This window comes from Petromyzon marinus, chromosome 5 (assembly GCF_048934315.1).
Source record: "Petromyzon marinus isolate PM22_M1 ecotype Great Lakes invasive population chromosome 5, UKy_Petmar_22M1.pri1.0, whole genome shotgun sequence".
Classification (NCBI taxonomy): Eukaryota; Metazoa; Chordata; class Hyperoartia; order Petromyzontiformes; family Petromyzontidae; genus Petromyzon; species Petromyzon marinus.
Genome location: NC_133671.1, coordinates 19,042,876 through 19,331,233, shown reverse-complemented (window position 1 = coordinate 19,331,233; position 288,358 = coordinate 19,042,876). Strand labels below are relative to the sequence as shown.

At 49.5% G+C, this 288,358-nt stretch overlaps 8 protein-coding genes across 25 annotated transcripts; 5 read left to right on the top strand and 3 right to left on the bottom strand.

The window, feature by feature from the left end:
* Positions 1 to 310: 310 nt before the first annotated feature.
* Positions 311 to 5,517, top strand: LOC116939185 (vitamin K epoxide reductase complex subunit 1-like). Its single transcript, XM_032947287.2, has 3 exons — positions 311 to 775; positions 3,065 to 3,174; positions 4,179 to 5,517. Exons 1-3 carry the CDS (start codon positions 573 to 575, stop codon positions 4,397 to 4,399), a joined length of 534 nt encoding a protein of 177 aa, XP_032803178.1. The 5' UTR covers positions 311 to 572; the 3' UTR covers positions 4,400 to 5,517.
* A 1,397-nt stretch (positions 5,518 to 6,914) lies between these two features.
* On the bottom strand, positions 6,915 to 17,254 carry GUSB (glucuronidase beta). Its single transcript, XM_032947286.2, has 12 exons — positions 16,762 to 17,254; positions 15,400 to 15,588; positions 14,368 to 14,549; positions 13,613 to 13,755; positions 12,566 to 12,765; positions 11,759 to 11,911; positions 11,295 to 11,473; positions 10,179 to 10,325; positions 8,918 to 9,002; positions 8,265 to 8,441; positions 7,720 to 7,855; positions 6,915 to 7,087 (listed from the first exon to the last, which is right to left on the bottom strand). Exons 1-12 carry the CDS (start codon positions 17,005 to 17,007, stop codon positions 6,921 to 6,923), a joined length of 2,004 nt encoding a protein of 667 aa, XP_032803177.2. The 5' UTR covers positions 17,008 to 17,254; the 3' UTR covers positions 6,915 to 6,920.
* A 9,133-nt stretch (positions 17,255 to 26,387) lies between these two features.
* GAL3ST1 (galactose-3-O-sulfotransferase 1) lies at positions 26,388 to 40,418 on the top strand. Its single transcript, XM_076062447.1, has 2 exons — positions 26,388 to 27,354; positions 35,988 to 40,418. The coding sequence occupies exons 1-2, from the start codon at positions 27,227 to 27,229 to the stop codon at positions 37,516 to 37,518; spliced, it is 1,659 nt and encodes a 552-aa protein (XP_075918562.1). The 5' UTR covers positions 26,388 to 27,226; the 3' UTR covers positions 37,519 to 40,418.
* A 6,865-nt stretch (positions 40,419 to 47,283) lies between these two features.
* On the top strand, positions 47,284 to 64,114 carry SF3A1 (splicing factor 3a subunit 1). Its single transcript, XM_032947285.2, has 16 exons — positions 47,284 to 47,419; positions 48,709 to 48,815; positions 49,335 to 49,527; positions 50,284 to 50,541; positions 51,341 to 51,415; positions 52,834 to 52,984; positions 53,683 to 53,957; positions 54,969 to 55,083; positions 55,493 to 55,678; positions 56,233 to 56,354; positions 57,086 to 57,358; positions 58,827 to 59,034; positions 59,978 to 60,138; positions 60,670 to 60,771; positions 61,871 to 61,942; positions 62,800 to 64,114. Exons 1-16 carry the CDS (start codon positions 47,354 to 47,356, stop codon positions 62,899 to 62,901), a joined length of 2,466 nt encoding a protein of 821 aa, XP_032803176.1. The 5' UTR covers positions 47,284 to 47,353; the 3' UTR covers positions 62,902 to 64,114.
* Positions 64,115 to 69,667: 5,553 nt separating this feature from the next.
* LOC116939181 (TBC1 domain family member 10A-like) lies at positions 69,668 to 110,760 on the bottom strand. Its single transcript, XM_032947284.2, has 9 exons — positions 109,710 to 110,760; positions 87,359 to 87,458; positions 81,172 to 81,279; positions 80,657 to 80,763; positions 77,605 to 77,719; positions 77,252 to 77,317; positions 75,816 to 76,005; positions 72,890 to 73,044; positions 69,668 to 70,302 (listed from the first exon to the last, which is right to left on the bottom strand). The coding sequence occupies exons 1-9, from the start codon at positions 109,994 to 109,996 to the stop codon at positions 69,739 to 69,741; spliced, it is 1,692 nt and encodes a 563-aa protein (XP_032803175.1). The 5' UTR covers positions 109,997 to 110,760; the 3' UTR covers positions 69,668 to 69,738.
* Positions 110,761 to 129,336: 18,576 nt separating this feature from the next.
* LOC116939179 (ataxin-2-like protein) lies at positions 129,337 to 159,071 on the top strand. 10 transcript variants are annotated; one of them, XM_032947273.2, is made up of 23 exons: positions 129,337 to 130,086; positions 134,053 to 134,095; positions 135,201 to 135,251; positions 135,438 to 135,509; positions 136,090 to 136,243; positions 138,805 to 138,926; positions 140,230 to 140,321; positions 145,335 to 145,547; positions 146,295 to 146,467; positions 146,958 to 147,539; positions 148,035 to 148,184; positions 148,399 to 148,472; positions 148,613 to 148,929; positions 149,066 to 149,141; positions 149,510 to 149,650; positions 150,799 to 150,856; positions 151,013 to 151,200; positions 151,888 to 152,047; positions 152,715 to 152,860; positions 153,570 to 153,794; positions 156,841 to 157,037; positions 157,586 to 157,630; positions 157,782 to 159,071. In XM_032947273.2, exons 1-23 carry the CDS (start codon positions 130,028 to 130,030, stop codon positions 157,912 to 157,914), a joined length of 3,471 nt encoding a protein of 1,156 aa, XP_032803164.2. In that variant the 5' UTR covers positions 129,337 to 130,027; the 3' UTR covers positions 157,915 to 159,071. The 10 variants fall into 10 exon arrangements, with proteins under 10 accessions (XP_032803164.2, XP_032803163.2, XP_032803162.2 ...); XM_032947272.2 differs by having other exon boundaries at positions 148,035 to 148,199; positions 153,585 to 153,794; XM_032947271.2 differs by having other exon boundaries at positions 148,035 to 148,199.
* Positions 159,072 to 161,608: 2,537 nt separating this feature from the next.
* LOC116939300 (uncharacterized) lies at positions 161,609 to 260,057 on the bottom strand. Of its 6 annotated transcripts, none has more exons than XM_076062440.1 (10): positions 259,220 to 260,057; positions 235,520 to 235,712; positions 201,909 to 203,075; positions 183,625 to 183,726; positions 175,846 to 175,937; positions 173,581 to 173,672; positions 171,937 to 172,140; positions 168,874 to 169,058; positions 168,128 to 168,293; positions 161,609 to 166,352 (listed from the first exon to the last, which is right to left on the bottom strand). In XM_076062440.1, exons 3-10 carry the CDS (start codon positions 203,046 to 203,048, stop codon positions 165,976 to 165,978), a joined length of 2,358 nt encoding a protein of 785 aa, XP_075918555.1. In that variant the 5' UTR covers positions 203,049 to 203,075; positions 235,520 to 235,712; positions 259,220 to 260,057; the 3' UTR covers positions 161,609 to 165,975. The 6 variants fall into 6 exon arrangements, with proteins under 6 accessions (XP_075918555.1, XP_075918553.1, XP_075918554.1 ...); XM_076062438.1 differs by lacking the exon at positions 259,220 to 260,057 and adding an exon at positions 236,471 to 236,746; XM_076062439.1 differs by lacking the exon at positions 259,220 to 260,057 and adding an exon at positions 236,516 to 236,746.
* An 8,241-nt stretch (positions 260,058 to 268,298) lies between these two features.
* PHETA1 (PH domain containing endocytic trafficking adaptor 1) lies at positions 268,299 to 283,788 on the top strand. Of its 4 annotated transcripts, none has more exons than XM_032947268.2 (4): positions 268,299 to 268,497; positions 271,949 to 272,052; positions 276,546 to 277,044; positions 278,604 to 283,788. In XM_032947268.2, the coding sequence occupies exons 3-4, from the start codon at positions 276,570 to 276,572 to the stop codon at positions 279,011 to 279,013; spliced, it is 885 nt and encodes a 294-aa protein (XP_032803159.1). In that variant the 5' UTR covers positions 268,299 to 268,497; positions 271,949 to 272,052; positions 276,546 to 276,569; the 3' UTR covers positions 279,014 to 283,788. The 4 variants fall into 4 exon arrangements, with proteins under 4 accessions (XP_032803159.1, XP_032803158.1, XP_032803157.1 ...); XM_032947267.2 differs by having other exon boundaries at positions 271,924 to 272,052; XM_032947266.2 differs by lacking the exon at positions 271,949 to 272,052.
* Positions 283,789 to 288,358: the final 4,570 nt, after the last annotated feature.

Here is a 288,358-nt window from a genome sequence, read left to right as displayed (position 1 = left end):
ATCCGCGTTATCCGCCCCTACCCAACGTGGCCGAGGCGACTTCACACACGGACACAGACAGACACACACCAGACACACGCCAGACACACGTCACCCCCCTGCCTGCCACCCGTCAGAACACAAACTCACGGGCACGCCGGTCTCCTCCGGGGGTAGGGGGGTTCACTCGCCACCAGACCATCAACCGTGGTGATCCCCAACCCCATAGCACCTACCAACCACCACCACCAACTACCACCCATCACCTACCAACTACCAACCAACTACCACCACCTACCAACCACCACCACCAACTACCAACCAACCACCACCAACTACCAACCAACCACCACCACCTACCAACCACCACCAACTACCAACCACCTACCAACCACCACCAACTACCAATCAACCACCACCACCTACCAACCACCACCACCTACCAACCACCTACCAACTACCAACCAACTACCACCCACCACCTACCAACCACCACCACCCACCAACTACCAATCACCACCCACCAACCACCACCCACCCACCAACTACCAACCACCACCCACCCACCAACCACCACAACCAACCACCACCAAATGGCTTCTTCTCGCCCGTCCTCCTCGCGTGCCCCTCGTCGCGGCGTCTGGGAGCTGCCGACTCGCCTGGGGCTTTGCGCCCTCGGGGTGACGCTCTCGCTGCTCGCGCTCCACGTGGAGGTGGCCAAGGAGCGCGACTCGACGTACTCGGCGTGGTGCGACTTCAGCGCGAGCGTCAGCTGCTCCAAGGTCTTCTCCTCCAGGTGACTCCGGAGTGCAAAAAAAACAACACACAAACATTTGTATCGTCGTTTTGTTATCGTTTGATTATTATTGGGTTTTTTTTTAGTCATCCGTCGTCGTTATTATTGGGCGCACGCGGTGGCTAGGAGATGTTGATTACCTCGCCCGGTATGCAGGAGGTCGTGCGTTCGAGCCAGAGCCTGAAAATGCCTCCTGCTATATATTTGGTCACAAAAGCAAAGTTTGTGGGGAATGAGAGCCATTTTCTAAACTTTTTGAGGCATAAGCAATTTGAAAATAACACTTACTACCCAGGAAAAAAATCGTGTTACATACTGTAATCGTCACTGGCGTTTGGCCGTGAGCGGGAATCGAACTTGGGTGGCGGGGTTCGTAGCGGAGCGCTAACTGCTGAAGCACCCCACTGCTTGATTCACTCACACATTCACTCACCAAACGCCAGGTACCAACAGCACACCGCTCTGCTTGATTCACTCACCCATTCACTCACCAAACGCCAGGTACCAACAGCACACCGCTCTGCTTGATTCACTCACCATACGCCAGGTCCCAACAGCACACCGCACTGCTTGATTCACTCACACATTCACTCACCATACGCCAGGTCCCAACAGCACACCGTACTGTTTGATTCACTCACATTCACTCACCAAACGCCAGGTACCAACAGCACACTGCACTGTTTGATTCACTCATTCACTCACCATACGCCAGGTGCCAACAGCACACCGCACTGTTTGATTCACTCACACACTCACTCACCATACGCCAGGTCCAAACAGCACACCGCTCTGCTTGATTCACTCACACACTCCAGGTACCAACAGCACACCGCACTGTTTGATTCACTCACCCACCCACTCACCATACGCCAGGTGCCAACAGCACACCGCTCTGCTTGATTCACTCACACACTCACTCACCATACGCCAGGTACCAACAGTACACCGCTCTGCTTGATTCACTCACACACTCCAGGTACCAACAGCACACCGCTCTGCTTGATTCACTCACCATATGCCAGGTCCCAACAGTACACCGCTTTGTTTGATTCACTCACTCACCATACGCCAGGTACCAACAGCACACCGCTCTGCTTGATTCATTCACTCACCATACGCCAGGTCCAAACAGCACACCGCTCTGTTTGATTCACTCACTCACCATGCGCCAGGTACCAACAGCACACCGCTCTGCTTGATTCACTCACACTCACCATACGCCAGGTATCAACAGCACACCGCTCTGCTTGATTCACTCACTCACACACTCACCATACGCCAGGTACCAACAGCACACCGCTCTGCTTGATTCACTCACCCACCCACTCACCATACGCCAGGTACCAACAGCACACCGCTCTGCTTGATTCACTCACACACTCACCATACGCCAGGTACCAACAGCACACCAACTCGCGCACTCGCTTCACTGGCCACAACTGCAGGTCACCACCATCACTTCTAATTTCTCCACCACTTTTGAAATTCCCTTCCATTCATCTCTTCTCTCCCAAGTTTACAGAACGTGTTTTCTCCCTCAATTCAAGAAACGCGTTTAACTCTTAGCTCTTTCACCATTTGATAACTTATTGCGACGATGAGTTAAGGGGGTAAGAGTTTACAGGTCCCGCGCGCGTGCTATTGCTGTCGGCAGGGCCTCCACCAGAGGAAGCGCTAGGTACAATGCTTGTGGTCTTATTAACTTTTCCGAATTGGGCCAGACGTCTCTGAAGAGGTGGGGAATGCAGTTCCCACACTTTACCCCATCACAAGCGATCTGCCTGTCGACAAAACTGTAGTGCGCTCATCGATACCGGCTGGGAGGGGTTAAATAAACTTGATAAAGGGAGCATGCCCTTGCCGTTCCGGGAGATCGAATTAAACTAACGACCCCAGGATTGCATGTCAACCTAACCATTCCATCGCGACAGTATTGGATGAGTGGTCGATTATTTGCATCATCGGTTGAGGCAGTGAACGTGCATCCATCCGTCAATTAATCTCCTGATAGCACCCATGGTCCAGGGCAATTATTACTCCAACTGGGACAGCGACACGTTCCATGTCTAAACAAAGCACAATCATTGTCCGCCCCCCTGTCCTCTGGGCCCAAGCCGACTGCCTCTATGTCTTCATCCATAGGGGTGGTGTCATCATCTGTGACTGGTAGCCACAAGCCAGGGGTGTCCGTTATTTAAAAAAATATTGTTCGGGTAACTGGTAGACTGGAGTAGGTGGCAAGTAGTAATGTTGTTTGATCACTCTATCTTGTATGTGCTTGTCAAGGTGGGGACGTGGATTCGGTCTGGTGGCTCCGCTGTTCGGACAAAGCAGCCTCCTCAACCAGCCCAACAGTGTCTTCGGGGTCATCTTCTACTCCCTGCAAGTTCTGCTGGGTGTGTGCAACAACAAGCAACAACTAAACGGCTGTTCTCCATGGATTCATTTCACACCGAATATCTATTTTTATATATTTTTGTTCGTATTGCTCGTAGACTTAAGCATAGGTGGCATGTAAATTGTAGCCACTGGCATTGCAAGAGGTATACTGGATGTGGTGTGCTTGGGGCAGAGATATTTTACGGGGCTGTTGACCTGGTGGCCACTCAGCTAAAATTAAGCCGTGGTGAGGGCACAACTTTCAGATGGTGGCGTAGCTATCAAGGGTGCAGGCAGTGCAACTGCACCGAGGGCCCAGGTGATAAGCTGTGAATATGGAGGGGTGGAAGGGGTGGGAGGTATTGGATTGTGGGGGGGGGTGGCATTTCATTATCTGCAAAGAGGCCCATGCCAACCATGCCAACCATGCTGTGTCATTGAAATTGAGAGTTCACATTGTAGATAATCTGAAATGGACTCTTAGCTGTTCCAACTTGTGTTTGCTCGCAACATTCCACACTGCCACGTTTGCACGTTGTAGCTCAGCCGTTCCACTCCCAAAAAAGCTGTGGTCTGCAGTCAAACTGTTCCTGCCACTCTAATTAAGTCATGGAATGATGGATAGATTGATAACATTGCGTGGTTGAATTTAGTCTTTTGAAGGCATAATTTATCGCTGTTTTCCAGGGTTGCTGGCATGTGAATAGTAAGCCACCGATAGGGATACTGGTTGCTGACCCTTAAAAACTTGGCTGATATTAAGCTCAGTGTTTTTGTTATATGCCGTATGTGATAGGTTTTTATCAATCCCGCAGCCACTGCAGGTGCTACATTCACCAGTTGTATAGAAACGATTCGCAATCGAATCGTGACCCAAAATTACAACATGTTATCACATCGCAAGAGGAGTGAATCATTCCCTGCCTAAAAAAAGTAAACATTTTCCTCCAGACCCCTCTTGTTATCCTAAACGATCCAACACTTGGCAAACTTCACCGAAGTTCGTTTTTCCGCGTTGCAGGCATCTCGCATCAGAGCCGTGCGGGCGACCTCGTGCTGCTGGGGACCTCGCTGGTGTCGGTGGCCGGAAGCTTTTACCTCGCCTTCATCCTCTTCGGCGTGCTGCATGACTTCTGCATCATTTGCGTCTCCACGTACGCCATCAACTTCCTGCTGACGGCCGTCAACGTCGCGCGCATGTGGAACGGCTCGGCGCGAAAAGCCGCGCACAAGCGCGACTGATCGCTCCGCAAAACGATCCCGCCATCCAAAATGATTCCACGCGGGCCGCCACACCGTAAACGCAGAGGTCGTCTTGTGACGTCACCACGTGCGATGGATGGTTTTGCGTCTGCTGGAGGCGGGGGTGTGTTGTACTTGTACCAGCGTATGAAAGCAACTGGTGCTTTGGCTCGACCCCCCCCCCCCTCCTGATGTGTTTACCATGTCGTACCGCGCGTTTGTGCGGCACGATGTCCAACGTTTCGCTCCGCATGCTTGGGATCTTCAACTTGTGGAGCGGAATGAACGTCGGACATCACGTCGCATAACCCGAACACAAATCGGGGAGAGCTGTGCAGCACAACCGTGAAAACGTTCGCGAAATGGAGCGATGTCAAATCTGATAAGAACTATTTGGCGATTGTTGTGTATGAATGGCAAAACTGTTAATTGTTATTTAATTGTTGTTGCTATTACTTTAAGTTTATGAGAGAATCGCGGAGGGCGTCATACTTGACCGTTGATAAAAAAAAAAATTAGTTGCAGGTCAAAACATTTTGGCAGTAATAAGATGTTGTGGAAGCAAACTGAGAGAATGCAGGACCGATTTTCAGTGAGGTTAATCCTCATGTAACATATCTGCCAAATTAATATTACTATCTGCTCCATCCATTCCTGGACCTATACAGCAAAAATCAGGTTTGTCTCGAAGCTTTTTTTTCTTTCCAGATGTGGGCGTGGTCAGCTCAAGTGTGTGTGCCGTTTTTACACAGGTCAGTCAAAATATCTTTGGGAAATATTATTGGTCATTGGGGTACCAACATCACCTTTACAGGGCAATTGTTACAGTTGCAGACAAAACAAAAACTGCCCGAGCCGTACGAGATATAAAATGGTGTATGTGAAATGACGCGAGGGCCTAAAGCAAAGATGATGTCATGAGAAATGTTTATTTTGTAGGTTAACAACGACCAAATGAACTTCCCATTTTGTTACACAATTGCACATTCTGTCTCTAAAATGTGATTGTTACGTATTAAGATTGTAACAAGTTTTTGAACAAACGTCAAAAGCTGTTGAGAATAATTCCTAAGAAATTCTGTCAATGTTTCATAAATTAAAAAAATACAATTCTTTAACATTGCAGCATAATTTTTTCAACCGAAACATTTATAACTTCCATTTATTCCTAAGCGCTTGAGGTTGAAAAAAAATCATTTACAAGACAATGGTTGCTCACAACTGTGAAAGCAATGTGCTCAGCAATTTTGGGAGTCCTGACACAAAAAAACTTGTGCCAAGTCACGCTGTGGACGGTGGGGTCAATGGATCACTTTTTTTTGGATCAATTATTCGACTCTACAAACACCAGGCCCAACATGACATGGATGTTGATGCTGATGTCACAAAGCCTCGCCCATGGCAGCGGCACGCGTGGAAAACAAGAGGCGAGGCGTTTATTTCTCCCAACTGCTGTCGTGTTATCCGATTTTAGTCGAAACAATCGTACCGATAATCGGTAGAGAAATCGATTGCTTAAATAATCGGATAGCCCAGCTCTGGTGTGAAGTTACTGCGAATAAAACATGCCTCTTAAGTGGCGCTGGTCATATCTTGTAGATGATTCGGATTTGTTACAAAACAGCATATTTTTAAGATGTGATATTTACCGTCACAGTTATCTATATATATAAAAGGGAAATTTGTGAATGTGTGTCTTTTCAAAATGTTTAGCGTACTTCCTGACATGCAACAAACTTGAAATTTGCCATGTGGGTACTTTCCAGATTGTACACCATGCAAAATTTATAAAAATACACTTTTTTATTTTTTTGTGGGGGTGCAATAATGCATATATTTTGCACGGCAAGTGAGCTGTGACGTCACATTTGTCATGTCACCCGCGCATGCAGAAGCATCACGCAGTGTGCCCGCTGACGTCACGCATCCCCCCCACCCTCCACGTAGGCCGTGTATTAATCCAAGACAAGAATCCCAAGTCTTCAGCGAAGCTGGGTAGTAAAGCTAGTTAAATATAAATCAGAATCCTCGAAGCTGTTGTTCCAATAAAAATTAAGATGTCAATTCTCTTTTCAATAACTTCAAATCGTCAATGACAATTAGTTTTTAGTCCTTAAAAATCACTGACAAAATATACCTTTGATAAGTGGAGAGTATTTTGACTAAGGCACTGGCAGTAGTTGGCGGCGAATTACTTGGATCAGTGGCTCTTAACAAAAATGACATCCATATAGTCCCATTCACCAACAATGAAAAAAGTGAATAAAAAACATCAGCTACAAATACCTCTCCTACACCAACCAGACAGACTGCATGAATGGAGACTTTCAAATTATTTGTTCCACATTGAAGTCTGGGTGTTCGCAGAGTTGGGGTAGGGTTTGCCGGCGTCTTCAGCGGCCGCGCCTCATTACCCTTTGGGTGCGAGCAATAGCGTGAGAAGCGAGATTGCAAGATCGAGCACGTGTTCATTTCCACCTAGCCCCCAAGCCCCCCATCCTCCCCCCCCACCCCCCTCCCGCTAGTGGTACGATGTGCTCAGAATGGGCGACATTCCGTACCCGGTCACGTGCGGCACCGTCACGTTCGCCAGCTTCCAGTATCGCTCGCGGAGGAGGAAAGCCGCCGACTTGGGCTGTCGCTGGCGCGTGAAGATTCCCTTCTTGTTGCCGACGACGCGCGTGATGCCTGCTCGCCGCGGTCACGTGGGAGGTGCGACGGTCAACTTGATGGCGTCATACAGAGACAGAGATCCCCCGTGTAGCCAAGTGCTGTAAGCGGGCACGGCTCATGAGGGGGTTATGTAAACCTGAACTATTTTGTTCACCAGGTAAAGCCCAGAGGTGTTAGCTCTTTTTCAGAGGCGATCTGGCAACACATAGCTTATCGAAGTGACTTATCACTTGGGGAATTTATAGTAGCCAAATAATCTGAACACACATTTCCAAATGTGGAGGGCAAAACCAGGAGGACCTGGAGAAAAATCCACCCACCCACAGGGATAAAAACGCAAACTCCAAATATACAGGCTTCAGGGTCAGGATCGAACACGCGACCTCCTGCATACCAAGCGATAACATCTTGCTTTCGCAGTGCAGATGTTAACGAACCGTGCAAGGCTCTGAGTTGACCTATGGCAGGCTAATAACCGGTTCAGATATTTGCCACTGGTTTCGAAGCAGTGCCACCACTCTCCACCACTCCACCACCAGTCATAAGTGACAAATTATTCACAGGCATGCATAAGCAACAAAACGGGACAGAAGGAGTGTCAAGATTTGGAAAACTCGCAAACACGACTGAGGTATACAAGAACACACCTTGCTGCGTTGCGAAGTCTGCAAAGTTCCAGATCATCTCGCCGATGAAGTATGCGTCACGTTTCTCGTCAAAAACTTTAAAGTAACTCTTCATGACGGCTACCTGGTACTCCTCTGTAAACATCAAAGGGGGGTCCTGGGAAAGTGAATGGGTCAGAGATCAATGCTTTGAGTGGATGTTTTTTTTTAATGAAGCTGTCCTATGTGAGTTTCAAGTAGGCCATGTAAAAATCTATCCCTGGTACGAATCGAACTGTCGAAAACTTGATTCTAGAATAAAATATTTTTTTGGTCACGATAGTTATTGTATCTTGTTCTGTTTCGTATTGTGTCTCGTTTCCACCGGTGTCTCACTCTGACCTATTCGTACAATTTGCTCGTCTGTTGTCTTTTTCATTTAAGAATCGATTGCGTGGCTTGCACGATTTACGTAAGCCATCAAATCACAAGCACGTGAATAAACGAACGCTCTTGTATGCAATTCGAGAAGCGTCGTGGCACGGTGTGGCAGAGCAGAGGGGAACGGGAGGGGGCGCCGGCCTCACCGAGTGCAGGCCGGGGATGGTGTCGGCGCCGTACTCGGTCTGCAGCACGGGCTTGCCGTGCTTGGCGTGCCAGCCGTCCAGCGTGTAGCGCAGCTGCGGCACGATCACCTCCAGGTGGCCCGCGTCGTGGTACCACGAGTAGTATGCGTTGAGGCACACCACGTCCGTGTACTGCGCCTGCCGCCGTGAACGGTCGTGGTGGGCAGCGCACGGCGCACGAGTTAGGGTGGCACTGGGCTGTGAAGCCGTCGGGACCCGAGTTTGATTCCCGGTCATGGAAAACATCTGTGGCGAGCGACGTCTGAACTGGCAATTCCCCCTCAAGGGCAGTATCGGTGATGAATATGTTCATCGGTCCCGGGCCTCTCATAAGTTGACTCATGCTTAAATGAGTACCTGGTGCAGTATATATATTGTCACTGGGGAGACAAAGGTGGCCAAGAATAATATTAGCTACACAAACCCCTTGTGTGCCGTGTTGGCCAAAGTAGGTACATTCCACGCCAGGACTGCCCTTCCTTTGAATGGGTGTGTTTCTCTGTGTGTATATATGTAATTATGTCTCTATCCCAGGTCACTCTGTTGCAAAGGAGACTAATACTTGTCTCTTGGGGCCTTGCCTGGTTAAAAAATATAATAACTTGAACTCTTACCGCCTTGTCAGTTTGGAAGCTCTGGTTAATGACGTAGGTGACCGGGCGAGTTGGGTCCAGATGCCGCGTATGTTCGATAACAGTCCTGAAACACAATGCCCGCACCCATTACATTGTTCCATTTTCAACTACATCGTAGAACAGCACACAATTGTCATTACAATCAAAACAAGCATGCCATCAGCCGCTGCCAAGCATCCAAAAATAAATAAAATACCTAAATAATTGTTATATTACCCTGGAGAACCTGGATCTCGATCATTTTCACGAGGGTTCTGCCGAGTAAATTTTGAGCAAATTGATTACCATTTAACACACATGTTTTGCCATAAAAATTTCCAGAGATATGTTTGACTGTTAAATAAGCAAGTGGGTTCGTGCAGGACGCGTCACTAGAAGACGTGACGACCAGTCATGACCGGCGATGGAGTGGCAGCCAAAGGGGGAGAACACGTCCGACATGTCCACTGTGGAGTAGGAGCAATAAACTATTCACTATTTTTATGTTACCCGGTAAGGCCCAGTGAGCTATATGGCTATTTTTTTTTAAGCGACCTGGTCACAAATGATAGCGCAACGAAGTGACTTATCCTCATGCTGAAATTTATAGGAGCCAAATACTCTTAAGGCATGTGGATTCTAAATGTGGAGGGAAAAACCGGAAGACCCGGAAAAAAATCCACGCGACCACAGGGGGGAGAACATGCAAACCCCAAATATACAGGCGTCAGGATCGAACCCACGACTTCCTGTATACCAGGCGAGGTAGTTAACATCTTGCCACCGTGGCGCCTCGAGATCAGATCATGAATACGTGCTGGACGGATTGTTGCATCGCGTGGTTAATGAGGGATATGAAGGATGGCAATGGCTCGGGTGAGGCCTTCAGCCGTGGACTGATAACAGCCAAGGCTTAGGATTTTGTAACAGAGCTCACAAAAGGAAATTGTGAATCAATTCAAGTCTATACAATTTTGGAAATGTTGTAGAAACTCATTAAGATGAGGTGCTTTTATTATTTCAAAAGGGTACAGGTAACAGATGGATATTTTCCCATTGAAGCCTTGTTTTTCCCAGCACCTCAGCCGTGAATTTAATTAAAACTTACCAAGCCAAAATCATTGCCTTAATTATGGCTAACGGTAACGACGATGACAATTCCGATGACGAGATATTTGCCCTAATTTAGATTTCTTGTCGGGATATTTGGCAAATTCCTCACACGCCGAAACACAAATTGACGGAAAGGGAGAGCACACACTTGAAGTAGGGCTCTGCGATGGACAGCTGAGAGGCGGGCTCGTTGGCGACCGACCACATGACCACGGAGGGGCGGTTCTTGTCTCTCCTCACGAGCTCTCCCATCACCGCCAGGTGGTGCTCCAGCGACGCGTTCCCAAAGTTGGCGCTGTGTGTGCAAGGGCGTGGGGCATACACGACACGTCGCCAAACGTGCTTAACAGTGAGACGTGACAGCTAAGGCAAAATAATAATAGTAGTAGTAGTCAACTTAGCACGTAGGATTTTGCAACCAATGTTAGGATTCACAAATAGATTTTGGGATTTTAGGCCGTTCTGACATGCTGGATTTTATTCTCACTTCCTGGATTTTCCTGCAGATGCTTGGTGCAGTTTGAAGTGAAACGTATTTAATTGCAAAATTTAGTTGTGAGAATCGGTCAACTTACTGGTGAGCTGAAACAATAACTGGCAATTTAAACGCTTGTACAAGTGACAATTTAATTTGTTGGCCATGTCTGGTGGTGAAGGGTCCTGCGACAGAAATTTGACCAAAACAGTATAAATAGGCACACCACACTTAGTCACGGTGGCGAGCTGTTAACTACCTCACCTGGTATGCAGGAACTTGTGGGTTCGATCCCGACCCTGACGCCTGTATATTTGGAGCTTGCATGTCTCTCCCCGTGGTCGAGCGGATTTTTCTCTGGGTGCTCCGGTCTTTCCCTCCGCATTTACAAACATGTGTTCAGAGTATTTGGCTGCTATAAAATTCCACGAGATAAGCCACTTCGTTGAGCTATCATTTGTGGCCAGGCCACTTCTGAAAAGAGCTATATAGCTCAGTAGGTCTTACCTAGTAAAATAAAAAAAATGTTTTTAGTTTAGTAATTGATCGGCAGGTTGCGTGTGGTGGGGCAACACATGGGAATACTAACCTCTGGCCAAGACATCTGGCTAGCGTGGAAGAGTAGGCCAAATACCCTCAATAGCTTCATCTAGTGGAAGCCCTTGTGCCAGCCGTGGCACGAGCAGATGATAGCATGGTTGCACCTCCACCTTAAATACTCATTGAGCCATGTATTGATTAACGGACTACAATGATTTAATATACCAATTGACTGATGCGCAGACTCACGGTTGGGTGATGCCCACGCCCGGACACTCATCGATGATGACGATGCCGAGACGGTCGCATGCGTCCATCAGCTCCTCGGCATATGGGTAGTGGCTCGTGCGGAATGAGTTGGCACCCAGCCACCGGATCAGGTTCAGGTCCTTGGCCAGGATCGCCCAGTCAAAGCCTCGGCCGCGAATCTGCCGACAAAAAAAATATAATTAAGAAACAACTTGCCACTCACTTTTCTTAACAGTTTGAATTATATACTTATCCCCTGGGTATTACAAGCATGTATCCCTTTTTGCACATTATTGGAAATTGCCATTATTCTGAACTTTTTCAAAGCAAGTACGCTTTTGAAAAATATTGTTTAGATATGATGGTATATTACTTTTAATATTAAAAAAATTCAAGGAAGGTTGAACACGTTTGTGCAGTATCTCTGTCAACGACAGGGGGGAGGGAGGAGGAGGGCTGCTCACGTCGCTGTCCTCGTGCTTGCCAAATCCACGGAAGTAGAAGGGCTCTCCGTTGATGAGAAACTGCGTGGCGGTGACGCGCACTGTGCGGATGCCCACGGGGAGGTTGTACCAGTCCTCGCGCTGCTCCCCTCTCACCAGCGACTTGGCGTGGACCTGCATCGCACGCCCTCCGCAAAGTCAGCTGTGCGACCGTCCGTATTTTAGCGCCTATGCCCTCCCCCTTTGTGCGCGTGTTTTCACCGAGTAATTCAGTTTGCCTCGCCTGCGTAGAATGAAAATGTAATCAATAGAATGAAGGGGTCAAACTTTGCCACGCAGGACAATATTGGAAACTAGCCTTGAGAATCGGTGACAAACAAATGGGGCAGGGAGAAAGCAGCAATGCCAGCGGTTCCCAAATTATGATACATGTGCTACCGGAAAGCGAGCAGTCTGTTTGCATTAGTGTGCACATCTGTATATGCATCGGTGTACGTACATATGCAATGTTTCTCATTGGTATCATACAACGTATAACGACGCAATGTCCAATCCACAAATAGGAAAGGAAACATCACAGCGATACTGCCCGCTACTCCTGACACGGTTGTCTGGTTTGACCATCTGGATGTGAAATTGTAGTTGTTGCTCTGCATCTACATCAGCCATACGAAAGAAGAATATTTATGCTACATATTGTAACTGAAATTGTAACCTCTGCCTCGTTGAATACTGACATCATTGACGTCGTTGAGTGCAGATATTTTTCTGCGCGTCCCACAACAACACATGTGCCATACGCCATGCACACTCTCTCTTCTCTCTCACCTGCAGCGTATACAGGTAGCCCGCCTCGGGGCGCATCGTGAGCGGCCACCACAGCTTGGGCCGTGCCACCTTGAGAGTGCCGACGCCGTCGCTGCAGTTCGCCTCCCCCTTCGCCACCTCGTGGCCCTCGCGGTCGCTCAGCGACACCATGAGCTGGCACTCGTCCGCGCCCACCACCGACACGTTGTAGTTCACCACGCCTTGGTCGAAACCAAGAGCAGCGCAAGTTGGCATCAATGCCGCAGCCCCGCAATTACATCCTCAGGTCGTCCCTGCTGGCGAAAAGGGCCACCACTCTAGGACGCTCTAAAGCGCCCGGTCAGGAGGGTGTGTTTTGGCCTACTCTTCCACGCTGGCCAGACGTCTTGGAAGAAGTGGGGAGTACCTACACTTTACCCCACCACACGCGACCTGCCGAATGACTGTGGTGTACCCATTAATACTGTTGGAAGGCCAGGAGAACTTTAAAAAATATCACATTATTTCAACTGCTGCACTGGGCGACTGAACCGGAGCTCTCTGAATAACAAAGTGCACACAATAGTTAAATATTGCAATTTTCATGGAATAAGTGTCACTTAAGATAAAATCACCTGGACCAATCTCGTCGGATCTCAGGAGCCAATCAGAGTTTAGCCTGGAGAGCGCTCGGATAGGTAACTACCCTTCACAAATAGGTCATCGCGGGGCTTGCCGGGTTATGTGGCAAGATGTTAACTACCTCGCCTGGTATACAGGAGGTTGTGGGTTCGATCCCGACCCTCACGCCTCTATATTTTGAGTTTGCATGTTTCTCTCCCCGTGGTCGCGTGGATTTTTTTACGGGTCTTCCAGTTTTTCCCGCTACATTTCTAAACGTGCGTTTAGAGTATTTGGCCGACACTTAAAATTTCCACGTGATAAGCCACTTCGTTGAGCGCTTCTGAAAAAGAGCTACATAGCTCAGTGGGCCTTACCTGGTAAAAATAAAAAAATAATTTAGATTATAGAGTATGTAGTGGCCAGCCAAGGGCAATGCACAAACTCCAGCATATGCTGAGCCCACACCCAGGTCGTCGTGGAAGTCGGTGAGTACGGTGACGTCGTCAATGAAGGCGTCTGGCGTGGAGTAGAGCAGCACTGGGCGGTGGATGCCAGCATAGTTGAAGAAGTCAAACTGGATGTTTTGAACAAAGTATCCTCGCGGGTACCTGTGTGCAACAGCAACAATCGAAATTACGTCGTAAAAAAATAGAGTGGGGGGTGGGGGGCCAGAGATGCCAAACTCTGAAAGGATGACTTGTATGGTCCTTTTCTCAATCCACTGCTGGATGAGGGCCTCCCCACACCAAAATGATAACTCTAAACCCAAAACCCCAACCTATAACGCCTAATCCCTATCCCAAACCCCAACTCAAACACTACACAAAAACTGAAGAATCCACGTTTCTTCATATTTTAGCAACTGAAAGATAAGTGGGAATTGAAAATAAACCGCTGTTTAGTAAACGCAAATCAAAGATTAGACACAATCCTGATGGATGTTTACAGAAAATTGTGCGGGGACGGCAGCATCAGAGATGCGGTTTCTTTTCCTATGTCTGCAGTGAACAGTAGTCACCCAGACACTGCATCACAAAGTGGGTTAGGCAGACAAGGGCCCCCCCCCCCCCATTTCATTCTTTGCATTAGGACCTATGGCACCAAGCTACACCAATGGATACCTGGTGAGTGGCAAGCCAATTTGAGTGGGTTGATTAGACCTTGCAGATGATGCCACAGAGAAAACATGCTCAAACGTGGACTCCAACGGGTGGTGGCACCTGAGCGTGTCCCGCATGTACTCGATGCTGCCGGGTGGCAGCGTGCTGGGCGTCAGGGTGTTGTTGACGGCCACGGTGATGCGGCATGGAGTGGAGGCCGGAGTGCGCACGATGGCCGTTATGTCGGCCTCGAACGGGAGGTGGCCGCCTTCGTGCCGCGTCACTTCCTTTCCATTTACCCACTTTAAGGAAAAAATAAAGGAATATACAAAATCATTGTTCAGCTGTCAAAGACTGCGAGGGACAAGTGACGTTTAGCGAGTGCCTATTAATGTTGGGACGGTGGGCGTACAAAGGAACGATGTGGCTCATTTAACTCAGGAGTTAATCTAGGAAGCCCCAGAACAGGTTTACAAATGACTTGTCACTGATGTTAGCCGTGGCCAGAAACCAAACCCAGACTGCACAACTCTTAAGAAAAAAAAACGCACACATTAACATAAAGCAAATATGCATATTAATTAATTCAAGCCATTGCTTCTAAGAGCATACTTATAATAGTATCCCATTATTGACATACAGCGATCCAACAATCCAGAGGGAATGAAAGGGGCCCATCCCTCGGGTGGCTCTGTGGTGTCATCTCCCCAGGACTGTTATCAACACAACTTAATCAAATACGCAATGGACAAAATGTTCGTCCATCCAATTCTCCAGGAAGTGGCACGAAGTATAAGCAAACTAAGCAAAAGCTTAGGGGTCCAAACAGCCCATGGGCCCCGAGATTAAACTCAAAATGAAATCCGAACATAACATGCTAATTAACAAAAAAGCAATTAGTTGCTCATCTTCTGCATCTCTCTTATCTCAGTAGCATCTCTATAGACATCTATCTGTTGTGTATATCTTCCCCCGCTCCTCCCTTTAGCACGGTTGCCTACGCACGGTGAAAAAGAAGTTCAACATACATCTCACTAGGATATTATGAATTTCAAGGGGGAGGGGGGGAGGGAGGGAGCCCCCCCCCAAAAAAAAAACTGCCTTAGGGACCCCAATTTGCTCGCACCACCACTGCCGCCAAGGGGCACTCACCACGATGGCGTTGTAGTGCACGCTGCCGAATCGCAGCACCACCCTGCGGTTGGCGTTCTCGGCCACCCACGACGAGGGCACCCACGCGTGCCGCTCGTACCACGCCCAGCCCACGAAGTCGCGCAGCGCCGCCTCCTGCGTCACGTCGTTGTAGCTCGAAGGCACGGGCATCTCCAGCACCGGGCCCGTCTTGTCGAGGGCGACAAGTGAACGCGAGGGAGAGGAAGGAAACAAAGGGGGAGGGGGGGGGGCAATGAACTCACGTCAGTTTAACATGTAGGCTTTCGTGACCGATATCATTCATAATACATTTTTTTGCGTTAGACTGCGCAAATATAAATGTGTCGTTATACCCACCACCACCCAACACAGCCAATTAGTAAGGTTTGTCACGTAAACAGAACATGCCAATTGGTTACTAGTATAGCACACCGGTGTGTTGGAGAGAAAATCCACAACATTTACAATCTAGGTACGACGTTTTGCGAGTAATTACAACTAGCTTCATCAGGCGGACAGCCGGATTTGTAGATAAATCCTGCTGTTTCCTCATCCCTCACAGTCACACAGTCACTTCAAGATTTTGATTTAAAGCTTTCGTGACTGCAGTAATTCATATTCTTAGCTCTTTCGGTAAAGTCACGTTGAAGGGAAACAATAAAATAATAAAATATATATAAACACAGAAATTCAATATACATACATCTCACTACGATATTATGAATTTAAAGGGGAAGGGGGGGGGGAGCCCCCCCCCCCCAAAAACAAACTGCCTTAGGGACCCCAATTTGCTCGCACCACCACTGCCGCCAAGGGGCACTCACCACGATGGCGTTGTAGTGCACGCTGCCGAATCGCAGCACCACCCTGCGGTTAAGAATATCACTCCAAGATGTTTTCTTGTTTGTGTGTTTTTTTGTTTGTTTGTTGTGGTTGCTCCCGATTCAAGAGCCGAATGGCTCACAGGGCTATACCAAAATAAAAAAAAACTGAAACCATCTTCAGCAGCCCGCATTGATCAATGGGTAAAACTCAGGCCACTGGGTCCACAGCACTGCGGGCTCTTGTGTGCGCTCTTCCACACACGCGTAACGCTCTTTCTTCCTTTCAATATTAGCAAGCCTCTGGGGCTACGTACGTTTAAATCTAGATCGAAAACCCGATTTATTTAAAACTGCTTCGTGTGTTTAGTTTCTTGTTCTTCCGCCGCACCTCCGATTAGCACGGTTGGCTACGTAGTGTGCGAAAGAAGTTCAACGTATTGTACGTACCTACAAGCGAGACCATCATCCAGCAGTAAAACAATTGACAAAAGCGAATGTTGCAATTTAACAAGACACAAAACTAAAATCGACGCCTCACCTCCACCAGCCCTTTCTCGGCCCATCCCCGCGTGAATCCTTCATCTCGACCCGGCGAATCGTCCGCCCGGAAAGCCCAGAAGCCTCCCAGCTCCTTCAGCTCGCGCGACCGAGACTCGCGAGGGTACAGAACCCCGCTCCCCAGCCCGGTCTCTGCCCCGGCCCGGACCCCTGCCGTCATCCACGCAGCCAGCCCGGCCAGTCGGACCAGGAAAAGCGTAAGGCTTGGGGCCCGCTGTCGGGACATTTCTTCACTAAAACGGGGTTTTGTTTATTCCTCCTCCTCTGTGGTTGAGCGCTGAGCTCAACTGTCGAGTGGTTGTTATTGCAATCTTAACAGGATATCGCGCGTGCAGTCGAGCAAACGTAAGTTTGTTGCGCTGTTACGACGTGAAAAAAAACCGAGAGGGAAAATCGAATTTGAAAAGCCGGGTCGCCGTGGAGAGCAGGCGTGGCAACGTCACGTCCGGTCGCGCGCCCTCGCCGCGTCACGTGTTAAAAACAACACGTGACGCGGCGGCGTCGGCCACGTGCAGCAATCAGAATGAGGAATACCGTGCCGGGACTCCCCTACTTACGAACGAGTTAGGTTCCAGGGGTCTGTTCGTAAGTCGATTTGTTCCTAAGTCCCAACAAACGCCTGTCGATTTAATAGGGTTTTCCCCCATTTTTTTCTGTAAATAAAACTGAAACCTTTTTACGAGGAATTATGTTTGCATTAACCACAATACTTGTGGTCAAAATGCAAACAAAAAACACACTGATAATATATGATGCATTGTCCTTGAAACTGATTGGTCCACGCCAGAGACGGCTTTCTTTTGAGCCTAGTCTCAAACGGTGTTAGACCTTTTGGCGTCCTCTGGTCTAACAAAGATACATTGTTGTACTGCCCGTTTATGCTCTCCCGTCCATGCTGCCTGCCTTCAAGTCGCACTGACCAGAGTGGTGAAGTATGGTCAAATCATTCCCACAACTCGTATCCTTGCAGTGGATAGACGCATGGGCTGTCTGTCAGCTAGAATTCAGATAGTAATCAACATTAAATCGACGTAAACAAGCGAATTAAATTTCTCAACGCTATCTTGTCCGCAGCTCTCATCTCACGATATCTCTGTCTCATCCGTATCGCTCGTCCCGTTTACGCCTCCCACCTTTTGTCCATGCTTCTCTCATCGCGCCGCGTCTATAATTTCTCATCCTAATTTCCTCTGCCATCTCACCAAAACTTTACACATCGAAAGGGGTAGGGACGGAAGGGTGGGTGGCCAACATCATGACTGCTGTAGCACCACCACCACCACCGCGGCCAGCAGACGGTGCGCCGTGCATCATTGATGGTGGTGGTGATGATGATGATGAAGGGGACACTGCGGTGAGCGGCACTGGACGGTGGGGAGAGATTGAGGACACAAAGCAATGCCGAGCGATTCTCGCGTCCCGCGGGCAAGTGGAGACAACGGCAGTGACATTTAACGCCACTCCGTTAAATGTTAATGAGGTTGTTTTTTTGCTCTGCCCCCCCATCCCACCCTCCATTCATGCCCTGATTCAATCGCTTGTCGAAAAGTAAAGCGGGCTGCTCGGGAAGGACGCTTCGCAAGCACGGGATGATAATTAATTGATTATGGTCGGGAATAATAAAACGGGAGTAAACTGTAAATGTTGTGGATTTACTCTCCAAACACACCGGTGGGCTGAAGTAGTCACTAATTAGCGCGTTTTGTTTACGTGACAAAGCCCTTACTGATTGGCCGTGTCGGGTGGTGGAGGGTTATGACACATTTCTATTTACGCGATCTAACCCAAAAACCTTTATTATGAATAATATCGGTCGCGAAAGACTACGACGTGTTAAACTTAAACGGGAGTGGCAGCTGAGCAATGGAGCCAGGAGTGGCGTAACTAGCGTGGAGGCAGGGAGTGCCTTGCCCTCCCCTCCAACTGGTGGCCGAGGCTACGAGTTAGGACCCCCTTGGTAAAACCACCATGAGATCTGTTTTACTTTTTAACAACTGTTTAAAAGAACAAAAACTTATTTAAAACGCGGTTTACGTTTATTTTTTGGTATGAAAATGCTTTCACATAGAACTCCATTACTGGGGTATTTATGTCGTGAGATTCGCGTCGATAAAAATTATGTTGCAGAGATGTAGCTACGGGGCTGTAGCGGTTGAATTTTGCGAAGACGGAGGGCCCCTCCAGCGTTACATGTTCGAGACCGTGAGCCGAATGATGTGATTTTGGCAAGAGGAGCCGCGATATATAATAACCCTAGGTGCGACCGTGCGAGACAAATAGAATATTTGGGGCCCCACCTGACCGATTGCCCCACTCCACTACGCCACTCGATGGAACGCGTCTGCGAGTATGTCCACTTGCGGAATGCAGCGATGCAATCAGCTCGTGCGCAGCTGACTGGATGGATTCATACGTCGCAGGATCTCGTGAGAGATGGCATGGTTTGGGGAGGCCCTCGTCCAGCAGTGCATTAACCATGGCCGATACTGATGATGACCCAAATTCGTCCATATGTAAGCCAAAACGAATCAACATTAGTTTGAGATGGGAGGGAGGACACCTAAACAAATAGGAAAAATATCACCCACTCTCACACTTCCACAAATGATGCTTGTGGGCAGCAACACAAGCACGCTGACTCAGACATTTATTGTCCTGCCGCCGCCCAGCACGCTTAACACCCCTATTCGTCTCTTTCACAGGCAAAGGAAAGATAAACAATTGATGTGGGTCGGCTGACCTAGAGGCCACAACACTAAACCGGCTGTCCCTAATCCTGGGTTCGAATCCTGGTTCCGATATATATTGTTCTCTCTTTATGTGTTTCTGTCTCACCGGCTGACTTGCTTCATGTAGCTCCATGTCTGCCTCTCTCTGTCTTTCTCCTCGTCTTTGTGTCTTGGTCACGTGTCTGTGTCTTCGTCTTGGGTCTCTTCCCCCCTGTCTACCTTTCCTATACTTTGCACTCCGATCGTGTTTTTTGTTATTGTTTGGTGTTGCAACGCTCTGACCCGAATACTGGACGTCTGTAAAAAAAAGCTTTATAGCTCATCGGATACCTCCAGTATAAATAAATCTTCTATGACTGCGTCGCCGTGGTGATCGCCATGCCGTTGTCAACACAGCTCCGCTCGCTTCACCTTGAGCACCGCTCTGCACGTGCGCTTGCATTGGTAAATTCACATCCACCTGCTGTCCCAACCCCGTAAACATTCGAACTTACACGATGACAGCAACCTTTGCCCACACGCAAATGCCTCTCGTGTCATGCCATATAGCAATCGTGTCTCGCTCACGATAAAACGAAAATATGTATTCCTGTTCGTGGGGTTTGTATTTGTGACTTGGTGCTCGCTAAAAGTGCGAGTCCTTTTAAAGTACTCTGTGCAGCACTCTACGGATTGTAAGACGCACGCATCTTTTCACCGTGTGGTTGAAAGTGAAAGTTGAGGGTACGTGTTATAATATGGTAGGTGTGTGTGCGTGCGTGCGTCACCAGATTAGTATAACTTTTTTTTGACACTGGGCACAAGTTTGGGGGGTGCGTCTAACTTTCCTGAGCGTCTTATATGACACTCGGAATATGCTATGTGCTCGCATGCCATTGCTAAAACGTACCTTGAATTGTATTTTTTTCCCATTCATTTACCGGGTGTTGTGGCTCTGAATCATTTACACCTCGGTCATTAACGCAGCCTTGTAAGAAATATAAATATATACATACAATATGCTAAGGTCACGCGCAACCATTTTCATTAAATTAGGCTTCCGAAGCGTACACAACACACACATGCATAATGCATGCCTGCATCTGCAATTACCCGGATAACTTATTCATTAACCCGTGCCGTGCCGGCGGTGATACCAAATGGCACTGAGGTTCTGCACGGTGGGCTGAGTTGGAGGGGGTCTCACCTTGCACGGTGCCTTAGCATCGCCAGCGTGCCGACCCAAAGCCACGACCTTATTGACCAACTGATGGTCAGTGTAGGCTAATTAATTATGGGGTGGGAAGCCCAGGACCAGTTCAGCTTTCGCACTGGCCAATTTATGATGACCGTGGCTGCGAGTCGAACTCAAGTCGCGGGGTTCATTGCGCACGTGAGCTAACCACTGCGCCACCGCACACCCCACAAGTTAAGCAAAATAATTGAACAATTACCCAGGTTACGCTGTCGGGACGATGTCTGGACCGCTGTTGCCGCGACCCTCGCCAGGACAAGCGGACTGAGAAACGAAGGAAGGATTAAACAGTCATTATCGTTCTCGGCCATGTTTTGCCCACTGCGCTATTGAAGATCATCGTCATCATCATCTCTTGTGGTGCTGGGATCTCACAAGCCATCTCACTCCTGCACGCGAACTGAACATGATGGGGACCCGAGATGGGGGGTTCAGATATCACTCACTAATGATGTTAACCATGGCCGGGAATCGAACTCAGGTCACCAGATACACAGCACTACCGTGCCACCGCTACACCCTCCGTTTTAATTTAATGTGGGGAAATCCGCCTCTGAGGGCTAAACATCGCTTTGGATGAATTTCCACGTGAAAAACACATCGACGACAAGGCACTCGCCGGCGGGAGATGAATAATTTTGCTCTGATGATGACGACGACGATGATGATGACACCCGAATACGCAGTTAACAAATGATGACGACGATGATGAACACTGGATGAAAATCGAATGACCAATGGATATATATGATGATGCCAGTGAATAATGAGGAGCAAATGGATGATCCTGATCAGTGAATGAAAACCCAAATGAGCGATGGATAATGTCGACTATGACAATCGTGATTTCTTAAATTAGATGAACCCCAGAATTCAAAATGGCAGATGACGACGATAACGACAATAGCAACGACTGATAATGGATCTTCGACCTCGGCTGGAATTTGACCTCGTCAAACGCCCACGCGCGAGTGGTACCACGTCGCGTTCCTCTCTCATCCGGAGCTGGAGGCATCTGCAACGCGCTTGCAATAACGGAATAATGGTGCGGCCTTGGTACGTCTCGAGCGTTGACACTGTGGGTGAACGTGGGGCTCCGCTAAGAGAGAGAGAGAGCGAGCTCTTGCCAGAGTTCTCTTTGTCATCTCTGGTCGCACGTATTGGAGGGGGGGGGGTCACGTATATAGCGCGCTGCAGTTGGTGGAGGAGGGGAGGGAGTGGCTCACATTGGCACCGCTTGAAACGGTGATCTTTGGACGATGAGAAAAAAAGCCCATCGTGACCCCACCTCTGTGTGGACCCACGCGCGCATGGCATGGTTCGGGGGGCTGTGGGGAGCGGTGCGGCAGTGCTTTAGCGCGCACTGCGCTAAGAACCCGACGAACTGTTTGATTCCCGCTCGCGACCAACAACAGTGGCGAATATTTTAACCGATGCTGGGCCTCCCTTAGGTCGACTCATTTTAAGCGAGTGCCTGGCGTGGTGTGTGTGAATATCGGCACTGGAAAGACAAAGGCGGCCGAGCGTGGTGTTGGCCACCCGCCCCCGCTTGTGCCGTTCTGGCCTTCATAGGTGCTCGTTAACGGCAGTACCGGATTATCCCAGTAGCAAAAGTAGCTACATATGCTACGGGCACCGCACTTTCAAGGGCCCCGTACTAAATGCTTTCATGCTATCAATTCCGGTTCAGTGATTCTGCACTTGCTCTATCACTATAGTACTAGACTGCCTTCAACTTTTATGAACGACTGGGTGTTTAAGGTTAGTGATTTGTCGTATTATCTGGCTGAATAGCAAATTAAAAAATACAATTACTTGTCTATGCAAGTTAAAAAAAATGTCTTTTTATATGTATGTGTTTATTTTATTTAGGGCCGCTTTATAACATATGCTAAAAGGCCCCGCACCAGCTTAATCCGGCACTGGTTAACGGCACTTTCCACAACGGTCTGTTGAAGGCTACACGGGGGATCTTTGTCGGTGGTTGGGGCTTGGGGGAGTGGTGATTGGGTGGCGTTGCCACTCAATAGGGGCGCAGGCACGGGGAGGGGACTGGCACGGAGTGGCATTGGCCGCTACACAAAACACACACAGTGCCTCAGAGGTAAAAGCAAATGTAAACAGAAAAATGTGGACATAACACCTCCTTCCCATATTTGGCTTTGCACAAAAAAAGTTGAAGTTTTTTTTTAACATCCTATCGTGCCGCACGGCCTTCAATGCTTTCCGCAAAAAAATTTATTTAATATCTCATCAGCAGTGTCAGACTTTGTTAAACATACGTTGTTGGATTACCAGATGTTTGTTATTGGCATCAGCACTCCGTATACGCTGTGGGACCCTGTTCAATGCAACAACCCAAAAAAAAAGAGCTTGTGTCACGTGTCCGTGAGATCTGTCACCTGTTCACATATTGCAGCCTGGACTGAAATGACACAAATGTTCAAGAAATAGTTCAGCTCATTCGAATACTGTAAATCTAAATCAGTTCGAGAATCGTGAGATTATCCTTGGGGAAGCCTTTTTGAGGCAGTGGAACGACCACGTTTGGTTGGTGATGAATCCACATTTTTTACGGGATGAATTTTTATTGTATCGTCAGCCGTTCATTTGCCCATTTTATACTGAAGCACACAGGGCGCGATTCGACGTGGGCAGCTCCAACGCCAAAGTGCGCTGTATCACGCCTAACCAGAGGAGCTCTTTGGCCCGTGTTGCCAAGAGAACGTCCCAATGTCCCGTCTCAGGCACCTGTCCTCCCTCGATCCCCGTCAGTGTTGTCAGGTTAATCGTCAACAGGGATTTAACTGCCGTCGCAGTTGTCCGGAAAATGAGCTGCGGACAATGTTGCCGCTTCTAGATTTGAAGCTTTCGTGACTGCTAGGATCCATACTCTTTGGTTCTATTGGGTAAAGTCACGTAGGTGAAAATAAAATAACAAAAAAATATAACAAAAACAATAACAAAAAATCACGACGTTTCGGCCACAACACAAGCGGCCTTCATCAGGTGAAGGGACGAGACTGTCTGGAGGACGACGTTTCGGCCACAACACAAGCGGCCTTCATCAGGTGAGAGACTCAAAATAAACACTGCCTCTTTTACCGAAACCTGTACTCACACCGCCGTTGTGCTCACGCGAGAGCTACACCACCCCCGTGCCGGCACTTCCCATCTCCTGCTTGAAGTCTGGATGAAGGCCGCTTGTGTTGTGGCCGAAACGTCGTGATTTTTTATTATTTTTTGTTATTTTTTGTTATTTTTTTGTTATTTTATTTTCACCTACGTGACTTTACCCAATAGAATCAAAGAGAATGTTGCCGCTCTTAATGGAACCGCGACAGTGCAATCAATCGACCGGAAGAAAATATTGCGCAGGAAGGTTCACCGCTATTTCAACTTCACCGATTCCCTCAATGTCTTCTCACTATACCACCGAAGAATCCAACACTTTGTGTCTGCCAATCCACGCTCACAGTTTTAAGCAGATTCGATTCCTGCATTGTCGGTCAAATTTTGACGGTGTCTCCGTGTATATCCCGTGATCACTTATTACCATCTTCTCCTTCACCATTCCAACCAACGCCTTGGCTGGTGGATTCAAATGTGCTGTGGAACTAACCAGGGCACCAATGTTAGTTTTCGAGACATCATTTGAACACGTAGTAGAGCTTTCACGACCAATATTATCCACAGTACAGGGTTTTTTTGGGGTTAGATCGCGTAAATATATAAATGTGTCGTTAAACCCGCCACCACTCGACATAGCCAATTAGTAAGGGTTGTCGCCTGATGAAGCTGGTTGTAATTACTGGCGAAACGTCGTACTCAGATTGTAAATGTTGTGGCTTGGCTCTCCAACACACCGGTGTGCTGTACTGGTGACGAATTGGCCACATTCTATTTACGTGACAACCCTTACTAGTTGGCTGTGTCAGGTGGTGGCTGGTTTAATGACACATTTATATATTTACGCGATCTAACAAAAAACCCCTGTATTATCGAGACATCATATTGACTGTTAAAGAGAGGTTACACGTGGATGTGAACGGGACGCGTCACTCACTGGACGGGATGATGGCCTGTGGTCGAGACGGAGTGTGTGTATGTATGTATGCACGTTGAACCTCTTTTGAGCCACACGTAGCCAGCTGTAGTAATCGGAGGTGCAGGGCATCGCAAGACCGTCAGAGATAATGACCCGTTGGTCGATACCTTCATCCATCAGTGGATAGATCATGACCGCTGATGATACAGTAAATATAAATGGTATTGTACTGAAATAATTGTCCCAGAAAAATTAGTTGTGTGCAGAGTGCGTGAGCTGGTTAGTCACACCACGTGTGAATGTCGTGGTGTGGGAATGCGAGCCAAAGCCATTATTATTTTAAAGCGAATATTAACAACCAACCTTCAGTTGCAAAAATAATTATTTTTCCTAATTGTGAAAGCGCCCTTCTTTCGAGCAGCCAAGGACACACCGCTTTATATTCGGGTCACTTCTTACCCACATGCAGAGGCTACATGTCTCACCAGATATATATCAGAATCAGAATATTTATTTATACTGGAGGAATCCTATGAGCTATAAAGCTCTTTTTTCACAGATGTCCACAATACAAAAACACAATAGTCGTGCAAAATACATACAAATTAAACTAAACAATCCCCATCCTGCCAGGCAAAGCCCACTGAGGTATTAACTTGTTTTTCAAAAGCAACCTGGCCACAAATGATAGCTCAACAAAGTCGCCCATCATTTGGACATTGGGAGCGCAAAAATAATGTAAATATTCTGAATGCACGTTTATAAATGTGGAGCGGAGGACCCGGAGAAAAAATCCACGCGACCACGGCGAAAATATACAGGCGTCAGGATCGGGATCGAACCCTCGGCCTCCTGCATACCAGGCGATGGAGATGACATCTCACCACCGTGGCACCCCTGAAATAAATAAAGTTAAAATTGCGTCCTCAATTCTCAAGCTGCTCGGCTTTTGTGGGGTTTTTTTCACCGTCGCTGAGCAGAAATGCCAAAGGCCCCCCCCCCCCCCAAAAAACGTCAAGTGACCAGCAACAGACAGCACGACTGAAGTGGAACAATAGATGAGAGTTTAACAGGTTTCTTGAGTTGAGCAAGGTTATCAGAACTTGGGGAAAATATTTGCGGAGGGCCACGTCAAGTGTCGATGGCTCGCTGACAGGAGGTCACGGGACAGACCCAGGTAATGTGAACACAAAGATACCCCGCATAACCTTAACAGACTGTTGGGACGGGTGGTGTTAGTGAGCACCCATCAAGACCAGAACGGCTCACGAAGGGGTGGGGTTGCCGGCAACACGCCCGGCCGCCTTTGTCTCCCCAGGGGCGATGCTTAGCTAGGGGAGGCTCAGGACTGGCTCAGATCATGGTCACTGGCCGTGAAAATCGTCACTCGGGTCGCCGGGTTTGTAGAGCAGCGCGAAAACCGCTAGACTACCGCTCCCCAAATATGCATACGTATACAAAAACAAATATCCACCGTGTAGCCTTAACAGCCTTTTGGGGCAAGTACTGTTAGCGAGCACCTATGCAGGCCAAATACCAACATCTAAAGGCCAAATATACCTCCCCCCTCTGCTCCGTATCGCCTTAAAATAGACTGAAGGGGGCACGTGTTGTGAGCAAGCACCTTGAAGCCCGCACACAAACACACGCGTGGAGACCACCCCCAACCACCTCACTTCAATCCCTGCCCACCCCCGCCGAGAGAGATGGAGGAGGAGGAAGGTCGAGGAGGAGGAGGAGGTGGCTGCTGCTGTTGTTGACGCAGCAGCAGCCACCAACATCCCTGGCGACACCGCAGCCTCGCCCCGTCCACCCACGCGTGTTTAGGGGAACCTCGTCTCTCTTGTTGTTCGGGTGTTGGTGGAACAAGGTGCTTGCCGTTAGCGAGCGCCTATTAAGGCCGCCTGCTATCGGGTGTACGAGAGACCGGGGTGCAAGGGGCAGCAGTATAGAGAGCAATTCAAAAAAACACGCGTGCACACATAACACAATTTCACACACACACACATTCACACAGTTACACACACACACACACTTTGACCCACCTAATTTCACACACATACACGCGATCGGACGTAATTTAATCATCACAAAAGTTACATACTTTCACGAACAACGACACAAATTATTTTCCACGTCTGTATAGGAGTCAATTTAACAATCATTGTAACACACGCTCACACACAATTGTACACACACAGTTCGCACGCGCGCACGCCACGCGCGCAGTCACACAAAGATCCCCCGTGTAGCCTTAACAGACTGTTGGGGAAAGCGCTGTTAGCGAATATAAAAAAAAACGGGCAAACTCACACAGGCACACGTACACACACCCACTCACGCAGCCCACATACAATCTTCCCGTGCTAATATAACCGAATACTAGGGACGCACACAGACACACGCACACGGAGGAGGGCAGTGAGTGGTAGGGATGTGGGGCTATCGTTTGATTAGGGGCTCCGTACACAGGTGGCTACTGGTCGGAGCCGTTCTTGGTACCCTCGGCTACCTGTACAGCAGCAGCAGGGACAGGGGACTGGAGTATCACACAGATACCAGGTGAGTACCGTGTGCGTGTGTGCACGGTATGTGAAGATCGGCCTCTGTGCAGGAGGAGGAAGAGGCTGGTGCAGGACGCTACTTGGCAGTTGGAGGCAGTCGCCCTCCAACAACAGCGGAGGAGGACAGAGGAGCGACGCTCACAACAACGAGCGGAGTGCCGGGCGAGTAAAACGCAGCGAGGGAGCACGTGTGGTGTTGCATCCGCCAGTCATCTCAGTCGGTCGACCCATGGCACCTCGGTCTGTCCCGTGACCTACTGCCATCAGGGAGCCTTCCACACTTCGCGTAGCCTCAATGTGCACCTAGCCTGGCACAAGCCCCGTGCTGACGTCACCACCACTTAGTGGCGAACGGCAGCTGTCATGTGGGGAGCGGTGGCGCTACGAACCGGACCACCCGAGTTCGATACCCGGCCACTCACAGTAACAGTGGCAGCGAATATTTGAACCGGTTCTGGGGCCTCTCGTAGGTCGACTCAGCCTTAAATGGGCACTTGTTGTGGTACTGTGTGCATGCATCAGCATTGGGGAGACAAAGGCGGCCTTCCCACCCGCTCTTAAGCGCTGTGCCGGCCTTCATAGGTGGTTAGGGCTGAACGATTTGGGGAAAATGTCTAATTGCCATTTTTCTGACAAATATTGCGATTTGATTTGTGATTACATTTGTTTAAGTCAAGCTTCAGTTCAATATTCACTGTGTAATAGATTTAAAACACGTGATGGAACATTACCACATGATACCATCAAAATATGAACTGCTCTATGTATTCTAATGCAAGGATGAGAACTTAAAATATATGAATTGCTTCCAACATGTATTTATTAAAATGTTTTAATTGAAATGGAACAATCAAACATGAAGAAATTGTTAAGTTAAATAAATAAGGTTATAATAATAATAAAGAAAACAACTCAAATAAATAAATAAGGCTATAATAATAATAAAAAAGAAAACAACTCCAATAAGAAAGTAATATGAAATAGCGATTAATCGATTTGAAATCGATTAATCGATTAATCGTTCAGCCCTATAGGTGGTGCTACTCGCAGTCTGTTAAGGGCGATGCATGATACACGGGTGGGGGTTGCCGATGTTTTTATGTATGTTATGCATCCATGGCATGCGTTTTTTAGGTGTGCGTATTACTAGTACTCAGGAACAATGGTCATTTAGTACATGTGGTATTGGCACTGTCTACAGAGTTCGGTAGTCGTCTCAGAGTGGAGGAGGGAGGGCGATGTTGCTGCTGCCGCTGCTGTGTCTCATCCCAAATTGAATAATTTTGCAAGACAATTTTTGTATTTCTTTTAAATTGTTAAAATGTGCAAACGTGAACCATGGCGTCGAATGGCGTCACTGGATCATGAACCTTCAAAACTTCATTAGACCTCCTTTGCCAGTACCAAAATATAATAATAGGGTTTTTTTCTGGCAACAAAACTGAAACCTTTTTACGAGGATTAATGTCTGCATTAACCACAATACCTGCAGTAAAAATGCAAACAAAAAACATACAATGATAATATATGTATTCAAGGACAATGCATATATTATCATAGTATGTTTTTTGGCTCTACTCCCCTTGCCGTGGTGGTGTGCCACAGGTAAAACTCCGCTGGCGGTGTAGGCCAAATTATTGCCAGATGGGGTAAACTCTCTTCTTATTTTCATCAGTTTTTAACACTGGCGAAAAATGTCTCGTAGACCACGGGTTCCCCAACCGCCGGGCCGCGGACTTAGCATGATGTACATCGTTCATCATGCTAAGTCCGCCAATTAAATGTTAATTTTTATGCTAATTCCTTTGTCAAGGCGCTCTGCTTCCTCTCACACAGCTTAAAGGTCGCGGTCTGAGCTTGGCTGTGTTCACTCCAGCGCTGTCCTCTAGACAGTCTGGTCCCTTCACCTGATGAAGGCCACTTGTGTTGTGGCCGAAACGTCGTGAATTTTTTTTTATTTTTTGTTGTTTTTTACGTGACTTTACCGAATAGAACCAAAGAGTACGGTGACATACTATGATAATATATGCATTCAAGGGCAATGCATATATTATCATAGTATGTTTTTTGTTTGCATTTTGACTGCAGGTATTGTGGTTAATGCAGTCATTAATCATTGTAAAAAGGTTTCAGTTTTGTTGCCAGAAAAAAGGGGAAAACCACTATTATTACCTTCAAAACTTGTCAGCGTCGGTAAGATTCCGTCTCCCGCCGCAGCAGTTGACACGAGGGTTCCCGCTTCTTTAATGTCTGCCTCTGTTCCACCCAGCAGTGTAAATGGGTACACCACCACCACAGTGAAGGGAGCCACGGTGGCGAGATGTTAACTACCTCGCCTTGTATACACGGAGTGCGTAGGTTCGATCCCGAACCCTGACGCCAATCCCTCCACATTTAGAAACATGTGTTAAGAGTTCTTGACTGCCAAACATTTACACATCAAAACGGCATAAAATACACTCAGTCACTTCCTGCGTACATATAAAAAAAAGTATTGCAACCCATCACAATCCAGTACAAGAATCTAAGATTGCATATTTTTCCTCCTAAAAAACGTGAACATTTTTTATGAAGCAGGTTGAATAAAAAAAATCGTGGCTACGCATGCTTGTGATTATGCCGAGGGATATAACGACGAACAACCCCTCTCTATGTCTAAATCACGTGACTTCTGTGTGGTCACCCCCTGTAAAAACAGACGCCGCTCCATGTGGGAACGTCGAGGCCTTTATATTTTAGCCTCTTCCTCCCCTCCCGGCTTTCCTGGCCCTTTGGGTCTCGTTTTTTTTTACCCCCCATTCCTTGTCCGCTTATTTTACGTTTTTTGTTGTTGCGATTTCATCTCTTTCCTTTCCCATTATTTTTATGTTTCCGTACATATTTAATCCTTGGCTCTACTCCCCTTGCCGTGGTGGTGTGCCACAGGTCAAACGCCGCTGGCGGTGTAGGCCAATCAGTTTCAAAGTCATTGCACATATTACCAGAGCACTTTGTTTGCATATTTTTCCACGAGCGCTGTGCGTGGTTAGCGCAGACTGGTCCCTTACAGAAAGGTATCTAAGTGGTATTCGAACGTCTTAACACAACTGCTGTTTTATTGCCAGATGGGGTAAACTCTCTTCTTATTTTCATCAGTGTTTAACACTGGCGAAAAAGGTCCCGTAGACCACGGGTTCCCAAACCGCCGGGCCGTGGACCGGTGACCGGTCCGTGGTCTGTTAAGTACCGGGCCGGAGAGCGGTGAGTCCGCACGTGGGCCGCGCCCCATTATTTTATTATTTACCACTTCCGTCCGCGCCTCTTTCACGCACTGCGCTCTCGTCTCAGTCACAGTGTTGGTAAGCCCACAAGCTCTAACCCCTAGTAGCCAAAATGAGTAAAAAACAAACGTCGCTGGAGAGCTTCTTTGAAAAGGGGGAAAGACCCAATGATGAACCCCCCCTCCACCCCCGATCCGTGAAAAAATTGTCTTCCACGAAACCGGTCCCTGATGCCAAAAAGGTTGGGGACCGCTGCCGTAGATAACAAAAAGATTGCGCAAAATTTAGATTTAAAGCTTTCGTGACTGCAAGTCACGTTGAAGGCAAACAATAAAATAATAAAAAAATATAAAACAATAAAATTCTCACGACGTTTCGACTGCAACACAAGCAATTATCATCGGGTGTGGTTTTCACCAAAAATATAAAACGATAAAATTCTCACAACGTTTCGACTGCAACACAAGCAATCATCATCAGGTGTGAAAACCATTGTTTTATATATTTTTTTATTTTACTGTTTCCCTTCTACGTGACTTTACCGAAAGAACCAAGAATAAGATTGCGCAAGTTACAGACTTCACGTGGACTGTTAATACAAGTAACTGGGCTTGCGTTGCTGTTGTGACTTGCGGAACCCGTCCAAACTGGACGTCTCTGATAAATTGTTTTTATAGCTGATCGGATTTTCCTCCTCCTCCCAGTACAAATAAATATTCTGAGTGTGATTCTGCGTTATGCACGGGCTGAAGGAATGATGGCCGGTGGCTGTGACTAAAAGTGGCGAGCCAAGGGGTCAACAACCGTAGAGACGGAACGGTGAAATCATTGATGCTCGTGCTCGGTTGGATCGAATACATCGCAGCGACGTGCGGCGGGAAAGGGGGGGGTGTGGCTCCTTGAAGAGGCCTTCATCCAGCAGTGGATTGATCATGGCTGCTGGTGATTGTGAATAATACAAACGCAATTTTTTTTATTATTTTTATTATTTACGTAAAGTATTTATTGAACGTTCATTTTAAAATGATGGTTAATTTCGTGTATGGCACACTCAAATTCATGCATGAATTTCGCCTTATAAATGTCAATTACAGTATTATTATTTTTAAAAATGTAAGGCGAGCTTTATTAGTTCATACCGTGAGTATGTTCATTAGCTCTGGGCCGTTTAACGCTTGGAATTTTATTAAAACATTAATATATAAGGGCCACAACCATAGATCCCTAACACCATCAAATGTAACGTCACTCCAACGGGTCACCGCAGCATCTCACAAAGCACGGTTGGATGCGCCGTCAATGACTTCTAAATTCCTTTCACCCAAAAAAGTCCTCTGGCCTTTTCCCAAAAAGTTAGACCGACCCCCACGATATAAAACCATAACCCGCTGTGATACACAACAACGGAAGCTGAACAAATCAAATAAACCACCACCCGCTGAGGTTTTTTCGGTTTTTTTTTATTGCCACCTTATCTCTCCCATGTGGTTTTTGGGTCGTACCGGGCGTTGTTGTAAACATCTATAGTGAATCGACAAGAACCGACAGGTCTCCTAGAAGAAGTGGGTAGAGGCATCAGCATCCCCTTGGAGCCTCGAGGGAATAGTCCACTCGCACCCGAGAGATAAGCCCTCGGGTTTTAAACCGCTATCCTCGGTCAACACGACCCTCTGGATCCTGAGAAATAGACTGATCCCTATCTCAGCAACTCTCCCCTACGTGGGATAGTCCATCCCTCAGAGTTTCGGGGCAAGGGGGTCAGCTGGCCGGCTTGGAAGAGAGCGGGAGTCAGGAGGGTGGGTAGTCTCTCGTTTGAATCGGGGGGGGGGGGCACTCTCCAAAACATTTGAAAACGACATGACATCCCTAATAGCGATTTTTTTCTTCAAATGTCTCCAGATCAGGGACTCTATTAACACGGCAAGGGATGTTGACCTCCGAAAGATCCCCCTCCCCGATATGGGTATGGTTGACGGAGGAGACGGCCCACTATAAAATCACTGAGGCATACCAACTCCTACTGCCGGGCCCTACCGGGATGAGACCAAAGAATAGGGCGCTTTGGGACGGGGGGGGGCGCTGGGCCGCCCGATCCCATCAGAGTCTTGGAAACTAATTTGACACAGCCCCCGGCAAGGTCTAAGTTTAAGTTTCAATTTAAGTTCCTTCATGGCGCAAAGCTCACTAACCAACGGAGGGCTACATTCCCTCAGACCATATCCCCAGACTGCCCTGGGTGGCCCCCAGGCACCACCCAAACGCAGATGCACGCCTTCTGGGACTGTCCCACCGTTAGGACATTTTATTATGAAATAACCGATCTGTACAACGTGATGTCTGGCACCGACATACTACCTAGCATTGAATCCTCCCTCCAGGGCATTAAACCCCAAGGTGTCACCAGGCACCACCACGCCCATCTCCAAGTATTTAACATTTCGGTTAGAAAGACCATCCTGAGCTCCTGGAAGAATAATGGGGCCCCCTCATTCACCCTCTGGCACAACTCCTCTATTCGCTCGAGTCTGAAACTGAGGCTGACGTTTGGCAACTCGAACCTTCAGCTCCCTCCATAGATTTTCTATGGGATTAAGGTCTAGAGACTGGCTAGGCCACTCCAGGACCTTAATGTGCTTCTTCTTGAGCCACTCCTTTGTTGCCTTGGCCGTGTGTTTTGGGTCATTGTCATGCTGGAATACCCATCCACGACCCATTTTCAATGCCCTGGCTGAGGAAAGGAGGTTCTCACCCAATATTTGACGGTACATGGCCCCGTCCATCGTCCATTTGATGCGGTGAAGTTGCCCTGTCTCCTTAGCAGAAAAACACCCTCAAATCATGTTTCAACCTCCATTTTGACGGTGGGGATGGTGTTCTTGGGGTCATAGGCAGCATTCCTCCTCCTCTAAACACGGCGAGTTGAGTTGATGCCAAAGAGCTCCATTTTGGTCTCATTTGACCACAACACTTTCACCCAGTTGTCCTCTGAATCATTCAGATGTTCATTGGCAAACTTCAGACGGGCATGTATATGTGCTTTCTTGAGCAGGGGGGCCTTGCGGGCGCTGCAGCATTTCAGTCCTTCACGGCGTAGTGTGTTACCAATTGTTTTCTTGGTGACTATGGTCCCAGCTGCCTTGACATCATTGATCCTCCCGTGTAGTTCTGGGCTGATTCCTCACCGTTCTCATGATCATTGCAACTCCACGAGGTGAGATCTTGCATGGAGCCCCAGGCCGAGGGAGATTGACAGTTCTTTTGTGTTTCTTCCATTTGCGAATGATCGCACCAATTTGTCACCTTCTCACCAAGCTGCTTGGCAATGGTCTTGTAGCCCATTCCAGCCTTGTGTAGGTCTACAATCTTGTCCCTGACATCCTTGGAGAGCTCTTTGGTCTTGGCCATGGTCGAGAGTTTGGAATCTGATTGATTGATTGCTTCTGTGGACAGGTGTCTTTTAGACAGGTAACAAGCTGAGATTAGGAGCACTCCCTTTAAGAGTGTGCTCCTAATCTTAGCTCGTTACCTGTATAAAATACACCTGGGAGCCAGAAATCTTTCTGATTGAGAGGCGGTCAAATGCTTATTTCCCTCATTAAAATTTATAACATTTTTGACATGCGTTCCACCAAGTCTTCTCTTTTCTGGATTTTGTTGTTGTTATTCTGTCTCTCACTGTTCAAATAAACCAACCATTAAAATTATAGACTGATCATTTCTTTGTCAGTGGGCAAACGTACAAAATCAGCAGGGGATCAAATACCTTTTTCCCTCACTGTACCTATCTTCCTGCCTCCCTCCCCCACTACCCACCTCCCTACCTACCTACCCACCTACCTATCTCCCTGCCTACCTCCCTCACTATCCACCTCCCTACCTACCTACCCACCTACCTATCTTCCTGCCTACCTCCCCCACTACCCACCTCCCTACCTCCCTACCTACCTACCCACCTACCTATCTCCCTGCCTACCTCCCTCACTACCCACCTGTCTACATATCTCCGTGCCTCCCTACACTTTCCGGGCTCTGTTTCCCCAGAAGTCACACGGCCGCCGTTCCACGTTTTCCCCGTGATGTTGACCGAGCGATTTGCGCCGATAGCGAGAGGAGGCCCGGCCACGGGAATTTCATGAGACGGGGGCCAAAGGCAACGGCCCTCGGGACGACAGTGAGCGGCGTGTGAGTGGAGAAGCGCGTGCGTCAGTATGTGCACACACACGTACGTGTGTGTACACACACGTGCACGTGTGTGTGGGGAGCGGCGGTGCGTCGGTGCAGCGGTTAGCGCGCCGCGCCACAAACCAAGCCACCCGAGTTCGATTCCAGCTCGAGGCCGACGCCGGCGACGAATATTTCAGCCGGTCCCTGGGCCTCCCCCAGGTCGCCTCGGCCTCAAATGAGTACCCGGTGACGGTGTGTAGTAAACATCGCCACTCGGGAGACAAAGGCGGCCGGGCGTGGTGCTGGCCACCCACCCCCTCGTGTGCCGCAGTGCCGGCCTTCATCGCTGCTCGCTCAGAGGGATGATGGTCCGAGTCAAGCCACCTACCGGGGTCCGAACTCGCGACCTGCCGGTTGCAGGCGAGCTCGCACCACCAGCCGAGCCGCGGTATCTTTGGGACCTTTTTGCACAGCATCAAAATGAAGCCAAAAAACAAGAATACGATTTGCCTTCATCTGGCAATAAAACTGACACCTATCGCAAGGCGTCATCACGATCCCTTGTGAGCATTACACAGGGTGTTTTAAAAAGATAGACCAGTTTTGAAATCGCTATATCACTGCAACAACGAAGCGCCCATGAATGAAACTCTTACCACTTGAAAGAGCGGGGCATAGAGTTTTAAATGATTACCGCGAGATGCCTCTCCCAGTGCACAAACAGCCCCTAGCCTCAGTCATTCGCAAGACAACGCTGCCTCAACGTTGGATTGGTCGCACGGAACCCCAAGACTTGGCGCTACACTCTTGGCCCCCAAGATCCCCACACATCACCACACCTTGCGACTTTTTCTTGTGGGGATACGTCAAAGACCGTGGTGTTTTTGTGCCACCATTAGCGACTAATCTGGATGACCTCAAAAACAGAATCACGGCAGCGGTGACTTCAGTGGAAGAAGACACTTTGAGAGGCGTTTGGGACGAATTCAACCATCGTATCGATGTTGTACGTACAGCAGGTGGAGGTCACGTAGAGCATTTATAAAATTGGCTAGTTAAATTTGATAACTCATTAAACCGTTTGTAACTTTTTGTGTAATTGTAACATGTTGCCATCGCGAAATATACTGCTTTGAAATTGGGTCCATATTTAAACACCCTGTATAACCGTGGGCGCGTGCGTGCGCGCGCACGTTCACGTTCGCAGGACGGCGACGCCCCCCTCGTGCTCGGCGCAGCCGGCCGCCGGAGGACCGCACGGCGGCACGAGTCGGCGGGCCCCTCTCGACGGGGGGCGGCAGCAGCGGCGTCAAGACGGCGGATCCCACGGCCCGTGCGCGCCGCGGGACGGCATCGTGTTCCTGAAGACGCACAAGACGGCGAGCAGCACCGTCCTCAACATCCTCTTCCGCCTGGGCGAGAAGCGCCACCTGCGCTTCGCCTTCCCCAACGGCAAGAACGACTTCGACTATCCGTCGCCGTTCTCCCGCTACCGCGTGGCGGGCTACTCGCCGGGCCGCTGCTACGACGTCGTCTGCAGCCACATGCGCTTCAGCCGCGCCGAGCTGGAGCCCCTGCTGCCGCCGGGCGCCGCCTTCTTCACCATCATGCGCGACCCGGCGCGCGTCTTCGAGTCGTCGTTCCACTACTACCGCGCCGTGGTGCCCAGCTCGTGGAGGGTCCGGGGCGACGACCCCATGCGGGAGTTCCTGCGCGATCCCCGCGGCTACTACGACCCGGCGAGCGTCAACTCGCACTACCTCAAGAACCTGCAGGCCTTCGACATGGGCTTCGACAACAACGCGGTGCTGTCGCGGGACGACGGCGGTGACAGCGGCGGCGATGGCGATCGGCAGGAGGAGGAGGAGGAGGAGGACATTGCCCGGCGCATGATCCGGGAGGCGGAGGACACCTTCTCGCTCGTCATGATCTCGGAGCACTTTGACGAGTCACTCGTTCTGCTCAAGGAGCTGCTGTGCCTGGACGAAGAGGACATCACCTACTTCAGGCTCAACGCGCGCTCCACATCCATGGCGAGCCGCGGAGGCCAAGGAGGAGGAGGAGGAGGTGGTGGCGCTGCTGGTGGTGGAGGCGGTGCCGGCGGAGGTGCTTCTCGCGGAACCGGGGGGAGCGGCGCCGGACGCACTCCTGGCGCTGGAGGAACTCGCGCCGGCGAAGGCGACGGGGAACGTGGGACCGAAGCGGATACCGGAGGCGTGATCGGAGGCGACGATGGGAGAAGCGACGGCCTTGGCCGCAGCACCGGAGGAAATGACGGCGCTGACGAAGTCGCTGGAGCCTCGGCGGCGGCGGCGGACGCGCCGCGCATGGACCCGGACACGTACCGCCGCGCTCGCCGCTGGAACCACCTCGACTCGCTCCTCTACGAGCACTTCAACCGGAGCCTGTGGCGCGAGGTGGCGCGCTTCGGCGAGGGGCGAATGCGCGCCGCCGTGGCGTCGCTGCGCCGACGCAACGCCGCGCTTGCGCTCGAGTGCACCGAGGAAGGGGGCGCCGTCGACGCGTCGGCGGTGCGCGACCCGGCCCTCAGGCCGTGGAGGCCGATTGGCTCGCAGCCCATCATGGGCTACAACCTGAGGCGCGGCATCCCGCGGGGCGCGACGCGGCGGGCGTGCCGTCGCATGCTCACGCCCGAGCTGCAGTACATGAGCGAGCTGGGAGCCAACCTGTGGATCACCAAGCTGTGGGTGCGGCTCACGCAGCTGCTGCAGTGGTGACGGGGACGCGCACGCGGGCGGTGGTGCGGCGGTGAGCGCTACGCTGCGCTACGAACCTGGCCACCCGGGTTCCATTGTCGCTCACGGCCAACACCCAGTGACGATTATCTGGTTCTGGGCCTCCCCTAGGTCGAATCAGCCTCAAATGAGTACCCGGTGCGATGTGTAAACATCGCCACTGCGGAGACAAAGGCGGTCGGGCGTGGTGTTGGCCACCCACCTCCTCGTGTGCCGTGCCGGCCTTCATAGGTGCTCACGAACAGCACTTGCCCCCACAGTATGTTAAGGCTATACGGGGGATCTTGGTCTTTGTGTGTGCACATTGGGAGCGGTAGCGCAACGGATAGGGCGCTGCGCTATGAACCCCGTGATACGAGTTCGATTCCCACTCATGGTCAACATCAGTGACGTTTAATCTAAATCGGTTCTGGGCCTCCCCTAGGTCGACTCAGCCTCAAATCAATACCTCGTGCTTTGTGTAAACATCACCACTGGGGAGACAAAGGCGGCCGGGCGTGGTGCTGGCCACTCACCCCCTCGTGTGTCGTGCCGGCCTTCATCGGTGCTCGCTAACAGCACTTGCCCCTACAGTCTGTTGAGGCTGCACGGGGAATCTTTGCCTTTGTTTGTGTGCGTGCGTGTGCGTGCGTGCGCGTGAGCGTAGCAATTTGCCGCACCTCTCCGATCTGCACGGTTGGCTGTGTGCCGTGTGAAAGAAGTTCAACGTACGTACGAGGAGAAGCGGAGTCGGTTCGTAAGGGTCGCGCGCATCACCTCGGTTGTGTCGTCGGAGCAAAGCTGCCCAAGGTCTGACCGCCCCGAGGCAAAGGAGGATCAAGAAACTTGACAATGGGGCGGTCCCCGAAATTTCAGGCCCACGTCAGAGAATGGTCCCTGTAAGCAGACATGACAGAACTAGAGTAGACTCTCGATTTATCCGCGCGTGGTTTATTCGATTTGCGGATTAACCGAGCACCTGAGACTTTAACGTAAATTGATAACTCGTAGATTTTCCCTTAAGCCCAAATTCATAATCTAAAAACAGTTGGAAATGTGTATTACAAGTCACGTCCTTAAATCGAACAAATATTTGGTCCGGTCAATCCGAAATCCACGTGATCGCCTGTACAGTACAGTAGTTGCATATATTTACAACAGTGGGCATAGTTTGATTGATTTTGATTGGCGTGGCTCTGTCATCATCCACTTAGTGAGCCTTCTGTGTAGGCAAATGTGGTTTTTGGCGTAGAGATCCGCGAAAATTTGTTTTTATTATCCGCGGCCGTCCTCCCCGTCGTCAGCACAGATAATCGAGAGTCTATTGTACTTCTAAGACCACTTCATGGTGAGGTACGGTCAAATAACTCCCAATGGCTAACGCAGCCCTCATCCAGTGTTGGATTGAGCAATGTTTAATATGTTTTACAATTTGTGGTAAAATGTGGATAGTTCTATTAGCACGGTTGGCTACATATGGTGCGAAAGAGGTGCGACATACATACATACGTCTGGCCATCATGGCAGGGTAGGCCAGACAATCAGGGGCTTTGTAGATACCAATGATGTATGATCATATGAAGCAAGTTATATTGCTGATGACTATGTAGAAATTAGGCACCTAACAATGCATTGACTCACCGATTAGTACGGTTGGCTACATACAGTGGCAAAGAAGTTCAAAATACATAGTCTAATATTGATTATTACACTCATTATATGTGCATCGCATTGTTCATGTAGGACCCACTTGCAATTAATGCAACTTACAATCAAACGCTATGCTCGTGATACATTTAGGCTAATGCAGTGGACAAAAATGAGTTCGTATTGCAGAGACTCCTCTATTTACGAACATTCGACTTACGAACTTTCAGAGATACAAACAAACCTGTCCGTATGCCCAGTTTCTTGTTCGGACCGAGAGTCATAAGTTCAACTGCCACGCAATAGATGGCGGTGGTGGCATCTACATCTACAGAACGTGAAGAACCAGTGGCATCTGCATCTACAGGAGATTATTCAAATTTTAAAGCCATTCCCCGTGTTTAGTGTAGACGCCGTATAATATGTTTGGACTCGACAGGAGTAAAGTTGGACTTACGAACAAATCGACTTACGACGAACAGACCTCTGTAACCTAACTCGTTCGTAAGTAGAGGAGTCCGTGTATTATTTATGACCTTTTCCCCCAGGCAATGGTAATTTTAAAATATCCGTTTGTCGGATGTCACGCCGAGCGAATGAACGTTCGCCGTCTCGCCATCCACCCTATGACACGACAATGACGACTCTCCCCATCGTCGTTGACCGGTGCGTTGATGGCTGAGCAGCCAACCTGTCCTTCGCAGCGGCCAGAATCCCGTCACTACTCGGGACTTCATAGACTTCTCAGGGTGCCGCAGTGGCGAGATGTTAACTACCTCGCCTGGTATACAGGAGGTCGTGGGTTCAATCCCGTACCTGACGCCTGCTGTATATTTGGAGTTTGTATGTCTCTGTCTCTTCCCGTGGTCGCGTGGATTTTTCTCCGGGTCCTCCGGTTGTTCCTCCCACATTTAGAATCAACGTCACGCATTTAAGACTATTTGGCTGCGATTAATTTCCACGCGATGAAAAAGCCACTTCGTTGAGCTTGATATCAATTGTGAAGGCCAGGTCGCTTCTAAAAAAACAGCTACATAGCTGTGGGGCCTTACCCGGTAAAATAAAAAAATAGCTTTTTGTAGTACTCTTTGGTTCTTGCGGTAAAGTCACGTAGGTAAAAAAATAAAATAAAGTTAATCAAATCACGTTTCGGAAGCAACACAAGCCTCCGTCATCAGGTGGGATAGTCACAGCAAGAAGTAATTTGTTGTAGTGGACAAGAGCTGCTCGTAACGAGGATATTATATAAGGCAAGAGGGGGGGGGGGGGGAAGAGCCAGGGGGGAGAGAAGTAGAGGGCGGGGAGGGGGAGTAGGGGAGGGGGGGTTGAGTGAGCATCAGCCACCTGGTACACAACACGGCTGGTGCGAACAATGCCGGAGCTGGGAGAGATGCCGAGGCCGGGGTACGGGGTGTGACACAATGTCGGAGTGGTGCACCGAGCGGGTCTGGGGGGGGTGGTGGAGCATAGTGTTGAAGAGAGCTTTTTGTAGTTGTATAGTTTTTGTAAATTTAGATGACGATGACTCATGTCGCCTGTGCCTGGCACCAAGGCTATCCTCTGCTATCTGCACTCCTTTACGTACGCCGTCTCAACGATGGACGGTCCTGGTTTTCTGCTCCCAGTTCGCCGTCGGGAGGGCTAAAAGTCTGAAAGTTTGACGTGCAGCTTGTTTAATACGTAGGCTTTTGCGACCAATATCCATAATGAAGGGGGTTTTTTTTGTTAGATCGCGCAGATATTACATTAGGACCGAAACAGGAAAACTTCTTCACAGTTCTGGCAAAACCACCTGATGAAGCTGGTTGTAATCACCAGCGAAACGCCGTAGTCAAAGTGTAAATGTTGTTTCAGTTTAATGTCAGTTTCATTTATTTGGTATAGCCCTGTGAGCCATTCGGCTCTTGAATCGGGTGCAACCGCAACAAACAAAAAACAAAAACATGAACAAGAAAACATCTTAAAGTGACTATGTGACTGTGCAAACAGAAAATCCAGGAAAAAACAGCAAATAATTCCTGAAAAAGCACCACACACCAACGCTGTGTGCAAAAATCCCAGTGGGATGCAAGTCAGACAACAAGAACAACCACAAGACAACTTAGATTAAGGCCATCAGTCTAACTCCGTACTACAACAAACATGGCCAAACAAAAAAAACGTTTTCGAAATCACCAACATACCGGTGTGCTGAAGTAGTAACTAATTCATATTCTTTGAAGGAACACAATAAAACAATAAAATATATAACAATATATTTTATTATTTTATTGTTTCCCTTCAACGTGACTTTACCGAAAGAGCTAAGAATATGGATTACTGCAGTCACGAAAGCTTTAAATCAAAATAGTAACTAATTGACACGTTTTGTTTACGTGAAAAAAACTTACTTGTCTGTGTCGGGTGGTGGCGGGTTACCGACACATTTATATTTAAGCGATATAACCCAAAACAACCTTTATCATGCGCAGCCTGTCCTTGCGAAAATATTTACTCTAGCAAGGCAGGCGAGAAAAGTGCTGCCCCCTAGTGTGCAGATCAGAACTGTCTTAGAAGGGATTTCAGACGAAGTTCTGTGATACCAATTCTACGGACCGTTTTCTAGCAACACGAAGAGTCGGCACTGCTCTGCAGGAGTTCTAAATTGATTTTTGGTCTCGTGAAACTACGATCGACAGCAAAATCGGGATACAATTGGGGAAGGAACAAAACCATTCCAGTATCTTTATTATGCACGCCAGTGGCTCAGAGAAGAGGTATCTTTGAGACAGTTAAACACGTAGGCTTTCGTGACCAATATTATCCATAATAAAAGTTGTTTTGGGGCTATATCGCACAAATATGAATATGTCGTTAAACCCGCCACCAAATGTGTACTCTCCAACACACCGGTGTGCTGTACTCGTAACTAATTGGCATGTTTTGTTTACGTGACAACCCTTCCTACTTTGCTGTGTCGGGCGATGGCGGGATTAACAACAGATTTATGTTAACGCGATCTAACCCAAACAAAAACGTCATGAAAGATTGTTGAGACAGTACACCAAGTAGATTGATCACGCGTATTTGTGCATCGTTCATCTTCTCACGCATGGTTTGCATTTCTCGGTAAAGTCACGTCGGTAAAAATGAAATAAAATTTAATAAAATAAAACAAAAATGAAAACAACTAAATTTGTGATTTAATTGAGTTCTTTTCATTTTCGTTTTCATTATTTTTTTTATTTCATTTTCTTTATTTTTTTCACCTACGTGACTTTACCGAAAGAACCAAAGAGTATGGGTCCTTGCAGCCACGAAAACTTCAAATCTAGAATGGTTTGCATTTATCTCCTGTTTCATCCCCGGTTGAAGGTGACTCGAGTCGAAATCGACATTCCCGGCAAATTCATCGTGAAAACAGTCTGTGGTTAAAAAAGCTACAAGCGTGAAGCCAGCTCTTCGTGTCATGCAGTCCACACGGCCAAGCGACGTCCACCACTTCGAAAAAGTGACCCCGACACAAGATTCATCCATCACCGCGAGTATAATAGCCACACTAATCTGGTACTAGAGAGGGAATATTTTGAAGCTGGAAAGAACAAGCACTGTTTGTAATATGAGCGCGCTCAGTCTCTTCTATCATTGTAGGAGGAATCGAGGCGTGTGTGTTCATGCGCACGTGTGTTAGTAACGCATTGGTGTGGAGCGGTGCGCAGTGGAACTGCACTAAAAACTTGACGGACCCGAGTTTGATGCCCCCGCTCACGGCCAACATCGACGACGAACATCTGAACCGGTCGCGGAGCTCCCCCCTGGTTCAACTCAGCCTCAAATGAGCACCTGGCACGGCGTGTAAATATCAGCACTGTGTGAGACAAAGGCGGCTGGGAGCAGTGTTATTGGCCACTCACCCCTCCTCGCGATCCGTGGTGGCCTTCGTGCTTACTCGCTAGCAGCATCTTGCCCCAACAGTCCGTGAAAGGCTATATGGGGGATCCTTGTGTGACGTATTATACCGAAGCAATGCAAAGTTATTGGTTAACAATAGGATGCATTACTCTTGGGGCATTATGAATACAGTACTGTACTGTAATTAAACAAGTGTGTGTGTTTTTGCATTTGTGTGTCAATATTTATAAATATGCTGCACTTCAAGAGTGTTACAAAAAGCACTATAATAGCGGCAACTTTATTTTTTATTACGAAAAACATTCACTACATTTACAACAACAACAAAAACAGTCGTGTGGTCCCAAAATTAAAACTAGCCGTACTAATCGGGCATCGGGGAGGGGGGGATATTTTCACATGGCAACAAAATTGTGCATCTCACGTGAGAGTGGTCAGCCTGCGATCATTGGGTGGCATTAGGACCCACGTCTGTGGCATTACCACCCACGTCTGTGGCATTACCACCCACGTCTGTGGCATTACCACCCACGTCTGTGGCATTACCACCCACGTATGTGGCATTACCACCGACGTCTGTGGCATTACCACCCACGTCTGTGACATTACCACCCACGTCTGTGGCACCACCACCCACGTCTGTGGCACCACCACCCACGTCTGTGGCATTACCACCGACGTCTGTGGCATTACCACCCACGTCTGTGGCATTACCACCCACGTCTGTGGCACCACCACCCACGTCTATGGCACCACCACCCACGTCTGTGGCATTACCACCCACGTCTGTGGCCGTAAGCCAGTGGTAGAAATTCCATATTCCTACAGTGCGGTGGTCGTTGCAAACATATAATCAAAATAATATCCGCTGTTTGCGTCAAACGAAGTGGTTTCCGCGTTTTATCAACTCGGGCGAGTAAGATTTACTTTTCGGTTATGGATGTAGTGCCCTATATAATAATGGCGATTTACGAATACAATTTTATATTTCAAATACCCACCGTTGTGTCAAGTTTGTCTGTCATGTCTGCGTGTGTGTATGGATGTGTTCAAAGTCCAAAGAAGGAGGAGCAGTGGTACACTGGTTACTGCAATGCACTTACGAACCCACCCAGCGACCAGTCCACGGATAACATCAGTGTAGAAGTGTATCTGAACCGGTCTTGCATCCCCCCATCCCACTACTCGGGTACAAACTTCCCCTCTATATTAAGCAAGCAACCCTCCCTGTCTAGTTTCCGCTACCTCGAGACCCCCACCTCTTCTCCCTGGCCCATGCACTAACCGCCCTCTCCATACCCCATCCCGATTCACCATATCACTTTTAGTTACCCTAATGGTATCACCCATGACCCTTGTAAAGCGCTTTAAATAAAAGCGCTTGATAAGATAAGTAGCGAGTGCAGTGTGGGACGCATCAGCTGACACTGGGGGAGACCGTGGCGGTCGTGCGGGGTCAAGCAGAGCGCAGCGCGCAAAACGCAGTGCCACAGCTCGCTCCACACACACACAAACCACACATCTAAAACACATGGGGTTCTTATACAGGACACGTGGTTCAATGTCATTTTTCGATTTAAAGCTTTCGTGACTGCAATGATTCATCTTCTTTGGTTCTTTCGGTAAAGTCACGTAGAATGAGAATAAAATAATAAATTGATAAAATAAAATAATATTATAATAATAATAATATACAATATTATTGTGTTATTTTATTTTATCAATTTATTATTTTATTCTCATTCTACGTGACTTTACCGAAAGAACCAAAGAAGATAAATGTAATTTGTTTCTGTTGCTTTGTACAGCGTTGAGAGATGCAGTTTTGCATGAACGACGCTTTGTCATCGTTTTTTTTAAATGTAGGTTTAACTTCTTTCGCGCCGTACGTAGCCAACCGTGATAATTATTGCATCGTTGCAACCCCTATGAACTAACCAGTTCCCTAGCCCTGGCCTGGAGTCTAACCTCACGTACTAGTCTTCCACCTCTCACACAGCACTTACGTGTCTCTCCTGTGGGTAAGATTTTTCCCTCCACATTTTGAAACATGCATCCACTGTAGATTATTTATATTACTTCGCTGCTGTGGATTTCCACACGATAAGCCACTTTCGTTGAGCTATCATTCGTGATAGCCACGTCGATTCTGAAAAAGAGAGCTCATAGCTCAGTGGCAGAGGCGGAGCCAGGATTTTGACTTGGGGGGGGGGCTGACTTCAATATTCTGAGATATCCAGTGTAATGTTTTTTTAATGGGCGCCACAAATGTATAAAAACATTAATTATTGGATTTGAACGCGGAGTTTATTAATAAGTCGGAGCCGCTAATGCGGCTGATAAGTTCCATAAGTTCGAAAGGCTGCCGCTCAAGCAGCCTGCAGGGCAGCACAAGGTGGCAGCACAAGGTGGCAGCACGAGGTGGCAGCACGAGGTGGCAGCACGAGGTGGCAGCATAAGGTGGCAGCACAAGGTGGCAGCACAAGGTGGCAGCACAAGGTGGCAGCACAAGGTGGCAGCACAAGGTGGCAGCACAAGGTGGCAGCCTGCAGGGCAGCACAAGGTGGCAGCCAGAATTCTGCAGCAGCCGGATATTCGTTTATCCCGATTGCCGACTTTCCCAAAATTTCAGGGGGGGCTGAGCCCCCCCCCCCCCAGCCAACCCCCTGTGGCTCCGCCCCTGCTCATTAGACCTTACCTAGTAAGATTTAAACAAGTGTTTAGTTTTCGATTATATATTTAAAGTGATTTGTTTACCTTGCCTATAATTTGCACTCATGTGTTGTTTTGTTTATTATTTGTTGTTGTATCGTTCTGACCTGCCCCTACTAGGACATCTGTGACCAAGAGCTGTATAGCTCATCGGATTTCTCCAGTGTAAATAAATACAGGGACTTCTCTACTTAAGAACATTCGACTTACGAACTAACAGAGATACCAACAAACCTGTCCGTAAGTCCAGTCGCCTGTTTGGACCGACAATGGTTAAATTCAAGCGCCGCGCAATTGATGGCGGCGGTGGCATCTACATCTGCAGAACGTGAAGAACCAGTGGTATCTACATGAGCAGAACATGAAGAACCAGTGGCATCTACATCTACAGGAACTTTTAAAGCCATTCCCCGTGTTCAGTTTACACGCCGTACAACGTGTTTGGAATCTACGGGAGTAAAGTTGGGACTTACGCATACTTATCAACCCATATACGGTTTACCCGTATTCTTGTATATGGAAATTGAGTAAAAAAAGTGTTATGTCTATTTGTTTGTGTTTCTCCGTTGCGATGGGACTCTGTAGGATGAACATTGAGATGTATACAGGCACCACGGGGTGACCAATAAGGTCTCAATTGGTCTGCAATCAGGTAGGGCACTGATAAGGTGGTTGACAGGTAAACTTTAGTTTATGGCCGTAATAAATATATGCTCAAAATGTCCCCCCCAATATATTGCTATAAAAATAATTGCTATGCTATGTAAATAAAAACAACAATTTGCTAAACCTTGGCCACAATATCTGGACTTGTCTTCATATAAATCAATGCATAGATTTCTGTTTATATGATTGTGGTTATGGTTGTACTTTATTAATCCCTAACCTCTGCCATTACATACAATGAAACAAGAAATGGTAAAAAAAAGTAAAAACAGAGCAATGTAATATAATACACTATTAGACATTGTTGTTAAAAATAAATAAAAAGTCCATCCCATGTGTTAGTGAATTTTTAAAAATATTTTAGACAGGAAATTAGTTTTCAAATGTAGATATTTTTCTGGGTTGGGACCCCCGGACACCCTGAAAGATTTTGTCCCCCCCAATGTTGACTCCATGGCCTAGGCCTTGGTTGGTTTTCGCTACCAATATCATCCAAAATATAGTTTTTTTGTGTTAGATCGAGTAAATGTGTTGTTAAATCCGCCACCACCCGACACAGCCAATTAGTAAGTATTGCCACGTAAACAGAACGTGCCAATTCGTTTTTCGCACAGCACACCGATGTGTTGGAGACCAAAGCCGCAACATTTACAACCTGAGTACGACGTTTCGCCAGGCGGCGGGTTTAACGACGCATTTATATTTACTTAATTCATCAACAACAACAACAACAAAAAACACCTACACCACGGAGTTATGCTTTACACGACTTACGAATCACAACCCCACCAACCATCACCGCTTTGGAACCCAACCCGTTCGTAAGTCGAGGAGTGCCCCCCCCCACCGGCATTCAGATGCCGACGCCGTCAGGCTGAAGGTTTTCCCCCCCTCTGACCTGGCACCACCCCTCCACGCCGCCATGCCCGCCGTAGCCATGCCGGTCGGGCCCCTGCAGCTCGCCTCGCCCGCTCACGGGGATACAAAGGTGGGTTCGGGCGAGCTGGCGGCGATTCGTAAACAACAACATCAAGAACAGCAGTAAAGGAAACGAGTTAAACGTCGTCCGAGCCGCTCTCACTCTCTCGCGCGCGGTGTGCTGCCTTGAAGTCGAGATTTGCCGTCTCGAGGCCTAGTTGCAGGCTTCTTGGTAGACGCGGGCCCAGCACCGGCGATGGTCAAATGTGGATTTACAATTTGCGTCGTAATTTACGTTGTTTCATGCGGTTAGTGGGATTGCTAAAGTCATTACAACGGGAATGCGATGTTGGAGTTTAGCCACGTTGTTTGAAGTGTCTAGAATTAGCGGGGTATACAGGTTACTAGGCCTCCGTTGAGTAACATTCAAAGGCTGTGTTGTGCAGCTATCATGTAAACTGACTTTTAATCAAATGATAAAGTATCACGTCTACATCGCCTGTGTTATATATGCACTAACGTACTCTCCGGTCGATACAGTGAGTACCATATTGTGGTAGTTAACATTGCCCTTTACATGGATTCACTCGTCTCCGTCATAGGAATGTGGAATTCCCGCCCCTGGCAATTGGTGGTTGAAGAGATGCGAAGCATTCCACGGGGAAGCGCCGTTGTTTTACAGCCCGTGTGTTAATCTACTGCTGGTTGAAGCCCTTCTACACACTGTTAATCATGGGGGGGGTAGTTGTTTGTCCATACTTGATGTCTCTGTACTCTCTGAACTCTGATCAGTGCGGCTGTGGTAGAAGTGAGGGGGAAGATCCGAGACCTTGTTCATACATCAACTCTCTACTGATGTTGGCCGCGGTCGGAAATCAAAATCAGATCGCCGGGTTAACTGCGTATCACACTTGCCACTGCTACATCTTGTTTGTTTTTTTTCTGGAAGACTTTTCAGTTTTTTTTCCTGGATTTTTCAGTTTGCGCATAGTCACTTTAAAATGTTTTCTTGTTCATGTTTTAGTTTTTGGTTTGTTGCGGGTGCACCCGATTCAAGAACCGAATGGCTCATAGGGCTATACCAAATAAATGAAAAATGAAAACTGAATGTATGGGTGTATGTATGTAATAAATGTGTGTGTGTGTGTTGTGCAACTGCCAGTCATCTCAGCTAGCCAACGAATGGCACCTGGGTCTGTCCCGTGACCTCCTGTCAGCGGGCCTTCGACGACTTCATGTTGCCTCAAAGTGAACCTAGCCTGGCACAGGCACCGTGGTGACGTGACCGCCAACTTCGGGGCAAAAGGCGGAAGTTGTGTTTATGTTTATATTTGTGTGTGTTGTGTGGTGTGTATGTAGGCCGCAGATGAAGCAAAAGATGAAGCCGCCAAGCCCGCGGTGGGTATCATTTACCCGCCGCCGGAGGTGCGGAACATCGTGGACAAGACCGCGAGCTTCGTGGCCAGGTGCTTAACCTGCACGCGGTGGCGTGGTGGCACGAATTTCGGGGAGGGACGATGGGTAACACGTTTAGTCTGTGCTGAAATTGTATACCTTTAATTCACGGCCCCTTGTTAATTCACTGCTGGATGAAGGAAATCTCAGCATAGATAGATTGAATAGGTAGAATCAGAATATGTATTTGTACTGGAGGAATCCGATGGGCTATAAAGCTAATTTTTCACAGATTTCCAGTAGGAGCAGGTAATGTGCTAGGATCTCTTAGCAACCTACAATATCTGTTAATACCATACAATTAATCTTGATTTGAAGCTTTCGTGACTGCAGGAATCCATACTCTTTGGTTCTTTCGGTAAAGTCACATATGTATAAAATAAATCACGACGTTTCGGGCGCAACACAAGCGTCCGTCATCAGGTGGGATGCAATTGCCCATCCAAATACTAACCAGGCTCGATGCTGCTTAGCTTTGGCAGGTGAGAAAGCTGACACTTGATTATAATGTATTTTTGACAATCTCCCAGGAACGGCCCGGAGTTCGAAGCTCGCATCCGTCAGAACGAGATCAACAACCCCAAGTTCAACTTCCTCACGACCACAGACCCGTACCATGCCTACTACCGCCACAAGGTCACCGAGTTCCGCGAAGGGCGTGGGCAGGAGCCGTCAGCCGCTGTTCCCAAGATCATGCAACAGCAGCTGCTCATCTCACAGAAGGTGTGCTCGCGCTTCCAAGGCCAGTGGGGGAACTCTGCTGGGCTCGGTGCTTGCATCGAACGAAGACGGTCACTGCATCGCGGAGCTTTCAGATGCGCTTCTGCGGCCGTCTGGAATGCTCTTTCCTACGATATTAGGAAGCCACTGGAGCTGTGCACTTTTCAATCTAAATTGAAAACGAATTTCTTTCGAACTGCTTTTAGTTTTTAGTTTGTTGTCCTTCCACCGCACCTCTGATGAGCACAGTTGGCTAAGTACGGTGCGAAAGAAGTTCAACATACATACAGGCCGCACCTAGACCTTCCTTGCCTCCACTGCAAACGTATCACGCGGCACATGTTTTCCTCTCCCAGTTAGATTTCAGTTACACTCTTGGCATCGTGTCATGAGACGTATAACGCCAGTTTAGCCGCTTTTCCACTGCTCGACCCCATTTGTATCAAGTGTGGCTGAAACCCATAATTGATCCCATCTTCTCAGTTGTGCAATTGTATTTCCGCTATTCTGTCGGCATCTTGTCATGAGACACGATGCGGTTAAATTACTTGACCACAGTTATAATCAAGGGTTGCTAGAATTTAAAATCGAAGCCGGCAATGCCGACTCAGCGTGTCTGACATTTAGCTTCTTAAGCCACCACCGACCCACGGTTAGGCCACATTGCCATGCCACATGGAAACAGATCCCTCTCGAACCTCAATATTTCGGCACACGAGACACTCTCACGGTTGTGATGTCTCTTCGGTGTGAGCGCAGGTGCAGGCGCAGGTGATGCAGGAGACCATCGTGCCGAAGGAAGCACCGCCGGACTTCGAGTTCATGGCGGACGCGCCGTCCATCTCGTACTTCGACCTGGACGTGGTGAAGCTGACGGCGCAGTTTGTGGCACGCAATGGGCGCAGCTTCCTCACGCAGCTCATGGCCAAGGAGCAGCGTAACTACACCTTCGACTTCCTGCGGCCGCAGCACAGCCTCTTCCACTACTTCACCAAGCTGGTGGAGCAGTATACCAAGGTTGGCTGGCCAGGCAGAGAGGGGAGCAGTAGACTAATGTGGACCTGTCAGGCAGAGTGAGGAGCAATCAACTAATGTGGTGTCCATGGATGGAGGGCAGCAGTACGCTCAGGTGTATTATGGGGTGGAAAGAGGGCAGCTGTAAGCTCAGGTGTATTATGGGGTAGAGAGAGGGCAGCAGTAAGCTCAGCTGTATCATGGGGTAGAGAGAGGGCAGCAGTAAGCTCAGGTAGATTATTGGGTAGAGAGAGGGCATCAGTAAGCTCAGGTGTATTATGGGATAGAGAGGGCAGCAGTATGCTCAGGTAGATTATGAGGTAGAGAGAGGGCAGCAGTACGCTCAGTTAGATTATGGGGTAGAGAGAGAGGGCAGCAGTACACTCAGGTAGATTATGGGATAGAGAGGACAGCAGTACGCTCAGATAGATTATGGGGTAGAGAGAGGGCAGCAGTAAGCTCAGGTAGATTATAGGGTAGAGAGAGGGCAGCAGTACGCTCAGATTATGGGGTAGAGAGAGGGCAGCAGTAAGCTCAGGTAGATTATGGGATAGAGAGAGAGGGCAGCGCGACACGAGGTATGTTGGGCAGCGAGGGTACATCTATTAGAAATTGTAAGGGTATAATTTTTATAATGTGTTAAATATTTGTTTGACTTTGTAATTGTAAAAACAAGAAAGGATGCCTAAATAGCAAAAAAAAATAGTATCTGTTGAAACACAGGACTGACTAAAGATTGTATATTACAGTCGTGATGCTCTCTTTAACCCTCATGTGATGCTTTATGCTTTTTTTTAATTAGATCCTGATTCCTCCAAAAGGCCTGTTGCAAAAACTTAAGAAGGAAGCTGAAAACCCCAAGGATATTTTGGATCAGGTAACTTGGATAATACGTGGTAATCTGACTTGGAGATACTGAACACAATTGGTCATATAGGGATCATTAAACATCAACAGCACACAAAGCATTACCTGCGTGGAGTGGTTTTCGGCATAACTTACACCTTTCAAAAACACAATGTGTTTCACGATGTTTCTATAAACATCAAGATTTCAGTTTACTTTTTTGGAGGGCGATGAACAAAAGTGTGCTCTTCATACACTTTTGAAAACGTTCACAATGTGGAAACGATCCCTTAAAAAGCGAGACGATATGAAGACATATAAATGAAAATAACTTTTAAATGCAAACACATAACCAGTTTACAGCGATAACTATTCTAACTTACAAGTGGGAAGCCTGTTTGAGATTCAACAGCTCCCCCAACACCACATGCTTATCTTTTTTTGTATTTTAAACAGGGCTCACATTAGGTTCTGGACTACAGTAAAACCTTGGATTGCGAGTAACTTGGTCTGCGAGTGTTTTGCAAGACGAGCAATAATAAAAAAAAATGTTTAACTTGATAAACGAGCGAGGTCTTGCAATACGAGTAGTACGTATATGCTTTGTCTGCCGAGCGTCACGTGATCACAACTGAGCTGATGGTTCTTCTCTCTCTCTCGCTGCGGGATTGTGGGTAATCGTCTCCCATGCTCGGTCTCAGTCGGCGTGCCTCACTCGTATAGTCAACATCCATGCGAGCGTATACTGTTTACTATACTGTTTACTATATCATTGGATAGGTTCCTTGTTAAAGTTGCACAAAAAGAAAAAGATTCCAGTGTGCCAACAGATGGCAGTGATTCCGTTAGTTACAGTGAAAGTCGTCCTACACAATAACCCTCCTCTCTCTCGTCTTCCTCACACCAGCCACGATTAAATTTAATTAATTAATTTTATCACTTTATATGAAATGTAAATAATAAAATATTAATAGGTATTTTGTATTAATCATTTTTATATTAATATTTTTGGGTTGTGGAACAAATCATTTGAGTTTCCCTTATTTCTTATGGGGAAATTCGCTTTGATATACGAGTGCTTTGGATTACAAACAAATTTCCGGAACGAATTATGCTCGCAATCCAAGGTTTTACTGTACTGCACATGATAGAGGGGCTAAGTGTTAGAGCCAATAAGCTGATTTAGCCGAGTTATTGGGCCATAGGTCAGATCTTTTCTGAAGCTTTAATATGACACCTCATTCACCGATATTGGTGGCGTGGCATAGGAAGGGTTCTGGAAACAAACTTTCAGGCATACATATTAACCTGATTATTGTCTAGATACTCGAAAGCTCTGTAAAGATGTAAATCAGAGTGTTTGAGAACATCCTGCATGTCCCGTGAAGAGCGAGATCTGAGGGCTGCCCGTGTATTTACGCACGCCCTTGGCGTTTTTTGTCGTTTCAGGTGAAGTACCGCGTGGAGTGGGCAAAGTTCCAGGAGCGCGAGCGGAGGAAGGAGGAAGAAGAGCGCGAGCGGGAGAGGGTTGCCTACGCCCAGGTGGACTGGCACGACTTCGTGGTGGTGGAGACCGTGGACTTTCAGCCCAACGAGCAAGGCAGGCAGCCTCACCTCTCATGCTCTCTCTCGTTCGCTCCCTCCTACGATTTACAGGAAGGCAACGAAGCGAGAACGTTTTTAGTTGGCGGCTGTATGGGTCATGCTGTGGATCTGGACTTTTAGAGAGCAAGTTTTAGTAAAATTTTGTAAATTAGAAGGGGATAAAAACAACAACACTTCAAAAGTGTCTTTCAGGAGTGCTACCACAGTGTGCTGCATTCTGCTATATTGTGTAAACACGTAAGTGATGAGGGCCAGGTCAGTAGATGACTGGTGAGTGGTACATTTCTGATTAAGTTCAGGTTGGAGTGTCGCATCACTGTCAATAAGTTGGGGTGTCCACACGTCGATACCGGTGTTCAGGTCTTTGTACGTAGAACGACCATGACGTACGTCCGAGTCGTGTCAGGTATATATGTGTGTCCCACATACCTTGAGCTTGTTTGATAACCTCACCTGGGTCTGCCCACTCTCACCCTACTGCTCACTGATGAAGAGTGGTGCTGGTGTCTGCTGAGTGGGTGGTCGTAGTCCGCTCATTTTAACATCGAATGTCGCGTTTGGCGACATCGACGTTAAAAAAAATAAACCTACCGATGGAGCCAAGCTCTAATGAACAAGCGGCTGAGAAACGTTAAAAGCCGACGTCCACCACACGTCATCGGCTTTTTCCCACCGCCCCCGGTGTCCGCGCAGGAAATCTCCCTCCGCCAACGACGCCCGAGGAGCTGGGGGCGCGCATCCTGGCGCAGGAGCGCTACGAGAAGTACGGGGAGAGCGAGGAGGTGGAGATGGAGGTGGAGTCGGACCACGAGGGCGACTCGGACGACGGCAATCGCCAAGACGACGACGACCAGGGCAGCGAGAGCGAGCCCGAGCGTGACGATCGGCAACGCAGGGAGGATAGGCAGCGCGGTGGCGCCTCCTCTCAGCCCACGGACCAGGACACCCAAGTGCAGGACATGGACGAGGTGACGTGGCTCAAGTGGCGTGTTTATTCACATTTGAGTGTGCCAAACATCACGATATAGGACCACAGAGCTTGGGCAATTGTTGGTGCCGGTTCTGGCCGCCCTTCCCGCTTGCCTGCGGTTTACCCGCATCTCCGTGCAACAACGGTGCGTGTTACAAATTAAATGGCGTTTTGAGATGCCGTTTATGTAATGATGTCGCTATAAAACAATGTTGTATTCTTTATGTGATGGCATGGTTTTCACGAACTGTTAGGAGCTATTCCAATTTATAAAGTGTATTACGCGGTAGGTCCCGATAAATTAAAAACTCTTTTATAAATTGAAAACTAATTTCATTAGAATTGCTTTTTGTGTTTAGTTTGTTGTCCTTCCCCTACACCTCCGATGAGCACGGTTGGCTACGTACGGTGCGAAAGAAGTTCAACGTCCATTCATACAACACACTGGGTAGCAATTTCAAATGTTTTGCTACAAGAGCTTGCAAATTTAAATGTTTTCATCTCATGGCATGACTCGTAGATCGTAACTCCGATCGGAGTGAAAGATAACGAAGCAAAAGGAAAGCCGGAAAGGTGGCCTGCAATGCTGATGGAGGGATCCATAGCGGCCGAGTCGGCCTCCACTTGATAGTGACGCAGCGATTCACCCCCCGTCACGATCCCACAAAGTGTTATGATGTGACGTCCAGGGTTGGCAACACAAGTCCATAATCGTTTGAACTTTTCAGTACCTGTGTTAAAGAGTCATGTACATGAATTGAAAGCAATTGTATATTTGAATTACATGATTGACGTGCGGCAAACCCCCTCTTTGACAGGGCGTGAAAGGAACACCGTGTAATCTCGCTGAGAGGCTCTCATGGTAGGCTCCAGAAATAGTCGCTGCCGTGCCTTCTCTGATAGCCTTGACATGATGTGACGATCTACTGACAGAATTAGTCGAGAGAATCTTAAGGGTGCATCAACATTGATGGGCTTTGTGCGCGTGTGGGTGCGTGCGCACGTTTAGGGATCGGACGACGAGGATGATATGCCCGCTCCGCCGCTGCCCGAGCTGCCAATGCCGCCGCCTCTTCCTCTCGCGCCTGACCAAGTGATCATCCGCAAGGATTACGACCCCAAAGGTGAGCGTCCTTCGTCCTCAGCTACACCACTTGATTGTTCTCAATTGTGGTGTGAGCAAAAGACGTCTGTTCGTAGTTCACCCGTTTAAATCAGCGCTTTTAGTATCTCTTAACTCCCTACCCCCAGCCAATCCATTCTGTTGACTCCCTGCCCCTGTTTAAGTCCAGGCTCAAGACTTTTTTTGTATTTCTCCTCTGTTTATGACTATACCTCTATAAAACAACAACGCTCACCGTTTCTGTTTAGCATCTCGACGTGCGATCACACACACACACACGGAGGCTGTATAAAATCCACGTCGCGTCGTTTGCGTCTTCTTATTTTTTGTTCTAACAAAGCTATCGCCGATATAAACTTTCACGACTCTGAACCGGACCGACCAACCTTGTTTATTTCTTCGACGAGCAGCAGTGCGGCCCACGGCACCGGCGCCCACGCAGGACGAGTTCCTCGTCTCTCCCATCACGGGCGAGCGCATCCCCGCCAGCAAGATGCAGGAGCACATGCGCATCGGTCTGCTGGACCCGCGCTGGATCCAGGAGCAGGAGCGTTCCATCCGCGAGCGGCAGAACCAGGAGGAGGTCTACGCCCACGGTCAGTGGCGCCGTTGGTGCCTGCGTTGCCGTCGCCTGCCGGTCGTCATGCTTCTTTGAGAACTGTTTTTCGTGTTTTCGTGTTTGCGGTCCTTCCCCCCCGCACCTCCGATTCAGCACGGTTGGCTGCGTGCGGTGCGAAAGAAGTTCAACGTGCATACATGCATCGTTGTTGCTTCTCCGTTTTTTTTATTGGCGGAGAGATTGAAATTGTAAGGTTTACAGCGGGGTTGGGGTAACCTTTTTTTAAGTGAGGGCTGCATATAATTGCACTTTTCACAGCCACAATCCGGTTGAATATTATACATTTGAGTGGCACAGCCAGAGCTTGTGAGAGGTCCTCTGGACAGAGGCAAACTTTATAGTTCGCATTGTTTATAAAAATGTCTCTGTAGAACCTCTCAAAATTGAGTAAGCCAAGGTGTGCTTGCGCACTCTTTTAAATAAGCTTACGAAGTTCACAGTGGAGCAGCACCGATTGGGAGAACGAGATAGGACCATGCAAGCGGTTGTCGACTGTACGGCATTGACACGACTCGTCATGTGCCCTCCTAGGCCTGGACATCGAGAGCAGTCTGAAGCAGCTGGCTGAGCGCCGTACCGATATCTTCGGTGTGGAGGAGACGGCTATCGGCAAGAAGATTGGGGAAGAGGAGATCCAGAAGCCCGAGGATAAGGTGAGAGAGAGCGCTTTGTCTCGTCAGTTGGAATGGGCACGCTCGATCTCCTCTGCTGACCCTGCTCCCAGAATGTTTTGATCCTCGTTCCGTTGGTCTTTACAACCGTTACAATTCTTGCTTCTTCCCTCGCTGCCTCAGTGCGTCCACTGCCTCGAAGTCCTTTTCTGTACAATGCTTCTGCTTCCCTGATTTGACTCCGCTCCTTTTTTTTTGGGGTCTGTTCTTTTGATGTTGCGCTGCTTTGCAGCATCTGCAACATCCTCTTTAGCCTTCCGCTTGCATTGCTTCGTGTTCGCGTCAACGCGCATGACCTAGGCTAGGTGAAGAGCATATATCTGTTTGCGGCATAGAGCTACCACTGTCACCGTCTAAGCTTCCCTTGCTACCACACTCTGAACTATTTAAACTTATTATTTTACCAGGTAAGGCCCATTGAGCTATATAACTCTTTTTCAGAAGCGACCTGGCCACAAGTGATAGCCCAATGAAGTGGCTTTTGTGGAAATGTATAGCAGCCAAATACTTTTAAACGCATTTGTGTCTAAATGTGGAGGGAAAAACCTGAGTAGGACCCGGAGAAAAATCTACGCGACCACAAAGAGAGAGAGACGCACAAACTCTAAATATATACAGCAGGCGTCGGGGTCGGGTATCGAACCCACGACCGCCTGTATAACCATGCGAGGTGCTTAACATCTCGCCGCCGTGTTGCAACTCCGCTCCCGCAGGTGACATGGGATGGCCACACGGCGAGCATGGCACGCACGCAGCAGGCGGCGCAGGCCAACATCAGCCTGCAGGAGCAGATCGAGGCCATCCACAAGGCCAAGGGCCTCGTGGGAGAGGACGAAGCCAAGGAGAAGATCGGGCCCAAGCCCGTCCTGTCGGGTCGCTCCGGCCTGCCGCCGGGTCCCCCGCCCGGGCCTCCACGCTCCAACTCGGCCACCTCCAACTCGCCGTCGATGTCCAACAGCATGCCGCCCAGCTCGCGCCCACCGCTGGTGCGTAAGCGACCGCATCGGGAAGAGGAGGAAAATGGGAGAATTCTGCTAATTTGGGTCGCCGTGCGGTTAGGAGATAACATTCAGAGGTGTTAATGACGCTTTCATTCGTTGATTTTTAATATAGATTTTTTTTTTTAACGCTCGCGATTCGTCACATGAAATAATTGGATGTTTTTAAATTGGGCAAATTTGCTTATCAAGCTTATTATCCCCCATCATGTCCACCCAGCAGTGTAAGTGGGTACACCACACTCAACAGATCACAATATAGAGTCCGTGTACAGATTGCATCAGTAGATCTCGCTGAAAGAAAATGTACCGTTCGTCCCATTCATGTGTTCATTAGTCAGTGGTGGCCATTTTGCTATATATTACAGCTCTTTGTCAATCCACTGCTACATGAAGGCCTCCACATACAATGTGTAGACATGGGTGTCTTTTTTTTTTACAATATTCACGCCGGTCAGTGCGTATTCCAGAAAGGAGGTCGTGAGTGCGTTTTAGTTGTGGCCTTGAATCGAATTCAAGATCACCGGGTTCCTAGCGCCGTCTGCCACACCACTTTTGCTGCCACTGCTTCCCCCGAGGAATTGATTTAGCGGAATGATACTTTTGCAGTTGCTTAGGTCTTCAGCCCAAAGCTCTTTGACGTTGTGCGTCGCTGGTTCAGGCGGATGTTTTTTCTTTTTTTTACGGTGGAGAGCGGCAAAGTCTTTTAAACGAGTCTCCGACGCTGCTGTTAATTTGAATGTGGACTGCGGTGCTTGCCTGAAATTCGTTAGCAATCTGTGAAAAAGATTCAGTCGGCGTTTTTCTTTTCCTCTCTACCGATGTGTGCGTACAATAAGAACATTTTGCACCCTGTGAGTACTCTTTTTTTTCTTCTCGAGTCCTGGGAACCGGGCCCAAGAAATCAAAAGTGTGTGTGCGTGTTGACCAGCTATGACGGTGTGAGTTTTGGCACCCAGATGATAAATTCCAACCTTAGCACAGTTTGCTTAACAAAACCTTCACCAATACAGTATGCAAATGTATGCCAATGCATTCTTAGATTAATGGGGGGGGGGGGGGGCTGGGTGGTTGCTTGATATGAGGATTAAAGCTAGGGTTGATTCCGCTTGTAGAGCTGGGCTGCGATTTGCGTTGGGGGTCTAGCATTGGGATTGGCATTACGGTTTAGATTTGTCATAGTTGGGGTTTAGAGATAGGGCTAGAATTATATTATTTTTTTATTATTATTGTTAATTTATATAAGACATGGTTCAGGTTGGTTGTTCGAGTTCAGGTGTTTGCATTTATTATTCATATTGGGACACCATTTTGGTCGGGTGCTAAGAGTTTGGGTGAGCGTCGCGATTAGGGATACGGTTTGTGTTTGGTGAGGGCAAGAGCCCAGTGGGGGGGGGGGGGGGGGGGGCCCTGACTTGTCTGACGCGCGTGCGTGCTGGTGCCTCCCGTTGTGCAGATTGCGCAGCCGATGCGCACCACGGTGGTGCAGGCGGTTCCTCTGCTGCCCCGACCTCCCATGCCGCCCATGCTTCGCCTGGCGCCCACGCCCGTCCTCACCACGCAGCTACCCCCGCAGATGCTGCCCGGGCCCTCGCGCATCTCCGTGCTACCCATGCCACCGCCGGGCATGCCCTCGCGGCCCCCACCCATGGGCGTGCCCACCGGTAAAGCCACCTCTCCTCTCCTCGCCGTTGGCTTTATTTTCTTTACCTTTTGTGTTGTTGTTCGTGCGTGGGGTTTTCAAGTCGGAAGTGAAAGCTTTTTAGATTTTTCTGCTCGAACGAGCATGCACGCGATGCTGGTCCTTGTGTACAGCCCTGCATAGTCATTGTTGGAAATTCCTAGTTCCTATTGCAGGGACGAGTCGATCCGTAGGCCAAGCACTGTTGACTTGCCCACAAAGTGGTACTAATTTTTTTTATTGACCCCGGAGTACCACTCTCAGTGTCTCTTGTGTCCCTTATTCGACGCACGGTTCAGCTCTTACGTCCTCTTTTGGAGATGTATTGTGAAATTGAACATTTTGTTCCCCGGAACCTGGGCTGCACTTAATTGAATTCAGAAATGTACTCTGCAATTGCAGTTGAGTACTAACTGAGAATTCTATTCCACTACGGTGGTGGTGGCTGTGTCTTGTGCAGTAATCGGTGACTGGGTGGAGATTGTCTTCCTCCGCATTTAAGAATCTGGTCGAATCGTGGGTTACGGTTGCACGTGTTTTGAATCCCAAGTTCTCGGCAGCCACAGTCCCAGTGCTGCCCCCATAATTAGAACTCTCTTGCCTCAGCCATTCGTGCCTTCGACTCCTTACCCCTGCTCAAGTTAATGCTAAATAACTTTTTTTCATTTTGCCGATGAGTGACTGCATTTTGACGCTACGTAAATCCAGACCGCAACTGCATTGCATTATGGAGCTACCCGAGATCCAAGCTTACCCGGTTCACCTCACTTTTCACGTGCAAAAAGCACGCTTACATTTCAACACAACTGACGTTTTTGTGAGTTATGTTGAAGATGGAAATGTCTCAGACACTCGCAATTCAAAACACACCCGCCGGCGTCGTCGTTGTTGTCCTGGCTGTACCGTGTGTTTGTGCGCGCGTACAGTGTTCGTGGCCACGCAGGTGGGCCCCCCGTCAGGCCCGGGAGGGGGCCGAATGCCCCCCCACCACAACGCACCTTCCCAGCAGGATGACGAGCCGGCCTCCAAAAAACTCAAGACGGAGGACAACCTCATTCCCGAGGAGGAGTTCCTGCGGCGCCACCGGGTGCGTGGGTGTTGGGGATGGTAGGGCGGGGGGGGCGACTGCCTCACGCGTAACCTGAGCATCGCATAATCATCGTCGTCATTAGCTGGGATCCATCTACTGCTGGTCGAAGGCAAAGTTCACCCGTGCTCAAAACGGTTATCATCATGTAGGCAGTGACCGAGTCGCCCGGAACGCGCTCGATTTTGTCAGATCGGGCGAGATTTCAGACGCTGTGCGGGAGTTGAGCCTGTGGATAGTGCTTGGACGGGCGACCCAGCGTGTATCAAAGTGGTTGTCATAGGCAGCCGCTGCTGCTGCTGCTGCTAGGGGGCTACGTAGTGTGCAGCAGAGGGCAGTGAGGGAAACCATTTGTCCAGCAGTAGAGTGATGAAAGGGGCCGGTAAAGTGCAGTACATGCCAGTTTGTTTCACACGCTTGTATGTATGTATGTTGAACTTATTTTACACCGTACTTGTCCGTGTCCTGTATTACCAACCCGAGCGGTAGAGGCGGCGACACTGAATGTGTGTTGCTGTCTCTCTGCTGCAGGGTGCCGTGTCCTTCAAGGTTCAGGTCCCCAACATGCAGGACAAGTCGGAATGGAAGCTGAACGGACAGACTCTGAGTTTCAACCTCCCGCTTACCGACCAGGTGAGGCCACCATCACCGGTGCTCCTATATAAAAAACTATAAACTTTTTTTTATTTTACCAGGGAAAGGCCCACTGAGCTGCGTTGCTCTTTTTTCAGAAGCGACCTGGCCACAAATGATAGCTCAACGAAGTGGCTTATCACGTGGAAATTTATAGCAGCCAAATACTCTAAACGCACGTTGATTCTAAACATGGAGGGGAAAACCAGAGGACCCGGAGAAAAATCCACCCGTGGCGCGAATTAGTAGGCTCTAAAGTGTCCAAAAGAGGATCTGGAAATGGAGCCCAAACTGTATGGTGGACTTTATTAATAAACTCATGTGGTTGCTGCAAAATGTAATCGTAAAAAAAATATATATAGCGTGGCCTCTGCGCCACGTTTCACCGCCTTGCTTTCCTCTGCCGTCTGGGTAATAATCTGGGTGGTGGATGTGTCCCTGACTAGGGCTGCCCATTGGGGTGGAGCTGTAGGACAGTGAGGAGGGCGATAAACAGTGGAGACTGATTCAGGAGATGATTGATAGCTCTAGTTGAACACTTGAGCTGAAATTTTGGTCACAATTCAGCCGGACATACAGACAAGCATCCCCTGTGTAGCCATTAACAGACTGTTGGGGCAGTCTGTTAATGACGGCCGGCACAGCACACGAAGGGAGTGGCGATGTTTGCACATTGTACCAGGAACTCATTTGAGGCCGAGTCGACCTTGGGGAGGCTCGGGGCCAGTTCAGAAAAATCGTCACTGGTGTTGGCCATGAGCAGGAATCGAACTCGGGTCTCTGCTGGATTCGTATGTTTACGTCATCGGTATGGAACCGGAAAGAAAAATTTTAATAACTTTATGCGGGAGGGCGTGTGGTACAGTTTGGCATCAGCTATCTTAGAGTTGCGGTCGTGTCGCTACAGTTCTCTGCGGTGAGTACAACGTCTTTACAAATAACGGTGCCACGCCTCTCTAAATCAAATTAACGCCAAACCGCTTGCGCGTTCTGAGATTCGGCGGTGAACGGGACGCCCGCCCTGAAACTTGCAATTCGTCTCGGAATGGGAAAGGGTGATTTTACCGATCGTTGTGTTTTTCTCATCTGCCCCTTCCAGGTGTCCGTCATCAAGGCTAAGATACACGAGAGCACGGGCATGCCGGCTGGAAAACAGAAGTTGCAGTTTGAGGTAATGCAACTGACACTGGCACTGGTGGAATGTCACAGCTGTGTTTTTTTTATTATGAGGTTAAGGGTGGAGATTTTTTAATTCTTTTTGGCTTAAAAAATGTCCTGAAGTCTGCTTTCCACATCATACCGTCGGATGTGTCCATTTGTAACTCTCGCAGAGCCGTGCATCACCCAGTGTGTTAGAGATTGGCCCGGGGAAAGGTGATATCATAGAGCAGCTTCTGGTATTCCCTTAAAAAATTACTTTGAATCCACAGTAGGGCAGCCACACTTTCCTACAAACTTGCCAGAGAGATGTTCGTTCTTCACGTGGCAGTCAAATAAAAGTCACACGGCAGTGAAATAAAAGTCACATGGTAGTCAACCCGAAGCCAATTAAGCGAAAAACCGACATGATGGGGTTTTTTTTCTGCAGTCATTGGTGACTGAGCTGAGACAATAAACTCTCTCCACTTCAGAAATCTGGTTCATCACAGGTGGCGGAAACTTAGATTTGAATCGGAATATTTGTCAGTACTGGAGGAATCCGATGAGCTATAAAGTACAGATGTCCAGGTGGTTCTCATCAGTGCTAGCTCGGTGACCGGACCCCTGAGCCACATAAAGTACGTTCCCTGCGCCTTTAACAACAAATGTTGGGCTACTCATTAAAAAAACCATTGGGGGGGTGGTAGGGTTTTTGCTGTGTAATGTCAGCAGGTGCCCTTGGGGTGAAATATTAAACCTAAATAAACCATGGACCTATTTACTTGGCGTTGCTGCTCATTGACAACCCGTTGAGGTGCTTGTAAAAAGAGAGCTGTGATCCTCAAGTTGACCGTGTGTGCGCGCGCGTGCGTGTGTTCTGTCTTGCAGGGTATTTTCATCAAGGACTCCAACTCGTTGGCCTATTACAATATGCTCAACGGGTCGGTCATTCACCTGGCCCTCAAGGAGAGAGGCGGTCGCAAAAAGTAGTGGCCCTTCCAGGCCGCGTGGATCGGGATGCGTCAGGTCTTTGGTTATTTTTTTTGTGACCGATGAGTGTTGCGTACCGTGCGAGAGTCACGGGTTCTCGATGAAACCTCCCATGGGTTTTTGTGCGAGATGAACCCTAAATGTGATGGTGGAATGTTATTTCTGGAACTGCTTATGTTGACCGTTTCATATTTTTGCGGGGAAATCATTTTGATACGAATAGTTTCGTTAAACTGACCGTGCTTCCCGATTATTGCAGGAGGTGCCGATGGAGGCATCTTCTTAAAGGTTCTCTTGCGTTGCTTTTACAGCAGAGGTGGCCGTTGTTTTTTTTTTATTGGGTCTGGCAGGAAAAACTCGGGTCAGCTTTCCAAACCAATAGGCAACATTCACTAATCCAAAGGGATTTGCATAGTCTACATACAGTTGCCATATTGCATTGGCCTATTAGCAGACTCCAATAAAAGCTGCCAGAAATATCAATTTATTTTTCTAGTGAGAAGTCGAAAAGACCAGGTTGTCTCATTTGCAAGAATGTCCTGGATATGCCAGCAGTCACTCTGGGTTGCCTTGACTAGGTTGCCAATGTGCGTTTTATTAGAACAAGTGCTGTCTTCAGCACTTATACTAATAAGTGCAACTTTTTAACAAGCGACAAAGATATCTTGAGTAAATGGAAAGTGGGGGATCCCTTTTGTAAAGGAGTAAACATTGTTTGGAAAGCTGAAAGGACGAATAAAAAGTTATACCAACTTCTAAAGATGTATCCCACCCAAATCCAGGACAATTTATTCTACTCGCTAGTTTATTTAGAATGCAATGAAGACAAATGCGTGTTATTCCCATCACGTGGATTAATTTCTGCAACTTATCCTTGTCAAAAGGAGCACTGCCGTATTTGTTGTCGTTTTTCTCTCCGTGCCCCGAAAAAAACATTCCACCAGCTAATTTAGAATTAGGGCAGTTGCTTTTTTTTCTGTTTCCCTTGATTCTTTTTGTGCACGTCGCAGAACAATGAACATCCCATTTCACGGAACAGATGCCAGGCGAAGCTGGATTGTTGGCGCCAAATGCCAAAGTGGGAACTCGTTATTTGTCGCAAAATCGTATCACACCCCCCCCACCCCGCCACCATCATCATCATTGTTCTTTCATTTCAGGAGCAGTTGAAATAAACTTTTATTGAAATGTACTTTGATACATTTTTACTGGACTTTGCTGTCGTGTGATGGTGTGTACAAGGGACTTGCAATCAAGTCACCGATCTGATGATCTGTCCGCTTGGCAAGTCGTAACAATGGCGAAAGTTTCTTAAATCCCACGCGTCTTCTCACCGAGCAGCACAGCACAAATGGGTGCCACGGTGGCTAGGATATGTTAACTACCTCGCCTGGTATACAGGATGTTGTGGGTTCAATCCTGACCCTGACACCTATATATTTGGAGTGTGCATGTTTTCCCCTTGGTTGTGTGGATTTTTCTTCGGGGCCTCCCGTTTTTCCCTCCACATTTAGAATCAACATGCGTTTGGAGTATTTGGCTGCTATAAATTTCCACAAGATGATAAGCCGCTTCGTTGCGCTGTCATTTGTGATCGTCGGTTGCTTCTGAAAAAGAGCTGTACAGCTTGCAAGAGGGCCTTACCTGGTGAAATAAACAGCGTAAACCCTTTTGCCTGATGACAACCGCTTGTGTTGCGATCGAAACGTCGTGATTTGTTTTATTTTATTTCTAACTACATGACTTTACCGAAAGAACCAAAGAGTAGCGTAAATGCTGTTACTCGAGTGGCAGGACACGTGTGGGGTGAAGTGTGAGCATCTTCCCACCTCTTCCCAAAACGAAAGTTTTTGCCAGCATGGAAGAGGCAGGAAAAACATTTTTCGAGAGGAGCTCTCTGGTGCCTCATCTCGTGCAGGGGTGGGGAACCTTTTTTCTGCCAAGGGCCATTTGGATATTTATAACATCATTCACGGGCCATACAAAATTATCAACTTAAAAATTAGCCTGTTATATTTGGTCAAACGTTTAATTAACTCACCCCTAATGCGATGGCTGGAACTGCTTCTCTTTGGCGAGGCGTGTGATGATGTTAGCTGGTATTGATGATGTTAGCTGGTATTGACGATGTTGCTACTCGCAACTGCTTTTCCAGGTTTGCTTCTAGATTTATTGAATTTCGAGTCTCGCCTGCGGTTGCCTTGGCAGGGCCAGAGACCAAATGATTTCACGGGCCGGACATTCCCCACCCCTGCTCTACACTCTACAGCAGCGGTGCTCCAAACCTGTGGTTCGCGGACCCCCTGGTGGTCCACGAAGCGTACTACAGGGAATTCGCGGAAAAAAATACAGGAATCAGAATATTTATACTGGAGAAATCTGATGAGCTATAAAGCTCTTCACAGACGTCCAGTATAATAACATCCTCAAGGAAGTGTGCAATTTCAATTGACTACCTTTAGCGTGTGGTGGTGGTTTGTTAAATATTGAAAAGGGGTCCGCACACAATGGTTTAAGAACCACTGCTGCTCTGTAGATACTGCAATTACATGGCTGCACCTTTACCAATGTAGTTGGTCAGATTGTTTTTAATAAAGTGTAAACTAAACTAAAACTTTGTATTACTAAACTTTTTATTTTACCAGGTAAGGTCCACTGAGCTATTATAGCTCTTTTTCAGAAGCGGCCTGGCCACAAATGATTGCTCAACGAAATGGATTGGTATCACGTGGACATTTATGGCAGCTAAATACTCTAAACGCGTGATGTTGATTCTAAATGTGGAGGGAAAAGCAGGAAGACCCGGAGAAAAATCCACACGACCACGGGGAGAGAGACACGCAAACTCCAAATATACAGCAGCAGGTGTCAGGGTCGAACCCAGGACCTCCTGTACAGCAGGCGAAGTAGTTAATCTCACCACAGCGGCGCTATTATTGTGTACGTGGTGATTAATCCTTAAGTGACAATGTCAGCACATCGCTAAAAGAGGCTTGTTATAACTCGCCTCCAGTTGTGCCGAGCATTCTTGAATACTGTACTGCAGTCTTGAATGGGTTTGATACCGAACTGCCTGTAGCTGCACACGGTCCCTTTGTCGATCCACTGCTGAATGAGGCGCTCCCAAAGTGGGTTGTGGAGGATGGTTTTTTACCGTTCTGTGCGCGGTCGTTGGAACACGCTGGGCCTCCGATTGGCTGTGTTGGCTACGTACGGTGGCGAAAGAGGTCCAACTGTACGATCTAACATATATATGCGGGCACGAATCGTCTGCTGTGGCATCGCAGAGTCACGCAGTGGTTGTTGCGACACTTGCCCTCTGCAGATGAACAGCCTGCAACAACCGATAACGCAATGTTATATGCGTCACGATTGCCTGTCCCACCACACCAGGCTGAGCGGTCTGATGGGGTAGCCTGACATTCTGAGTGATTGAGTAGTCACGGTCATGGTGGGTTCAACTACTCTTTCGAATCAACACGCGTTTAGGGTGTTTGGCTGCCGCTATAAGCTTCCACACGACGATAAGCTGCTTCGTTGAGCTTTCATTTGCATACCTGTCAACCCCTTATTCAGTGCCCTACCTTATTACAGCCCAAATCAGACCTTATTGGTCACCTCATGCCCCCTTATAAATCTCAACGTTCATCCTACAAAGTCTCATCACAAGGGAGAAACACAAATAGACCATCAGTTTTTGTTTTGCCCGTATTGAAACGGCTGTACGCCGTATGGACCTCAAAACTCAATTTCCCTGCAAAAGAACACGGGGTAAACCGCATGGGTTGACAGGGATGCACATTGCCAGATTATCCCAGTAGCAAAAGTAGCTACATATGCTACGGGCTCCGCACTTTCAAGTGCCACGCGCTAAATGCTTTCAAGCTATCAATTCCGGATCAGTGATTCTGCACTTGCTCTATTACTATAGTTACTATACCGCCTTAAACTTTTATGAACGACTGGGTGTTTAAGGTTAGCGATTTGTCGTATTATCTGGCTGTATAGCAAATGAAAAAATACAATTGACTTTACTATGCTAGTGAAAAATTTGTGTTTTAATATTTTTCCTTTTTTTCCATTTAGAGCCCCTTTATAACAATACGCTACAGGCCACGCACTCGCTTAATCCGGCACTGGCTTATGCACTTGTGACAGCCAGGTATAGTCGAGCACACGTGGGCCACGCACGGTGCGCGTCACCGTGAAGGGGCCAGCAGGTGGCTCTGGACGTCGCGAGAGAGAGAGTCGTGGGCGGTGTGGTGGTGGGCACATTCGCCCGATAAGACGTCGCCAGCAGTGCTTGAGGGGCCGCCACACATTTGAAACCATTGGGAAGGGGGGGGGTGTGACAGCAGCACGGTGATGATGGTGGTGGTTTTTTTTCACTCGGTATATTGTCTGGGGGTGGAGGGGGGCCACACGTCAGGGACCGCACTAGAGGTCACCACCATGGGCTCCCAGTAGCCCCCATTTGGGGCCTTGCCATGACGAGCACCGGTCCAGGGAGTTCGGAGGAGAGTCCCAGCCGGAGCCCTGCCCAGACTCCCTGCGCCCTCTGCCTCATCCAATCTCGCCGGTCGCGAGTGGCTCGCCAAAGCAGTGGGCGCGAGAGAGACGGGCGACGTGGACGTCGATACCTCACCCCCCGGGGCTCGCACTCAAGGAGATGGAAGTCGTCCCGAAGAATAATACAAAAAAAATATTACAAAACGTCAGCACGAGAGGACAACAAATCCCGTATGCAACGAATGAGACTTTAATCGTTAGCTTGACTCCGACTGCACATTGACAATTTACAAAAGTGCCTTATTTGCAGGTCCTATAATCCTCTTGCCTCGGACTGAAGCAAATACAATCCTCGTGATTTTAGACGCTTGAATCAACGCCCCCTTGACATGGGGTGGGCTCCTTGGCGAGTCGCATTGCTCTTCTACGGTGATTGTAAATCGACAAAGGAAACAAAACAATACACATATAGCCCCCCCCACCCCGCCCCAATCACACTACATCATTATTATTATTATTGCCTTACGCATTCGATTATAAAAGTTGGTCAATCGAGCCAACCGACGGAAGTGTTCTGTGCGATTTCAGAAGAGATGCTGCACCCCGCGACTGGCTGGGGCGACCTGCAGTCACCAGGGCGGGGTGGGGGGGGGGATATCCCCACGTTGCTCGGATCGAGGAGGGGGGTTGCCGATCTTGAGCCGAAGCGGTGACTCCCGAGATACGATGGAGCCAAGGTAGGAAGCGCCAAGTCCCTCGTGTAAACGTAGAGAGGGGAGGGGGGGGGAACTGGGGAGGGGGTTCAAAGCACGCCCCCCCCTCCCACGCAACTTGTTGTGTCGTCACAACCGCGTGCCATCGCATCGGTCGCGCCCGGCCCCCTACGCGTTAAACGTTTCAATTGCATCCATCCGTCCGTCTGCGCGCGTGCGCGCGCGTGTGTGTGTGTGTGTTTAGCGTCTTGTCTAACTAAAAGCGATTTTCCCCGTTTAGTGATCTAGCCGTGTAGGGCAATACGCGCGTAATTCAATACCATGAATGCGGTAAACTCAAACGTGATTTTCTTTTGCCCTTTACGGTGCAAAAACAACATTTGCTTAAATTATATTCAATTTCCTATACCGCAAGTAGTCGTATTATATATTTGTACACGATTGCTTACATCAGTTAATACAAATCTGCTGCGGAACTGTAACAGTTAACATGATATCATGACATCAAAAAGAGGAAAAGGATGTGGCAAAACTGGCAACGTGAATATTTCGAAGACGAAGTTGTGAAGGCGGAGAGATGTGGGGGGCGGGGGCGGGGGCGGGGAGGTGGAGGTCGTGTCCGTAAAATCGGCACGTCGAGCTTTACCGCGGCGGCTCAACATCGCGACCGAGAGCCAACGGACGTGCGACCGTCGCCGTGGCGAGAAGGCACCCCCCCCCCCCGCTTTCGGGGAGGTGGAGGCCCCACGCTCGCAAAGCTCCGGCGTTGGGATTCTCTCCGTCGGCACTCGGACACCGGCGGGGAACAACCGAGGAAGACTTCTCCGCATCCCTCGCGGACGGCGGCGGCGGCGGCGGCGGCGGCGCTCCATCGTCCGGACGCGCGAGCAGACGCGTGTCGCCGAGCCGGGGGGGCTAAGCTTTTAAAAAGTCTACATTTTTCCAGTCGAAGACGCTCCCCCCCACCCCCCACAGGCAATCTCGTCGCTCGCCTGCCCGCCTGCCCGCCCGCCCGCGAGTGCCTGCGGTGCGACGACGCGGCGCGGAACAGCGCGAGGGAGAGGGAAGCAAGGCCCGGGGGGGGGGGGGCCACGTGAAATCGGAATTCTCGGTAACCACCCCAAGTGGTCAAAACACAGCGGGTAAACAAAGTGCAGCGGGACTGGAGTGCCCTCCGTGCGACTCGCACCGCCGCCGCCGCCGCCGCCGCCGCCGCCGCCGCCACCCCCTGGCGGGATTTCGTCGGCAAAAGGGTCGCTCATTTCGTGTGGCGGCATTTGGGATTCGGAAAAACTTCCCGTCCTATCCCACGCCACGCACAATCCCGTGAAATGCCTGTCTCTCGCCGTCTCTCAGCCCGGATCCCAAACCCCACCCCTCCTCTACCCCTCCCAGCAATTCAACGTAATGTCCAGCCCTGATGGGTTTATACAAAAAAAATTCAGTGTTGTATTTTACTTTACATAACGACCAAGGAATTGTTTTTATTTCCAACTTTCCCTCCTCCCCTCATCCCCTCACCCACCCTCCCCCCTCCACTCCAACTCCCCCCCCCCCCACCACCCAACTGTGAATTCGAAATCGTTAGCGCATGTGCACGGCCGTCCCTGACCCATCAGAGATACGTCTCCTCCAGAGACAGCTCGGACAGGATGCTCAGAGTCGAGCGCTTAACTTCCGGGTTCATGTCGGGGTCGGCGAGCGAGTGGCGCTCGCCGGGACCCGCCGTGGCCTTCCCGTTCTTCGAGTCCTGGTGGCCGTTGGCCAAGCGGTCAACCTTCTCGCTGCCGCTCCTTTTCTTTTTCTTCTTCTCCAGCTTGAGCCTCTCCTTCTCCTCCAGGGCCCTGTTCTTCTCCTCCTCCTTCCTCAGCCTCTCCCGCTCTTTGTCGGCCTTCTTCTTCATCCTCGTGTCATCCTTGCCCAGCCTGATGCTCGCCATGCTGCCCGTGGGTGACAGCGGAGCGCGGGCGATCGTCGCGGTGGAGGAGGGCGAAGGCGGCGTGAAGTCGGAGGGAGCCGGCACCGGCGCGCCCTTGCTGTCGTCGTGCACGGCGCGCGTGCCGTACAGCCGGTGCACCGACGAAGCCGGATACTGGCTGCCCTTCTGCTCCTTCCACTTGCCGATCTGCTTCTGCCGCTCCGTCTCGATCTGGCTCTCCGTCACCTCCAACTCCAGCACCTGATGAGTTGGCGTGAGAAAGGAGGGGGGGCGGGGTTGGGAGGGGATGGAGGAGAGGAAGCTGTTTAGCTCGGCACGGTGACCAAGTGAAAAATACCGCGCTCCCTTCCCACTCTCTTCTCTCCTAGCCGCCCCGAAAACATGGAAAAATGTTTTCCGACGGACGTGGCAAAGACCGCGGGGGCAAGTTCGGTGGGCGGCCGGTGGAACCGGTCAACACTCGACACGCTCGCGAGGCCCGGGGCCCACATCTGGGAACGTTTAAATTTTTTTTGGCCCCCCGATTTTAGAGCGTTGCTTGAAGCCAAGTCTGCGATTTGAGTTGCACTCTCTCGGCTGCCAGTTTTAGGCGAACGCGCGTGGAGGAGCGAGGCTGTTTATCCCAGACGATCCCCGCCTCCCACTTTCCTCCCCCACACACCCCCATTCAAAACCACAACACTCCCAACAGTTACCACCACACAGCACACACGACAGATGTTTAGGCTCGTGAACAACTGACCCACTACACGCCCCCCACACAGACTCCACCACACTCTCCCCCGAACCCGCCCATTCAAGAAATTGCCACGATTTGATGATGATCTAATCGTCGATTCTGTTCTTCCTCGTTTGTAGCGTCTCACATTCGTACTGTCCCGTTCGTGTGCTGCCTGTACAATTTTGTTTGTACCATTGCAATGTCTCACATGTACTCTGCCCCATTTGTACTCACCCCCCCACCCCCCCCCCCCCTTGGTATGCGCTCCTCCAACTAGGTGTAGTAAAGAAAAGATCCGTAGCACATATTGACAATTACAGTCAACGTGGAGGTTGTTGCGGTGGTCGAGGTGGATCACTGCCGTTGATCAAAGCTTCTCGGTTCCGCGATGATCTGCGCGGCATTGTGCCCGCTGGTCCAATTTGTACGACTTTTTATGTAACCCTTTATGTTTCCATTCCCGTGTGTTCGTTGTTTCACATCCCACCCCCCCCCCCCCCCCGTGTATGTTTCACGCGGAATCGCCCCGTGAAGAGGGCCTCAACAAAAAATTGTTTTTGTATTTTTAAGGCACCGTGCACATTCGAATCTTTATCACTCCACGTACTGTCTGAACTTTGAACCGCCCGCCGAACCCCACCGCCGGCTTTCCCACCTCGTTCTTTACAACCGTTCTCCAGCGTTGGGGGCACTCGCGTGAAGGCACGCATCTGCCCCGTTACCCAATCAACTCGTCAGATCTCGGGAGCCAAGCGGGGAGGATTGTGGCGTTGAAAGCAAGAGGTTCAACGTACACACTACGTGAATGAGTTTCAGATTCCCCGACTTGTGTTCGAGGCTTTAAATGGGCTTACTCCATCATACATCCAGATGGTGATTCAGCCACACATTCCTGCACTGAGATAAGTCTCTGACATCCACAGCCATCGTGCCCCCCCTCCCCCCCCCCAAACTCCGCGTGACCGCACTCCAGGCTCCGAACCCGGAGTCCCCAATCGGCTTTATTTGTCAACACAGCGCCCAGGCTCTGGGATTCCCCTGTCCCACCTTGGAGGTCATGAACTCGCAGTCGATGCAAACTTCTAAAAGTCTCGGATGAAGTCACCAACTACCTGTTGAAAACGGCCTTCTCTCTCTCGAGTTCCCGATCTAGTCCCTCAAGTCGTTTTCTCTCCCCCCGTTACTTTTCACTTATAATCCTCCTTTACATGCACGGCACTCGCTCTGAGATTCGCTGTTTAAGGGCGCCTTATAAATCTTAGTTATTAATCATGCGCTGGCTCTGGCCGTATGTTCGTCCGTCTCAAATGGAGGATGGGGGGGGGATCGTGAAGATGATCTCATGCAGACTCAACTTTAGGCTAAAGCTGTGTTGCTGTTAGGGATGCACCCTGTAGAAATACAGCCGGATTGACCAAAGTGTTGATATTCATAACAATGAGAATTTATGGAGCGTTGTAACATGGCATGCCAAACGTGAAACGTCAGTCGTTAGTCAAAATCATCTATTTCTCATTGATGTGGGGTAATGGACAAAAATGGTAGCCCCCGCGCCTTGCCCGGGCAGATCCGCTATGCGAGACCCATTGTCCCATCGCGGCCTACCGACGTACCGTTTCCTGTGAGCCTGGTACGCGCGCTGTACCGTCACAATTATCGCCAATTAATGACTTACGAGGGGGGCAAAACGCATGTTTGAAGCGTTCCAAGATCCGTACTGATCCATGGCTTGCCACGGCAGTGAGATGTTAACTCCTTTGCCTGGTTTACAAGAGGTCGTGCGTTCAATCCCCCCAGCCTGACGCCTGCTGCTGTACATTTGGAGTTTGCACGTTGTCTCTCCCCCATGGTCACGTGAATTTTTCTCCGGGTCCTCCGGTTTTTCCCTCCACATCTAGAATCAACAACGTCGCGCGTTTCAGAGTATTTGGCTGCTGCTGCTATACATTTCCACACGACAAGCCGCTTCGTTGGGCTATCGTTTGTGATGGCCAGGTCGCTTCTGAAAAAAATTGCGAAGCAGCTCAGTCGGCCTTACCTGGTAAGTAAAAAAAACAAATCGTTAGTTTAACAGTTTAGTTTCGTTTTGTGGGATGGCGTGGTCACCTCGTGCATGAGCCTGTCCTCGTGCATGTACTCAGCGGGGATGTTGCGCAGCTTCTCCATCGTCTCGTAGAGGCCCTGGCAATCGCGCAGTTTGTCCGAGCTGCCGATGGTGTTGCGCAGGAGGGAGATGGCAACGCGGAACACCACCTTCACGCCTGGCAAGACGAGAGTGGGCCGACGGTTTAAAGCGTAAGTAGGCTTTCGCGACCGATATTATTTGTAATAAAGGTTTATTTTGGGTTAGATCACGTAAATATAAATGCGTCGTTAATCCCGCCACCACCCGATACAGCCAATTAGTGATGTTTGTCACGTAAATAAAACGTGCCAATTATTGTTAGGACTTCAGCACACCGGTGTGTTGGAGAGTAAACCCACAACATTTACAATTTGGCGTGCGACGTTTCGCCAGAGATTACAACCGTCTACATTGGGCGAATGTGCCACAATTGTGAAGGTGTCTTCCTTGCTTCCGGTCTTAAATAGAATAAAGGTGACATCATCACCACGGTTAAATAAAGGGCAGTGCCGCCGTTATTATTTGAACCGAGTGGCTCGTGTTCACGAGAACATGAATACTCCATGTTAGGCTGAGCTGAGCGACGGAAGATATACATTTTTTTATAGTTTGCTTGAAATACAATATTATTCCTCGATTGAAGGTTATTCTAATGACATCACCACCAGCAACCGCAGCAGCAGCATCAGCAGCAAAGACACTATGATCCACAACAGCAGCTGCACCATCAGAACCAGCATCTTCGTCGACAGCACCAAGGGTATAATCACCATCAGCACCATCAGCACTCATCAGCAACCCAGCAGCGCTACCACCGGCAAGCAGTGGCAGATCAAAGAGGAGGGGGGTGGGGGGAATCTTCCCTCCCCCCCCCCTTCCTCTTCAGACCATTAAAATTGTCTCCCTCCCCCGAGGAAGTTTCTCGATACGTCTCAGGCATCTGGGTCGGGGTACAAACGGAACACTTGGCGGGGGTTGGCACAGCTCCCCTACCCGTGGAGGTTTACGGAACAATTAGGGCTGCTGCCAGTGGCCAGCCTGCCCGCCCGGCCGCTCTACCGGAGCGAGCTCACTCACTCGCTTGTTCGTTCGCTAGCTCGCGGGAGATGCAATCTCCCCGTAATTGCACGAAGTGTGCATTCCCCTCGAGTCCCCTGGAGTCGCACTCCACGCCGATTAAGTAAATAGCTTTTTTTTTAGGTTTTGTGTTGACGCGAGAAAAAATATATAATAAAGATGGAGTGGACGTGTTCGGTTTCTGCCGATGCGTGAACGCCGCTGCCTGCTGAGGGCTGCTGGGACTTGGGTCGTGTGGGAGGGGGGGGGGCAGTGGTGGGGCGGGGGGGCAGGGTGGGCAGGGTGGGAGGGGGGGCAGGGTGGGGGAGAGGAGTGGAGGTTGCAGCAGCGACGGTGGCACGAGGTGGCGGCGTTCTTTTTCCCCGGCGACGCCGGGCCAATTTTTCGCAGCCATTTTCTGAACAATATTTTAGTTGTGGGCGAGCACTTGGCGGTGCCGCTGCTGAGAGCTGGTTTTTTTTTCACGACCTTTTTAATTAACGTGGAATTTCAGAAGGAATTTCTCTCACCCTCTGCAATTAAACGGCCAGTTATGGTTAATAAAAAAAATCAGTACCAGTGGCCTGCAATGTTAACCAGAAATATCCATCGGTGTGGATCGCCAGAATCATTTCTGAGTGAATGTTGCTGTAATGTATTCAACGAGTCATCAATGCATTAAATTCCTCCGATTAGCACGATTGGCTACGTACAGTGTGAAAGAAGTTCAACAATCAAACAATTCAAGGATCAATCCTCTCTTCCAACTTTGTGCTGAAAGGAGGGGCCACAAGTTCCTACAGTGATCAAGTAACCCCAGTATGGCAAATATGTATATACGAATTGAAAAACATAAATTATTTCTAAACTAATTACATTTAAAATAATCATCATCATTTAAAGCCCTTTGTCAAACCACTGCAGGATACAGGCCTCCCCATGCCATGTCAGTTATGGGATGTTGTTTGACCATACTTCACTACGCTGGTCAGTGCGAGTTGGTGAACGGGGGAGGGGGGGGGGAGCGGCGTGCCCAAGACCGATTTAGATATCGCTCGCCACTGATGTTAGCTGTGTGCCAGAAATTAAACTCACGTCGCCGGATTCTTATCACAGCGAGCTACCCGCTGCGCTCTCATCGCTGCAACCCCGAGGCGTCGAGGCATCGATGACGATGAACGCATCATTTGGAAGCTCGTTGGAACGCCTTTCCCCTCGAGCTGAACAACTCGGAACCATAGCGACGATGGTGTGCCCGGGACCCGCTGCTTACAACCACACTCTGGCCAGGTGGTGAGAGCAGGCCGCTCGCGCAATGTTCAAGTGCAGTTCGTTACACGGGGCAGGGGGGGAGAATAGAGCACACATCCTTCCGTCCAAAAACGTGACCTGATGAACTTTGAGATGGTTTTATTTTCCATCCTCGGGCCTAGCATTTCCAGGAATCATTTCCATTTCATTCGATGTTCATGCTACGGCTTTGGTATCTTTCGTCTTGTATAATACATTTATAAATATAGTGGAAATAGCTTCGTCACAAAGCAAGCAAGTGCTGGCAGTGGAGGTGGCGATTGTGGTGGTAGTGGTGGTGGCGGTGAACGTGGCAGCGGTGATTGTGGTAGCCGCGATGACGGTGGCTGTCGTGGCGTTGGTGGCAATATTGGTGATAATAATTGTGGTGGCGGTGGTGGTGACGATGGTGGTGGTGTCGACGGTAATTGTAGTGGCGGTGGCAGCAATCATAACAGTATTGTGATGGTAGCGATGGCGGTGGTGCTCGCGACAGTAGCCGTAGTGGCGGTCGTAACAGTGAAGGCGGCGGCGGCGGCGGGGTTGTGAGGAGGCCCTCACCCTCGCAGAAGAAGATGTCCCAGACTCGGAGCACGGAGGCCCAGGGCAGCGTGCGGGAGAAGACGCACATGAACCACTCGGTCATGTAGAGGATGGGGTCCACCTTGTGCTTCTTGAGGTGGCGGTACGCCAGGGCGCACGTCTTCTTCAGCACCGCCGACAGCGTCTCCCCGTCCAGCTGCACGCCCTCCTGCCGACGCGACGACCAACACACGGGCGGTCACGTTGTTGCGGGAGTCGCCAGGCGCTCATTCACACGCGCCCGCACCGCGCCACCGCCGCCACACAACCCCCACCGCCATACCGCTCCTACCTCCCCACCGCTCCCAACTCCCCATCTACCCACCTCCTCACTGCTCCTACCTCCCCATCTACCCACCTCCTCACCGCTCCCACCTCCCCACTATCTCACCGCTCCTGCTCCACACCGCCCCAACTTCCCATCTCCCCACCGGCCGTCTGGAACGCTCTTCCTTCCGATATTAGGAAGCCACTGGAGCTTATGCACTTTTAAATCATCTAGATTGAAACTCATTTCTTTAGAACTGCTTTTTGTGTTTAGTTTGCGGTCCCTTCCCCACATCTGCAATTAGCAAAAGAAGTTCAACATACATACATCTCACTGCTCCCGAGCCCCACCGACCCACCACCCCACCCAAGCACGGTGGAGGCCGGGGGGGTGGGGGGGGTTGGTGGATCACGCAGAATTGTGATACGCTGGGTGGCCAGCAGATGGAAGTAACAAGCGAGCAGCTTCCAGACCCCCATCTGTGTCGATCACCGAGTGTCCTCCCCTTCACACTCATCGGTTTATTTCTGGGCGTTCCAGTTTCCGTCGGTTCGTCCGCACGAAAAAAAAACACCCATTAATAAGGGATTCGCCAAACATCCTAACGCACAGAAATCCTGAGAGCCTGGAGACTCTGCTTTGAGTTGCACTCAAAAAATATTTTGAGCCCGACTTGGTTGGTAGCATTTATTCTGATGTTATCATTATTATTATCACTACGCTAGTTTACCCAGGAAAGTCTTGCCGAGTATCAAACCTCGTGGGACGTGCAGTTTTTCGAAGTTGCCGAATCTGTTTTTTTCCTTTCCCCTGTGAAGTAATTTGCAGGTAACTTCTTCTTCCTCTTCCTCTTCTTCTTCTTCTTCTTCTTCCAAAAAATGGGACGAAGGGCCAATACCCATTGCGGTGTTTGTCTTTAGCTTATGGGAGGAAACTGGGTGGAAACCCAACGCAGAACAGATGGGGAGAAACATACACACTCCACACACAGAAAGGCACCCATTACCGGGAATTCAACCCAGGCCGTTCTTGCTGTGGAGGCACACACCGCATTACACCACCGCTCCACTCTGCCTCCATCATTTTCTATTTCATTATTTCACTCGATGAGATTTTGTTGTTGTTGTTGTTGGATTGAGCTACTCACCAGGCCAGGACTGTAGTATCCAGGAAGATATTTCTCACAGATCTGAACAAAGCACCAGAACGCTTGCTGCGGGAAAACACACAAAAACCATCGCCATTCGTATTATCGTCGACGGCATCATTATCATCACAGAGCCCTCTCTCTGATCGTGCTATTATTATGATTATTATATTAAAATACCACTTGCCAAAGACTGCCACCGCCGTGTCTGCCACAAAATTATGGTTCGGGTGCTTGTTGTCGTTGTTCGGGTACTTGTTGTTGTTTGGGTGTTTGTCATTGTTGAGGTGGTTGCTGTTGTTGTTGGGGTGGTCGCCTTTTGTTTGGTTGTTGGTCCGGGTGCGTGTGCTGACCTCGGCGGGCATGTGCATGAGCAGCACAGCGGCGACGGGTGCCTGGGCCTGGCAGTAGCCCTCCTCGGGGCAGTACACGGTGTAGGCCTTGAGCACGCGGAACAGGTCCTGCTGCCTGCACTCGTCATCGTCATCATCATCATTGTCGTTATCGTCATCGTCATGGCATCACCATTACTGCATTGTTTTCATCATCGTCGTCGTCATCATCAAAGTCGCCCACATTTTCATCATCGTCGTTATAATAACGATAATTACTTCTTTAACGAGGAAAGCCCCACCGAGTCCAGATACGCTTGATTTTTTTTTTTTATCAGGGTCCTGCAACATTGGGATGTTTGGCCAACAACCATGATGGGAGAAAACCAGCAAATCCGAAAGAAACCCATGAAGAACAGAGAGAACACACAAAACTCCGCACAGAAAGTAAAAGGGGCCCGAGTGGGGAATGGAACTCAGGTTCTACTTGCTGGAAAGGCGCGAGTGTTACCACTGCACCACCCATCCCCCCCCCCTCCCCAAATATTAAGCATTGCAGTCATACAACCGCAAATTCGGTTTTATGAAGCATATAAAAGCTATGCTAGATAAAAAGGCAAGGGGCTCTTTCAACACAATCGTTTTTTAATATCATTTGTGAAGGGGCGCTACGGTGGCTAGGAGATGTTAACTACCTCGCCTGGTATACAGGAGGTCGTGGGTTTGATCCCGACCCTGACGCCTGCTGCTGTATATTTGGAGTTTGCGTGTCTCTCATCATCATCACGGTGGCTAGGAGATGTTAACTACCTCGCCGGGTCTACAGGAGGTCGTGGGTTTGATCCCGACCCTGACGCATGCTGCTGTATATTTTGAGTTTGCATGTCTCTCTCTCATCATCATCACGGTGGCTAGGAGATGTTAACTACCTCGCCGGGTCTACAGGAGGTCGTGGGTTTGATCCCGACCCTGACGCTTGCTGTATATTTTGAGTTTGCGTCTCTCCCCGTGGTTGCGTGGAATGTTCTCTGGGTCCTACGGTGTATCCCTCCACATTTAGAATCGACATCGCACGTTTAGAGTATTTATTTGCGACACATTTCCAGCGTGATGATAAGCCACTTTCGTTGAGCTGTCATTTATGGCCAGGTTCGTTTCTGAAAAAGAGCTACACAGCTCAGTGGACCTTACCTGGTAAAATTAAAAATAGTTTACCAGCTCATGGGCCCTCTTGAGCATTGTCTTGAGATGCGTTTGTATTTAGATACGACACACAGCGGGAGTGTCGTTTTCATGTTGCTGTCAGGCGACATCTGTTTCACCAGAGAAACCCCTGGGGGACTGGGTTTTCGACTTTTGAGCCTCGTTAGCCGGGGCGGGACGACTGTTCAATTAAAAAGAAAATACCATCGAGCCATTGTCACGACATGACCATTGCCATTGTCACGCGGGGTGGCCGTGGCTCTAACCGTCACCATCATCACCACCACCGTCATCCTTGCCCTTCGTCGTCGCAGGAACGTCAGAGGGCCACACGTAATTATCATCGCCGGCATCGGTCATCGCGACCCAGTGGTAGGAGCTGGATATAAGCACACCACTTGGGAGCCAGGGCCAGCTGTGCTTATATATTGCGAATGAGCGTGCTTGTATGAGAAGTTGCCCTTTTTGCCTTCTCCACCCACCGGTGTAATGCAAGCGTGTGTTGCTTTTATCAGAACTGTCTCAAGTTTCATTTTTGCTGAACCTGGGTCACAAAGAGTGTGACGCGGGTCACCACAGACGATCGACCGTCGCGTCACTCCATCACGCTGGCCGAGCCCACGCGGTGTGCTCGGCAGCGAGCTCGTAATTGATCGAAAAAAACGCGATCGGGAAAACGCCGGCGGCTCGCTCGGGTGGCCGACCGAGAGCGGGGGGGCGCGGTGGGGGGGGTTCAGCGTGTGCCGCAGCTCGCTGGAACGGCCGCTTCGTCTGTGTGTTTTTTTTTTATTTTTTATCGCCGCCACCTCTGCCACGCACCGCGGTCGGACTCTTTCGCGAGCCGCGTTGTCACAGTCACTCAGGGGGGCAAGAACTTTCGCGTGTTTTTTTTTACGAGCGGGATTCCACCGCGGGGACTTCATACTCGCGTGGGGCCCTTTGTTTTATTTTTAAGAGGTGACGTTCGCAAAGGTCGTTACTTTGCAGGCGAGGTCGGGGGGCAAGTGCTGTTCGTGCAAGAGGGGTCGCTGTGTGGCGACGAGCAATGCGCCCCAGCCGCCTTTGTCTCCCGAGTGCTCGTGTGTTTACGCGCTGTGGACGCCAGCTCATTTAAGGCCGAGTCGAACCGGGGATAGGCGCAGAACCAGTTCAGATTTTACCATGCGCAACGATGTTAGCCGTGGCTGGGAATCAAACCCAGGTCCGGTGGGTATTTTTGAGAAGTGTCCTAATTACTGCACCACCGCACGCATACAAAGACAAATATTTCTCAGGTAGCCTATACAGGCTACTGGGGAAAGTGCTGTTAATGGCCAGCTCCACACCTGCTGCACACGCACACACACACTGTGCTCACGGGCCCCCTTCGATCCGTGCTGTGGAATCATTGACCACCAGAGTTAATCATCGACGGCGGTGAATGTCCAGCGCCAGCAACACAAGCGGTGGATCTGGATCGCTCGCGCCACTTCATCTCGCCGAAGGAGGGGGGGGGCCCCTTTTCACGCGCGGGGGGTTCACTGCAGTTCAACTGCGGTGCGACCGGCGCATTGCCGCGTGTTGCACGTGAAGCGCAACGCCCCGAGCGCCGCCACTGCCGCCAGCGTGTAGACATTTTAATTTACCCATCACGCTGCCCCGTGCCACCCGCTCGCTGTTGACATCGGCTGCGAGCGGGTGACATCGGCGGCGAGAAACCGGGGTGAAGCGAAGGCGTCGATGACACCCGCTTGCCGGGCATAACGATCGCAACGCGAAGGGCTCGGCATTGCCCCACCTCCGCGCGCGCCGTCGATCCCCCGTTTTATTTGTTCTGCTCGCGTGCGTTGCCGCTCATTGCCGCTGCCTTTCACGCTTGCGTCAGACTCACCCGTGACCGCCCCTGGCGGCGAACATCTCGTGGAAGGGGAACTGGCGGTGCAGGTCCTTCTCGATCGTGTCCACCCACTTGGGGTCAGCGTCCTGCTGGTCCAGCTCCTGCGTGGACAGCGAGGGGGGGGGGGACGGGGGGTGTTGGGTAGAGGGTAGCGCATGCGTTGGAGAGAGAGGCGAATGGTTGTTGTGCGTGGGTGTGGCGAGTGGTAGCGTAGCGTTCGGTGCATTGCCCTACGAACCTAGCGACCCGCGTTTGATTCCTGGCCGCGGCCAACATCGGTGGTGAATGTATGAGCTGGCAGTGGGCCTCCCCTAGGTCGAGCCAGCCTTAAATGTAGTACTTGGTGCGGTGCGTAACCACGGGCACTGGGAAGACAAAGGCGGCCAGGCACGGTGCTGGCGGCGTCGCCACCTTGTGCGCAGTGCCGCCCTTAACAGGTGCTCGCTAACGGCCCATTCTCCCAGAGTGCGGGAGATCTCGGTCAATGTGCTCGTGTGCGTGCAACGTACATCAAACTTTCCCTTGTTGAGCGCCAGGCGCGCGCGCCCGCCGGAGAGGTACTGCCAGGCCCTCGCACGCAGCGACGGAGGGATCCCCTTGCGACAGCGGAGTTTCACCTGCGCGCGAGACGAACGCGTGAGACGCACGCGGTGAGGCGCGCAAACGGCGACGGGGCGCGCGATCAAACGCACGTCGTGCACAACGCTCGTCGCGATTCATCGGGGAGGCCTGTTGTGAGGAGGGGTAAGCACACGAACACCCGCACCTCCGATTAGCAAGGTTGCCAAAGAAGCTCAACATACATACTCCACGTGCAGGCAACACGCGTGTTTGCACTGCGACGCGTTTTCTTGATGAGGCGGTTCTCTTCTGTTCGGGAACACTTTTCACACAACGCGGTACACGCGTCGTCACAGCGCGGTGTCTGCGCGGTCGACGACGAACTATTTGCTTGAGCTGCTCGGCTGAGCGGTACAGCGGTCCAGTACACGGAATGCTCCAGCACGCGGCGGGGTTCCCCCATCTCAGAACTCTGTCCCGTGCAGATGCGCTTCAGTAAGACAGCGATCCCTCGCTTCACGCGGTTTTTGTGTTCACGCGGCACTTTTCACGAACGCATCGACTACTGCCGCGTTAACCGACGGGGGGTTGCTGTGGAACGTGCCAGGAGAGTATTCCAGGCATTCAAATCGTAACTCTTGCAGAGCAGTGAAAAACCCCCCCGTGCCATCGGAGAGGCGGCCGGCGGAAGGAAGATTTCGCGCGACGGCTTCAACGGGCGTGGGGATCTGTGTGCAGCGTGGAGGAGTGCAAGGGGTGTCGAGACGAGCGTTGGAGTGGCACCCCAGGAGGTCTCTGACCACAAGGGCGAATACCTGAGGCCCGATGGCGGGACACTGTAAGGGGAGACCTCGGAGGTCACACGCCGACTTTAGTCGGCGCTAGCTAGGTGCGGTTGGCATCGGCGGCATTTTTCCACGACGACCTCTTGACCTTGGCGGGAGGAGATGGATGAGGAGATCACGGGGGGGGGGGGGGGGGGTGGGGTGGCCTGCCTCCTGGCTGCAGCAAACTGACAGCGGTTGTGGAGAGCAAGGAATGGGAACGTGCGCTCGGGAGGGAGGTAGGGTCGCGTGCCAGTCGGGACGCCGTAACGTTGACGTCGCAGCCTCGTCGCCGCCGCTGCGGCTGCCGCTCCGCGCCGTTTGGGGCGCGTGCCGCCCTCCCGCGCCCGCCCGCCCGCCCGCCACCCGACATCGAATTTCACGAGGACATCTCGTGGCGCGGAAATGTCGGACGGAACCGGCTCGCCCAGGCGGGGTTCGGGTCGATGGTGAAAGCGCAAGTTGGCTCGTCGGGCTTTCGTTCTCTCGTCTCTCCAATCTGTCGGCATTTCTGCCGGGAACTGAGCACAGTGAGAACTCCCGGGGACTTCGCCAGGTGGTCGTGAGGGGAGGTGGGTGGGGGAAAGACCGGGCTGGCCAGGCAGCTGGGAGAGCCCTGTTGACGGGATTAACGGAGGCAGGTGTTTCCCATAAGCTTCGCGCCCGGTTCGCGTTACCGTTAAGCCGCAACATGTGCTGGGAACAACGCGAGGATGCGAGGAGTCGGAGCTCTTCTCCTCCTTCTGAGCACGTGTGCCAGGATCTTCTTCTGCTGCCAACAAGCAGCCTCTGTCTGCCTGGCACGCCGTCCTACCGACCCCCCCCCCACCCCCCGCTCGCATCCCTTAGGCCTCGATACGAGAGCATAATATTGGGGCAACCATCAGCGGCAATGGTTGGCGTGCCGCGTTATTTTGTTGCCTCGATGGAACTCCTCCGTTCAAGTGTCCGGAGTCGCTCGGCGCAGGTTGCGCCGCTCGTGTGTGCACAACCGTCCCAAAATTGCCCCCTTGTGCAATCATAACCTTGAGGCACGTGCCTCACAGCTTCGTAAACCGAGACACGAGGCTGACCTCTGTCACCTTCCACCACGTGTTTAATGGTCGAGCAGAGGTGTGTGTTTTTTATTTTATTTAAATTAATCAGTTCCTTCCAGCGGTGCTGCGAGCCGTCCTGAAAAAGGATTTATTGTTTTGCGCATCCCTGAAACGCTCGCTCGGCGCTCGCTCGCAAACGGTGAGTGTGTTGCCGTCAATTCCACGGGAGCACCAGGCCCCCTTTTCTTCAGGACCAGAGGTTTTTGCCGGATCAGTGGTTCGGATCGGTATCCAGGCACATCCGAGCCGAGGCAACGTGGAGCCCACACGGCACAGGTGGTTTCCCCCAGACGAAGTCGCGACACGTGACCAAACAGGGCCGGGGGGCCGAGGGCGATCATTCTCGTCCTTGCGTGCGACGTGCGTCGAGTGGCGGCTCACGGGCCTCGCCGGGGACCGGCTCGTGCGCGGCCTCAGCGTCGCGCGAGAGGCGCCCGGTTCCCCCGTGGCCTAAATCGCCCCGGTATCGGACCGTGACGTGCGTATATATATTTTATTTTATAATTCAGTCGCCCGTACAGTGGCGGGGGGGGCCGCGCGGTTCTTTTGCCGTTGGGTTATCCCGTCCGGCAGGTCTGGTGGCACCGTCGTGATGTCACGGCGGCGCTCAAAAGAAAAAAAAAAGGAGGAAAAAAATAAACCCACAAGCGTAGGCGGCAGCCAGACGCGTGGCTACGCCTACACGCGAAACGTCCTGAGTGCGACGAAGACGTTTATCTCGTAAACGTGAAGCGCGAGGGGCTACTTTACTCAACGTGTCGTACGAAGCACGCGGCGCCAGGGGGACAGAGAGCAGAGGGGGTTGTCAGGATGCTGCACCTCTGTGCTTTGTTTGTGCCTTTAGTGTACTCATTATTTTTTACCTATGGCTATTTGCAGCTGATATTGCCTTTTCTCCCCTACCCCCCCCCTCCCCCCGATTCAATTTGCCCTATCAAGGTCACGTCACGTCACAGGAAGACGACGTTTCCATTCGCAGCTCTCGCAGCTCGCCGCACCCACCACCACCACCTTTGTGTCAGAAGAAATAGCCCCCCTGAAGACGACGTCACAGAACTACTCGCGGCACTCGCATCAACATCGGCGACTTCATCCACACACGGCGGCAACACCTGACAGCGCCCTGTAAAGAATGTAACTGTCCAGTGCACGCGAAATATTTTTCATTCTTAGGGCTGGCAATGAATCACTGCATGTAACCGAGTTTGAAGCCTCCCTAATGCAAACGTTGTTTGCCAGGGCTTGAGACCGGCAGCAAAACCAACTCCCCGCCTATACGTGAGAACCCGTTTTTTTTCCATCACGGACGGTTAAAACCAAAATGTTTTAAACCCGGGATCTCCGCGGGCGTTGGCTCGGTGTCTTTGGGCACGGTCATGGCAACCTCGGAGTCGCCGCGGCCACCCCTCCTGTGTCCCCTTTTTGTCCGTGTTCCTCTACCAGCGCGCGCACGCCACGCGCCGTCCATGAGATGTGACCGGGAAAAATATTCCGTCAAAATGTCGCAGCCGCAGCGGTGGTGTTTCGCATCGCCCCCGTGTTTTTTTTTTTCCGCGTGGGAGTGTACATTTTCCAGCGGAATATTTTTGAACCACGGGCTCCGCCGTGCCATGGATATCTGTGGCCGCACGTGCCGGAGGGCGGGGGACGGTTGGCGGGTGGAGGGGGGGTGGTGGCACCCGCGGTGGAATGTTTCGGTGCAGCGAGCGCCCCATGTCAACCGTCACAGGAACGCCCAGAACCAAACGTCAGAAAAGTCAATTAACCACAAAATAAAGTTCCTTAACAGCACTCGCATTATTACGATGCAACTTGGCTTCATATAGCTTCTATAATGTGCCCGAGCCGAGACCATTGACCAACTATACACCCGTTTACAGAGTTTGCTTGCTTAAACAAATGCTGCTGGATAGTATTGGTCTGGAAAAGCCAGTAGACCGACGGACTAAAACAAATGTATTATTCACATGTGGAGGCACAGAATGGATTTCTACTTATATGTGTGCTTAACTATACACTGGCAGTCCTGGATTATTACTGTGACCAAATCACCCTGAATGCCCCCGACCTTGCTAAATCTCGGATGTGAAGCAAGCTCGGGCCTGGTTAGTTACTTGGTGGGGGGGGGGGTCGCTTTTGAATACCAGCTGTTGTAGGCTTGGGCTGCGAGGTGGCGACGAGATGGGCGGCACAACAGTGGATTCTTGAATCTATCTGTGTGGAACATCGAGTGTTGCCACACCCCACTCCATCCCCAACTTCCTTGTACGCAAAGTGGGTTTTCTCTCCAGCTCCTGCAGTTTCCTTTAATAATATAAAGCCAAATAGTCGTGAATTGGATATGGCTAAAACATCCCAATGTAGCAGAAACCCCACTCTGAAAAAGTGTTGACACTTTGCTGGGAACATCATCATCATAATAATAGCAATAATTATTTACCCACGTGTCATGCCCATGCCGTGAGCCGTTTGGCCATACTTCACCACGCTGGTCGGTGCAAGATGATGAAGGGGGGCGGTGGGTTGGAGGTGGTGGGGGGTTTGTGGGGGGGTTCGGGATGGTCAGACCGATTCCGGTATGACTCGCCGCCGATGTTGGCCGTGGCCGGAAATTGACCTCGGGTCGCACTGGGTCACAGCGCAGTGCGCCAACTGGTGCCCTCGTGGTCAATAAAAGGCATCGTTATCACCAGCACAGCTCTCTCTTTCTCTCTGCTGGAACGCTGCCGGGTCCTGAGACTTCCTCCCGGACTGACCGACCGTGTGAAAAACAAACAAACAAACAAGCGGAGCTTTCGCTCCTCCGAGTGTATTTCCTCGGGCCTCTAAAAGAGACAATGCCCTATTTGAGGTCAGGTATGTGAGCTCGCGGTGTATGTGAACACGCGCACTGTATATGCACGCACGCACGAGCACCTCCACGCAGCCTCACAGCCGCTGGTCTCGTCTGTTTTCCAGCGAGTTACTTTCTTTCCCGGTGCTCGCCCGACCGGTTTCACGCCTTCGTGAACTCCCCCCCGCCCCCCGCCCCCCGGGCCTTCCCACTCGGCCCACTCAACCCAAACTTCCATCCCTTCAAAAGTCGAGGTCCACGACCCTCAAACCTAAAAGATCGCGTAGCCAAAGTGACCCAGAGCATCCTGCCGTGGCCGGGACAGTCCCGGCGGTATTCCGGCTCTCAGAAGCCTCGTGCCGGTGTCACCGGTTGAGCGGGCGTGGCGATGCAAAAGTGGGCGGCGAAGACGGACGGAGGGACTACACGGTGAAGATGTGTCCCGGTTGAGCCTCCCAGGAATTTGGTAGCTTTCTTTCGGATGTCAACTTAAAACTGGCCCTCACCTTAAAGCCCTCACGCTAATTCTAGCCCGAGCTCTAACCGCAAACCTATCCCTTATCATCACTCGATCTCAAGCATGATATTGGGATCTAAACCTTAACCTTACCCTTACCAACCCAAACCAATAAATTCAACCCCCAACGTTCAGGTCTAGCCTTAGCGTAAACCTAAAAACCTATCCCCTTGTCCCAACTCTAGCCGTAATGGTAACTTAAATCCAACCATAACTGTAACCAAAGCTTCTTAACAGGTAGAACAAACTTCAACCTAAACACGAACTGTACCCTTAACCATAGACAAAACCACAGGGCCGTTGAGAAGGTGGTTGGGGGGAGGGGGGCGGGGAGGTGGGGAGCAGTTTTCAGGTGGGGCACTTGAGGAGGAAGAGGAGGCCTCATCAGGCATTTTGCCCCGGGCCTCCAAAAACCTTTTTGGTGGCCCAGCCGAACTGTAACCCAAGTGCCTAAAACAGCCAACTCGACCCTGAACACTGGCCGTAGCTTAAACCTTAACCCCGTGACCTTAGCTCTATCCATGAACCTTACCATAACTATTACTTCAACACTAACTGTAATTAAATATAATGCTTATATGTTAACTGAAGTTTTAACATTATCCCAAATTATAACATGATATCTAGCCCCTAGCTCTATGCTAAAACCTATCCCTCGTCTTAACGCTTACTCTCACACTAATTGTACCTTAAACCGTGGACCTAACTCCAACAAAAACATATAACCTTAACCCCGACCCTTAACCAAAAACTAACCGTAGCTTAAACCTTAACCATAGCTGCAACCAAAACCTTTAACCCCAATGTGAACTTTAACCCTAACCCCAAGGCAAACCCAGCCGCCCGGCCTCTCTGCTCACTCACCTTCTGGTATCGCTTGGGCATCCACCTGTCCCAGTGCTGCAGCATGTCCAGCCACTTCATCTCGCGCTGGCGAGCCACGTCCATCGGGAGCGCCGTGTCCCTGCGCCACCAAAGACAAAGATCCCCCATATAGACATGCAGACCTGTTGGGGCAAGTGCGGCTAACGAGCATCAGCTATGAAGGCCGGCACGACGCACGAGGCCGCGTGTGGCCAGCACCACGACCCGGAACGTCTTTGTCTCACCAGTGCTGTGTGTACGTACGCTGTCGAACTTCTTTCGTGCCGTACGCAGGTACGGGGGAAGGACAACAAACTAAACACAAAAATTCGTTCTAAAGGAATGAGTTTGAAATCCAGATGTTTGTACACACACGGCACCAGCAAACTCCAGCGGTCGGCAACCTGCCGCTCCGGAGCCGCATACGGCTCTTTACGGGCTGCTTCGTGACGTAAGGTACGCACGCGCGTACGTACGTATATGAGAGCGTGCATTGGCGGCTCTTGAAATGTGGAGTTTTTCACCGAATCCGAAAAAAAAATGGCTCTTCTTGTTATTTCGGTCGCCGACCCCCTCTTCAGCTACTCATTCAAAGCCGAGTGTACCGAGGAGAGGAGGCCCCACGACTGGCTCAAATGCTCCGCACTGCTATTGGCCGTGAGCGGGAACCGAAATCGGGTCACCGGGTTACAAAAGCACAGTGCGCTGACCTCTGCACTACAGCTAACGTGCGTGAGTGAGCGACACAAACACACGGGCGAGAGGGGCGAGCGAGCATGCACAGACGCACACGTGAACACAAACCACGCTCGCACCCAAGGTGAAGCGAAACTTTCGGGCAGTTACACAAATGCGGCGAGCCGAGTGAAACATTTTGAAATCCTCAAAAATAATACGGACCGGGTGTCACTTCAAAGGTAATTACCACGTAGCTTTAAATATCATGGATTATATGTGGAGTAAGTCATTGGTTGCACACGTACGTGCAGCTAAATGCATCATCGTCATCCCAGAGTGGATTAATAAAAGTACCTTTGTCCGAGTACGTGTGACACCACTGGGGTTATTTAATCAAGCAAGGTGAGAAAAATATGAAAGTTATGGCCTAAGGATTGAACTCGTGTCTCCAAGTTCAAAGTGCAGCGCGCCATCCCCTGTGCCACCCCGCAGGCGCACACACACACACAATGATACAAACACCAAGGTCCCCCGTGTAGCCTGCATAGACTGTTGGGGCAAGTGCTGTTAGTGAGCACCTACGAAGGCCGGCACGGCACGCGAGGGGGTGGGTGGCCAGCGCCACGCCCGGCCGCCTTTGTCTCCCCAATGGCGATGTTTACACATCGCACTGGGTACTTATTTGAGGCTGAGTGTATCTAGGGGAGGCCCGGGTTCAGTTCATATAATCGTCACCGATGTCAGTGGCCGCGAGCGGGAAACGAACTCGCGCACCTCTGCCGGGTTCGTAGCGCCGTGTAGCGCTAACCGCTACACCACCGCTCCCCACACTGACACACACACAAGAGGCACGCACTCAATGACACACGCAGGGAGTGACACGCGTAAGACAAACATCGGCGTGTCAACACGCTTCGTGCATCGGCAGCAACGTTCAAGTGCCAGGTGAACACACGTTACGAAGCTCGCCGGGACGTGTGCACGCACGCACGCACAAGTGCTTGGTGCGCAAGCATAAATAACAACAACAACCGAAACACGTTCGTCAAGAAAAATATACAAAGAGTCGTCGTTTCGGGCAATGGCACCTCTTCGCGACACTACATCGATCATATCGATGCAAGGCCTCTCCAAAGTCTCACCCCCCCCCGACGTGATTGAGGCCGCTGCTGCGCTAACAATCGTACAAAAATAAAAACATCTCTGTTGAGCACACTTCACCGCGCCGGTCGAGCAGACGCGTAATGAACACGAGCGTTGGGCGACTTCTGATCGTCCCGTGGGTGACTTATGCGAGCGAGCGAGCGAGCGCCCCGGGTTTTCAAAGCAGAGAAAACGATTGGAGAACCTCAGGCGCCGAGGGTTATCGAGAATGACGATTTCAACGTCATATGAAAAAATAAGAATAGGCTTTACACCGTTCTGGCACTATAACAAGAGATGTTAAGATGTTCAAACACCAAAGAGAAACATTTTTGCAAGGAATCAAGGTACTGCATTAACCACGCACGGTACTTGCGGTAACCATGCAAACTAACATGGCTCTGATAACACAATATATGTAATATATTGTCTCTGCAACTGATTGGCCTACACCAGAGAAAGCAGCCTTCTGTATGGCCTTGCCTCTCATGAGTCTCAGACGAGAGAACAACGCCAAAAGGCGAACAGCACAAAGACAATGCACTATCAGAGCATCTATAGCGTGGGGTGAGCAGCTACAAAATGGGACCTTTTTGCCAGTATCAAAGTATGAGAAAAATAAGAATAGATTTTACCCTCTCTGGCAATAAAACAGGTGTGACAATGTTCAAACACCAAATAGAAACGTTTTGCGTACTTGTGGTGAACTTGCAAACAAGCATGGCTCAGAAAATGATGCATTGTCTTTGAAACTGATTGGCCTACACAAAAGACAGCCTTCTTTAGGGCCTGGTATCACCAGTGTCAGACCAGAGAACAACGCCGAAAGGCGAACGGTACATTTAATTGTTGTTTAGAAATCGATTTTTATTTTTAACGCGATTGATATGCACGTCAAACGTGAGAGTCGCAATGGAGCATTTGCTATTCATGTAAATCCTGTGCCAAGTGGTACGTACGTACGTTGAACTTCTTTCGTGCTGTACTTTGCCAACCGTGCTAATCGGAGGTGCGGAGTGACAACAACTAAACAGTTCTAAAGAAATTAGTTTACAGTCGAGATTCTAAAGTGCATAGCTCCGGTGGCTTCTTAACATCGCAAGGAAGAGCGTTCCAGACGGCTTCAGAAGCGCATGTGAAAGCGCGCGATGCAGCAACCGTCTTTGTTTGATGGCCAGCCAAAAAACGCTGTGAGGATGACCGGAGTTCCTTGACAAGATCAGTAAGGTATTGCGGTTCATTTGTGGCAAGCACTTTGTGTGCAATGAATACGACCTTATAATTTATTAGTTCGGTACGGTGTAGGTTACTGCAAGAAGCAGAATTGGGGCCAGTTGAAACAGAAAAAAAGGAAACTAGAAAATGCAAATGCATGGATTCATATCATGCTCGCTCTGAGCATTCGCTTGTCCTCAGAAATATAACATTTGCAGAATGAAAACCAAACGGGTAACTGTCACGAAAACAAAGTTGTTTGCAAACGTGCAAACTTAAGATCTTTGCGCCGGTCTTTGGAAACACTTTGATCAACCAATCAATAGGATGTGTGTCCCTACCGGCGACTTGACTTTCCACTCACGTTGTATTCGTTTGGGACCAACTTTACAACAGATATCATGCCCCCCCCGCCGCCCCCCCCTTTGTGTTACAGACAGACGGAGAGACAAACGGACAGAGCTGCGGTGGCTAGGAGATGTTAACTACCTCGCCTGGTATACAGGAAATCGTGGGTTCGATCCCGAACCTGACGCCTGCTGTATATTCTGAGTTTGCATGTTCGCCCCGTGTCCGTCTGAATTTTTCTCCGTGTCCTCCGGTTTTCAGCCCCCACATTTAGAATCAACGTGCGTTTAGAGTATTTGGCTGCTATACATTTCCACATAATATGCAATTTCGTTGAGCTATTTATTTGTGGCCAGGTCGCTTCTGAAAAAGAGATATATAGCTAAAGTGGGCCTTACCTGGTAAAATAAAATAGTTTAGTTTAACGAATGCATTCATGGTTACATCCATAATTGGGAAGCATTTAAAATATGCGGCAAGAATGGAGACGAGAAATAATCGGTTCTCGAATCGAATCTCGTTGCCAAATCGTGAGATCGTTCATCCACAGAATCGCCATGGGCCATGAAGCCACACGTGACTTGACAGATAAGAGCCGTTCCGAGTAAAACCACATCGACAGTTTAACTGCAGCGCAGAGAAAGCATGCGGAGGGCACTTTCTTTAAAAAAAAAATGTTTTTAGTATTTTTTACAAAGTGAGTGCCATTAAGACACCCACTTCAAGGCGGTAAAAACACATTTTATTCTACCGATATTGATCACGGCCGATGTTGACGGCGATCAACGACAATAGCCCGTCATTTATTGATTCAGGAACGACTTGAGACTCTTTCTGCAGGATGGCCCTGTTGCTCGTGACGTTGGCCGAAGTGTCGCTCCGTGTCCTGAATATTAGGTAAATAATTTGATTTCCACGCGAACTGTGTTATCTCCACGTCAAAATAAAGTATATTTTTTGCGTATCAGTCTTCCAGGCTGATATTAATTAGCAGAATTTTTTTGAACAAATAAACTCCAGAACAGTTTCAATTGTCTGGGTCTTGTCAGCAGAGTCGAGTTTGTTTTAAAAAAAAAATACTGATGTTGCTTTACCAGATGTTATTGGGGTGAGCATTCCCTTTCAACTGCAGCGCTATTGTTGTACCATGTGGGATTGTGATGGCACAGGGATTCCTTCATCCAGCAGTGGATAGACAAATGTTGTTAATGTTGACATTGCGCTGTTTCTTTAGCGATCCAGGTATCCCCTGAAAAATAATACTTTTAGTCTAAAAGGGCTCTCACCAAGTTTAAACAAAGCACCGGTCTGCTTGACGTCACGTAAAGACAATAAATTACAGCCCCTATGTCAATCCACCGTTGGATGACGGCCTCTCCACGCTACGTCTTGTCGTGGCCGTTGTTTGACCATACTTCACCGACGCTGGTCAAGATGCACACGGTGGAGGGCCCAACACTGATGACGTTCGGGCGCAGCGCTTTAGAAGCTTGAACGTCAAACGCACCGTGCATTAAAACTCCGTAGTGCCTTCCGCATCTGCCCCGTCTCGACCCAAGCCCTCGTGTTTATACAACTCTGGCAGGGCACGGTCGGGTGGGCACAGTTGGGTGGGTGGGCTCAACCACTTCTGCTGTTGCGACCGCTCACGTTGCTATTTAAGGAAGAAGGGGAAAAAAAGACATCGAGACAAAAACCAGAGAACCTGTTTCTCCGGCATCTGACAGCGGCATTGGCAACGGCGGCAGGAGCCAGAGCAGACCGGCGAAACGGCGTGGCGGAGGACGAACCCGTGGGTGTGGTGACATTCTCTCCCCCGGTGACGCGGTGTGAGAACCTACACCGAGCACTGACTCCCCAACAATAAGTTACGTTCTCCGATATACTTTTTGGTGCACCTTGTGCGTTTGTCTGGAAAGAGAGGCGGAAGACAATGATGAGGCACGGTGGTGGCGGCGGTGGTGCCGGTGGAGTTGGTGGAGGCAGTAGCGGTGAGTTGCCATCAAGGGATGTATGTACAGTAAAACCTTGGATTGCGAGTAACTTGGTCTGCGAGTGTTTTGCAGGATGAGCATTTTTTAAATAAATATAAATTTGATAAATGAGCGAGGGTCTTGCAATACGAGTAGTACGTACACGCTTTGTCTGCCGAGCGTCACGTGATCACAACTGATATACGAGTGCTTTGATATACGAGTGCTTTGGATTTCAAACACGTTTCCGGAACGAATTATGCTCGCAATCCAAGGTTTTACTGTACGTATATTGAACTTATTTCGTACGGTATGTAGCGAACCGTGCTAGTCGGAGGTGCGATGGACCCAGATTAGCAGGAGGAACATCAAGGGGGAATATGCAGACGTAATTTGACCTTCGACCTCTGAACCCTGAGCTGACACGATGGATGGCTGAACGGAGGGAGGAATGGAGATACTTTACTCACCGCCCCGGTGGGGCTGCTGCCAGAAACACTCCGTGTGCGATTGTAAGGTTGCAAAGCTCCAATTTCCGGTGATGATAAAATGTGTACCGCTTTGTAGATAGTTGACAGTGGTTGTCTTATTTGAGAGACTGGCCCCCTGCTAAGGAATGTGGAAGGTTGGTCCAACGGGTCTGTGTCTATTGAAAGGTGGGCGGCGGTCACCTGGCAAGGAATCTCTGACAGCCTCGCCGAGTCTCAGGTGTCACCTTCAGGAGGGTCCTGCTACATTTGGGGTGTATGGACGATGCTGCTGCTTGTGAGCGTTTGGCTACGTGTAGGAGGAAACTGGTAAACCCGGAGAAAACTCACCAACCATACAGGGGATAACGCTTAAGATGCGGAGATTGATTCACACCATTGATATGATGTGGTGTAAGGATTCACTCCCTTGGCCATTTTTTTAAAATAATTATATAAAACACAGCGGCCACTAGCAGCTGCAGAGGTCACGTGAACTTACTGTAGTATGTGACACGTGCGTATAAAAAAATACGTGGATTCTGACCTGCGTGATTCGATGCATGTATCGTGAGCATAGAGAATCGGTATTCATGGACGATGGGGTGCGTCGCTACAACCCTAAATTTCCAACTTCAGGCCACGTCGTGGACTCTGCTGCGCTGTAACTTAGTGCGGGAATACCAAATCCTTAATCAAGTGTGACTAAAAATATCACTCAACGGGCTTTGCAAAAATGCAAAACCACAAACGTTTATCTGATCCCTCTCCACTTCACTTCTCTGTACGATTTGAGAGTGGAATGGAAAGTTTTAAAATAAGTCTACATTTTTTTTTCGTCTAAAAAAAAAAACCCCACCATTGTACGCCCAACGTGTTAGTTTTCACGCCGGGCGTGGCGATAAATTCTTGTCTTGCGCTTGCAAATTGTTGCCATGTTCATCGTTTAATTAAACATTTCATTTTTTTGCACCCCTGGCGCACCACGGGATAAGTAAAATAATAATAAATTGTGCAAAAGGACAGACACAGCACAAGATTACCGGGAAAAGTGTGAGATTCCTGGACGTAATTCGACAAGACGGACGAAGAGCGGCATGACTCAAAGATGTGCAGCAGGAAGAAAGGGGGAGGAGAGGCTGGGCAGAAAGGGGAGGCGGGGGAGAAGCAATGACTGGGCCAAGATGCAGGGGATGAGAGGGTGATGATGAGAGGGGAGGGGAGAGAAAGCGGAGCTGCACGGAGCGGCGTCTGTTTTCACAGGGGGCGGCAGGGAGAGGAGAGGCATTTACAGCGGGGGTGACCACAGAGAAAGTGACGTGGTTCACAGGAGGCTTTAGCTGCCTTTAGATTAAAAGATTTGACGAAATCACCCAACAACAGCAAAGCATGTGTGTGTAGAACTTCTTTCGTACGTAGACAACCGTGATCATAAGAGGTGCGGGGGGAAGGACAACAAACTAAACACAAAAATCAGTTCTCAAGAGAAATTCGTTTTCAATCTATGCACTGCATGGAAATAAGTGTCGTTTGTTTTTTTCGACGGCGTATGTTTTCATGGTCGTGTTGTATAGCGCTCGGGACGTATTTTTGGTTTGGGCCGCATATTGTTGGGGCGTGACATTCGACACCTTGCCGCACATGCTGGGAGCTTGTTGAGTAACGGCGTTCAGCGCCTGAATAATCTCCCCACAGCGAGTGCAGAAAAATGTAACGTTTCGCCGAAGAGGCACCCGGCACGCGGAGCGGAACGTTGGACACCGCGCGGTCATCTTAAAAAAAAAAACTTGCAGAGAACAAGCAATAAAATCCTGACAGCTGCACTACGTCTAGGGCTGCTGGGGAGAGAAAGAAAATCCTGAAGTAAGAGATGAAAAAGAACGAGAGAGCCTTTAAATAAACCTCAAAGAGGCAGTGCTAGTTCCACGTGAGGCCCTGAACAGCAGGCAGCGGCCCCGCGCGCCGCCGTTTGATGTTGGATTATTAATTATAAACAAAGGTACGAAGGAAGCCTCGTACGTGTCACCGGTATTATGGGCGACGGACAGCTGTGATTATTGCAGCAAGCGGGCGAAGTCATCGCACCCGCTCGTCCCCCCAGAACTCGGCAAGGCCTCCCGTGACCGACCGGTCAAACGTCCCCCATTTTCCTGGCACCAGAGGGCTGGGCTTTACTTTAACCCAGGAGAGTATTACTCTTTGGTTCTTTCGGTAAAGTTGCGTGACTTTACCGATGGATTCCTGCAGTCACGAAAGCTTCAAATCAACCAGAAGAGTATTCTAAACGAGCTTTTTTTGCCCGTCCAAGGACGAGTGTATATTGCAGTAAATCTGAAATATTCAATATAAAAATTGTTCAGGTGATGATTATTAATGAGGGGGGTTGCCCCATGTGGAGTGACGTCACCCGCTAATGGTTATTGTGGAGGGGTGCGGCACGTGGAGTGACGTCACCCCCTCATGGTTATTGTGGAGGGGTGCGGCATATGGAGTGACCCGCTCATGATTATTAATGAGGGGAGGGGTGCGGCATGTGGAATGCGCGACCTTCTCGTGCGTTAGTGTAAAAATCCACCCACTCATGAATATTAATGAGGGGGGTGGGCCTCGTGTGCAGTGACGTCACGCGCGGGACGGGTCAGACATATCTGGGTAATTATAGTAGGTAATATATAATCTTTTATTTTACTCTGCGCTGAGTTTTCCGGTTGTACCGCAGCACAGCTCGGCGCGTTGTCCTGACGCTTCGCGCCACGAGCTTGGTGGCTTCTTCGGAAACTGAACTGAAACGTCGGACATCGTGCTGTTACAACACACAGCACGATGTCCGCCGAAAACACATCAGAGAGCTACGCGGCAGCACAACCGCGAGAACAGTAATTTTTATGTTTTTCTTCTAAATTCTGCCGCTCCTGTTCTCCTCCTGCAGCCGTCCAATTGCAGTGGTTCGAACGAGAAATTTAGAGATAATCGGCGTGGGCCCTCTCTGAAGGCAGGTCTGCTCATGCCCTCACTTTTCATCCTTGTATATTTCTTTATTATTTCTTCTACCTCCTACCCCATTTCATCACGATGTTGTCCCTGCAGCTGCCAGGGTTTTATAGCCGACGTCTTTTTGGACAAACAGACCGACCAACAGACCAGTCTCCTGTCAACTTTATCTGGAATTTTTTTTTAAATATCCTGATGTCACTCGCATATCTAGCAAGCGGAAACATTTGTGCTGCCCTTCGATGTTCTGTCGAAGTGAAGGATGAAGGATGCTGGCATAGCCACCGAATAAACGGCGAAAACACTTTGCCTCCAATCAAATACTCCGGACGCAAACAGACGTTTCCGTCGGCTCCCTTCTCCACATGGCCTGAGTCACTGACAATGAAGTGGCACGCGATAGGGCCCGTTTTTTGGGAACGACGCGTGTCAGATGGAAAGTGTACATGTTTTTTCTAGAACAAATGTTATCATTCATAATTAAGGTTTTTGGGTTAGATTGCGAAAATATAAATGTGTCATTAACCCACCACTACTCGACATAGCCAATTAGTAAGGGTTGTCACGTGAACAAAACGTGCCAATTAGTTATTACTTCAGCACATCGGTGTGGATAAACAAACAACACTTAAAATTGACTACTCAATTGTAAATGTTGTGGGTTTACTGTGGGTTGATGGGTAGTGGTCGGTTAATGGGTGGTCGTGGGTTAACGACACATTTATGTTTACACCATCTAACCCAAAAAACCTTTATTATGAATAAAATTGGGTCGCGTAAGCCTACGTGTTAAAAATATATTAAATTATCTGGGATGAACTTGACCGAGGGCGCGCGGGGGTAAGGACATCACTCGTAGACTCTTCATATTGGAAAATGTTATGGATTTTTTTTGTGGAGATGGAAAAAAGGCACTTCTACTCAGATGTACAAAATCAATGAGGGCATGATTAAAATATGCTAATTTCAGGATCACGGGCAGTGAAAAAAGCACAAAATTATTTCATACGAGCATAATTTAATTCGTGAAAAGGAAAAGCTCTTCAACTTCAATCGCACGTCGTGGCCAAATGGCCCCAAATACGAACCGACCTCGCTGGAGCTCTGAAGCTAAGCGGCGTGGATGAAGCCTTGGATCGACCGTATGTACGCAAGGCAGGCTTTCTCTGGGTATCTCCGGTTAACTGCCGCACGAAGCAAAACTCGCCTGAACAGCATTGCGGTCAAACATCCCAACTCTGGAGCAGGGCCCTTTTGGAAAAGAGCCTGAAACTCAGTGAGGTCTTCCTGGGTCACGATTTTAACTTTATTATCAATTAATTACCATCTTAAAAACAAGAATACCGCCATTTTCCACCTACACCGGTCTTAGCCCACCAACCGAGCCACTTGAAGCGCTGTGGAACGACGCAGTTTGCAGGGCAACGCCTTCCGAAAAGTGCTCACTCCCTGCATGATGCCCACCGCCCCCCTCCCTCCCAATCACCACCCCCCCTCGCGTCCCCACCGCCATCAACATCCACCCCCACCCAGGGCTCGGTAACGAGCTTGACGCGGGCATGATCCCCAGCGGCCGCTGCCTCTGCCAGAGTTGGGATAAAGGCGAGAGCGACGATCGTAAAGAAAGCCGCCGCCGCCACTGCTGCTGCTGCAGCATTCAGAGCCCTGCGGCTGCCCATTCATCGCAAAACGTTGCCGCGTGTGAATTTCCTCCGCGGAGGATTCACGCGCCAGCCGCAGTTGTCGCAACGCTGCACAAACGAACACCGGGGTGGACCTCATTCTGCATAGACGTGCGTTATCCACTCGAGTGCGTGCTCCGATTTATTCAAAGCCGTAGCCATGGAGTCAACATTGGTGGTGACCAAATCTTCCAGGGAATCCGGGGATCCTCCCCCCCCCCAGAAAAAAATCTAAATTTGAAAACTAATTTCCTGCCTAAAATATTTAAAAATTCACTAACACATGGGATGGACTTTTTATTTATTTTTAACAACAATGTCTAATAGTGTATTGTATTACAGTGCTCTGTTTTTACTTTTTTACCTTTTCTTGTTTCATTGTATGTAATGGCTGAGATTAGGGATTAATAAAGTACAACCGTAACCACAATCATATAAACAGAAATCTATTTTATAGCGATATATTGGGGGGGACATTTTGAGCTTATTTGAATATTGGGGGGGATGTGTCCCCCCCAATATATGTTATAATTACGGCCTTGGATTTATTTCTCTGGGATCGGCAGTTTTTTTGCGTCCCGCTTGATGCGAAACACTCGTGAAGTGGAATCGGCCAAAACATCCCAATGCAGGAAACTGCCAATGCAGAGTACTGAGAATCAGCGAGGCTTTTCCTAGATTAAATGCGAGGCATCGCAGCCCTCTTGTGATGATGTCACTGCGTCAACGCAGAACGCCGCGGTGGGGAGCGTCTGACCACAGCCACCGCCTAGGTAATGCACAGCCTGCGACACAATCGCGTAGCCATGGCCTAAAGAAAACATGATGAATCATAATACTGGGTGCGGAAATCCACATGCCCGTTTAAATCGAATCACCCACGCACGATTCGGCAAACGAATCTTGAGCGCAGCAATCGCTTTTAATCGATAGATCAGCGCAAAGCACCATCAGGGAACAGCTGCCCCCTTTGCAAGTCGGCGCACGTGTCCACCAGCTTTCTCACCCCCAAGACTCCACGGCACCCCCCTCGACCGCCCTCGCCCCCCTCCCCCGCGTATCCTTCTCCCACACATCCATCGCTGCAACCACTCCCGGCACAATCGGGACTCTTCAGCGCCTGCCAAACGAACCTCCACTCTCCTCCCTACGCACGTCTTCTCTCCTTCCACGCCCACAGTCGACTCGGCCAACTCTCGGACAAAGCATGCGAACGGGCTAAAAATCACACTCAAAGAACTGAAATCTCCAATCACATTTACCCGGGAAGTAAACTTCTGATTCATCGCTCTTCATCGGTCATAGGAAGCTCATCGTTCGACTCCGCGCCCGTCTGCCCTCCCGCCCGCCTGTCCCACCTGTCTGTCTGTCCCGCCTGTCTGTCAGCCCTGCTTGCCCGACTCACTGCCGTGCCTGCCGCGCCTTTGCGCAATTTAAGCCGGGACAATCAACCGGGGCGGTGGCGGCGGTCAGCCATGCAGAAGGAAATGTGAGCGGCGCCGCGATGGGGGATTGCGAGCAAAGGAGCACACGGGAGGGATGGGGGTTGGGTGGTGGAGCGCGCACGGTATGGGTTGTTTTTTCGGGGGGGGGAGCAGGAAGGAGGATGAGGTGGTGGTGATGGTAGCAGTGGGAATTTTAGGAAAAGGGAGAAGACAGTTGAATGTCGTTAAAGGAGTATTAATAATGGTAATAATTTCAGGCCATTCTCAATCCATTAATAGATGAAGACCTCCCCGTGCCGTGTCGGCCATGGGGGGACTTTGACCATATTTCACCGCGCTGGTCAGGGCGGGACGGTGATGGTGGGTCGGGCGGGCCTGGCTCAGAATCACTCGCATTGTTGGCTTTGGCTGGGAATCGAACTCGAGTCTTCTCGCAAAGCACGCGAGCCACACTGCAGCTGCTGCACACCTTCTCTACCTCGGAATGTTCATTAATCGACATTTCAACATCATCAGCAGCAGCCATGATCAATCCACTGCTGGGTGAAGCCCCCCCTATGCCCCCCCCCCCAGCCACCTTTGCCTCTCACAACCCTGCGCTGTAATAATCCTCCAAGTATTACACACAGATTTATTACAACGCTCCATCTCCTCTATCGACGTACTCTGGGATGCGCTCTGTTCCTTGGTTCCGGTGTTATGTTGCTTCAACCTCCCCTCACTGCAGCTTGGATCTGCATGGCCCAAGGCTCTCGGCTCTGTGATGATCCCTCCCTCCCCTCCTCTCCCTCCCTGCTCCCTCCCTCCCTCTGGCAGTCCAACAACACTGGCTTTGGCTGGGCCTGCCTGTTAGTGAAACACTATGTCGAGACTGATCAAGAGTTTTTCTTGTGTCGCACCAATGCTGCGGATATGATGCACTCCCAGAAGGCCGTGTGACTGAGCGGATGTGTGTACAAATGCATAGGTGGTGATATTCCTTGACTCTCACCCAGAAGGTTGGCAAACAAAGTCGACGTCCAGAATAAACACCGAATTCGCGACACAAACACCACACCTCCTGGCTCTGACATTCCTCAAATCCACTGGTGGTAACCATCATCTACACCAGAATCAGAATCTTTATTTATCCTGGTGAAATCCGACGAGCTACGAGGCACTTTTTCACAGATGTCCACAGACGTTTCACAGATGCATCAGAACATGAACAGAACCTCTGCGCACCTCTCCTTCATGAATGAGGATAGTAAAGCCAAAGCCACGGTAGTGCGATTGTGACCAAGCAATTCAAACTATGGACGATATAGAAAACCACTGCAGGCTGCAAATCCTTCAACGGAGGAATAGCAAAGCTACACAAACTCGCTCCTGAAGCCCTCTCATGGCCATCAGACCTCGACATTGGCATTTCGCTCCTGAACATATTGCCACGTGCAAGAACTGAAGAGCGACGAGTGTTACGCACTGAAAAATAAGAATTAAAGTTTGATCGTTTCTGTCAATAAAATAGGTGTTAAGATGTTCAAACACGAAACAGATGCCTTTTGAAAGGCATCAACGCCTGCATTAACCCACACGTAGTTGTGGTAAAACATGCAAACAATTATGCTCTGATAATATAATAGATGCATTGTCTTTGAAATTGATTGGCTTACACCATACATAGACCAAAAAACGCCTAAATGGTGAATAGTATAAATACAATGCAAGTATCAGAACATTTATAGGTCTGGTTGAGCTGTTATATTATCTATGGGACCTTTTGCCAGTATCAGTGTGAAAAATAAGAATAGGTTTTACACCAATTTTATTCCCAGAAAGGGTAAAACCTGTTCTTATTTTTCAGACTTTGAAACTGGCAAAAAGGTCCCATAGATGTTATGCACTAGTTCTGCCTGCTTTGAGCAATCCACACTGGTCCAGTATTCAACACGTTACTTACCATATTTGTAGTTACCTACGACGGTTGGGTTATAAGTACGTACATTCCTCGGGTTAGAAACCAGCTGAGAACTCCAGAGGCCAGTGTAGTCTCATGCGCACGAATGGGCCCAGGTTAAAACATAACACTTTAATTAAACCAAATTAAGCAAATAGAAGTCATATTATAGGAAAAACGGACATATTCTATAATATTGCACGAACATTAATCAATGTCAGTACATTTCCTGGAGCTTAAGTCGGCTTGGGCAGATTATTTTTAGACTGCTCATAGTCCGATTACAATTAGAGGTGGTTAGGGATTGAACAGCGTTGGTGTAGGTTAACACAATAAACTATGAACCCGGCAACCTGAGGTTGATCCCCGGTCACAGCTAAAATCAGCAGAAAGTGGTCTTCCGAACCGGCCCTGGTCACCGCCTTCACAACCCACACTGACCAGCATGGGGAAGTACGGTCAAACAACCCCGAGGATCAAAGGACATGGCGAAGAGAGACCTTCATCCAGTAGCGTATTGACACGTGGGCCGTAAACAAAATTAACTGCCACTTATTCATCGGTTACATTATAAAAGGTACAATATTTACGCAAAACAGACTATGAAAAAATCAGCCGGATTGGACCCGATCATCAGATCTCAAGAAGCTAAGCAGGCTGGAGCCTGGATAGCACTTGGATAAGTGCCCGCCATGCATAAAACAGGTGCTATAGGCACTGTGGGCAGCAGAGGGCAGTCCCGCAAAATCCCAAGTTGTACTGAACTTACATTGCCCTCTACCTTCACCAACCCGCACTGACCAGCGTGGTGATGTACGGTGGTCAAATAACCCTTATGACCGACAAGGCATAGGCAGGCCGCTCATCCAGGAGTGACTTGGCAGGGTGCTACACTGTCAATTATTCAGCTACTACATTTTAAGAACGACCAAATCAGCTGTTGTGCGGGCGCTCCGTGATGGCTTGCGGGGGCGGGGGGGGGGGAGCCCTTTTATCCCAGCAGTGGATAGATCATGGCTCGCGATGACGATCAAATAAAAAAAAGTTGCTCACGGCAGTGACACCTATGTCGCGTGTACAGTGTCCGTGGTGTGTGTGTGTTCACACACGCGATGCTGGCAAGAGGGGCGGTAAACAGGACGTCGTTTTTTTTTGTTGCCGTCGATTTCCGCGCCGAACTTTTACCCCGAGGGTGGCCGCCGCAGCGGCGCACGTGGACCGCGGAGACAGGCCCCCAGGATCAGTGGAGCACGCACCGGCTCTATTTCACAATTTATCTTTTAATTTTTACCAGGTCAGGCCCCGCTGAGCTGCTGCGTGGCTCTTTTTGAGAAGCCACCTGGGCCATCACCAATGACAGAGGTCAACCAAGTGGCTCATCGTCACGTGGAAATTTACAGCAGTCAAAAAACTCTAAACGCACGATGTTGATTCGAAATGTGGCGGGGGAACCGGAGGACCCGCGGAAAAATCCACGCGACCACTGAGAGAGAGAGACACCGCAAACTCCAGATAAACACGAGGCGTCAGGGTCAGGATCGAACCCACGACTCCCTGTATACCGGGCGAGGTAGTTTAACATCTCGCTGCCGCGGTTCAATGCAGCTGCATTCAGCCTTGCAAAGGCAGCAAGCCAGAATTGTGATAAGGCTAAGAAGAAAACAGTAATAATAGCTACAACAGTAAACATGCGGTGTAACCGCAGCAGCAGCAGCAGCGCGTGTCATCCGGTTATCTCTTGATCTCACGTCAAGGGGGGCGGGGGGGGTCCGAGATCCGCAGATCTGGCTGCAAAGTTGAACTTTGTTTTATGTTTGGAAGTTTGAATTTGTTTGTGTAATACGATTAATTAAGTTGACGAGAAATTAAATGTTGGGCGAAAGCACCAAGATAAGTATTGGCACGACGCAGGCAAACACTGCCGAGGATAAATCCCAACACTGCGGTGGCGTTGGGCGTTGACTCTAACTTGAGCCTCATTGTAAACCCAAGCTTTAACTTAAACCCTGATATTAATCCAACCCTGCAGCCAAACAGCATTTTCTGAAACCGAACTGCAAACATTATAACACTAACCATGGCTCTTAGTATAAACCCAGCTCTTTGAGTCAACTTATCTTAGACCCAACTTCAACAATGACCCTCTTAACACAATACCAAATCATAACCCCAAAGACAAAGATCCCCTGTATAGCCTTAGCAGACTGTCGGTGCAAGTGCTGTTAGCGAGTAGCACCTCTGAAGGCCGACATGGCACACGAGGGGGAGGGTGGCCAGCACCACGCCCGGCCGCCTTTGTCTCCCCAGAGGAGATGTTTACACCCTGTACCTGATACTCATTTGAGGCTGAGTAGACCTAGTTGGGGGGGGGGGGGCAGGACCAGTTCCGATAATCGTCACCGGTCTCGGCCATGAGTGGGAATCGAACTCAGGTCACCGGGTTTGGAGCGCAGCGCTCTAACAACTGCGCCACCGCTCCCTGCAAGCCCTCACCCTAACTCCATGGCCATCTTTAAACCACGACACTAACCCGACTGTTAACCATAAGACGATACCCATGTTTAATTATGCTGTACCACTAACTCCACCTTCAACCCTATTGCTAACCCCATCTCTAACACGGACGATATCGATGGGGTTTAGACCCCATGGGAGCAAGGCCAGCTGTGCTTATATCAGAAGTAGTGTGCTTGTATCAGAAGTTGCCCTTCATCTCCCCCCCCCCTACCGCCGCCCCAACAACGTAATATAAGGACGTGTTGCTTATATCAGTAATAACCTTACACCAGGGTGCGCTTAAAAGCAGCTTCCACTGTGTAACACCCGACACCCTCCCCGAACTCTTCACAGTAAACACTCGGCCACAGTGACAACGAACGGGGTTCACGACCAAAAACAGCACTCGGTGATCCCACCGCCAACCCTTCTGGAATCACGACGCCGGAGCAGAAAAGTGGCGCGCTCGGCCACCCAGGGCCCGATGACCACCGTCACTAGAAAAACCCGGGACTTGCCAGCCCATCGCCAAGCGTGCGGAGCGGGCCAAGACGTTTCGGCCACCGCGGCGGCGTCGTCATCGTCTGTCCGTCCTCGTTAATCGTCGTCTACAAGCACCCCCCCCCGCCCAGCGCCGGTGATTGCGGCCACGCAACGTGAACCGGCAGCCGCGGAGGCGTGCGGATCGGCGGTGGATCGCCAACGCAAACGTTGTGAAGCTCCCTCCTCCGTGGCAGTGGGCGCTTCGAGGAGAAAGCCGCATACCACCCCCGGGGCTTGCCAAGAGAAGGCGGTACACGCTCAAAATGTGGGCTACACACGTTCCATCCGTAGTGGAGAGCGAGTGTTGCCCCCTCGCGCGCGTGGGGTATTCTCTGGGTGCTCCAGTTTCCTCACCCTGGCGCACGTAAACATTCATGAACAGGCCGATAGCGCCTTAATATATTGAGGATTGCAGAGCTTGGGGTGTAACTTGACACCGGCTCACCACCAGGCTGCCGTTCCCCATTTTACTGTGGTTCCATCTAGAGCTTCTCAGCCGTTCTCTCTCTGTATGTCATCATAATCACCAGCATCACACACACCATCACCACTATCAGCAACATCACCAACATCATAATCAGCACCACCATCATAATCACAACATATTATAATGACTATCACCACAAGATACATGATCACCACCACCGCCATTCTCACAACACATCATATTTACAAGTATCATCATCAACTATCATCACCACCATCAACTATCATCACCAACATTGTCATCACCACCACCACTGCCCACCACCATGACGACCATCATCACAAAAATCATTACACCACAGTCTCGTCACTACCAATGCCGCCAACACCATCACCACTAATATCATCACCAGCATCATCACAAGCATCATCACCATCATCATCACAAGTATCATCTTTATCTCAAGCGTTACAAGAACCCCACTGTTCTCCTTGAGATGGTGACGTCAAATGTTGAAATAGTTGGCGTCACCACGCCCGTGACAAATGCATCTAAATTTATCCACATTCCACACCCTCTTGTCAATTAATCATACGTCTAGCAGTAGCTCCCCCAATTACCGCACATTGGTTAAGGACTAATATATGTAATTTAACAGGATGCTTTTACATTTAATGAAGGAAAATACTTATGTTATGATTTTTTTTTACATTCAAAATACAAAAAAAGATTCCGGTATTTAGACGACTGTTTACTTTACTGTACATACAGTGTACAACAGCAACTGCGATTTTTCCACAAGCAGGCAGCGATGACACCGTAGTGCATGTGCCAGGCTAGGTGCACCTCAATGTATATTACTCTATAGTGTACGGTCACGTGTACAGCCACAACCAGCTTACGAACAAAAAAAGCGTCCCAGTAGTGGTCAGTAGTCCTCGGCAAGGTAAGGTGATTTACCCTTTTTACCGGGTAAAAGTGTAAAGGTAAAGGTGTCGACATGCCAAGGGGTAAGGTAAAGGGTAAAGGTAGCGCGAAGTATTAACCCGGTAAATACGGTGCCTTGCTTACCGCTAAAAGCTCCGTGGTGCAGTCCGTGGCCTCCATTTAATAAGTAATATTTTTAAACACAACTTTTTTTTAAAAACACGCTTTTATGAAATGTACTAGTAATGGCAGAACTCCACGAACTCCAGGAAGTGGTCCCGAAGCTTGCCACAACGTAAGGGGGCCGTGGCCAATCACAGCCAACGTCAGTTGACAGTGGACAATTAGACCCAAGCCGAAACATAACATATACAAAATAATGTTTAAAAATATGTTTAGTTTATTTTAATGATAGAATATAGTATTGTCATCAGTATGACATAACTATACCAAGTTTGCAGTCGAAAGCACATTGGGAAGTGGGTTAACATTGAGTTACAAGATTTGAGGATACAACAATGACGACAACAACAGACAGAGTTTAAAGAAAGCGTGTAAAATTGGAATCATTGAGAGTATTCTATATGAATAAAGCACTCTACCTAGCATTTACCTGTTATAAACCTTTTTCATGTGTAGTTGTACCCCAGTAATTACCCTGTAATCGGGTAATTTGTATGGGGTAAGGGTAAAAGGTAGGGTAAAGGTAGGCTCGTTGCTTTTGACCTTTTACCTTACCTTGCCGAGGCCTAGTGGTCAGTTTTGATGTCTACGTTTTTGATATTTCTTAAAACAAGAAGTGTTTTGCCAAAGTAATTTCCCAAGTTTACACAGGCACACACAAAGTAAAACGTTATGCACAATCCACCACACGTCTCCCTCCGACCGGTTATCAAAACACGGTCCTTGTTTGATATTTATTCTCTGGGGTGTTGTGGATTTTGCAGGCGGTGTTTTCTGCACTGTTTTCCTTGCACGGCAGCATTTTACTCTTTGGCTTCTTCCTCGGGTTCCCTTGCACGATGAACCCCGGGGGGAGGCGGTGGGTGAACCACGGGACCACAATTTCTTCCATTCTGGTACCCCCCAATTTCACAAAAATGTTGCCATCCGAGTTCCGTAAGCTGCGTAACTAAATTCAACTAATCGTGCAGCCCTAATAAATGTTGCAGTGCTATAATAAAGGATGGGCTGATGGCAAGGCCTTACTTGGGTCTCCCGTACAAACCCTGAGGCAGTGGTTAGGCCAGAATGTATCGTCTCTGGAGGGATTGTTGGAGGCTAATTTCGCCACTTATGGCCCCTTATTACATGAGACGTGAAAACAAATGTAATTAACCGTGTGATCCCATTTAATTGTGGATCAGCGATGTAGTGTGATAAGGCCTTCATATAGCAGAAGATACACAATTGCTAATGATGGCTTTTGAATGTGTTTTGTTTTCTGATGTACTTGTTAAACCCAGGTCTCTCTTGAAAAAATAGACTCCTGATCTCGCTGGGCTCATAAAACATTGATATATAATCAACAACCCGTTGGCAATCAACTGCTGGATGAAGGCCTCCTCACGCCACGCTAGTCCTGGGGGTTGTTTGACCATACTTCAACACGCTGTTAAGTGCGGAATCGAATTCAGACTCCAGGTTCCGAGTGCAAAGAAATAAAAATCGTCACCTATCTTTAAAAATCATAACGATGACTGTAGTAATTCGTGACGGTTGTAATCACGACGATGGTGATGACGATGCTGCATATGTCAGCTGGCACTATCTTGTGATTATCACGAGGCTACAAAGGGCATGGCAAACGGATTTTTTTTTGCCAAGCATAGTACCGTGTAGTAAAGCCTACAGAGTTCCCATCATGCAGTCAGTATAGGATCCGATAGCTGTCAACAAAGACAAAACAACAACATTTAGCATGTGAGTGTATGTCTGGATGGTCTAATGTTGTTCGTCAGCGCTGTGTCACAGACACTGAGCCAGCACTGCTGAGAATCTGAATTCCAGATATTGGGTCTAGATGGCTTTCCCATTGATCTTATCCATGGTTGGGAATCGAACTCAGGTAACCACTGCTACCCCACAAAGGTATCAACACACACCCACATTCCTATCAGCTGTCCTTAGGCAGGCCATTAAATTCCACAATCGTATGCCAGGCCCCAGGCTGTCAATAATAACAAAAGCCAGTGATTTACCTTCCACTGAGCAGGCAAAATACCAAGTTCTTTATCTTATCTCACACAGTGCCAACAGTCGCTCTGAAGATGGACCACTTTCTGAAACGTTGGCATATTGTATCATCAGCAGCAGCCATAACCTCCCCAAGCTGTCACTACCTATCACGGGCCTCGCAATGCAACAATTCACCCAGCACCGTAACTGCACATGGCCTGCTTTCACTGCTCCATCCTAACGTCTATCCTCCGTTGGCTGCCATTCTGTCTTATCCATCCAACTATCATTCTGTCGAGTCAAGATGTTCCCTGCCCAAGCCCACGAATTGTGTGTTTTAATTAACCATCGATATGGCGTCTGTAAACCTGCATATGTTCTCCGATCCACGTGTCATTGTACAATACAGTACCGCATTGTGCCCATGCGTTGTTTGCCTCCAAGTTACGGAAACAAGTATGTAAACAAAAATAAGATTGATTCAACACATTATTTTGATTATAAAGCTTTATTATTTTTGATATAACACTTAACTTCCTGTTTTGCATTTTCTCTGCCTTTAAAACCCTGGTCTCCGTTGAAACGGGTCGTGTAATCGAGTCTCAATTGACTATCAGCTGGTTCGATTTAAAGGACCCGACACTGTGTGATCGAGAATACACACAGGGCTAACACGTGGCGGCGATTGGTTGCACACCTGTACACACACCTGTGTATCGCTGCGTGTGCACAAGAGGGTACCCCCGCCTATACATAGCCGATTAACCAGGTAAGAATTCAAGAGGCCAGGATGGTCTAATTTGCAATCGTGAGCTGAGGGTCACCAATATGACAAAAGGCAAATATAAAAATATAAATGGTCACAAAAATAACTGTATCACACGAGAAGCACATGTACCGTGTACATTGCACGTGTATACACCATACATGTGAACCCCTTATCAATGCCTTCCTTATTACAGACCGATTTAGACATTATTGGTCACCCCGTGCCCTTTATCAATCCCAACGCTCATCCCACAAAGTCCCACAACAAGAGAGAAACACACAAATAGACAAAAACTATTTTTGCTCAATCCCTGGACAAGAATACGGATAAACCGTATGGGTTGACAGGTATGATACACATACGTGTACACAAATGTAGTAGTGGAACACACATCACGTATCATCCGCACCTCCGATTAGCATGGTAGACTACGTACGGTGCGAAAGAGGTTCAACATACATTCATAGTAATGTTTGTAGAGTTGGGGTGGACGCGAGGGAGTGTTCAGTGACATTGCGTATCGGTACAATGCACACACATACACGATGAGGTCACGTACAGGGATAGCGCACATACATCACAATGTATAAACACACACACAGGGATGTGTCAATAGGATCGGGGTCTTCTGTGTATGTACTTGCCACGGGGGTTAAGGTACAGCACAAACTCGCACAAGAGAACTGACTACATGTCTATCGGGTCCAGGATACGCAGACTGCTGGGGCAAGTGCTGTTAGCGAGCACCTATTAAGGCCGGCACTGCACACGATGGTGGTGGGTGGCCGACACCACGCCCGGCCGCCTTTGTCTCCCCAGTGGTGGCCAACACCACGCATAGCCTCCTGTCATCCCCTCTCGTGCGAGTTGTCACCCTCGTGGCGACGTTCCACATAAGATCGTACCGGGTACACACATTTAAGGCTGAGTCGACCTAGGGGGAAGGGGCCCCATCTAGGATTCGTAGCGCAGTGCTATGGATGTAACCCACTGCGCCACCACTCCCCGTACAAACCCGGGTACACACACACAACACAATACCCACACACAACAACACACACACAACACACACGTGTATTGTGTGTGCGCGTTTCGGAGTGTTGCTCATCGTTCGGTGGGGGGTTACTCACACGGCATCCGTGTACTGAGTCCCGCCGATGAATCCGAAGCGATCCGTCTTCCTTGTGCCATTGGGCGCGTTCACCTCCGAGTCGGATCCGACGGAACTCCGATCGTCATCATCGTCTGCACAGTCCTCATCACCAGCGCCGCCACCAGCGGCTCCGTAGGCCCCGTGGGCAGAGCCGGTCAGGCTGCCCGCCGACGCAGAGGTGGCCCGCTCCGGGTTCGAGCCCAGACCCGAGATGTAGGATCCGTCACCCTCGCCGCCGCCGTCCTCCGTGGTGACATTGTCCATCTTGGAGTCGGGGTCAATCACGCGTGGACGCAGCGTGAACCGCGCATCTGACGAGACGGGATGGCTCGCTGGCTCACCGCACACACACACACACGGGGTATGTGTCTCTGTGTCTGTCTGTGTGTCTGTGTGTGTGTCTGTCTCTGTCTCTGTGTCTGTCTGTGTGTGTGTGTGTCTGTGTGTGTGGCTGGGCCACGTCTCAGCTGCTGCTGCTGCTGCGGACGTGTCTGCGGAACCCCCTGTAACGTAGGGTGCGTGTCGAGATGGTTTGGGTGCTAGCTATTGTCGTGATGCCACGACACGAATGGTGTGTCGTGTCGTGATGTAACCCGGTGCTTGCCGTGTGTGTTGTGTGTGTTCGTCTCTCTTGAGTGTGATCCGTCTCAACGTGGCGTGAATAGCTCCCCCCCCACCACCGTCTTCTTCTTTAGCGGACGTGTAACACCACCCTGGCCCTTCGCTTTACGTCCGGATCATCTAGCCGCCCGTGTCTTTGCGCGCGCGTGTGTATGTGTGTATATGTGTGTGTGTATACACGTAATGAATGACACTGCCGGTGGTATTTGCGAGTCGTCGTGTGCTGTGTGTGCCGTGTGTGCTGTGTGTGCCGTGTGTGGCGGCCACCATCGGCCCCGACCGGCTTCGCTTTGCCTCTGTGGCTCGCTGGCTGCGCTGTGCGAGCCTCCGACAGCCTCTGCTGATGGTAATAGGGGGCGCTGTGTAAAGTGGGTGTGTGTGTGTCTGTGTGTGTGTGTGGGGTGGGTGTGTTGTGTTGTGTGTGTTGTGGGTGGGTGTGTGTGTTGTGGGTGGGTGTGTTGTGGGTGGGTGTGTTGTGGGTGGGTGTGTTGTGGGTGGGTGTGTTGTGGGTGGGTGTGTTGTGGGTGTGTTGTGGGTGGGTGTGTTGTGGGTGTGTTGTGGGTGGGTGTGTTGTGTGTGGGTGTGTTGTGTGTGTGTGGGTTGTGTGTGGGTTGTGGGTGGGTGTGTGTGTGCCTGTGTGTGCCTGTGTGTGTGGGTTGTGGGTGTGTTGTGGGTGGGTGTGTTGTGTGTGTGTTGTGTGGGTTGTGTGTGTGTTGTGTGTGGGTTGTGGGTGTGTGTGTTGTGTGTGGGGAGCGGTGGCGCAGTGGTTAGCGCGCTGCGGTACGAACCTGGCGACCCGGGTTCGATTCCCGCTCACGGCCAACACCGGTGACGATTATCTGAACCGGTCCTGGGCCTCCCCTAGGTCGACTCGGCCTCAGATGAGTACCTGGTGCGGTGTATAAAAACATCGCCACTGGGGAGACAAAGGCGGCCGGACGTGGTGTTGGCCACCTACCCCCTAGTGTGCCGTGCCGGCCCTTCATAGGTGCTCGCTAACAACACTTGTTAAGGCTACACAGGGGATCTTCGTCTTTGTTGAGAAGAGATGGAGCTGATGCGATGCGGGAGGATGTGGACCTGAGTGGACTTGACGATGACCGGTACCAGCGGTGTCAAGATCGGCCTCTGTGGAGGAGGAGGCTCGTGAAGGACGCTGCTGCTGCTGGGCAGTTGGAGGCAGTCGCCCTCCAGCAACAACGACGGAGGAGGGCAGAGGAGCGACGCTCACAACAACGAGCGGAGCGCCGGGCGGTTAAAATGCAGCAAGTTGGCACAGTAGGGGGTACAGCTGGTGGCGCATCTATACCGGTCAACTCAGTCGGCCAACTCGTGGCACCTGCTGGGTCTGTCCCGAGACTTCCTTCTGTCAGCAGCCAGCCCTGTCGACACTTCACGTGATAGCCTCAATGTGCACCTAGCCTGCCACTTCATGGTGCTACGAACCTGGTTAATCCGAGTTCGATTCCCGCTCACGATAAATCTGAACCGGTCCTGGGCCTCCCCCTAGGCCGACTCAGCCTCAAATGTGTAACCCGGTGCGGTGTGTTGTAGTGGCGATGTTTTTACACACCGCAATGGGGAGACAAAGGCGGCCGGGCGTGGTGCTGGCCACTCACTCTCTCGTGTGTGTGACCGTGCCTGCTTTCATAGATGTTCGCTAACAGCACTTGCCCCAACAACAGTCTGTTTTCTGCGTGTGTCGCTCTATATACTCTTATCGTGTTAAATGATATTTTCATGTCTTATGAATGTTTTTTTAATTACATTTTCTCCGTGTGTGTTGGTTTCAATTTGTGTCGCTCATTGTCATGGGTTTCACCGCTCGGACTGGTTTAGCAAGTAAATTATTATCGCAACATACACATGCACACACACAACACACACCCAACATTGTAACACACACGGGAGACAAGCTCTGGGGCTTGTTTTATGCAGAGCATCGTGTGGATTCTTTAAAGTACTCTCGAGTTCCTAGTGTACAGTATAACCATACGTAACGTACACAACAACTACACACACACATAATCGTCAATAACACTGCTTTATTAAGGGTATTAAGCGACGTTTTCGGGCAATAGTTATTGTTATTTGCGCTAATGCATCACCTCCAACGCTGTATCGCACCCTTTGTTTGGCGTGGGGAGTGAATTGTGGGAACATACATAAACTCATCATGCCTTGCCGTGGAGCGTGATGAATAACAGCACATCAAAGCATTACTCTGTTGTGTCTCCACGTTAACATAAACATGCCTTCCAGTCCATCAGAAATTGGCTTAAACAAATGCGTGCTAGCATTATAATGATCTGGAAAGCCAATAATATTAGGCCTTACAAATATTTTGTGTTTAAATGTGTAAACAAAAATTGTTTTGCTCATACTGAGATTAATATATGCTGATATAGTGTTCGTGTTTCATTTTAACCCAAAAAAAACTTTTATGGATTTGTGTTTCACGATTGTCCATTTCCTCACGTCACACCTACACGTGATGGGCCACAATATCCCAACACGCCTGGGACATCTCAGGATTCATTAGAAATGGGTTTACACGGACGAAACTAATTTTTTTTATTTTAAAAAAATAGATATAACTTCAAAGCTCCAATCTTCCCACGTCATGGGTTCGTGCCTAAGGCTCTTAGAGCCAAGCGAGGCATACAGCACAGTACTGTACATGACCACATTTTAAAAAGAGCGTTTTTATAAATAATATATTTCAATTCCACATCTATACAAAGGGGGGTCTTCATCCAGCAGTAGATAACTGCGTGGCTCCTGATGCGACGCTGCAGGTAAATTGGCTTTGTATATAAGCAGGTAAATGCGTGTTATTTAAATTCAACAGCTCATTGAAATCGCAAGCATTTTGCAGGGTAACCATGAATATAAATGAACCCTTCAAAACGTCAATACTAAATACGTATCGCAAAAAACAATACGCATGATGCACCCGTCATAGCGATTGCTATCATCAGCCTTATCGCACTATACTGTATTATCATTGATAATGACAATTGGGATTGTACGAACATAATTTTGTTTCCAAGAGCATGATGGAATTGGAGTCAACAAGGTGAGGTAGTGGCCTCCAAGACCAATTTCACAATCAGAATATTTATTTAGACTGGAGGAATCCGATGAGCAACAAAGCTCTTTTTTAACAGATATCCAGCAGGGGCAGGTAAGAACGTCACAACAACAAACAGTACAAACACACGATAAGAGCGCAAAGTGCAAGAAAGGTAAACAAATCACTCAAAAACATAAAATAAACCATCCCCATCCTACCAGGCAAAGCCCACTGAGGTGTTAACTTATTTTTTTAAGTGGCTCGTCCTAATTAGTGGTAAATTCAAGGACTCACGTCGCCTGGGGTTGGTACAGATGACCCAATCGAAGCCCCTTACCATCGTTTTACATGATCCCCCTCCTGCCTTGTCCCACCGATATAGGGCCCAACCGTGCTGCAACCAGACCGACTCAGAGACCACGTGCGGTAAGCAAGGTCGTGAAAGCTGGAAGCTGAGGAGTGTGAGCGCCACCCAGGGGTCGCGCATGACTCCTGCCTCGCGGTGACCGCAGTTTTTAACGACACACAAACGGCGTAAAAACACACACACATCCTCTCTGTGCACATGCCAAAAAATAACTCAACAGCATTTCCTGAAGAAATGCATTGTTGGTCCCCTTGCCATAGGTCACCATGAGAATACGTTTGAGTAAATGTACCGGCAAAACAGTGATGCAGTGATGGACAACTGTGGACCCCTTTTATCCATTAGGACTCATCAAGCAAATTGTGGTTGCCATTGCTCACGCCTGCAAAGTCTGCCTCTGGAAAATTGAAATGTGGAGTTCCCACTCCCACACTCTGGGGGCCCATTAGCTTGACTAATGCCAACGATAAACACATCTGTAAATGTTAAGAAAAGAAAAACCTGCTGGATTTGTGAGATTCCTAACCCTATAAGTGGGTCCGTGAACCCAACCTTTGTGGACCTTTTAGTGTCATCGTACGCTTGAATAGTTCTCTGGGCACTCCAGTTTCCTCCCACAAAACACACGCCTCGAAAACAAATTGGCCAAGCATTCCAATGCAGGACTCTCCTGACAAAGATTGATGAGACGCAGTTACACTTATCGAGATAAATAATTGACGTTTATCTTATTACAAGTTTGGTAAAAATATATTTACATGTTCCTCAACTTAATTCAGCTGCTGTAGATATACATTTTTCTAAATGTTAAAGGGAATTGCTGGAGCTTGCAATACTGAAAAGCAAAAGTATTTGTATTTTCATAGCCCTTTGTGAGTTCACTGCTGAGGGCCTCTCCATGCCATGGCAGTCATGAGGGGTTGTTTGCCCATATTTCACCACTCAGGTCAGTGCGGGTCCGTGAAGGGAGGAAGGGAAGGACGTGGTTTAAGACCAGATCAGCTATCACGTGTCACTCATGTTAGCTATGGCCAGAATTCCTAGTTAGGTTATGGGGTCCATAACACAGGGCACTAACCACTGCACCACCACACTACCCCCAAATTGTACACTGTACATCATACTTTCAGTGCTGTATTTATTTGGTGAAGTGGTGGCACATAGATTAGCGCATTGCACAATGAACCAGGCAACATGAGTTCATTTCCCAGCCATGGCTAACGTCAGTGGCTAGTGGTGTCTTAACCGGTTACGGTCATCCTATTCACCAATCTTCACTAACCAGAGTGGTCAAGTATCATCATGCAACCATGCCCATGACCGATACGACTTAGGCGGTGGGGGGGGGGGGGCTTTATCCTGCAGTGGAATGAAAAACAATGTGTACACATTACGTTTTTCGCTGTACGGATGTTAATAATAATGGCAACGTGCATTATGCACGACTGTATTAATGGTTTAATTAGCGCCACTAAAATCCGTACATTCAACGCGATTGTAATTTTATGTTAATATACGTAATAACATTGCTTATGTGTGGGGCTGGACTGGGGCCTTGGTCAATAATGCACGAGTCGCTGCCCATGCGTTCAAGAGGCATTCTCCAGGGACCAGCTGCCAAGATGTCGTTAAATATTCATTTGGTGGGGGAGCGCCCCCCTCCCCGCCCCCGATCCGCGCCCCATGCCACTTGGTTCACCTCCTCACCTCGTCTCAACTGTAAAGGAAACGAGCGTGATCTTAGGGGGGTGCTCTCACGTGGTTATTAATAATCATTGCCTATCTACCGAGCCAGGTAATTATTATTCAATTCATCATCGTCATCAGCAGGACATGAACAATCCACTGCTGGTCTCCCCAAGCCATTGTCATATCTGATGATGTAATAATCCACCATCTAATGTATATGCATGCATGTTGAACTTTTTTCGCACCGTACGTAACCAACCGTGCTAATCGTAGGTGCGGGGGAAGGACAACAAACTAAACACAAAAACAGTTCTTAAGAAATTAGTTTTATCTAAACTAAAGCTATCAACGCACGTATCCTTCCTATGTTACCTTTCTAAAGTTATATATACATATGTAACGACATAAATGGGCCGTTCTATGGCGACAGTGGGTGTACTATACACAAGGGCTCACTAGAGGGCAGATTTCGGATGTCACAGAGGTCGGGTCACGACATGACCGTCTGGGTGAACCCGTGAGAGCACGTGACCGGACGAGGGGGCACGGGGGCCCCCAGAAGGGGGTGAGCGGGCTCCGCCTCTGGTCACCCCACAGGAGATATAAGCCAAGCCCCGAGAGGGAGCGGGGCTGTTCAACCCGGGAAAGAAGTCGTCTTGTCTGATCTTCGCTCTTCAGTACGCGATGACACGACGGCGTGTCGGCTGTTCTGGTTCAACCATATAGGGAATCCGTTCAAGTGGTTAGGTGGTTAGGAACGGTGGCCACCACATTACGTAGTTAACGTGTAATGTACATAGTCGCTCGGAATGTACGTAGTTAACCTTGGAACATTGAATAATGTTGGTTGTGTTTGAGAATAAAACGTGTTGCCTCCCAGTCTTGGTGTGCACCTGATTAGAACCCACTACAACTGGTGTCAGAATGTGCGAAACTTACTAGGTGCTATCCTAAGGTAGAAATATGTTTACAAGGCGACGACAGCTTACCAAGACGTCTTCGGATGACGAAGAAGATGAGGGGTTGATTCCCCAAACAGCCCCGGGTGAAACAGTCCCGGAGGAAATGTTCGCTGGAGCCCAGTTGGCGGAATAACTTGAGGTGCCCAACCTCACCGTGCCACCGTCACCCGACAAGCTGCGCCGATCACGGGGCGCCCGCCTCGCTGACTTATTGACGGCCACTGCCGCGCTGGCCGCCGAAATGGGGCTGGAGGAGCCGCTGGAAAGGGGCGGCGGGCCGGCGTTGCGGAGAGACGACAAAGATGACCCCGGTTCCCGCGAGCGGGAGTCTGCGATCGCGCAGCCCACGCTCATGGCCGCCATTGTGGGAGATGCGGGGGCCACGGCGGGGTCACCGTCCACGCGCACGGCCACCATTTCAGCGGACGTGCTGGAGGCGGCGAGTCCGCTGCCGGCGCGCGTGGATGTCACAGCGACTACCGCGCGAGACAGCGTGGTTCGTCCGACGAATCTCTTGCCAAAACTACACGTGAAGGTGCCAGTTTTTAAGAAGACCCTTCCCTGCGTCAAGGAGTTCGCTGTGGCAGAGGGGGGACTGGGCAGCATTCCGGCGCCGATTCACGGCTACCTGCGAGTTAGCGGGATGGACAGACACCGAGGCGTTACGAACATTGCTGACTACCTTTGACGACAACGCTTTGGTTGCTTTCTACGCCATCCCGCTGAAAGATCGTGAGACGCTCCAACAGGCACTTGCGCAGATGGCGGGTATTTTCGACCCGCCATCTAACGTACGGCATAAATTCGCTGCGCCACGCCCCTCGCCTTCCACAGCGCGCTCATGGTCCTGGCGCAAGCTGCCTACCCGAGGATGGATGCGGACGGCTTGGATTCCTTGGTCCCCGAGCGGTTGTTGGGGCTGGCGCAGGACCTCAAGGTCACTCTTCCGGCCAAAGGACGACGGGCTGTCTTCACTACAAGTTGTGCGGTGCCTACAAACTCACCTTAACATGCAACGGGGGTGGAGGTGGTGGCGTGCACCGGTTCGCTCGCAGCGGCGGAGGTGCCCGAAGACGTTCAGCCATCTCAGATCTGCGCATCGCTTAACGACAAGTGGTGCACAGGCGACGACGGCCGGAGACGGCTGCAGGACCCGAGGAGGGGGACCTTCTCCTGGCCTGCTGGGCCACATCTCCAGGGGCTACCGTGCCGAACGGGAAGGACCACGTAAGGCGTCATCATCCTCCTCCGGGTCGCCCCTCACTCCGTCATGTCTACAGGCGAGTCGCGACGCACCACACACCCGGTCCTTGCATCCATTTCACCCATCTCGTTCGTGTGCCGCGTCCATTTCACGGGTTGCGGACAGTGTAAACCATGTTTTATGGAACAAAGGGTGGCCGCAAGGAAATAGTCAGTGGTCAGCACTGGGTCACCGTATGATCGCCGCAGCGGCGGCTTTGTCGGCTGTTGTTGGCACGGTTCAAGGTGTGGAAGTACGGATATTGATTGATACGGGTGCGTCCGCAACCATGATTTCGGAAATGATTTTTTAATATCCTCCCACCCTCTTCGTCTTCATTGCATCTCCTTGCGGTTCTGTGTTCCGTGGCAAACGGGGGGTCTCTGGGCATTATCGGTCAAGTTTTGGCAGACGTGTGTATTGGTGGCATCTGCATGACAGGGCCCATACTCATCTCTAGATCTCTTGCTGTATCTTGGTTATCGGGCACGGATTTCCTAGGTAAGATGGCCTTAACAATACTCATTGATCAGGACTATATTGAGTTACCATCAGGCTGGCGGATGGCGTTCCTGTCCTCCCCTACGCAGTTTTTCATAGGTTATGCCACCATCCAAGCCCTGGCGACAAGAAGTGTTAAAATTCCCCCCGGGGCCCAAATGTTAGTCCCCCTGCGACTGCGTAAGCAGTTGGGGCAGGAGTCAACCGCTGACGGAATATTATTAGTCCCCTCGAAGAAGGTGTACTGGGGGTTGACTTTGGTGGGAGCGCAGACCTTGGTCGCGAGTGACCAAGAACCTTTCATTCAGGTTGTAAATGCAGGTATATAAACTTCCGTTATCCAGGTGGGCACGGTTCTTGCACATGCGAGTTGCGGGGGTGGGGAGGTAGATGCGGGGTGAGTGGCAGCAGCCGTAGAACAGAGAGGGGGGCGCAATGACTCATGGGTGGACACGCTTTGTTCTGAGAGCCCCGAGTTATCGGATGACCAGCGAGAAAGGCTGCGCGCGTTTCTCTTAGAATTTTCAGACGTTTTTAGCAAAGGGAAGTATGACATTGGTCACCCATCTCTGTTGCAGCATCGTATTGATACGTGGAGCGCTGCCCCCATTTGCCAAAACCCCTATAGGTTAAGCCCCAAAGAGAAAGATCACGTGCGGGTCGCGGTCGATAAGATGTTGGCCGCGGACATTATCTCCCCATCGAATAGTCCGTGGGGTGCTCTCATAGTACTTGTGTAATGACATGGTGACACCTGCTGGCCAGAAAAGGGAAGCACGGGTATGGGCACGGTTAAAGTAATGACCAATCAGAGAAGGAGCGGTATCTGGGGCGAAGGTAATAGGTGGGGTTAGCCGAGATACTCTGGGAACCTGCTTGAAGGTTCCACGAGAGGGCGTGGCTGAAGGCGGGGCCTAGCCACGCCTGGGGGGATATAAGGAGGAGCGTACATGGGGCTCGGTGTTCGTCTGTGGATTCTTGTGTCCTGGCTGCGTCGCTGTTCGCCGACATCTCCCTCCGTCATCCGGCCACGTGGAAGATCTCCTGCGGGGATTCCATCGCCATCATCGTCACGCCGCCAACCAGCGGCGTATCCGAGTGAGGGTGGTGGGACCACACCGAGTGATCGGCTGTGTGTAGCCAGTAGAGACGTTCATATCTAAGTGTTGTACTCACAGTGAGAAGAATAAGGTTGGCCTGTGTTGTGCCCAGTGTGAGAAATATAAGAAGTACCATACTCTTTGGTTTTTACGGTAAAGTCACGTAGGTAAAATAAAATAAAAAACTAAATGAAATCACGACGTTTCGGAGGCAACACAAGCTTCCGTCTTCAGGTGGAACAGTCACAGCAGAATATCTGTGTCAAGTGGACAGCTCTGAGACAGCCGGGATTATATACAAGTTAAGGGGGGGGGAGAGGAGCCAGAAAGGGACGTGCGTGGGGGGGAGGGCTGAGTTAAGCTGCATTTTGTTAAATTGCAGGGGGTTCGGGGGGAGGGGTGGTGCACTGCACGAAATGCGGGAAAACCCTCCTTTTGTTATGCTGCAGGGGGTTCGGGGGGAGCGATGGCGCGCTGCACGAAAGCGAGTACAAACACAAGATCCAGGTCCGGTTCAATACAGTACACAAAATCCGTGATCTGATCCCATCCGTAAAGGATGTCATTCCTGACTTACAGTACCCCGGTGTTTACAAATTGAGGTGTACCTGCGGTTCCTGCTATATCGGGGAGACTAAATGACATATTTCTGACCGAATTCGCGAGCACAAATCAGATTTGAAACACGGCAGAACGAATTCTTCGGCCGTGGCTGATAATTATTTCAACACAGCGGGTTCTCATGACAATGTTTTCTCTGATACCAAAGTTCTCTGCAAACCTTTCGGTTATTACCAAAGATTTGTCCATGAAGCCATCCAGATATACAAACATAGACACAACTTCAACCGAGATGATGGTTTAAAATTGAGCAACCATTGGAAAGATGTTATAAATCAAGTCAAATGTTAGCTGCCTTATAATTGTACAGCCATTTCCATCTCTCAGTGGGTTGTATGCCAAACTTTAGCTGCCTTATAATTGTACAGCCATTTCTATTGCTTTCTAACAAAAAATGGGGCTGTATTCGATTTTCATGCAGTGCACCACCCCTCCCCCCAAACCCCCTGCAGTTTAACAAAAGGCGGCTTAACTCAGCCCTCCCCCCCCACCCACGTCCCTTTCTGGCTCCTCCCCCCCCCCCTTAACCTGTATATAATCCCGGCTGTCTCAGAGCTGTCCACTTGACACAGATATTCTGCTGTGACTATTCCACCTGAAGACGGAAGCTTGTGTTGCCTCCGAAACGTCGTGATTTAATTTAGTTGTTTTCTTTTATTTTCCTTCTTTGGTTCTTTCGGTAAAGTCACGTAGAATGAGAATAAAATAATAAATTGATAAAATAAAATAACACAATACTATTCTCACGACGTTTCGGCCACAACACAAGCGGCCTTCATCAGGTGAAGGGACGAGACTGTCTGGTCGGACAGCGCTGTCTGGTAGGACAGCGCTGTCTGGTAGGACAGCGCTGTCCTACCAGACAGTCTCGTCCCTTCACCTGATGAAGGCCGCTTGTGTTGTGGCCGAAACGTCGTGAGAATATTATTGTGTTATTTTATTTTATCAATTTATTATTTTATTCTCATTCTACGTGACTTTACCGAAAGAACCAAAGAAGATGAATCCTTGCAGTCACGAAAGCTTTAAATCGAAATTCTTTTATTTTATTTTACCTACGTGACTTTACCGAAAAAACCAAAGAGTATGAATCCTTGCAATCACGAAAGCTTCAAATCTAGAATAAGAAGTACCCTCTACACGACGTGTCGTGGAAGTCGCCCATTACACTTGTGAAGAAACAGGATGGAAGTCTATGGTTTTGTGTTGATTTTCACAAGCTTAACAAAGTGTCAGTTGCCGACGCGTACCCGCTACCTCGGATGGATGATTCCTTGGATGCTCTTTCTGGGGCGCGTTTTTTTCCACTCTTTATTTATTGTCCGGATTTTGGTAGCTACCATTGGGATGACGATTCTAGGCCTAAAACGGCATTCTGTAAACCACAAGGGTTGTTCAAATTTAATCGGCATCCGATGGGACTCCACTCAGCCCCGGCTACGTTACAATGTCTTATGGAGCTGGTGTTGGCTGGGCTCCAATGAGACGCTTGTCTAATATACTTTGAGGACGTCATTGTCTTCGGGCATACTTTTGAGGAACACTTGGACAGGTTGCGTGCCGTTTTCCTAAAAATACGGGCGACAAACCTTAAATTCAAGCCGCAAAAAATGCCATCTTTTGCAACGTTCGGTGCGATACCTCGGCCACGTGGTCAATGAATCACACCTGGCTGACGCCTCAATCGGTGGGCGACGTGCGAAGTTTCATTGGGTTCGCATCCTATTATCGGCACTTCATGCCGGGGTTCGCTACCATTGCAAAGCCAATCCATGCTTTGACCTCCAAAGGTCATAAGTTTCGATGGGAAAAAGAGGAGGCCGTGTTCGTCGCGCTCCGTGACGGCCTCGTGAACGCCCCACCCCTCCATTACCCCGATTTTTCCCTACCCTTCATCCTAGAGACAGATGCGAGCAACACTGGGATTGGTGCTGTGTTGACTCAAGTGGTAAACGACATGGAGTGCGTAGTTGCCAACCGAGCAGCGCTACTGTGTAACGCGCCGGGAACTGCTGGCTATCGTCCATTCTATCCAGCAGTACCGGCCATACCTCTATGGCTGGCGGTTCGTGGTGCGCTCGGACCACGCTGCTGTACAGAATGCGTTGCGGGTTCAGCAACCATCAGGCCAGCTTTCCAGGTGGTTGGAGGTCCTCCAGGACTACTCCTTTAGTGTTGTATACAGAGAGGGAACTCGCCACGTCAACGCTGATGCTTTTGTCGCGGCTGCCATGGAGCGACTGCTGTGCATGCCTTACGGGGTCGGGCCGATGTAAGCCCCCTAACGGGGGTTCGACCCCCACTGTTGTGGCATCTTCGGGCATTTCCCTTCCCGCCATAACGGTTGGATGCAATAAAACAATCGGCCTCACCCACGTGAAGTGGGGTCAACTCCAAATGGAAGACTCCTCCCTGCTCAAATTGAGGCGCCGCGTTGGCAAACGGGAGAGCGTGGAGAGTCGGCGTTGGGAGTCTCCGATGGTTATGAAGGGGGGCCTGCTCATGTGGTGGGACGGGGAATCGAACTGGTATAACATTGTTGTGCCCACTGGTTTACGTGGTCGGATTGTTAGGGCCGTGCATGACCGGGTGATGCATCTGGGAGTCCGGAAAACGCTGTCCGTCATCCAAGTAGATTTTTTCTAGCCTGGGATGGCGGACGATGATCATCATTTTTTGAAAGGATGCACTGAGTGCGCTCGCCGGACCACCCTCCGTTGCAGTCCATCTTTGTGTCTCGTGTGAACGAGTTGGTTGCGCTCGACGTGCTCAGGCCGTTTCCCAAAACCCCTCGGGGTAACCGTTACTTGTTGGTTGGGGTGGAATATCTCACGCGTTGGCCTATCGCTTGGCCCTTGCCAGACCCTGCAGCCACAACAATCACAGATGCTTTCTTACATGGGTATGTTTTGGACAAGGGAGGCCCTGAATGCCTCCTGATCGATCAGGGCAAAACATTTTCTTCTAAATTATTGCAGGGATTGTGCGGTCTATTGGGCACGAAAAAGGCTCGCACCTCGCCTTATCATCCCCAAACAGATGAGAGGGTCGAAAGGCTACACAGGACCCTGACTTCCATTTTGTGCCAACAAGTTAACGATGACCAGTCCGACTGGGACTTACACATGCCAGGTGTTCTGGCTGCTTACAGATTGGCTCCCCACGCTTCCACTGGGTTCTCCCCATTTTTCCTTATGTACGGCAGAGTACAAGACCCCCCGATAGACGTTCAGTTCGACTCGGAGCCGCGTGTTATAAATATTACTGATCCCATGCGCCTCACTCTTAAACGGCTATCTGAGACGCGGGAAGCGTCCCGGGGAAATTCGGCATTGCGGCAGGCTGCTAATGAGCGGCTTGTTGGCCGCCGCAAATCCGTCACTAAGTGGATGCCGGGTGACAGAGCATGGCTCCACTGCCCCCAGGTGCTGGTGGGTACGTCGCCCAAATTACACAAACCATGGCAGGGCCCAGTGGAGATCGTGAAAGTAATGAGGCCTCAGTATGTTTGTATCCAGTTCGGTCGCAGACGATGATTTAATATGGTACACAAAATTCAAAAACTAGTGTCTTGTACTAAGGATGAATTACCGAAATTATCAACAGAAGGTGTATATCGGATTAATTGCTTATGCGGTAAGTGTTATATTGGACAGACGGGATGAAACATTAGCGTAAGACTAAAAGAACACCAAAGGAACATTAAATTCTCCCAAACACAGCTGTCAGCAGTGGCAGAGCATGCTTTCCAACAAGGACATTAAATTGATTTTGATAACGTTGAAGTGTTATGCAGAACTAATTATTACTGGCCAAGATTAGTTAGAGAATCAATTGAAATTGAGAATAATTCAAATAATTTTCATTACTTAATAATATGCCTGGAATTCATTACAGGTGAGTCACATGCCAAGTGGCTGATTACTGATCTATTAGATAATTGTATACACCCCCACCTCCGCCTCTGATCTCGAATCCTGATGGGGTTCAACAATGATGACGTCATCCTGCACTATTTAAGACTGGCTTCACTATTCTGGCAAATCGCCCGAAGATGCTGGATGTCATTTTCAGCGAAACGGCATACTCACATTGCAAATGTTATGGATCCCCTCTTCAACACACCGGTGGGCTAAAGTAGTGAAATATCTGTCTTTTGTCAAAGTGACACATTTTTTACTGATTGGCCATGTCGGGTGGTTGAGGGTTGAGACACATTTATAAATAATGCGATCTAACCCAAAAACCTTTATTATGGTGGTTTGTCTACCCGGCTGGTTTCAAGCTGTTTGTTCCGATGCGCGATGCCCCCTCATCTCCACTAACCAAGGGCCAGGTGTCTGGTGAGTCCGAAGGATCGAGAAGGGGGCGTGACCAGAGGCAGAGCCCGGTCACGCCACAGGAAATATGAGCCGAGCCCCGAGAGCGAGCGTGGCTGTTCAACCCGGGAAGAAGTCGTCTTCTCCGATCTTCGCTCTTCAGTACGCGACGACACGACGGCGTGTCGGCTGTTCTGGTTCAACCATATAGGGAATCCGTTAAAGTGGTTAAGTGGTTAGGAACGGTGGCCACCACCTTACGTAGTTAACCTGTAATGTACATAGTCGCTGGGAATGTACATAGTTAACCTTGGAACTTTTGAATAGTGTTGGTTGTGTTAGAGAATAAAACGTGTTGCCTCCCAGTCTTGGTGTGCGCCTGATTAGAACCCACTAAACATATATCCACCAAACGAACTACGTATCTTCCCACCCACCTACCTACCCACTTATTTTACCTACTTACCGAACCTTCTACCAACCTAATTACTTAACAAAAATTCCCGCCTACCAACCCACCTACCCTGCCCATGTATATAATCACTTACCGAGCCTCGCTAAATTTTATTTCATCTATCCTGTGCTCCGCAAGCAGGCTCTTGGGGACCTTTGCTGCACATTGGGGTACATACCTCTTTATTAAATGACTGACATTGATGGATTAGATAAATACTGTCAATCCGAATTCTTGGCCAACCTGCATCAACGTGCAGTCACTGCAATGGAATACAAAGCAGGTTTGATTGACAGATGAACTTTGTGTAACCGAGTGAAACAGTTAATTGAAATTCCTTATCTCTGCACTAGTTGAAATTCTGTATGATTCCTTCATCTGGATATACATGGGTTGAATGCAACTGGACGAAGAGGTGGTATAGTGCCTTGCGCATCGCAATATGAACCTAGCGACCGGAGTTCAATTGCCGTGCTCGGTTAATATAAGTGGCGGGTGAAATTATAAGTTGGTCGTGGGCGCTGTTGTCCATCGCAAACCTGTTGTGATCAGCGTAATGAAGTATCGTCTAGCAACCCCTTCATGCTGTGGGGATGTCTTCATCCAGCAGTGGATTGACAAATGGTTTATTGTTTATTTTAATAAGTGTACTTTATTATGGGTTTGAGAAGGATATGTATTTAGGAACGATCTATACATTTGTTTCCATCCTATCAATTTACTTTTGTTTTCTTAGCTCTTTCGGTAAAGTCACGTTGAAGGGAAACAAAAAAAATATATATGAAACAATAAAAATTCTCACGACGTTTCGACCATAACACAAACGGTCATCATCAGGTGTGAAAACAAACGGCAAGAAACATTAGAAAGAAGTGGCGGTTTGCATTTATTTATTTTTACACGGTGTATGTGTCTATTTATTTATTTTAAACGTTAGCGCCACGGGCAGCGATTTGGCAGTTTGTTTAGAAGGACGAGTCCATCTATGTTCTGAAAAGAGGAGGGGGGAGACAAAAAATTAATGTATGCTGTCTGAAAGCCACCGTAAGCGTGAACAATCAATTAAGACCCGAAATGGTCTATCAAATCCTTCCAATTATTGCTAAGCCAGAATCCATCTTCTCGGTTGAAATTGTCTCTGTGCTTGTATATGTGGATAGCCTCATGAACGAATCTCTCATGGTAGCCAGATGGCTTACAAAGAACCTCTGTCTTGGAGAAGTCAATGTCATGTGAGCCTACTGAATCATAACAGTGATCTGCCACGGCCGAGGTGTTGGTCCTACCGTGTTTAAGGTCGGCTTTGTGTTCACGAATGCGGTCCGAGACATGTCGTTTGGTTTCTCCAATGTAACTACTACCACAGAGGCAACTTAGTTTGTAGACACCAGGGTACTGTATGTCCGGAATCACATCTTTTACAGACAGAACCAGATCACAGATTTTATGTAATGTGTTGAAACGGACCTGGATCTTGTGTTTATTCAAGATTTTGGAGATCTTCTTTGTGATCCCCACAATGTAGGGTAAAGTGATGGTTTTCAAAGGCTCCTCAAGAGGGTCCTTCTTCATGGTTTGAGTGATAACTTTGCAGATTGTATAGTCGGAGTAACCATTAGCCTTAAGAGCTTGGTGTACGTGCTTGAGTTCAAGCATGTCTCGGACCGCATTCGTGAACACAAAGCAGACCTTAAACACGGTAGGACCAACACCTCGGCCGTGGCAGATCATGGTTATAATTCAGTAGGCTCACATGACATTGACTTCTCCAAGACAGAGGTTCTTTGTAAGCCATGAGGCTATCCACATATACAAGCACAGATACAATTTCAAACGAGAAGATGGATTCTGGCTTAGCAATCATTGGAAGGATTTGATAAACCATTTCAGGTCTTAATTGATTGTTCACACTTACGGTGGCTTTCAGACAGCATGAATTAATTTTTCGTCTCCCCCCTCCTCTTTTCAGAACATAGATGGACTCGTCCTTCTAAACAAACTGCCAAATCGCTGCCCGTGGTGCTAACGGTTTTTAAAAAATAAACACAAACACCGTGTAAAAATAAATAAATGCAAACCGCCACTTCTTTCAAATGTTTCTTGCCGTTGGTTTTCACACCTGATGACGACCGTTTGTGTTATGGTCGAAACGTCGTGAAAATTTGTATTGTTTTATATATATTTTTTATTATTTTATTGTTTCCATTCAACGTGACTTTACCGAAAGAGCTAAGAATATGAATTACTGCGGTCACGAAAGCTTTAAATCAAAATATACTTTTGTTTGTTTTCATCAAACCATACTTACTAAAAATATACTTGCACTCTGGTACTTAACAGTAATGGTAAGGCTATGTCAGTCTTCATTTCAGCCAGGTCTTTCGGAGCAAGTGACCCGGGAAATATATAATCACCCGGAACACCGCATCCAGTATACATATCACTGACTACGGCTGTGGATACGAGTCACGTGCCAAACTCCCGGTTTACAAATAACCCGGAATGTATTCATTGCGAAATTAAGCCCTGGGATCAAGGGAAGAAAACAATTAACGACGCAGGGCCTTCTTTCTGAGCCACTGATATGTCAGGTTTGAATGGGAGTGGGCATTACTCAGGGGCTAAGCGATGAGTTAGGCGAGAGGTGAAGAGTTCGTGTGTCTCCCTCGTTGGCAAAGGCCTTGGAAGTTATGATCCACTCTTAAAAACCTGGTGAAATGCTGCGAAATTGAAATGTCACAAATTATCTGTGAGAGATTCCCACCCAGTGCCTTTCGGGGCATTTCTTTTGCACACCCCACACTACCACTGCCCATTTTCCCTTTTAGAATACATTATTAAACATTCTCAAGATTACTTTACCACTGCACCATCGTTAGACGTAATCTGGCAGACAACCAGAAGACAGTTTGTATCCGTCGTGAAAATAAATAATTATTTCATCCTATTGTGGAGCAGTGGTGCAGTGGTTCCCACACTGCACTGTGAACCTCGTGAACTGAATTTGATTCCCGGGCCTGGCCACATTTATTACTATTTTTATTTCACCAGGTAAGGCCCACTGAGCTATAGAGCCCTTTTGCAGAAACGACCTGGTCACAAATGATAGCCTACTGAAGTGGCATATCACGTGGAAATGTATTGCGGACAAATACAGTAGTCTAAACGCATTTTTTTCTAAATGCGGAGGGAAAAACCGGAGGACCCGGAGAAAAATCCACGCGACCACGAGAAGAACATGCAAACTCCAACAAATAGACAGGCGTCGGGGTCAGCATCGATGCCTCGACCTCCTGGCGGGGCAGTTAACATCTCGCCACCGTGGCGCCCCTGAACCGGCCGTGGGCTCCCCTCTTCGCCAACTCACATTGAGCAGCGTGATTAAGGTCATCGAGCAGTTAGATTGAATGCCATCTATCTGAAACACGGTCATACAATCTGGAAGTACGTTTTCCTGGGGAGTATTTAAAACAAATCAAAATACCCTCTCTTGTGCATCGGTGTCGATACCATAAGACATTAGAGGGGTTGTCTTTATAACCAATTTGACGTCTGCATCTTCAGTGCACCAAATGGTGTCATGAATTCTGGAGGTGCTGCCGAGAGCAATGGAACGGCTCCACGCGGGTCCAGTTATGTAACGTTTAGGGAATGGCAGCTGCGCGTATTGCCGTGTGCTGTCTGCTCTGCAGGGGGCGACGGTGTTAAATTGCAGATTTGCTCTCTTTATCTGTGAACCACGCAGTTAACACCGCACATTGCCAGACACGTTGATGTAATATTACGGTGCAAAATGCTCATTAACGGGATTGGGCCAAACGTCACAAATGCAGGACCTTGGTGCGAAATATTTTTGAGATGCAGTCAGGGTTTGCTGAATGACAAGATAATTTTCGGCTGTCAATCCCCTGCTGAATAAAATTACCGCACACATCCGTAATTCCTGGTGTATTCTCATTTAATTTCTGTATACACCCGTTAACTTGTGTAATGAATACTCGGCCATTGATTTAATTAATTCACTGCTGGATGAAGGCCTCCCCAAGCAATAGTATTGTTAAGAGTGCAAATATGACAAATGCATAATTACATAGAAGTATATGCAGAAACAAAGCCATATACACAGTACAGTACGTGTACTTAAATACACGTGGGTGTGCCATCGGATGACGGCGCTTGCGTGATGCCGTCACGCGCAACGCCGTGACGTCACCACGCACGTGTGACGCATGACGTTTCTCCCCCCCCCCTCCAGGATATTTCGCAGCGACGCGCCTGGGCAAGACCATTTCGCGAATCGGTGTTGGTACAAATTATATTTCAATAACCATAAAATTCAAACGAAATGTCGGCGTCAATAAACTATTAAAAACAACATACGCAATGCAAAATATGCATATTTTAAAGAAAAACACCCATAACTAAATATTAATTTAAATGAAAAAAAACATTCTACTCCGCTTCGTATAAATCTCCCCCCATGCCATCGCGTTCCATAGGCGCGCGCAGTTGCGTCATCCAGGGAAGGGGAGGGGTCAGTGGAGATAGGGGCGGGGTCTGGGGGGATAGGGGCGGGGTCTGGGGGGATAGGGGCGGGGATTTTGGTGGTGGGTGGGGGGGGTGGAGAGGAACTACTTTCTTGCGTCGCCGAGAGACGCGCGGCTGGCCCGGGCTGGGGGCAGTGATGCGGTGGGCCGCAGTGCGCAGGCGCGCGGCCGGCGGCGATGTTTTGTTTCGCCCGGTGTGCCCCTCCGCGGCGCCAAACACCTCCTCATCGTCAACAATAAAGCGTCATTAACATTAAACAAATAAACGTCGCCAACGTCGCCGTTAAAACAATTAGCGAGGTCGACTTTGCCTTTAAAAAAAAATAAACGAGGTTTGGAGGGCAAGGGCCGTTGAATCGTAAAGGGGAAAACAAAAATTGATCCAAGCAAAAACGGCCGTCTGTATCACTGAAGATAGCGAAATTTCACAATTTTTTTTTCTCTTTGCGCGGCTAATAAGACGAGAAATCGATATCGGGCGCCTTGGATATACGAGAGGAAAAAAAATTGACGAATAATAAACTCGGCGATTTGTAAGCGTTAAAATATCGGGCGTAATATTTTAGTAAGGCGGGTAGCGTAAATAGTGAACGATAACGTGGAAGAGGACGCGCGCGATGAGGTGCACGGTGCCCGGGCGCTGTGAGTGAAGCGAGCGGCCGGGCGGGCGCTCCTCGCTTCTCTCTCGAAGCAGGGAAAAACAATTCCTCCTCGTTGTCGTCGTCAAACAGCGTCAACAACATCATCATCGTCGTCGTCAAATAAGAAGAAGAAGAAGCAACAGCAGCAGCCATCATGTCCAGCATCAAATTCTCGGCGACGCGAAAACCCGGCGGGCGGCCTCCAGTGGGCAGGTAACTCGTCGTCCCCTTCAAGTCCACCCACCATTCAGCTCGGCGAGAGAAAGAGACCCCCTTCATTGTCATCTTTATCATCATCATCGTCGTCGTCGTTAGCATCGTTGTCATCGTCATCGTTGTCAGCATCGCCGGCGTTAAACCAAGCCGGGGGGCCGAGAGACTTACGGCCAACGTGTTCCGGTTGTCCGCGCAGTTCTATTATAAAAAATTTTAAAAACGTTTCACGTTTATTGTGTAGCGTCAATGTTAATCGCTGGTTTTGGGGGGGGGGGGTGTTGTTTTAAGGTAAGAAAGGTGGTGAGAGCGAGCGAGAGAAGTGCGGCTGGATTTGTGTTCCTCGGGAGAATGTTCCCTACCACCACCACCTACCGCTCTGCCAAACCCCAAACCCGCCGAGATTTAGCCGCGCGGTTGGCTTTGCTTAACGTTCACGTTTGAAATAAGGGGGTAAAAAAACCACACATATCTGGTTATATTAAAAAAAAACAACCCGGCGAGTTAATTAGTTATCGCCCACGATGCGAGTTACGTTTGTGGTGGTTTGATGGTGGTGGTTGTAGGCGACGACGACGATGCAGCAAGCGGTGTTTGTAAATTTTGAAAATAAGAGGGGATTAATGGTGAGAAGGATGAGGGAGGAGGCCCGTGGGTTTAGGCCCCTACCGAGGCGGCAATCATTCAGGTCACGTCCCGCCTCTGCGCCTCAAGGCGGCCCCCCCAACACCGACCGCATTATTAATATTATTACTGCTACTACTACTCAACGTTTATCTGTGACTTTAAAACAACTAAACCTTTTAACCCCCCACCCACCCTACTCCATCCGTTATGGGTGTATGCAATTATACGTAAATGTGTAAATGGATTCTCACGTGGTGTGTGTCTGTGTAAGAGGAGGTTAGCGGCTGTGGTTAGCGCACTGCGACTTCCAGAAACCCCGGGGCTACCCCAGAGTTCTATCCCCGGCCAGGACTAGACCGGCCATTTGGTGTCTTGTTTATCTCACCGAATTAACATTTTTACAATGCGTCTCCCCCTTGGTTTACTCGGCACTAAATTTGCATCGGCATCACCGCGTGTGCTGGGACTCTCCCCAAATGTGCACGTCGCCGCAGCCCTTTTAGTCAATCCACTGCTGGATGATGACATCGCGACCACCCCCCCCGTTGCAGATTGTGGATCGGGGAAGCCAACCATCCTGACTGGATTATGATTAAATGGGCAGGGGAGGAGAACTTGCTCGTTTTCCGGTGTCGCGACATCATCATCATAATGGCCGTAAAATAACCCTGGGTTATGCTGGGCTGCCCGCAATAAGCGGTCTTTGACAACAGCTATCTTCAGAAATAAAAGGGGCGCGGCTGTTGTACATGCATACTCACGTGTTATGTGTTGAGCATGCTCATGTGCTTATAATGCAATTTGCGATTGCAAATGTATCCAGGAAACTTTTTTTCTTGTCACATTACGGTGTGGATATTGGGCCAATTCAAATAACGTGTTTGCCATACGAAGCCATATACATTTTCTTGTCTGTATGTCTATAACTCTATATTCAATACATTTCCTTTGCATGAAAGCAATTGCATATGAACATATAACGGTGCTTACTCAATTGGAATATGCAGACCTTTGTAAGTCCACTTGTGGATGAAGACGGCCTCAATGTCTGTAATTGGAGTTTTTGGGCATTGCGGATTTGTGAAGTGGTCGCTCAGGACTGAATCGGACATAGCTCGCCACTGATGTTTCACGTAGTCAGGAGTCGAACCCTAATTGAATAAGATTTTAAGCGATACTGCATTGCACTAACCCTATGGACCACTGCTTCCCCCCCCCCCCGCCCTTAGTTTGCATAAAGAATGCACACGGAATTGAACGTGGCAAGAAAAGCATTGCAATAAGTGAAATCAGGAATAAGACATTGTAGTGACTGGACATGGGTCTTAAGAATGGAGGAGGGCAGGTTACAGAGACAGGCACTGGAGGGGCACTTAGAGGTCGGTGACTGACTGAGGGGAAGACCTCAAACCAGATGGTATGATACTGTAAGAGGAGCAGAGGTCGGGTGTCAACTTTCCAACAGCTGCAAGATCGAGCAGAAGGAAGGAAGCGATCGCAGTGTCTGGCATTAATGGAATTGGTTGGTCATAATGGCCGCTTGACCTTCATGCTTTGGTAATGTTCTAATTCCCTCAAAATATGTATCTCTGTAAACCGTACACAATAGTATTTAGACGTACAGTAAAGATGACATACCCTGTGGGGACCCAACAGGGTGGGCTTTGACTCAGGAAGGGGACACTTTGGGGGGGGGGCCGGGCACCCCGTTCTCCCACGGGAGGAATTGGGGGGGGCGGTGGGGTCCAGAATAATACCACCCAACGTCCCTTTAGTTACAGTGCTGTGTCGTGATTTGGATTCACCGCTAATATATTCGTTTTGTATTCCGCGTGTGCCAGTCAACGGGGAAGGCACGTTCACGAGAGACTCACCATGCCGTGGATTGTATGATACAGTAACAGTAACTGTAGTAATATAACAGAACAATAATGCTTGCGATTTAACACAACTGCCACCAATGCGTCAGATTTTGCCAGCTTGCGTTGTTGCACTCGCCATTATGCAACCACCGGCTTGCATTCTCTCGTTATTTTAACAGCTGTCGGTACGAAACGTTACGTGCTGGTGCTGCTGCCAAATTATTGGGAGATGCGATTTAATGCTCTAATTAAAATGACATTCGTATACCTTTATCATAGTTCCTCAAACAGCTAATAGGAGCTCATAATTCATCGTGTGAATGAGCTCCAAGTTGTGTGTGTACACGCTTGCAAATGAAATTTAGACAAAGGTCATGTTTGTGGTGCACTCCTAATTTTAGGGTTTTGTAACGGTAAAATTATTTTCTATTTACAGTCCGTTGCTTCAAAAATCTAAATTGAGATCTGCGTCATGCGCTAGCTGACAACAGTAGAAGGTTGTGAATTTAATCCTTGGACATGACCTGCACTCGGTCGCTTAAAGGCAAACTCGTTTTCAAAACACTCACGTAAATGCTGCAAACATGAGAAGTTTTAGAATGTGAAAGGCCATTCAGCTCATCAAACTCCTTCCTTTTTCTAATTAAGAAGGACCTTCTTTGCTTCTATTGCAAATGCCTACTCTACCCCAGGAATATAAATTGCACCAAATTGTTCAAAACTGAAAAGCACAATGTGGTCTTTAACATCCATGAGGCAAGCTCCTCAATTGCATACTCTAACATACTATCCTGCAATTTCTAAAATGGGAACATTATTTGCATACGAATCACCCACGGACGAGTTGCATCTCTTGTGATTTATTTTGCCCACATGGTTTTTCTTTTCCAGTTGGACCCATTTACGATTGACTGCTTTTTTGTGGGCTTCAGTGAATTTTATCAATCTCACTTTATGGCGTCTGAACGTTGTATGAATTTTGTAAAATCTGAGTGAGGAAAACTGTGAGCTCCGCGGGCCAGCCTGCTTGCACGTTCTCCATTGCCTTGGTCTAACAAACATGCCGAGCACTCGGCAACTCTGATAATTTTCTGTAGGTGGCTACCAATCCCGATAGACAGTTCCCAATCTCCATTTTCTCCCTTGAACTGTTTCCACGCTCGGCAGAGGATGTATTGCCTTTCTGCGTGCCTCCACTTTTATATACATCCCCTGAAGCGCACCATTCACCATTTGGGTAACCTGCATATGCAGCTGCTGCTTCTGTTGCTCCAAGACTGTGCCGGTGTTCGTGAAACCTGTAGTTAAGATTAATACATGTCTGAATGATACACACCTTCATTTAGGTCTTACATGTTCTATGGAGAGCGATGCAGCGGAAGGTGGCCATTATTGCTTTCAATACATCATTAGTATATTGTGTTTTTTATTGTAATATTTGTGAAATGTTTAAAATAAATATTTTTTTCTCTTCTAGGGGCCGCCCAGCTGTGAGGAACTCCACACCCTCGCACGTTCTGGTGAGTGGCAACCCCTCATTAAAATTCATTGAAATTTACTTATGGGAGGCCTTATTGAGATGCATTGATGCTTGTGAAGGGAAGTCTGTAACCTCACTCACCATTAAAGGAGATGACATCTTAGGATCTTTGATGCTTGATTTAACAAACTCAAAAGCAGTAATGCTCTTACTGCAGTGGGAATCTAACTGTTGAACCCTTGGTGGTTGGCCTCAGTAGGCCCAGGTTGCCTGGCTACGTGGTGTTTTCTGGTGCATAATACTACTCATGGGCTCAAAAGATTTAAGAAAGGAATCCTATAGGCATCTCAAGTGCTGGCACGTACAGCCCGTTTGTCAATCCACTGCTGGATCAAGTCCTTCCCCTTGCTGTGTGGACCATAAGGGTGATTTGGCCATACTCAACGGCACTGTTCAGTGTAAGTTGGTGAAGATGGTGGGGGTACTACAGAGCAATAATGGATTTTCTTGCACTGCCCTCTACTGCGAACAGTACCTCCTACACCTGTTTTTTATGCATTGTCATCATCCATGCATTATCCAGGCCCTAACCCTGCTTAGTTTGAGGTGTGATGAAATTGGGCGGATTCTGGATGATTTGGTTGGAGGCTCAGGTGTTGCCACCGTGTCTTAAATGAAGGTGCAATATTGCTTGTAGATATGTACCTGGGCATTGTCCTTTACTATCCGACACAAGTTTGAAGCTTAATTGTCATTAGTGCTCTTTGTACATCACTCTAGTTGTACCAACAAGCAAAAGGGGTGGATGTTGCTGCAATCACATCACGATTGCGTGCCTGATAATGAAATGATGTTAATGTTTGTTTTGCGTTAGCGAAGATGCAAACTCGTGTTGAACATCTCGAGACACACAACCACCTAGTTTTGTATCTACAGCATAAGTGCTCCTTATTTCTCGAGTTACATTTCCCTTGAAATTATATGGATTGCAGTATTTGGGAGCCCATGCTGTAATGCGCAGGGAAAAGCATTGAAAATGTGTGGTTCCACCAGGAATTTGTACAAAACATTTATTTCTTATATTTTCATTATCCCCATGCAATACCAGCAATGTAACACTTTTTTTATGCATTTCTCGCTTTCAGGAAGGGGCCTATATGAATCCCAGAATGGTTCACGTGTTGACCTCTGTTGTGGTAAGCGTGGTCTAATGTACTTATTACATTTGGTTGCTTGAACATGGGTTCTTTTTGCTACCTGAGGTTGGAAATTATATAATTTACTTCATGCTGCATAAATTTTGCTTTTTTAAATCAACAGACAAGATCCTTATACATGCCGCTTGTTGGTTTAGTTTAATATGCACGTGTGTTCCTCGACAGGGTGCCAGATGTGAATTGCTCGTGAAAAGTGGGAAAGTATTTGAAGGAATTTTCCGAACCTACGGACCGAAGGTATGTTGCATGGGGAGAGATTGCAAAGAATAGTCATGCATACAAAAGCTTCTAAAGCTTTGGAAAGGTCTGGGCAATCGTTGTGGAACTGCTAATGTTGGCTTTTGTGCATTTATACTGCTATCAGCATGTTGTCACTCCCAAACTATTCAGACCAAATCGTTTCTTTTTCATTGCAATGCTGGAGGGCACAATAATTTTTGCCAACTTTGGCAATTGGGAGAGATTTCCAGGACAATTGAAAATCCAGAAGGATCAAGCCTTTTATTAAAGCAGATGTTTATACAGCGAGTCAGAAACTACAGTTGGTACATTTGTCGTCACTGTACATTGGCATTGTGACAAATTTTTTTGAAACCTTAGCAAATCTATGACTGTCAATTATGCAGGCCGTTTGTAATGTGGAAATTAATGGACTCTTAATTTTTTTAAAATAAATCCAAGACCACCAACAAAAAGGCAGCTGGTACTAATACCAGTTTTAGTTGCTACGCAGGAAAATGATCATCAACGTGATGCTGAAAACATGAATTTGTGGCACGCCTAACCACGCGGGAATGTTTGTGTTTGGCGCCGTCAGTACGAGGTGGTGCTCGACGCGGCGCATCAGCAAAGTGCCGACTCAACGCAGTCGGGCCCCAAGAGTGAGGAGATCGTCAACACGATGATCTTCAGCCCGAGCGACGTGGTGTTGGTGCAGTACAAGGACGTGGACCTAAACTATGCCACGCGAGGTGCGTGTCTTCTCTACTTGCACTTGGCTCACTTTGACAGGAAGAGACTCTTGAGGGAGGCAGTGAATGCCTGCAAAAGAAAAAAAACCTTAAATGTAACGTATTGACTTGCCGCCATTCACTTTTTATTAGTGTTGTCAAAGCCAGCACCGATGCAGTGTCATTGGTAAGCGTGTAATGGGCTACGTGGTGGGCAGCCAACAGCAGTGCAGCAACATCATTTATGCACTGTATGGTGCGCCCCACCTTCACCAATCTGTGCTGGTCAAATAACCACACGATCTGAGAGAGCTCTTGTCCAGCAGTGGATTTGCAAAAAGGTTCTACATGTCCAACGATGTATCGATTCTTCACTCAAAATACATTATTTCACTCATGATACATGCGTGCATTGAGTTGGGCATGTAATAATAAAGTATTTATGATATGTGTATTATATTCTCATGCTACATACCATACATATGAGATGAATAATGAGGTAATATGGATGAGAAATTAAGAAAAATTGATTATCGAATGAAATTGCAACCTAAAATCAGCATCATTAATTAAATCAGAGTTGGTAAACAATAAACATGTCAAAATCATTAGCCCTATTTACATCAAAGATAATTAACTTGTTTTGTGCATGCATTATACTTTATTACATTTTGAAAAATTGTGCTAATGTGTGTTTACAGGAGGGGATGAGTGAAGTCAGTTGCTCTGAATATTTTTATGTTCTTGTAAAAATACCTCAAGGCAATTAAATTGATCATCAGTCGATTTCATTGAGATGTATACGAGGGGATCTCATAATTCATATCCATTGAGATATTTTAGGGAGATTTTTCACTTTCATTGAGACGTATTAAACGTCATCTATCAAAACCAGTTTGCTAAGTTAGCTTCCGACAAGCACTATTCTCTTTCATTGAGATCATTAAAAAATATTCACTTGGATTAAGATCTATCGGGCAGTCACGCACGTTAATAGAGATCTAGTCGACAGTAGTTAATGCAATGAAGCAACCTCAAAATAAAACACAAAAGAGTATATTTTCAGTATTATTTTAATGGATAACATGCAATACATTGAAAGTCTCTCATATTTCATGAACGTGAATGGTGGTTGGTTAAACCACTTGAAATGTTGCAGATTTTTCACTTCCTTACAGTACCCCCCCCCCCAAAGAGCAGCCTAATGTTACCATTAGTCTTTTGTAGTATAGGGGCGATGATGAAAAATAATACCTTACACCTAACTATGCAGACTATGTTGGTCAGCATGCACAAGGACTAAAATTGCATCACTTATTTGGGAAGGGAAATTTGAAATTTATTTTCTGAATTAGCCAATTTATTTTACTTATAAACTATGTTTTTATTAGCCTTTAACTGCCGTTGGCAAATTACCTTTTGGAAAAATGAAGTTTAATTAAGTTGCCAATGTTATTAAAATTATATCTTTCAATCTTCAAAATTTTAGGAATTGGATTACAGTGTTATATTTGATTGACTTCCCATTAAACAGCATAGGTTAATGCTATAAGGTTTGTCCAATTTTAGAAATTTTAGTATAATATCATTTGTTCTTATTTCTGTGATGAATAGATTTAGTGTTATAAGCATTTTCTCCCCACCTAGTGATACAGTTGTGGAGTTGAGCATTATAATAATGCTGTCCTTTCTGAGTTTTATGGTTCAGAATGTTATCGTGGGTTCTGTTGTCACTTAAAAAAATCTGAACAGGCAGATGTTATGTTAGTCAGATGATCAAGTTCATTGATTTTTACCACAGCCGTTTGTTGTTTAACATCTTTTTGACTCTCAGCAAACCTGATGTTGTATTGATAATTTCTGCGGCTAAACAGCAGGATTCCTTTTAAAGCTTGATCACGGCTGGGCAATATGAAGTTTTCTCGTTAGTAGTCTCGCTGGGGTTTACGGATCGCATGATTATGGGATATAGGTGCCACTTGGCACTAATTGCAGATGCTAAGCCATTTACAAGTGTGCTGATTCCGGACTGTACGTGGCATTATGCAAGCATTGCTTTTAATCAAATAAACTTGAAAATGTATTTACCAACTAATTGAACAATGTCATCAAGGAAAACGCAATAAGTAGGTTTTATGTTGTGGATACATATCTAGGTTGTATATTCAAGGCTACCTGACTATATATTAAATGTTCATTAATGAGAGAAAAAAATACTTAATTTACCTTCAGCCATGCTGTTATAGCACATTCGTGACGGCAATATGACATCACAACACAACATACGTATGTATTGGCACGATAATAGCTATTTTTTACGTTGACATTTAATGTAAATCCATGCACAACTTAATTCGACTAAAAGGCACCGTGATAACATTTTAGATTTGTTACACCATCTCAAGACGCTGTTCAGAAACAGTAAAATGAAAAAATTATAATTGAGCTGCCACATGATCTGAGAGTGCCTCGACACCGCAGGTATAGCCTCAGCAGTCGGGCCCTCTGCGGCAGTTGTCAAGCTGCTTGAGCGTGCGAAACAAAAACGTGGCTTTCGGTGACGGCATGGCCTGTGTCTGCAGATGGCTTCACTGACAGCGTGATTGTGAGACGGGTGAACGGAGAGCACCGGGAGCGGGAGCTGGAGCCCTGGCAGGGAGGGGATGGTGCTGGAGACGACATGAGCTCGCTTGACACCGACATGGTTAGCGTGGGCGCCCAATGCCAGCATGTGCTGTGCTCACTCACACTCGCACCTAACCGATTCATTTATCAGATTAAGAGTGTAATGATATAATGTTTAGTGTTGAGGAATGTGAGTGGACATGGGCAAGACACATTACTAGAGAGGGATTATGGCCCGTGGGCAATAACCATTACTGAGTGGCATCCAAAGGGAGGGAACATGCCCAAGGGAAAATGCTCCGTGGACTGGAAGCAATGAGATCGGCTCGTGTGCACGTGCTGGGTGGATTGTTGGCATCGTGGGTCCCCGTGGGAGATGTCAAAGGTTGGTGAGGCCTTCAGCCAGCAGTGGATTAATCATGGACGATGATGAAGAGCCAGTTGAGACCGGAAGTCTCGTTTTCAATGGAAACCTGGGTTCAAATAGCTAAATTGCAAGCAGATTCAAGTGAAACAATTAAAGTACATCATGAACATAAAATCATTCATTGTAATAACTAAATTTCATAACTGCAAATATAACTCGTTGCACCCGTCCATCACTGGTGAAGCATGACTTCATATACAATGTTGTCTTTGAGGCACCTTGACTAAAATGTAATGGGATTATACAATTCCTGTTGCTTCCTTGATAGGGATGATTGTTTTAATTATTTTAATCACCTTCGTCAGTAACCATTAAGCATTTTCAAATTGTGTTTTTGTCTCGTGGTTGTACCATAAAATTCACAAGAACTGATTAAAAGTGTTGTAGGTGCTTTTGTTGTGATATTCGATACACGATCATTTAACTTTTTTAAAAAATGGGAGGGCAGTATTCATGAATATATTTTGCACGAGTAATACAATTGTTTTTTTTATCCAATCTTGTTTTTTGTAGGTGTAAGCCAGACTGATTGTGTTCACTGCCTCTTGAAATTGGCACTTCATATTTGGTCTAAAATGAGGAAATTAGAAAATATTGAGGTTTCATCACTTACTAAATAGTATTCCCTCATCCCTAAGTCACCCAGTCAGCATCTGTAGTGTATGTACATTTTTAATTCATAAGAAAACGATTCCGTTATCGTACAGTATATAAAGACTAAATAAAAATAGAGAATATGATTTTACAACTACATTTCACTGATTATTAGGTTTTGAAGCCCCCATCATGAGTTTATTATATACGCATTACACATTGAGAGAATATTTTTGGAAATCGTGTGTGTACGTGTGATGGTATGTACTTTTGTGCAACTTATATGTACGTATACAAACACACTGATTCTATCTCAACCAGTGGTACAAGTAACAACTCTACATTCTATCATTTTGTGCAGTCAAACGGCTGGGATCCCAATGAGATGTTTCGCTACAACGAGGAGAACTACGGCGTCAAGTCAACGTACGATAGCAGCCTCGCCAACTACACGTGAGTGTTGGTTGGACACGGGGGGGGGGGTTAATTACTGTGGTCAGACAAGCCATAAATAATTGAAAAGCATATTTGCGTTTTTGAGTCCCATGTTAGCTGCACTGTACACCAGACTCAAGATTTTTGTATCTTTACCCGTCCCTGAACGCACCCGCCTCCGTGCCGCGTCTCGCTGTGCTAATTCTATTCATCGTCGGTTGTGAACAAATCCGAACTGGCAGTCGCAGTCTTCAGTGCTGCCACAGGGCCCCGTGGGAGCCACGTGCTCGTCCATGGCATTTGTACGTCGCCTCTGCACGCAGGGGAAATGTGCATAAAGGGGGAGGGGGAATTTGGGAATCTCTCTCAATTTCGTCTCTGCTTTTGTCCGCGGGTAATACTTGTGCTGTCTATTCGTACAATCAAGTGTTGGCATATGCAGTTATTTTTAGAATGCTTCATGTATCTACATTTCTTTTGCATTGTTATTTTTTGTCTTTACCCATAGACAACAAATATCAAATGTCACAGGTAACATGTGCATGCAGTTTCCAAATTATGCGTGTCTACCACATGGTATTGTGTCTGGAACAGGGGAATGCCTTGGGTTTTTTTTTTGCGAATAAAATAACCTCAGGTGTGAACAGAGTAATTTGTACAATTACACAACCTAAAGTCCCCTCACACTAAAACAAACAAGAAAACAAATGACCGGATAATAATAGGTTTAGAAGCCAGGCAGTTGGCACTCATTTGTAATGGGCTGCTTGTGGCTCTGGATTACAAGTTCAGTTGGGGATGGGTCCACTGTACCCCTATACTCCATGCCAAACACTAAGCAGCGAGAACTTAAGCTGTGACGATTCCCCGCCATGGGGCTCTTCTCATGAAGGCGGTGGCATGCACGCAAGAGATGGTCTGTTGCTCGCAGCTCCCCAGCAACGTGAGACCCAACACTTTATTTTTGGCGAAAAAAATCTACGAATATACAGTCAGGGGAAAACGTAATTGATCCCCTGCTGATTTTGTACGTTTGCCCACTGACAAAAAAAAATGATCACTATATAATTTTAATGGTAGGTTTATTTGAACAGTGAGAGACAGAATAACAAAAAAATCCAGAAAAACGCATGTCAAAAAATTTATAAAATGATTTGCATTTTAATGAGGGAAATAAGTATTTGACCCCCTCTCAATTATAAAGATTTCTGGCTCCCAGGTGTCTTTTATACAGGTAACGAGCTGAGATTAGGAGGACACTCTTAAAGGGAGTGCTCCTAATCTCAGCTTGTTACCTGTATAAAAGACACCTGTCCACAGACGCAATCAATCAGATTCCAAACTCTCCACCATGGCCAAGACCAAAGAGCTCTCCAAGGATGTCAGGGACAAGATTGTAGACCTACACACGGTTGGAATGGGCTACAACACCATTGTCAATCTCCCTTGGCCTGGGGCTCCATGCAAGATCACACCTCGTGGAGTTGCAATGATCATGAGAACGGTGAGGAATCAGCCCAGAACTATACGGGAGGATCTTGTCAATGATCTCAAGGCAGCTGGGACCATAGTCACCAAGAAAACAATCGGTAACACACTACGCCGTGAAGGACTGAAATCCTGCAGCGCTCGCAAGGTCCCCCTGCTCAAGAAAGCACATATACATGTCCGTCTGAAGTTTGCGAATGAGCTTCTGAATGATTCAGAGGACAACTGGGTGAAAGTGTTGTGGTCAGATGAGACCAAAATGGAGCTCTTTGGCATCAACTCAACTCGCCGTGTTTGGAGGAGGAGGAATGTTGCCTATGACCCCAAGAACACCATCCCCACCGTCAAATATGGAGGTGGAAACATGCTTTGGGGGTGTTTTTCTGCTAAGGGGACAGGACAACTTCACCGCATCAAAGGGACAATGGACGGGGCCATGTACCGTCACATCTTGGGTGAGAACCTCCTTCCCTCAGCCAGGGCATTGAAAATGGGTCGTGGATGGGTATTCCAGCATGACAATGACCCAACACACACGGCCAAGGCAACAAAGGAGTGGCTCAGGAAGAAGCACATTAAGGTCCTGCAGTGGCCTAGCCAGTCTCCAGACCTTAATCCCATAGTAAATCTGTGGAGGGAGCTGAAGGTTCGAGTTGCCAAACGTCAGCCTCGAAACCTTAATGTCTTGGAGAAGATATGCAAAGAGGAGTGGGACAAAATCCCTCCTGAGATGTGTGCAAACCTGGTGGCCAACTACAAGAAACGTCTGACCTCTGTGATTGCCAACAAGGGTTTTGCCACCAAGTACTAAGTCATGTTTTGCAGAGGGGTCAAATACTTATTTCCCTCATTAAAATCCAAATCAATTTATAACATTTTTGACATACGTTTTTCAGGATTTTTTTGTTATTCTGTCTCTCACTGTTCAAATAAACCTACCATTAAAATGATAGACTCATAATTTCTTTGTCAGTGGGCAAACATACAAAATCAGCAGGGGATAAAATACTTTTTTCCCTCACTGTATTCACACGCACATGTTACATTAGACTTGTTTCTCACTTGGTCGCAAATAAAGGTTGCCTTCCAACATATAAGAGAGTTGTTTTATTTAGTATGCAGTATTAGACACCAAACATTTTACTTATAGTGTAAGAATGGAAATTGGCACATTGATGCATCTCAGCACATCTTGGACAGACCTTTAATCCAGTAGTATGGTCAATGACGATTATAAGAATACAAAAAAATCAAGTATACCTTCCAGAAGCGATGTCATCTCAACGGGCTTTCAGCTCGTTAAGATGATGAGAATTTATATCTGCAAATGAAAAGCATAACAGTATTCATTGGAATTACTTGAAGCTTAGAGTCACCGGAGACACCTTTTTATAAAATGACCCTAAAAATATAAACAAGCTTACAAGTACCTTTTTAAACAAGTTGTCTGAATTTACTCTTCTGGTTGAAGTGCAAAAAACAAAACTACTGCTGTTAATCAAGGCAATTAAATATATAAAAATGGCGAATTATTATAAAATAAAACAGATAAAACCCACGCATCCTAAGCAGTTAAGAATATATTGATTAAAAATAATGTCTTCAGACCATTGCTAGAGTTTGTTCCTTATTAGCATGGCGCAAGTGAGTGATACCTTTAATGATTATAAATGAAAAAAACAATCTTTCCCTGAGATATTTGTTAAACTCAAGGGATTAGCAGTCTGCCCTCTGTAGAATGAAACTTGTGGATAATAACATAGAGAATCGCCAGTTTTGAAAGGTAACACGGTCTCAAGTCTTTTTAAGGTTGCTACAATGTTTTTAATAATTCTATATTGCACAGCTAGCCAGTGTAGCATGGACCCTACATGCAAGATTATTTTGAAGATGGAAATTGCATGAGTCAAATCTTGATTGAATATTAGCATAGATCAAGCAGTCACCATTAGAACAGTCGGGACTGAGCATAATTCTGGCAAAGACCAATATTTGAAGAGGTCATAGAAAACAACAAATCGTGCAACGGAATTGCAACACATGATAGAGATATAATCTTACAACGAGTGAAGGCATTTTATGCAGAAATCTATCAACAAAAAATCATATGTGCCAGGTATCCAACCATTTTTAGACGAAGACGGGAAAGTTCCACATGTCATACTTGAACAAAAAATATGCACCTTCACAGTATGGAAAGAGGGAAACCTAGACTAAAGGGTGTAACAGTTGTTGAAACAAAATTAGCAGACCTATTTACTAGATGTATAAATATTAAGGAAAGACCTTTGTCATCGAAGGATTCCTCAATCATTCAAAATGGGTGATTAAACTGACTTGCTTTCCACCCATTATCATCTTATCAGCAGAGGGCATCACAGTAAAATCAGTTGTAACGAAGTACTGTGCTCCATCATATATGCACCGCGCCTTCAACATGCACTGCCCAGTTTGGTAAACTGGTTTAATAACCCCCAAAAGCTATATTGCATGAGGAAGCCTCTTGCACATAAACCACAGCCTTCAGTCCACAGCAGTTTCGGTTCCAACAGCTGTGGCACTAGCTTGGTACATGCAGAAGCAGAGGGTGCTAAGAGTTACTTTGTACAAACGTATGATGCCTTGTGGATATGACTGTTGCTACGTACAACATATGCACTATGGTGTAAACCTTGTCAAACCAGAGGGAAATACATTGGAACATATTTGGACTCTTTTAGGTGAGGAGAAATGTTATAATGCTATATATCATACATCCAAATAATATATTAAATTGTTTACCAAAAATTATCTTTTACATAATCCATGTTTATTTAGACAACTCCTTACGAGTCATGTTTTGAGACGTGACTTAAACCCACAGAAGGGCATGACCATATTTGGACACCCTTGCAAACGAGATGTTACATCTTGAGGGATATTTCCACGCGAAATTATCAATAACATGCAAACAAAGTCATGGAGCATGATTCTGTAATGTTGGCGCTTATTTTGACAAAAGCTGTCAACATCACGAGCGCAACTGATCGGTGAGAATACCAGGAGATGGATGTCAGATTATTATAGTGCCAAAAGTTGTGGAAGGTTAAGGGTTCATTGAGTTTAGCACATTTCCCAAGTCCATGGATGACCTTAAACATCTGTGTGAAGACAAAAATCTATGAATTTTTTTCACTGGAAGCCAATTCAGTTTTTTTCTGAATATATTTACTGGAAAATGTTATCTATTGGAAGCAGAACTCCTGGGAGCTGGGGACCAAGATTTACGTGCAACAGATATAGGGGTGATTTTTTTCATACCAATCCTGATTACTTTGGTCAGTAGACATTGAAAATGCCTACCTAACAAGGGAAATTGTCACAATTGCAAATACATTTTTATGCTCCAAATTACATTTGGCTGAAGACATTGCCGAGCTTTACTCGAGCAGTGTCCAGGCCCTCATAAAATGAACCAGTCGCCCTTGTGACGTCGCAAACGGCTCCGTGCACGGGCGGGCGCCTCGCTGATAGCCCCCGCCCCCGATGCTTGATACCGTCCAGGACGCGCCTCGACAAAGACAGCTCGGAGGAGTTCCAGAAACGAGAGGCGCGTGCAGAGCAACTTGCACGCGAGATCGAGTCGAGCCCGCAGTACCGTACGCACGCGGCGCTCGAGAACGACGATGGCCGCACAGAGGAGGACCGCTTCAGTTCCGTGCAGCGCCGGCAGCAGCAGCAGCAGCCTGACCGGGATGGCCCCACCCTCTACACCAGGTCAGGGCTCGATGGAGAGGTGGAGTTGTAAGTGTGGATCGAGGAGGAGAGCGTTATCGGAAAATATCGTGGTAAATTCTACACCGCACTGTTTTGCCAGGACATTAGCGGTGCCATGCACACGAGGTAATTAGCCATTAATGTTTTCATCATTAAAATGTATTCAGGCCCCCGTTACATGCATTAAATCTTGTGTGTGAATTTAATGTTTGATGTATCCACATAATTAAATGTTATATTTGGCAAATGGAATGAACGAGACCAAATGATACGGTAATAATAAGGTAAAAAAAATCATTTCTTAAATTTTGGCAATTGGAAGGAATCTTTGAGTTTCAAGACTTTTTGCAGTAGGGTCCTGCATTCATCGGGACTTTTAGCTAATATCCAGAAGTATTGTATCTTTGGGAGGAAATCAGAGTACGTGGAGAAAACCCACACAATGTAGTAACACTCAAAGCTCTACACAGATTCCATCAAGACTCCTTTGCTGTATTACAATTTCCTGGCCACCTCACAGCCCATTACTACAGCCTGCGGTTTTCTGGTTGTATGATGTCGAACTTTGTGCTCCACTTCGCTGACATTTTTATTCAAGAACTTAATTCAGTTCCTGAAGAAGCTCCCACCTTACTATTTTATTATAAAACTGAAATGCATGATGATGGCCTTACTCTCATGAAAAATCGTATGAGCCAGTCCGTTTGAGCAGTGAATCTGACCTGCAAGGCCGCTGTCTGTGCTCAGGGGGAGGTACGTTCCCCCTGGTCAGCGCTCGGGTCCACTGGGCCGTGGGGGTGGCCGACAGAACTCTCCCAAGTTTGGTCGGCAAGGAGCGGGGCCACAGCCGAGCCGCGGCGGTTACCGCTACCCCGAGCCCAGCCCCAGCCCCGGTCTGGATCACCGTGCTCTGAATGGAGGTGAGGGTGTCCATGCCGAAACGTCACCGTCTTGTTTTTTTTGTTCTCCCAGGAGTGTTAACGCTGAGCCAAATCGACATCCCGAGACGCTAAATCAATGTCCATCGCCGTCATGTCTTTTTTTCGTGATGATATTTTCTTTCTTTGAAACAACAACAGGAAGAGCGTTACGGAAAATCGAGATATTGAGTGGATTTGACTGGCAAATCGTGACCACAATGTGTTTGTAAGAAAAATGGAATTTATAAATTTGCTTGGCTGGTTGAGAATAATTGCTCACTTATTCCTTGGGAGGCAACCAACTCTCTTCGTGCACTTCTCCTGGGTTGCACATTCCTGCTAAGTGTAACAGAAAAGCTTTTATAGAATTTCAGAATGAGTGTAACACAAACGGCACAGTTAGAGGAAGTACTGTTTTAAAGAAAACAGCCAATATGACTTTGTGATGTATATCTTTTTGTTTATCAACGCTCCCCATTTCCCTTTGCAGCGGGCAGAGGGGCCATCCGATCCCAGGTGACGCAGTCTCCCAAACCAGGTCAGGAGCTCTCCACGCCGCCTGGCCTGATGGTGGGTGCACCGGCCGGCGTGCAGGCCTTTGGCGCGGCAGGCGCTGGCCATGCCCAGCCACAGCCCCTCCCTGTGACGGCCATTCAGCCGGCGCCGGGGATGCCGCAGCCTGTGGCTTGGGTCTCCGTGCCCCCGCCGGGAGTTCCTCAACCATCCTCTGCTCAGGCAGGAGCGCTCGCGACCCAGCAGGGGGTGGCGGCTGTGGCTGCAGCCGCCCACGCTCCACCCAGCGCCTCCAAGGTCCCCGACGTTCATCTTGTCGCCTCGCCGGCGACCGCGCCTGCCAACACAATCGTCGCCGCAGCTCAGGCGCCCGCTGCAATGGCTGCTGCTGCCGCTACGGTCGTCACCACCGCTGCTTTTCAGCAGCCAACCGCCTCCGTCCCAGTTACAGGGTTGAGCATTCCGCGCGGTGCCGTGCTGTCAGCTGCTCCAACCACGTCATCTGGAATGACTTCTGGTGCTGAGTCAGCTTGTCAGCCGCAGCCTTCCTCGGCAGAAGGTATAGGAATACCCTGGAATGCTTTGTGGAATCTTTTTGGGAGGGGGGTGGAAGTTCTGGAACGCTAGGCTTGGGAAGGGTGGGGGAAGGAGTAACGGAGCACTGGTTGGATAACCCCCTTCTCACTCGCCCCTCCTGCTATCATGTCATACTTAACTGTGGTGCTTCGGCCAGGCCTGGGAAAACCTGAAAATGGTTACATAACAAGGCTTTTTTTATGTTACTTCATTGGTTGAAAAATAAAATGAAGGATACTTTATCAAACGCTGATCACTTAATAGCGTTTTAAAATCCTCCGCAATTTGCCAAAATAATCTTTCATCATAAAAATAAATTTCCTATGCATGTAATAGTAATTTACTTTTTAAAATGAATTATGCAACGTGGTTACAGCTTAATTAAGTTATACGGTAGCGGTGGCCTTCATTAGAATGTTTGAGCCTCACCCACCGTTTGAAATACATTTCTTTGTGTGCGTCACTGAAGATGGTGCAGGTGGTTTTGTTTCTGCGATTTCAGGCAAAGAAACCAGTATTCATGTGGAACAAGGCCCACAAAACATGATTGCAGATCAGCAGCAAGCCCGGGCGCCTGGCGCTGCTCAGCCCATCTTGCAACGAGCGCCGAGTGCTGTACCTGTTAGAGGTAAAACTTACAAAGGTCAGAAACCCTGCTAGGCTGTTGTCTGTTTTTCAGTAGTTTGTGATTGTCTGCAAATTCAACACCCTTTTGCCTCTTCACTTACACAATTTCTATAATATGCCACACTAGTTTGTGTTGTGCTCAACTGAATACCGTAATATTATTTCATTGGGTTTTTGTTGGTGAATTTTATTGCTTTATTTGTTATCTCCACCAGTCCCATACCAGTCCGTGCTGGAGGCAAAGAAAAACCCAATTGAAGAGCTTAAGAGATTTAGTGCCGAATTCAAGGTGAGTTTAAACCCTATCATGCTGGATCTATCATTACTTAATAAGCATCCCGCATGTTTCCCAGCTCAACGTTGATGTGAAATTTGCTCATGGATTCCGCATCGAATGCTTTGCATCGCTTGCGCTCCTGTGTCCTGCAGCTGAATCTAAACCAGGCGGAGCCAGGCCCACAGGAAGAGCGTTCCACCAGGGACAAATCAAAGGGAGACGGTGCCGAGGTGGCGGCCGAGTGCAGCACCGGCACGCAGACCACCGACACGCCAGCGTCCACGCAGGCAGCCAACAGTGGCAGCCAGACTGCAGGAAGTGCTGTGCCACAAGCAGTTGCCAGCTTGGGTACTGGCGGTGAGGTCACGGCCACTAAACCGGGGTCAGAAGGACCGAATGTGATCTCCGAGTCCACGCCAAAAGCAGATGTTGAAAGCAGTAAAGACAAAGGGGAATCGGATGCCACAGAGTAAGCAGTGTTATTTTTGCTTTCATCAGACCAAGTTTTATATGCATTTAATAATTGTCATCTTGTGCTTACACAGCTCGGGACAATTTAATGGTTTCCCCCCGATTTGTTTTTTTCTTTCTGATTGTGTGTTCAGTTCGAAGAAGTCCAACCTAAATCCTAATGCCAAGGAGTTTGTGTTGAACCCAAGTGCCAAGCCTTTCATTCCCATGGTAAAAGCAGGAAGATTTTCTGACCGATTTGCAAAAAAAAACATAAACCTTTGATATCATGCACTCAATTCTGCACTAATGTGAATCTATATGTGTGCATTGTAATTATCAATTTGCAACCGTTGTAACACATTTAATTTGACTGGTTTGTTCATTCTAGCAATCATAATTCACAATCTACTTGTAGTGCAACATTATAATTTACATTTTGGCTTTTGTAGAATTGCCTCACGATTGCCCCATTGCGATGCATTACAATTTACAATTTGTCCATTGCAATGAAGCAATACAGTTCCCATCTTGACACATTCTAACGACAAATGTGGCTGTTACTCCGGGTAAGCAATCTCACTCTCGTCACTTTACAGGTGAAGCCGGTGCCTACGCCAACCCCTCCCCGCCCACAGCAGGCGAGCCCCTCTGTGATCATGCCAGCGCCACAAGGACCGCTCTACACCCCCCAGCCCCTGGCTGCCTACCCGCCCGTCATCCCCATCAACCAAGTGCCGGTACAGCGCTTTGCACGCAATTCGAGCCAGAATGGGTAGGCTGCGTGTGTGGGCTTATAGGAATGATGCCCCTATATTTAACCATGAAAGCCTCACTGAGTCCTATGGACTTGTTCAAGGGGTGCCCTGGTTTGGAATGCCTTTTGGACAATTCCACGATTGAATGTTTAGGCTTTTGTGTGGGGAGGAAACCATAGTAGCGGGGGAAAACAATCACCATGCCTACAAAGTAACTCTCAAAGCTCCGCACAGGTACATTCAACAATCCCATTGTGCTCCCATTGCTTGGCCAACTCGCAGCACAGTCTACAATATCTACCTAGGATTCTCAGGAAGCCTCCTATCCAAATGCTAGCCAGGCTCAATTTTGCTTAGATGTTGATATCAAGGGCATTTAGGGTGCCACGGTGGTGAGATGTTAACTACCTCGCTTGGTATACAGAAGGTTGTGGATTTGGTTCCGACCACTGACACTTGTATATTTGAAGTTTGCATGTTCTCTCCCCATGTGGTCTTGTGGATTTTTCCCCGTGTCCTCCAGTTTTTCTATCCACATTTAGAAATGCGCGTTTCAGAGTATTTGGCTACGATAAATTTCCACGTAATAAGCCATTTTGTTGAGCTTTTATTTGTGGCCAGGTCACTTCTGAAAAAGAGCTATATAGTTCAGTGGGCCCTACCTGGTAAAATAAAACTTTTTTGGGGGGGGATTAGCGGTGCAGCGACATGTCACTGGGGGCATCATGTCTCGGATGTGAAGGGACAGGCGGCGAGATCCATGGAATGAGCTTGTTAGTGATGGGCGACTTGTGGGCTGGGTTTGAGGCTGAGCTGTGGTGGCTTCTAATTCTGGGTATGAGCAGCCATTAAAAGGATGCGTGTAGTCATGGTGGATGGCTTTAGATGACCAAAAGGAGATGACTGGAGAATGGGTCCCTCATTCTCGGTCAAGATGGGTAGTGAAGCTCAACATTGAGCAAAAAACGAAGACATTACATGTTTGGAGTATTTCACATTCCTCTTATGGCTTTTGCCCTTTGACAGCCATTGTGTAGTATTTGGGTATGTGTTGGTTGTTATGGCATAAGCTATGCTGACTAATACTAACATGAAAAATGATAGCAAATGAAATGTATTGTTTATTCCAGGCTGCCTATCAAGTGCCAGTGCCATTGAACCAGCACAAGCCGTACAGACCAACAAAAGGTAATGCTTGCAGATTGACATGGTTTCAATGAACAAGGGGGTAAGTGAATTAAAGCTGGGTGGAGGGAGGATGAAGTGTGAATGAGTGTGTAACACTAGCGACATTCTTTCCTGCTCATGCCCCACCCCCTTGTTGTTAACCTCTGACCCAAACAGGGACAATGCCTCAGATTCGGTCTGACCACGCGCACCCGCAGAGCAACCAGGCCATCCTGCACTCTGTGTCTATGGCCACGGTGTCCGCTCCACCGCTCGGAGCTTCCTACTCCCACGCCTTCATTCCCTACAGCCCCCAGCACTACCCAAGCCAGCCCAACCTGCTTCACTACCAGCCGCTGCATCAGGTGCCGATTGGCTGCGTGTGTGAATGTGTAACTGAGTGTTGCCTGCATAGCATCCATGAAGCTGAAAATAAGTCTATTGAGTGGCTTAGGAGAGCTCAGGCAAGTAACACTTCACCCCACTCGCGATTCTATGAATTTTTATGATTAGGTTCTTTATTAGATTCAAGCGTTGATTTTTATTAGTTAAATCTTTTGTTCACCAATTATTTAGATTCTTGTCGTAACTCGTCTGTACATATTTGTTCAGTTTAGGATATTAAAATTATCATGTCATTGTCATATAAGTGTGTAATTTTTAAAGAATAAATTCTCACACAGGTTTTTGTTTAATGTGTTTGGAATGTTATAACTCATTTTAATGAGTCATTGCATCGTGACATACTTACCAATGCTCGTTTAGGAGTCACAATATGACATCAATGAAATCCTTGATTTAAATATGAGCGGTCTATTCATTTATTGTGATGAAGCTGCATTCTAAAAAAAAATTCTCAGCCTCGATCACCATTGACCACGCAAAAACCTCATCAATTAATCTTTTATTCAACACTTGATATAAAAAGGGTATGTAAGACGTCATCTCGTTATGCTGTCACATACAATAAATGAAAGTCTTTTCACCGAAGCGTTCAAATTCAGTGGTTTGTCTTGTACTCAATGGTGTTTGTGTGTGTCCGTGTCTGACAGGCCGGGGCTGTCTACCCTCCTCTCATGCAGGGGGGCTCGCGAGTGCTCGCGGCCCCCCAAATGGGGCCTGGTCAGGCCGGCCTGGTCGGGGCCCCCTCTTCGTCATCCCCTCAATACCCTCCCAATGCTGAGTCGGCGCCGCCCCCACAGACCATTTACGGTAAGGCTCACGGTACTGGCTCGCTCGCTCAGCCTTGCTTACTCAGATGGCTTTGCTAAATCGTGCTGCCAAACAGCTGTGGTAATGCCCAGTCATGCACAGGAACTGCAGGACATCATTTAGTTACAATCTTAAATCCCCGTTTAATCTGCAATGATGTTTTAAATTTGTGGTTTTCTCATGTGGGGGAGCTATTGATGATGGACACTGTTAAGATTGTGGCCTTTTAAATATGACAGTTTAGAAAGGCAGATCTGACTATAGTGTGCAATTGTTCACTTTTAATTCAATCAATTCGTAATGTTTTGTGATGTGATCATTAAAAGTAGTTATTAAAAATCAGCCGACATTTTGTGATAACTTTCAATCATGCATTTCCATCCGTGTCCGAATCCACTGCTGGTTGAAGGCCTCTCCACACCGCGTTGGTCTGACCAGCATGGTGAAACATGGTCAAGCAATCCCCACGAGTGATTGGCAGTAATGTATTATTGTAAAAAAAATATTTGACTGGTGTATCAAAAGCAAGTCTGCATTTATATGTTGAACTTCTTTCGCACCGTACGTAGCCAACAACGTAAAGCAGCTGTCACGAGCTTAAAGCGCAGGTAGCAAAGTCCGTCGCCGTCGATGTCGTGGAGGTTTAACGCGCTCCCTTTTTGCCCAGTGTCACCGGCGCCCGTGCACCAGCACTACCCCCCGCCACACCCCGGTTCCCTGCACGCACTCACGGCGCACGCCCAGCAGGGGGCACCAACGCACGCTGCACCCAATCAACACCCAGGCGGGCAGCAGATGCCCAGCGCGATGCAAGTAAGTACCAGGTGCAGGCACTCGCCTGGCCCGCTCCACCCTCCCCACTTGCCTCGTCACTCGCTCGCCCAGCCACCCACCCAGCCACCCACTCGCCCACCCCCGCTCTCACCGTGCGCGTGTTCATGCTGACATTGAATTGATAGACTGCTGCAGTTGCCTGGCATTGATTTGTTTAATGGAAACATCAAATTTCATTACACAGATTGAGTCACTCACTGGCAAACATGAATGTCAATGATTTTAAAGCTGTGGTAATGCAGGCAAGCAGAACAATAACTACTGAGGTTTGTATTAATGTGATTACACCATTTGGAGCTGTTCTTTTTTGTTTTAGATTTTTTTGTGTTTAAAAGGATGTTAGCCTGGATTACAGTTTCACATAAGTTGTAATCTTGAATAATGTAAACGGACCGTTTTTACCATACTTATTGTTTTACTTACACTGGATGTTTTTGCACTAAACCATCACTAATCCTGATTTCCTCCCCTCATCACATAATATTTAATTTATACACAAACACATTTCCTGTGCGTTTTTCGTTGTGCCATAGGGTTCCACTTTGCGAAAAAGATGCGTTGTTTCCTTTTTAAAGACAAATCACAACAGTCCTCCCAACAGTTCGTGCATCTCTCAAATAAACTGTGGCCTGGCCACTTGGCATTACGGTGTGCTTGTTTGTGAATACAGCTCTTCACTGATCAATAGCTTTTCCTTGTAAAGCCACAGGGGGGCCAACACCCCCACATGGGGGCCCCACAGCAACATCAGGCGGCGGGGCTCTACCCAGGCGGGCTCGTGTCGCAGGGTCCGGGTCCTCACGGACAACCGGGTGGCTACCCGCACCCCCATGCGCACCCCCAGCACATCTACACGATCCATCCGCCACACCACGGCTACTCCAGTCCCGCAGGGCTACCGCCCAACGCGCAGGTGCGTAACATCGCCCGCCTTGTGGACTTACTGCGGGCGCCGCAGATGCGAGATGTTTACTACTTCGCCTGGTATACAGAACGTTGTGGGTTCGATGCCGACCCTGGCGCCTGCTGTATATTTGGAGTTTGTATGTTCTCCCCGTGGCTCGTGTGGATTTTTTTCTGGGTCCGTCGGGTTTTTCCCTCCACATTTAGACACATGCGTTTTGGAGTATTTGGCTGCAATGAACTTCCACATGATAAGCCACTTCATTGAGCTATTATTTGTGGCCAGGTTGCTGCTGAAAACGAGCTACATAGCTCAGTGGGACTTACCTGGTAAAATAAACAGTTTTACTAACAGTAACTCTGCAGTGTGAGTGGTGCAGCTATCTGTTGAAGATCGAGGTTAAATAATGGTGTAGAGAGGTAGTAGCTGGGTTGCTCAGGGGCCTGATTACGTCAGCTTGTACCAGTGAAATCCCGGAATCAATTGTTGAAAAGCCTAGGTTTGAGCCCTGGAACACCTGTGGTGGTACAAAAGGGGTCATTGTGGAAGAAATAAGTAAGTGAAGAAATGTAAGTAACTAAATCATGTGTAGCTTTATCAATTCGCTGCTGGGTGAAGGTCTGCCCACACCTTTAGGTTCATTGAAGTTGTTTGACTGTAATTCATCACGCTGGTCATTGTAGGTTGGTGAAGAGGGTACCCACGAATGTCTCAAATCGAATTCGGGTAGCCAGGTATCATAACACAATGTGCTGAACCACAGTGCCACCACTGCACTCGCGAATATAAGTAATTGCATACTCTTTGTTTTTTCGGTAAAGTCACGTAGGTATAAATTAAATCATTACGTTTCGGGCACAACACAAGCGGGACCTACGTGACTTTACCGAAATAACCAAAGAGTATGGATTCCTGCAGTCACGAAAGCTTCAAATCAAAATAAGTAATTGCACTTGGACTTTCCCCCAGGGTTGATGAGAATTTTGGGAATTGAGCAAAAATACTGAGCAAATTTGTCTGCCAAAGTTGACAAGACCTCTGGTGAATATATAAAAGGAGGGATTCGAATATGCTGTCTGGATACTCCTGTGTTCATAGCTTTTCCTCTTAAAGGATGAAAAAACCCAGCTTCTATCTGCGACTGCTGCTGGTAGCACTGCAGTAGATTAAAGAAAATAGCTTCCAGTGCTCAAAGATAAAATGTACATGGAGAGGAAGTTCAAAGGATCTAGAGATTAATTGGCTAGGTGCCCCTCCCCCTTACCAGGTGTCAATATTGTACAGTGCTTTGTTGTGCAAGATGAGGCAAAAAGGAGCCCTTCCCTTCCATATAACTGGATGTAGTTATGTGCTCTTGCTGCCAGTTTTAAATTAAGGGAAAAAAATAAAGTCAAGAGATTAATAGAATAAATGAAAAAAAACTAATTACAATGGTCAGAGTTGCTAGGCTTGTGCGTGCCTGTGACATTTGTAGCCCTGTAAGCACACGTAGTTTGTTGTCCTTCCCCGCACCTCCGATCAGCATGGTTAGCTACGTATGGTGCGAAAGAAGTTCACCATACAGGCACTCTTCTACTTACAAACGAGTTAGATTCCAGAGATCTGTTCGTAAGTTGATATGTTCATTAGTTGATTTATTCATTAGTCCAACTTTACTCCTGTCGATTCTATGTTCCGTTTGGAATTGATAAAAGCTACCATACTGCCTCTACTTGATTACTGTGATATCGTGTATAAATCAGCCCCAAGTACTGTACTGAAGAAGCTTGATTCCATCTATCACTCGGCCTTAAGATTTGCATTGAACTGCCCATATAGGACTCACCACTGTGATCTCTACATTGGGTCAAACTTAACATCTCTTAATGTTCGACGGCTTGTACACCAGATCTTATTTATTCACGATGTACTTACAAAAAAATCCGCAGACTACCTGCTGGATCTCCTCTCTGTTTCAAAGAACAAATTTGACCTCAGGTCTTCGCTCATCTACCAGCTTCACATTCCCTATTGCCGTACAAAAACTGGAGGAAGGGCCTTTGCTATTGATGCCCCCAGGGTCTGGAATGCTTTTGCCAATAAACTGCAACTTGAATCACTACCTATGAGATCTTCACTCAAAACTGCTCTAGAGGAGTTGTACACCCCTAGCTGCCACTGCTATTCAGTGGCCTAAAATAAAATTAAATGTTTCGCTCCGGATGACCGCTGCAAAGTATTATCTGTATTTTGATTTAGTGTGCTGATCTTAAAGGTGCATTGAAAAATGTGATACTCCGACTGATGCTCCTGTTGTTTGTGGAGTGACTCATGCAGCCAGCTGTGGCTCTAGGGTTTGGTGTTACATGTTATTTATGTAGTTTATTATTAAAAATTCGGTCACAGTTCCTTTGATCACTGTTACATTGCATTTGTGGGTTTATTTTGGTGATTTCTAAAAGTTTTTTGGGTTGGCCATGTTTTTGTTTATTGTAGTACGGAGTTAGACTGATGGCCTTAATCTAAGTTTTGTTGTTGTTGTTTGACTTGCATCACACTGGGATTTTTGCACATAGCGTTGGTGTACGGTGCTATTTCAGGAATATTTTGATGTTTTTTCCTGGATTTTCTGTTTGCACATGCACAAAGTCACTTTAAGATGTTTTCTTGTTCATGTTTTTGTTTTTTATTTGTTGCGGTTGCACCCGATTCAAGAGCCGAATGGCTCACAAGGCTATACCAAATAAATGAACTATGAAACTAAAATATGATTCCAAGAATATTGTACGGTATGTACACTAAACACGGGGAATGGCTTTAAAAGTTGTATATTCTTCTTTAGATGTAAGATACCACTGGTTCTTCACATTCTGCTGATGTATATGCCACCACTGCCATCTATTGGGCGGCGGTTGAACTTACTACTCGGTCCGAACAGGCAACTGGACATGCGGACAGGTTTGTTTGCATCTCTGAAAGTTTGCAAGTCGAATGTTCGTAAGTAGAAGAGTCCCTGAACACACGTACATATATACATGCATAACTGCGCATCGTCATGCCACCTGTCCCGCCACAGTCGCATGCTGCCCACCCAGCGCCGGTCATGCTGATGGCGGCGCACCCGTCATCCTCGGGCCACGGTGGCCCTCCAGGACCTCCGCACCCCCACCAGGGCCCCATGTCCCTTTCGGGCGTGCCCAGCATGGCCGTGTCATCCGGGGCGCCCTACGCCTACATGACTCTGCAGCCGCAAGGTCAGGGTCTGTTTCGACGGTAACCTCGCTTTTTGTCTTGTATTTTGGCCTCTGTTAAATAATAAATCTTGTACAGTGATGAAAAACGGCTACGTTGGTTTTTTTTAGCCCGTGGGCCAGAGCATAAATTGCTACCACCTAAGTTTGCAAAACTTCAGTTGTACCTATGTAATTTTGTAAGCATAAGTGAATTATTTGAAAACCCACTTAAATGAAATAGTTATGACATAATGCAATGTTATTTGCCACATAAAACCATTGGAACCACTGAAGTCATGCCAGCTCAGTACCAAACCAATGAAATATCTGATCTGGGCTCATGGACTAATTGAGAACTTCCATGTTTATGATTGTACTACGAGGATATCATAGTTCTGACAAAAAAATAAACTTGAGTTTTGGGCCAAGAGATTACATGCTTACGGACCTTTATGAAGGCCACACCTTTAGCACGCTGGTAGACATTGTTAGGCAATTATCTATGGTCTTGCTTCCTGTGAGTTTTGTGCTGGCTGCACGTAAAGATCTTTTTGTACTTGTGTCCTGCTGCCACTTTGTTTCCCGTAGATTTTATTTTTCTGAAGTACCGCATTTGAAAATACCGATGTTGTGGCAAGTTACTGTTTTTCAATTACACTTTATACAGTATGTTTAAGAAGTGTTGCTATTATAAGTTTAGAATAACTGTCCAAAAGGATGTAGATTGTGGTATTCTGCTGATTTTCTGTTTCCCCCCCCCCCCTTTGACCTCGTTTTAATGCAGCAGTGCAACATCCGCAGCAACAGATGCACTTTCCGCACCCAAGCAGCTGATTGGACCACGGCAGCCGACGCCCCTTCCAACAAAACAGCTGTTTGGCAGCGAACGCTATCGACTTTCCTGTGACCGACACTGACGTCTTCGGTAGACCCCATAGCCAAGCAGCTGTTTGGCTGAGAGGAAAACCTGCTTCCCACCTGCCCTGACTACCACCGTCGTCATCTTTGCTTTTTTGGAACAAGTCACACCTGCTACTTGTTTTACAGCGACAATTCTACAACACACAGAACACTGCGTTGGGATTCCGTGCTGCTGGCCAATGGGTCGTTAAAGAGTGTGCAAAGCGAAAGACTGAAAATGCAGCGCTGAGCCTGCGTTGAAAGGAAACGCGGGTCCTCGAGACCGTGACCTGGACACAGAAAGCAAAGCGTAATTAATATTATTATTTCCACTGAGTTTAATTTCATTTCGTTGTGCTTGTCTATGCAGACTTGTTAAGCCCCCACAACGGACGGGTTCAGCGATCGGCAAAAAAAAAAAGTCACTGTCCGGAGCTCGGCAAGCCACGATATCTCGCGAACACTTTGAGGTGGAAAGGAAAATGGGATATAGAGACTGCAAAAGACGAGAGATTGTATTTTGAAATGTTGCACAGAACTGACTTTGGAACGATTTCCTCAGATTGAACTGTTGTGCTTGGGCAGCTGTTGCTTTTTCAGGACTTGTGTGAGTTCATCGTTATAAAAAAAAGTTACGAAATTCAAAACGATAATATGCAACAGCAACGAAAATAACTGCAACGGAAAAAAAATGTGCAGCCTTACGGACTGTTTTTTTTGCTGCTGCTGCTGCAAGAGTGCAATGGGAACTTTCTACGTGCCGCTCTTGTGATGAAACAAAATTTGAAGAGGAAAAAAAAACAACAACAAACAGCAGAGCGTGTGGACCGCGTGGCCTGGCCCCACGCGGTGAATCGTGTCTTCCTGACGCCACTATGCAGACACTGCGAGCCAAGGCACGGGGCCAATCCCTCGCCGAGCCACCTCAGTCCAACCACTTCCGCCGCAGGGGCAGACTGCTGGCTCGCGTTTGTGGCACTGACCGGGGAGGGGGGGGGTGGGGAAGCAAAGACGACGGGCGGGGCGTTGTTACACTTCACCACGAGGCATCGTTTGAGCTTTCCAGGACAAAAAAAAAGATAAAACAAAAAAATACAAAAAAAAGTTAATAATTTTAATAAGAATTCTTTGTAAAACAAAAAAATTCAAAAAAATAAAAAAAAGTTTATATCAAGCCTGTGTTGATGTTTGTTGTGTAAATGCATTGGATACTTGAGATTTATTTCCGATTGTTTTAAGTGACTGTTTTGTTTTCTTGATTCATCGCAAAAATTACTCCCTTTTGGGTCTTGTGTTTGCAAGATGATTGTGTGTGTGGTGAAATGTATGAGCCTCATGTAACTTTAACCAGTTTAAGACCAATCGTATTGGTTTTTATTTAACCTGGTGACTGCCCATTGGGATTTTTTTACACACTATCTAGATTCCCGTGATAGAACGGGAACCATTCTTAAATTTGGCAAAATAATGAATTGCTTGAGCACCCCAATGTCGGACCCTCTTTAATAAAGTCGTCACACGGTGAGGGTTTCCCAAATACATGACATGATATTTGTGGATAATACATTTTGAGGTTCCAGTTTGTGGCACTTGAACTTTTGGTGAATGTAGCCCTTTTAAATAGTGCAGGTGGCATGTTGAAATATTGGTTTTGACCTGATTCAATGCACGTATTTTGAGTTTTAGGGATCGATTTGAATTAATTACTTTGAACCCATTCTCCACTAACCGTTAAAAGCCTTGTCCACTCATTGCATTTATATATTTCCCAGTTTTTGAAATGTATTATTAATGTTAAAGGCACAGAGAGTATCGCCATTGACCATACTAACAGCATATTTTTTGTATCTATTCAGATTGGGTGTGCTGTGCTACAGAATGGTGGGATTGGCGAACGCACTGGAGTAATTGCCAAAAGCCTCAAGAAAATCCGAAGATGAACAAGGAAGCCACTGCTGAAAAACCCTCTAGAAATAATACAAGTAAAACAGGGATTTCTTGGTACAGCAAGTGTGGACTCTATTCCTTCTGTTGCATTTGTATGTGGGACAGAGTGCTGCCCCTTAAAACACGTGTGTTGTATACAGGTGCTCCGATTTCTCCCATGTGGATAAAAAATAATTGGCTAAAAACATCTCTATATATACACCTCGCTGTGTATTGTAGATAGTATAGTGGTGTGAGATGCATTTTTGCTGGAATGACACCACGGTGTATAAAAGCACTTTATTATAAATGGCACCTGTTGGATTTTTTTTCACAGAAAAAGTCAGGATGTAAGATGGGAAAAACGGAGTTTTCTGGACCTATCGAGGTTCACAAGGTCACCCATAGGATTGTCAGTTGGGTCGCCTTGAACGCCACGGTTAAAATATGATTGCATGGCGATGAATATTTTAATACGAAACATGAGTTCCTGTGTTGCTTGAGCGTTGTGTTTGTTCTGCATCTCGTGCAAAAAATAATTCTGCTATGTGCATTGGTGAAACCCAAAGGGTGGGCAGATTCAAAATACACCTGAGGTTCTGGCATTGTGAACCTCACTAAACCAGCCAGAGCAATTTATATCCAGATGTGGCCATATGTAGCCTGTTGTGCCACTTAAGATTCGTTTTCTCACAAACAGGCAGAGAGAGATGACTTGTCTTGAGTTTTGGAGCTGTGCATCCTGGACCTCGATGCTAGTCGACCTTTACATGCGGTGTTGTCTATCCGTTACACTTGAAACTGATACCGTTGCCTGTTCAAATTCCTCACCCTGCTTTACAAATCCCTTGATGGTCTTGCCCCACCATATTTTGCCATGCTTGTATCTTTCTGTGTGCCTTCTCGCCCTCTCCAGTCTCAATATTTGCCGTCCATCTCTTCCTCCTCGCGCTCAATCCACGCCTTCGCTCTTTTTCTTTTGCTAGTTTCCACTCTGCACTCAACTCCATTATTTTCCCCGAGCTCACCCCAATACCCCTTAATCTCTCCCCCCTCATAACCACCACCGTTACTTTTATTTCTTCATATTCTCTTATGGCTTTCACTCATTCCCCATTAATTCAATATATCATTTACTTTCATCAATTTTGCTTTCACCAAATTCACGCATCACAGATTTCCCCCCCATTGCTTCCTCATTTCATTCACCTCATCTCCACCATTACATGCATGTGTACTATTGTTCATTCTGTGTAAGGCGCCTTCAATAAGGCGCTATATATGAATTATTTTAAGATAAGATACATGTGGGCTATTCAAAATTGTCGATGGATGCTGCCATTCACTGTGAAATATATGAAACATGCGCGTGAAGACGCAGAATGAATTGCAATTAGTTGACGGTAATACAGCGAGAGCATATTTGGAGAGACCAATCGCCCAGCACACAACCCAGATGGCGTACGCTGCATTTACAGAGCACTTGCACAATGAGTGGCTAATGTGATATGAAGCTGAAAATCAACCAAGCAATGAATGGCCTGAACGGTTTCAAATGTGCCTTCAGTGGTCGATAATATATCACTAAATTAAAAAGTACGGTTTTTGGATGCAGCAATTGTGACGAGTGATCATTCTGGGATTGTTTTTTGGTTTGTCGATAGTTTTTCATCCATGACTTGGAAATCAAAGCAGTGCTGACAATGACGAAGTCGGGATTTTTTTAGATGCACATGCAAATACTTTTTACGCATTGTTTCTTAACAGAGACCATGTAAACACAAACAATTTTTTTTGTTTTATTTACCTTCAGCATAGCGGTAAAAATTTTAAAATAAAATATACTTTTCTTAATCCCATTTAAATGGAATAAATAATCTTAAAAGTTAGCACAGAGGTAACACTTTCTGTAAATCATAAACATTGTTTATAAAAATATAGGCTGATACATACTAATAATAAAATGAAAGTGGGCATAATTTTGCGTGTCAACTGTCTTCCATAGTCAAAAAGTTTAGAAAACCTGATGTTTCCACTTGGGAAATGCCTTGTACGTTAATACCACAGCGACACGCTTGTACAATTTTGGTTAAAGTTCATGGTGCTACATTAACTTTTACGTTCTCAAAACTTTTTGACCCGTGTAAGAATGCTTGGGCAATTGACAATATGTATACACGTTGGGGTTTGTAACACAATGCCTTCACCGTGCGCGCAATGTTCACATGTACCGTATTTATGTAGTGTTGGTTGCTGCGTGTGCAAACCTTTTTTTCTTAATATCGTTTTGGTTTCCAAGTTCGTTAAAATTTTGCCCATAATCCACAAGTTCCAAAAGTACATGCTTTTATCATTATTGACGGACTCCTCCCTTTTGTGTGCCCCGTGCGTTCATGAAACTGTGCTTGCCAACAGTACACGCTTAATGCTGCTTTGATTTGAAGGGACAGAAAAGTTTTCGGCGTCACTCGTACGTCCGTGCCATCCACAGAACCGCTGCGGATCGTGAAAACGATTGAAAATGTAGGGTCGCCCGCGGGGGAGGTTGCGCTGCCGTGCGTCCCTTATCTCGCCCTCGTTTCCTCTGGGTGCATTGGGCTCGCAACCCCGGGGGGGTCAATGAAAATCTGCTCACCGAGCCGAACGAAACCAATAACAACACTTGGGATATAAATAAATGTACATGGGTTTTTTTTTACTGTTTAAAGGATTTAAGTGAATTCCAAGTGAAAGATAAACACGCTTACCCAACCCCCCCCCCGCCTCCAAGGCCCTGATGCGCTCACGCTTTGTACTTAAAGCATTCAACTTCCAAAGAACTCGTTTAATTGTCGAAAAAAGTAATTTGACTTTAAAATTACCCAGAGTGCTTATTGCCGGTTTGTGTTGTGGGCCCCCCAGCGTTTGGTCGTGGTCCAACCCTGACATTTCCAATCGTTAAATCGCAGCGTAAAGTGACTGAAGTTAAGAAATATAAATAGCTGGAAAGCCTCCTAAGATTTACCTTGTGCAGGATTCCGCACGGAATGAGTTGAAAACACCTGAAGCATTCACAAGCGTCACTTAACGCGGCAGTGGGGGGGGGGGAATAATAGAAAAAACAGTTATCTGCGTTAGCGATGAAATGGCATAGTTCACCTCTCTGCGGCGGCGGCGGGGGGGGGCACGGGCGCTGTTTGAAGCGCTACATTAATTTGTAAGACCTTAATGCTTACAGTGACTACAATCAAAATAACGAAAAGACACGTTGGACAGCGACAATACTTAAACACGTCCCCACTGCATCAGTGCTGAGCAATGCCGCTGCATAACAATACGTAATCTACAAACTTAAGACTATACAAAGCATTTTTTTATTGAGTTCGTATATTTTTGTCTTTTTAAATGTTTTCTTTTGTCTCTCTGTTTACAAGATATTTGTTAAAATATATTTTAATGGCAGTGCTTTGTAAAATGACGATGGTACACAATTTACTTTATTAAATAGGACGCGGTTGCACACCTCCAAATGAAATGAGCCTCTCACTGACTCTTGATCTACAAACAGCACAAGTGAATAATGCTGATTTTTTTTCGTTATATATTATCTAGAACAAAATGAAACAGTTACTCAGGACATAGCAAAACAAAATAACGTGCTCGCTGTTGACATCGTAGCATGTGAGCATGAAACCTATATTCCAACTTGGCAAATATCCAGGCCCAACAATAAATCTGAAAGTGGCTTCATAACGGGAGTAGGTTTTTTTTTTTAACCTTTTTGTCCAATTCAACCTTTCGCAAAAACATTTTTCCAACATTTTCACAGCCGCTGGAATTGTTTAAACACATGCAGGTGTCCATAAAGGTATGCATTTAAAAAATTTCGCGAGGAGAATATAACGACACGCACACACGAGCTTGATTCTCCTAAACGTCCGTGTCCGCCAGGCGTCGATGATTTTTTTGACTGAGATTCTTAGATTGCATCTTTGAAGTTGAAAAACTTTTGTCGGGTGTGTGATTTTTTAAGGCCTCTGTTGCAGATCAGTCAAGCATTGCAGCATTTTGGCAAAAACGCCTTTACGTTTCGTATAATCACAGCACTCAATAACGCAGTCTTAAACTGCCGTGTGTAATTATTTAATCGTACATGATACATTTATGGACATTGTGATTGTATAGCGGTTGCTTTTTCTGCCCTCCCCCCTGCCCCCATGAAGGTTGCTGGAGAGTTTTCTTTCAAGGATCCATTGTTGGCCTGGCTGTTTGGATTACGGGAACGAAATCGAGAAACTGCCACCGTAGACTTCGAGCAAGACACGTGGCTCGGGTGAGTCCCACGTAAAAACTTTAAAGGCGGAGGAAAATAAATTTAAAGCAGCTAACGCCCGATCGACTCTGCTCTGTTTCACACACACACGTTCCGACTAACGTTTAATGAACAGGTTACAGTACTTTCGTGACCTTAATACTGTTTTAACAAGAGCAGCTTTAAACATTGAGGCAAAATGTTCATACATTCAGTATTTCCTATAAATACAGCATTGTATGGGTTACCCTTTTTTTTAAAGGAAAACAAAAGTTGAAATTCACCGGTGATTCGATTGCATTAATTATACGGTTAGGTGGCGAATAACATTTAGTGGAGCCACGGTAAAAGTCTTCTGCGTTGGAATTTGTCACCTTGCACAAAATTCCGTGTGGTGTTGTCAAGATTTTAATCGGTAATACTTAAAAAAAAGTCAGTTTTTTTTCTTCCCTACAAACTTTGAAATATTTCCGAGAACTTTGAGGTAACCAGTAATTGCGACTTTGCCTATGACGTCAATAGTTTAGTTTTTAAATTACGAAATTATTTATGATCCTCTGATTTTCCTTTTGTTTTCGGACAACAAAGGATCGGCTTGAAAAGCACTTAAGCAAGCAAAGCTCAGGACTTCTTGCGATTTGGCCCAAGTCTGTTCTGCCTGGCTGCTCTGTAAGCTGGTGAGCGCTTTCACATTCAGGGTAAGTTAAGAGGCTATAAATGTGCAAAGGTTTTTTTTATCTCACAAATCTGTGGAACATACATTTCTGGGACTGAACGCTTGACAGTTAAAAGTGGAAACTCATCAGGACTGTGTGGCCATGATCTGGCAATGGCACACATTGCAAGGGAAGTGTCTAATTTGTCTCTTTTTTTAATCATGCTGTGTTTAAGGGGACATAACAACCTAGAGGCCCTTTATAGAAAATAGCATTTCTCACACTTGGCTTATAAGTGGTTATGGTATTTTTAACCCCATCTGACTAAACTGCCACCCCCTTCGGTTGTAAGTGCAGTTGCCTACAGCAACTGGCCACGAGCACAACTGCTGCTGCTGCTACGTTTGCATTTTAGTTGGGAGTGTCTTGGTTGCACGAAGGCAAAAAAAAAACTGGTCAAAATAGACGGGCCAATGCAGGCGACGGCCCCATGCAGGATGGAGACACGTGGGTGAGAAGATGCTGCGGCGCGTGAACGCGTGCACGTCTGTGTCATACGTTACCTGCGATCCTCCAAAACCTCCAGCACTTTTTGACCCTCCGGGCACACTGAGAACGTATGTGCAAACAAATCTCACTTTCACCGGGAGTGATTCCAAGAGAGCAATTTCCACGGTGGTTTGGTGAGATCGTTTCCGAGAAATCAGTACAAAAATCATGTAAAAAAAATTCCCGATTTTTTTTATTAATAGCACTGAGCCCAACTCCAAACCAGTGTTCGCTTTGTGTTGAGTGAATGCTTCGTGAAAGTAAATAAGCCAATGAGAGTCGGGGGTTCCAAAAATAGCACGTTTTTTTAAAAAAGCTTCGCTTGGCATCTGTCACCACACAGCACTGGTTACCCAGTGGCATCACACCACAGTACTTGTCAGTGGAACACATCGCACCACGTATAATACTGGTCGCCTGGGGCACATATCACATGACGTTAGCACTGGTTACCAGGAGCCTCGCGCCACATAGGACTGGTCGCCTTTGGCACTCGTCACCAGCAGCGTCTCACCAGAGTACTTTTTGTCGGTGGCACACATCACACCGTGCAGCAATTGTCGTGGGGAGGCGCAGGGCCGGTGACCAGCGGCGTCCCACGACGTTTTCCGTCGGCGGTGCACGTCACATCGCACGTTGGCCGCCTGTGGCGTGCGTCATACCACGTAGTATTGATTGTCCGTGGCGCGTGGCCGTCCCGGCGAGTGCGGCTCCGGCTCGCGCTGCGCCCGCGAGCTGTGGCGCCGCTGGAAGAGCTCGCGGAACCGGGCGGGATCGAACGTGCGCAGGAAGGTGACGCCACCCTCCTTCCTCCGTTCCGACATGAACACCGTCGTCTGAGACACGCTCCGTTGCTGGGGGAACGCCCCCATGGCGGCGGAGGCGGTGGCGGCGACAGCAGCGGTGGTGGTGGCGGCCGACGGCCGGGTGTGCAGTTGTGGCCGGCGCAGGTCGCCCTCCGAATTCCACCGTTGGTAGCGGGGCGCGCGCATGGGCGTCTGCATCGGGGTCTGGCTACGAACGCTGATCGCCTCTGTCGGGGAGGGGAGGGGGGGGAGGAGGGAACGTATTCGCGGGCAGGATTACAAGGCCAGCATCATCGCCGACGTTCAACGGACAAGGGCGGCGGGGTCGCAGGGTGTGGGGGTAAAGGGACTAATTTCAGATGTTTCCATGTACACAAGGTGGCGGGAGGGGGAATCGGAACATTCTGTCGATATTTCTCCTGCAGCAGCGCCAGCAGCGCCAGCAGCGTGCATTCATATCAATGCAAAACCATGCCCCTTCCGCTGACCGCAGCGTCCATTACAGCGACTCGATCACAGAAATGGAAGCATCACAAAGGCTGCAAGCAAAACAACAAAAAAAGGAAAGTGAGCAGCTGGTAAAGAAGCCTTTTTCAGGGGGGGGGGGGTGGTTTGGAGGACGACAGGCATGCACGTGCGGACTTACAAATAATCATTAGCTCCTAAGGGAAGGCTGGCATGAGCTTGTGAGTGGATTGGCAAGCGGTGGTTGGCATCGGCCACGGGTGAGGCTTTAGTGCCTGCTTTGGCGACGCCTGTGGAGGGGCACAGCACACAACGAGTGGCCTCAGCAGGGCCTCGCGTTGCTCTCTCGCCCCCCCCCCCCCCCCGCGCATTGGGGCCGCCCGACGCGAGCGTGGGCGCGAGCGTGCGTCTCTCGTGCGAACCCGGGTGTTAGTGCCAGAGACGGGCAGAGGGAAAGAAGGGGGTTAGTGCAAACGGGACTTGCGTGAGAGGGGGGGTGGCGCCCGGTTCGATGGTGCGTCGCACTCGGATCCCAGTTGTCGCAGCTCTGTTGGAGTTTGTTTTGCTGCTGCTGCTGCTGCTCTTGTTATTGTTCACCCGAGTGTCGTCTCAACGCGGAATTAATGCGAGCAAATCGTGGCTGCCGGCCACAGATCACGCCTTCTCCGGGGATAATCGCCTAGGTGGGCTAGGGCTGAGGGCACAAGTGCCTCGCATCCATCTCTCCCACTTGAGCAGGGCTCACGTGGTACCGTCATCTCAAACCCAAATACATTTAACGTTTTATTTATTTTCCGGTTGCACATGCTTCCTTTTTCATTTGTTTTGGAATTTTGGTCATGTCCCACCATAATGAGTGGAAGGCCCTGTGCCCGATCCCCTCGCCCTGGGATTCTACCTGGAGTTGGCACAAGTGGCCACGTCCTGAATTAGTACCCGATCGTGGTGCTGTTTACATGGTGGCAGTTAAGAAATGACTGCTCGCCATGCTTTCTGGGTCCTGAAAAGGCGCCCCAGTGCCCATATACCCTAGATTGATACCTTCACGTTTTCGAGCTTCGAACCCCAGAGAAACCAGGCGAGGTAAACCCAGCCATGTTCTCGCCCACGCACACCACAACCCATTGCCTGGCTCTGGTCTGGCTATACAGTCCTTTGGTCCTGTAACCCAGCAATGAACCAGAACTTGTACGCAAATCATGAGTTGGTAAAATAACCACCCATTATGCAACCACGGAGAGATTTTTTTTTTTACTTTTTCCATTTTGACAGCGCTAGGCATCGGTCTGAAAAACCAAAAGTAGAATTCGGGTTGCCAGAACGAATGCGACGGTGGCATTATGTTGATAGAAAACTACACAATGCCACTGTCCGTCACCGGCATTCTAGATCGCCGTCAGCCTTGTCGCCCAGCGTGCTTCACCTCCATAGCCGGGTTTGCCTGGGGAATTTGCGTAAATGTTAGACCTTGGGAGCCGACGCGGCGAGCGACGGTGGCAGCGAGCGGCAGTGGGGGGGGGGGGGGGGGGGCCCTCACCTTGCGCGCGCGCCACGTAACGCGACAGCGTGACGCTGTCCCCGATGCCGCCGGACTCCAGCGGAATGGGCTCGGTCTGGAAGCGCTCCAGCATGGCCGCCACGCTGGGGAAGCAGAGGTGCTGGACGCGGCAGCAGCCGTCGTCGCTCACGGACAGCCGCAGGTGCTGGGGTGGTTGTGAGAGTGGGGGGGGGGGGAAGGGGTGGTGGCAGAGACGCAAGGGGGAACGGGACAGAAGGAGCAGATGGTTCAAGTGAGCGCCATGGAACGAGCGAGCGAGCAAGCTTTGAAGGGAACGCGGGGGAAAAAAAAAATTCGAACAAGTGGCATCTCCGAGCTAAATTGGTAAACGTCTGCAGCCTCCAATTTAATTTTGCACGGAGGTGGAAAGAGATCGAGGAAGGCATTTTCAATTCAAGTGTTCTTCACTGTCGAGTGTGCGTTTTCAAACCAGCTAGCAGTATGGTCGCTGTGATTGGGAGTCGGTTGAAATTCGAGCACTGTGTTGTCAACAATCACATCCCTGCTACATTAGCGATTCCTGGTATCGGCGAACAAGGAACCATTCAACGGACCGTGCTGACCGCAGGAGTTGAACTTGCTGTTTGCCACCCCCTGCCCCCCACCCCCTGCCCCCCACCCCCTGTCCCCTGCCCCCTACCACGCCGAGCCGAGCTTGAGCAAACTTTGTCGGTGATGGCTTATTATTATCACCATCTCATTAAAAATAACAAATCCTCACCAACCTTGGCACGGCCCTTGTAGTTGAAGGTGAGCACATACTCCCCGCGCCGCGTCTCGCTCTCCCGCACCAGGAAGAGGCCGTGCCGCTCCTCCCCGCCGGTGAGCACCAGCTGTACCGCCTTGAGGCGTGACAGCGTGCCGTGGAACCACGGGCACTCCGACAGTGGCCCGTTGCAGTCCTGGGTGCCTGCGGTGACACGGGGGGGAGAGAGGGTGGGGGGTGGACAACGCAACGGGCATCTCTGTGAGCGGATGGTGCGAGAGAGATTAGGCCCATTGCAAGAGATGGGGGCGGGGGGGAGGCCCGATGACCGCTATCGAGTGCACAGGCCGGAGGGGCCCAGGTGACGGGCCATGAAGAGATGCAACATTGGACGAAGGGGGGGGGTATGGCGCGCTTGCGCCTACCAAGCCGTGCCAACGGCGGTGAGACCCGCGTGCGGGGGGGGGGGCCTGTGGCACCCGTGTGTGTGATTAGCGCGGGGAAAAGTGACACCGTGTCACCTAACGCAACCCCGCGCCGGTTTCCGCGTGTGCTGTTCCCTCCTGCGATTTACGTTGCGTCACGACGTGCCGTGGGGGAGTCTCTGGGACCCGGGTCGGTGGCTCGTGGCTACTTAGGGAGGGGGGGGGTGCAGACTGTCTCGAACTCGTGTAATGTGGGGCAGTGTGTTTTATTCCAATTTAATTTTTCCATTTAAAAGCCAGCCCCAATGCAATGCATGCAGGCGTTTTGTGGGTTGCCAGACATTGGCTGATTCGTCATCGCGCTGAGTAACCTTCACACCCGGTTGCGGGGCCCTTTGCCACTCTCGTAAGCCTGAAAAAAGGCCTCTCCGCGAGTCTCCTCCCCTTACCAACAGTCGCTTTTCTTCCGCCACCCTTCCGTCACCAATCCCACAATGGCACACAACCTACAGTGTTGTGGATTTTCTTTAAACCCCCGCCCCTTCTGCGAGATCATCGCTCGCGCAACGCTTTGCAGCGCCTTCGTGGCTGCGGCGAAAACCTCTCCCCTCCCCCCTCCCCGTGACACGTGTGCGTTTGTCGCGTGGGTCTGTCTGGCAAGGATTTAAATTAAAGGTCAGAACTTCGCCGTCGTGTTTGACAGGCCGGCCGGGTGGGTGCCCCTAAGGTAGCGTCGCCTCGTTTGCGACACTCCCGTGCGTGACGCAACACCACGGGCGTTCGCCGGGAAACGCGATAAGAATCCGACACGTACGTCCGTTCCTTATCACCTTCGCATTTTGAATCCAGAAGTGATTGCGGCACATCGTCACCGCCGCAGGGCCTGGCGTGGGCGTTTGTAAATGTGTGCTTCGGGTTTTGATCGTCTGCACGTTTCTGCATGCGCGCGCAACGCTCATCGTGTTTTTGTTGTAACAAAAAAAAAATATTCCGGCGCTACGTGCCAACGCCATAGGCAATCGTGCACCAGCTCTAGAATGTATTACTTCAATTAATGTTTTATCCACAGTGGGATCGTTGTCATCATCGGCCTTGCGAGATACCGGCACATGGAGCTGAACCGTTTTGTGTTCCAGCATAAATATTGTGGATGTTGTGACCAGGGCAGCATAAGCTTCCCTCCGAAAAAAGGAATTGCGATCTGCCTGTAAGAGTCAGTACACCAAGTAGGTTCGACAGTTTTCTCTTTGACACCCCAAGTCCCTCTAACGCGCACAAGATAGGTACTGAGATTCAGAGATGGTTCATGAATAACCATATTATCGTATCATCATCGTCGTCACTTTTCATCAGTACGTTATCGAGCGAAGAGAGGTTACAGCTTTTAATGTGACCCCTGAGGTAAAAACAGAGTTAATGGCCCATAAAAAAAGCACGTCAGAGTTTTGTTTTGAAGCGTTTAGTTCTGAAAGCCGCTCTTGGGGATTTTTCCACCCCTCCCCTCTCTCTCGATGGCGGTTCGAGCGACGATCGGGGGAAATTCCACTGGCAGTGGCGCGTGGAGCGAACCGTGTCAGGCGCTCAGAGAATTCTCCCACGTCAAGCCGTGCGAGCGGCACGCACGATTGTCGCGTGGGACGGGGGGGGGAGTCGCAACGCCGAGGCTCGTGATCTCGGGTTAGTTCCTCGTCATTCTTCTGCCCATCGCTCACTTCCCTCCTTGGTCACAAGCGCTGAGAGAACGTTGCTGCAAGCACGGACTTTACGGTTTCGTCTTGGTTCCTCTGCCGCTTATTGTCAAGTAATTTGAATGGCAACGTGAATAAACAGTCACAAATTTTGCCACTAGAGGACTGCAAAGCTTGGGCAAATTCTCAGCGCCGGCTCACCGCCTGGCAGCTCGTCGGTGGTTTCTTGGCGATTGCGAGATGTGATTTGCATGAATAATGATGGAGTTATTTAAATATAAAACGAAAACATTAAACGTTTCCACGAACTTGCTGCTTGGCCAGAACTCTTTTCGACGTAATGTCTGTCAGCCCCAAGGGTTCAATGCCAAAATAAATAAAACGCTAAACAATAGGGTTTGTACAAACACAAAAATAAATATGAGCGGTTCGGAAAACATCAAGTTAATTTCACTGTAATTCCGCTATGGTTTGTACTGTTACCCAACCATCATCCTCCTGGGCTTGAAAGCCCCCCGTGTTACTCATTAGTTGAACGATGTGCAAGCACCTGTATTCCCTGAGCGTTATTGATGAATGTCTGCTCAAGCTAGTAAGCGAGCATCCCGTGTCTGACTGAGTGACAAAGTCAACGAATAAATGAGCGAATTAATGGGAGACAGTAAAGCAAATGTTAGTGAGTGAGTGATTGAGTGAGCGAACGGGTAAGCGAGCATATGAGAGAGTGAATGAATGAGTGAGCGGGTGACGGAGGAAGAAGCGACAGTGATTGAGAGTCATTGAGTGAGCGGGTGATTGAACAAATTATGCATTCGCACAAGAGAGCGAATAACACACATTTTAGGGTGACTTGAGGGTGACTTGAGGGTGACTGCAACTACGCAAGCCAGCGACTGTGGGAACAAACAAGTGTGCAAGCGACGTGCGGGTAAGCAAGCGTGCGAGCGTCGCGCAGGCCGGTGCACTCGCCTGTCGCCATGCTCGTGTCCATCGCGCCGGAGGCGATCATGGGTAGGAAGTGCGTGGGCTCGGGGCCCTGGCCGTGCACGGGCGCCCGGGGCGGCACCTCCGGCGGGGCGCCGTCCACGAGGCCAAAACGGGAGCCGCCGCCGTCCCCGTCGAGGCTGCGCGGGCGGGCCGTCCTGTGGCTCCCGGAGCCACCCGAGTGCAGGCCTGAGCGAGGCACACGGCGGAGAACAACGCGGTGACGGGACCGTCCCTCCGCCCTCCACGTGAGGTTTTGGCAGCTGACGACGGGAGGGCGTTAGACATCGCCGGCACCGAGCTGGGCCATGTATCCTAAGCTAGGGATTCTCCAAGCTCGCAACACTGACCCCCGGCTAAATGGTCGGGTCTTAAATACCACGCTTGAAATTCGCAAATCGAAGCGATGTGTTCAATGAAAGAAAAATTTCGCATCGCAACAAAAATACGCATGCAAGCGTTAAAAGAATACAGAAGGGTTCGGACGTTCGCTCGACCTTAACTGTATTAACTATACATGGTGGCGCGTTAAACCCGCGCACGGTTCACCCCGTTTTGTGCCGGGGGAAAAAAAAAACGACAAGAGCTGCGCTCTGTGGGTGGAAGTTTTGAAGCGTTTACAAAAACCCCGGCCGTTTTACCTGGAAAAACCCCCGGTTTTGAAACTCGGCCAGCGGCGACCGAATGGCAAACAAAAGCCCGCTGCCTAGAATCGATAGGGCCAGCGAGAGCCTTTCTCAGAAGTGCCATTTAAAATGCTATTTTAACCCATTCCCGCAGCCTGAAAGCGCAAGTTTCGCCCGCTGCCCCCCCCCCCACCCACCACGCCCACCCGCCCGCCTCCCTCGTGGCACAAGTTGCTCGTTGATCAAACGGGAAGCGAGGGAGGCGAGGGAGGCGAGGGCCTCGGTTTCGCCTGCGCGCCCCCCGTGTGTTTTTCCGCGCCGCGGATTCTGCGACAGCGCCCGCGTGACCGCTGTCGGGACGTCGCGTTGCCTCGCTGCAGTTCCTTGCCGTGGCGCTCGCGTGCGGCTCACGGAGGAGGAGGCGGCTGGAAGGGACGCGCGAGCGCCGCCGTCCACCGCAACATCGCACTTGGCTTGACGTTGAGAAATATTTAATCACTTTTTGATAAAAATCAAGACCGATGTCAAGGATTCGCTAGTTTGTGTTTTCCCCCGGGCGACATGCAAAAGCCACTTACAGGATATAACGCTTACGCTCCTGACGTTCAGGTGAACCGTTGGGAACCCGCTTGCTATGCTGCCTGGCTCGTTATACAAAGGGAGACCTGGTTTCAATCTGAGGCCCTGTAAACTTAAGGATACACGATGTTTGTACTAGCCATGTAACGATCGTGGATAATAATCCAACATTCAATCGCGTGCACTGGGCATCGATTATTATTTAACAATTCGCGCGCACCGTGGTAACACCGTGCGCTATTAAGGTTGAGGCTAATCGTGCGAGGAAAAAAACAACCGTGCGAGTGAAACGGATACAAAAACGAGAAACTCAACGATCGACGCGGTAACATTCTCTGGTAGAATCTCCTTCCCGAACAATCACAGCAATCGAATCGCCGGGGCAGGTGGCGGTGGTGCGACCCGTTGCGCATCGGTTGCGCACCTTGCGTCGACGCGCTCATGTCGGACGAGATTCTGTGGATGGAGTTGTCGGAGGGCGAACTCCCGAGCGCCTGCAGCCTCGTGCCCTCGTTCCTGAGCAGGGGGAAACACGGCGGAGGGGATGGTAAGACACGCCGACCCCAGAGGGGTCACAGCAACCCCCCCCCCCCCCCCCGCTGCTTGCTCCTTCATTCATTCCTTCGTTCGTAATTTGTTTACAACTCGATCAGCGTATGAAATGATCTTGACGGTCCGCATGGTGAAATGCGAAACGGGGTTTGTTCAATATAATTAAAACCAAAAAATTACACGACGAGAATAATCATTAATAAAAATTATCAGCAAGAACACATGGCATGAGCAACATGCTCGGGGTTGTGATGCGATACTCCTAACTGGATGTGGGGCAAAGGCGGTAGCGCAGTGCTTAGTGTGCTGCGCTAAGAATCCACCAACCTGAGATCTATTCCTATCGACTGCGAGCAACAACAATGTTCCACTACCACCGCTGAGCGCTGACTAGCTTAGCAAAGTATGGTTGAAGCAATTCCCTGATTGACGTGCCACAATGAGGCCCTCCCTGATCCAGCAGTGGATTGACAAAGTGTTGTAAATCCAGATGGGGTGCGGCCCAGTTGTGATTTTGTTTAAAAAAAATGTGCTTGCGAGTGACGTCGGTGATTTTCTCCGTGAGCTGCGTGTAACATTACCCCCGGCTTTGGCACCAAAAAAATGGGTTTTTAAAGTGCGAGGCAACCGCTTCGGAGGATGTTTGTTCTACCCCCCCTGGATGTTCGCACGGTGACTCGTAAAACCAGACTTGGCACCTGCTTTATCGAGAAACACGGGAACCGTGCCCACGCATCTGACGTTCCAATTCCGAGCTGCCCTTTCCAAGCAATTTACAAACGTAAACGCCCTGAAGCAGTGAGTCACGGCGACGGTGTGGGGCCGTTCGACGCTGCTCGCACATTTTGGAAGAGAGACTGCAAGGGTAGAATGGGGGGTTTGGGTGGGAGTCGGAGAGGGACAGCGGCTGTCGAGTGAAGGCTGGGGGTGGCGTTCAACTCGGGGTGGTGGGGGGGGGGGTGTGCCTGACGGGGCCCATGGGGCCACGTCGTCCGGAGTATCTGGCGCCGCTCCAGACAGCGGCAGTCGTGGTTTTTCGTGGCGGGGCTGAAATCCCACGTGCGGTTCCAGTGACCCCATGTAAAAAAAGTGCCCGAATTTTTGTTGGCAGAGCGTAGCAACGTGGCTGTTGTTGTTGTTCCTGATGTTTTGTTTGTTGTTCGTGGTTATGATGATGATGATGTTGTGATTGTTGTTCCTAATGTTGCCGTTTATTATTGGATAAAAGTCTCAAGTCGCGGTTGGATTGGGCAACGCGTGTCAAACGCAACAATACAAAAATCCAGCGGGGCAAATTTAGTTTGGCAGACTGAAATGAAATGAAATGCGCTGAGATTTCATGCTAAGTTTACGTAAAAAATTTTGACGAGTCACCTATCCCTTTGCAGTTTTCAAAACCGGTTCGTTGATCGTATTTTGGCAGTAACCCTGCAACTAATCGCGCGGGACGATGACCTCCAGTGACAGCGGCGACGTGTGCTCTAATTGGCCAGGCAGCCGATCGCGTGGCCTTCGCCTCACGGCTCCAAGATTCAAGGTGACTCACGGTGAAGCTCTCCTGCTCTGGGGAGCGGTGGGAGGGGCATTCAGAGGGCATTCTAAAGGGCAAGGGGAGAGGGCAGGGAGAGAGCGTTTGCAGGAGTGGAAAATCCGGCCACGGCGGTTTATGGGAGTGTTGGATTTTATGGGCCCTGGGCAGGTGTCAAACAAACAAAGGAGCGGGGGGAGTTACTTGGTAAAAGAGAAATACAAATATACAGAACCACAGATTAGCCCCTCGTTATATAGACGTGATTGGTTTATGGAAACGCGACCGATTCCTGGAAACCTTGTAGCCACTATAGATTCTAGACGAACCACAATGGCAAAACATTTTTTTTTATTCTTGGACGTAAATCGAGTCCGTGAATCGTGACAATTCTATGAATTGTTGTTGTCGGGGGGGGGAGAGGCGGATAGGGGGAGATGATTAATTACATAACCGGCGATGAATGTCCTGCATTCTCGTCGACAATTACTGGCGAGGGAGTGGAGGGAGCAATGGGAGGGAGGGAAGGGAGCAATGGGAGGGAGGAAGCGGGTGATGGTGGGAGAGACCGAGCGAGGGTCGATTAGTGGAGCGGTGTTCCACACTCACCCAAGCCGCAAGCAATCCTTAATGTCGGCCAGCCATGAGTGCATCTGCAGAAAATCAACCGTTTCCAGGATGTATTCCATCGAATCCCTCGTCTGCAATCAACGACACACAAACACGCATCAGCCGTTAACCGCTGTGACCTTTAAGAGTAATAATATTTGTGTGCAACAGCAGTGACTCTTGCAGCATCAGCATTTATGGTTTTGGAATGTGTGCGAGTGTATGTCTATAGGTGAGTGGATGAGTGCATCTCATGCACGGGCAGCACGATTGTGGCTATTCAACCCCAGCTGTGGACCGTATATAGTAAACCAAGGAGGAAGAATACAACTACACGAACGCAACTCCTGAAGCCCTCTCGTGGATGGAAGACCTCGACATTGGCATTTAGCTGCTGAACGCATAGTGAGTAAGTGAGTGGGCGAGTGCCCGAGCGAGCGAGCGAGCAATTGTTTGTACGAACTGTCTATCGGCGTTGGGCTGAGCAAGCCAAGCACGGCGGCTCGGGGCAGCGTCCTCAACCGCTGCAGCGGGAGGGGGAAGGCCGTCTTATCTGCACGACTACTTGCGTGTGCAAAAAAAAATAAAAGTTCACATAGTCCGAATGGTTGCGGGCTAAGGCTGCTAAGACATGCACTGATATACTAATGGCCGTTGTTTGTTTTATTTTGCCGTTGCAAACCTCGACGACGAGACAAGCCGGGGAGAGAACACAAAAAAACCAACACAGCTACACAAATGCTCGACAGTGCTCGCAGCGAGTCTGACAAGTGTGCAAGAACGGCGACAAGCGAGACGTCGTTTACCCGCGTAATTTGATCCTCTTGAAACGGTAAATAAATATTCAAGACGCTTCACCACAGGCGACATTATCTCTACGGTTTTACAGCCCTCTCCGCCGCCGCCGCTGCTGCTGCAACCAAACTCGTTCTACAAACTACTTGAGTCGGTTCACGCAACCTCCGCAAGCCTTCGTATGGAATCTCGGGAGGGTGACAGGGGAGGGGGGAGGCCGGGGTGGAGTGCCAATCCAACACGTTGGGCAGTGGGCTCGCTGGCGGCTGATGTAAGAGGCACGGGAGGTGACAACAGAATGAGCGACGCCACGCGATGACCATTGATTGGGCCCGGCTACCCCCACCCTTCCCACCGCCCCTGACTCCCCCACAAACGCTCTCAAGCTCGAAGCCCGTCAACCAAACTGAGGCACCGAAACGACCACAACGCATTCACAATAAAAGCGTAAAGATGAGGGCCCGGTTACGCATTCCAAGTCCCAGTTGAGTCTCAAGATCTCTCCCTCGAGGGACCTGACTTGGAACGTTTGGCCAATTTCGTGATTTGGGTATTTTAGTTCCTTCACAGGGGAGGAAACCAGAGTTGCCCGTAGTGGGGGGGGGGGGAGTACCCGGTGGCACGGGCACCGAAAACTCCGTTCAGATATTACGGGCTCGCTGGCATCCTACTCTCTGTGCCGCAATTCCCACCAGTCCGCCTCGTGTCTATCTCCGCCGGTGGCTGTTTTTCACGAGCGTGCGACCCCGCAGCACGATCCGCCAACACAAGGAGCTGGGCACGCCGGCGGCTTCCGCCGCGACCGAAAACACGTGTCCAAACTGCCCTCAGTTTTGCCGTTGCCAAGAAAACAGCGCCAAACAAAATCTAAGCAAAGCGGCCGATAAATCTGCATTTACAGGCGGTGGCGTTTATTGCCTTGAGTGCGGTGGGGGGGGGGGCGGCTCCTCGGGACCGCTTTGCTGCGGACGTACTTCTGAATCTTACAGACGGCTCGCGTGCGGGGGGGGGGGGGGAACAAACAAACATCAGCTTCTGCAACTGCAACTTACGAACGGGGCCACCGAAGTTCGATTCCCGGCCGTGGTTACCAGAACTTGTCTTGAACTGCCCGCCCCCCCCCCACCCCCCACCCACTGAGAGCCCCCCCCCACAATAATCAAGCTGCAATGACCAGCATGGTCAAACAATCCCGATGACTGGCACAGAGGGGACACCATCAACCAGCAGTGGATTGATGATTGGCAGTAATTGTTAATAGCGCATGAAGTTAGATTTTTAGCATCTCCCTGCACATAGCGAATGATGGGCAGTGCGCACCTCCTTTGGCAGCCCTGGGCCAAGTGGTGGAAATTCCACATTATTATGTTCAGAAAATGCGTTTGAAATGTTCACTGTTTAAGCCATCCCCAGACCACCACCCCCCTCCCACCGACACAAAGACTCCATTATCTTTTACATTACCTCGATTTTACTTGCATTTACAGAACTATTCCCAACTCTCAACACAAAAATGAGAAGTATGGGAATAGGGCTTATATATTTCTAAAACCATTTAAGATTAGCGCGGTGATCGTGGCTTTTTGTTTTTTACACCCAAGTCAAAGTTCATAGGTCACGGATAGCTCATCATCATTACCATTGGTTCCTGGTTCCTTCCTGTCTGAATAAAGTCTGACACATCTCTGCTCTACAAACAATAGTCAAGCAAGTTCTGTGACCGGATGGACTGACGCACAGACAAAAACGTTTCTGAACAATGTGGACATGGTAAACCAGTCTCCGTGCAAAGGAAGCATTGTTGACTTTACTGTGCGCGCCACGTGTTACCGCGCACTCCAGATGGTACTCATTTTATCAACCCTAGAGGGACGACGACGATTGATGATGATGACAATGCTGGGGGGCTGAGCCGCCCCTGACCAGGGTTTAAACTCACGATTTCGTGAATTTGGGGGGGGGCGGTGGGGGGGGGGGGCCTGCACCCTGCACCTACTTGAGCTGCACATCTGTCAGCAAGGGCGCTCGGCATTGGTTATCGCTTCTCTGGCTATAAGTGTCATCTTGTGTATTATTACTGATATTATTGTTACTGGGGCGCGTGTCCTGGTTGAGGCAGGCGCTGTGTCGTAACGGCAGTACAGTCCGAGCGAGCGGGCGAGCAAGCGAACGCTCCTGTAATTGTGTAAACATTCACGCCGCGTTCTGCATCGGGAGATAACGGTGCCCTGGGCAGCACACCAGCATGGCAGGCTCCGTGGCCGACTCCGCCACCGCCGCCGCCACCACATTGTGTTTATTTCACAAACTCGCCTACCCGCTAAAAAAACACACACACACCCCGTCCCATCTACTCCTTCTGCCTGAAAACAAAAAAAAAGCATTTGCCATCTTGACAGACAACGCTGGTGCTACTGCTGTGTAGGGCTTCACCGTGGTGCTGCACGGCTTGCTCCGATGCGTTTTCTGGTCATGCAAGTCCCGGCGAGGAGTTCTCATTTCATCCCGAATCCCCGTTGGCGGAGTGCGTGGGTGGAAACGATTAAGGGGACCCACGCGGCACTTTATTTGGTCTCGGTTTCCTGCCGTTTGGACAGCTCGCGACCCCCGGATGGGGACTTGGCGAATGATCCTCCCCCCATCTCTGTGTCTCTCCCGTGTCTCTCTCCGCGTCTCCTGAGGACTGCGGCGGCATCCAAATGAAAACAGCTCCTCGTGTGTCCTGTCGCTGGCTGAGCCGCAGGCTTAGCCGGCTGACGCTCGCGGATGTTTTCAGAGCATGCGTGTATTTAAGTTTATGGGGGGTTTTTTTTTAGATGAAAAAATATATATTTTGGAAAAAGTGAACGGTTTTTGTTTGGGGGCTCTCGTCCAAACGGCGATGGATTAATATCCTCGTAATGTAATGCTTGCAATTTATTTTTTTACTTCCTCTCTCTTGCCACATGACTATATATATTTCGGATTGCTACATATGTTTAATGAAAATACGTAAAAAAAACATTGAGGGTACTATTGCAAAAATGTAATGTCTATAACTATATACTGCAAACATGTGATTTGCATTAGGTCCCATGCTATAAGGTTCAATCTCCAACTCTTATAATCCACTCTACCTCTCTGGCCTCTCTAAGTGCCATGAAGAAGGGCCATTATCTAAAACGTCACCTGTTATTTACTCTTTCAAGGCCAAGGTGTTATTGACTAATGCTTTTTCACATACTAGACATCAGACTCAAGAGAGGTAAGCTAAGGAGGTTGTTATGCGGGAAGGCGACTATGAAGGCAGGTTCGTAAATAAGTAGATTAAAGATATGTTGGTGGGCAGGTAGGATTAATGTTGAATGCTAAGGCTCACAATGCACGCATCGTTACCGTATTTTGTAAGCGTCGTTGCTTTTCAACTCTTGCGTGGCGAACGCCGTGGGTTCACGTCACCGGTGCAGCAACGAGCGGCCACAACTCCGCAACGATCGCCAAAAATGTTCAAGGATCACTCCTCGAATCGAATCGCGCCCCGACAGACCATCGCTCTCGTTAGTTTCCACATCGCCTCCCTGCGATCTCCTGTAACTGCCTCCACTGCCCACAATCTTGGGCTGTGGTCGTCCTTGTAAGAGTGCCTCGTAGCTCAATGGGCCTCACCAGCTGACATAATAAAGCCCGAGTCTGAGGCTGTCCATGTAACTCGATGTAATTCTACGACCCTCTAAGTAACTCTGTGGATCTCTATGCAACTGTGTAACTTCAATGCCCTGTGGACTGCCACCGCTGCCAGCGTTCTCGGGCTGTGGGCCGTCCTTGCAACAGGGCTGCTGCTGCTCGGCTCAACGGGGCCTCACCGGCTGACGTAACAAAGTCCTGAGCTCGACCGCAAACGTGACGTGCCCCCTTTGTACAGGGGTAGGGAAAGACCCCGTTGAGACAGCACATCTGTCGAAAGGAGTGGGGGGTGGGGGTGCAGGGAAGTGAGAGCGCACCGGGCGGTGCGCCTGGGGGGGGGGGGGGGGGCGGGGGTCAGCCTGTTCGTCCGCCAAACTCCCCGGGAATTTCTTTGCTCCCCACCCTCGCCCTGCCGAGGTTGTCCGAGGCAAAGCGCCAAACCGGGCTCGGCCGGCGGAAGATGCTCCCCCCCGCATCAATCAGGCGATCATGCGGGCGGCGAGAAGGGCTGGTGGACCACGGGGAGGGGGGGCGATGGACGATTGTCACGCGATCCGGTGGCCCGGGTTGCGTGTGGCCGAGCGTCGCAGCGGCCGAGGAGGGATGCCGTGCCGATTGCGCGTCAACGCGGTTGCGCGTGAATCTCGCGAGCGGAAGGATCGACGTTCGAAAAACAAATTCCTACCACTCCGTTGCTAATGGACAACTGGACCGTGAGAGTGTGCGTTCACGTGAACCGTGCACGCACGTGCGTTAACACACGTATGTGACACGCGTGTAGTCTACACTGTTGTCGTCACCCCGGTTTCTCTAAATAAGGGGACTTTCAGTCTCGGTGGGCTCTTGCCCGGCTTCAATAAGGGACTCGTATGCCTGGCTCAGTGCTACATGTGCCCATTCTGCCTATTCCTCCCCGCCTACCTAAACCAACAGGGTCTGTTCCACCACGGTGGCGAAATGTTAACTACCTCGTCTGGTATGCAGCAGGAGGTCGTGGGTTCGATCCGGACCCTGACGCCTGCTGCTGCTGCTGTATATTGGCAGTTTGTATATCTCTCTCCCAGTGGTCGCGTGGATTTTCCCTGGGTCCTCAGGTTTTTTTTTCCTCCACATTTAGAATCAATGTCACGCCTTTAAGAGTATTTGGCTGCTATCATTTCCACACGATGAGCCACTTCATTGAGCTATCATTTGTGGCCAGGTTGCTTCTAAAAAAAAAAGCTATATTTAGATCAGTGGGCCTTACCTGGTAAAGTGAAAATAGTTTGAAATAGTTTAATTTAGACTTCCCGTCAATTGAATCTCACTGCTTCTCCATCCATGGTTCCTGGGTCTTTCTCACCACTACCTCAAGACAGCGAACCTCGCCACTCCGCGCGGCCTCAGGAGTGAATCCAGACCCGGCAAAGGAGCGAAAGCGATGTCACTACCGCCACCGACGCCACTGCCGCTTGGTGGTGAGTGACGGGTGGATTTCAGTTTGCTCAAATTCTTCGCATTCGCTGTCGAGTCACGAATCCGCCCTGGCCAACGTGCACGTTCAGCGAAAACCGTACTTTCCTTCCGCCGCAGCTGTAACCCACAGAGGTCATTTGTTGCTGAGCCAGCAGCAAGGTCGCAACCTCCGGGGGGGGGGCATCTCACCGCAACGATTGGGCCCCCCCCCCTCCCCGTTCTTGCGCCACTCTCGGCGGCTACGTGACGGGGGAAGCGGTGACGTCCGTCGGCGGAGCACCGGAATAAATGAATTGAAAACGCTTAACGAACGTAAGAAATGCTTCTGCTTTTAAGCGGTGCGTAATGAAACGGGTTGCGCGTGCGTGCGTGCGCGCTTGTGGATGCGCGCCAATTAATTAATTAATTGGTCGCGCCTGCCCGGAGACTTGTGAAGAGCGACATGCGAGGGTTTCCGGCGTGACTATCTCGCGGCGTGCAGACGACGCGTGGTTTCCTGCCACCGCCGTGAGCCCAGCCCCAGGCCGTATCGGTCGCGACACTGCCGAGTATTTTCGGCAGCGCAAATAGAACCCTTCTGGGAATTTGAGAGGTCCTTTTTTTTTTCATGTGCAGTGTTTTATCAGCTAGAACGACTTTCCTGTTCATATGTACAATGGATTATATTTTTTTTTCTTCCCTCTCCTTTATTTTCTCTCCCCTATTTTCCTTAACAACAAACAAAAAATTTCACGCTAGCGCGGTCCGCTTCGCCGCGAAAGGCCGATGTGGCGCTGCCAAGTTTGAGCTCGCCATGCGATGTGTTTTTTTTGTCTACGGCACGTACATGCGTACGTTCGTTCCTGAGTGCGTGAGTGAGTGTGTGAGTGCGTGAGTGCGTGAGTGAGTGAGTGTGTGAGCAGGCGAGTGAGTGGGTGTGTGAGTGAGTGAGTGTGTGAGTGCGTGGGTGCGTGAGTGAGTGTGTGAGTGCGTGGGTGCGTGAGTGAGTGTGTGGGTGAGTGGGTGAGTGCGTGAGTGCGTGGGTGCGTGAGTGAGTGGGTGAGTGAGTGGGTGTGTGAGTGCGTGAGTGAGTGCGTGAGCAGGCGAGTGAGTGGGTGTGTGAGTGAGTGGGTGTGTGAGTGGGTGGGTGCGTGAGTGAGTGGGTGAGTGAGTGCGTGGGTGAGTGAGTGGGTGGATGCATGAGTGAGTGGGTGGGTGGGTGGGTGCGTGAGTGGGCGAGCGAGTGAGTGGGTGCGTGAGCAGGTGGGCGAGCGGGTGCGTGAGTGGGTGAGTGAGTGAGTGAGTGCGTGAGCGGGCGAGTGAGCACGGCGTCGAATGCTAGGAATGCTGTTGCTGAAAATGAGGATCTGTAAAACAACGTTGTCAACCGCATCCCCTCGTGCATCGCTCGAATCGTTCTCTGGCTGCCACCCCTCGTGCCCCCCCCCCCCCGCGCCTCCTCTACCCCGTGTCTAGCCGCTTTTCTCTGCGACGTGTGTCCGGGACGTGTCCGGGACGTGTCCGGGACGTGTCCGAGACGCGCGACATTCACCGGTAATGAACGCCGCCACCGCGTTGGCGAGACGCGCGCCGGGTCCTGCCGTCTCGGTGCAGGCCTGGGTCAAAAGCGATTGTCGCCGTGCCGTCTGTAATTAATTGTGTTTGTGTCATCTGTTATGAATTGTGTTTTTGGTGTCATCTCTCTAATGAATTGTGATTGTCATCTGTAATGGATCGCAGCCGCAATGGAACTGCGCTAACGTTGCTGCTGTAACTGCACTCACTATAACTGACCCCCCCCCGTGTCTCTCCCCGTGTATCTCCCCGTGTATCTCCTCGCGGGCCCCCGTGCCCCCACGTCGTGAAACGAGGATGCGTGGGACGCACCTTGAGCACGAAGGTGTTGTCCTTCTCGGGCATCTCCAAGGGATTGGTCTTGCGCACCTCCAGGATGGAGGAGCACGGCACCGAGATCTTCGCTTTGCTCGACTGCAGGACACAGCACGAGGGTCGGGGGTGGAGGTTGGAGGCACGAGGCAGGTTCACAGCGGCCGTGCGTACAGGTGTGGTGCGCGGGTGTGCGTGCGTAGGTCATTAAATCACCGGCGTACCGCGCGATGATCCCAGCGGCCCGAGTTTGATTCCCGGGAGACGCAGTCGAGCACCGCGGGTATCTGGTGCCGCGGGGCGCGTGAAACGTCGGCGTCGAGTGAGCGTGGTGCAGGCCACACGACGCCCCGAGTTCCATTCCCCATCCCAGTCACGAGTAAACGGCAGTTAACGTAAGTGGCGGGTAACATCTAAACCAGTCCAGCCCCCGCCTTCGCCCCTCACCCCCCCCCCCCCCCCTTCAACAAACTGCATTGCCTGGTGTGGTGAAGTATGGTCGAGCAACTCCCATGACCGACGCAGCGCCGGGAGGGCTTCATCGAGTAGTCGGGTTGACAAAGAGCCGTTAAAAATTAAAATGGCGTGGCGGCGGTAGCCGGTAACTCTGCAGGGGTTCGGGAAGGGAGTGGGGGGGGGGGTTTATGCGAGTAAAGAGGTAATCGTGATCAGCCATGATCAATCCACTGCTAGAACGAAAGCCGCCCGAACCCCCGCCAAGCCATCATCGTCCCTCATTGTCACGTCGCGAAGAGCCGATTCACGGGGCACCTGTGCGCGAGCCGATATAATCGTTAGGCGGCAAAAGCGGTCATCTACCCTCCACCCCCGCCCCCCCCCCCCCCCCCCCCAAAAAAAGAGAAGTGACATCGAACAGCGGGAGATGAAACGTGAAAAGGCAAGGAAGGAGAACGAGGGGGCTGCCTGGGGGAAGTGGGGGGGTCATAAGCCCCCCCCCCCCACCCTCCGTCAAACGGAGCGGTTCTTCCCGCGCACGACAATTATCGTCGCTGTTCGTTTTCCGTAATAAGGGCAGCAGAGACCCGCGACGCGGCGTTAAAGAGCATCGATCGAGAGTCGCCTCCGCCGTCAGCTGGCCGGAGTGCGCAGTTTTATTGACTCCCCCCCCACCCCCCCCCCCACCCGTCTGCTTCGAATTTCCCATTTCGCTCCAGAGACTCTCGCATGTTAAAATGTTTTTCTTCCAAAAACTATTTTTTTCTCACGGCGTCGCTTTCTTGCACGCACCGACGCATCTTTATAGCTTCCTCCGTATCGTTGTCCTACATTTTTTTTGGCATCTTAACCGTGGGGGGGGGGCGATAAAGAATTCCTTTTTGTTCAAAAGAGGCACCCAGCGAACGACGGCGGTTTGGCTGCATAATGCCCTAAAAAAATATATTTTTATGTCCACCTCGATGTTACAAAAACTTTGCCGCCTTTAGCTAGAGGGAACCTCTAGAGAGAGCCTCAAAAGGGAATTTTGGCCCACTCTTGCGCAACTGGCCAAATGCCTCGTAAGAGATGGGAGGACACCCACACTTTGCCCCACCACACGCGGATCCCGCCGACCGACCGACCGTGGTGTACACATTCATACCGCCGGGCGCATAGAGGAGGGGTGGGGGGGTGGTGATTTTCCGAAACTCGCAAGAATTGTGGAACCGCGGTGACCCTCCCCGTTGAGAGTCCGGCGCGCTGAAACCATCGGCACCGCGGAAGCAACCCCCGCACGGCGGACAAGCCGACAGCGGGGGCCGCCCAACGAAAACCAGGGCCCCCGTTTCCCCCCTCCCCCTCGCACCGCGGGGGCCAATCGTCGGGAACGAAAGGCGCGGCACCCGCCGCGAAACGGTCCAACGGAGAGGGGGCGAGAACGCGTCGCGTCCTGTTTTTCTCTTTTTGTTTGCGCGTGTGTAACGCCGCTTTCCTAACAAAAACAAAACACAAACGCCCTTGCTCGTTGTGACCCGTCGAGTGGAGCTGCGATTGGGCTAAGTGATACCGACGTTGCGCCGCTGCCGCCGCCACCGCCACTCCGGGCATCGATTGAACCGTTCGACCTTTGTCCCCCCCCCCCACCACCCCCTCGAGCTCCATTTTCCTCTATGCATTGGGAATGCACGAAAAACAAAAGCCGGGGGGCTGGGGGGCTCCCTCCCTCCCTCCCCACTCGTCAGCCTACCGACCGGCCGACCGACCGGCCAACCAGCCGGCCCCCGATCTCTCACGTGTCCTCTCGTGCGCTTTACATCGGCCGTTGGGTTTGTTTACTCCTCACTGCTCGCGAATTCTGCGCTCCCGAGTGATGGACTTTGCGGGCCTCTCTACCCCTGCTCTGTAAACCAAAAGCGAGCTCCGTCGTTTTATTTTCGCAAGCAGGGGAGGGGGGGGGGGGAAATAAATAAATAATGCCGCCGCGGGGCATCGACGTTCGGTGAAAATCGAGCGTGCGCGGAGCCAAGCGGCGTTTGCGATTGCGAGCAATGACAATGTTTGACGCAAACTGTACGACTCTACACTTCTTTTTTCTTCCGCTGTTGGATTAACGTTTGTCATCTTCTGCCACCTCTCCCCCCATTCCTCACGATCCTCCCTTCCCTGCTTCCAATCTGAACCCCGGGTGCTTCAGGTCCTCCCCCCACCCCCCAACAACTCAATTCAACCACCTCGTCTTTGCTCGTCAACTCATTCATCCGGCATGCGCCCAAGTTCTTTGGATCTCGGAAGCTAAGCAGGCTTGAGCCTGGATAGTATTTGGATGGGTGACCACCACCACGGCTTGCCGGGTGTGTTGTAGGCATGGCAAGCTGGGAGCTGAGTGTCCAGACGATGGTCGTTGCCGAGCGTCACTCCCCCCCTCTGTGTGGCGTCTTCTTTAGGTTCGTCAATTTTTGTCCCAGATGCCCTCACGAGTTATGGAATTGGCCCGAACATCCCAATGCAGGACGCCCTCCTGGTGTCCCCCGCAGTTTCCCCTTCCTTTTTTCTCAAAGACGATCCGAGACCGGCCATTCTTACCACACGTCCGCCTCTGCGCCTTATATGTAAGGTGTACCGTCAATGCATCGTGAAATCCAAATTCCTGAATGAGCGCGCTCGCCGGTAACAGTACACGCCGTTGCCTCGGATGAACTGGGCCCCTCGATTTGGGCTCACAGGCGCCGGTAACAAATTAGCTTTTGGTAAATTATGCTGGGGGGGGGGGGGGTGGGGGGGGGTGGAGGGGGGTGGCGCGTTACGTAAGTGAGAGCGCGAGGTGAGGCGTGACGCTGCAGTGGCGGAGCCAGCGGTTCCTTGCGTGTGGCCTCCCACGCAGCCTCGTCGAGTGTCAAAAACGCACCGCAGACGGGGGCAGTCGGGCTCTCCGGCTATGAACGTTTCGCCCACCGCTCGCGAGAATTTGTCATCGGCTGTCCCTGGTTTGTTTCTTTTGCTCCTTACGAGTCTGGTGCATTTATACCGAACCGAAATATTTGCCACATTGGAAAATATTTTCCGGATCAGCTTTGGTGCCCCTCAACGACGAGTCAACCCACGGGCGCGGGACACACGTCACGGCCGTGACGCCGTGTCTCTGGTTGCGTGCTTATTTCTTAACATTCAGATATTATCGTCGTGAGAATATTATTGTGTTATTTTATTTTATAAATTTATTCTTTTATTCTCATTCTACGTGACTTTACCGAAAGAACCAAAGAAGATTATCGTCGTTGTCCGTGCGCACAGGGGCATCGCGGGGTCACATTCTAAAGCGCCAGCTTCTCTCCTCCTCTTGCATAAAGCGCCAAGTGCGTGGAGTATTCTAAATGTACGTTTTTTATATTTATACGTATATACTTTTAGCGCACGCGATGCGATATTCTGGGAGGCGGCGGCAGCAGCAGCGAGGGGTATCGTGAGCTGCCGCTCGGTTGCCTCGGCGGCGTTGAGGGCACTTCGCCCTCCCAGGAGCGCCAGTCGGCGTTGTCACCGACGTCGACCCGAAACGCGCCCGGGTCCCGTGGGGTCCAAGAAGCTAAGAGCCAGGGCCGAGCCTGCAGAGAGTTCCGTGGACGCGCGGCCACCGATGACCGTGCAGGTCGCCTGCACAGGTGCTACGTGCTGGGCAGCAGTAAAGTGTGGAAAGCATATACTGCTAAAACTAAAACGTTGTTTTCTTTTACCAGGTAAGGCCCAATTAAATGCGTGAGCCTGGCCACGAACGATAGCTCAACGAAGCGGCTTATCGTGTGGAAATTTATGGCAGCCAAACACCCTCGACGCACGTTGATTCTAAATGTGGAGGGAAAAAAACTGGAGGACTCTGATAAAAATCCACGTGACCATGGGGAGAAGGTGCAAACTTCAAACGTACATTGTTGTACTGTACTTCTGCGCCACTATGTCTATGCTGCCGGGCCGTCACCAAAACCGCACTCACTCGCATTGCAGAGGCCGGTCAAATAACTCTCACGACCAGTGTTGACAACGAGGGCTTAACTTGTCGGCAGTGGATTGACGCACGCACGGTACACGCAGCCCTCCCGCAGATTCAATCGCTGAACAGATCTCAGCTTCATCCTCACAGCGGCTTTTGTGGTTAGCCATCGAGCAAAGACGGTCACTGCATTGCGCGCTTTCAGATGTGCTTCTGCGGTCATCTGGAATGCTCTTCCTTCCGATATCAGGAAGCCCGCTGGAGGCATGCACTTTTACATCTAGATTGAAAACTAATTTCTCGATAACCGCTTTTTGCGTTTCATTTGTTGTCCCTTCACCCCGCACCTTCGATTAGCACGGCTGACCACGTACGCTGCGAAAGAAGTTCAACATGCTTACACACATACTGCCCCGTAGATTCAACACTGCCCATAGACTCAACACTAGAATCAACGTTTAAATTGACCACGAAGAGAGAGGAGGCCGCGATTGCGTGGAGGAGGCCACGATGGCATGAGGAGGCCGCGATGGCGTGGAGGAGGCCGCGATGGCGTGGAGGAAGCCGCGATGGCGTGGAGGAGGCCGCGATTGCGTGGAGGAGGCCACGATGGCATGGAGGAGGCCGCGATGGCGTGGAGGAGGCCACGATGGCGTGGAGGAGGCCACGATGGCGGGAAGGATTGCCGTGATACACTCACTCATCATACCCTGACTCACACTACCACTAACTCACACATCATACACTCACTACCATTGACTCACACATCATACACGGGGAGTGTCATGCTGACAGATATGGCTGCAAGTTTGTTCGTACTGTTATGTATATCATTTATTGTTAAATTTGAATCAAAGTTCCTATGATTACTGTTGTTACATTGTATTTTATAGCTTTATTTTAGTGATTTCTAAAACATATGGTTAAGCCATGTTTCTTGTGGAAGTGCGGAATTGGCCTTATAACTTGAATCTAAATTGTCTTATGGTTGTTATTGTTTGTCTTGCATCACACTGGGATTTTTGCAACACAGAGTTGTGATACGGTGGTTTTTTTTCTGGAAGATTTGCTGGTTTATCCAGGATGTTTCTGTTGCGCGTCGTCGCTTTAAGATGTTTCTCCGTTCACATTTTGTTCATTGCGGTTGCACCCGACTCGAGAGCCACATGGCTCACAGGGCTATACCTAATCAATGAAACTTGAAAAACTTTAAAAATTACCCATAGACTCAGGCACTGCCCATAGACTCAGCACTGCCCAGAGACTCAACACTGCCCCTCCGATTATCACGGCTGGCCACGTACGGCGAGAAAGAAGTTCAACATATGTGCACACGAAACACCAAGAGAGACAAAGATCCTTATGGCCTTAACAGACTGTGTCCCCGCCTGTCGTTGGGGACACGTGGGACGCGTCGTGGCGTAGAGTTTTGTTTTGCGAGCGCTCGTCCATGGGGCAGGGACTCCAACGGCGGACCCGGGAGAGACGAGGCGGGGTGGGGGACGCGGTGCGGGCGAGCGAGCAGGCAGGCGAGCGGGCGAAGAAGAAGAAGAGAGATGAGGTGGCATCGTGGTGGACCTGGGATTGGCGGCGGCCAACGGGCGGTCTGTGTGCGTGTGCGAGTTGGGGATTGGGTTTAGTGAGGGTGGGGGGGGGGCAGGGAGGGTGTGGGTTACGCATGTTTGGTTCTTCCTTTTCTCGGAATTAGCCACAGGGCTCCCAGGCCCAGAGGAAGTTTGAAGAGGTCTGTGAGATTACTGCCAGTTTCCGCTCGGTTTATTCGCTGGAGCAGCAGGGGAGTCAGGGAGCTGAGGGAGGGTGGAGGATGGAAGTATGGGGCGGCGGGGTGGGGGTATGGCGGAGTGCTTGTGCTGTTTGGGAGCAATCGGTGGGGAGGAGAGGGAGTGGGGGGGAGTGAAGTGGAGGTTTGGTGACGTGAGGTGGGGGGGAGAGACTGTGGGTAGGAGAGTTCGGAGCCAACAGCGATCAAGCGGGAGGAGAGTGTTGAGGAATAGGGAAGGAGAGAGAGAGAGGCTAAATTACGGAGAAACGCTCGGCCGATCGTGTGACATCGGAACCGTTTTCTTTGTGAAGCAAAGCCGCCTCGGAGGATTTAATTAGCTGGGCGACTGTGCCGGACACGTCCGTCAAGTTACCGTCGGTGGCCACGTAACAATCGTTTTTCTGCGTACAAATATCGTTGTTGGATACGCTATCAAACTTCGACAAGATGGCCAACGGCGTTAAGTCGCTTTAAATAGAAGCGAGGTATCGAAGTGGCTCTCATGGGAAGGACTTTGATGATTAAAACAAAAGACAAAGATCCCCCGTGTAGCCGTTAACAGACTGTTGGGGCAAGTGCTGTTAGCTAGCACCTATGAGGGAGCACACGAGGGAGTGGGTGTCCAAAACTACAACCGGCCGCTTTTGTCTCCCCAAGTGACGATGTTTACACACCGCACCAGATACTAATTTGAGGCTTAGTCCACCTAGGGGAGGCTCAGCACCGGTTCAGATGATCGTCACCAGTGTTGGTGGCCTTGAGCAGGAATTGAACTCGGGTCGCCAAGGTTTGTAGCGTAGCGCAGCGCACTAACCTGCTAGGCCACCGCTCACCACCGATTAAAACGCGCACATCACGTACGTACGCACACACGCGCACACACACGCGCACACACGCGCACACACGCGCACACACGCGTGGGTTGCACACGTCAGCGAATGTTTTAATGAATGGATCGTTATCGGGGGTGACCCCTGACCTTGCCAAAAAACAGGGCCCTGGGTAGCGGCGGACGTTGGACGCTCGCTGCGCTTCGTTATTTAATTATTTCAGGGATCATTTCCCCGGTCGCCTCTCGTGGAAAAGTGCGGACAAACTTGAGGCAAAAAAAAATCCCCCCCCACCAACTGAACTCGCCAATTAAATCAAATCTCTCTGCAACGTTCCCACAATTGGCATAGACACCCCCCCCCCCCCCATCTTCTTCGTGATCGTCATCGTCACGATCCATTGGCTCTCCACAGCTGGTTAAAGGCCTCTTCCCCATCACCAACTGCTGTATATCCACTGCTGGATGAGGATCTTCCCATTTCATCACCATTGTCCGTTGTCTAGCCACTATTGTATGCAAGGTTCGTCGTCATCCATTGTCTATCCACTGCTGGACGAAGGCCTTTCCCACATCGTCGCCATCATCCCTCAACGATGCAGCAATCCCATCTCTAATTCCCGCACGTTTTATTTGTTTCATGCGAGATCGATCGATCAACTAACTGCAAGTTCATCTCATCTAGTACCACGAGCTGACAGATCTAAGGAGGGCAGAGGGGGGTGGGGAGGGGGGCAGAGACTCAAGGCCGCCTGGGCAGTCGCTCGGCTGTTACGACCGCGTGGCGTGGCAGCTGCCCCCGCGGTTTTTGTTCCTCCCCCCCGCCATTAAATCAGGGGGCAGATCCACGACCAAAACTCGCCCCCTCCGAACGGGGGTTCTGCGTTCACTTCCGCACGACGCAGACGCCATTCGCTCGAGTTGGCTAGACGGTTTACTATCCGACGTTCTGTGTGCATCGTGTCACTCGCGTCAATGGGGGAACCGCGGTGGCTAGGAGATGTCGACTACCTCCGCCTGCTGTGCAGGAGGTCGTGGGTTCGATCCCGACCCTGACACCTGCTGTTGCTGTATATTTGGAGTTTGCGTGTCTCTCTCTCTCTCCCCGTGGTCTCGTGGATTTTTCCTGCGGGTCGGCGAGTTTTTCCCTCCACATTCAGAATCGACGTGCGTTCAGAATGTTGCTGCTATAACTTTCCACGCGATAAGCCGCTTCGTTGAGCTGTCATTTGTGGCCAGGTCGCTTCTGAAAAAGAGCTACGTAGCTCAGTGGGCCTGACCTAGTGAAATAAATACAATTAATAGTTTAGTTTTGTTTTCAATTCCATACCTTCCCCATCCTGTTTCAGCGTAATGTCAAATGTGCCACCTCTCGCTTGCATCCAGCAATAGATAGATCGGCACATTTAGTATTTGTTCCCTCTTCTACTTGAACACGGGTGTGGCTTAAACCCTCGCCGCACCTTGCTGCTCAGGTCGCAGAAATGTAAAGCGAGCAATTGTGGGGTCAGCGGGCCGGGGACGTGAGGTGGCAGAGGCAAGGCACGTGCGGAAAGGCAAGCCCCTCAGGTCTTACAGGCATAAAGACGAGTCCAGCGGATGGCAGCACCGACGAACAGAACTCAATCACTCGATGCATCAATCACCCCCCCTCCCTCCGTGCTCCACCCCCCCCCCCCCCCCCAACTTTTAACTAGCAAGGCTCGGAGTTCCAATGCAACCGGTGCCATCGTCGTGTTGGCACGAGACCCCCGTGAAAACTGGGAAAGTGGGCGGTCATGGTGGTGGTGGGCAATGACGTCCCCGGGATCTGCGAGGGATTCGGCTAATGTGGAGCTCGAAGAGCCCGCTCGCTGAGAGAGACAGGAGAGACACTGATGCCAGTCTCTCTCCTGACTGATGCCAGTCTCTCTTCCTGTCTCGCTGTCTGATACCAGTCTCTCTTCCTGTCTCTCTCTGTCTGATGCCAGTCTCTCTTCCTGTCTCGCTGTCTGATGCCAGTCTCTCTTCTGTCTCGCTGTCTGATGCCAGTCTCTCTTCCTGTCTCTGTCTGATGCCAGCCTCTCTTCTTGTCTCTCTGTCTGATGCCAGCCTCTCTCAATGTCTCTCTGTCTGATGCCAGTCTCTCTCCCTGTCTCTCTGTCTGATGCCAGCCTCTCTTCCTGTATCTCTGTCTGATGCCAGTCTCTCTCCCTGTCTCTGTCTGATGCCAGCCTCTCTCCCTGTCTCTGTCTGATGCCAGCCTCTCTCAGTGTCTCTCTGTCTGATGCCACTCCTTCAAAGGGAGGAATGGGCGAGGTCCACTCACGTTTCTGAACAGACAACCAAGTGGAGAACAAATCTAAGATTGGATCTTTAACCTGCTGATATTAATACATACGAAAGAAGAAGACGCAAACTCCACCGCCGTGGTCATCCCTCGGACGCGTTTGAGTATTTCACATTGTGAGCAGCCTTTAGTTTTTGGTCACGCAGCTATGCATACGCACGTGTGTACGTTGAACTTCTTTAACACAGTACTTAGCCAACCGTGCTAATCGGAGGTGCGGTGTGAAAGACAACAAACTAAACGCAAAAAAGCAGTTCTAAGGAAATGAGTTTTCAATCCAGATAATTTAAAAATGCACAGCTCCAGTGGCTTCCTAAACATCGGAAAGGAAGAGCATTCCAGACGGCCGCAGAAGCGCATCTGAACGCGCGCGATGTGGTGCCGTCTTTGTTCGGTGGCGTGCCGGCTACCGGCGACCGGGCAAGGTGACACCTACAAAACTCACTCCGCATTAAGAAAGAAACCCGGCACTGCATTAGAATCTCGGGCGACGCATTCAAGTTGGAGCAGACATCGCCACCGAGGTGTGCCGGTTATAGCCCGACACGGCCACTGTGAGCCCGACACGGCAATTGTGAAAGTCTCAGCCGCTCCCCCCACCCCCCGCCACACTCATCCAGACAGTTTTCTTCTTTTTGTTCCATACGACTCGTGAAGATGCAGAGCAACGATGACAATTTCAATATTCCGGTGGTCAAGCCAGATGACCGAGCCCAGAAGCAGCGTCGTGTATATCTCCGTGATGTCTTGCATTTGTGGATCGGGGCATTGTGTCGTTATACGTTGTACATTCTATTTCTGTATGACCACAGTCGCACACTGTTGGAGAGTTGTTAATGCTCCATTTGTGCATCAGGTGTCATCCGCATCTGCCGCGGTTTGCGCAGCGGACGCGGTTTCGGTGGATCGTGACGAAGCTTCGTGGAAGATAAAAAACCCCGGGGGGATCTTCTGCGTTGGGGGAATTTCACAGTGGCACTCGTGAAAGGGGATGCGAGAGGCGGTGAGGAGAGGGGGAAGCTGCACTCGCAGACGCAGAACGAGACCCTCCAAGGTGCATGCGTTTTTGTTTTGGGAAGTCAAACTTCCGCTATTGCGCTTTAAAATATATATTTTTGACTATCATCGTCATTTACAAGGGTTTGCGGGGTTGTCAGCTAAATATATGAAAATTGAATTATTTGACGTCGCCCACCTCTCCCCAGCTCGTCTCTGGGAGATGGTCAGCTCGCCCATCGTGGTTTTTTTTTACTCAAGGTCGCGTTCGCTCGCGATGACCGTGGCGGTTAACGCCGCCACACTTCCTCCCGTGTTTAGTTATACCCCCCCCCCCCCCAAAAAAAAGGTCTAACCCCCGTGGGTTCCGCAAAACGGCCGACGGAACTCAAAGGCGTTGGCGACCAAAAATACGAAGATGAGGAGGATTCCGTTTGGGAAACCGGAAACCGGCTGTGAAAAACCGACAGTTTTTATTCATCTGCCAGTCGAGCGACAAATGGCTGTAAGTTGTTATTGCTATTTTTTCAATAACTTGCGGAATCCATTACAGTTTACCGCCCAGGAGGAATTCGGCCGATGTATCGGCCCTTACTGCCCCGGGGGTCTGAAAATGAATGTCTAAAAACGAGGAATACATGAATTTTAAACCGCGCATAAATATTGCCTTAGCACAGTCCCACTCTCGTACGAGGTTGGAGAATATTCGCGGTGAAAAACGGAGGCTGCTGCTTGAGCCAGATTCATCAGATTTATTTTCAGTGATTTATTACCCCGAGTAACCACCCCATTTTTTTCAAGGGTAAAGAAGCTCGGAGCCCGCAGGGGGCAGCTGATCCCTTTCACAATTACCAAGAACTCCCCGGAACTGGTTAAACTGCATTTGATTCTCGTTGTAAAACACCCACAATCACGACGTATGGGGAAACCTCCCTCGACTGCACACATCAAACATCATCAGCCATGATCGGTCTTCTGCTGAATTAACACCTCTCTCTTCGCTCCCTCTGCCTCTCTCTCTCTACTACTGCCCCAGGCGTTAACGATGAACCCAAAAAGGATCATGAAGGTGCCTCCGTCCGTCCGTCCTCTGTGAGCCTCGGGCATTCACGGAGATGTCGCAACATCTCATGCGGCGATCACATTTCTTGTTACGGACTTGATGCGAGACGACTGTCAGAGATTCAAATCGTGGCTAAACGCAGCCACCGCTCAAGATTCTTTAGGCTTAGGGTGGCGGCTCTCAGGCCTTGCTTGTTTCACGTGGCTATGAATTGACTCGTGACCGTAAACCAACGTCTTAAGTGGTAAATGCAACTGCAGGCTTCAGAGGACAGCCGTTGAACCCCGGTTGTGTCGTTCGAGAATGTTCACAGTGGACGCGAGGCCCATAGACGATGCAAAAAGACCATAGACTCACACAGAGACCCATGGACTTGCGCAGAGACCCATAGACTCACCCAGTAGCCCACGGACTCATATAGAGGCCCACGCACTCGCGCAGAGAAGCATGGGCTCATACAGAGAACCATAGGCTCGCAGAGACCCATGGACTTATGCAGAGGGCCATGGGCTCACGCAAGAGGACGACAAACTCGCACGCGCGCGATCTCACGATGTGTTCCACTGTTTGTTGCGGTGCGTCGCGGGCACATTCAGGCGACTCCTTTATATTCCAGTCGGTGGAAAAAAGGTGGAGGACGCTTCGCCGTGCCCACTTTTGTGAACGATGCCAGGTGAGCCGTGGCAGTGGGGTGCGGAGTATTTGCAGGAGCCTCTGCTTTACGGCGCAGCCAACGTGATCTTGCGCAATTCTGTTTGAAGTCGCAATCTCGCACGCCTGGGCTGAAGCCCGTCTGGCCCCTCGTAATCCGGAGGAAATTACGGCACCATGCCAAACGTTGCCGCCCCCCCACCCCCCACCGGGTGGGGTGATAACGGCCTCTCTGTCACGCTCAGTTGTCTCTCTGGCTGCGGTGGCTAGGAGATGTTAACTACCTCGCCTGGTATACAGGAGGTCGTGGGTTCGATCCTGACCCTGACACCTGCTGCTGTATATTTGGAGTTTACGGTGTCTCTCATCATCATCATCACGGTGGCTAGGAGATGTTAACTACCTCGCCTGGTATACAGGGGGTCGTGGGCTTGATCCCGACCATAACGCCTGCTGCTGTATATTTGAAGTTTGCGTGTCTCTCTCTCTCTCTCTCCAGGTGGTCGCGTGGATTTTTCTCCGGGTTTTCCTTCGACATTTAGAATCGACATCACGCGTTTAGAGTATTTGGCTGCTATACATTTGCACGTGACGACGATAAGCCGCCACATCCTTGAGGTATCATTTGTGATGGTCAGGTCGCTTCTGAAAAAGGGCTATACAACTCATTGGGCCTTAGCTGTTAAAGTAAAACAATGTTTATCGTTTAACAATTCACTTCAATTGCTCGCTCATCGGCATTCAGTCACCTCCCTATGACTGTGGCCATCGCTACTGGCGCGGTTGCTTGATCTCACAAACTTCCAACAGCATCGGTGTTGAGCACTGGGTCTACTGGACGCGACCGTCTCGTCTCGCCCAACGCTGCGTCCAAACGGCACACGGCGGGTTGCAACCCTTCGGTTCTCCGCCTCGTTCTTCGCCCTCCTCCACTTCGGAATTCACTCCTCTCGTGTCTTGTTTTTTTTTTTGGTACCCCCGAATTCTCATATTAACCTCGCTCGATGCAGTGAAAGTGCTTTACCGCGTGTTGGGTTCGGCTACACATCATTCAAAAAACACAAACACAAAAATCCCAACATCCGTTTCTCACCGAATATTTTCCGGACCACTGGTGGACCCGCAGCGAGTGCACTGATCACTTGTCGCCACAGCCAGCCAAAGCGAGAGCTATGGCTGGATGCGGTGTTCTGGGTGAGGAATTATTTTCCAGGTCGCTGGCGCAGAACAGACCCGGCTGAATGAACGTATCCGGTCGAGGGCCGCTCTACGACGTACGAGCGCCGGACCTAGCGCGGTGACACGCGCCAACGCGTTTTCTGCTCTTGCCCTTCCCGTTTCGACTTCGTCGTCCGCGACTTTTTAAATCGCCGTCGCGTTTTCTCCGCGTTTTGCCGTTTTTGTTTTTTACGCTTAGCTTGGCAGCGTTCAGCTACTTTTCCAAGAAACCGTAAACCTCTAAACCCCCAACCCCGCCGCCGCCACGCTCGCGGCACCGCGACAAAGAGGCGGGGGGGGGGGTCGGTCTGGTTCCGTTGAGAAATTCCATGGAAGGCTACGAAAAATGGAAAGCGCAAAGATGCACCCCGCCGGCCGCCGCGGTTCCCGATGACTCTCGCCAAAGGCAGACGCGGCTCCTTGCCCCCTGCGTTCTCGGCTCTGTAGCCGCGACGACGTGACGTCCCACGGACTGGGGGAGCTCATTCGGGCGCAGCGACTCGTGGGAACATCTGCGGAGGAGAGCTTCATGGCTCATCGGATTTCTCCAGGGTAAATAAAGATTCTGATTCTGATACCACCCCCCTCCCCGAAAATCACGTCGCAGCGCTACAACGCAACCGCGAAAACCTGAGCAGTGGCAATAATCACCACCCCGTTGTATTCTCATCGCAAATGCGTTTGACGTCCGAAAAAGTTAAACCATGACGCCCCTCCCCCCCGCCACCGCGAGGCGGGTTCATCTACAGGGAGAGGCTTATCTCTTCCCCGTTGCGGTCAAGGAGCCAGATGTCAACATTTTGTACGTGGCAGGAAACAACCGATTTGACCCCTCGGCTTGGACGAGCTCCACGTTCGGGCTCTGCAGGCCGCCGATCGTTAGATGTGGCGGGACGGTGGGCGATGGCCGACAGCCTTTGGGAGGCCTTTGTCCAGCAGTGGACTTACAATGGCTGATAAATCGGGCCTGGACTGGACATAGGGCAGCCCGGGCAAGTGCTCGGTGGGCCGGTGCATTCCGTGGGCCGGTGTGGGGGGCCGGGCCGGTCTGTGTGGGGGAAATTGCCAATGTGATCTAAGTGTATTTTTATTTATTAAAATATTTGATCACCTCTGTGTACGCTTCATTGCTTATTTACGCTCTCAGTTGGCATTAAGTCCCCATCTATTCGGCAGCCCTGAAGATTCTTCCTAAGCGGCATTCCATTTGTTTTTGGGACCCAGCCCGAACGGGCTCAATGAGATCGCACGGCAAAAACACGCTCACAACGTCGTCACTTCGCAACATCGAGCCACTCCATATCCCGAATTTGGGCCGGTGCGTTTACCAATGCCTGGGCCGACGTTTAGTCCCAGTCCGTCACTGCTGATAATGATGGCGATAGAGATGATGATGTTTATGATAATGAGCTGTGGTGATTTCAGGAAACCGGGAAATGAGGTACCAACCTCCGATTGCGACAGAGAGATCAGTACCGATGCTATAGACAGAATTCGCTCGTTATTCACAAACTTGCTGTCCGCGATTTTGGCTATCTGCGAATTGCATCTGGAAATCTACACAACTACTTCGTCGAGAGAGAGTGAAAGAAAGTGATGAGAGAGCATGTGATGAGATACTTTCATGTTGATTTATTTGTATTTACACTTTTTTTGGTGTTATGATCATTTTCATGTATTTAATAGCTTAATTGCGTATTTATATTATATTCTTGGTTCTTTCGGTAAAGTCACGTAGAAGGGAAACAATAAAATAATAAAAATATGAAACAATATGCGTATTTATTTTAGGTAATTAATTTCGTAGGCCAATATCGTTGTCCACGAAATTTGCTATTCACGAGCAGCTCCAGCACGTATCCCTCGCGGTTAACGAGGGAGTACTGTCTACGTATGTACACATATACGCACTATATATATACACACACATCTACCCGGGAAAGCTTTGCAGGGTTTCGTCAGGGTCCATGGAGCTTGCGAGGCTCTGACAAATTTCTTTACGCCTCCGGAATAGCCCCCCGACACAAACTCGTATATCCCAAAATCGCGGGGTTCTGAATCGCCATGTCAAGACGATAAATACACGTCTGGCTCCGACAATGAGAACAGAAGACTTAGGGTAAAAATAAATTTAAATGCCAGTTTCCAGGCTACAATTTGATGCCGCAATTATTAGCTGGCCGCCGCAATTACAAATAAAAGCTAACGCCCCCCCCCCCCGCGCTTGCGTACGACTGAATCAGAGCAACTGGGATACTATTTACTAACATCACAAGATAAAGATCCGATTCTAATGTCTGTGCTTAATAAGAGTTTTTTTTTATATATGTATAAGGGTGCTGTGGTGGCGAGATGTTGACCACATCGCCTGGTATGCAGGAGGTCGTGGGTTCGATCCTGACCCTGACGCCTGCTGCTGTATATTTGGAGTTTGCGTGTCTCTCTCTCTCAGTGGTCAATGGATTTTTCTCCGGGTCCTCCGGTTTTTCCCTCCACATTTAGAATCAACGTGAATTCGGAGTACATTTTGCCGCGATAAATTTCCACGTGATAAACCACTTTCTTGAGTTATCGTTTGTGGCGAGGTCGCTGCTGAAAAAGAGCTGTATAGTTCAGTGGGCCTCACCTGGTAAAATAAAAATAGTTCAGTTTCATAGTTCACTTATTTTACTGCCATTATCCTGGACTTCTAAGAAAGCGGGCAATCAATCTTTGTGCGGCATCTTTGGCCAGCCACGTGTCGTACCCACAGCGCGCCTAAATAACTTCCTTTCGTCTCACGCCAAATATCTCCCTGCGGCTCTTACGACGGGAGGCTGCCAGGCTGAGAGTGCAGTATCTCGGGCTTGGAATTATGTTTGAGGTCAGGGTTAGGTTACGGGTCCAAATTAGTGTGGGGGTATTCCCATTACTTCCGAGACGTCTCGCCAACAACGGTGGAAGAGTAGGCCAAACAATCCGCGAGAGGGGTCTGGTATGGTGTTGAGCTGGCAATGGCGGGCCTGCGCCTTTGCCGTAACAGTAAGTTTGTACCGGGCAGCACCTTCCAGCAAACTCTCCGCTATCGCTACCATTTGTGATAACCAGGCCGCTTCTGAAAAGAACCTGTATAGCTCAGTGGGCCTTACCCGGAAATATAAAATAAATAGTAACGCGAGTTTAGTTCCGGGATCAGCAACCAAAATAACAAGAAAAGGCATTTTTGTTCGAATTCGGTCAAATAAAAAACTCAATATTTCGAGAGCCGCCAACGCAAAGGGAGGCAGTCCTTCAAAGAGCCGCAGGTTTGCCGACCGCTGGTTTAGTTGGTAACGATCGGCAACGCCGGGGGGACTTGCAACCCGGTACGATTCCGGTTGCAAGTTTTCCGAAATCCCTCCACACCGCCATGCCGGGTTTGCGCTTCGTTTTTGAGATTCGAGCAACGGGGAGGCCCGCTGTGAATTTTTGGGGGCCCACACACGACCCCGGGGGGGGGGGGGGGGCCTTTGCCGTTTTGTTTCTGCCGCCCCCGCACAGCGGAGACGCTAAATCGTTGCCCCCGCTCGGCGGGACGTGCAAGACCGTGGGCCCTGCACAAACAGCTCCTCGCGGCAAAGGCGCATCGATCAGATGGGGCGAGTGAAAACATAAATAAATATATAAAGATACATAGAAAACTTTGTTTAAAAAATATTTTTCAAAATCCCCAAGCAAAGATTTTAAGCTGCGTGATTTATACGCCAACCATCCTGGGACTGCGTCGTTTATTACCGGCGGGCCGGGGAAACCGTGCCAAGCAAGGTCCGTGCTTAACGTCAACACCAGACCCGGGATCGAATCCGGGTTTCAGCCGCCCCCGTGCATAAAACCGGGTTCTCAAGCAGTAGCCAGCTCGTGGCCAAACCAAATAATAAAATCTGGCCCGTTCATTTAATTCACTTTCATGACGATCCTTTGGCCCGGTTGATGAATCCGCGGACGAGCACTCTCCCTTTCCCGAGGCGTGTGACAGATGTGTGCCTCCGCCAGAGGCCTCACCCGTGGGGCAACGTTTGGAACGAGTTTGTCCCCCCAACGTCGTCCTTCAGAGCCGTTGCCGCTATCGGTGCGCTGCCGCTCGCATTTCTGGAGAATCCCAAAAAGGAAATGTCCCTCTCCTCGCGGACGTCACGCCGAGCCCGACTGCCGCAGATCAATAACCCGGCGGCAGACTTTCGGCGTCGCTGAACGGCAGCAAAAAAAAAACTTCACGGTGGCGGCCGGCGGTGGCGGGGGTGTGACGTTCGCTGCCCGGAGGTCTAAGCGGCCGAGCGGACTCGACCGGCATTCGTTTGCGGTGCGTTTGTTGCGCAGGGCTCAACACAAACGCTGCTGGGAGAAAACGGTACACTGCAGCCACATAGGACCAACGTTTTTATTTTATTTCTAAGTGGAGATTTTTATCCGATGGTCCCTTTCATCGTCTCCTCCTCTGCTGCTTTCCCCGCCCCAACCCCTGGGTGCGTTTTTTGCGTTTCCTGTGCGTTTGTGTGTTTTGGTTCGCTGTTCTTCCCCCCGGGCACCTCCGATTAGCACGGTATGGCTACGCACTGCGCCAACTAAATTCAACGTATGTACATCCACTCGCCCACACCATCATAGCCAACAACAGAGCGCTCCCTGTTTCTCTCATATGCGAGGCCAGACAACTGCTTCGACTTGTCGTGCCGCTCACGCGATCAACACACGCAAAGCCATTAAGTTAAAAAATTCGATCAGAGAACAGCGAATCGCGAACGTCCCGGGCCCCGAGGCCTTCTGCCGCGCGGTTACAGCGATGCGGCGCACCTCTCAAGCACCCCCCCTCCGTTACACTCCGGTACGACGCGATGCATTACGGTACTGCTCAAGCCGTGCGACGGTACGGCCGGCGAAGGACATGGCCGCCCGCCCGCCGCACCCCAACACGGCGAATCGGATCGCAGCAGCCTCGCGGCGCACCCGACGGCTCGGCGAACCTCGCGCATCACCCACCTTGGGCGGGACGTAGAACTCGAGCTGGTACCCGGCGGCGGAGGCTACGGCGCCACCGCTACGACCCTCGGCCCGGCACAGCAGCAGCCGGCAGCGCCGCCACCGCACTTGGCTGCCGCTGACGTCCTCCGCCACGACGTAGCTGAGCGTCCCCTCGCGCCTCACGCACCGCGGGTCCGAGCGCCGCTGCTGGGACCACGAGAACCAGCGGTAGAGCGGCGGCCGCCCCCGCTCGCGAGACGCCGACGCGGCGGCGCCCGGGACGGCCGCCGCCAGCTCCCGGCTCGCCTCGCCGGAGGAGTCGCCGTTCGCGCACGGCCGCTCCACGTCGCGGCGGGCGACGTTCGCTGCGGCGAGGTGGCCGCCGCCCCGACTCGTCCTTTTGCGCAGCCGGAACATGTTGCACACTCGCCGGAACGACGCCCTGAGGCGCGAGGGCGGCTCGGGGCCGTAGCCCCTCCGCAGCGACGACGCCTCATCCGAGCTCAGCGACTTGGCGTCGGCGGCGGCGGAGTCCCGCGCCGGCTCCGTCGCGGACGGCGACGGAGCCGGCGCCGGCTCGGCGAGCGAGCGCCGCTCCGACGCCGCGGAGCGCGCCGCCGGGTAGGCGTCGGGGCTGCCGCCGCCGCCGCCGCCGGCGGGGCCCGGGCCGCGGAGCGGCGGCGGGTCTAACGAGACGCTGTCCCGCTTCGTCGTGAACTCCTGCGACGTGCTGCGCCGGCGCGACGCCGCCATCTGCGACGCCGCCGCCGCCGCGCCCTCCCGGCCCGAGAAGTCCGACCCGACGCTTCCCCTCTTCGACGCCGCCGCCGCGGCCTCCTCGGACGTCGCGCTACTCGCGCCGGCCGGGCTGCCGCCGGCACCGCCGCCTCGTCCTCCTCCCCTGTTGGCGCCGCTCGGTCGGCCGACCTCGGCTCGGAAGCGCCGTGCGAAGCACTCGGCGAAGATCTGCGCGAAGGTGGCGGCGGCGTCCGGGCCTGCCCACTGCGGGTGCAGCGCGGTGAAGGCACGGTACTGCCCCGCAAAGTCGGTGGCCGCCTCGCGGGCGAGTCGCTCGCACAGCTCCCTCCAGGGCCCGTCCTGGGGCGGCCACGGCGGGGCCTCCCGCTCCCCTGCGCCACCACCGCCGCCGCCGCTCATCTCCGCGCCACATGAAGCACTCGCAGACTGCGGGAGGGGGGGGGGGGAGAGGGGAGAGAGACGTCACGTCGCGGTCAGGACGTCGCCCGAATCGCCGTCGTCATCGTCGGCATGCGAACGCAGAAGACGACTGGACACTGGTCATTTAAACAGAAGGGTTACCGTCCTGCGCAGGGCCAGGATAAAATCGGCCGTGGTTGCCGGCTCCGGCCGCACTTTCCACCGGGGGGGGGGGGCGGGGGGGGGGGGGGAGGAAAAACCCGATATGTACGGCGGCAAAAAAGCATTCTACCAGCAGACGTAATTCGCGAACCACAAATTCTGGCGACTGCCGGCAAACAAACTCCCCAGGTCGTGAATTTCAGCGCGACTGGAAAAAAAACGCTGCGCTCCCTCGGGAGAGTTGAACGTTTCTCCACAAGTTCTCTCTTAGCGATGATTTAGTCATAACTCTGCGCCCAAAGCAAACGCACACCGCCTGGTGAGAAGCGACCCCGTTACAGCAGTGTACTTACTCACCAGTAACATCCCAATAATGCATAGAGCATGAATGTTTGAAACGCATTCAGATAATAAAATAAATAAACAAACAGATTCCTCCGCTGCCGCTCGGAACACTTCCACAAACAGGGGAGGCCCGCACGACAAAATGAATGAGAAACCGGCTTCCTCGCGTCCGCCGGTTTTTTCACGGTCAACACGCGGACGGATGCAAAGTTAATTTGCAGAAAAGTAAAGCGGGCGGGCGGGAGCGACTCTTTATAGCGCGCCCACGTGTGTCAAAAGGCAAAACCCGGCACTGCCCACTTCCTCCAATTCGTGGAGCCGCGGCTGCTCAGCCTTTCTGTGAATCGTGGAAACCCGAGCGGCGCAGGTGCGCCCGCGTGCGTGCGCGACGGAGCGAGCGAACGGAGAGCACGGGGATGGGCTAGCGAGCGGACATACGGGTGGACGAACGAGCGGACAGACGGGTGGACGAGTGAGCGGACAGACGGGTGGGCGAGCGAACGGACATACGGGTGGACGAGCGAGCGGACAGACGGGTGGACGAGCGAGTGGGCGGTTAGGCAGAGGGCGGCGAGCCACCGAGTGACCGCCGCGTTAAACGGCACGAGGTGGGGGGGGGGCGATGCTGGGGGGGTGGCAGCTGTGGGCATCGTGTGGAAACGCGACGGAGGAAGATGTAAGGGGATGTTCTTTGGTTTCCTTATTTGAGCTCCGTTCACACGCGAACAGAGCTGACACGCTCGCACGCACGCGCACAAACATTCACGCTCCACCACTTTCCTGTGTTTTAGATTACGTTCGAGACACTGTGTGCGCGTGTGTGTGACTGTTACAATGGGGAGCGGTAGTGTAGTGGTTAGAGCACTGCGCTGTGAACCCAGCAACCCCAATTCGATTCCTGTTCACGGGCAACACCAGTGACGACTATTTGAACCGGTCCTGGGCCTACCCTAGGTCGACTCAGCCTCAAATGAGTACCTACTGCGGAGTGTAAACATCGCCACTGGGGAGACAAAGCCGGCCGGATGTGGTGCTGGCCACTCACCCCCTCGTCTGCTGTGCCGGCCTTCATAGGTGCTACTCACCAACAGCGCTTACACCCCAACAGTTCTGTTAAGGCCATCAGGTTCTTTGTCTCTCTTTGTGCTGTTACGTAATGGTAACAGTGCACACAAACACAAACGTTCGGCTCCCACAGTGTTCACGGATGGCGCATGACGCAGTGCCGCATGAGTGGCACTGCGTCATGTCGACATGAAACGCGGACAAATGTAAAGCGGCACTCTACAGGGTTGACTTTTCATCATAATGAGCTCATGCTACTGGGAAACATTAATCCGGACGATTAATCCTGTTGCACGATCAATTTTCGGCGAATATAAAGAAACTTAATTTGTAACTGCATATTATGTTTAAAGCTACAGGCGTACAGCATACACGCGTACTGATGAGTATAGTGCAAAGGCGAGACGCCGAGAGTTAGCATTTATGTCAGCAATTACAAAAAATGAACGATGAACACATTTCGTAACAAAGCACAAGGACTCCCCACTTCACGTTTCTCGGTACAGTGGTGACCACGAACATCCGTACACCCGTTCCGCTGTCGCATCGCTCTCCGTAAAGAGGGCGGTTTCAAAATAAGCTCCTCGCGTTCTGAAAATGAGTTCGCAAAAAAATTCCGAAAGCCGACGGAGGTGGGGGGGGGGGTCACGGGAGTGGCGGGTGGGGCCATCACGGTGGGGCCATCACGGTGTGGCCAGCACGGTGTGGCCAGTACGGTGGGCTCAACACGGTGGGGTCAGCACAGTGTGGCCAGCACGGAGGGGTCATCACGGTGGGGTCAGCACGGTGTGGTCAGCACGGTGTGGCCAGCACGGTGTGGCCAGCGCGGTGGGGCCAGTACGGTGTGGTCAGAACGGTGTGGCCAGCACGGTGGGGTCATAACGGTGTGGCCAGCACGGAGGGGTCATCACGGTGGGGTCAGCACGGTGTGGCCAGAACGGTGTGGCCAGCACGGTGTGGCCAGCGCGGTGGGGCCAGCACGGTGTGGTCAGAACGGTGTGGCCAGCACGGTGGGGTCAGCACGGTGGGGTCAGCACGGTGTGGCGAGCACGGTGTGGTCAGCACGATGGGGCCAGCACGGTGGGGTCAGCACGGTGGTCAGCACGGTGTGGCGAGCACGGTGTGGTCATGATGGTGTGGCGAGCACGGTGGGGCCAGCACGGTGGGGTCAGCACGGTGTGGTCAGCACGGTGGGGTCACCACGGTGTGGTCAGCACGGTGTGGCGAGGACAGTGTGGTCAGCACGGTGTGGCCAGCACGGTGTGGCGAGAACGGTGTGGTCAGCACGGTGGGGTCACCACGGTGGGGCCGTCCCCGACGCAGCGACTCCCGTGGCTCGTGACGGCCGTTCCGAGACAAAGAAAGAGGCGTCGATGCCGCGCGCCCGCAAGGAAACCCGTCGCGTTCAGTGCCGTTGGACACTCGGGCCTCGCTACGATTCGCCCGCGGGACCCCCCCCCCGGGCGATTCCGCCAATTGTCGCGATTCGTAGAAAATGGCGCTTCAATTGGAAAAAAAAATCGGGTTTCCCTTTTTTCGTTTTTTGCTTCTTCCCTGTCCTCTGGTTCTCGATCTTTTTTTCTGACTCGTTCGCTGCACTTTTGTTCGCTGTCAAGAGGCCCAATAAATCGGAATGGAAATACAGAAAAAAATTGTCACCGATTCTGTGCGCGCGAGACTCGACTGCATGACACCTTGAGCGGAAATTTGAATGGATGAGTCGTCCTAAATGGACAAGTCGTAACGGATCAGGACGGCGACGACGACGACACTGGCAGCGTTTTCCCACACAGGAGATCCAATCGAGCAACCGGAATAGCGACGGCAGCGACTCCGTCGGAAGGAGCCTCTCCTCCGCCGGGTGGCAGCGCCCAAATCCACCCCGAGGGAGCAAATCCGGACACGCGGAGCCTCCGCTTTTTGATCGTCAATTAAAAACCGCCGCCTTAAATAGGAAACCCCTGGGCTGGAGTCGTTGTCGCAGCCCCTTCGATTGGAGACCCGCCGGCGGCGGCGCCCGCTTCGCCGTCTGCGGGCCGATTCTCACCGCCGCCGCCGCCGCCTCCCAACGCCGACGCCGGCAAACGTCAACGAGGCAGCAGCTGCGGCGACCGCACGGCGGAGCCGCGAGGGGCGTCCTTGGCCGCTGCCCCCCCCCGCCCACCCCGACGCTGGCGCCAGCGCAAATTTTCTTACTTTTTTCTCTCTTTCTTTTTTTCTCCCTTTGCCTTAAAATTCCACGGCGCAGATCGACACTTCCATTGAAACGCGGAGTTGTCTGGACAGTTCCGTTTAACACGTGGGAGGAGGGCTTTCGCGACCAATATTATTCATAATAAAGGTTTTTGGGTTAGATCGCGTTATTTATAAATGTGTCGTAACCCTCCACCACCCGACACGGCCAATCAGCAAAAAAGTGTCACGTTGACAAAAGACAAAATACTTCACTACTTTAGCCCACCGGTGTGTTGAAGAGTGAATCCAACAACATTTACAGTTTGGCGAATTGCCCGATGATGCTGGATGTAATTACCAGCGAAACGTCGTACTCAAGCTGTGTTTGGAAAATGTATTTTACAAATTGGTTAAAGTCAATTCACCTCTATACCTAGCCAAGTAAATTTGTGTTGAGGCACCGTTGGAAATTCCACAATCACTCTGAAGGCACAAGCCTGTTCATATTATACAGTAATTGCTCATTTCCCTAATCCACCAGTGGATGGACAAAAGTGCTGTGCTGTACATCTCTCTACATATATGTCCCTTCGGAGAGGCTGGCTCCTTGCCATAGAAATGTGGAAATTCCACCACTGGCCACCAGCGAAGATGAGCACCCAGCCATTCTGGCTTGAGCAGCAGACACACTTTCGTTTTTTTATTTAATCAAATCGTTTCCAAATTGATCGTGCCAATTTGGTTGACGTTCATTTTAAAATCCATTCATCATCAGAGTCAGCAGCCATGGCCAATCCATTGCTGGATGAAGACCTCCCAAGCCGCAATCTCACGTGATCCACCGAACGAAAACGGTCACTGCATCGCGCGCTTTCAGATGCCCTTCTGCGGTCGTCCGAAACGCTATTCCTTCCGATATTGGGAATCTACCAAAACGCACTTTTAAATCATTTAGATTGAAAACTAATTTCTGTAGAACTGCTTCATGTGCTTAGTCTGTTGTCCCCCCCCCCGCACACCTCGGATTCGCACGGTTGGCTACGTACGGTGCACAAGAAGTTCAACAAACATACGTCCAGGGAGGTAACAACCCTCAGAGGATCTCCCTTTTGGATGCATTCCATCCCTTGGCTGCCGCTCCATCGTTATTCATTACAGGCATCCATCATCGTATTTAGCCGCGACGTGTCCTGGCCAAGGCCCCACTTACTTTTTTTTGAGAGTTTGAATTATGTCTTTAGCTCGGTGTACTTTTGTTTAATTCATGTCTCTTCCTCTTTTCGGTCTCTCAACGCCAAGCATGCACCTCTTTTTGTTCCAAATTTTTACAAAAAAATATTTTGTCAATGGGCCACGTTTCTGAACCATTTGTCAAAGTGGGGAAGGGTGGAGGGGGGGTGTGAAGTGCACATTCGAGAACACATCGGAGAAACGCGAGAGGTTATTTCGCGTTAAGGGATGTGGCGAAGTGATTCCTCTCGTAGCGAAGCGGCGCAGCACGATGAGTTAATCCTCACACGAGGCAGCCGGTGTCCAGTGAGTCATACGAGTGTACAAATAAAAGGGGAAATGAAGACGACATCCGGATATCATTATAAAAAAATATATAATATTTCACCAGGTAAAGCCCATTGAGCTGCATAGCTATATTTCAGAGGCGACCTGGCCACAAACGATAACTCACATCAGTGGCTTATCATCATGATCATCATGTGTACCGGTAAATTTATAGCAGCCAAATAGTATAAACTCACCTCGATTGTAAACGGAGGGAAATACCGGAGGACCGAAAGAAAAATCCACGTGACCACGGGGAGAGAGACACGCAAATATGCAGGCGTCAGGGTTGGGATCGAACCCACGACCTCCTGTATACCAGGCGAGGTAATTAACATTTCGCCACTGCGACGGGGTGGGTGGGGAATTCAAGAAGTGGTAAACGTATGAAAAATGATTCGCGGTATATATTTTAAAAAAACTACTCTCTCTCTCTTCACTTAATAATAAAAGAAACACAAAAGATAAGTTTGGCCCATTACTGTACGCAGAGGGAAGGACAGGGCGAGTAGAAATATTGGAACGTGCCGCATCCGACGCTTCGGTCGCATCCCCCGTGAAATTTCTCTCTCCTCCGTTTGGCCCCGCTTTCCGCGCGGACTCCCCCGGGGCGTGCGCGTTCTCCGGCTCGCGCCGACGTTTCGCGCCACGTGCCGTGCAGTCCGGTGGCCGCGGAAGTTCCCAGGGGACGGTTTGTGCGAAAAACCGAAGGACGTGGGACTTTCGTGACGGGTCAGGTCGCACGCTCGGTCACCGAGTGACCGCCGTTGTTGGTTTTTATTTTTCTCCTCGCCATGTTGAAACACCCACCGAGACGACCACGGGCCCCGAGTTTCGTAAAGGATTTTTTTTTTTTAAAGGAAGGGGAGACTCGGGTGAACGCGGAAATAAAGCGAGGGAACGTGGGGGAAGAGGACGCGGGAACAAAAACGCGTGCCAACAGGAAGTGAAATTACGTACGTACAGTGGGAACGAGGATACGCGCGGGTGAGCAGAGTTGATCGTGCAACAAAAAAAATAGCAAGTTCTTTAAATTCCGAGCGGTCACGCGCGCACGCGAACAATCGTAACGTCATTCGGACCGAATGAAGGAAAAAAGATGAGAAGGAATCATTGGGTGGAGAGGGCCCCCTCCCCCCTCCCTCCCTCACCAACTTTTGCGCACCCGTCAGCCGTTTGGGGAAAACGTTTTTACACTCGTGACAAGAGTTGTGCAACGACGACGGGGGAGAGAAACGCGATGGCGCGGGCGATAAAGGGTGGTCGCTCGGAGGCGACGGCGGGGGCCCCCAACGTCACTCTGTCGCCAATTTTGACAGCGAGCAACGGGGTTTTTGCTTTGGCTTCTTCTTTCATAGCCGGCTACCTCGAGAACGTCTTAAAGCCGAGGGCTGAGTTTGACGGCGTCCATTTAAATAAACCCCCACCACCCCAACGTCACCTTTGTCCGGTCGCAAACCATGGAATTTCCTAGGGAGCGCTGTGCGCTATCGTTTAACCTGCGAGGCGACAGATACAATAAGGACGAAACTAAAATCGTCGTCATAATCGGTGACTCAAAATTGATCAATGGAGTGAGTTGTAACTTTGCTGACCCGCCCACACTTGGGCGTCTGTTTAAAACAAAACAAAAAAGAGCTTCACAGCTCATCGGATTTCTCCTGCAGTCTAAATAAAGATTCTGAGTAGCAATTTGGGATGGAAAGAATGGCAGCATTCTCGGTTCATTGGGCTTACCGGTTCTCTGCCATACGAGCGTATATGAATTTTTTCCAGGAACGGTTTAAACAACAACAACAACAAAACAGCCAGGCAGCAGAGATGAGACTTTTTTTTTGTTCGGACCAAATCGGAGCCGTTGTGTTGTACAGTGTCGGGGAAAATGTTTTGTTATTTGGTAAACAGAAGAGGAGGAAGATTTAGTGTCTATCCCGCGGAAGGATGTTCCTTCTGGGACACGCTCCACCGTCCGTCTTGAAGCTATTATAACTGCCCCCCCATGACGGTTTAGCTCCGTGAGCCACCACGCACTCCACATACAGTACAAAGATCCCCCGTGTAGCCTTAACAGACTGTAGGGGCAAGTGCTGTCAGCGAGCACCTATGAAGGGTCTGCACGGCACACGAGGGGGTGGGTGGCCAACACCACGCCCGACCGCCTTTGCCTACCCAGAGACGATGTCTACACACTGCACCAGGTACTCATTTGAGGCCGAGTCGACCTAGGGGAGGCCCAGGACCGGTTCAGATAATCGTCACCGGGTTCATCGCGCTAACCGCTGCACCACCGCTCCCCCCACTCTATACAGTACACGCACGCACGGCACTCTCTCGCTCTTTACATCTGCCCTTTGCCGGAGCTGGTCAAACCGGACTTCTGCCTCCCTGCCCTGACCTCTCTAGCTGCCGAGAGCCAAGAAGAGAGTCAAGGCAGAGTGGAGAGAGAGAGGGAGAGAGAGAGAGAGCGAGAGGGGGCCGTGGGCGGGTGGGCTGGTGGCGGTGGTGACCGCTTTGTGAATGACTCCAGCGATGCGAGGGAAGAGGAGGAGAGAGGGAAGAGGAGGAGAGGGAAGAGGAGGGGGAAGAGGAGGAGGGGGAAGAGGAGGAGAGGGAAGAGGAGGAGGGGGAAGAGGAGGAGAGGGAAGAGGAGAAGAAGGAAGAGGAGGAGAGGGAAGAGGAGAAGAAGGAAGAAGAAGACGCTGGAAGAAGACACGCCTGATGGAGACGGCTCCTGTCGGGGTGTTAACGGCGCTCGCGGGGGGGTGGGGGGGTACGGAAAACGTCGCAGCGCGAGGGCCACGGTCGCTGCCGTTGCAGCTGTGGGCGCCGGTGCCTTGGGATTTTGTGTTTTTTGTCACCCTGAGGAGGAGACGGCCCAGGCGGTGGCGCGTTCGCCCGCTCGTTCGCAAATGTTTCGCGGTTCAAATCCCAAATCCGGCAGGCAGGCCCCGGTTATTACCGCGGGCGGATCGACTGCGGAATACCACTCCGTTGCCGTCCGCTTCACAAATGGACGTTCAGGATCATCACCCCCCCCCCCCCCCCCACGACGTTATTCGTGTGCCGGCGTCACGATCCACCTTTGAAAGACGCCATTGTACACGACGGGGGTTGCACACACGGCAACAACGTTGGTCGCCGTGCACACGGCTGGACTGCCGCGAGCCATGCCCAGCAGCACCTTCCCTCCTGGTGGCGATGGTGGGGATGTTGATGAGGAAGGTGGTGGTGGTGGTGGTGATGTTGATGAGGAAGGTGGTGGTGGTGGTGATGAGGAAGGTGGTGGTGGTGATGAGGAAGGTGGTGGTGGTGATGGTAGTGGTGGTGGTTTTGATGGTAGTGATGGTGGCGATGTTTATGGTAGTCATGATGATGGTGGCGATGTTGATAGTGACGATGATGATGGTGGTGGTGGTGATGATGGTGGTGATGATGGTGATGATGATGTTGATGGTGGTGATGGTAGTGGTTTTGATGGTAGTGATGGTGGCGATGTTTATGGTAGTGATGATGATGGTGTGGCGATGTTGATGGTGACGGTGGTGATGATGATGTTGGTGATGTTGATGGTGGTGATGGTAGTAGTGGTGGTTTTGATGGTAGTGACGGTGGCGATGTTTATGGTAGTGATGATGATGGTGGCGATGTTGATGGTGGTGGTGATGATGTTGGTGATGTTGATGATGATGCTGATTGTGACCCTGCGCTAAATGAAGAATGGCGTGAATACCAAACGTTGCTAAGTCGTTACGGTTATCACGAAGGACATCGGCGGGGAATTCTTCCGGTTATAAAGCGGAGCCCAAGCGCGCGTCGATTAAAAATCGATTCTCAAGCCGATGCAACACGCATCAAATCGCACGTCTTAGAATCAAAGTGGAATTTGTTTTTGTTTTAGACGCGTACATCGCGAGTTTACGTGACCCCTGCAGTCACTAGAGGCCACTGTATCCACCGCAACGAGATTTAAAAAAAAAATTGTAATCACAATCCTGAATCGTGACAATTCGTTGAACGATGTGGAGGGCAGCGATTCTTTACCCACCGGGTATCAACAGTCACGTGTGCATAGCGTGTGTACGTGTGTGTATGGGGGAGCGGTGGCACTGTGGTTAGGAGGGCCTTGCGAATCTTGTGACCCGAGTTCGAGTCCCATCAGTGGCGAGCGATATCTGAATGGTCCTGCCCACGCCGCCCAACCGCACTGACCAGCGTGGTGAAGTATGGCCAAGCAAACCCTTCATGACCGGTGTGGCATGGGAGGGCCTTCTTCCAGGAATGAATTGACTTCAGGCAGTAAAATAATAACTAGTTCGTGTTTCGTGTGCTTGTCCATCCCCCGCAACCACGGTTGGCTACGTACGGTGCCAAACGAGCTCGACATACATGCACACATTATTATTATTGTCACTAATATTGAATCACGATGTATTATGCTTTGCACGATAACGCTGGCAATGCAAACTGCCCGCCCGCCCGCCCCTCCCCCCGTTCTCTGTCTGCGATGGGGTGAAAATGTTTCCCGGCGAACTTTGTGCAATCACAGAGAGGGACTTGGCCGAGCAGGGGCGACCACGCATTTTTCGTTAGTTTGTTTTTTCTTCTTTTCGCTTTGCGTGGAAGTTTAAAAGTTGAAACTCTGCGTATGTTCTCCTCCGCAAGGAACTAAAACGATTGTGCGCAAAAAAAGAACTTTTGTTTTACTACCCCCCCCCGCCCCCCGCTTCCTCCTCCCCCACCGGTCCCAGGTCCCTGGTGGTCCCCCAACCGCCACGGCTTCTTGCACAGAACTCGCATTCTCTCGTTTCCTGTGGAACGGCGTGCGGTTCGTTATTGGCCACGGTTGGGAGGGGGCCCCCTAACTGCCCCCCCCCCCCGCCCCGTGACTGAGAAGCGAATCTCAAAGACGGGGAACGCAGTGCCGGATTAACCTCGTAGCAAAAGTAGCGGGGGGGGGGGGCTGGGGGTCAAGGCAGTGGCGGGGGGTCAAGGCAGTGGCGGGGCGGTAGGGTGGGGGGTCAAGGCAGTGGCTGGGGGTCAAGGCAGTGGGTGGGGGTCAAGGCAGTGGGGGGCAAGGCTAGGCAGCGCAGGGCGTTAGAGGGAAAGGGCAGGGTAAGGGCACTGCAAGCCAAGGCAAGCCAAGGAGAAGGCATGCCGAGGCGTGCCCGGTACAGGGCAGGGCAAGATGGGATAGGGGCAGGGCAAGGGCAGTCAGTTTCGGATGACCCTAGTAGCACAAGTAGCTACTACTACTACATATGCTATGCTAAACGCTTTCAAGCGATCAATTCCGGTTCAGTGATTCTGCCCTTGCTCTATCACTATGGTACTATACCGCCTTCAACTTTTATGAACTGGGTGTTTAAAGTTAGCGATTTGTCGTATTATCTGGCTGTATAGCAAATATAAAAATACAATTACTTTACTATGCAAGTTAAAAATATTGTCTTTTCATATTTATGTGTTTTCTTTATTTAGGACCCCTTTATAAAATTTTCTACAGGCCCCGCGCTCTAGCTCAATCTGGCACTGCGTGGACGACAGTTTTTTTAGCGGAAACGCACGGAATCAGTGACCCGACAACAAATATATCATCAGTAGCCAATACGCCTGGCTGAACACCGCCTCTCTGTTCCTCCGACATTTAAAACGTTTTTTGTTTGACACATCCCGTCAGCAACAGCGGAACTTCCGGGAAGGGATAACTTCGGCGGTGGCGGCGGCGGCGGCAGTATTGGTTCAACACCACGAGCGGGGTTTGGACATTCAACGTCTCATCGGCAGAGTCGGGCTCGCTTGATTGAACCAATGGTCGTGACCTGCCAGATGTTTTAGAGGCAAGGAACCCCTCCATCATATTTGCATCCCAGCTCGACGCAATGCCCGTATTCGACAATACACGACGCGGTGCGTACGCAGGGAGAGGTATCGCGCAGGATGCGTATTGCCCACTCTTTTATCCCGTTACGTGGAATCGGGGGTTGGTTTTTCCGAGGATCGGCCTCCGGCAGAGGTAACCTGACATGGGAGATGTTTTTGTTCATTCTTACTGGGAGGTGAAAATTCCCTCTTTGTGTTGTCGGTGGCATAATGACAAAAATTCACCGCCGCTCAAGACAAAGCATTTGCGTGCAGCCCTCATCTGTCCTGGCACTGTGAGAGATTCTTATTCATTCCCACGGAATGTCCCATTGATGTTTGTTTGTACCACAGAGATGGCCCACCCTACGTGGAATCTATTAGGTTTCACTGGAAGTCGCCGTCTCTCTACCGGCTCTCCACCGGCTCCTCCGGGGGAACCCGTCATCCCGGTCGGTCCTTCCCCCCCCCGCCACGACCCAACCCTCCTATTAGAACGGTTGTTGGCTACGTACGGTGCGTAAGAAGTTCAACGTCCATAGATACAAACCGAACGACTCGCGGCGCTTGGGCCACCGCGATCGCCCCCTCCCCCCGCCCCCCTACAGCTCGCGGTCATTTTCAGCCGGCGTTGGCGAGGATAATTGTTGGGTTACCTAAAGTCGGCTGAGCTTTGCGCGATCAAATGCAAAGGTCACAGCGTACCCAGAAAGTAAAATATAAATATATATAAAGTTGTAAGAGACCCCACCCAGAAGGGATCGGTGGCGATTTTCAAATTCGTGCGACGACTGAAATTCTAGCGATTGTGTGCGTGTGTGTGTGCACAAAGGCAACCTTTCTCTTTGTGCGCGCGTGTGTGCATGTGTGTGGGATCTTTGTCTTTGCATATAGGGAGCGGTGGTAGTGGTTAGCACACCGCACTACGAACCCGGCGATACGAATTCCATTTCCGCTTATGGGTGCCGTCCTCCCCTCGGTCTACTCAGAATTAAATCAGTATCTGATAGAGAGCGGTGTGTAAACATCAGCATTGGGGAGACAAAGGCTGCTGGGCGGGCGTGGGGTTGGCCACCCACCCCCTCGTGCACCAATGAGGGCTCGCAAACAGCGCTTGCCCCCCCCCCGCCCCCCCCCCCCCCAGGATGGTAAAGGCTATATGGGAGATATCGGTCTTCATCTTGTTGTCCGTGTGTGTGCGTGGCGTGCAGCGAGCCATAGCATGGTGCTTAGCGCACTGCCCCAGCACCCCGAGGCCGATTCCCCGCCATGGCTAACGTCAGCGGCGCGTGGCGTCGGAAGCCCGCCTTTGGCCTCCGCTTAGGCTGACTCGGCCTCAAGTGAACACCCGGCGCGGTGTGTAAACATCAGCACGGGGAAGACAGGCCACAGGGGCACGGTGCCGAGCAGGTCACTGCGCTCCACTGCGAGCTGCCGTGCCGGCCATTATTCGGCACTCGCTGCGCAGCGCTTTCCCCAGCAGCCTGCGTTGCTAAATGGGGGGGGGGGGGGTGGGATATCTTTGCCTTTCGCCCGCGTGTGGCCGTGTGCGAGTGACCTTGGAATGTTTTCCCATTTCAATTTACCGACGTTCCTTTCACCAGGATTCTGGCGCCGTTATGGGTGACATTGTTTACTCTCGAGCGATTTTTCCTTCCTGTGCGTGCAAATACATAGCATTTTTTTTTCATGATATCGAGGCTATCGAACGTGGGGCTTAACGATCCTCGTTCGGTTCTCGGCTAGAGATGCGCGGTGGCGAGATGTCAACTACCTCGCCTGGCATGCAGGAGGTCGCGGGTTCCATCCTGACCCTGACGCCTGTATATTCGGAGTTTGCGTGTCTCTCTCCCCGTGGCCGCGTGGATTTTTCTCTGGGTTCTCTGATTTGGCTGCTATACATTTCCACGCGACGATAATCCACCGAGTTGAGCTATCGTTTGTGGCCAGGTCGCTTCTGAAAAAGAGCTATACAGTATAGCTCAGTGGGCCTTACCTGGTAAAATAAATAAATACAATTTTAGTTTTTAGGTTCTGGAATCACCAGCTTCTCCCCGGCGATGTGCCCGTGCCACCATTTCTCGTGACGCCACAAGCACGCGTGCAACGCCACGGTCTAAACAAGACTCAGATTTCACATTTTAAAAGGTCATTGGAAATTGGCACGCGGTCACAAAAGCAAAACAAACCAAGAAACAAAGAGACGGTCACAAATCTCGGACGCGGCTGCACGCCCAGAGGTTGCGTCGAACGATTAGACTTCGTCTCGGACGGTCGGGCCACCGGTCAGCTACTTAAGCGCAGGTGCCTCCGCACGGAGCTTTAAATGGTTTCTCGAAACGTCTTTAAGTTGAATTGGCGATCTATCATTTGGCGCGAAGACAAATTGGGACGCGTCAGCCGGGGTCACTCAATGCCATCAATAATTAAAGCCCTCTCCTCTAAGGGGCATTGTTGTTGTTGTTGTCGGCGCTGCAACTGCTGCTGCTGCTGTTGTTGTCGTTGTTGTGAGGAGCGCAGTCGAAAACCCTTGGCGGTTCTGCCGGGGGAGGGGGTGGGAAAGGGTGTCTCCCGCTCGATAGGCCCACCTGGAGGACAGAAGCTCGCAACCAGATTCGCGTTTAAGCTAAAAACTCAAGGCGGCAAGCCACGCCGGCTAGCCCCCCGGTAAGGCACTTTGATCGTTCCACGGAATTTAACGCTCGGGTCTTGAGCATTGAACACGGAAACCCATGGATGGTAAAATGTGCCCTCCGTGGTGGCTTACACGTCTGTTCGCACAGCTCTCAAACACAGGCGTGAGTATATGTATTTTCAAATATTTTATATCTTAAAATATTTGAATACTGTAATAATCATATGCTCACATCCCGACGGGTGACCAAACAGAGTGAGAGATCGCACGTTCCTTTTCCAACTTCTTCGGTAACGGCGCTTTGCATCACTAATTTAAAAACGGCTATTCCTAAAAAAACATCGACGCTCACAATTTGCCCTCCCCCCCCCCCCCCCAGAGGCATGAAAAATACGCCATTAGCTGCTATTTAGGGATGGAGGGGTGCCGCAGTTACCGGCACGGCACATCTCACAGTTATTGCAATACACAGATACACAGATAGAGATACAACAGAGAGAGAGAGAGACGCGAGAGTGGGATATTTTCGACATTTACGACCGACAACCGCTCCGTCGTCTCTCCCCGCGTGAGAAACCGAAAACCAGACGCGCACTTCATTCGGCGCGTCTGACATCAACCGGGGGAGGGCAGGGCGGAGAGAGGGATGGAGGAGGGGGGGGGATGCGGATTGACGGGGTCCCCTTAATAGAACGAAACACGACCCATTCCGCGTCGCTAGGCAACCGCCGCCAATTAAACAGGAGGAGCGGAGGAGCGGAGGAGCAGAGGCGGTCACGGGCCTGGCGGTCGGTCGCAGGAGGGAGGGAGAGTTTGGAGAAGCCGCTGGCTCTTTCGCCATTGCGAGGATTCGGTCGTTTTCACCGGCGAGCGGCTGCTTCGTGTGCCGGAGGGGAGGAGGAGGAGGAGGATAGATAGGCGAATACATAAAAAAAAAAATTCCGTGTCATACTATGACGTCCCTGTTATGACAGATATGTGCGCGCATGCGTGCAAGATTGTACACGTGTATGCACTCCGCGCAGTGTCCTTCATTCAACCGTGTGAATAGCCACGGATATTAATCTTCCGGTTTGTAAAGGAAACTCGGATACGTGTGGTTACATAGAGAGACAGCTGTTTGCTAATTGGAACAATAACAGTTGCTCACAAACAACATTTTCCTTTAACAGTAAGACCAAACAGGGGAGCTTTTTTTATTTTGTGCTCGAGCGTGTGAGACGTGGGGAGCGGTGGTGCAGCGGTTAGGGTGTTGCGCTACGAACCCGGCTCACGGCCAACACCAGTGACAATTATCTGAACCGGTCCTGGGACCCCCCTAAGTCGACTCAGCCTCAAATGGGTACCTGGTGCGATGTGTGAATATCACCACCAGGGAGACAAAGGCGGCCGGAGCGTGGTGCTGCCCACCCACCCCCTCGTGTACTATTCCCGGCCTTCATAGGTGCTCGCTAACAGCACTTGCCCCAACAGTCTGTTAAGGCTATGCGGGGAATCGTTGTCATTGTTTTTTTTGGGGGGCGTCAGATGTGTGTGCATTTCAGTGCACTTCATCCTTCAGTTTTGGATAAGGCCAAATCTGTGCAGGCAAACAGACGTAGCCAGATCACAACTCCTACTACTACCACTCGTACGACTGCTACACGCCCCAACCAAAAAGAAAATCATCCACGAATGGCATTATCGGGGCACGACAACCGGAGCGTGAAGTTAACATACCAGCCAGTGCCCTTTTGAATTTTGGTGTTTCTTTCCCCACCCCCACCCCATAAAAAAAAATCCCTCACCGAAATATTCTCAATCGCGCGATTCGTTCTGGGTGCGCCCCCGCGCTTTGGACATCCGTGGGAAGAAATAGAAAATAAGAAAAGAGTTTTATAGCTCATCGGATTCACCTCCAGTGTAAATAAATATTCCGATTCCGATGCCGTTGACGCCGGGAGAAAACAGAGCGCCGCTCGAGAGGAGCCCGTGTCGGTTTCATTCATCACGATGACGACGACGACGACAAAACAACGTGAAGACGATTCCTCGCCCCGCCCCCCTCCCCCGGGATTGCTCGTTCACCGCGACGCAAACCGGCAGTGGCACAGGTGTCAGGCCAGGTCTGCGTCGCCAGCTGTAATTCCACCGGTGAATTTGTGCCTGAGCCACAGATTGAGTGATGGAGCGTGGAGGGGGGGGTGTAGGGGTTGCGCTGGTGGCAGTCATGGCAGATTTCATCCCGTGGAGTGTGGCTGGTTCAACTCCCACTTGACACCCGTCCCTAACTCTTCCCGCCCACCCACTCGACGCCGGCCCCAGCCACGCCACGCACAAAGACCAAAGGACGTAAGATCCTCCGCGCGTAGCCTTTAACAGACTGCTGGGGCAAGTGTCTGTTCGCGAGCGCCACGTTGTCATTTAAGGCCGAGTCGACCTAGTGGAGGCCCGGGTACAGGTACGGATATCCGTTGCCGATTTTTAGGCGCGAGCGAGTATAGAACTCGCGTCGCCGGGTTCGTCGCACGGAGCGCCAACCGCTGCACTACTGCTGCCCACTGCACCACGCACGCACGCGTGTGTGTGTGTGTGCTGTGCAACTCAACAGGCGTCTATGACGTCTCCTGGCCAAACCCCAATTGGCGAAGCCCGGAGATTGAATCTCTACCCTCGGGGCTCCTCCAGAAACAACGAAAAGCCACTTCATGTGCCCACGTGGAATGTTCGAACGCTCACTGCGGAGGAGAGGCTGCCACTCCTCTGTCGGGAGCTGGACCGGTACCGCCTGGATCTCTGTGGCATTCAGGAGGTCCGGTGGACCGGTTCTGGCTCCTGCCACCATGAGGGGTGGACAGTCCTCTACTCGGGGCAGCAGACTGCCAAACAACAGGGTGTGGCTTTTCTTTTGAACAAAAGAATGAAGGGGGCGTGGGAGCGTGGCGCTGAGGTGTGGGAAGCTGTAAGCCCCAGGCTACTTTGGGCTCGCCTTCCCATCAACCGGAGGCGAGGAGTGGTGGTTGTGGTTACTTATGCCCCCACCGAAGACGAACATCCGTGGAGGGATGCAGGCAAAGCCGATGAGTCAGATGCCTTCCATGACCTCCTGTCACAGGTGCTGGCTAAAGTGGCCCCTCGGGATGGAGTCATCTTGTTGGGTGACTTTCAATGCCCGAGTTGGTCATGATGCTGGCACCTGGTCTGGAGTGATTGGAGGGCATGGGCCAGTTCAGCTCAATAACAACGGTAGGAGGCTGCTAGATTTTTGTGCAGCCCATGGGCTTTGAATTATCAACACGCTGTTCCGGCATCGGCGCATCCACACAACATCATGGATGCATGCCGGGTCCAAGCAAGAACATCTGCTGGACTACATAGTGACGGACCAGCGGATGCGAGCCCATGTCCTTGACACCAGGACCTACCGTGGAGCTGATCTGCCCTCTGTCATCTGTAAGATGCGCCTGCCATTCTTCCACTCCGGTGGTGGGTGTACACCCAGGACCCCATTCCAACCTAAAGTGGCCTGGTCTCAGTTATCTGATGAAAGTTGCAAGCGAGAATTTCATCATCGCTTGCGGCTGGGGTTGGCATCGTCCCCCACTCGTCCTGATGTCGTGGGTAAATGGGTTATGTTTAGGACTGTGACTCATGTAGCTGCAATGGCTGCTTTGGGTACGCAGTCCAGACCTCCCCAGAGACCCTGGCTGACAGAGGAGGTGTTCAGGATAGTTGAGAAAAAGCGACAGGCCCACTATCATCGGCTACAGAATCCCACGTCAGAGAATGAGGAGGCTTACCGCAGCCTTCGCTCGGAGGTTCGGAGAGCCGTGAGGCACTGCAAGGATGGGTGGTGGTCACGGGTTGCTGAGGAGATGGAGTCTGCCTCAGTGGCCCATGATCACAAATTTATATTTAACTCCATCAAAAAAGTAACCTGCAGCGCCACACCTATTACCATCATTAGGGGAAAAAACGGTGATCCAATCTCTTACCCCCAGGAACAGGTTTGCAGATTTGCTGAGCATTTCTGTGAGGTCATGGGGGAGGGGAAATCCCTCAGCCAGGAAAACATCGCGGCATAAAGTGGGGATGACCCTGCTGAGGCTGCGGTGCCTCAAATATTGGAGGAAGTCACCCCCTGTGAGTGGCTGGCTGAGGTGCCATCTGTTGAGGAAGTACTGAAGGCGATCCGGAGTCTGAGACCAGGAAAGGCACCGGGCAGAGATGATCTCCCAAGCAAAATGCTAAGGGAGGGTGGCGTTTGTGCACAGACTGCCCTATATGACATCATAACAACAGTCTGGACCACTGGACGGGTTCCGCAGGATTGGAAGGATGCCCTGGTGGTCCCCCTCTTTAAGAAGGGGGACCGCACAGACTGTAACAACTACAGGGGCATCTCACTCCTCAGTGTGCCGGGAAAGGTCCTGGCAAGGATTATTCAACATCGCCTTTCCAGGCACGCTGAGGAGAGGCTTGCGGAGCCCCAATGCGGTTTCAGGAAAGGGCGGTCCTGCACAGATGCCATATTTACTGTCCGTCTGCTACAGCAGAGGTGTAGGGATTTCCAGCAAGACCTACATCTCTGATTTATTGACCTGGTCAAGGCCTATGATACCATCAGTAGGCCTGGACTCTGGGTTGTTCTTCGTGCTTTTGGGCTAAACAGGCGCGGCATGGGCTAGAGAAGAGATGGAGTGATGTGGTACAGGAGGACGTGGAGCTGAGTGGACTTGCCGATGACTGGTACCAGCAGTGTCAAGATCGACCTCTGTGGAGGAGGCTTGTGAACGATGCTACTGGGCAGTTGGAGGCAGTCGCCCTCCAACAACAACGGAGGGCGGAGGAGCGACGTTCACAACAACGAGCGGAGCGCCGGGTGGCTAAACCGTCGCCACTCGGGAGACAAAGGTGTGCGTCTGCGTGCATCTGCGTAAGTGCGATACGCACCGGGCTCCTGCCGCATTCCCGGGACGCCGTTCCGTGCCGTTTGCGAGGAGCAAAAAAAAGAATTTCTCAAAATGTACCAACGCGGAAGAAAGATGTCTTCGCAGAGCGGTGACAAGACACGCGTTGCTGCTCCCGGACTACAGTTAATCCCCCGGTGCTTTTATTGCGTGGCGAGTTCGGGCCACCCGGGCCTGTCCACGATTGTCTGTCCACGATGTTAACTTCTCCCGCTGTGTAAATTAGCGGAGGCAAGTTGACTCAGGAAAGGGAGAGAGGGGGAAAAAAAACACATTCCGAAGTCCAGAAAACCCACGGTATACTGAGAATATTTCACTGCAAACACAAAGAGAATTTGTCACTGCAAACACGTGATGCGGACTGCCCGTGTATATTGACTCGTGTTGACTCCTGTTGATCCCGTTTAAGAGTTTCAGTTTGTCGTCCACACCCCCACCGCACCTCCGATTAGCACGGTTGGCTACGTACAGCGCGAAAGAAGTTCAACGTACAGTACACGTGAATACCAATGGCACTTTGACAGCAGTGTAGTCATTATGGTGCGGAATGCAGGTAACCCGTACCGTGTTGTGATTATTGTTGTTGTTGTCATGTAATCTCGGGACGAACATATTACAATCGTGAAACCCGCATCGGGAAAGCTGGAGACAGTCCTCAATCGTTCAGTTACACGGGCCAAGGACTAACTCGCAGCCTCAAAGTGTCAGGCTTGAGCTCTAGTCGAACGCAAATGAGCGTGGCCAATGTTTAGACTCGCACGGATGGGGGTCTCCCCATACCCCGTGGGAAGCACACAGATAGACCGACAATTCACTGTTGTACGAGGGCCTCACCACAACACCACATGGGCCCCATGCAGTGCGGGTTGGACGATCGTAAATTCAACAAAATGGATCTAAAAAATAAATAATCAGAGAACAAAGGTTTAGGTGCAGCGCTGTACGCACGGAGGATCAGACAAAGATCCCACGTATCGCCTTCAACAGGCTGTTGGAGCAAGTGCTGATAGTGAGCACCTATCTATTAAAGGCTGGCACGGCACACAAAGAGGGGGGTGGGGGGGGGCTGAATACCAGCACCACACCCGGCCGCCTTTGTCTCCCCGGTGCTCCAAACACTCGTTTAAGGCTGAAACACGACCGAGGGGAGGCCCAGGATCAGTTCAGACATTCGTCGCCAATGTTGCGTGAATATAAATGTGTCGATAAACCCACCACCACCCGACACAACCAACTGGAAGGTTTGTGACGTAAACAGAACGTGCCAATTCGTTACTAGTACAGCACGCCGGTGTGTTAGCGGGTTTCACGACACATTTATATTTACGCCATCTAACCAAAAAAAAAACCTATGTTATGGATGATATTGGTCACGAAAGTCTACTACGTGTTAAACTTGCGTTAAGTAAATATACGCACACGCGAGGTGGAAAGTTTCGGGAACGGCTGCCAAATTAGTCACGGTGAAGTCAGGCCGATTATAACGAACGCCGCATCGCTGTGAGCTGCGCTGTCGCGGATCGCAGATCATCAGCGGCGCTGACGTTAGAGGGATGAAGACGGGAACATGAAATAACGAGCACGAGGGGTTCGAATTGCAAATAACCCTCGTCAACATGCCCGTATGTACGCGCGAGTTATGCGTTTTACACGTGCGTGCGTGCGTGCGGGCGAGTGGTAGTGCAGCGGTTAACGTCGTCTGCGCCACGAACCTGGCAAACTGGGTTCGACTCCCGCTCGTGGTCAACACCGCACCACCTCCGCACGGCGCGAAAGAAGTTCAACGTAACGCGTGCACAGTGACGATTATCTGAACCGGTCCTGGGCCTCGCCTCGGTCGGTGAAAACCTCAAATGTGTACTTGGTGGGGTGTATAAACATCGCCACTGGGGAGACAAAGGCGTCCGGGCGTGGTGCTAGGCCATCCACCCCATCGTGTGCCGTGCCAGCCTTTGTAGGTGCTACTCGCTAACAGCACTTGCCTAAACAGTCTGTTAGGGCTACACACGGGGGATCTTTGTGCGCGGGCGAAAAGGATGACACTCAAAAAATCTTTATCCAGACTGGAGGAGGAATCCGATGAGCTATGAAGCTCTTTTTCGCAGATTCCCAGCATGGGCGGCTCAGGATGTTGTTGTTGAGCCCCGCTACGGAACCCAGCGGACCACGGCTCGATTCCCAGCCATGGCCAAGAACTTGTCAACCCAAGGGAAGGCCCCCAGCACTTGGCCTCAATGAACACATCAGTACTTGGCTAGACGAAGATGACAGCGGGGGGGGTGAGGCGATGTTTTTTCCGGCCACACCAATCCCTCGTGCACCATGCCAGCGGACTTAACAGGCGCTCACTAACAGGAGCACTTGCTTCACACCACCCCTCCCCCCGCACTCAAGCGATCTTTGTGTGTGCGTGTCGGTGAGGCAACGTTAATCCAATTCCACAACGACATCATCGTGGCGTGGCTGCCGACATGCCACGTGTGGGGGGGTGTGTGGGGGGGTGTGGGGGGGAGTGTGTGGGGGGGTGTGGGGGGGCTTGTGGGGGGAGACGACAGAGTGGTGAGCACACCGCTGCGTTGCTCGAACTCGGTGTGCTCGAAGTTCGATTCCCGCTCACAGCCGACGCCGGTGACGAATACCTGAAAAGGTCCAGAGCCTCCCTCCTCACCAACCCCACTAGGTCCGCTCAGCCTTAAATGTAACTGCCGCCACTCACCGCCAACGACGGCCTTGGGACCGAACGTCCTTGTAAGAGAGCCGTCTGGCTCTGTGTGTTGTGTGTAAATGTCATCAATGGGGGAGAGACAAAGGCGGCCGGGCGTGGTTGCTGGCAACCCTTCATAGGTGTTTACTCGCTAACAGCACTTGCCCCAACAGCCTGTTAAAGGCTACACACGGGGGTGGGGGATCTTTGTCGTTGTGTGCTGTTGGTAACAACAACAACACAAAACCGCAACACAATAGCTCAACGCGGAACCTGGCCACCACCGTTTCATAAAATGATCTTCAAAAATCGAGTTCCCGGAATGTTCACGTCATTTCCACAACCCCTGCAAGCAAGCACGGCTCTCACCCCACACCCACCCACCACTACCTGCACCCCCCCACCAACCCACCCATACCCCTCCACTAGTAGTAGTAACCACTCCAATAACAAACCCCAACCCACAAGGGCGGCAAGAGTGGGTGGGTACAGAGTCCACGGACACTAGTGCTGTGCAGGAGAACACTTTCAAAGCCACGGTTGCAAGAACACTTTTTTTTATTCCTCGCCGAGCCAGTACACGCGCCAACCCGTTGGGTCAACGTTGGCCCAACGTTGTGGTTGGAACCGTTGGAACAACATAGGAACAACGTTGGCAGGAACAACGTTGGCAGGAACAACGTTAGCCCGACAACGTTCCGTGTTTAGCGGGCAGCTCGACCTGCTCGCAATGAGATCACACGCACACAAAGACAAAGATCCCCTGTATAGCCTCAGACTGTTGGGGCAAGCGCTGTTAGCGAGCGGCACCTATGAAGGCCGGCACGGCACCGACGCCCGGCTGCCTTTGTCTCCCCCCCCCCCCCAGTGACAATGTTTACACCACCGCACCAAGGTAGGCCGAATCGACAGACACACGCACTTCATTTCGTATGTAGGTCGATGTACGTTGAACTTCTTTCGCGCCGTACGCAGCCGTCGTCATGGTCTCGAGACCGAGACCATGACGACGGCTTCTCGCTCTCCGCCTTACATCACGCAGCAATGCAAGATGCACAGAGAGCGAGAGAATGGAAAGGGCGATGCAATGGGACTGGCATTAAAGAACGAATCGATAATAACGGAGGAGCGGCACTGTACCGGTGCGAGAATGCGGCACGCCATGCCGCACGCGCTCAGAGCGTGCAGGGAATTCGCCTTTTTCTTTTACACACAACCTTATTCGAAGTTGAAGTGCATTTCACATTTTTTCTTTCCTGTATTTTTTTGTGTGTGCGTGTGCGCCTGTGTGCGTGCGCGCGTTATGGGGAGCGGTGGTGTGGCGGTTAGCGCTACGCTGCGCTACGAACCTGGCGACCCGGGTTCGATTCCCGCTCACGGCCAACACCGGTGACGATTATCTGAACCGGTCCTGGGCCTCCCCTAGGTCGACTCAGCCTTAAATGAGTACCTGGTGCGATGTGTGCATTGGGGAGACGAAGGCGGTCAGGCTTAGCCACCCCCCCCCCCCGTGTACCGCTCCAGCCTTCATTAGGTGCTCGCTAACAGCACTTTCCCAAACAGTATGTTAAGGCTACACGGGGATTCTTTGTTTTCACCCAAGCTTGTACCACTGCTGCTACTCATGTGATGTGGTAAACGCATTCAGATGTTGCGTGTGGGGGGGGAGGAGGAAGGGGGGGTTACTGTTTTAAGATAATCAAGCTCGAGTACATTCCTACGTTTATTAGCCCTGGCCTCAAACTTTCTGACCACCCCTTGGTAGCCAGCTTAAGGCGAGCCGTGCACAAACGAATTATTGTTTTTATTTTTTTTATCCTCATTATTATTATTTGGCGATCCGGCGGCAGCGCTGTAGCGTAAAACGGGGTCACGCTGGATCCGGTTGCAGAATCGGAACATTTAATAATTTAGACCGGGGGAAATCCGATAAGGTACGAAGCTATTTTTCACAGGATGTCGAATAGCGGCACGGGGTCAGAACGCTACAACAACAAGCAACGCGAAAAATACGACGGCAGTGAATAGTATAGGAAAGGTAAACAAATTAGTTTAAATATATATAATGAAACTAAACAATTTTTTTTTATCTAACCAAGTAAAGCCCACCGAGGAATTTGCTTATTTTTTCAGAAGCGACCTGGCCACAAATGAAAGCTCAACAAAGGTGGCTTGCCGCGTGGAAATTCAACGCGTGTTTCTAAATGTGGAAGGAAAAACCGGAGGACCTGGCGAAAAATCCACGCGACCACGGGGAGAGGACACGCAAACTCCAAATATACTCTGAATGCATGCTTCTACTGGACATGTGAAAAAGAACGTTATAGCTCATCAGACTACTCCAGCATACGCGATTCCGATTTTTACAAAAAATATATATATAGAAATATTCTGTTTAGGAATCATCTTTTTGCGGGGTTTCTTTTTTCCCCTACACACGAGCAAAAGAGAAAGGGAACGAAACGAAACATTGATAGGCCAACTGACAGAACGAGAGACGGAGAGAGAGACGCCTCCCTTATATAGCCCCGCACTTTAACCGAGCGGCTATTTCCGTCGCTGCAAGTTCTCCCCGCTCGCTCCCTTTGTTGACCAAAGGCCAGCGGGCAGCCGCCCGTGGCTCGTGAGCGACGGCGGGGGGGGGGGGGGTTCCACGTGCCACTAACGAAGGCCATCGCGTAGTCGGTGCCCCCCTCAATATAAAAAAACAATATTTTCTTTACTTTTTTTTCAATGTTTTTGTTATTTTACCAGGTAAGGCCCCACTGAGCTATATAGCTCATTTTTCAGCAGCGACCTGGCTGTCACAAATGACAGCTCAAAGAAAGTGGCTTATGTGGAAATTGGAGGGGGAAAAACCGGAGGATCCAGAGAAAAATCCATGCGACCACGGGAGTCGGGGTCGAGATCGGGATCGAACCCACGATCTCCTGTATACCGGGCGAGGTAGTTAACATCTCGCCACTGTGGCACCCCTAAATCAGTGGCATAGCGCGGCTGGCTAGCATGGGCCCTGATGCAAGGAATGAAATGGGCGACCCATCACCCCTCCCTCTCTTCCCTCCCCCCCCCGAAGGCGACCCACCCTGTCTGATATGACTCCCCCCACCCACCCGCTCTTGTAGCCCATCCAACCCATTAGAGCCCTGTGCAGTCACACCGCCTACACACCAGATTGCAAGGCCACTCTCCTAACTCTACACCCAATGGCTTACGAGAAAATCCCCTCCCCCTTGAATGGGCGACCACCACAAAGGCTTGCCGGGGGGGGTGGGGGGGAGAGGGGGGGTTTTTGGCATCGGGTGGCGAGGTGTGGCCGGGAAGGTGGGGACCGGTGGCTGAGAGTTGTCGTCGGGTGTGTGAGGTTTTGTCCGGGGTTCTCCGGTTTTCGTCCCACGCTCGAAGCCACCCCAGACGTGGAACCGGTCACGCACCTCAATATAGCAAAACCCTCCCCCCCCCCCCCCCGTACTCGTGCGTAAAATAATAATTTGCATTAATCTTATTGTCATTTACTCCTTATCCGGTTACTATTGTTGCGTGAGCAAACTATATCTCACTGTAGGGGCTTGTGTACATGGCATGGGACATTTCGGTGTTTTACAATTGTACCAGTCAGCACTGGATTTGTTATAATTTTCGTAAGCCAGGTCTCTCCGTCAAGAAACAACATTCTCTCGCTCTCTCGAGTCTCAGCAGAGTCTCGCGGCTGGTCGTGTTGATTATTGCCCCAAGCGTTCTGCACACCATTAGGCATCGCAAACAAAACATGAATCCGAGCAAGCTTCGCACGTCAAGAATCTCATCATCACGACTCATCCGTGGCTCCATCGCTTCGTCTATCTAGCATGACCAAGGGGGAGGTCGTTATTAACACAACGATGACAATCGTAATGATAATGATGATGACGACGACAAAAATGTGCGAGCAGACGGATGCGGAGGAATAGGAGCTAAGTTTGGAGGGCAATTACGAGTTATCGCCACGCTGCCGGAAGAGCCATTGGGTGGGTTTTTTTTAGCTCAAGGCTAAAAATTACAAAAAAGATGAATGAACGAATGAATGGGTGGGTGAGTGAGCACGAGTGACGCAAGCCGGTTCCATAGGGCAAGGTTTATTCCAGGACTTTTTCTGCAAACACACATTCGCCGTTTCGCCGTAGTCATCGTCATTGCCACAACGTCGACTTTACTCTTGGCCTTTTGCTTTTTCATTGTTCGTGGAAGAGCACGCGAGGGAGCGGTCACCGAACAGAAAGTTTCACGCGTGAGAATCAGGTGAACCCCCCCCCACACCCCCCTGCCAACGTCGTTGCACGATCGTGCCATAATCTTTGCCGGCTTTTACGGATATGATACAATTAAAAACAAACTCCGCCGTGTGCGTCACAAGTTGTGGAAACGACCTCTCCCGTTCGAAGAAAATAAAAAAAAAGTCCCATAATGTGGCCCTGGAATCACTCGGCGTGTCGTGAGTCACCCAACCTGGGGGGAAAACCTCGCGCCGGCACTCGTAGTAAGCCACGGCGAGAATCGCGATCGCCACCAGCGACCGCCGTCACGTCGCCGTCATTCGAGCAAAGTCACCACCGAAGAAGACAAGGTGGGGGTTCCACCCGCACAGCCTTGCATCCGGAACAGCGCACCAGAGCGGTGCTGGTGGTGTAGTTCCCCCAGTGCTGACGCCCACCACACCAGGTACTCATAAAAGGCTGAGTCGGCCTAGAGGAGACCCCAGGGCTGGTATAACATGTCACTGATGTTGGCTGTGTAGCAAGAACTCAGCTCAAATCGCTGGGTTCGTAGCCTTTCCACTGCACTCCCACTCCCCACCATCAACACCATCACCACCAAACTACCAACACAACCACCAACGGAGTAATCACTCACAACCACCACCAAACCCCGACCACTATGGTAACCTCACCTCCACCTTTAACCAGATACCCTCTACCCAACAACTAGTGCTTTCAACGGCTTAGCCTCCATCCAACAATCGCCACATTTACCACAGCCACTCAACCACCACCACCACCACCAGTCAACCGAAGCCTCCATCAGCCACCCACTGCTGCCACCACCAGCACCACCACACGTTGGGTAGTCTCCACCACACCTGCAACACCATTACCAACAACACATCCGGTAATACTGTATGTCTGTTGTCCTCCCCCCGCACCTCCAATTACCACGGTCGGCTATGTACGCAGGGTGCGAAAAAAATTCAACGTGCATACATACATACAAATGCTTGTGCACATTGATAAGTTGATTTGTTTGGCTGTGTCAGGTGGTGGAGGGTCTTACAGTGCAGATTTGGCCACATAATTATGGTGGCTTAACCCAAAAACCAATCACGAATCTGGCCCGAATAATTTTGGTGGCAGGGTGGCAGCGCAGTGGCAGCACTCCGCGTCTTGCGGCAATAAGGGCCTGGGTTCAATTCCCGACTCGGGCGCTCTTTCTTTGTGAAGTTTGTACGTCCTCTCCCCCTGGCCTCAGGGGCGGAGCCACAGGGGGGGCTGGGGGGGGCTGGGGGGGGCTGGGGGGGGCTGGGGGGGGCTGGGGGGGGCTGGGGGGGGCTGGGGGGGGCTGGGGGGGGCTGGGGGGGGCTGGGGGGGGCTGGGGGGGGCTGGGAGAAAGTCGGTAATCGGGATATCTGGCTGCTGCAAAATGCAGGCTGCCACCTTGTGTGCTGCCCTACAGGCTGCTTGAGCGGCAGCCTTGCGAACTTATCGAACTTATTAGCCACATCAGCGGCTCCGACCTATTAAATAACGCCGCGTTCAAATCCAATAAAATTTGTTTTATACATTTGTGGCGCCCATTGGAAAACATTACACACTGGATATCTCAGAATATTGAAGTCAGCCCCCGCAAAGTCAAAATCCTGGCTCCGCCCCTGCCTGGTCTGCATGGATTTCTTCGGGGTTACCCAGTTTTCTCCCATAGCTAAAACAAAACAAAAAACCCCACACAATGTAACCGGTATTGGCCCAAACATCCCAATACTGAAAAACGACCTGCCAATGACTCAATTGAGATTAGACACACCACCAGCAGCAGCAGCAGCAGGGACATCGCTTATCATTTGGCAGGACCCTCCTGAAGTATGAGTCGTCAGACTTGACGAGGTCTTTCCCTGAATGAACAAGCGTAGTAATAGTTCACGAATTTCGTTTACTATAAAAGAGGCAAATCTGTGCGCGCGTATGGTTTGTCTGCCAAAAATCCCCTCTTCTTTCTCTGCTAGAATACTCCACCAATTTCAACCACGCACGGTGTCACTTTAAAAGCTCGTGACATGCGAGCTTGCGTGACGGACAAGGTCGCCGTTACAAATGTACGACCTTACAATTTTGGCTAATTTGGCGTATCCTTCCGGCGCAAACTTATCCAATCTGCCGCTTATGAAAGGCCCGGCATGTGACGAGAGGCCCCCATTAAAAATCATACAAAGGATAGGCGTGCACAGCAGCGGAGGGATGAGTTGATGGGAGGTTTGGGGCAGCTAATGAATGGGGGGGGGGGGGGGGGCGAGAGGGGGGGTAGAGGAGATACCTATGAGCTATGAGCCCAACCAGGCGAGTTAAATAATTTTTTGTTCAAACGAAAATGTTACATTTTGCCGGGAAGGAAAAAAAACTCCCTTTGCAGTTGATTCTCAACGGGCTTCCCACCGTTATGGAGAACGGCGGACGGCGATCCAATCATTCCGAGTGCTACGCGCAAAGTTGAACAGTCACAGTCTGGGGCTGCGATTCTCAACAACCGATTCGTTCCATCGGGCTCGCATTGCCCCGTCTCTATTTGAGCCGTCTGGCCTTTGTTTCGCCTGGTCTCGTTTGCCGCCTTCGGTCTAAAAGTGTGACGATTAAATGGCCGCGGTTTGCGTGAACCATATAAGTCGTGATAAAAATGTATTTCAACTCGTAACGCTGAGCCGAGGAGGAACCACAGGCGAGTGGGAAGACAGCAGCAGCCAGGCGGTAAGCTGGCGCTACCCAATCTCTACGGTCCTCTGTACATGAAGGTGTTATTGGCCAACCAATGAGTGTTTGATTGGCGAGGGGGCAACGCTCTATCCCATACAGATGGAACAGGTGGAGTCTACATTTGCTGTACTGCCTTCTCCAGGCGAGACACGGTTATGGCTCCACCAACTCTCGCTGCTGCCTCCACAGTGCTGGATTACAGGCAGCCACGTGCAGAATCATAGCCGCCACCTCCACCCACGGCTCGTGCCATCATGCATCGAGAACTTGCGCGTCAAATGTCATCGTTACATGCCAATAAATTTCACTAAACGTCACCGTCAGCCATGATCAACGCACCGCTGAATGCAGGCCTCCCCAAGCTCCCGTCATCTCTCTACGACTTAAAAATCCACCTCTTCTTCCCACACACGAGCACGCACGAGCTCACCTCGTCGCGACATGCGCACGACGTACATACGTGTGCATGCACGTTGAACTTCTTTCACACCGTTCGCAGCCAACGTGGATGAAAAAACGACTTTGATCACTTTTAAAATGAGACGGCCGGGTTATGAATTACATCTGCAAGTGGGCCGGTATATCCAATTAGGGATATTAATCACACCCGCCCCTACACCGCACCCCTCCTCGAATGGCAGGGTTGGGTTGGAGGGCTTAAGGTGGGGGGGAGCAAGTCACTATGAACATTACGCTAGCCCACTCAATGCAATTACATGGAGCTTTAATCGTTATTAAATGCGATTAGGGCCGCTCTGCACCGTGTCCGAATGAACGCGTGGAAGAAGGTGTGAATGGTACCCCCATGAATGGAACAATCAAGGACCGTGAGGCGCAAACTATGAAGAGTGCGTCACTGATGACTGCACCGATACAACAAGCATACTCTGGTGGAACGAGCGAACTAGTCCACTCAGCTAACCCGATTCAACCACGCCTACTCTGGTGTAACGAGTGGACTAGTCCACTCAGCAACCCCGATACAACCACGCCTACTCTGGTGGAACAAGCGAACTAGTCCACTCAGCTAACCCGATTCAACCACGCCTACTCTGGTGGAACGAGTGGACTAGTCCACTCAGCTACCCCGATACAACCACACGTACTCTGGTGGAACGAGCGGACTGCTCCACTCAGCTACCCCGATACAACCACGCCTACTCTGGTGGAACGAGAGGACTAGTGCTAATGGGGGGTGCTGCGGCGGACGGACAACAAAAAATCAGTACAAATAAATGAGTTTTAAATATAGATTATTTAAAAGTGCATGGCTCTAGTGGCTTCCTGATGTCGGAAGAGCATTCCAGACAGCCGCGGAAGCGCATCTGAAAGCGCCGCGCGATGCGGTGACCATCTTTAGACTGTGGGGAGATCATCGTGATTGGGCTTGGGGAGGCCTTGATCCAGCAGTCGATAGATCATAGACTGGTGATGACATGCACACAACAAGCTAATCAGTGGTGATCCCCCCCCACCCCCCCGTTATTCTATGAAGATCCATTGTCGCAATTCCATTCCAGGGATCGGTTCTTTGTTTGAAACGTTTGCGGTGAATTGTATAGCACCACGAGTGGCTCCACGTGCAGCAAAGATCCCCCATATAGCCTCAACAAAATGTTGGGGAAAGTGTCCCAAGCGCTGATATTTACATACTGCGCCCGGTACTCATTTAAGGCTGAGTCGAGCTAGGGGAGGAACAGGACCGGTTCAAATCTTCGTCAACGATGTTGGCCGTGAACGGGAATCGAACTTGGATAGCCCGGTTCGCAGGGGTAGTGCGCTAACCACAGCGCCGTACGCAGGGCAAATCCAACGTCAATTTTGATTTAAAGCTTTCGTGACTGCAGGGATTCATATTCTTGGTTCTTTCGGTAAAGTCACGTAGAAGGGAAACAATAAAATAATAAAAATCTAAAACAATAGTGAGAATTTTATTGTGTTATATTTTTATTATTTTCTTGTTTCCCTTCTACGTGACCGAAAGAACCAAGAATACAAACGTCAATTCTTTCACTATTCCTGAGCCGCGAATCGTGAGCCTTGTGAATCGATTAATCGATGTCTTCGATGCATTGTTTCCCACCCATATTTTTGTAAGTACAGCGTCATTGAAAAACAATCAAAACAATAATGTTAATAATGTTATGAACATCAATACAAATGCTGGTCATTTTATATATATTTTATTATTTGGTTGTTTCTCTTCAACGTGACTTTACCGAAAAAACTAACCATATAATAGTCCAGAGGTTGCTATGTCGTTGTATGTTGAACTTCTTTTGCGCCGTACGAAGCCAACCGTGCTAATCGGAGGTGGTTAGTTGGGTAGTAGCGGAGGTGGACAATTTAGCAAACACCATTGTTGTGTTGTACTCTTCTATGCTCCCCATGTCTATCCATGGCTCCTCGCCATCACCAACCCGCACTCATCAACGTGGTAATGAAGTATGGTCAAACAACCCCCCCCCCCCCCCCACCAATGGATGAACACGAGGGTGTGATAATTTACCTCCAGCCCTTAAGCTTATCAATACAGTCCTTGCTGTTAAAACAGTAGCAGTACGAGGTAGCCATAATAAAGGTTTTTGTTGGGTTAGATCACGTAAATATAAATGTGTCGTTGACCGACCACCGCCACCCGACACGGCCAATTAGCAAGGTTTGTCACGTAAACAAAAAGTGCCAATTAGTGACTACTTCAGCACACACCGGTTGTGTGTTGGAGATTAAAACCACGACGTGTACAATGTGAGCACCGTGACCGTTTCGCTGGCGATTACAACAACCGGCTTCATCGGGCGGTTTGTCAGAATTGTGAGGACGTCTTCCCGCATTGGTCTCGAAATAAGCCGCCGTGTTAAACTTAAGTACGAGGTAGCGATAAACGAGTTCTCGCTGCTGCCGTATACGAGTCGAAATCAATCAGAATTTAGGACGTTTTGCCAGTTGCGCTGTCATTCTTACGGCGCGAGGCTACGGCGAAGGAAGGCGCTGCTTCGTTATACGAACACAGTCTGCGGTAGTTTCGTGGTGGTTGGGGGGGGACGATGTTGTTAGGATTAATGTGTGGGAATTCTATCTACATTTGGCAAATTATTTGGCACACGATGGTCTCACTCGTTCCCGAATGACGCCGTGAGACCATTGAACCGTCCGCTTTGAAGCTGACGGCGATCGGCGTATTCTTTTTTTTGTTATGGCTCGGACGCCCGCGGAAATAACCGGGGCTGCCTACCAGATTCGAACCGCGAAACCTCTGCAACAAAGCGGCCCCGAACGTGCCCCGCCACTGCTGGGCCACGCTCATCATGGGCGGAGTTTGGGAAGGGGGGCACGGGGGGCCAACGCCCCCCCCCCAAACTGGACACCTTTATTAATTTATTTTCAGTTGTTTACAATTAGGATAATAAATCAATGTAAGAGACAAAGCAAACCCGTCCCCCCCCGCACTGCCCCCCATGACGCTCATGCTTCAAAGAGCAAAGGATGGCAGCCTTGAGCGGAAAATCGACATTCTCATGACGGGGCCCAGTCTATGCATGGGACGAGGCGTCGTGTTAAATAATGTTTTGTTTGTTTAGGAGATGCAATGCACGTGGTGATGATGATGATGAAGAACGATGACGGATGATGATGATCACAGATGATAATGATGCAGACGCCCGTCACTCGACGATGGTGATGAGAAATGTCAACGTTGCTGACACATGATGATGGTGATGGTGGTGATGATGACGATGATGGTGGTGGTGGCGATGATGACGATGATGATGGTTATGACGAAGGTGGCGATTACGATAGCTGCTGATAGCGATGGCGATGATGATGCTGGTGGTGATGATTGTATTAAGGATGGCGGCGGCGGTGATGCTACGTATAACCGTAATTATGAAGACGACGACGACGATCGTAATGACGATGACAAATTAATCTCACCCGCGCGCATTTAATGACAGACGAGCCCTTACTTATAAAGCCCCATCAGTGAACATCAATCAGCCCCTCCCGCACACTCACTCACTCACCCTTGCCAAGAGACGCGAGCCGGCTTCCCGTGGCCGGTGTTGGGGCGGATTAATCCTCTGCGATCCGAGGCCTCTTTCCGATCTCCTCCGATCTCCCCGGCTGCCATCACCACCACCACCACCACCCGGGGCACGAGCGGAGTTCGCGCGGATCCGCCGCAACCGAGCATCCGCAGCGGCTGCGCCGGTGTGCCTTTAAGAATGACCATTTGCGATTGACTATACATTTCCAACAATGGCAAACGGTGACTGTGTGTATATATAAAAAAATGCATATATTATAATAATAATTATACAATCTCTTTATAATATACACTAAACCACACTGCTGCCGTTTGATATACCAAGCGTGTATATGTGTACTGTATAAAATATTCGATAAAAAATAAAATAAAAACAGCTGCTTATAGATTTATGTATAACCTTCCTTGCACACGTGTGCGTATATATAAACACGCACTCGCAGTTGAACGCAGACATCTCTCTCTCTCCGAATCGAGCTGTCATTCACAAAGCGGGGCGATATCAACAATCGGCGTAACACACGCCAGCGAGCTACGCTGCTACGTGCGACATTGAACAACACTAGAGAAAACAACACACACACACAACAACACGCACAACAACCACCGGGCATAGTGACGATGCCTATGGGAAGAGCGGAAAATCCATCCCTTCGCTGCGCCCGGAGAGAATCAGCGAACATTCACGCCGCTTGCTGCAGCTGCTGATGATGATGTTGGTGGCGGTGATGCTGATGATGATGATGCTGTTGCTGATGATGTTGGTGGTGGCGGTGATGGTGATGATGGTAGCGGTGGTGGTACCGATGATGCTGCTGCTGATGATGTTGGTGGTGGTGATGATGATGATGTTGATGCTGATGATGTTGGTGGTGGCGGTGATGCTGATGATGATGGATGATGATGGCAGCGGAGGCAGTGGTGGTACCGATTATGATGCTGCTGATGAAGGCTTCCGTTTGTGAGCTTGTACCTCGGTTCGAACCGCGCTTGCAGCTATCTCATTATTCCGACCACCATCACCACCACCATCACCATCACCTCCTCCTACTCATCCTCCTCCTCCGCAGCGACGCGAGCGAGCGACTGAGTGAGCCACAGAGCCCGCGAGAGAGAGGGAGGGAGGGCAGCGAGCGAATGGCCGGGTGCCTTTTATTTATTTTGTTATTTAACTGGAAGCAATTATTTGGTTATTTAACTCGTAGCATTTTTTTTCACCTACCCCCCCCCTCCTTTTACCACCCCCCACCCACTTACCCCCCACACCCCCCACCCTTTACCCACCCCTTACACCCCCACGCCCTACCCCTCCACCCCTACCCCTTACACCCCCCACCCCTACCCCCCACCCCTTACACCCCCACGCCCTACCCTTCCACCCCTACCCCTTACACCCCCCCACCCCTACCCCCCCAACCCATTACCCCCCCACGCCCTACCCCTTACACCCCCCCACCCTTTACACCCCCCCAGCCCTTACACCCCCCACCCCTACCCCTTACACCCCCACCCCTTACACCCCCCCACCTCTACCCCCCACCCCTTACACCCCCACGCCCCACCCACCACCACCCCTCTCTTTTCCCCGAAGCGAACCCGCTGCGAGGCTGAAGGTGTTTGCTGTTGCTGCTGCTGTTGTTTGGCTGTTGTTGTTGTTTGGCTGTTGTTGTTTGGCTGCTGTTGTTGTTTGGCTGTTGTTGTTGTTTGGCTGTTGTTGTTTGGCTGTTGTTGTTGTTTGGCTGTTGTTGTTGTTTGCTGCTGTTGTTGTTTGGCTGCTGTTGTTGTTTGGCTGTTGTTGTTGTTTGCTGCTGCTGTTGTTGTTTGCTGCTGTTGTTGTTTGGCTGTTTCCTTTGCGGCGGTGGGTGGTTTTGTTTATTTATTTACTCTCGCGGTTTGGTGTGTTATGTGTTTGTGTGTACCTGTTGTGTGTTTGTTGTGTACGTGTGTTGTGTCCGTGTGTGTGTTTGTGTGTACGTGTGTTGTCTACGTGTGTTGTGTCCGTGTGTGTGTTTGGTACGTGTGTGTTTGTTGTGTACGTGTGTATGTTTGTTGTGTACGTGTGTATGTTTGTTGTGTACGTGTGTATGTTGTGTACGTGTGTGTGTTTGTTGTGTCCGTGTGTGTGTTTGGTACGTGTGTTTGTTGTGTACGTGTGTATGTTTGTTGTGTACGTGTGTATGTTTGTTGTGTACGTGTGTATGTTGTGTACGTGTGTGTGTGTGTGTTCTGTACGTGTGTGTGTTTGATACATGTGTTTGTTGTGTACGTGTGTATGTTTGTTGTGTACGTGTGTATGTTGTGTACGTATGTGTGTGTGTGTTCTGTACGTGTGTGTGTTTGATACATGTGTTTGTTGTGTACGTGTGTATGTTTGTTGTGTACGTGTGTATGTTGTGTCCGTGTGTGTGTTGTGTACGTGTGTGTGTTTGTTGTGTACGTGTGTTTGTTTGTTGTGTACGTGTGTTTGGCACGTGTGTGTTGTGTACGTGTGTGTTGTGTACGTGTTTGTGTTTGTTGTGTTTGGTGTGTATTTGTTGTGTACGTGTTTGTGTTTGGTGTGTGTGTTTGTTGTGTACGTGTTTGTGTTTGAGAGGAAGATGTTTAGTAAGGGTGTGTGTGTGGTGTCACAGTGTGAGAGGGGTGCTAGCTAGCAGCACTTGCCCCAACAGTCAGTTAAGGCTATACGGGAGATCTTTGTCTTTGTACTCGGTATGGTGTGTCGCAAACATCGCCACTAGGGGAGACAAAGGCGGCCGTGCGTGGTGCTGGCCACCCACCCCCTCGTGTGCCACAGTGTCGGCCTTCATAGGTGCTGCGACTCGCTACTCACAGCACTTGCCCCAACAGTCTGTTAAGGCTACACGGCGGGGAGTTCTTTGTCTCTGTATGGTATTTGTGTGTATATCTGTGTATTTGTGTAAAGGGCCGTCCATAAATGACGTCACGCGATTTTGGACGATTTTTGACCCCCCCCCCTCGTCACACGGCGTCATAAAAAGTCAGCCCCCCCCCACTCAAATATGACGTCACAAAGCTCTGCCCCCCCCGCCCACCCAAAACCATATTTCCATTTTGAAAATAAAACATGCTTCAAATCGCTTTAAACTATTGTCATCGTAGTGCGTATTTAATGTGGCGCTGCACTCTGATGTTGTAGGAGTGTTGTTATAACAATTAGTGTTGTTATAACAATTCTAGATTTATTTAAAGTCGCGCATTTTGATGTGACGTCACATTTCTCACCACCCCCCCCTCTCGTCACACATCGTCACAAAAATCTGACCCCACCCCCCCCTAGGTGCGTGACGTCATTTATGGACGGCCCCCTAAGAGTGGGTCTGTGTATCTATGCGCGCGTATATCTTTGAGTGGCCTCAAAATGCACCTAGCCTGGCACAATTGACCCGGTCACGGCACCGCCTCTTAGTAGCGAATGGCCGTTGTTCACGTGTGCATTAGTGCAAATTATCAGCCATACTTCACCTCGCCGGGTCAGTGTGGTTAAGCGAAGGTGAAGCATAGAAGCGCAGTCCAACAATGGGCATCTCATTAAATTCCCAGAGAAGATCCATCCATCCAACAACAACAAGAACATCATCTCCTGACACCCCAAATCTCTGTCTCTCTTCGGTGAAAGCGTCAAAATCATTTGCTGCATTTTGTCATTTGGCGGCGTTGCCATTCATGTAAGCACACAGGGCCCTGCTGCTCACGAAGGGAAGACGCTGCTCCTGCTGCTGTGTTTCACACAGACACAGCCTGCAAGTGGTTCCATAGTAGGGGAAGGGGGGGAAGGCGATGCTACAATAGTGTATCCCCCACCCCCCATCCCAAACGAAGTCATTTGGAGTGCAATTTTTCAGATCTGTCAAAGGGTTGGTACGTAAATGGGCCTACTGGTTTCGATTGATGTCGCGGGATCTCTCACGTCATGTTGTATATTAGGGTTGTAGTATTAATCAGGGCGGCCTGCCGGGTCGAACCGCGCGAAGAACCGCTGGGCCGTGAAATATGATCAAACAACCCCAACACGACCTATGTACGTATGTGTGTGTGTGTGCACTGTACGTTGAACTTCTTTCGCACCGTACGTAGCCAAACGTGCTAATCGGAGGTGCGGGGAAGGACCTCTGCTTTTGGTTACCTTCTTTTGTTGCTTTAAACATACACGTCTATCTGAACCTCACGAGTAACTCAAAGTAACTCGATACATTAGTCAACATCACTGTGGCCTTACGAGGAAAAAAAGTATATCGATATAACAGGCGACGTTTCAGTCAATGAGCCTCCTCACCCGTGTCAATGGCGTAGTGTTGGTTGGCATGGGAATGTAATGGGTCACCCCCCCCACCCACCTATCCGATCCCCCCACCCTCTCTACAGCCCCCCCCCCTCTTCCGGATCCTGGCGCAGTTGCACCGCCTGCACACTCGATAGCAACGCCGCTGCCACAGTGTATTGATTTTGTCTGCCTTATCGATTTGTGTTGGCATGTGTTGTTTAACCCATCATATCCGTGCTACCGTCGCTTGTTATGCTGCTATGGCTATGACCGGGCCATTATTCTCCTTATCTTGTACCTGATGCGGTGTGTAAACATCGCTACTAGGGAGACAAAGGCGGCCTGGCGCGATGCTGGCCACCCACTGCTTCGTGCGTGATGTGCCGGCATTCATAGGGTGACAGCACTTGCTCCTACAATCTGTTACAGGCTATACGGGGGGATCTTGTCTCATCTTGTGTTTAACTGTTGGCTGTACCTCCCACAATCCTTTCGTGTTGTGTGTCTGCAGGAGGCGGCCATGCAGGCAGAGTCATCGATAGGGCGGCACCAAAGGGGCCGTCCATAAATGACGTCACGCGATTTTGGACTATTTTTGACCCCCCGCCCCCTCGTCACACGGCGTCACAAAAAGTCAGACCCCCCCCTCAAATATGACGTCACAAAGCTCTGCCCCCCCCCCCCCAAAAAAAATAAAACATGCTTCAAATCGCTTTAAACTATTGTCATTGTAGTGCGTATTTAATGTGGCGCTGCACTCTGATGTTGTAGGAGAAAACATTTGTTAAAAAGTCTATTTAATTAAGTAGAACGTGTCTATATTTATTTAAAGTTGCGCGTATTGATGTGACGTCACATTTCTCAAACCACCCCCCCCCCTCTCGTCACACATCGTCACAAATGTCTGAACCCCCTCCCCCCTAGGTGCGTGACGTCATTTATGGACGGCCCAAAAGCAATACTAAACGAAACAATTTTTTTTTATTTTATCAGCTCAACGAAGTGACTTATCACGTGGAAAGTTATAGCAGCGGCCAAATACTCTAATAATAACAACACGAATATAACCAACTACTGCAGCAATTGGATAAGGGATGGGGTAAATAAGGATTATAATAAAAATAATACAGTCACGGCCAACTCATTTGTTAATCCAGTGATGGATGGATGCCCCTCCACACTGTGTCAGTCATGGGGTGGGTGGGGAGGGGGCTTTTTTACCATACTTCACCACGCTGGTCAGTGCGGGTTGGTGAATGGGGCAGGACCGCTGCTGAGATATAATTCCCTCACGGATGTTAGCCGTGGCCAGAACATCGAGCCGGGGTCGTCGCCGGCTTTCGTGACCCAAGTGCGCTATCCACTGCGCCGCCGCTCCACCACCTAGCGATTATGAGCGACAATAAGTAATCTTTTAAAAATACTTTTTTTAAAAACACGCTTTAATGAAATGTACCGTACTAGTAATGGAAGAACTCCACGACTCCAGGAAGCGGCCCCGAGGCTTGCCACAACGTAAGGGGGCCGTTGGTGATTTACAGCCAAAGTCAGTTGAGCGTGGACAATTAGAACCAAGCCGAAACATAACATAAAAAAATTTTAAAAATATATTTTTTTATAATATCATATAGTATTGTCATCAGTATGACATAAGTATACCAAGTTTGCAGTCGATGCCACATTGGGAAGTGGGTTAACATTGAGTTACAATATTTGAGGATACAACAACGACAACAACAGAGTGAGTTAATAGAAAGCGTGTAATAATAAAAGAGGCTCATCCACGTCGTGCGGGTCAAGGGGGCTTCATCTGCAACGCCGCTGGTGTGGTGTCTCCAATTATATGGCTCAGGTGGAGCAGAGGCTAGGCGACTTTATTTTTTTAGACGCTTTGCCCAATTGTTTCAACAACTGCGGTGGCAGGAGATGGAATCGCTATTCTGTTTTTATTTCACCAGGTAAGGCCCACTGAGCTACGTAGCTCTTTTTTTAAGAAGCGACACCCGGCCACAAATGATAGCTCAGACGAAGTGGCTTATCGTCGCGTGGAAATTTATAGCGGCCAAATACTCCCAAACGCACGTTTCTTCGTGTGGAGGGGAAACGCCGGAGGACCCGGAGATAAATCCACGTGACCGCAGGGAGAACATTCAAACTCCAAATATATGTATGCGTAACGGTCGGGATCGAATAACCTCCTGTATAACAGACGAGGTAGTTAACATCTCGCGACCGTGCCACCCTTTTTCGCCGACCCCTGGATTGCAAGTCCAGCGTGCTAACCAAGCTCCCTACATTTGTCATTTAAAATGGTTAAATATTGGCTGAGCTTACAGCTAAACATTTCCATGCGTGCGGCAAACGCTTAACTTTTAGTTTCTAGGGTTAAAATAACGTGACAACCGTGGTTAAATAGACGATATCGTAAACGTATACTGAGTGATGGCTTTAGGCAGAATCCAACTGTTATCAGGCCATTGTGATGGCCTATTAACCCAGGATCTGTAACCTGCAGCACACCCTGTCACCCCACAGGTGTATTCCAGACTTTTATCTCATACACTTGCATACCCACAGCCTTACCCCCCCCCGCCCCACTCCCATTTCTTAAAACTGTCATTATAAAAAATCATAAACCGGGTGGTGACGAATTATGCAAATATCATGGTGATAAACGTCGTGTTATTATTACATTTAAATTTCAGCAATTCCTCGACTTACTGCCTCTTAAATTACAAGAATTTCTACCCACAAAAAAACTGGCGGCGAGCTGTTGCGGCTAGACCCGTGTGTGTGTTGGTGCGTGTGGGTGTGTGGGTGCGTGTGTGTGTGGGTGTATGCGTTTTCGTCCCATGGGGAGCCGGTAGCGTAGCGGTTAGCGCGCTGCGTTACGAACCCGGCGACCCGAGTTTGATTTCGGCTCATGCCTAACACCAGTGACGATTATCTGAATCATGTCCTGGGGCTCCCCCAAGGTCGACTCAGCCTCAAGTGACTACCTGGTACGGTGTGTAAACATCACCACTGGGGAGACGAAGGTCGTGGTGCTGGTCACCCACCCCCTCGTGTGCCGTGCCGGCCTTCATAGGTGCTCGCTAACAGCACTTGGCCCAGCAGTCTGTTAAGGCTACATGGGGGATATTTGCCTTTGTTCATGTTCCAGTGGAACAGAGGAGTGGACTGGGCCCTCCTCATAGCCATACATACGCAGGGTGTAGGGCAAAAAGCCAGGAACCATGGCAAAATCAGGACCTCGCTGTGTACATTACAACTATCGTTTATTACAAAACACGGGCTGAGTGTGCCTAGATTAACGTGGACACAGCTCCCCGATGCGGCGTTCGGGTCGTGCCACGTGGCCACGTTGTGTCCGGTACGGTGTCCGTTTGTTTTTTGTCCACGTGCAAAGGGAGCTTCCTGAAGGGCGTCGTGCGGAAGCTCCCCGCATGGAGCGAAACGGCGGACAAACAATGCTGGAATAACCCGAAAACCTCATCGGAGAGCCGTACAGCAGCAACAGCAGCAGCAGTAGGAGCACGATGATGAAACACCTATGCGGTTGTGCCGGTGTTGGACCCGTTGAGGGACGTTGAAGTGCGTCCTGCGTGTGAAACGGATTTGAGGCGCGTGTCCCACGCAAAACGGCGCCCACGGTTCAAACATCTGCTATACTTTTACTGTCCAGACGTACGGTTTGTGACTTTTGCCCAACCCTGTGTAACTGCGCGCACACACACACGTGCACGCACGCGCACACACACAAACAAACAGGCAACCACGACAAGTCAAAATAAACATGTGCAGGAGGTCCCGAGGGGACACGCATCTAGACCGATCCTGGCCTCACCCCTTTTGGCACAGACAAGGGGGGGGGGAATGGAACCATCACCGCCCCCCCCCCCCCACTGTTTCTTGGACAGCCTCAAGAACGGGCAATTGCTACATACACATACACACAAAGATCCCCCGAATATCCTGAGCAGACTTGTCGTGGCAAGTGCTGTTAGCGAGCACCTTATATTAAGACCGGCACGGCACATGATGGAGGGGGATGGGTGGCCAGCACCAAACGCGCCCGACCGCCTTTGTATCCACCAGTGGTCATATTTACACATTGCACCAGATTACTCATTCAAGGCTGAGCCGACCTACGAGAAGAAGAGGACCCGGTTCAGATAACCATCACCGACATTGGCCGTGAAGCTGGGAATCGAACGTGTGTCGCCGGGTTTCGTAGTGCAGCGCGATAACACACTACACGAACGTCTAGCCTTAACAGGCTTGTCGGGCAAGTGCTGTGGCGAGCATCTATGAAGGCCACACACAATCACGCACACGTGCACACGCAAACACACACAAGAGGTGGGAAAGTTTGGGACAAGGTGCTAAATTAGGCACAATGGACAAATAAAGAAACACGCGTCACTGCCATCACCGCAGCAGCATCACCAAATAATTTGTTCAATAACTCTACAGTGGTGAACCCATCCCCGTGACTTTAAATGCTCTTAACAATTTTATTTCTACCAGGTAAGCCCCCACTGAGCTACGTAGCTCTTTTTCAGAAGCGACCTGGCCACAAATGATAGCCCAACGAAGTGGCTGATGACGTGGAAAAGCATAGCGGCCAAATACTCTAAACGCACGTTTCTAAATCTGGAGGGAAAAGCCGGGGAGAGAGAACACGTAAGCTACAAATATACAGCAGGCGTCAGGGTCAAGATCAAGCCGACGACCTCCTGTATACCTGACGAGGTAGTTAACATCTCGCTATCGTGGCGCCCTTTGTATTCCCGATAAGTTGTCCGGCAGCCTGATTGCACACCGCCTAGGCCAGGGGGTCGGCAACCAAAATAACAACACGTGAAACAAAAACAACAACTCGACATGTCAAGAGCCGCAATGCACTGTTGCGGTGAATGGAAGACGGCGGTCCTTTATAAACAACGTCACGGAGCAGCCCTTAAAGAGCCGCGTGAGCCGCAGGTTTGCCGATCTCTGGCCTGGGCGCTCGACAAACAATTTTGCCATGGAGATGTTGTCGTTGTTGAGCGCTCGTGCACACCGACACAAGCGGGCGTTTCACAAGCGACAACTCGCGTCCCACGCAAATGTCTTTGGTAATTATGGGGGTACGGAACGGAACGTGGCCGAAAATAAAATTGCAGAGTACGAGATGAGCCGTAAACAATATCCGTTCTTGATTTCAAACCAAGTGCGTTAGATGGCCACTGTATGTCACATGGACCTTTTCAGATTTATCTTTCCGTCAATGTAAACTTGTAAATAAATAATCACTGCCTCTTGGTGGTTTATTTTTACTTCTCGCTCCATTTACATACAATTAATAATGCATTACGTATAATGAAAACGTAATTTTACATGTAATCAATTTTGTTTCCCGGAATGGGTGACTTTATGACGGGGAGTACTCAGTACCCTTGCTTTTATACGCAAGAGCTCTGCCCTTTTGGGCTGACCGCCCCACACGTCACCGTAATCTGTTTTCATCACGATTACCGAGTGGATGCCCAAAGGCCGATGGTGTCCACAAACGGCCAGCGACAACCAATGCCATTTCACGCGGGGAGATGGGGGGGGTGCAAATATTACGATTGGTAAACGATGATTTTGTTCGACAGGTTAGGTGGTCACGTAACGATAGGGCCAAATGTCTGCAGCGAGACGGACAAAGCCAAACAATCCATAAGAGGGGTGTTTTTTTGGGGGGGGTTAGATCACGTAAATATAAATAAATGTGTAGTTGAACCCACACCACCACCACCCGACAGCCAATTCGTAGGGGTTGTCACGTAAACAACAACATGCCAATTGGTTCCTAGTTCATCACACCGATGCGTTGGAGAGTGAACCCACAACACTTACAACAACATTGTCACATGCCCCATTAACAATTATCCCCGGCGGTTTAACGCAATAATTAAACAATAATCGATTATCGATTATTGCTTTTTGTTGTCTCGTTTTGGAACCGTCGCGTTTGCGCTCGATCTGGCTTCGTTCTTCCTTTGGTTCCATTGGCGCGAAATGCATCGTTTACACATTCTGGCACGTACGTACAATTTGACCGACGATTCACCACCATCAGGCTCCCCGCTGATGAGACACAGTCGGCGTCAAAAGCGGTCCACAGTTTGCTTGTCCTGAACCAATACTGCTGCCGACATGATGCACTCCCAGAAAGCAGTGAGGCTCTTATTTTGTAATGTCGAAAGACGGATAGACTCAATGAAGGAAACGCATTGTCCGCTTATTCATAACTTCATGTCAAGGGATGATTCTATAAATCGCTAGATACCACGGTCGGCCACCCATCTCTGATCCTATCGCCACCGCCACCACAACCTCAACAGACTATTGGGGGCAAGTGATGTGAGCGAGGACATTTGAAGGCCGGAACGACACACGGTGAGGGGGGGGGGGGGGTGGGGGTGGCCAGAAACCACGCCCGGCCGCCTTTGTCTCCCCAGTGGTGATGTTTACACATCGCACCAGGTACTCATTTGAGGCTGAGTCGACACATCACACAACCATGACATCGCACACACACACAAATTATTAAAACCACCGACATTCGCTGTTCAGTGGCGGCGACGTCATAATGGTGCCCGTGCCAGGCTAGGTGCACTTCAAGGCAACATCGCAAACACACGTGTCATGCAGCCAATTATAAATTATTATACTGTACTGTATGCCGTTTAAGTTTGACGATTAAATGTTCATGCTTGAGGCAATAATGTATGACCCCTATGGTGCATTGTATTAAAAGTGTATATATGTATACGTGTGGGGGCACCTCATAATAATAATAATAAATAGTTGTATTAACTGACTCGCCCGTGACATAATGACCCATAATAATGTAGGCGTTCGTGCCTGGTTGTGACTCCTGAATCACCGTGCAAGGGAGCACTGAGCCGCCAGAGTGTGACAGAGAGCAAAACTCCATCGTTGTACTCTACTTCTATGCTCCCCGCCGTCACCAACACGCATTGACCAGCGAGGTGAAGTATGGTCAAACAGATCCCCTCCCCCCCTCCTCTCCACCACTCCACCACCAACAACACCTCGGTGGAATATATATATTTTTTTTAAGGCGGGGTTAAAAGCCCGTAACGTGTTATATTTTAATAAAACATAAAAAGAAAATGAAAATAAATGTTCATCGCATGAATATCAAAAAGGGCCGCGCTCTCAGTACCACACGCGTCTCGCTGCATTGCCTTAAAAGGCAAAAAGTGGCCCCGGGGGTGGCGGCGGGGGGGGGGGCAGCGTAGGGGGGGGGCAGAGTTGGGGGGGGGGTGAAGCGGAAACGGAGGCGGATTGTGGTGGGGGGGAGGGGCTGTGGGGGAGGGGAGGGTTTGGGGGGTGGGGGATTTGGAGGGGGGGGGGGCTCTTCCTAGAAAGAGTCAACAGATTTGCTCTCCGCTAATGCTGCTGCTGCTGCTTGGCTATGATTGTGCTGGTGTAATTGCGCTGATGATAGTGCAGTTGATGATGATGATGATGAGAGTGCTTACTACTGCTGCTGATGATTAAAATAATGTTGTTACTGATTATAGGACTGTGCTACTATTGCGTACAGCTGATGATGATGATGATAATACTGCTGCTACTGTTGCTGCTGATGATTATAATAATGCTGCTACTGATTATAGGACTGTACTACTATTGCGTACAGCTGATGATGATGATGAGATTACGTCTGCTACTGCTGCTGCTACTAATACTGCTGCTGATGATTATAATCATGCTGTTCAAAGACAATACATATATTATCAGAGCATGTTAGTTTGTGTGTGGTTAATGCAGTAACTTGATTCCTCGCAAAAAGGTTTCAATTTGTTATTTGAACATCTTAAACACCTGTTTTATTTGCAGTAAGGGTACAACCTATTCTTACGTTTCATACAATGCCGTTACCGCTTATAGTACCCTACTTGCTATTGATGATCACAGTACTGTGCTGCTGCTGCTGCTATTGTTGATGAGACTATTCCAAGTTAAACGACGACTCCTACTGTCGTGCCAACGCTGACCTCACGTCGGGATGCCTTACTGCGACGATGCCACTTGCGTTTAGTGCTGTGAACATCATTTAAGGCAGCGTTGATGCTCCCACGTCGTTGAGATCTTAGAAGCCGCGCGGGGATTTGAACCTGGATAGAGCCTGGACGGGCGACCACCACTACCTCCGCCGTGCACGGCGGGTGCTATAGGCTGCCCCAGTGGTTACGCGCGGTGAAGTATGGTCAAGTAACCGCCACGACCCGCACGGCGTTGGGAAGCCCTCATCCAGCAGTGGATTGACATAAAGACTGGATTGTGTACACGCATTCCCATCGGTGAGCTCCTCCGGCAGGGTCAGGCTACGTTGGCTGGGTTCATGTAGCCTGCATGCCCAGCCACCGCATGCCCAGCCACCGCATGCCCAGCCACCGCATGCCCAGCCACCGCATGCCCAGCCACCGCATGCCCAGCCACCGCATGCCCAGCCACCGCATGCCCCCAAGCAGCTTCTGTTTGGCCGCATAGAGGGGGACGAAACGAGCACGGCACGGGCTGGAGAAGAGATGAGGCGGATGCGGTACAGGAGGATGTGAGACTGAGTGGACTTGACGATGACCGGTACCAGCGGTGTCAAGATCGGCCTCTGTGGAGGAGGAGGAGGCTCGTGAAGGACGCTGCTGCTGCTGGGCAGTTGGAGGCAGTCGCCCTCCAGCAACAACGACGGAGGAGGGCAGAGGAGCGACGCTCACAACAACGAGCGGAGCGCCGGGCGGTTAAAATGCAGCAAGTTGGCACCCTAGGGGGTACAGCTGGTGGCGCATCTATACCGGTCATCTCAGTCGGCCAACTCGTGGCATCTGCTGGGTCTGTCCCGAGACTTCCTTCTGTCAGCAGCGAGCCTTCGACACTTCACGTGATAGCCTCAAAGTGCACCTAGCCTGGCACAGGCGCCGTCACCGTCACTTCGTGGCGGGTATTGGTGTTATTGGCATTGCTATGTGTCCATCAGCGTACTGTCGCCTGTATAAGAAGTACTTGCAGTCTCTATACAGGACACGTGTATACATGCATTACTTAGCCAGTGTATACTGCGTGTGTGTCTACAGTGTGTGGAGAGCGGTGGCGCAGTGGTTAGCGCACTGCGCTTCGAACGCGGCGACCCGGGTTCGATTCCCGCCCACGACCGATAACGGTGGACGAACATTAAAACCGGTCCTGTGCCTCCCCTAGGTAGACTCAGCCTCAGATGAGAACCCGGTACGGTGTGTAGTAAACATCGCCACTCGGGGAGACAAAGGCGGCCGGGGGTGGCGTTAGCCACCCACCCCCATCGTGTGCCTCTCCGGCCTTCATAGGTGCTCGCTAACAGCACTTGCCCCAACAGCCTGTTGAATGCTACACGAGGTACCTTTACACTGTAGTGCCTACAATGGCAATTCACTGGGCACATAAAACAACCACAGCGCATACACACTTCATATATATACACTATATATACACTGACACAACACATACACACTATATATACACTCACACGACACATACATACTTCATATATACACTCACACAACACATACATACTTCATATATACACTCACACAACACATACACACTTCATATATATACATACACACTATATATACACTCACACAACACATACACACTATATATACACTCACACAACACATACATACTTCGTATATATACACTCACACAACACATACACACTATATATACACTCACACAACACATACACACTATATATACACTCACACAACACATACACACTATATATACACTCACACAACACATACACACTTCATATATATACACACTATATACACACTATATACACTCACACAACACATACACACTATATATACTCACACAACACATACACACTTCATATATACACTCACACAACACATACACACTATATATACACACACAACACATACACACTATATATACACTCACACAACCATACACACTATATATACTCACACACCACATACACACTATATATACACTCACACAACACATACACACTTCATATATATAGACTCACACACATACACACTATATATACTCATACAACCATACACACTATATATACACTCACACACCACATACACACTACATATACACTCACACAACACATACACACTTCATATATATAGACTCACACACACATACACTATATACATACTCACACAACACATACACACTATATATACACTCACACAACACATACACACTATATATACACTCACAACAACACATACACACTATATACACTCACAACAACACATACACACTTCATATATATACACTCACACAACACATACACACTATATATATACACTCACACAACACATACACACTATATATACACTCACACAACACATACACACTATATACATACTCACACAACACATACACACTTCATATATATACACTCACACAACACATACACACTATATACACTCACACAACACATACACACTATATACACTCACACAACACATACACACTATATATACACTCACACAACCATACACACTATATATACTCACACACCACATACACACTATATATACACTCACACAACACATACACACTTCATATATATAGACTCACACACATACACACTATATATACTCATACAACCATACACACTATATATACACTCACACACCACATACACACTATATATACACTCACACAACACATACACACTATATATACACTCACAACAACACATACACACTATATACACTCACAACAACACATACACACTTCATATATATACACTCACACAACACATACACACTATATATACACTCACACAACACATACACACTATATACACTCACACAACACATACACACTATATACACTCACACAACACATACACACTATATACACTCACACAACACATACACACTATATACACTCACACAACACATACACACTATATACACTCACACAACACATACACACTATATATACTCACATAACACATACACACTTCATATATACACACTCACATAACACGTACACACTATATATACACTCACACAACACATACACACTTCATATACACTCACGCAACACATACACACTATATACACACTCACAACAACACATACACACTTCATATATATACACTCACACAACACATACACACTATATATACACTCACACAACACATACACACTATATACACTCACACAACACATACACACTATATACTCACACAACACATACACACTTCATATATACACACTCACATAACACGTACACACTATATATACACTCCCACAACACATACACACTTCATATACACTCACGCAACACATACACACTATATATACACTCACACAACACATACCCACTATATATACACTCACAACAACACATACACACTATATATACACTCACACAACACATACACACTATATATACACTCACACAACACATACACACTTCATATACACTCACACAACACATACACACTATATACACACTCACACAACACACACACTATATACACACTCACACAACACATACACACGATATATACACTCACACAACACCTACACACGATATATACACTCACACAACACCTACACACTATATATACACTCACACAACACATACACACTATATATACACTCACACAACACATACACACTATATATACACTCACACATACACACTATATATACACTCACACAACACATACACACTATATACACACTCACACAACACATACACACTATATACACACTCACAACAACACACACACAGTGCACTCTCTCGCACGTCGACAAGAGCACGTGCACAGCACACGTGCATACTGTGCAGCTCGGCCTTTCTTGTATACAGTGCACGCGAGCACGTGCTGGGTGCACATTGGTTTTGGTGGTGGGTGGTTGGTGGTGGGTGGTTGGTTGAGTGGTGGTTGGTTGAGTGGTGGTGGTTGGTGGTGGTGGTTGGTTGAGTGGTGGTGGTTGGTTGAGTGGTGGTTGGTTGAGTGGTGGTGGTTGGTGGTGGTGGTGGTTGGTTGAGTGGTGGTGGTTGGTTGAGTGGTGGTTGGTTGAGTGGTGGTGGTTGGTGGTGGTGGTGGTTGGTTGAGTGGTGGTGGTGGTGCCAGGAAGCCCAACGAGGGAGATTGCGATACCCGATTGGGAAACACCCCAGTCGCCTCGGGAGTCGTGGCGTGCCACACGTGCACGCAAGGGCCCTGTCTGCCCTCGGTGCCGGACTAAGCTAGTGCGGTGGGGGGGGGACGGGACTGTAGCCGTATGTTATAAAGGGAACCTCCACATTTTTTTTTAAACGTAAATATTAAAACACACAAATGTTTAACTTGCGTAGTAAAGTAATTGTATATTATTTTCATTTTTGCTATGCGGCCGGATAATACGACAAATCGCTAACCTTAAAACACCCAGTCGTCCATACAAGTTTAAGGCGGTATAGTGCTGCAGTAATAGAGCAAGTGCAGAATCACTGAACCGGAATTGATATCTTGAAAGCGTTTAGCGCGGGGCCCTTGAGAGTGCGGTGCCAGTAACTACTACTACTATTACATATGTAGTAGTAGTAGCTACTTGTGCTACTAGGGTCATCCGGAACTGGCTGCCCTTGCCCTGCCCTGTACCGGGCACGCCTCGGCATGCCTTCTCCTTGGCTTGCCTTGGCTTGCAGTGCCCTTACCCTGCCCTTTACCCTGCCCTTTACCCTGCCCTTTCCCTCCAATGCCCTGCGCTGCCTAGCCTTGACCCGCCACTGCCTTGACCCCCCCCCCCCGCCACTGCCTTGACCCCCCCCGCCACTGCCTTGACCCCCCCCGCCACTGCCTTGACACCCCCCCGCCACTGCCTTGACCCAACCCCCCCCCGCCACTGGCTTGACCCCCCCCCCCCGCCACTGCCTTGACCCCCCCCCGCCACTGCCTTGACCCCCCCCGCCACTGCCTTGACCCCCCCCCCGCCACTGCCTTGACCCCAGCATCCCCCGCCCTGTAGTGCCCCACTCTTCCTTGCCTCGAAATGCTTTGCTGATAAAGCTGCACAGGGTCCTTCTAATGCCTTGCCCTGTTAATGCCCCCTCCTGGCCAGGCTTCTGATTTCAAGGCATCGCCATTGGTCTATCCACGACTGGATGGACCCCCCCCCCGCTTCCTCCCCCACCCAAACCACTGATACCGCCACAAACATAGAGGGCAACTTTAAAAAAAATAATGGAACAATGGGATCGGAAGAGTGCGCAAACACGCGTATAAATGGCACTGAGAGACTGAAAGAGGAACAAGTGGAAGAGGGAACGCACGCAGCTTAAAGCTTATCGATCATATTGACTGTTCAGAAAAATAAGTGGGGCTTTGGTCGCTCGAAAGGATGATGGGGCTTTGGTCGCTCGAAAGGATGATGGGACATTGGTCAATAATAATAATAATGTACTGGCTCAGGAAACGGAGCGATGAAATAATTTCGTGTGCAGGTGATCGGTGGAATGGGGAGGCCGTCATCCAGCAGTGGACTAATCATGGGCCTCCCCACGCTGTGCGGATTCGGAGGGGGTGGGTTACTATATTGACCATACTTTACCAACACGCTGAGCAGTGCGGTTTGGTGAAGGCGGGGTTACATAGAGCGGTGAGCATAGAAGTTCGGTACAACAATGGGAGTTTGCTGCACTTGCCCTCCTGCTGATCGTCTTGTGGCACGGTCCAGCGGCCGGCTGGTTGCCCATAATCCGAGCACTATCCAGGCAAAACAAACAAAAACCCTGCTTAGCTTTCTCCGATATCTCAGCTGCGGTTTTTTTTTTTACCGAAGAATAGAAAACACAGGACTCTGACAAAAAGTAGTTGTTTTTTTTAAAGACAAGGAAGGAAAATCTTGCATACGCATGAGATCCGACACCCGACCACCCTCCCGCCTAATGCTTTCTAGCACGGGGTTTGTCCTCGGAAATGTTTCGTTCGCGATAACAACAACAACAAAAACCCCAACGGTAGCGTTTGCGTCAAGAGCCGTGCAGGAAGCTTGCAAGTCGGTCGCCAGCGATGGGAAACGGGAGTTCGGATAGAAGAGAGAGGAGAGGGAGCACTCTGCAGGAGAGGGCGTGGGGGGAAGGAGCCCTTTAATAAATGTGTGCCAATGTTCTCTAGGGCGAGTACCCCTCCAATGGCAACACTGCGTTATTTTAAAGTTCAATTTGTACATTGGATCGCCTGTTCGAGAGTTATCGTGCCCCCCCCATGTTACAGGCGGACGGATGAAACGGACGCGCGGGGCGAACAGAGCTAATGTGCACAATCGCTTTCAATACGCTCGCTGTAACTCATACAAAAAAACAATATATGTACACATACACAGGAGAGGAGAGGCGTGGTGGCGCAGTAATATAATCATGATGCGCTCCAAACCCTCGAATACGAGTTCTAATTCCCGGCCGTGGCGAACATCAGTGGCGCGTAATATCTGAACGCGTGCCCGGGTCGCACGCTCGGGTCCCCTTCCAACCAACCCACCACTGGCCAGCCAGCGTGGTTAGGTTAGTCCAGAGGTCGGCAACATGCGGCTCTTTGAAGACTGCTTCGTGATCGTTATTCATTGAGGACCCACCGTCTCGTATTCACCACGCATCGTGATTCTTGCAAGATTGAGGGGTTTTTTTTACACTACCGAATTTGAAAAAGAAATGTCTATGCTAAGTTATTCTGGTTTCCGAACCCCTGGGATGATCCAACCCGCAGTGCGTGTGGAAGTATGGTCAAGTAAGCCACATAACTGACACGGTGTGGGGAGGACGTCCAGCAGTTAATTGACAAAGTGGCTCGAAATATGATAATAGGTTTTCCACTTTTTTTTTCTCCAGAAAAAAGGGGAAAACCTATTCTCATATTTTGGTACTGGCAAAGGAGGTCCCATGATGGCTCAAAATAGTTTTATTTCTAAATTATAACGTGAAAAAATAAGTCAGAGTGCTCTCCGATCTTTAGAACACTTGTGAGCCAGTGGTGGCAATTCCACGTGTCTATGACCGGAACCTAGTATGTCATATACCGTATATGTAGCAGTGCATCAAGAATGTTTGATGATGATGACGACGACACAAACATACTGCCACGTGTGTGTGATTCCACGGTTTTTTTTCCTTATCACAAATGATTACGATGAAATAAGATTTCACGGTCATAACTTTTAACGAATTGAACCCATATTCTTAGTTTTTTCGGTAAAGTCACGTTGAAGAGAAACAACAAAATATATATAAAACAATAAAACAAATTTTATTGTTTTATATATATTTATATATATATAAAAATATATATAAAACAATAAAACAAATTTTATTGTTTTATATATATTTTGTTATTTTGTTGTTTCTCTTCAACGTGACTTTACCGAAAAAACTAAGAATATGAATTACTGCAGTCACGAAAGCTTTAAATCAGAATTGAACCCAATTTGTAAATATTCTTACCGTCATCAAAAAATACGTAATTTTCAAAGATTTTTTTTTACTTACGTGAAACAGCTTAATTTAATATTGATCACGATCCACATCAGGATTTTTTTTAGCGGATCGATTTTGTGAAGGATCGATTCACGAATGATGAACGATGGGAACAACCCGCAGTCACGCGTGATGAAGCCGGATGAAACTAAACGATCCATACCCACACGTTTACATCCATCATGTTTTCTTTAGCTGCGCGATACAACTAATGGGCAAATAATTAAGATGTTAGGAGTTGAACAATAATAGAAGTTACGTTGTCATTAAATTTGTAATCGCTAAATAGAATGTTGGCCGATGCCCACATAACCCCGAAGGCATCCCATCTCGTTTAACTCTCAAAAGCTAAGCAGGCTTTAGCCTGGATTTAGCCTGGATAGAGCCTGGATGGGCGACCACCAACCACCACCACCATGCACAAACCAGGTGTAATCGGCTGCTGCAGGGCTACGTTATATGGGAAGCACAGGGACATTGCAGCAAAATACATTATTGTACTGGACTATGCTGCCATGTCTAGCTCATCGCCTACACCATCTCCCACTGACAAGATTGGTGAAGCATGGACATTATATCTCCCAAGATGCGCATGGCGTGTGGAGGCTTTCATCCAGCAGTGGATTTTACAAAGGGGAGAGAGCTGTACACATGTGAACAAAGACATCGCACAATGATCAGCAGGTATAGAGGGAATCAAAACACTGCATATTTGAATGTCACTTAGAAGGATGTGACTGTCATCAGGACTTTTTGGTTTTGGCCAAATGTCCTGTTTCGGGAAGATTATAGTGAATAATAATACTCTTGATGCTGCCGATGATGGTGGTGGTGATGGTGATGTTGATGGTGTTTCCGATGATGATGTTAAAGGAGAAATTATACTACAACTGAAGATTAATTATTGACGGACTAATCAGAGTTCAACTCTTATCGAAGTGTTTGTAACTACTTTTATAATTTCAGAGTTCTCACTAAACTACGTAATTAATATTTTTGGGTGTGGTAAAAAAACTCACGGGCAAACGTGGCGTGGGGAGGTCTTCATCCAGTAGTGGATTGACAAAGGGGGCTAAGTTCAGCGATGGTAAACCCCGTCTCTCAAAGTAGAATGTCAGTTATATTCAGAGTCCTATTTACCTAGAATTCCTCTAATTACAGAGTGCTGTATGACAGATTAACTTGATAAGGAAAATGTAACGTACCAACAATGTACCCGAGGAATAATGTTTAAATCAGCGAGTGAACAACTGCTGTGACATGGTTCAGATATTCAGAAAGTGGAAATGAAACAAAAACCAAACGTACAAAGGAAAAATGTTGACTTAAAACTTTCGTGACTGCATGAATTCATATTCTATAGTTCTTTCGGTAAAGTCACATAGGTAGAAAAAATAATAACAATAAAATAATACAAATAAAGTAAACATTTTATTATTATTCTAGGTTCTTTCGGTAAACGTAGATAGAAAAAATAATAACAATAAAATAAAAAGTTAATATTTGATTGTTATATTTTTTTTCTATCTACGTAACTTTACTGAAAGAACCATAGAGTACAAAGGTTCCTGAAGTGTTTTTCTTCTTTGGTTCTTTCGGTAAGGTCACGTAGAATGAGAATAAAATAACACAATAAAATTATCACGACGTTTCGGCCACAACGCAAGCGGCCGTCTTCAGGTGAAAGGTACAGACCTGTCGGGACGACAGAGCTTCAAAAGTTCCTGAAGTTATTCAGAGGCTACTGCCATTACAAAGTCGCACTCGTTACACACAAAGTGCTTGCCACAAATCAGCCACACAACACCCTGCTGATCTCGTCAAGGGGCATAAGCTATCACGCGCACTCCGATCATCCTCGCCGCGGAATTTGGCTGGCCATTGAACAAAGGCAGTCTTGTCAGATGCGCTTCTGCGGCCGTCTGGAACGCTCTTCCTTCCATATATTAGGAATCCACCGGAGCCATGCACTTTTAAATCATCTAGATTGACAAACTAATTGCTTTAGAATAGCTGTTTTGAGTTTGTTGTCCTTGCCCCGAACCTCCGATTAGCACGGTTGGCTACGTACGGTGCGAAAGATGTTCAACATACAGTACATACATTTATTCGCACTGCTGAGAAAGATAAAGCGGGCTTGGGCAGGACAGGTCGCGAGAAAAGATGGACAAGAATAATGACGGAATAGGCGGCAAAGGAAATGGGAACCCGTCCTATTATGCGGTACGTTCGCCGTTGAGATGGAACAATTAAATCGGCTCGGGTTTAGGTGCAAAGTGGATTTATTGCATCGCAGGAAAGTGAGACACTGGCTGTGGCTTTTGAGGGCCTTCATGTAGCAGTGGATTCACCCTGGCTGATGATGATGATTGATGAGCGTATATGCTGATGCAAGGAGCGCAGCATGACGGTTTGTGCGGTGGCGACTTTACGTCCATAACATTTTAACGCATGTCACAGTCAACCTTTGCACTTCTCCGAAGTTCAACATACAATACACACGTAACCTTTGACCGATGAAAGAGTCACTGACAATTTGATAAGGGCAGAGTTTGGTAACATCCGATGTTTTCCAACCGTAAAAGACACGAATATGATTATGGCGACGTCAGATGCCGCTGCTTAAATCGAACTTCTTTCGCACCGTACGTAGCCAACTGCGCTAATCGAAGGTGCTCGTGATGAAGATGATGCCGCTGTTAATGGTTACGATGTTCATCACGTTGATGGGACTGCTGCCGCTGATACGGCTTCCGATGATGATATTGATGGTGGCGATGCCTCCGTTGTGCCGTTGATAGTGGTGGTCATGATGATGATGTGACGATGACCTTAATGCAGCCAATGCTAAGCTACACTGATGAACGATGATGACCTTGCTGCTGCTGACACTGCCGCTAACGACGCTCCCTGCCGACGGTGATGACGCGCCTCTTCTTTCGTCTCGCGTTTTGAGAAAAGAAAAGAAAAATCGGCAACAGGCTACAATTGCATATACAATTTAAATACACTTGTTATTTTATTTTGCAAGCCATTCCACGGCAAGTGTACGCCGGTGGTCGCTGAGCATATTCCGCTTTTTTCCAGCAGAACACGCGCGTTGTGTTTGACTGGGCAGTCACGAGTGCTGGTGATAATGATAAAGACGATGAAGATGATGATGAAGCTGATGAAGATGAAACTGCTGGGGGGTAAGGGGGGAGGCACCGCCGCTTGAAAGGCCCGACACCCCGTAGCTGTAGGGCTGCGCGGGTTGCTGTTGACGCGCACATTCAATTGCATAAGACGTGAGTGTGGCAATCCAATTGCGTCTCAGCAAAAAAAAAGGCTCCGCGCAACTTCTTCTCCGTCTCCTCCTTTCATTTAACATCCCTCGCACAATTTTACATGCACGGCATGGGAACAACAACAAACAAACAAACAATCCCCACGTGTGTTATATAGTCCACGCTGGGGGTCTCCCCCCCCCACACCCCGGTCAAGTGTGTACAACACACAGGCGTCGTTTTACTCGCGTTCCTTACGCACTTCATCCACGCCGCAGTAGTTCAACCGGTTTTGACACAACGGGGGAGAGAGAGATAGATACAAACAAATATGAAACCATCTCTGGCGAAGACTAAGCAGAGAGGGGGTGATGTGGGAAGTCAATTTCCACGAAAGTCGTTTTTTTATTTAAAAAAAAACCCGTCAATGTTTTGCGTGTTTAACAGCATGCGTGCCGTTTTCGCACAAAGCGTTCGGGGAAATAAAAAAAAATACGCGGTCAGACAACGAAGTGGCCACCCCCCTCCCCCCAGGTGAACCGCGTCTCTCCCGAGCACCTACCTGACCACAGCACCTCTCTTTCGCCCGTCCGGTGCCCGTGCTCAATTGTAATCCCAGGTCTCCTTCTTTCCCTGCGCACGACTGGCGGAGGGCGAAGCCCTCCCTCGGCCCGGCCCACTCCAATGCGCCGCACAGATGGCAGGGGGATGGATGGAGGGGGTGTGGGGGGGGGTTTCTTTCCTCTTTCAAATTAATGAAACACACCTATTGTTTCTCTCTCTATATATCTCTCTACCTCTTGTTTTCTCCGTTGTCTCTATCCATGTCGGGTTTTGTCCTTTACGAGACCACCAGAAAACATTGACGTCCACGCCAAGCACACTTGACGCAGGCCGCGTGGGGCCTTCGTCACTGACGCGAGGTCTCCCTCCAGCTGCGATGCTGGCCTCTCTGCCAAAAGCTAAAACATCCTATAATACTCTCTCGTACCAGCAGGCATCATTGGAATTTTTTTTGTTCTGTTCGAAATAACGAAATTCAGTTTTTGTCCGCCTTAATGCGGTCTATTTAAATATATAGACGATACGTACGAAACACACACTTTAAGAAACTTCCTCCCGCTGCGGTTATTCAATTCAACAGCCACGATTATTAATGTTCACGTGTTCACGAAGGGTTCCGCCACTCGATAACCACCGCTGGCGAACTAACTACCGCTGAACACCCTTCGCTTTGCCAGTCTCACTCTCCGCCAGCTGGGCTGGTGTCTGTCTGATGGACGTGCAGTAGACCACAGCAGAAAACAGCTGCCCCTTGGCTTTTCACGACTGCCACAGATGCGCGCCTCTGCCACCCTCCACCGCACGTGGGCAAGGGGTGGGGGATGACTGTGAGTGCGAGTGGGTTAGGGTGGGACGGGCAGACAGAAGTCGCCGCTGATGTTGGTGGAAGCGGCGGTGGGGGGTTGGGGGCGCGCGACTCTGCAGCTAACGTCCCCGCCCACCCCACCACCACCCCTTGGCAGACGGCGTCGGACGCGAACTTCGCGAGCTGTGGTCCACCGCCTCCACGCTTTCCTCCCTCCCCCACCGCCCGCCGCCTCTCCGCCCTGACGTCACGGCTTCCTTCGCGACCACAACACGTGGCCTGTGCGTCTGGGTGTGCAGTCGCACTGTCCCTTCTCACTGTCCGCGTGTGGAGCGCAGCCCGCACGTGGTTTGGTAGAGCGCGGTGGAGCGTTAGTGCGGTGGAGCGTTAGTGCGATGGAGCAAGTTAGTGCGGTGCAAGTTGTTGCGGTGGAGCGTTAGTGCGGTGGGGCGTTAGTGCGATGGAGCAAGTTAGTGCGGTGCAAGTTGTTGCGGTGGAGCGTTAGTGCGATGGAGCAAGTTAGTGCGGTGCAAGTTGTTGCGGTGGAGCGTTAGTGCGGTAGAGGGTTAGTGCGGTGGAGCGTTAGTGCGGTGCAAGTTGGTGCGGTGGAACATTAGTGCGGTGGAGCGTTAGTGCGGTGCAAGTTAGTGCGGTGGACGTTGGCGCGCCCCACTGCGTTAAAAACCCCGACACAGACCTCCCCCCCCCCCCGCTCCAAGTTCGATTCCCGCTCTCACATTCCTATTCATAACGAGTGCCAAATATTTGCAACCGGTTGGCTTCTCTTCTCCCCTTCGGGGTTGACTCAAATGAGTCGCCGGTTGCCGCGCGTCGTAAAACATCGCCCACTGGGGGACGGACAAAGCCTGCCGGGCCATGGTTACTTGGCACACCGCACACCCCACCTCGTGTGTCGTGGCCGGCCTTCACAGGCGCTCGCCGACAGCACTTGCCCCGGCACGCTGTTTGAAAGGCTTATATACCGAGGGACCTTCGTCTTTTTGTGTGACATCCACTCTCGTCCGGACTTTCCTCAATGCGCAATGCCGCGCCACCCGCTGCCGTCCATTCAGCACCGTCTGTTATACACCGTTTCCTCGTCCAGTACTCGTTTAGTACTTGGCTGTCTCGTGCTTGGTTGTGTCATGCGTACTTGGTGCTCAACGATAGTGCTGTGCGCGTGCTGGCTTGCGTGTGTGCCGTGTCGGCACAGCTCTTCGAAGTCAAATGCGTCTTTAGCGGGTGACAACTCTGGTGTTTACGCGCCGTTTGCGAGCGTGACCCGGAATCACTGTCGTGACTTATTCGTGCTCTGTACTGTCTGCACAGTACTGCCTCGTCCGCGTTGTCTGGTTCGTATTGTCTCACTCCTGCCGTCTCGTTTGTATTGCCACGTGTGCACAGTTTGTTGCTCTTGACTACCACGTGCTCTGTATTGTGCGTACTGTTTGTCTCGCATGTTACTGCCTCGCGTGTACCACTTGGCACTCATCTACTGGTTGTCTCATGCGTGCTCTCAATCGGGAATCAAACGCAGGCCTTTCTTGTTCCTGAATATCAATATTTAGTGGGAAACCTTTAAGGGGCCGTCCATAAATGACGTCACGCTATTTTGGAAGATTTTGACCCCCCCCTTCGTCACACGTCACAAAAAGTCAGACCCTCCTCAAATATGACGTCACAAAGCTCTGCCCCCCCCCCCAAAATAAAACATAAAACATGCTTCAAATCGCTTTAAACTATTGTCATTGTAGTGCGTATTTAATGTGGCGCTGCACTCTGATGTTGTAGGAGAAAACATTAAAAAGTATATTTAATTAAGTAGAACGTGTTTTTATGTATTTAAAGTTGCGCATTTTGATGTGACGTCACATTTCTCAACCCCCCCCTCGTCACACATCGTCACAAATGTCTGACCCCCCCCCCCCTAGGTGCGTGACGTCATTTATGGACGGCCCCTAAATACAAAATGTGATATTTTTGTTGTATCATTGGCGCTCCGTTTTTCTTCATTCCCCGTTCTGATGACCTCGCTCGGTTCACTCGTAGCACGCTGCTCTTGAACTCTACCCAAAACATTCCCCTTGCAAAATAACGTACAGTCACTTCAATGGGGGCTCTAATTCGAATACTTTTTTTTCAATGTCTTTGCAATTCATTGATACAGCGCTGTATATTATTATAATATCCACAGCATAATTAATTTTGCGGAAACTCTCCGATTATAATAATTTAAAATAATACCAGATGCTTTGAAATGATGAACCACGATATGAAGGAATGTGGGGTGGACATGCAAGGCTCATGCAAGGAATGAAGACTAAGCAAGCAGAAACTCCGATTGAGTGGAGAGAGAAACACATTCAGAAAAGGTGAAGTTGAATTGTCTGTTGCTACGTCTTTATATATTTGCTACGCGTTATATATGTTTATATATGCCGCGACGTGCAACACTTACTATTAACACGCCACTTATGAGAGCACCACTCGGCACAGCTAAATAAAAAAAATCCATTATGAATATCTAGAGTATGGTAAATATATAAAAGATACGACGTGTTCACCCGTCGTTCACCCGGGTCGCGCGTGCAAATGAGTGCCAACAAATAATTTCAGGAAATGGGCACTGTTTAACAAAAAAAAGGGCCGACCTATTTTAGACAAGGTGAAACAAAAGCAGCGCCCATTCTACATAAAAGCAACTGCTCATTCCACACTTTTCCGATAGAAATAAAATGTCCGAGTCGAGCGCTTGCACACGAGTGAACACGTGTGGAGGGTGGTGGTGGTGGTGGGAGGAGTGGTTGCGAGTGAACACGTGTGGAGGGTGGTGGTGGGAGGAGTGGTTGTGAGTGAACACGTGTGGAGGGTGGTGGTGGGAGGAGTGGTTGCGAGTGAACACGTGTGGAGGGTGGTGGTGGTGGTGGGAGGAGTGGTTGCGAGTGAACACGTGTGGAGGGTGGTGGTGGTGGGAGGTGTGGATGCGAGTGAACACGTGTGGAGGGTGGTGGTGGTGGGAGGTGTGGATGCGAGTGAACACGTGTGGAGGGTGGTGGTGGTGGGAGGAGTGGTTGCGAGTGAACACGTGTGGAGGGTGGTGGTGGTGCGAGGTGTGGATGCGAGTGAACACGTGTGGAGGGTGGTGGTGGTGGGAGGTGTGGATGCGAGTGAACACGTGTGGAGGGTGGTGGTGGTGGTGCGAGGTGTGGTTGTGAGTGAACACGTGTGGAGGGTGGTGGTGGTGGGAGGAGTGGTTGTGAGTGAACACGTGTGGAGGGTGGTGGTGATTGCGCAGCAGTGAGGGCAACCGCGCAACGAACCCGGCCACTCGAAGTCGCCTTCAGGGACAACAGCGGGGACCCACCCGGCTGTCAGAACCGGTCCCTGGGGGCCTCCCAAGTGCCGGATTAAGCGAGTGCGGGGCCTGTGGCAAATGTTATAAAGGGGCCCTAAATAATAAAATAATACGGCAAATCGCTAACCTCAAACACCCAGTCGTTCATAAAAGTTCAAGTCATCATAGTACTAATAATAGTAATAGAGCAAGTGCAGAATCACTGAACCGGAGCACTTGAAAGTGTGGGGCCCGTAGCATATGCTACTTTGCTACGAGCATAATCCCGCACTGCGCCTCCCCCTAGGTCAACTCGGCCTCAAAACGAGTCGTGTGGTGGCAGCGTGTCGCATAATACAAACATCGCCCACCGGGTTGATAAATGTGGCCGGGCGTGGTGCTGCCCACCCAGCACCCCCTATCCGCCTTCATATGGCAGTGGCGGCGGCCTTAAATAGTTGCTACTCGCTAACAACTCTTCTCCCAACATCCCTTTAAACGGCTATAACGCGGGGGGGGGGGGGGGTTGTGTGTGACTTACACAAGAGTGTATGTGTAAATATATACAGTACGTAGTATATAGTGTGCTGATTATCCCCCAAACAGTCTGAAACCAAAATAACATCGCTGTGAACCCATACGGTTTATTACCCCCTATTCTTGTACAGGGGAAATTGAGTTTTCAGGTCCATTCGGCGTACAGCCGTTTCAAAATCTATTTTGTTTGTGTTTCTCCCTTGTGATGGGACTTTGTAGGAGTAACGTTTGGGATTTAAAAGGGCACGGGGTGACCAATAAGGTCTGAATTGTTTGAAGAAATAATGTTTTATCCTTTCTGGCAATGAAACAGGCGTTAAGATGTTCAAACACCAAATATAAAACCGTTTGCAAGGAATCATGTCTGCATTAAGCACACAAGTACCGTGTGTGGTTGATGCAGTACTTTATTCCTTGCAAATGGTCTCTATTTGGTGTTTTTATTTCCAGAAAGGGTTCAACCCTATTCTTAGTATTACTGGCAAAAAGGTCCCATTCATGTCTGAATTGGTCTGCAATAAGGTAAGGTCACTGATAAGGAGGTCGACATGCATGAAATAGCAAAGAGGAGCCATTGTATTGGGGTTTTTTTTTTCGGAACTCAATATTTAAAAGAGCCGCAAATGAATCGTGAACAACGTCCCGAAGCAGCCCGCTCACGGCTGCAGAGACTTAGGTTCGACACTTGGCCATCACCTACATCGTAACTTGGTCCACGATGAATCCACCTGCTGGACCAAGGCCTCCTCCACAAAACCGCCGCCAAATAGTTTCTTGCACGGGATGCGATACACGCACACACACACACGAGGTTTTGGCCATGAATTGCCAGGTCTGTGCTGTGTACTCAGTAGATCGACTCGGCGTTAAATATTGGGAGAGAGAAAATATTGGGCGAGGCAAAGGCGGGTGGCTGCTGGTTTTGTGACTCCGGGTGAATTCGGACGGCGATTCCATTCAAGACGATTTTATTTTTTCTCCACATTGTCGTGAAGGCAGCGCCCTCTTGTGTTAACGCAAACTCGTCGCCTGACTCGGCACAAGCCTCCCCGTTGAGTTCAGTTTCAGTTCAGTTTATTTTGGTATAGCCCTGTGAGCCATCCGGCTCTTGAATCGGGTGCAACCACAACAAACAAAACAAACAAAAATACGAACAAGAAAAAACATCTTAAAGTGACTATGTGACTGTGCAAACAGAAAATCCATTGAAAAAAATAACAGCAAAAATATTCCTGAAAAAAAGCACCGTACACCAACGCTGTGTGCAAAAATCCCAGTGGGATGCAAGTCAAACAACAACAACAACAACCACAAAAACTTAGATTAAGACCATCAATCTAACTCCGTACTACATACAAAACAAACATGTCCAAACCAAAAAACGTTTTCCAAATCACCAAAACATAAAGCCATAATTGCAACGTAACAGTGATCACAAGGACCGTGACCGATTTTTTTTACAATAAACTACGTAAATAACATGTAACACCAAACCCTAGAGCCACAGCTGGCTGCATGAGTTACTCCACAAACAACAGAAGCCATGTGCAGATCGCTGCGTGCCCCCCCGCGCCCCACTCTGAATCCCTTGCAACGCCCCCTTGTGAAAACAGCCGCTGCCCCGTGTAAGTTCAGTGCCTTGTGAAAGACCCAAACGCACAAGATCCGCGGGGTTTGGTCTTACACGAAGCTTGCTGACGGGTCCACCCTAAACTTCGTCCACTGCTCAAAGGGCGGCAATGCGGGTGCCACCTGATGCACAAAGGGCCCGTCCATAAATGACGTCACGGGATTATGGACGATTTTTTACCCTACCCCACCCCCTCGTCACACGGCGTCACAAAAAGTCAGACCCCCCCTCAAATATGACGTCACAAAGCTCTGCCCCCCCCCCCCAAAAATAAAACATGTTTCAAATCGCTTTAAACTATTGTCATTGTTGTGCGTATTTAATGTGGCGCTGTACTCTGATGTTGTAGAAGAAAACATTTATTAAAAAGTATATTTAATGAAGTAGAACGCGTTGTCTATATTTATTTAAAGTTGCGCATTTTGATGTGACGTCACATTTCTCACCCCCCCCCTCGTCACACATCGTCACAAATGTCTGACCACCCCCCCCCCCCTTCTAGGTGCGTGACGTCATTTATGGACGGCCCCAAATGGAAATTTAATTAAAAAAAAACTCTCCAGTCGTGTGTGACTGTGGTCATTCGGAACTAGACCGGACAACGCGTAACGATGCAACGCTCCGATCCACAAATACGAAGGAGACATCGCAGCGACAGCGCCACTCAGCTGCTCCCGATTCGGTTAGCTAGCCGGCTTTGACCACGTGAATGTGAAATTGTAGTTGTTGCTCTGCATGTACATCAGCCACACGAAAGAAGAAGAAGAATTCTACTTGCGCCTTCGTCGAATCAGAATATGTATTTATACCGGAGGAATCCGATGAGCTGTGAAGCTCTTCATTCACAGATTACCGTCCGCTTTGCCCTGTTTGTACCTGCTGTACTCGTCGGATTTGTGCATTTGCATGCATTTAAAAAAAAACTAATCGATATCCCCACCCCCCTCTTCAATTCACGATTCGTTTAATCAACAAACCTTTAGACGCGATTACTACTTAAATCTTCCGAGAACCAGGAGCGGCGGACAGATGCTCTTGTTTTCTTCACCGTCTGCGACGCGCATCCGCGAGCTACGGTCCACCCCCACTCCCCCCCCGTGCTGTTGTATGCAGCTTCCGGGAACGCATCGCTCTCGGCAAATGCCACGCAGACAGAAGCTGTTCGATAACGAAACAGACACAAGCTGCAAAAAAATATGTTTTTTTTTATATGGGAGTGTTATATCATGTCAATGAATGTGTGTCGTTTAATCCGCCAATTAGTAAGGTTTCGTCTCGTAAGCAAAACGTGCCGGTTAGTTGCTGCTTCAGCACACCGGCGTGATTAGTCGGGCCCATTAGTCCTGAGCTGTGAAGAAAGTCTTCCCGTATCGGTCTTTAAATAGAGGAGCAAAAGCGGTGTCACCAATGCGAGCCCACCAGGTTTCATAGTTTTATTTATTTGGTATAGCCCTGTGAGCCATTCGGCTCATTCGGTGCGAAGACCGGACACACGCGGTGGTCCACTGCCACCACCCGTAGACTTCACCTAGCACTGGAAGTTGCCTTTGTGGCCAAGACTTTACCACGTGAAGGAATGACCACAAATGCACACCACGTTTTCTCATTGAAAATAGATAAATTTCAAACTATCACTGTCCTGGTCACAAAAGCAAAGTTTGTGGGGGGATAACAGCGATTTTCTGTACTTTTGAGGCATAAGCAATTAGAAAATAACGCTTACTACCCAGGAACAAAAACTAAATGTTTTAATTGCACGGTGATTTTAATCGCATATCGTTGTCAACCCCATACGGTTTACCGCCCTATTATTGTGCAGGGACATTGAGATTTCAGGTCCATATGGCGGTACAGACGTTTCAATGCGGGAAAAAACAAACATTTTAGGTGTCTATTTTGCACTCTTTGACTTTACCCAATAGAACCAAAGAGTATGGATCCTAGCAGTCACGAAAGCTTTAAATATAGAATTGTCTATTTTGTGTTTCTGCCGTGTGGTGATGGGGGGCATTGCAGGAGGAACGTTGAGATTTAATTTAAAGGGCACACGGGTTGACCAATAATGTGTGAATTGTATGAATAAATAATAGGGTTTAGCCTTTCTGGCAATGAAACTGGGCGGTTGGAGGGGGGTTGGTGGGGGGGAGAGTTGGTGGGGGGGGGTTGGCGGGGGGGTTGGTGGGGGGGAGAGTTGGTGGGGGGGGTTGGAGGGGGGGTTGGTGGGGGGGAGAGTTGGTGGGTTTGGGGTTGGAGGGGGGGGTGGAGAGGGGGGTTTGGTGGGGAGTTGGTTGGAGGGGGGTTGGTGGGAGAGTTGGCAGGGGGGGGGTTGGAGGGGGGGTTGGTGGGGGGGAGAGTTGGTGGGGGGGAGAGTTGGTGGGTGGGGGGAGTTGATGGGTGGGGGGAGTTCGTGTGTGGGTGGAGTTGGTGGGTGGGGGGAGTTGGTGAGTGGGGGGAGTTGGTGGGTGGGGGGAGTTGGTGGGTGGGGGGAGTTGGTGTGTGGGTGGAGTTGGTGGGTGGGGGGAGTTGATGGGTTGGGGGAGTTGGTGAGTGGGGGGAGTTGGTGGGTGCGTGGAGTTGGTGGGTGGGGGGAGTTGGTGGGTGGGGGGAGTTGGTGGGTGGGGGGAGTTGGTGGGTGGGGGGAGTTGGTGGGTGGGGGGAGTTGGTGGGTGGGGGGAGTTGGTGGGTGGGGGGAGTTGGTGGGTGGGGGGAGTTGGTGGAGGCGTGTGTAGCGCCCTCTCGTGGCTGCGAGGGTCACGTGACGAGTGGTGGGGGGGACGGGTGAGTGGTGGTGGTGGGGGGAGTAGCGAGCGACGGAGTTGAGGGAGACGGCATCAGGAGACGGCATTGAGGACGTGAAGGAGTCTTTGTGTTTTTTTTGTTTGTTTCGCTCAAACATCTCGCCCCAACGTAGTAATTTAAAAAAAGGTTTTAAAGGCCGGCGCGGACTCGCTTCCATCTCCTTCACGGCAGGTGGGTCACAACTTACAAGCCGCCGTGGTTGGGGTTTGGTGTTGGTGTCGGCGACGAGGTAGGCGGAGCGGCGGGAAGGTTGTTGGTGGGGGGGTGGAGAGGAAGGTTCGTGCGGCCGCGAGGGGGGCGACGAGTCGACTGCTCGTCCCCAACTCTCGTCCCCAACTCTCGCCCCCCACCTCCCCCCCCACTGCTCGTCCGTGCGCCGAGCGACATCCGCCGTACGTAGCGACGCTTTGCCTGAAAGTTTCGTTGCGAGTGTTGCGTTGTGGTGGTGGTGTTGTTGTTGTTGTGGCGTTGTTCTCTTGCGGTGTGTGTGGGGTGGGGTGGTTAGCGCGCTACGCCGCGAACCACCGCCGAGCCGAGTTCGATTCCTGCTCTCGGGACAACGGCACCGGGGACGATCGTCCGAAGCCGGTCCTGGGCCTCCTCCTCACAGAGGTGGTGGTGATGGGGCTGGTTGGTGATGGGGCTGGTTGGTGGTGGGGCTGGTTGGTGATGGGGCTGGTTGGTGGTGATGGGGCTGGTTGGTGATGGGGCTGGTTGGTGATGGGGCTGGTTGGTGGTGGTGCTGGTTGGTGGTGATGGGGCTGGTTGGTGATGATGGGGCTGGTTGGTGATGATGGGGCTGGTTGGTGGTGGTGCTGAGGCTGGTTGGTGGTGGTGGTGGTTGGTGGTGATGGGGCTGGTTGGTGGTGGTGCTGGTTGGTGATGATGGGGCTGGTTGGTGATGGGGCTGGTTGGTGATGGGGCTGGTTGGTGATGGGGCTGGTTGGTGATGATGGGGCTGGTTGGTGATGGGGCTGGTTGGTGATGGGGCTGGTTGGTGATGATGGGGCTGGTTGGTGGTGGTGCTGGTTGGTGATGGGGCTGGTTGGTGATGGGGCTGGTTGGTGATGGGGCTGGTTGGTGATGGGGCTGGTTGGTGGTGGTGGTGCTGGTTGGTGATGGGGCTGGTTGGTGATGGGGCTGGTTGGTGGTGGTGCTGGTTGGTGATGGGGCTGGTTGGTGATGATGGGGCTGGTTGGTGATGGGGCTGGTTGGTGATGGGGCTGGTTGGTGATGGGGCTGGTTGGTGGTGGTGGTGATGGGGCTGGTTGGTGCTGAGGCTGGTTGGTGATGGGGCTGGTTGGTGGTGGTGGTGCTGGTTGGTGATGGGGCTGGTTGGTGATGGGGCTGGTTGGTGGTGGTGCTGGTTGGTGATGGGGCTGGTTGGTGATGATGGGGCTGGTTGGTGATGGGGCTGGTTGGTGATGGGGCTGGTTGGTGATGGGGCTGGTTGGTGGTGGTGGTGATGGGGCTGGTTGGTGCTGAGGCTGGTTGGTGATGGGGCTGGTTGGTGATGGGGCTGGTTGGTGGTGGTGGTGCTGGTTGGTGATGGGGCTGGTTGGTGATGGGGCTGGTTGGTGGTGGTGGTGATGGGGCTGGTTGGTGCTGAGGCTGGTTGGTGATGGGGCAGGTTGGTGATGGTGGTGGTGGCACTGGGAAGTGGTTGATGCGGGTGGTGGTGCTGGGAGTGGTGGTGGTGCTGAGGCTGGTTGGTGGTGGTGCTGGTTGGTGGTGTGCTGGTTGGTGGTGTGCTGGTTGGTGGTGTGCTGGTTGGTGGTGTGCTGGTTGGTGGTGTGCTGGTTGGTGGTGTGCTGGTTGGTGGTGTGCTGGTTGGTGGTGTGCTGGTTGGTGGTGTGCTGGTTGGTGGTGTGCTGGTTGGTGGTGTGCTGGTTGGTGGTGTGCTGGTTGGTGGTGTGCTGGTTGGTGGTGTGCTGGTGGGGAGCGGTGGCTGCGGCTACCATTCCCGCTCAGGGCCAACACCAGTGGACGATTATCCGAATCGTTCCTGAGCCCTCCCCTAGGTGGACTCGGACTCAAATGAGTGTACCTGGTGCTGTGGTTGCCACCCACTCGCCCTTTGTGTACCGTCCTGTGTAGGCGCTGCTCGCTAACAGCACTTGCCCTAACAGTCCGTTAAGGTCACAATGGGTGGGGTGGGATCTTTGTTCTTTATTTTCTTTCGGTGGTCAAGTTTACATTCGATCATTTATTTTAATCAATAAAGTTGTTTACTTTTGGGGGGAGAGTGGGGGAGGGGGCGGAAAAGTCGATCGGGAGGAAGAGTTTGACGGCAGAAAATGTCGTGGATTTGCCCTCCAACACCACCGGCGTTGCTGCTGCTGCTGTGACCAGTAACGAATTGCCACGTTCTGTTTACGTGACAAACCTTACTAATTGGCTGTGTCGGGGTTTAATTGACACGCATTTACGCGATCTAACCGAAAGAAGACCCTCCCCCAACCCACCCAGTATTATGGATGATATTGGTCACGAAAGCCTTTAACTTCGGTGTTTGAACGGTCGAGGAGGGGTGGGATGGGTGGTGGTTGTTGCGTGGCCACAAGTTTGAATGAGACGGAGTAAGGAGGCGACCGGGGTCAGGGGGGTGGTGAAGGTTGAGGAAGGGTGGCAGATAAACCGAAAGCGACATTCGGGTGCCCGTGTATCGCGTTCCAGGAAAGTTGCCCAAGTTATGAAAGCCGCCGGGGTAGTCGGTAGTCGACGTTTCGCCGCCGATTGTGGGAACGAGGGTGAGAAAAAAACATGTGATTGGCGTACCTTCACGGCCTTGGCTACTACACATGGTACACACTGTAGATATCTATACACACTCTTAAGTAAGTAGCATACAATCGTATACAAATACCCCCCCCCCCTTCCCGCGTTATAGCCGTTTAAAGGGATGTTGGGACAAGAGTTGTTATCGAGGACCAACTAATTTTGATTTGAAGCTTTCGTGTCTGCAGGAATCCATACTATTTGGTTCTTTCGGTAAAGTCACGTAGGTTGAAACAAAAATAATAGATCACGACGTTTCAGCAGTTTTTTTTTTCTTGCTGTGGTTGTCCCACCTGATGACGATTGCTTGCGTTGCGATCGAAACGTCGTCATCTGTTATTTTTCTACCTACGTGACTTTACCGAAAGAACCAAAGAGTATGGAGTAGCAACTATTTCAGGCTGCCGCCACTGCCAAACGAAGACGGGATGGGGGGTGCTGGGTGGGCAGCACCACGTCCGGCCACATTTGTCAACCCGGTGGGCGATGTTTGTATTATGCGACACGCTGCCACCACGCAACTCGTTTTGAGGCCGAGTCGACCTAGGGGGGAGGCGCAGTACGAGATTATGCTCGTAGCAAAGTAGCATATGCTACGGGCCCCACACTTTTCAAGTGCTCCGGTTCAGTGATTCTGCACTTGCTCTATTACTATTATTAGTACTATTATTAGTACTATGATGACTTGAACTTTTATGAACGACTGGGTGTTTGAGGTTAGCGATTTGTCGTATTTATATGGCTGTATAGCGAATGAAAAAAAGATACAATTTACTATGCAAGTTATTTTATATATATATTTTTGTCTTTTTTATTTAGGGCCCCTTTATAACATTTGCCACAGGCCCCGCACTCGCTTAATCCGGCACTTGGGAGGCCCCCAGGGACCGGTTCTTGCAGCCGGGTGGGTCCCCGCTGTTGGCCCTGAAGGCGACTTCGAGTGGCCGGGTTCGTTGCGCGATTACGCTGATCACTCCCACCACCACCCTCCACACGTGTTCACTCACAACCACTCCTCCCACCACCACCACCCTCCACACGTGTTCACTCACAACCACTCCTCCCACCACCACCACCCTCCACACGTGTTCACTCACAACCACTCCTCCCACCACCACCCTCCACGTGTTCACTCGCAACCACTCCCACCACCACCCTCCACACGTGTTCACTCGCAACCACTCTTCGCACCACCACCACCCTCCACACGTGTTCACTCGCAACCACTCCTCCCACCACCACCACCCTCCACACGTGTTCACTCGCAACCACTCCTCCCACCACCACCCTCCACACGTGTTCACTCGTGTGCTAGCGCTCGACTCGGACATTTCATTTCTATCGGAAAAGTGGGAATGAGCAGTTGCTTTTACGTAGAATGGGTGCTGCTTTTTTTTCAACTTGTCTCAAAATAGGTCGGCCCTTTTTTTGTTAATCGGTGCCCATTTCCTGAAATTATTTGTTGGCACTCATTTGCACGCGCGATCCGGGTGAACGACGGGTGAACACGTCGTATTATTATCTTTTATATGTTTACCATACTCTAGATATTCACAATGGAATTGTTTGTTATTTTTTTTATTTAGCTGTGCCGAGTGGTGCTCATAAGTGGCGCGTTAATTGTAATAGTGTTGCACGTCGCGGCATATATAAACATATATATAACGTGTAGCAAATATATAAAAACAAACAGGCAATTCAACTTCACCTTTTCTCAATATTGTTTCCTCTCTCCACTCAATCGGAGTGTCTGCTTGCTTAGTCTTCATTCCTTGCCTGAGCCTTGCATGTCCACCCCACATTCCTTCATATCGTGGTTTATCATTTCAAACCATCTCTTTTTTAACTTGCCTCTCAGTTCCTGGGGGGTGCTTGCCTCTAACCACATTCGTTACACTTGCCATCTGGTATTTTTTTAAATTATCATATTCGGAGTTTCCGCAAAATTAATTATGCTGTTGATATACTGTAATAATATACAGTGCTGTATCAATGAATTGCAAAGACATTTTAAAAAAATCGGATTAGAGCCCCCATTGAAGTGACTGTACGTTATTTTGCAAGGGGAATGTTTTGGGTAGAGCTCAAGAGCAGCGTGCTACGAGTGAACTGAGCGTGGTCATCAAAACGGGGAATGAAGAACAGCGGAGCGCCAAAGATACAACAACAACAAAAATGTCACATTTTGTATTTGAAGGTTTACCACAAAATATTGATTTTCAGAAACGAGAAAGGCCTGCTTTTGATTCCTGACTCTGGTACGTTCCTGTCCTGAGCTAGCGCCGTTCTCCCATCTTCTGCGTGGGTTTCCTCTGGGTGTTCTATGTTTTTATAGCAAAGAAGAACGCAATGTTACTGGTATTGGCCAAATATCAGAATGATCAGCAAATACCTGCAAACTACTCCAGTTGGGATTACACATTGCAACATTTTCCATGACTACATTTTGCATGGCTATATTTTCTCCCGCTATAAATGTCCAAACGATGGGCCGCTTTGTTGAGCTATCATTTGTGGCCAGGTCGCTTCTGAGAAATAAGTGAATACCCCAGTGGGGTTTGCCTGGAAAGATGGGGATGGTTTCGTTTTATTTGTGTGTTTGGGTTATATGTTTACCTTGTACTTTCTCACGTTTTTGTATTGTAACGTTCTTAACCGCTCCTCCTGGATATCTGTTAAAACGAGCTTTATAGCTAATCGGATTCCTCCAGAATAAATAAACATTCAGATGAGTGTGAGAACTTGGCAGGACTCTCCTGAAAGAGCCTTGATATTCAGCGAGACTTCCTTGGGTAAACAAGTATAATACAAATAATGATAAAGGAGGTAACTATGGTATTTTAAGCCATGGCTTACATTATAAGGGTCAGTAAGGCAAATGCTCAGAATGCACACAATCGTGGCGAATCTCGGAAGCTGTGCAGAGGTGAGTCTAGTTAGTATTTGGTTGGGTGAACAACAGGGCTTGCCAGGTATTGTAGGCATGGCGCTGCTAGGTGTAGGCCAGGAGATGCCGAGTGAGTGTCATCTCCTCGTATGCAGAGTGGTGGGTTTTCTCAGGGAGTTCCACATTAAGCCAAATTCTCATGAATGGAATTGACCAAACATCCCAGTGCAGAAGAATAGGCTTTATCCTTGCTGGCAACAACACAGGTGTTAAGGTGTTCAAATTTCGAAATAGACACCTATATATTGCAAGGCATCCAAGTTTGCATTAACCACACATACTTGTGGCAAAACATGCAAATACATGTGTAATGACGACTTGACACACTTCTCTTGAGATGGCACTTCATTGAAGACACGTTCACTTGACATCAGGTGGAGATCCCAGTACAGCAGCCCAGAGTCTCCCGCGCATCTTCCCCTTATATACCAACTCGAGGCCACGCCCCCCTTCTCGATCATTCTCGCTGACTCTGGACGCTCGCTCCATCGGCAGACTCCACCGTCCTCTTCGTCGCCTGACTAAGCTCCGTTCTCGAACATTCCCGTAGCCACCAGTCCCTTCGCACTCACAACTGATACCCCTGTCATTACCTCCCGTGGCCACTAGTGCATTCGTACTGAAGGCTGACTCCCCTGTCATTACCTCCCGTGGCCAATAGTCTCTTCACACCACATGCAGGCTGTATTGTCATTACACATTCATCCATTGCCTTTGAAACTGATTGGCCTACACCAGAGACAGCCTTCTTTATGGCTCTTCACAAGATAGTTACATTCTGAAAGACAGGTCGCACAGTAATTACTTAAAATGAGGTCAACCTAGACGTAGAAGCACTTCTTCAATCTACTGATTAGTACTCAAATGTGAGGCTTAAAAATAAAGCCGTGCCTCAAGTCGCTACAACCGCTTACATAATAACAGCACTCCTAATTGCTTTGCAAGTCAGGACACTACGCTTGGTAGGGGACGTTGTTGCGTTCCAACCCATCCTGAAAATCATGCTCTGAAGGACACGTTTTAACATTTGTTAAATAATGCTCAGTGGAACTACATGAAACACCACTTCTGACAATGAACACTTGTTTTCTCCTCATGGGTTCTTAAAGCCACTCCTCAGGAATGCAAAAAAACAGACAATGTGGATCTGTGCTTGTTGGGATAGAAGATTGTTCTGGCAGGATAAGTTAAACCCAGCCATCGTATTATTCCCGTTCTCAAACACTTCTGCTGTTCGCTGGACACTTACTTAGCTGGCTTACGTAATATAGAATCCATTTTATGGTTTACATTTTCACTTTAAAGTTATCCGTGTTCCTGTCAATAATTTGTAATTTTCACGCGGTAAAACCTGAATATGGTAACTTTAGTGATGATAATACCTTTTAATGCAAATTAAATTCCACTTTTTGTTCCCCTGGCACTCCAAGGCTTATATCCCACAGGCTGCCTTTCAACAAACATGTTGACGCCTCTTCACTTAAATGTCTCTCTTTATGGACCTACACGGTGTAACTCACTCGCCAACAGTCAGGGACTTGGGAGTCCATAATTGATTTTGAAATCACCACTAGAGACAACAAAAAAAATAGTAATCTTTACAATTTCTCAATTGGTACATGCTTGTTCATTTTTAGTTTGAATGTGCATATTTCCTCTTTTAAAAAAGATTTGATTTATTAAAATAGCAGTTGTAGCCTGACAGTTTTTTTTTTATAGGGGCCATCCATTTAGTACGTACGCAAAAATCTGTCAAAACTTGACCCCTCCCCCCCCCCCCCTGTACGCGTGCGTACTTTGTACACCCCCCCCCCCCCCCACCTGCGTACGTACACTTGACGTATCCCCCCCCCCCAAAACCTATAGAACGGCCGATATTTAATCCACGCAGAAACGATCAAGGATTAATAATATTAACGTGTTTAAGCAATTACATTGTCAGTAGACCCCCCCATACGCAAGCGTACACATTTGGGTTAACCCCCCTCCATGCGTACGTACTAAATGGATGGCCCCATATTTGTATTCCTGTAAAGTGCAGTGGGACAACTTTTTCTAAAGGTGCTATTTTAGTGTTTTTTTTATTATAAAATTGCTTTCAATAACGACCGCATGGCTGCGTTGAATTGAATCCTTAACTCCGTGAGAAATCATTCCGAGCCTCCAACACACGCATTCACTTAAACGTAAATATTTTTGTAAATATTTTTTCTCTTCTCGAAATTGGAATGTCAATGAGGAATTAAACCATACCCCAGCGGCCACTGTGTGGGTTTGCAATGAATGTCAACGACCCAGGCACAGCAAAAGGGAAAAAATGTTTCTACAATTTGACTCAAAAACACAAACTCACAGCTCACAGGTCCTGTTATCGGCAGTCTTGTACATGACCGAGTGGAAAAAACATTGGTCCAAAGAACCAGGACAAACAAACCGATGGAACCGTTGTGACAAACACAGCGGGAACGTGACCGCCGCCCTGTTACTGCCGCAGATTTCCGAACCGCCGCCCGGGGAGATGAAGCTCAACAAGCGGTGCCTGACGTACTACGCCAACTGCGACTCGCCCGTCGACCGTCAGGGCTACCTGCGCAAGAAGGGCGAGGTCCACACGTCCTACCAGCGCCGCTGGTTCGTGCTCAAGGGCAACCTGCTCTTCTACTTCGAGGCACAAGGCGACCGCGAGCCGCTGGGCGTCGTGGTGCTCGAGGGCTGCATGGTCGAGCTGTGCGATGCCGCCTCCACGGACTTCGCCTTCGCGCTGCGCTTCGAGGGCGCCGGCTCGCGCACCTACACGCTGGCGGCGGGCGACCAGGACGAGCTGAAGGCGTGGGTGCGCGCGCTCACCACCGCCAACCACGGCTACATGCGCACGCTGGCGTCCGAGCTGGAGCAGCAGTACCTGCTGCTCGTGGGGCTTGAGGGGGCCGACCCCACGTTGCTCGAGGATCAGGGGCCGGCGGTGAAGCTGGAGAGAACCAGGAAGGTCAACGGTGAGTGGCGGCAGCGGCAACGGGTTTCTGTTGTTGTGTCAAGATCGTCGGTTTAGTCCCACCGCTGCCACCGTCAGTGCCCACAGGATTCTTATTATTCGTGACGGTGATTCCTTTCGGGGCACGGGAGCTGTGGGTTTAAAGGGTGCGCAGAGAGAGCTTTAAGACATGCACTATGTGCTCTACCCTGCAACCTGCCTCTCCTAGGATCCTCTACCCAGGATTCTGGCTAAGGGTGGTAGGTGATGGCTTTGGTTGAGCACCGGGGCCAGCACCACTGAAATTGTGGGTTCGAAACCAGGCAAGCACCTGTTATAAAATTGAATTCTCAGCCCAGTCACCAATGACTGCACAAAAGAACATCTCGTCAACATTTTTTTTTGACCAGATGGAACTCGATTCCATAACTCTGGATAATTACAGGTTTCATATTGAGCAACAGTCTTTGCAGTGCATAAAAATGTGTGCTATTAGCATGGATAAGTGGCCCAATGAAATTACTTTGAAAGTAGTTCTCTGACGTCATCTTTCTGGAGCTGTTCTGCGACACGTGGTCGTGGTTCACCGCAAGAGGTCCAAATTGTAATGTATTCGCCTCGTTGCACGATGTCACGAGAACAATTGTGGCAGAGAAACAAAAAGAGGCAACTAATGTAAATTCCAAAATGCCATTTTTCAACGTTTCCAGGGATGTTGAGGAAACACTTCAGTTTTGTGTCCAAACTAATACTAGGGGCTAATTTAAAAATTTGGCAGATTGTCAGCGTTGCGAAAGCCCCTTGTGGTCCGATTGCTTTTCATTTGCGTCACAGGGCCGTTAGTTTTGGCATCCTAAACATGATTATTTTATTTTAGTATTTGAGCTTGAGTGTTTATCATGTTACCCTTGAAACTATCGTATAGCACTGCAGACCAAAGTTGGCCTTCAGAAAATCACTGCCACTTAAATTTTGTTTGGCACGGTTTAATTTTGCACTGTCTGGCTTCAGCAAGGTCTTTCTGATTATTGGCAGGGCCACTTTCGTTCTGTATTTTGTCACAACTTGGGGGCAAATTTCCTAGCACAGTGCATCTCGCCGGCAATAAAAAAAAACGTCCTCTTGAGTCACATGGTGACGGCATACGTTTTGTTTGTGTTTTAATGGTTTCCAGCGAAGGCATTAATGCATTGAAAATATTAATGTATTAGCTCCTATCCATCTGCCTGTAGCATGGCGGGGGGGACGCGTTGGGGGGAGGGGGTCATGATAACTCTTGTAAAGATGATGGATTATAAATTGATGACATCACAGACCATGTGCGCACGTTGTTACATGCACCATAGTCTTACTATGTCATATTTCGCATGCCAAGTGTATTTTGCCACAGGTAAATACCGTTTGGGTAAACAAATAATAATTTTAGATGGGGACCAGGTTACATCTTGTCACCTCGTTGTGCACCTTCAAACGTGACATGACTGTCACGAAGTAAATCTGTGCGAGAACAAACGCATGCTGGAATGTGGCTGCAGAATCCACACATCGGCGTGATTTTTCTTCCTTGTTCAACCCCACCAGGGCCACTGAAGGGCAGGTACAGCAGCGTGCCATGGGACACTGACGCCGCCAACGCCCGACCTCGGGCCTCCACGGAGGCGCCGCCGCCCCCCGCTAAGCACACGCCCCGCCGGTCGCATACGGTGAAGGCCCCCGGCAACGACGACACTTCATCGCGTCCCCTGCAGCTGCCCCCCTCGCCGAGCCTGCTCCCGTCTGCCTCGTGCCACAACCTCAGGAACGGTTTGCTGCCCATCAGCTCCGCTGCGGGCGGCGACGAAGCCGCCGATTCGTCGGGCCCCGAGGCCCAGCCAAATTTCCTGCGGCTACACCAGCAGTACGGCGCCGCCGTGTGCCAGCTCAGGGAGCAGTGGAAGCACAGCCTCGCCAGCGACGCTCGGGTCGGCCCGCCGCCGCCGCCGACCCAGTGATCGCGAAAGCCTCGAATCGTGAGCGTTGATTGCGCGCGCGCTAAACTCTCAAGGAGCTCGCCGCAGTGGGAAGTCGCGCAGCGCACTGCTCGGCACCGATAGGCTACGTCCCTCCATCTTTCAGGTCAGCAAATCTGTGGGACTGTGAACGACCGCGTGAAGATTGCCCGCCGTCTCTTTTTATTCTTATTTTTGTTTGTTAAAACGTGGTAACTGTCGGGTGAGCTGTGGTCATTTGTTTTTATGTCACTGTAATGGTATCCGAATTTGGCCAGGGACTTCCTTGGATACAAGTTAAGAATAGAATGTGCGCCTGTGTCCCTGCGCTGTTGAAATCCCAGAGCCTTTCTAGTACGCGGGTATTAAGTTTGTGCCCAAATAAACGATGGCACTTTATCCGGGCGCTTTATCCGGGCGTGGGTGCGAACCCTCGGCCCCCCCCCCCCTCAAGCACAGGGAGTTTAACTGTAACGTCGCAGTGCAGTCCCTTTGGTTTCGCGGTGCCAGTGCTGTTTTTGGCTGAGATAGCTCTGTGACGTCCTCTTCCATGGGCCCCGATGTCAGACACGAATAATTGCACTGTTTGACGAGAGACGAGAACACGTTTACTTGGTTCTCACGATGTGATGACGACAGCACAATTGATCTAACATTTTGGTGGGAACGAGATTGCCCCGAAGGCTCACTTGTTGTTCTACTTGCTATCTACAAGAGAGCCCTAATGAGCACCCAGTAAGAATCATGTATCATTTCCATGCAACATGATTAATTAATAATTTAATATAGATGTACGGGACGATGCATTTATATTATAATGGTGAATGCATATGGTAAAAAAAAAACTCAACACATTAGTCAATAACATTGTGGCCTTAAAAGGAAAAAAATATATCTATAATGGGCGGCGTTTTGAGCAATAGCTCTTCTTTATAGCACAAGAAGGAGCATTTCCAGAAATGTCACGTATATTTTTCCTTTATAAGTCCACAGTGTTATTGACGAATATTTGTTTTGTTGTTTTTATTTGTGCTTGAGTGCCTCTGCCAACGCATTAGCAGCATCGCCAAATAATTTGTTCAATAACTCACCGGGAGCAATCCCCGTCACCTTGACTTTTAATGCTTTTATTCCCACTAACGAAGCCTTAAAATGTATGTCCCCGAATAATGTGTTACATTGGAGATCACCAAAGAGACTAGTCCAGTCTCGCCGTCGTCAGCTGTGTTTCCAACATTGTATTTATATTTCACCTGCCAAGCATATTATCCTTTCCACCAGTTTTCTCAAATGTTTTGCACAATATATATTAAAAAAAGATTTCTTACACAAAACTAGTGCTACGTTTGGCATATTTATCGTTAAACAATATTCTGCAATCATTTTAATGTGTTTCCAAAATGAATTACATGCTTGGGACACATTTCAATATTTACTACTTGCACAATTATTTGCAGGAACACAGCTGATGTTGATTCCACAGCGAGAGTGGCAGATAAATAAGCGTGACTGGATTTTCCATTTGCTCGGTCACACCATAGTGACCTTATTACAGTTTATTCAAGGAAACTCCTGAGAATCGACCGATGTGAACTAAGCGTGGCAAGTTACAAGCGAGTGGCGAGTTTGTGATTTTGGCTATGACACCAGTGTGCTGCGAACCTACCTTTGTGAATGTTAACTTCACAGGGTCTTCATTTTCACAACCTTCGTCGTAACAGCACTTTGGATTCACCCATTTTTATCTTCTTCAATATGTTTGATCGTTTTCCAATCTCTCAGTCCCCATGACAAGACCACCGCATGCCTTTTAATGGTTATGTAATGACAAATTGTGTTTGAAGCGATGATAATGCACTGCACTTGCCTGATGATTGCTAAGCATTTGAATATCACGTGACACATCCTTGATTTGAATCGGTGCTCTGTACGTTATGCGAGAGATGTGCCTGGCAATCGTAAGGCACGTGCAGCGTGTAACTAACTTGCATGTGAAACGAACGTAAGATTGGCAAATACGGAGAGGTATACCGTAATGGGTCACGAGGACGGGAGTTTGGGAAAACTGATGTAGATGAACATTTGGAGTTCGGAGTTGAGGACAATGAATTCAGGTTCTGCTTGAACGTAACAAAGGAAGTATCGCCCGATTTTGCGGGTAGGTACGGATTCGACCACGAGTCTTATGGGAGAGACCACACAAGGGAGTCGAACATGCTTCCTCTCAGGTACGAGCTGGGGGAGCTGTAATTCAGTGCTGTCTAGAATACAGTTGCAAGTGGTGAATGCAGTCCCCCTGTATCACACAAATACATAGAGGCACTGCTAGTTTTTTTTTCTGCCCAGGGTAGGCAATGTAAATAAAGGCCCGAAACTCATTGTCAATCCGCTGCTGAAGAGGGAGGTCTTCCCACGCCATGTTGATCATAAGGGTTGTTTGGTCACACGTCACTGTGCTGGCCATTGCCATTATAAATGGAGGTATCACACTTGCTGAATTACATTTTCAAAGGCGCGTGCGGTGTACCGTATATAATCTCATTCGAAGTGCGGACACGTCTAGAGTCTATAAGGTGTGTTGGGGAAAGTCGTGGAGGTACATGTACAATTGAATGGACACTACATTTATGTTTACATTGTCTTGAGGTATTCAATGAAAGTGCATACACACACATGGCAGAGAAACTGGAGAATGAGCTGAAGGTATTCATTGTGTTTGGTATTTTAATGCCTCCATGTCGCTGCATTGTTATTGTTTGTTTACATGACAAACCTTACCAATTGGCTGTGTCGGGTGGTGGCAGGTATAACGACACATTTATCTGATCTGACAAAAAAACTGATGGTTATTGCCAGACGTCTAAAATGCCTCATCCAACCAGTTTTGACAACTCCACGTGTGTGTGTGTGTGTGTGACATTTCCTTTATTTGCGTTTGTGATGGGGTGATGTAAAAATTGTGTATTGCACTACAACTCTGGCTGTCCGGCTTCGAGCTAACTGGATCCTTCACGTGACGTTGGTACATGGCGTCTGAACCTGCCTCGGTCGGGCCTGACCTTGCGAGTCTCAAAATGTTATGGCGAGAGCCTTGTGCGGTTTATGACCTCGCCAGAGTGCTCCCGTGTGCATGAAGCTGCCCGCGTGGAACTTGCCCCAAAAATGGGTTTTGCACACCGAATGAGGTATGTTATTGTCTATGTTGCAAAGCACATGCCCTGGGTCTGGCATGTTTAAATACTCCTTGTGCCTGCTCGGTTTAATTTGTGTGAAAAATTTTCAGAGGAAACTCGTTTCTCAGTTTCATTTACAATGCCGAACATAGGCCCGTGACGATGAATCAATTTATCATGGAATTTCACGCTCTCACAATGCACGCGTTGAATGGTGCGTGTAAAAAATAGTTCGTGCAAACTTTAATAAATTGTATGCAAATGTGACTTCAAGGTGAATGGAATTAAGACGGCAGAACATACAAAGTTGACGATGTAAAATAGACAGAAAATACTCAATTGTAACCCCAGAATTCTTCCGGGGGGAAGTGATGAATTATTACACTTCTACATAAATGTGTATTTTTAGAATGAAACTTCCCACAGGTTATGAATGCCTTAAAAGTGATGTTCCTTTACCAGCAATATCTTTGCAGGTGCTTAGCCTGCTGGCCTCAATGTCAGGGTTGGTTTTTATTATTGGCTGGGGTTTGCAAGCCGGAAATGCAAATAGCGTCTCGCGTTTTCATTACTTTAGATCAAATTATTGCCGTGTTTAATAATGTTATATTGTTTTAGTGTAGCGTGCGCGTGTTTGTGTGTTTAATGAAGTACAGTGCGAGTCATCTTGAATTTCGCTTCGCTTCTCTTTTTGTTGTTGTGTAACTGCTGTCCAACGGCATGTTCGGGGTGCGTGTCCCCCTCCACGCCGCTGGCTCGTACGAACACGTAACTCGCAATGTCCGCGCATGGTCCTTTGTTAATCCGCTGTTGGGTGATGACCTCCCCAACGCCTCGCGGGTCACAGGGATAATTTGACCGTACTTAAACTAAACTTTTTTTATTTGACCAGGTAAGGCCCACTAATCTACGTAGCTCTTTTTTCCCGAAGCGACCTGGCCACATATGATAACTCGACAAAGTGGCCTATCCTGTGGAAATGTATAAGTGGCGGAGAAAACTGGAGGACCCGGAGGAAAATCCACGCGACCGCGGGGAGAACATGCAAGCTCCAAATATTCAGGCGTCAGAGTCGGAATCGAACACACGACCTCCTGCATACCAGGCGAGGATGTTAACACCGTGGCGCCTACTGACGAGATGGCGCTGTCAAAATACACACACTTCGTTAAATGTTAAACCAGTCGCGGTGTTGGTGATGAGTATCAACAGTATGAAAGCAGGGGTGCCTTGTGCTGTGAAACACAAGCTGTGTTTGTAAATATGGACAGAAGAAATCTGTAATCCCAATCACAACACGAAATTAAGCCCGTTATTCGCCAGACTCTTGAGTCCATTCTAATTACACTTATAGCAGCATTACAATGATGTGAAATTAATTCATAATGGAATGACACAATTACGATAGTAATTGATCCTAGATCTGGCCTTTTTAACTGTGTAATATTGTTGAGTTCAGTTGCCTGTCAGTGCTGCGAGCGTTGTGTTTGGTAAAAAAAAACATTCGTATTTGTGACTGCAACTTTAAATGAGCAAATTGTCATTGGTGTCATCGGATGCTCACATGTCACTTTTTCATTTTTAATTAAAGAAAGATAAGTTTTATATTTTTATTATTTTATTGTTTCCCTTCTACGTGACTTTACCGAAAGAACCAAGAATATAAAGATGACGTGTGTGTGCGCTTGTCAACGCTTACATTCTCCAATTACCTTGTTGCCGCTTTTCAGAATTGGAACCGAACATGAGGTTAACTGCGGCTCCATTGACCCACGGGCTTTTGTGGGGTCCTTATGCCCCCACACACACACACACACACCCTTTCATTGCACAATTCACTTGGAACCAGCGTTTGTGGGAGCTAGACCGACGAAAAGGCGCAGTGTTCGTGCGCATTGCATATTAGGTTACGGGTACCAGGTAGTGAGGTAACGTGTGTGCAAGCACTGGCCACGACAGGGCCTGGTTTCATGGCTGTTTCTCATAGCTACTGCCTCCAGTTTCCATTTTTTTTTTAATAGCCGGGGTGCGGCATGGGTGGGCGGCGGGGGAGATCTCGTGACACCAGCATGTGCCGAGGGCATGCGTTCTTCCCTTCCTCTCAAAACCACTCGCTTCCTGTTGTTTGGATTTTCCTGAACGTATCTCCCCCTCCACCCCCCACCCACTTACCCCCGCCCCCAATCATAACATTACCGCGCGCATTCATGTCTCCTGATGGAGATATACCGGCTGCCGTTGACACTGTGACGCGGTAGCGCACGGCAGCCCCCACTATGGGGACTTCCCCCAGCAGTCTGTGCTGTCGATTTCCCTTGCCCCATGTTTCAAGTTCAGTGCTCAACCAGGGGTGGGCAAATTTTTTGACTCGCGGGCCACAATGGGTTCTAAAATTTCACAGAGGGGCCGGGCTAAGAACAGATGGATGGAGTGTTTGTTTGAACTAATATAAATGACATGTAAAAATCATTACGTGAAAGGATTTGGCCTTTGACAGGTAGCAAAGCATTTATTTGCAAGGCAATTTAACAAATTGCACGAACGTGAACAATACAAAAACATGTCGTAACTCCCGGTCAAAGTGCGCCATCTAATGGGGAAATGGGGGCATTACAGGAGAAAGGTAAAATTTAATTTAATAATATTATTTGGACAAGTTCGGCGGGCCGGATTAAAAAGCCCAAGGGGCCGTACTTTGCCCATGTCTGGGCTACACCAACCCTCTCTCCTTTTACGTCTCTGTCTATGACCATGGCCCGCCTCTTAGCTGTCAAACAGTGCCCGCTGCGTTCCGTACACACAAGTTCTCGACATGTTGCATTTAGATTATATTTGAATAGGTTACTTGAGTGGCACGGAACAAGTAATGGAATAGATGGGGATACCGATTGGTGAGATGTCTCGCCATGTCCTGCAGGCAGTGCCGTGATGGAAAGCAACACAAATATAACAATGTATCGTAAACGACTTTGTCAAACTAAATTTCGATAAAAATTTTAACAAACATCTTTTTTTAAAAGGGCTTCATGTTGCAGTTATGTTTCCCAAGTGTTTGCTGTTTTAACCTGAATGTACAACATCACTCGCATCTGTGCGCGCACGCGTTCCGGTCTTTGCTTCGTGTCTGATCTGCGTTGAAACTGTGGTGTATTCATTTGGTAAATAACATATGTTGATGACACTTTAAAAAAGAAACGAATCTTTCAGCACGGAACATTGGATGCACATTTTCAACTGTTTTTATTTTACCAGGTAAGGCCCACTGAGCCGTACAGATATTTTTCAGAAGCGACCTGGCCACAAATGATCGCTCAACGAAGTGGCCCATCGTCACGTGGAATTAATTTATAGCAGCCAAATATTCTGAACGCGTGATGTCGATTATAAATGTGGAGGGAACAACCGGAGGACCCGGAGAAAAATCCACGCGACCACGGCGAGAACACGCAATCTCAAAACATACATGGGGTCGGGATCGAACCCACAACCTCCTGTATAGCAGGAGACGTAGTTAACGCCACGCCGCGTGGCCAGAATGTATAGTTTTAAGTATTTTGGGCCACACTGATTATAGTTTGTGTTAAATCTCACTTGAGTCGACTGCAATCCATTCTGGCCAACTCCGGGTTGGTGTCGATGTGAGTGGAGAGTTTACCGTGTACAGTAGCACCACCTTCACGGTGAAGGAATTAAAATGTCACCATGACGAGTTGCAGCACTCCTATGGTCATGGGTTCTAATGTCGAATTAAACAAACTAGATTATTAAACCGGATTGTCAAGTGTAGCAGGTTAGTCATATCAACCCCGATTCCCGATTGATGACACAACAATCATACAAAATGTTGTTCATTCATGTTTAATACTCTTGAGCTTTGAAACATTTAGGTTTCATTTCTAAAGAACACTCATGACAGGGAATTCTGCTGTGGATAGAGAGCTATTGACACTTATCTTACCAAGGAGGCAGATTGGAAGTTTTTTTTATTCTCAGGATCCATAATTTAACGAATTGTCACATTCGAAGAGGCTTTTTTGCCTCCATATTCACAATTTAATCTCGGTGCCACACTCGATTTATTTTTCCGTACATCTAGATTCATATTTTGGTGCGATCGGATCAAATGAACAGGCATTGAATGCCCCTTTGTTGACTCGGTTTGCTGCGATGTGGCGATACTGGGGTACACCGTAGGACAATCGTCTTGGATAATCGTGCCATCCAATCGAGACAAGACAGCAATGATGATGATGCACCAGCGAGTGGTGACTGGAGTCAGGTGGAGGTGGGGGGGGAGATAAGTTTTGTGACTTGTACACCAAAAACATTGTTATCTCATGGATTAGATTTATCTCCGCCGAATCGTGACAGATGCCGCTACCTCCGCGCATTTTAATTTGCGCACAGTCTTCAATTTTCCCCATTGTCATGGCAACAATAAATAAGCGTCGGTGGTGACGAATCCCACGTTTTAATTACCGAGCAGGCAGCATCTGCCGGTAATATCAATCTCGGGGCCGTCCGCCCTCTGCACGGCGTTCTTTGGGTACATTGTATCTCAACATTGCCATCATCATCGTCGTCGTCTGCCATGATCAATCCACTGCTGCATGAATGCATCCTCGGGCCGTCGCCAACTCGAACGACCCTGCAATGCACGAACGAAACGACTGAATCGCTCCTTCATTATTCCTGTGCATCGGTCATCGTCCTTTCGAGCGACTCGTCCTCACCCAACCCAACTTGCTGCTGTTCTGCCTGACAACACCTGGGCTACAAAGGAGATACACGAAGCATGCTAAGGTTTGAACCCATCGGCGGAAGATAACGTCTCACCTTTAGACGCTTTAAAGCTCTCGCGTTATAAAATTAATTGCATTTTAGCACGGGACATCGGTGTGTTGGATACATATTTTAAACGAATTTGTTTTTACCAGGCAAGGCCCACTGAGCTACATAGCTCATTTATCAGAAGCGACCTGGCCATCACAAATGATAGCTCAACGAAGTGGCTTATCATCGTGTGAAAAATGTCTAGCAGCCAAATACTCTTAAACGCCTCATGTTGATTCTAAATGTGGAAGGAAAACCCAGAGGACCCGAAGAGAAAAATCCACACGACCACGGGCAGAGAGACACACAAACTCCAAACATGCAGCAGGCGTCAGGGTTCGGATGAAACCCACGACCTCCTGCACACCAGGCAGGTTTGGCCATGTTTGTTGTAGTACGGAGTTAGACTGATGGCCTTAATCGAAAGTTGTCTTGTGGTCGTTGTTGTTGTTTCACTTGCATCCCACTGGGATTTTTGCACACAACGTTGGTGTACGGTGCTTTTTTTAGGAATATTTTGCTGGTTTTTTTTCTGGATTTTCTGTTTGCACAGTCACACACATAGTCACTTTAAGATGTTTTTCTTGTTCGTGTTTTTATTTGTTGTGGTTGCACCCGATTCAAGAGCCGAATGGCTCACAGGGCTATACCAAAATAAATGGAACTGAACACCAGGCGAAGTAGCGAACATCTTGCCACCTTCACGCATCTCGCCAATCGTAGTACCGTAGTGGTCGTAGTCATTGGTCAATCCACGCTACGATTCACCAGTGCAAGAGCCCCGTAGAGTGACCTTGTCTGAAGAGCGGAGAGGATGGGGCGCGTACAAAGAACTCATTCGGTCGACGACACACAATCATGAACTTTAATCAAATGTTCGACGTGGCGAGGGCAGAGTGAGCAACGATACGATACATTGTCCGTCGTGCATTCTGCTCTGGATCTGTCTGCGTGGATGAGGATGGTCGGCGTCGCAGCCTTTGGTACCGGTGTTAACAATTGCACCAATATTTGTAAAAAAAAATGTAATTGTGTGGGGCTCAGTCTTCAGCACCATGCAGCCCTCGTCCCACTTCTACGGGGACCGCCAGATTGATATGCGTCCTTGATTTAAAAGCCAGGTTATAATTAATTCAAATGTGACATCTATAGAACTTATTAGTACACGTTATTTCTGTGTGTGCTTTAAACAACCCACATCCTTGTTGAGATAGATTGTATTTTTTATATATATATAAGGGTTATATATATTTTTTATATCATAAAGGAACGGGCTTACACTGGATACAGTAATCGATTAATGCGATTTAACCAGATTCTCGAGATCCCAATGTTCGGGTTA

What these genes read in the sequence shown, in the direction of transcription:
- LOC116939185 (XM_032947287.2), top strand. Translation starts at nt 573, where the DNA reads ATGGCTTCTTCTCGCCCGTCCTCCTCGCGTGCCCCTCGTCGCGGCGTC. An exon ending in TCCAAGGTCTTCTCCTCCAG is followed by an intron (nt 776 to 3,064) that starts GTGACTCCGGAG and finishes GTGCTTGTCAAG; the next exon opens with GTGGGGACGTGGATTCGGTC. An exon ending in CTCCCTGCAAGTTCTGCTGG is followed by an intron (nt 3,175 to 4,178) that starts GTGTGTGCAACA and finishes TCCGCGTTGCAG; the next exon opens with GCATCTCGCATCAGAGCCGT.
- GUSB (XM_032947286.2), bottom strand. Translation starts at nt 17,007, where the DNA reads ATGTCCCGACAGCGGGCCCCAAGCCTTACGCTTTTCCTGGTCCGACTG. An exon ending in GCTACCTGTATACGCTGCAG is followed by an intron (nt 11,912 to 12,565) that starts GTGAGAGAGAAG and finishes CGTGCGATGCAG; the next exon opens with GTCCACGCCAAGTCGCTGGT. An exon ending in CCATCCCCGGCCTGCACTCG is followed by an intron (nt 7,856 to 8,264) that starts GTGAGGCCGGCG and finishes TCACTTTCCCAG; the next exon opens with GACCCCCCTTTGATGTTTAC.
- GAL3ST1 (XM_076062447.1), top strand. Translation starts at nt 27,227, where the DNA reads ATGTGGGGCTATCGTTTGATTAGGGGCTCCGTACACAGGTGGCTACTG. An exon ending in GAGTATCACACAGATACCAG is followed by an intron (nt 27,355 to 35,987) that starts GTGAGTACCGTG and finishes TCACGTTCGCAG; the next exon opens with GACGGCGACGCCCCCCTCGT.
- SF3A1 (XM_032947285.2), top strand. Translation starts at nt 47,354, where the DNA reads ATGCCCGCCGTAGCCATGCCGGTCGGGCCCCTGCAGCTCGCCTCGCCC. An exon ending in ACCGCGAGCTTCGTGGCCAG is followed by an intron (nt 48,816 to 49,334) that starts GTGCTTAACCTG and finishes ACAATCTCCCAG; the next exon opens with GAACGGCCCGGAGTTCGAAG. An exon ending in AGTTCCTGCGGCGCCACCGG is followed by an intron (nt 60,139 to 60,669) that starts GTGCGTGGGTGT and finishes TCTCTGCTGCAG; the next exon opens with GGTGCCGTGTCCTTCAAGGT.
- LOC116939181 (XM_032947284.2), bottom strand. Translation starts at nt 109,996, where the DNA reads ATGGACAATGTCACCACGGAGGACGGCGGCGGCGAGGGTGACGGATCC. An exon ending in TGCCCAAGCGATACCAGAAG is followed by an intron (nt 81,280 to 87,358) that starts GTGAGTGAGCAG and finishes TCTCGCGCGCAG; the next exon opens with GTGAAACTCCGCTGTCGCAA. An exon ending in GCCGCCAGGGGCGGTCACGG is followed by an intron (nt 77,720 to 80,656) that starts GTGAGTCTGACG and finishes TGACGAGTGCAG; the next exon opens with GCAGCAGGACCTGTTCCGCG.
- LOC116939179 (XM_032947271.2), top strand. Translation starts at nt 130,028, where the DNA reads ATGTCCAGCATCAAATTCTCGGCGACGCGAAAACCCGGCGGGCGGCCT. An exon ending in AGCAGCCTCGCCAACTACAC is followed by an intron (nt 140,322 to 145,334) that starts GTGAGTGTTGGT and finishes GATACCGTCCAG; the next exon opens with GACGCGCCTCGACAAAGACA. An exon ending in GCCCCCACAGACCATTTACG is followed by an intron (nt 152,048 to 152,714) that starts GTAAGGCTCACG and finishes CTTTTTGCCCAG; the next exon opens with TGTCACCGGCGCCCGTGCAC.
- LOC116939300 (XM_032947507.2), bottom strand. An exon ending in AAGGATTGCTTGCGGCTTGG is followed by an intron (nt 173,673 to 175,845) that starts GTGAGTGTGGAA and finishes CCCCCTGCTCAG; the next exon opens with GAACGAGGGCACGAGGCTGC. An exon ending in GGACACGAGCATGGCGACAG is followed by an intron (nt 169,059 to 171,936) that starts GCGAGTGCACCG and finishes GTGTCACCGCAG; the next exon opens with GCACCCAGGACTGCAACGGG.
- PHETA1 (XM_032947266.2), top strand. Translation starts at nt 276,570, where the DNA reads ATGAAGCTCAACAAGCGGTGCCTGACGTACTACGCCAACTGCGACTCG. An exon ending in GAGAACCAGGAAGGTCAACG is followed by an intron (nt 277,045 to 278,603) that starts GTGAGTGGCGGC and finishes CAACCCCACCAG; the next exon opens with GGCCACTGAAGGGCAGGTAC.